Raw genomic sequence first — 258,957 nt, 5'->3', positions numbered from 1 at the left:
AGTCCGACCAGCAAATGATGTTAATATCTCTTAAGTTTTTAAATAATATTCCTTAAGAGAATTGGCATGATGCTTTTAAGCTTTTAAAGGAAAGGAAAGAAAATGATTATTTTAAATGGCAATTCCATTTGTGTTCTATTTTATTACATAAATATTTAAACCATATTTTCAAGAGTATTTTGTTTAACTGGTAAATATACAGACTTTTCGAAACATAACATATTATTAATTGCGCTTAAATATTTGATTTTATTTCGATTTGAATTCCGTTTTCGACAATTGAATTTTTCATAAGCAACTGCCCTATAAATGTTGTACGGGCATTTGTGACTACACTCATGTAAAATGGATCTAACGGTCGACATAAAGCCTAGAGAGAATTTTTTAGTATCATGAATTGTGCAATGACAACGCGGAATTTTGATAAATATACTCCTAAGGATCTTCGACCGATGCTGTTTATTAAAATGTTAAATTTAAAACAATTTAAACAAACAAACAAGGAACATTACCTTTAAAGTAGATGGACGCTACTAATTACGTCTGGAGTAGCGTTATTTTTCTCCCGGAGAGGGTTGGGATTCTTTTGCCTTTGTTGTCTATAGTAAAAAATCAGGGTGTGTCAGTTAAAACGGGTTAACATAAATTCTGAAGGGAGTCTATTTTTCACAAATTTATTTTAGGCAACCATGCGTCGTGTTTTATGATTTTTTAAAGCTATAATATATATGCAACATTTTCTTAAGTTTCGGAATATATTGCCCGTAGTACATGGCTTTTTCAGGATAATAGCGTTGTTATAGTTTTTTAAAATTGATATATTTTATATAAAACGTATGTAGGTACTATTTCTTTGTCACTTCTAAATTGTTTTTTTTCTGTTATTAGTTATTTAATTCATAGCAGATTTCCTCGATTAGTCGAAATATCATTCTATCGTGTGATATTTAATTATTGAAAACTGCGATAGAAGTACTTTTTAATGGGTGTAGTGCATACGTATTAAGTTTCCTGGTGTTAAAAATATTAAGTGAAATGTAATTTTCAGTCAACTCGTGTGATAACTTTTATTTACTTTTGGAAATATGTCATTGTATGTGGTCGTCTGGGGAAAGTTGATTCATCGACTGCTAAGCTATCTAAAAACTCTTTAGTTTAACCAAAGTTAGTTTATTTAGATTGAAGTATTTTTTCAATAAACCATGCAATTCATTGTCTTCATTGTGATTTGTTCAGGCCGCTTTTTGTCACTATTTTTAAATAAATATTTTTAAATTGTTGAAACAAAATCCGATAATTGGGATATGATGGAGCAGTATTGCAATAATGTTTGATGCGAATAATGCGATAACGCAGGGTCCTTTGGAGGGTGATCCCATGCTAGCATTTGGGTACACTGAACAATTTAATATTGCTAAATAGAACTGTTATTTTATATAAGTAAACAGCAAAACTATTTAATTTCATTTATTTTTTTAAATATATTTTAAAGTCTCCTTCTACCAACTATGGGTTTACCTGGACTGGACCTACAGTTTAACGTGGGCTCCGAACCACGGTCCTCAGCATTAAGCCTACCGACTGGTGAGTGACCAACTGTAGAAGTCATCCCAGAAGACATCCGGTCTTATCCAGCCTATTTACTGGCGTGACTTGGATCATTTTCCTTGTCGGATTTTACACTCTATCCTAGAACAATCACAAATTTTGTACAGTCACAAACATAAATTTACGACCAATGCCCCAGAAGGATTCGAACCAGCAGCTATCGCAACAGTAGGAGGACCGTCTTATCGCCTTTACCACTGCGCCACAAAGCCGGCTAATTTAATTGAATATATTGGGTTAGATCGTTAAACAATTATTTATATTATTATTTCGCATTTTTACGTTGGATTACTTGTTAGTTTGATATTTGAATACAATGCTACATTTGTTCCTTCAAATGTCTAAAAAGGCTTTATATGTTAATTCACTGATGATATACCAATCACTTTAAACTTAGATCAAGTTGGGGGTATCTTCCGACTAATTAGTGCAGTTCTTTGATTTTAAAACTGATCTGATCTACTTTTTAACTAACCCAATGTCAAATAAAAGCCTGAAACTTATCAATGAAGCTATTTAATAATAACCGCGTCGAGATTATTTTACTTACTAGAATAATAATTAGGTTTTATGCAGACCACTGAAGTGAACAATGTTCACTTTATCTTATAGAGTCAAAAGTTATGAACAACTTTGGTATGCTGTATCATCCTTTGAATAAACATTGTACTTGTGTGGAGTGAGTTCATTTAGGATTTTTGGGATATACTTTTTCAAAATACAAGAAACTCTCTTATTGCTCGTTCATATTGGATTCAAAATACGGCGAGACCCTCGATTAAATCTGTGTAACGTGTCTGCCTGGTTTGTTGGTATGCGATTTTTTAGAATGTTTTAAACATACGTTGGAACTATGAATCGCTGAACTCTATTAGAAATATTGACGGTACTACACACTCCTTTTAATATACTCACGCATTGATGTAATGCTTTAATGTAATGTATTAATTGTATTCAGATTAATGGAACCAACCTTATGGATTTTTTTTTACTTGCAACATTTAACTACACGGACATTGCGAGGAATCTAGTAAATGTGTTTTCAAACAATAAATTAATTTCCTATTGTCTTTCAAAATACCTTTTATTTAAAAAGATTATAAATTAATTATATAAGTTTTATCTTGAAGGTTTTATTATGTGAGCACTAAAATTAATTATTTGTGCCTCACCCTTGCTTAGATTATGTTCGATATAATTAAATTACTACAATAAGAAATATTAAAAAAAATTGAACCAACTTCAAAAAAATAAGGGATTCACTAAAAAGTAAAAAATTATCAAACTTGGATTTTTAACACAAAAAAAACGTTTTAAAATAAATTATGGGTTATTTAAGCTATCTAATATACGCATTGCATACTATATACACACGATTTAGCTTAATACTTTCCTAAACCTATTTATCTATATATAATTTTATTTTAAATATTACCAACTGAACACTTTAAAGTCGGTACAGAGCTTCTAACTCCTAACTATTGAGGAGTTGGGTTTTCCGTCACATTAGTATCAGTATGCATTGTACGTGCCTTTGAGGGTTTCCACCATTAGATCCTGACTTGGTTCCAATGGCAACATATCAGAACTCCAGTCTTTCGAATGAAAGAAGAATTTTGAAAACCGAAAAGGTCCACAATTGACGGAGAAATTGTTTAATATGTGAATTGGTGAACCTCCTCCTTTTCTTGAAGTCGGTTACACATTATGTGATACTTCTTGCAGGTATTGACAGCGATATTTCCTTCCATAATGAATTAATTATTCGTGGCTTTGTAACTTTACAGTCTGTAATTAATCCACACTGTAGTAATCATATAGCGAAATGGGATTTTGAGGCCACTTTGACTTAAATTGCATTAAGTTTGTGTATTTGTGCAATATAATTGTCTGCATAAGCGTCAGCTAGACAGTTTTAGCCAAATGATATGTGCTCTTTATATTCAGTTAATCCAAGTAAGTGTCAAGAATATGATTATAAAGAATGAGATATCAAGAATTTTGTCAATATAGCTTGATAGAATTGTTGACAACTGAAAGTCACGTTTAAACTATAAATTGTTACTAAAATAAGCATTCATTAGAACTCCAGTTTTTTTGGCGAAATTCATCCTTACCTTGGAAGGAGAGTTATATTAACAATAACAATTACCGTATATAAAAACTTAGGGAATGTTAAATCATTTATATCATTTCATCATATTAAGTTATATCATTTAAATTATAAATACCAAAAAGAAATACTTATTACCTATTGGGCAATTTAAAAGAATTTTGTCTGTTTCTACCTTAAAAACATCATCTTTCCGTATTTAATGAATGAATTTCAATTTTAATCCTATATAAGCTTTATAGGTTTATAGATTGGCGGATGGATTCTTGGACCCAACGACGCTGTACTTCGTTTCTGGTGGAAATTAAAACGGTTGAGAAAATATCAGTAAGGACACTTTTGCTGTATCTTCTGCATGTGTGTTTGCTAGTATGCCAATGTGAGAAAGCATCCACACTACAGTTATCTTTTAATTATTTGATAAGAGCAGGGGGAACCACTGACTCCAGAAGCCTGGAGAAGGGATATCTGTTCCAGGAAATACTCTAGGGAATTTTGGGAGTGAGCTATTCTTTGAAAAATTCTGTTGAAATGTGAAAAAAGCTTTGAATGTCGCAGAGTTTAGCGGCTAATATAGAACCCTCTTTAGGGAACTTGAAATGGAATGCATGGTTGTCCACCAGAAATTCACTGTCAAAAAAGTTGAATGTCAAGTTCAGTATAGCAGCCAGCTCGACGGTGAAAAGAAATATTTAAGTAGATAAAGTAATGCTTTGTATATCATGGGCTCGGCTTCGTATTGCGCAACAAGTTAATAGTTCTGCACGACAACCGCATACTCCAGATCAATAGCCTTCTGACTGTTACTTGTTTCAATAGGAGTGGAATATTCTAAATGATTTCATTTGAAAGAATAAAAATTAGGTATAAGTTTTTTTGAGATGGAATTCATAAGTTGTTGTAAAATAAGTTTAAATGACGTTTTTGTGTTATTATTGAAATACATTAAAAAAAAACACTAAAAGACTTGAACATTTAAAAAAGTCAACACATTATATTTTAGTCAACGTATCGACTATCGATAGCAGGTACTTTTTCCCACCTTTTAGGCAATTTACGGAGTCGATCTTAATAGGATGAAGTATCTGTTGAGGCTATTCCCAAATTTTTTTTGGTTTCTTCATAGGAAGTAAAGCTCTGCTCAGATATGTCACGACTTACATGTCGGTAGTAACTAGACAACAAGGCTGGATAATACGGTGGGTGGCGTAGCACCCACAATTTTAATGTTTCCAAGTGTGTTGTTATATATTTGCTCTTGTTTCGCCTGTTTTTTGAGCACTGCTCTACTTAATCGCATAAATTGTAGTCTATAACACAATCTCCATTGATGGTTTTATCCAGTAATACCTTCAAATTCTGGTCTTCCATTTTTTTTGCGTACCCAGAATGCTGTTTGTCTTCGGTGTCAAAATAACTTTTAAAACATCGAAACCAGTGTATCACATATTGAAATTCATGGAGCATGATTGCCATAAGCTTTACATAGTACTTGATTTTTTTCTTCAAATTGAAATAAAAAAGTAGAGCCTCCCACAAACCCGATTTAACCCGTAAAAATTTAAACAATTTCAAAGTCCTCAAAAATGTTCTTGTTTACACTTCGACGACATGACACATAGTGAAAAGTGAAGCCTGTTGGTGAGACTTCAACATGAAGTTGGCTACAAATGTACCCGATGGGATTAATACACAGTAATACCATCTGCTGTAAATCATTCAAAACTAATTTAACGGATCAATTGAAAAGTCCCCGGCCTGACACATAGATCGCGCTACTAGAATGAAATCCATATGTCTTTTAATTAGCCCTAACCCTCAAAAGATGCGTGTATAAGATTTAACAGCTGTAGGATCATTAGCAGGTGAATTATAGCATTTTCAGTGAAGCAACTTTTGTTATTGTGAAAAAATCTATAAAAAGGAATTTCGCGTGTTCGGATAAAATATTGCTTTTTGAAGGGAAAAAATACTACCCAGTAAAATAAACTATCAAGGATTGGTATGCTAAGTTTAGACGTGGTGAAATGAGCACCGAAGACGGTGAACGCAGTGGACGCCAAAAAGAGGTTGTTACCGACGAAAACATTTATAAAATCCACAAAATGATTATGAATAACCGTAAATTGAAATTGAATGAAATAGCAGACACTCTAAAGATATCAACTGAATGTGTACATCATATCATTCACGAATATTTGGCAAATGGATATATGAGAAAGCTTTGTGCAAAGTGGGCGCCGCGCGTGCTCACTTTTGACCAAAAACAACGATGAGTTGATGATTCGGAGCAGTGTTTGATGATAACAGCGTAATAAACCCGAGCTTATGCGTCGATATGTGACAATGAACGAAACATGGCACCATAATTTTACTCCGAAGTCCAATCGACAGTCATTCGGGTGGTTATATCATCTGTATTTTGGAATGCGCATAGAATAATTTTCATTGACTACCTTGAAAAAGGAAGGACTATCAACAGCGACTATTACATAGCGTTATTGGACTGTTTGAAGGACGAAATCGCCGAAAAACGGCCGCATTTGTAGAAAAAGAAAGTGATGCTTCACAAAGACAATACACCGTGTCACAAGTCAGTGAAAACGATGGCAAAAATCCATGAATTGGGCTTCAAATTGATTCCTCATCCACCGTATTCTAAAGATTTGGCCCCCAGCGAATATTTCCTGTTCTCAGATCTCAAAATAATGCTCGCGGGGAAGAAATTTATTGTCGAATGAAGAGGTGGCCGCCGAAACTGAGGACTACTTTGAAGCAAAGGATAAATCGTACTACAAAAATGGTACTGAAAAGTTGGAGGGTCGCTATAATCAGTGTTGAATCACTCTTGAAGGGCATTATGTTGAATAAAAAAAACTTATTTTGGCAAAAAAGTCTTTTACTATGGTAGGCCGGGGACTTTTCAATTGACTTGTTATAGGCCTGATACATCCAATATGTTATTCGAAAATATATTTATTTGAATTAACAACAACGGAGATATGGAATCTACAACAAGAACCTTTTGCATATTCATTTAATGTCGCAACTAATTCGTTTCGAAATCTACCAGTCTGTTATTCTCGATAGTAATCAATTCCATGCAGATTTTGCGTTGACACACCCCTAATGTACTTTTTCGAGGCGATGACAAGTAAAAATTCGAAGCTCGAAACTTAAGGTTCTGCTAATGTTGAGCGCCCAACGCGACGCTCTTTCGTTTCTAATTAACCCCTAATGATGTCCTTTATCTTGCAGTCTCTTTTCAAATAATTCAGCTTATTTGTCCGCCGAGGGAAAATGTAACGCTCTTTATTAATTAAATAAATTAATGTGATTATCAGTGGCGGAGTGGTTTGTATAAACCGAGTGCCGAAAAGGTGCTCCTCTTTACTTGATGAATGTTTTTGCTATACTGATTTAATTATAGAATATTGCGGCCCGAGAAATATACTCAGTTAATTACTTTTCCGATTATTTTTTCTTATTGCTAGAGAATGGACTTCAGTCGTCGCGTAAATTTAATATTGTTGAAATATTTTTTCAACTAATTAATTATTTACTTAAAAGATCTAAGAATCCTGTTATTGAAAGTATTGTCCATTGCTAGACATTACTTTTTCCTTTATTCATAAACAATGCTTCTGTTGATGCTGTTTAAAATTTAATATTTTTTCAAGTAACAATGACTAGACAATACGACACGTAAAATATTAATTCCTATTTAAGTGCTTCATCATATATTGTACATGTACTAGCAGACTCAGTGATGGGTAATCAAGTTTATCAATGATTTTAACACACATAATTTTAATTTCGTTTCAGTCTGGATTATACAAAAATGTAACGAACAGATCTGGTTTACCGTATGTAAGGACAAAATCATGGTGTCTTGAATATATTTTTTGATGATTGAAAAAATTATGCGGTGGTTGTTCTATCTACGTTGCTGATCATAGCATTAGACAAATGTATTTAGTTCTCAGAATGATTCGCTTAGTTAAACTTAATGTATCGCTATCGTAATATTGTAACTTAATAGTAATAATGTAACTTAATGTATCGGTATGCGTTCTTCTTAATTTCCACGCCTGAGCAATAAAAATCTATGATACAAAGGAATTCCTTGTACAAATAAATATAAATAAAATAATGTATACGTTGTACCTGTCACTGGATTCCTTTTGTTTAATGTTTATATGGTATCCATTTTCTCCTTTCCAAAATATCATCTGCACTGTGCTATCTTTGCCCTGTGTACCTACATTTCGACGTTTGAATGGATCGCTAGCCATAACAATTGAAGCTTCTATAACAATTGGTGCATTGTATCTTCTATCTTCAAGTACTCTCCATAATATTGTTTGGTGTGACAGAAAAATAGTTCTTCTTCAATGTTTCATCGTCAAAAGTTTAATTAAACTGGCAGTATTATTATTATTATATTTCAGTTGCTTTCCACATTGGTGACACTGGACAAAACAAATCCATACGGCCCCATGCGCAATTTTAATAAATATATTGACAATAAACAATATTTGGTATAAATAAATATCAAACAATAAATAAAATCATCGCATGGTGATACTATGAAGATATTGAAATTAGCCACTTAACCGTAAAATCTAATGTCAAGAATCGATACTTGATCGACTTCAGGAATTAATGGTCGATTCCCAAAAATCGATTAATTTATGAAAAAAGTCGATTCTCGAGTAGAGTTGAACTTGAGTTTACTACTTGAGGTTGGAGCTAATGGTCAACTTTGGTCAATTCAGTAACAAGTTTGGGGAATATGTGTTATATGAGGAGCCAAAAGCACCCTGTTTATAAGTAAATTCCCTCCTTAAACGCCGGCAATGGATTTTTACCGACTGGCGAGCAGCCATCATAAAGATCATTGTTCCTTTGAGTGTAAATTAGACAAGGGCTATCGTGCCAGGAGCAAATATGAATTGCAAATACTGTTGCCTGTCAACAGGTGAAAATGAATAAACAATATCATCAATAGAATTTCCGAATTATCTCTTTCTTAACTGCAGCTTGTACATTATTGAGTCCACTATATTCAAAAGGAATTTGTGGAACTTCGAGTCCACTGTAGAAACCAAGAAACTTACTTGAGAAATGATATAATATTTGATCATCTTCTTAGTTAAAATTATCTTTATGACAAACTAATATTACTCCAAGTAATTTTATGAGAGAAAATAATATTTTATCCTTGACAAAATCCGAATTAACGCTAAATAAAACATGTTAGTATGCGCTTTATATAGTGTATGTGTATCATAGATTAAATTCATTAATATGTTAACATATTATTTATGTTGCAATATAACGTACATTTCGGTTTGTGATGAAAATAATTTACATCGGTTTTATATGTTTTTTATGTTTGTTTCAAAGAGAATGTTTAAACATTACATGTTCTATGTATTTTAAAATTATTTTAGTTTAGTATTTCAACTATGATTAATTATTTTTTAGATGATTCGAAAAAACACATACTTCTAGTATGAAAATTGTATACGCAGATTGCATTATTCTTCCAAATGCAATTTTACTGGTAAAGTCAGAGTTTTTTCCTTCGAAATTCTAATTTGCTTGTCCACATGATCAATAAAGCGAAAAATCAAACAAATTAATTGAATTTTTAAAATATATTTTATGGTATTAATTGCTCTCAGCTTATCAATTCCCATTCCCAGTGGTTGGTGAGTTGGAGTGATTTTCGACTCTTCACCCGAAGAGTGACTTTGCGGTTTCTATTTGTTGTTTATTTTACTTATTCATGTATGACCGAAGTATGAGCTTATTTCATTGAGAATTATTTTGAGCTCAGCCAATTTCTTACGTAATTTTTAATTGTGTTTCTGGATTAAAATTGGTTCTCCAGTAAGGACAATACATCTACGATAATATTCTAATGAAACCATCGTTTAGATGGTTAGGTGGTGAGACTGATTATCTAACAATATATAGTCAACTATATCTTTTATTTCTTGTAATATAGTTTCTCTGCTGTATTAATGTAATGCTTTGCTCCTAAAAAGTGTAATTTAGAGATATTTAATTCTATTATTATTTAACGAAGAAATTTTTTTTATGGAGAATATAATATTTCAGAAATAATTTATAGAATTTATTTTAGATGATTTAAAAAAATTGAATATTACCTAATAAAATGTTAGAAAAGTTTAATTATGAAAAATAGGATGAAATATTGAATAAAAGAATATTGATGTTGAATTAATCAATACGAACTGATGTAAATAATTGATCAAGTTTATTTCTAGATATTTGAAGCCAATAGAGTTATTATAAGAACATTATGTGTCATATGAACTAAAGTCGAGAATGTTGTTGCTGGTGAAGAAGGTGCTCATTTTGTGTTTATAAACTAGTACAGTATTGATAGTACAGTAGTTATATAATAATCGACGGAGACGAACACAAAATGTATGTATGTAATGTATATAACATAACATTATATAAATAATATGAAATTAATAAGACAAACAGGAAAGGTTAAAAGAACGTGTTTATACATGGACATAAATACAAGCTAGCAAACATTATAAGTAGCGTTGGGAACTATCGATTGAAAACAGTCGAAACAGTTGATAGTCGCAAAACAGTCGAAACAGTCGATAGTCAAAAAAATAGCGACTGAAAATAGTAATTACTATTTTCAGTCAAATGCACGGTTCGACTATTTTTTTCCATTCGTGATGTCAGACGAAGATGTACGAATTCTTGTCTGTATAAAATGTGAGATAGGAAAGGACGGGGATAAAGGTTTGGAGCTGTTAATTTTAAATGTGTTTATATTCTCCAATGGTACTATAAGCCAGACAGAGATACCTAATCATTGAAAAATCTAATCCATGATGAACCTAAAAATGATAGTACTATAACTTCCAGATACTTTTTAAATAAAAAATTTATTTATTTTTGAATGGAAATATTTTTAAATTACTCTGAATATTATCACATTGAATTTTTGTCCCGTGAGGCGATTTTTTCGATAGTTGATTATTTGCCCAGATTTTGAAAAAACTCCTTCCCAGGGGACCGATGTTGCGTGTATAATGGAATACTTTACGTGTAACGGATATGATTTAGGTAGTCTCATTTTATGGGTTTGCCAAAAATCCTATGGTTTTTCTAAACGCCCAATAAATGGAATTTCCAAATACTGCTAAATCTGTAAAGTTGCTACAGTACTTGGAGTAACTACTTCTTTCATTCTAGCCATTTTTTTTATCAAAATATCTCCAGATGTCATTACATTCTTGGTCAGTGGTGTTGTCTTGAATTTCCAGTTGTGGAACTATATTTGTGTTTTTTGAAGTTAGAATGGAAGATACATATTTTGTTATTACTTTTTGTATCGCCTCAGCATTATTTGCAGTACCAAATCCTGCTTTTTTAAATCTAGGATCTAAAAATGTGGATTTCCCGCATATCGTATTCATTTCTAAAATTGCCAGTTTTTTATTGATGACATATAATAGACAAGTTTGTCATTTTTCCCCCATTCACTTGTTAAAATCCTGGATTTGATGGAATGTTGCAGTCCTCTTTTTAACCGTATAATTAAAGACATCGTTGGGATACCTTTCACCAGATAACTCGGTGGTCTTTATTTCAATAGGCTTTAAAAGTTGAACATATTCTGTTAAGAGACTCTATTCGTTAACAGATAAAAACTGTGGAGCTCTTTTCAATAGCCAACAAAATAAATTGTTGAATATTAAAGTAGTTTTCTTATCAGAAAATGTATTTATTACAAATATTTAATATGGTTTATTCACCTCCTTACGGTTAATATTTTAAAAAGAAATTTAACAATTGCTACTGTAAAAAATTCTCAAATCTTTTGGATCTATGCAATTTCTGAAACCTTTGGAACCTAATTTTAGTTTTCAAGATTTTAGGAAAAAAATTTCGACAAACAAGAGCCTTGGACAAAAATCGTGAAAGTTTATTAAAAAAGTATTACCTATTATACGAGTCCAAAATATTACCTATTATGCTAGTTTATTATGTTATAGTTCTCCCCCTTTTCCAGGCTGAAACGACCTCATCCGTCGCTACAGTCATAACTTTTGCCCCCATACAACAGTACCCAGTTGTGTGTTAACTCAGGTTCGCGAATCAATAGAATCGCCGGGCCCTCGTGCCCAATAACGGCTGCCTGATCAGCGGGTGCCATATCCCCAAATTTAATGCAGTAGCAGTAGTGATCCACAGGGGTCAACTGTGAGGCGGTTTCGGTTGAGTGTATTGGTGAGCCCAGAGGCAGTCTCACATAAACCGGTCCAACTTGTCACTCCAGGGCAAGTCTCCGCGACCAGGTATGCGTCATGCATTCCACCGCCTGGTTTTTAGGCCAGAACAAAAAAAATATTATGTTATAGCTAATTTTTTTGCCCTCGAAAACTAGCGTTCCAAAATGCTGCTATATTAATTTACAATATATTTTACAAGTTATTCGCAAGCAAACTACAAAAAAAAAACATAAAACCATATATATTACATAAATCTATATAAGCATAAATTCGGCACATTACTTTCAAGGTCGCGGCTGGGACGGAAGGCCAGAACGTTAAAAATCAGTCGAATGAACTCATCATGAATCAGTAGAACCGAAAATGGTAACTAAAAGTAAACGACTGAAACAGTCGATAGTAAGTTGTAATAAAATTAGTCGGACGAAAGTAGCGACTGAAAACAGTCGACTGAAAATAGTTACTAGTAAAAACAGTCCAACCAAAAATAGCGAATGAAATAGTCGATAGTAAAAAGTAGTCAAATACAGATCAGTCGATTGTCGATTTCAGTCGATTGTTCCCAACACTAATAATAAGGTAAAGAAAACTCCATCCGGATTGCACATTCTAATATTTACATTGAAGTAGTCAATGGTGATTTGGGATGAATTTTAATTTTGGTTTGAGCTAGATTCTGTGAGGATTGTCGGTCTTTGAATCCCGTGAAGAAGTTTCTGAAGCTATGTAATCAATGTGTATTAATTCCCATTCCCATAAATGACCTAATATACCACTTTGAAAATGTTTTATAGTATAACATATTATAATTTGGCCAACATTAAGTAATATTTGTACTATCAAAGTTAATTAACTTTAAATATCTTAATTTTTTGGGCCTAGTTGTTCGAGATTAGCAGTGTGCAATTTACTAGTTGATTTTCAGATTATTATAGGCCATCCAAATGGTTGGTCAAGGGTAATTAACAATTTCTGTACAGGATAAATCGGGATATTGAAAGCAGAGATGAAAAGTGAATTTACTATAATGATTAAAAAAGAATCATGCCCTGAATTACTCTAAAAATTGTGACCAAAATGAAATAAATATTCACAGTTACAAACTCATGTTCTGTATTTCGTATGACGGTTTGATAGACTATGAGCTACTAAAATTAAATCATTTATTCCGATCGAGACAGGTTTGATTAACAGTTCCAAACTTAAGATAAAGTATAATTGTTAGTCTATGTTACTAGAAAATTTTATAAAATGATAGTAAATGATATATATTTTGTTGGGTTTAAACCTGGGTAAAATTAAATAAAATCATTTAATAAATTTCTTAACTCACTCAATTTCAGTGTTAATATCATTTCAAATACAATATGTAAGGACTTTTCTGATTTAAAATTGCTCTGCCAGCATTTTGCGGTACAACGCTGCCAAATTTACGTCATAATGTAAAATTACACATCCGTAGTCGATTTACGTACAACAGAAACGGCGAATAATCTACCGTATTAGAATTTGAGCTGGCAATGGAAGTATAGCCTGGAAGTAGAGAAATATTTATGTATATACTTTGTATCACCGATAATCTTGATTTGGGCGTATTTCGTTTTATTGGAATTTACCTATTTGTAGTGTATATTACACAAAAACTTTAGAAATTATTTTTGTTAAAAAAAAACCTTTCGTTATGTCAATTTATCAAGTTATAACGCGATAGTTTCTGGTGTTATTTTCGAGAATTTTCTACGTTACTATAATAATCAAGTCCATATCAATTTCTAGTTACTGTTTCCGGTTCAGTAAAATTGTATAAAACTTTCGTCGCTCCAGTAATTCTCCTAGCAAACTTTGCCTATTTAAATTTATTTTATATTGATAACACAAACAATAACTCCATTATACTTTTATTAGATATTCCCCAGTTGCGTAATGCAAGTCGAAAACGTGCTATTTTGCTTCGTTACCGAGTTTTTCCTTCATAATGGTTGGAATAAAAAAATTCTCTAATTTTCTGTTGCTCGAGTTACGTATAAAATAGAGGTATAATGTGCTTGATAAAGGACTCTTTTAGTATAAAGGTTCGTTTAATGAATATTACAGGTTTTATTAAAACTTAATCTTGTTTGAACATAGCATTTTAAATTACGTAATTATTTCGAACTGTGACGATCTATTTGTATATGAGGAATAAAATAAATTATGATTAGGTTAATGTACCCTTTATAATAATTTCACTAAAGCTGTTATCTGGATGATAAATGCGATTTTTTAACTTTTCATTCAAATAAAATGCAACAAAATACAAGTGTATGTATAATATTGTAGGCTATCCCATTATTACCATTCATATATATATATATATATATATATATATATATATATATATATATATATATATATATATATATATATATATATATATAGATTATATATTATTATATTATATTATATGTATATTAATTGAGATTTTTTATTTGGATAAGAACAAAATGCTATATTTTATAGTTATAATATTTTAGATCCAAATTTAATTAATTAATAAATTAAGTTAAACCACGTTGAATGTTGTTGGAAGTACTTCCTGTACTGATTCACTCCACATAAGATGGTCGCATTTTTCTTTTCATTTATGGCTAAATTATTCTAATTCAAAAGGATTTTGTCTATATGTATATATATATATATATATATATATATATATATATATATATATATATATATATATATAATTTACTGTTTGTAAACTATTTCAGTTTGGTTAGGTAATAACTTTGTTATCTGGTACATTTTTCATCTGGTGTAATTGTAGTTAGCTATTTAAAATAAACTAATTTAGTTTATCTTTGGTATTCCGAAGTATATATTCTATGTTTGGTGAAACAATTATAGCACGTATTTCAAACTGAAGACATTTTAAACACTAATCGCTGATATTTATCATTTTGATTGATTTTTTTTTCTCGCAGAAAGAAGAACTGATGACCTCTGAAGATGCAATAATTTGAATCTATTTCGAACTTAGCCAGCTTCAGTGATTCGCTTTTAATTGTCCATAATTACTCGTTTCAAAAACTGTTGGGTTTAGTTTCGTTTAAATAGCGATTTGTGAGAAACTATCTTCATGTAGTTTAATGTTTAATGTGTGAATTGTTCAGAACTATCTATAGTTGATGTTTAGATCCCTATTCATATCGTGAGATGAAATATATCAAGGGCGAGTTTTATCTTCAACATCGAATTTTCCGGAAATAGGATGATCATTTGTGATACTGTTGTTTACTCAGCTTATCATACTAATTTAGGTAAGTCTGCGCTGCATCTTTGAAAGGAAAAAAGCAAAATATGTTAAAAATTATCTGCGGCCTCCATTTTCAAAGCACAGTAACTTTTGATCAAATAGACGAAAGGTGTTACTTTTATATTTAGAAATTGTCTACGCCCTGTTGCTTTTCAGAAACGCTAGAGATGGATAGCTAAATATATGCGATTTAAAGCCATCTAATAGAAAAAATCGAAATTAATGTTTCATCAAATTTATGTTAAAAATATTTGCAAATCTAATGAATATTCTTTGGTGTAATTAATATTTTATTTAAATTATTTCTTCATTAGTCAATATTTAAAGTTTATAGCTGAGATAAAAAATGTATTAATGATAAAATTAGCGCTATATAAAAACTTCAACAAATATACTTTGGAGTATTAAATCGTGGCAATTGGAAATAATTTACAGATTTAAAAAAGGTATTATTGAATAAAACCTACAATATTTATTAAAGGAATCTTAGTTAAAGCGAAACTAAAACAGATTGCACTCCGTTATAAACTTCGCTTCCGCAATAGAAAACTAGAATATTTTGTCATTCTTTCTTTTTTGGAGAGAAGCTCAATGGCGAAACAAAATAGTACTTTTTCTTTTATATTGAACAATTACGTAGATTATAGTAATAGCAAAATGCAGTTATTATTGAGTAAGCTTACTCTATTAAAAACATAATGATATAATAACTAATATAGTTGATAGATCGTTAAGGTGGTATATTGAAATAATGTTGAAAATTATAAAAATGAATCAACTAATAAAATATTGTTATATTCTTTGTAAATACTTTGTACAAAAATACATGTGTTAGAGTACAGTTGCCGTGAATGTTAATGTATTGCTATATTAGTGGGCATATATCGATCAAATAATGTATTATTATTTTCTTTTTGCACAATCCACTGGATCTGAATGTTTATCTAGTCTTGAGTTTGATGATTTGTTTGGTCAGTGGTGTCTTGTATTGAAAGTTTAATTTAATATAGATTTTTGGTAAGTTTTGAAAGACTAATATGTGGTATATATGGTTATAGAGACACATTAAGAAAGACTTTCTTCTTTCATTTCTTTTGGAATTTGGAATCGATGAAATCGAGATTTATCTATTTATATAAAAATGTATCCATATTACTCTTGGTCACGCCATTACGTGAAAACGACTTTATCGATTTCATTGACCTTTGTTTAAAGTTTTCTGTAGTAATAAAACTTAATGAATATTTATTAAAATATTAATATATAATGAAAATTTACTTTAATGTAGATTTTTGGCAAGTTTTGATATACTAACGTGTGGTATACATGGTTATACAGAGACATTAAGGGAGCCATTTTTTTAAAATTTAAATTTGGATTTGATGGAATCGAGATTAATAACGTTACAAAAGTGTTGCGGCTTGATTGTTGCCAGTTATGGCTTCCGGTTATGCCAGAAGTATCTAAGAAAAACTTCAACATCGTTCACTACCTTCATGTGCGTATTTAGGCATATTTTTGCGGCTGATTTAAAAGCTGAATGTTTCTTTGAACGGTTTCTCTCATTGCATGTATTGGGTTGCGTTTCTCAATTCTTAATTAAATGGGTAGTGTATTAGGTGTAGTCATTCCTAATTGTATTAGTTCTTTATTGGTAAACAACAAGTACATGTAAAATTCGTTTGAATTTCTTTGTTCGAGGGATAGAAAACCCTCAACATTATTTATTTAGGTAGCAGAAAACAAAACTAACAATATTGTCCACCAAAACGCATTATAGTTAACAATAATTTTAATTTTTCATTGATGTTTATTCCAGATCGAATGGAATATTTATAGCTTAGGCAGTACATCTCTTGGATTAGCTGGTAATATAATATAATCAGTTTGAACTTTTGTTAGTTAACTTAACTAATAGAGAGTTCTATGTTGTTGTAAAAAGTGAAGGTTGCTTTTGTCTATATAGTATATTGTTGTATTTCTAATACATCATATAAAAAAATGTCAGCGGTTATTTTTTGTCTCATATGGCATAGAGCGACAGCTTATGAATATATTTATTAATTATCAAAAACATATTAAGCCTGAAATAGGTACAAAATCATCATTATAATTATGAATCCGTAGATAAGTTACTATTTATGTTTATTTATTTGATTTTTTCATTTTCCTGAGAAATTTATTTTTCTAAATAATTTGAAACTTTTCGACATACAAGTTTGTGAGGAATATGTTATTATATGCTTCATTTAAAATAGAAACTATTGTAATTTGCATCTCTGAATATATTTTACGCCTTTATTGAATACTGCATGTAAGTCACTGTAAGAAAGATCGTTTTACCATTTTAGGGAACCTACTAATGCAGCTAGGTCAATCGAGCTTTTAATTTCCGCTGAAAATGTTACTATTTTGCCTTATAGTGACAATTACAAGTATTAATTTGTTTTTACAAGCTAAATTAATATATTTGCTTTCTTGAATTATGTAATGGTCCAGAATAGTTATTTGATTAAGTGGAAACACCGTACAGACTAGAGTCTCTTTGAAGTACATATTATAAAAGAAGAATTTTCGAGATAATCCAACATTAGAAACGATATATTGGCCGGAAAACAGCTTTTATGCTGAGCAGCATTCATATATTCAGAAAGCCTTTTAAAATGAATATCTACTTGTGTGAATCTTATTTAGATTTTAAACAAAATTTTATTTATGTAATTATTTAAGTACATTTTTATTACATTACTTAAAGAATTCATATATAATATATACAGAGTTTTATTTTTTACATATCCATATACATTTTACAGGTTCATTTTGGAATTTATATTATCTTTATAAAATTATTTTACATTTTATACATGTTGCATATTATAGTAAATATTAACTGTGTGATTAATTGTTTAATTGTAGTGTGTCAGCGATATTATTCTTAGTAAATAGTTTTTCAATGGGCAGTATCGTAGAAACTTATTAGGCGCTTGAATATATTTTGATCAGCTGTGTCTATTAGCGAAAATATGAAGTATTCATTTAAACAACTGACAACCAAACTAGCTTAAATATTAAATTCCATGGTTTATATTATGTACTTTGTATAAAACAGATATTCATTTTGTGCTATAGAGCTATTCGGTGTATACTGACATCTTCAGACATAGATTTTCGATATTTATTATTTTGTTAAATGATTTGAACAAATTTGTTGCCGAAGTCCATCAAAAAATTTTATAAACTTATGGTGAAACAGAAGATTCATGGCCATGAAGTCTTCCTGTGCATATTGTGGGATCAGAAATTTGTATTATGAGCTTATTAAACCGAATGAAACTGTTACTACAGCTGTCTTCTGCTGACTTCAATTGGATAAATTCAATAGTGGACATAAAGTAAAGAACTTAATATAAGCAACTCTTGCATGAAAACGCTCAACCACACGCTGCAAAAGTTGTGAATGTTATATGGTTGCAGTTGCAAATTGAAAGTTCTGCAGCACCCAAAACTGCTTAAACTATAGCCATAGCTTCTTGATAGCATATTATAACAGAAATTTATACTATACATTTTTAATTTTTTCAATTTATTTTTACTATTCATGACTTGTGTTATTAATCAATTGGACAAGAGCAAGACTCATTTTACCAGAAAAATAAATATTAAATAATTAATGACACATTTTTGATAATAACTATACAACAATACGATACTTTAAGATATGTTAAGAGAGATCTAAGCTTATATGCTGCATATTATAGTACATGTTATAGCTGAACGCAACATATTAAAGATACAATTTATTAGTTCTATGTTTTCAATATATTCTGTGAAAATTCACGTTTCTGTAATAATGGAAAGTGCACAAGCTAATCCGAAATATTTATGTTGATGAATATAAATATAATATGTTAATTATTACTTTCGATGTGAAGTGATAATCAACAATTATTCTAATTAAATGCAAACTAAACGAACTGGAATTGGTTCAGGAAAATAGATTCATATGCTATGGAAGAATTGTTAGTAATATGTTGAAACTTTGAAATAAACCATGATTGTTTATTTAAGTTGATGAAATTTAATTAATTATTTCTGTTTTAAAGTATTTTAGGTATAAGATGTTTTAAACTGAATTGTTTCTTCGAAGTAAGTAATTTAGGTAACAATTAAAAATTATGTTCGCTTTCGTATTTAATTTATTTATTGATGCAATTATGGAGAACTAATTTATTAATTTCACTCCTCATATCTTGTTGGAATATACGTGTATATGTTGTACTATTTCGAGAAGTTTCAGAGCTAGCTCTCTAGTTAGCTAGTTTTAGCAGCTAAGATCTTCAATAATATCACTCAATCCTGCTTGATTGAAATAAAAATGTGTTACCTTATGATCATATATTATGACTAAATAACTAGAGCAAATTTGGCAATTAGACAGTACCTTTATTTTTATTAATTTTCTCTGTTTTACAAGTAACATCAAGTGAAAATATAGGTAATCTGTATGAGTTTTGGCTACAGCCCTGAATATAAAATTTATTTTCAAATATAGCTTTTACATTTTCGATTATGTTGCAATACTATTGAATACATATTGCAGCACATATTTGTGGTAACTTTTCCTTGTTGATGGCGTGTAATATCAGTGCAAAAGCGAAACAGGCCGGAAGCTTGAATACTACGGAAATTTTTCATTTAAAATTTTAATGTTGATAAGATTTTTGAATGTCACGTTCAGTGAAAATCATGGTTGATTGAGATAGTAGCAATGATTTTCATAGCTATAAATGGAAAAAATCGTATAAAATAATATATACAAATAAGATCTCTTTGTGCTTGTTTAGCTGTTTCATCAAATTTCATACATTTTACAGTGAATTGAGATGGAAGTAACATAAGTTAAAGACATATTGGTAGACGTTCGAAGAGAACTTCACCAATAAATATATATATATATATATAATAGTAATGTTGCATTTGGGCTAATTATCGTTTATATTTTTATATTTGAGGAAGCCCAGGGAAGGCTGATGTGATGAGAATTATGGAATATTTGTGAGGAAAAAAGTAAGAACAACAATTCTGTATTCTCTGAACAGTTTGTGTGTCATTCAAGTGTCACTATTACTGTCACCAACAGTTTCATTGTCATAAAGGACAGATATTGGCTAGTTCTAAAATATATATGTATGTATTCGGAAAGTGATTTTGTGACTAAAATTTTTGAATACTGATTAGAATACATAATGTATTAAACATTAAAGATAATTTCTCGGGATTGAATATTTAATAGTTTATCACTATTTATATTTCGTACAAACGTGGCTATTTTTTGATAGGTACATCGATTCGATGACATGAAAAATCAAGCCAAAAATAATGACATATATGTCAAGGATACCTATTGCATATATTGTAAATGGATTTTTTATTATATAGCATCAAATATGGTGCCCTAGAGTTTCGTTACTTTTATTTTTAACAAGGTTAACGAGAACCTCAGTTGACTTAAATCGTCCAAGTAAATTAAATATGCGACGAGCTATCTCACATATTGACCGCTCCGATGACCACCGGCTTATCCAAAAATGAGAATAGTCGTAATAAAATGTAACAATTGTGTTCAGTAGTGACTGGAAATGAAGTGGATAGGCTTAGAATGCAACGAGTTCGTGCTCATCAAGTATAACAATAGCACGACACAATTAAATCGAGGAACGGGCAGCATTCTACTAGGATCTGGTAATCAATTATGGTGCCAACGAATCTGTTATAATTGGAGAAATGGCAGTCGTAATCAATGTTGTAAGCCATTAAGGCGGCCAGCGGTTTATGTTGTTCACAATTGATACCACGACTGAATCTATTCCAATGTTTCCAAAATATGTTTAGCGTATATTGTGCAGGACAATTTCATGACCACGAAACAATGAAAAATGTACCACTTAACAGGCGCTTTATTACCACCACCAGATGCAGATAATCAATTCTTACAAATCTAATTTAAGGGCAATCTCTATGCAGAAATTGATAGTCGTTGTGCTCACAATCCAATAGTGAAGTGAACTATTTCTCAAGTACTACAAACATCTCTTCGTTAGAACAACGATGTAGTTAAAATATTCAAATTACTGGATCTAGTTTCATCTAGGCCCACCTAGTTTACAATAATTATTTTACAAGAAATATATAATAGCATACTTACTAGGCCAATAATATACATTAATGACCGCCCAGTGGTAGAAATTCGAACACGATTTATTAAATTAGTCATGTTTAACTCTTAATAGAACAAATATAATGATTAGAAAATGATATATTATACTACTAAAAGTTGATCTGGCATTATTTTCAATATAAGATCATAAATATATTTTATCGCAATTTCAAATTCTTATAAATGTAATATGAAATCAAAGATAAATAAATACATGTATACATGTTTGCATGTTAAAATATATTCGTAAAATACTTTTCAAATAGATATTTGACTTTAAGATGTATGTTAAAACAATAACGAACAAAATTAGATAATTTATTTTTACAATTTAGAAAACTTTACAATCGTTAAATGAACTACTTTTCAAAACATTGGTTTATAAAGTAAATAACCATAATAATTGATAGAAAGGTCAAACAATAAAATGTCTGTTGCGACGCAAATTTACTATGAATGGTTGGGACAGCCCTGTAAATCGTAAGTTAAGCTAATTGTAGAATTCTTTCGGTTCTATTGTTAGAGGGTCTAATTTATTAGACCTTTCAACTGAAGTTTTTAATATATACGACATGGAAAATAATTATGACCTGATAAAAAACATAACGTTCGCAGTATGTTGAACGTCTGGTAAATATAGACAGGCAAAAAGATACCAAGTAAACAGAACAGAAGTGTTCAACAAGGATGATTCCCATCAGCTCGTTGTCGAGTGTCTCGGATAACGAGAGTTCAGGTAACGAGGCTGGATGAAACGTGTGGATGTTAGACCTGGTAGAGGACTCTATGGCGCCTCACCATAAATATCAAGAAGACCCGAAATCATAGATTTTTTGGGAATTCCTTAAGAGTACGAAACGCACATCTTTTATCAGCGTGAGAAGTTCCTATCTGGAAGAGTGTTTCCCACACAGATATTTTCAGCGAATTGGGGTACAGAAAAGGGTTTCTTGGACCAGCCTTGTCCACCACCACCAAGAATCCGAGGGTGGATTTTCAGCGATAAAACACTGTGCATCCACAACGAGAAGACAGTCTGACAGTAATTTGCATGAAGAAAAGGGTCTTATTGAAAAATAAGAAGAATAAAGTATTGCCGAGAGAAAGTATTGAATTGTTTGAAGAAGAAACTATTAAATTGAATGAAGAAGAAAGAATTGAATGAGAATTAATTGAAGATACATTGAAGAAACCATTGTGTTAATTGAAGTATTATTGAAAGCATAGAATTCCTGTCTATATTAGCCAATCTACATCTTTCGTTAATAGTAAGTACATGCAATTTAAATCATAATCTTTTTCCCATGACGTATTAAGTAATATCTTTTAAATGTATATATGTGTATTCTTTATTATCAATTAAACAACTCGTCTTTGGGTATTAATTTACTCAAAGAAGAGAGAAAATAAATTGTATTTAATTTACTACCTTGTTTTCTCTCCCGTATCTCAACAATGTCATATATATAGATAAGATCTTATTACATTAATTGTTAGGCACCATAATATCTATCAATGCTTTAAAATGATTAGAAATTAACTGTTAATGATTCATAATTTCTTCTGTTTGTACTATATGTTCCATCTACGCAACTTATGTAGTATATAGTTAGGTTCATTTTAATTTCTGCATATTCATTATTTGATATAATATGCATATTTCATTATTTTATTTACTTATTTGATTAATTTTTCATTTATCCATATTTCTCACCTAAAATATATTTAGGAAAAATAATAAATACAACAGGCTAATTAGGCTAAGTAATATCTTTATCCAAATTTTAAATACGGTTCCATTGAGTTTTGCTTATTTATTCTGCTCTTCACTTTCATTTTTGCACATAGTTCAACTTTAATTTGTCTTAATTCCACGTTAGAACTAACAACTCATCAATCAAGAATTAAATTAATTATGAAAAATTAAAATTCTATAAAGCTATTTTATAATTTTTAATATTCTTTGCAATAGTCATTTTAACTCTTGTTTTAACAAATTAACGTATTTGTTACTTGTAGTATTCAGTTAATGTTTTGTTAAAAAATGCATTTACTAAAGGAACCTAAAATGAATCAGAAGATACTACTACTAAAATTTAGAGAAAATTCTTAATAACCTGTAGAATTACCTCTGGTACAATCATATATTATGTCTTCAGAATCACATAAATTACTATCAGTCTTTAAGCAAGAATAGTTTTCTTAATTGTTCTCTGTTTACCAGACATTAAACTAAATCAAAAGGTGATTTCGACATTCCAAGTATTTTGCCAACAAAGAGAACAGCGGGTACTTGTCATTTTCGAATTTTGTTAATTTATGTTGGGATAAATTTTCGTTAATATCGGGTTATTCTTTCGCTTTTCCGATGAAGTAGACACATTAAGTTGTTCTCTCTACAAAAAATGTCAATTAAATTTTACATGATCATATTATTCTTAATCGCCTTTTACCTAAACTTGCCATAACTTGTTTGTTGTTTCCAAATATACAATTTTCAGACTTTTTCTATGAATTTGTTTTCCGATCTGAAATTGCTCTGCCGGAACTTTATGATAGAGCGTTGCCATATTTTGATTTTAATAAATACGCGTCCATTGTTGATTTACGTACAATAGAAAAGACGAATAGACCACCATATAACAACGCGTCGACCAAGTCCAATGAAACTAGAGCCTAAAAAATTTGTTTATAAATTTTGTGTCACCGATCTGACAGCTATTTTTGGTTGCTTGATTTGATCGTATTTCATTTTATTCGAATTTATTTATTTGTAGTCCATATTACAAAAACATTTTAGGCCTAAATATTCTTCCTTCATATAAGCTTTTACCGAGCCAGATTACCATCACCATTTATACCATCGTTTTCCTCAAAAAGGCAGCAAAGTTTTCTCTAAGCCGATTAATATATAGATGATATAGAAATTATAGTACAACTAAGAGTACTCGTGCTACTCTAATCAAAATATAAATACAGGTATAAAAATTAGAATCCTATAGATTAAGCATAGTAACTTGCTAATGTAGTATGAAAGAGGCATTAATAAATAACAAATAAGGCATAACTATCGTCTCGATCTCCACCTTGGAGAGTTTCTGATAAGAATTGCTTTAGAAAAATATAGAAATTATTATACATCTAAGTGCTACCCTAAAAAAATATAGAAATATTGATGAAAACTAGAACTATTTAATAATGGCTTCTTAATGTAGCATAAAATAGCCATTGATGAATAAAAAATAACATTGGATTACACTTCCTTTTCTTAGTTATGTATCCACATGCTATCAATAATTTATTAAAAGAATTCGAGTGTGAAGATCTCTTTGATTTCCTATCTTGTGCATCGGACGAAAATATATCCAGATAGTTCTATCTTATATTGCCACTTTGGCAATATCAAAATACCGTTTCCAATGCAATCCACGCTTAGGCGTCTCAGTCTCCACCTAGGGGAGTGGGTAATAAGATTTTTTAGAAACTCAATATATTGATACCTATTATAATTAATATAGCCGGCAAATATCACAAGCTAAAGAAAAATTTACACCCACTCGAACCTAATAGCGTGAACACATACAGTATATAAGACACAATCCTTGTTGTTAAAACAATATAAGAGATTTAAACAATATTTGCAATAGTTACTTTAATAGAAACATAAATAGTTACTGGAGGTGACTAAAAATGTATTTATGCAGTTAAAAATATAGAAATTATAATACAACTAAGACTATACGTGCTACCCTAACCAAAATATAGAAATATTCATGAAAATTAGATTTATTTAACTTAAAAATAATGGCTTGTTAATGTAGCATAAAGCAGGCATTAATGATTAAGAAATAAGATTGAATTATGTTTCAATTTCCCATTTATGTACCAACATGTTGTTATTAATTTATGAAATGAGCCCGAGAGTTTTTGATTTCCTATCTTGTTCATCGGGCTAAAACATCTCCAGGTAGTTCCATCTTATATCGCCACTTTGGCAATATCAAAATACCATTTGCAAAATAATCCATGCTTAGGCGTCTCAATCTCCACCTGGGGGAATGTGTAATAAGAATTGTTTTAGAAATTCAATATATTGATATTTATTATAGTATATTATAGTAATATAGCAGGCAAATAACACAAGCTAAAGACAAGTTGGTACCAACCGAAGCTAATAGCGTGAACACGTACAGAAGGTAAGACACTTTCTTTATTTTTCAAAAAAATATAACAAATTTAAAACAATAATTGCAATATTTATTTTAAAAGAAACATATTTACTTACTGGAGGTCACTATGCATTTATTTATGCAGTTGCAATATTAAGATTATAATGCCGAAGTATTCATAAAAACTAGAACTATTTAACTCAAGAATAATGGCTTGTTAATGTAGCATAAAACAGGCATTAATGAATCATACATTATATTTAATTATGTTTCAATTTCCCTTTTATGTACCCATATGTTGTTAATAATTTATGAAATGAGCCCGACTGTTTTTGATTTCCTATCTTGAGCATCGGACGGAAACATATCCAGGTAGTTCCATCTTATATTGCCACTTTGGCAATATCAAAATACCGTTTGCAACATAATCCATGCCTAGGCGTCTCGGTCTCCACCTGCGGGAGAGTGTAATAAGAATTTTTTATAAACTCAACATAAATAAAGTCTCAATTTACAAGTGTATTAGGCTGTCACGCGATCCGGGAGCAGGTCTTTCGATCACGGCACCGGAGCCTTCGCACGACGCATCTCGTCGCTCCGAGAGAGCGAAGACACACCGGAGAGTTTCAGTATCAACGCGAACTTGGAAACGGCCGGACCGGAGACTCGTCTCTGAGCGTGCTGTGAGGTCACGCCCACCACATCGCCAGCTCACGCATAGCCCGGAAAATCGTACACAGCAATTTTCCAGCTTATTACCATTGGGTTGATCGTTACCGTCTCCCGAAATCGTTCTGGTCGTGTCTGGATTACCGTTTCCGGGGCCGTTTGTCTTGCGACATGACAAAACACCATCGCCGAGCGATTTTTCACGCCTAATTGATCATGACGGTAATCGCGACCGTCTCGGTTTGATCGTGTGAGTGATCAGGACCGTTCAGTAGTCACGCTCGATCCTCTGCCAGATCGGGACGATTTAGAAAACGGCTTAAAACAATAAAGGGGCGTGGCGCTCAGGTTTCACGAGCTTACAACGTACAAAAGCTTTTCGAACCCGTGGAAAACTACTTTAAACTGTCTTTATTCAGGATTATAAGCGCCAGCTTCCAGAATGAGGACCTACGTTATCATAATCTTTATGCATTTGGCTTACAAAGGTAATTTACGTCTGAAATTTATTATCCTGCACATTCTTACCGTTTATATCTGCACAGTCCTACAACTCACAAAAACCTTTCATAGACTATAATGCTGCTAATTTCACGAATTTAACCATTTATTATTAATGACAATCGATTTATCATATATAATATTAATTAATAAAAAAACAACGTTAAAACATACTCAGTATTCGGCAACAGTACCGAAACAATTTCAAAACATTCTAAAACACTTCCGATTTTTTCCGCATACTTTACAGATTTTTAATTAGCAAAAAAAATGTCACGACATTACTTACGTAAAATATTAATAAAAACAAACGATGCCGTTCGCATAAATGAAATTTTTTTGAACAATTTTGCGGAAAATTGTAAATTCTCAGGGATTTCCATCGCCTTTTTGTAGTATGGATTTTCCGAAAGCTGGTTACGCCCACTTGTGTTTAATACGTACGGAAATCAAAGCGAGGGAAACCGGTTTTTTTCTGGATAAAAATCCAAAAATGATTTTTGCGGAAGGCCACCCGTTGTTTTTGGTTCAAGATTATGGGAGGAAAATGACGTATTAATTAATTTCGTATCGATTTTTTCCAAATAAGTTAAAGGTAAAATTAATTATGTATTTGGAAAAAATAGAATAAAATAAATTTGTCTGGAAAATTCTGAACATAACATAATTGAATAGGAATGAAAATGTGATATAGAGTTTGATTTTATACGTTTGTCCCGGATAATGGAGAACAAAAGAATTTAAAACATGCAGTTTGGTTGGGATTTATTTCTGATCTGAGGACTATTTGATGTGACAAATTCTGTTATGTGAACACAGTTGAAGCATTGAGTGAAAAAATTAAAATCAGGTAGTAAATATTAATAAATTCGGGTAATCATCTGAAATTCCTTATATCAGAATTATTTCATCCTTAACTAGATCACGGATTTAAAAAGTAGGAAGATGTATTAGAGTAAAACTATTAGACTATTATTATTGAGCATTGTTATTTATTTCCTAAATATTTAATTTTAAATGATAATCGGTAAAACAAATATTAAATATTAATTTTTTTGTAGTGCATACGGAAGTAAAAAAAATATTATATATATATATATATATATATATATATATATATATATATATATATATATATAAATATAACTAATAAAAACATAAATCAATTATTTTTATGTTTATACCAAACTATTAATTAGAGCTAAATTATTATTCTTTTGCCAATCTGCATAAATAATATTCCAATATTGAAACAAATAGTAACTTAATTTTTTTGTTTTGTGTTCCTATTATTTTGAATATTTTTAATTTGGTTACGCCCACTTGTGCTCAATTTGATGTTTCTAACAAGTAATAGTACAGGATATAAAATAATTTATTGCTTTAGTTTTGGATTATTAATGTCGAAATATGACTTCAGCAAAAATATGTTAAACTTTCATAATACTTATTACCTTTTAATTTAATTTATAGTTGATATTGATAAATTTTCTAATTTTGGTATATTTAATTAGTTGTTTCGTTATTCTTGTAAGTTATATACTAAAGTTAGTTATTCTACTAAATAATTTTAAAAGCTTAATACCCGCTCAATATAAATGTTGGTATTGTTGGTAATTTAGGTAATATTTTAAATGTATCGTGCTATTTCTAAAGCTTTATATCACTTCTCAAATTCGGAATACTGGTTACGCCCACATTTGGAGAGTTCCTTTAACAAATAAGGATAAAATGTTTCATGCTTTAAAATATTCCAGTTGAACTGGTGAAAAAATAAGTGTTTTTTCGTGGGGTTTTCCAAATACTGACGTGAAGACCACTTCGGTAAATGCCGGCTTGGCTGGCTCAGTGGTCAAAGAGACAGGAGGATCCTCCCAATCGAGTTAGTCACTCGTTAGTCGGTACGCTTAATGCTGACGACCATTGTTTAGAGCCAGATAAACCCTATTTGGTAAAAGGGAGTCTCTAAAATATAGGAAAAATCTTGGGTAGTGGTCTACTCTTCAAACCTCTACCTCTATAATTATTATTTTTAATATACACATTTCATCGACACATTTAACTGTTAGAGAATTTATCGGATTGCACTTCACATCATCGAAGTACCTCAAACGAATATTTTGAATCAACAGTCATTAGGGGACGCGTCATTAGAAATAAAAGCGCTGAATAACAATCATTATAGGCGTAAGTGAAAATGATACTCAATACTTTATTTTGTATTACCTGAATATATGGTATGTATAATAGATCAGTGAATTCTCAATGCTCTTTAAAGGTAAACGGTTGATCGTCGTATAAAATGACATCGTAATGATTTGAACCATTTTTGAATTTATAGGGATATAGTGGTTCGTAATGCAATGCTAAATACAAATGTTATTAAGCCGATTAAATTTTCTGAGATTTCTTGCTATAATCCCTCCAGAGGTTAAGTTAAAATCGGGAGGTTTTCAGAAATAATTTCTTTCAATATCATTTGTCTAACTTCTTAATAGTAAATTTATTATAGAGCATGTCCTTCTGAAACGGACTGTTAAGAAAGTTAATAATTATGCTTATGTTTTCATTATAGAATAATATTACCATAGACAAGACATATAGACGTATAGGCAAGAAACTGATTAATTAGCATTGAAACTTACTTGAAGGTATTTTGGAGAAAAAATAATTCATTTCTATTTTTAAACTAATTCACACATTTCTTTTGAAATGTGATTAATTTAATATAATATTAATCTCAATATTAATACTTGATATATATTTTGTAAAACATCTCTAAATAATTACTATTTCATTTCACTCAATTCATGAATGATGCTTATAAAATCGTAGGTTTTTATTGGTATTTTGAAAATATTGGTTACTGTTACTTCTATGTACAAACAATATTGATATGTATTTTCCCAGTGATCTTGGAGAACACAAATCATATACTCACAAGAGGATAGGAGATTTTTTCTTTTTTTTTATCAGGTTTGGGAATCGTAATGATTTGAACTACTTTTCGAGTTCCACAGAAGTAATGTAGCGTTAAATATATTTGTTATTAATTTAACGACCTTCTGACAATTCCTGTAAGACATTTCTGGCTATGGAATTAAATCCGAAGCACTGATTTCTTTTATTATTGTTTGTTCCTTCTTAACATTAAACAATTCATGAAACAGATCTTCTTGAAATTTAATGTTCGGAAATTTAACTATTTCGTTTTCTTTATGTAATTATATTACCCGATATCATATATATTTAATATTTTGAAATAAAGAAATGACTGATTCGCTATTAAAATTAACCTGAAGATATTTTGGAAAAAATATTCAGTTCTTATTAATTTATCGTTATTCTCTTTATATAACTACGGATTTTACATTTCCTTGGAATTTATAAAATTATATTTTTATTTATATTCTTTGTTTCAATTCGGTGTTACAGAAGGAAAGAGATAAATTTAAAACTAAATTAATTGATAACATGCTTGAATTATTTATCATGGATAATTTAAGTATATTTTTACGGAGGTTTATCTGGACTGGACAAACTGTTTAAAGCAGACTCCCAACCACGTTCCTCGACATTACGCCTACAAACTGACGAGTGATCTTCCTAGATCCCAGATGACGTCCAGACTTACTCAACCTGGTTACTGGCATGACTGTGATGGTTACTAATTGTCGGATTTTCCACCGTTGCCTATAATGACATTTATAATTACAATCATAAAGATAAAGTACATCCATCCTCCGACAGCACCAAGCTGGCTTACTTCAATTTTTAAAATATTGGTTACTCTTATTTCAACGGGTTTTGTCTCTGCGATCTCGGGGCAGGTCCGCTGTTAACGAGTAGGTTGTAGCACTTGAAAGTTTTTATGGTCATGAAATTTTACCTCGTAGGTATGCTTATGCATTTTTCCTTGTAGATCATTTCTGATACAGCATGGAGCATTGAAAATGTTTCGAAAAGTTTGGACCATGTTGAGATCTGTTTTTTTTTGTGCAACACCATAGCTGCCACACCGTTGGTTTATACAGGCTTGATTGGGACAAATTAGTCTGCCTTAGGTTATTGTGTACCTACATACATAAATAAACTACATTTAATAAACTTAATTTCCGTCAGATAGAGTAACAGCGAAAAAGGCATTTGAAACAAATACTGCCATGTAATATTTCTGGACTTCTCAGGTACATTTGATTGGTACCTAACGATATCCCAATAACAAAGGAAACAATACCTGGAACATTTGTCGATAATACAATCATTATGGTAAGAGACATATTTTTGGCTCTTTCTCATATATAAATATAATTCATATAAAGTAATTAAAATATCGGTGGATAGTGGTATACCAGCGATGATATACATGACGTTCAAAATAGTCGAATATTAGAATCTGGCTAATCGTCAATGAATCGTTCTTTATTAAATGCTTTGGTCTCATCTGGTAATATAACTAGGCTAATTTGGAATTAAATTTTTTGATAGTAATAGTTTGATAGTTATTTATATACACGGGCAATTCAGACATTAGTGTAAAAACTCAAAAAATTTTACTTGAATCCTTTTTTATTATGTCCATATTATACTACCCATTAGAAATTTTACTATTAATTTTATTATACTGAAGACCTTTAATGATTAATTCAAATACAGGACAATATACAATGGAAGAGCCTGCTCCAAAAAGCAGTAAATATAATACATACGACAATGTTCATCTTTTAATTGAAATAATACTTAATGAAAATTAATTCCCTAGGAGAAAACGACATTCTTGTCTTTATACGAAATTAATAATTTATTTTATTATTTTCTTGAATTATAATAGTATATTACCTCCTATCTGAGCTTCCATCTCGTTTTTGTGTTGTAGATTTCACGTAGACAAGGAATCGACTACGCCCACTCGTATTTAGTATATTGTTTTCGGGCTGAAAGCTTAAAGATGTTTGGGAGAAAATAATTTATTTCTCTGGTTGGTCTAATATATAACCACTGAGTGTATTTCACACTTCTTTAGAATTTAAAGCGATTTTTCCAGAATTTTCTTTTGTTCGCTCTGTTTTATTCCAATTATTCGCAATACGATATTGGAAGGTAGAAAATTTCATTAAATTAAATTAAATTAAATTAAATTTAGAATTCTAGTAAATTTATAATATTTAATGTCGATTAGTGATTCAAGCAAGTTCTGGGATGTTTTAAGATGGCACAAATAATTATTCTTAAAATATCTGACAAGCTGGCAGAAGAAGTTTATCTTTTATATTATAACCCTATCTTGCTACCTACTGAGATATCAAGATTATTTGAGAAATTACTGTTAAAACGTGTGAAACAACGTATATAAGTATTTCTGGTATATACCAGATTTCTAAATCATCAATGAAAGTGCATAGAGTACAGTTATTATTGAAAAGGCTTTCGAAAGAAATATTGCCCGGTAATATTTATATAACTGATAATAACATTTGGGATTCACAGAACGAGCAAAGTTTTATCATACAATTATTGTCAGTTTCTGTAGTCGTATATTTTCGAAAGGAAATTTAGAGTTTCGCATGAAGGGGCACTCTCAACATATTTCGTCTCGATTTTACGCAGGGTATCGTGGTACTAGTCATATCTGCTCTATACTGTTCATATGCCACCAGTACTAGAAGGAAATAGTACCTGAAACATTTGTCGATGATGTAATCATGATAGAAAAATATATATTTCTATATAGAATTGCTAAACAAGCTAAATCAGACTCAAAATTAAACAATTGTACTGGTTAGTCAAAAGATATACCGATACCGATACCGATAACCGATTTTAACCTAAAAACAAAGACATTGATTTATCAGTCGTTAATAAAGTTTATTTGAACTTTTGGAGTGCAAATATGGATTTTTTTCTAAGATATAAAACCGTTTAATAATCCGACGCCGTGGAAACCAATGTTTATCGGTAGGTACCCAACGAAGAAGTGCATGGTGACTCGAAATAAAACGGATCCAAGAAGTTTTAGTTAAAACGAATAAATACAACTATTGGATAACATGACTCACATTCATTTGTATAAGTTTCGCATGAGCGTCAATTGATTTGCTACTTGAATTCAATATGAGTCTAACTATTCACTCATATTGAATGAATCAATAAATCTAATCATTCCTAAGTGCTAAAATTGCCTAAATTGTCTATAATTTTTTCTAATATATCATCCACTGGAATATTAGCAGCTTGTTTGCCTGCAATCATATTTATATGTGATTTCAATAGAAATGACATTCACAACTAATGTTTATATCCTACATGTATTTTAATGTATTTATACCAGTTTTATACCATCCGGACAATGAAAATTTATTTTAATACTTCCCTGAAGTATTAAATGCTTCTCACCTTTTAATACACTAATATGAATTCTTAATAGATTACGCTCGATTTTAGAAGTGGTAATATTTTTAACAAATAGGAACCTGCAATCATAACAAATAGGGATTTAGTTTTTCTTTCATTAATATCTTTTCACACCTCAAAATCTTCAAGCAAGACAAACTTTAATGTTTTTTTTTCAGGTTTAATGTCATGGAATGTGTTTATCTGATGAACGAGCTGTGATTTTGATGAGGAATACTCACATATTGGTCATTCGAGTCATATTTATGATTAAAGGACACTTTAAAATTTAATAAATATATAGTAGTAATAGATTGCTTTATAAATTATGATTGTGCTAAGCGCATCTAATAAAAAAGTGCGATAATCTGATTTCCAATATATAAAAATATTATATATAATATTATAACCTAGCTCTATTCAGTATACGGTATAAATAAAATACACTAATTCATACACTTGGTATCTTATAATGAATAATAAATAAATCTAGTAAAGTCTTTAAATATATTGTGAAATCCTTTTCAAATGATGTTCAGCATGTCGTATAAAAATATTTGGACATGGACTTTTTGTTTCAGTTTCAACCAAATAACAACAAAGGGCTTCTGAAACTAAACATATATTGTAATATCAGTGATAAGTGAATCAGTAATTATTGAATATGACTTTTTTAGATCAAACAACTCACTAAATATTTTCCGACAATTATTTAATAGACTTCTGATATTTTGGATCTAAAAATATTTATACAAAATAGTTTTACTGCTATTTTTAAACTGAATGTATTTAAAACAATATGACCTGAAAATCGTGATGACATCTAGTACAATATAGTTACATCGTTGTGTGAATTTATTTGTCACAGAAGGGCGAACTTATGGACTTATATAGGGTTAGTGCATCAAGTTTTTTCAATAAAATTTTTTGTAATGGTAATTTTGTATGTATTGGTATGTGTTGGTATTGTACGTATTTGTTTGTAATGGTATTCGTATATTTGTGTATATAGTTCTGCAAGCGCTTTATATGATTTGTTTGTATGATTTTTTCTTTTACCTAGCTTCTGGCGGTTTCCTAAACTCAAAAAACTACTTGGGAATTCTCGTGAAGAGTTCTCTGGGGAGACAGATAATCTGTTTGCGTTTCAGTTTTACTTTTCATCACGCCAGTATACCTTAATAGCAAATTATTATGATATATTCTTAATTAAATTATGTAATAATGATGTTTATATTTTTTTAAATCCTCAAAAATTTGTTTAAAGAAAATTGTGGACTAAAATAGTTCAGAAATTTAGCAATACCTTTTTTTTGTTAAAAAATCTCATCCTACTTATTTCTCGTTATTTATATAAAAGATAAAAACATTTCAAAAGTTTTCTTTCTTATATTTTCGTTGTAATATAATGAGAGACTGACAATAAAAATAATGACCATTAAAAATAATTATTATTTTGAAACAACAAACGAATAGTTTTTTTTGCGTCAGCTGATATTATGAATTATTTAAAGCATTCTATAATTTAGATATTGCTTAATATCGATATTTCATCTTATAGATATTATTTAATATAGAAGTGAATAACTATGAATTAATAATAAGAAGTGAGCTATACATTCTAAAGATGTAATAAACTTTTAGGATAAACCCTTATCCATATTTGTTACATCAGGCGATTGATATGTTAACAATGTATATATGATACTACTTGTTAAAAATGGAATTTTTATGTTTGACTATGAGAAAGAATAGTGAAGTTTTTTGAATTAAGGGTTTTGTTTAGGTTTAAATAGGACTAGATTGACAGTATTTACCGTTTTATTTATAGTCATTGAAATAAATCGTATATATATACCATATATTTTTATTTTATAAAACGTTATGTAGAATCTGTACTATTTTATCAAAAAACCGTTTCTAAAATCAGTTTTTCTCTTACAAAAGTAACCCAAAGGCACATGTGATTTTTATGCTGAAAATTTTAAGCGTATTTTCAGAAATATCAGCTATTGCTTTTAGCATAAGGATATTGGAAAACAATGAATATTTATATTTGCTTAAAAATAAATGTTAGTATAAGTGATTTGTTGGTTTCAGATTATATATTTTAGGTGTGGTACTTTCCAATAGGATTAACAGTTTTCAAAGCAGATATTTTAAAGCCATAGGATTGATTTCTGGATAGATATGTCTTTACAGAAAAATTAACTATAGGTAAAATTTAGTTGTTTTATTATTATAAAAGTAGTATTTACATGAATATGAATATGACGTATAAAAATAAGTTGATTTTTATAATAAATCATTTTAAAACAGAGTAATTTACAATACTTTTACAACATTTACATTACTACTACACTCATGGCGTATTCTTCTGTTTTTTGTTGAAGCGGATAGTATATAGTATAATATATATGTATAGCTTATATTTGTAATAACTAGATATATTTAATTGCTCTATTTTAAGAAAATAATAGTAGATGAATATGGATATACAATATGAGTAATTTTAACTCAAAGAAAGGTAATGCGAATAAACGATATGCTACGAATTCCAACAGAAAATTCAAGTTCTGTTAAACATTTAACAACAAATACAAATACTTACAAAATTAATAATATACGCAATTTTTTTAAGCGACATATATTTGATTTAGCAAACTATATTTTTTATTAAATGTATAATATTTTTTATAATTATTATAAACTATATAAATTCAGCAAATTCTATCAAGAAATTAAAGTTTAACATGCATTAATAATAATGCTGTAGTTTAACGATGTTTAGGGATAATTAATGGGGGATATAAATTTCATTTATTACAGCTGAATGAATGGTTCAAGCAAATTTCATCTATGTGGGGTTAATCCTAGAGAATATCAACTAAATTTCTAAATTCCTTGAAGGCAATAAGGAGGCGTGGTTTCGCCACAAACTCAGGCCCATGGTAGGGTTTCAAATTGTAAAATGTGTTTGAAACTGTCTTTATTCAGGATTAAGGATAAAATGTCTGAAAATTAAGTTGTCCTTTATTATAATCTCAATAAGTAGATGTTATTTATTGTGTGTTTTACCTTTGCTAGATGTTTATCCTTGTATATAACATATAAATGAATATTTCTTTGTTTTTTTTAATGCGTTCCTAAATCGATTGTGATAAAACTGTAGTGGGTTGTTTTGTATACGTTCGCGTAGCCTCTTGAGTCAATATATGTTTTATATAAACAGGTTTTTGTTACAATTTATGTTCTTAACCCAGATATGGTTACTGTTTGTTTTAACAAACAACGTAAAGATATCTACTGTGTTTTTCTTATCGCAAACTGGCCACAGAATAAGATTGACCAAAAACGATCAAGTACACGCAGAAAAATAGACAGCAGAGGCATTCATCTTTCGACGTTTAAGCATCTTATATTCAGTTAACAATCATCCATTCAATAATCAAACATTGATACATTTTCATTAGTTAATTAGATGTATAATAGTCAGTGTTGTTAATAAAGTGTTAAGGGAAACATAGTTTCATTCAATAAATTACACGAAGACCCCCATACTACATTCCACCGTATTATGACTGCTAGATGGTCTCACTTGATGCTAATTTTAAAAACGACTGTTTAGTACTTGCATTCTTTGAAAACCAGTGAATGTATTGAATAGATTGTTTTACTGCAAAAATTATTTTTATGCAAAAATGACGCATCCAATTCACCTAAAGTTTGTAAGGAGAGTTTTTATACTTTAATATTTAAAAATATATTGTAGGATATTAGAGAAGGTTAAAACATATTGAAGTTATTTTTTTTAATATAGCACACAAATTAATTTTCTGGCGTTTTCTACTGGGCGCTAATGTTTATTGTACCTTTAAACGCACACTAGACTTAGTTATTTATAAAATACAAAACTGTTGTATTCACATTATTCTCACTGAATTGTTGACGGAGCTGGAAGAAAATTTCTATGACTGTAGTAGTAATGAACATGACGTTGTTATTCTACGAACACAAACTAAGACCTGGCCGACGAGGTTTCGGTTGAGGAGCGAAACGTTGCTATTGGTTATTTGTCTGCCTCCCAGTTAATAGCGAAATCGGCAATTTTAGAACCACAAAATTAAGAAAACCAACAAAATAATGAAAGAGATTGTGAACCATGTGGAGAGGTTGATTACTGGCCGTTGCGGCAACATATAACACCAACGGAGCTCTTCGTGAAATTTTTTGATGACGAAGTCATATCAACGTTTGTTAAATATACATCTATATGTTGCTAGAAGAAACAGAAAAGCTGATATAACTACTGGGGAAATAATTTTTTTTTGGGTGATTTCTTAATAAGTGGATATTGCACAGTGAGTAGAAGAAGAATGATTAGGAAACATTCTGACGACACAAATAATAGTCTAATTTCCAAAGCTACAAGCAGAGATCGACTTGAACATATTATGACCAATATCCACTGTTGTGACAATAATTCCCTGGATAGAAATGACTGCTCTGCTAAAATTGGACCTTTATTCGATAAGATGAATATAAATTGTTTAGAAAATGCTCCTTATATAGAACATCATAGTATTGATGAAGCCATGGTCAAGGGACGTAAGGTCTTTGGCAGACATCTGATAAACAATTCATAAAAGGAAAACCTGTTCATTATGGGTACAAAGTATAGGTGGGTACCTAATATTTTGGATATATAGTTTGATTCATATCGGGAGGCAAAATCTATCATATATCAAAAAAAAAATCGATATTATTGCGTATTTAATTATATTTTTATAATATAATTCTTTTATAAAAGTGAACATTGTTTCATATATGTTTTTTAAAAATTATTTAAGAATGATCAAATGCCTACTGTACGTTTAAATGAACACCTATTTTGGTAGAAAAGCCTCATACTAATCTTTAGTTTTTGGATATTTGTTTTGGCATATTCACATAACATCCGGTTACCTTTAACAAATAATTTGGTTATCTGAAAAAATTCAGAAGTCTTTCATAAACGGCAAAACTATTGCTGTAACGGCGATTTTCATAGTATTTTTGTTATAAGTAGTACAAATATTTTGCTCTGAAGTATTAGCATGACCCAGACATGTGACATGTGTAAATTCAGTTTGTGTGATGTTACGGTAGAAAGTTAAGGATACCATATACAAGACAGTCATTTGAGAAAAGGTTACAGGTTAAAAAACGATCAATAGATTTTATGGTACTTATGGTTTAGCGGGAATTTAGAGACTATATAGAAATACTTTGGTCATTTTTACTCGAATAAAAGCAACATTATATTTAAAACAATGTGAAAAAAAGGCCTAGTGGTACACCAGAATATTCAGTTAGCTATATGGAAGTATATTACTTCTTACAAAAATGGAGAAGAAGATGAGGAACAACAAAACATATTCAATACGCCTTCACCATCCTATGGCCACAGCTTTGAAGATCTCCGCTCAACTACATAGATTGGTCTAATCGTAGTTATGTTATCTTACTAGACATATCGAGTTATCACAAAAGAAGATAGAACTTAACCTTACAAAGAGTTCAACAAAGTTGAAAAATTCCCTTTTCCTTTGAGAAAAAAACGAAATGAGTATCTGGAATTACCCAAATATTTTTTTATCATATATAAAAATTAGTAATAATTGATTTATGAATTGCAATTATACTTTTTGTTGTTGGACTGTGTACTAAACCGTTTTACGTTTGAACGATAATGTAATATATGCGTTTCGTTTTATTATGTGATTGTGAATCGATTGGTTATATTGTTTTGATCTAACAATGTCCTATACTATTAAAGATATCCAATTTGGAATATATCGAGTCAATTAATACTTGATATTGGTGTTGATCGGTATTGTTTATGTCTTGATGTCCTTCTTCTCCTGCATTAGCAAAGCCTAGGTCAGTGTGGCGAAGTTTAGATAGAAGACCCATATGAAAAATCGCTTTGGTTCACATAAATTGTAATTAGTGCAAATAAATTAAGTAGTATAAAGTAAAGTGTTTCATGAATTCGCAAGAAAGTTTAATGGAAAGCGTCAGCTGTGAGCAACCAGGGCTCAGAGTGAATTGGGAACTATAAGCAAACAGAAGGGCTCCAACGGCAGTCAGCTAAGAGAGCTTTCGAAGAAGTGTCAGAAGAAATGAGAATTAGCTAATTAGTTTAGTTATATTTTTCATTAACAAATATTTGAGACCGTAACAACATTGTAGATTTTATATCAATTTTTACATGACTAAATTAACTATAATTTGAAAAATAACTAGAAGTTATAGCTTTATAGTTATTAGCTTTATGGTTAGTTATATGCTTTTAAAAATTGTAATATTCTACAAGCAATACCAGGAAATTCCATTATACCTCTTCGTGGATTATTTTTACACGATTTTACTCCTCTATTCCCCAACAATCTATGAAGGGATGTTCTACATCCCTCAAACAGCTGCATATCTTTCTATGGATGGAAGTTTTATATGGATACATTTTAGACTAACAGTTTCCTCTGACATCAATGTGATCTAAATCCGAAATTATATTGCGTTTAATTTTTTGAGATATTTTAGTCACAGTGCTCATATTATTATTCATTGCAACTGTAATACGCTAATAATATTTGCAATAAAAACCGCTAAACATAAGTAACCTTAGTATTCAATATTATGAATACTTACTACGCTACTAACGTATTTTACTGATAAAAGGGGGCTTCCATTATCTCGTTCTTGCTCGAAGTAACTGATTAGAGACGAAATCTTTTTCTGACTTGTTGAGAGTTCGTTGACGTTGAGACTATCTAATGACTTCGGCGTTTTTGATCAGAGTAATAGTAAATAGTATATATAGAGTAATGGTATATATATATATATATATATATATATATATATATATATATATATATTTATACTATATATTTAAAGAGTATGAAAGCCGTATGTGGGATCTTTCTTCGATCAATATCAAAATTTCGATCACCTTCCTGTAAAGAACAAGGAATTACTGAAAGTTGGTTACGCCCCTTTGCGTTCAATACGCACAGGAGGCGGCGAAAAATATTTTTTTGGGGAGAGAATCTAAAAGCATTTTGGTAAGGAACGGTTGTTGTTTCGAAGGGGCTGACATAGGAAAACAATCGGTAATGGAAGATGTATTTAATTTATTTTTTTTCATGTTTCTTTGCCATAAAGTTGGTAATTGTACTGGCGAAGAAAAATATGTGTTCAGAATTAAATCAAATTTCATGTAGATGACTTAATCTTGTATCGAGATATTGACATGTGATGGAATGATGAATTTATGTTGTTTAGTGTTCTGTTTACATGCTCTCGTGTTGTTGGTGTAAAATTAGATTAATAATATATTAGAAGAAAAAAAGTAAATGATGCATTTACAATATATTGAATTTCTTATACTTGTAGGTCCATATTACAATAATATAATACTATCTTGATACAATATCGTATTAGATTTATATTTTCCCGGTAAATGTTCTTGACATTTGAACATGATATTTGTTGATGGTTAAAGGTACAAATGTCCCTCATCCGAATAATACTTAATATAATATTTTTAATAATAAGATGATTATTTATATGAAATAAGAATCGAAAAAAAAATCATTATGTACCATTTTTGCATACGCTCTCTGAATATATGCAATTTCGTTTACGTCTAACTTGAAAAAATCTTCAAAATGAAATATGTAATTAAATAATACATGGAATATCTCACTGATAGTGTATGGATGGTTTGCGTGTATGGAAAATTTGGGTGATGTAACTTGAAAGACTTGTGTTTATGGATGGTTGAAATTCAAATGTAACTATATTGCGCCTGAAATAAAATATTTTAATTGTCGATCAAAATTAGTTGTTTAGAAAAATATTTATGTTGTATTGCAACATATATTAAGTATTCAAAGAATATTTATACGTTAAAACCATTTATATTTATACGTTAAACTCATTCTTTACGATGATATTAACACTTATAAAATGGCCTTTTCGAAACGTTATTCGTCATGTATTTAATATTGATTAAGACGTTTTTGCTTTTCTTCCATTTCAGTAACAAATTGGTTTGAAATCTATGGAAAACGGTAACTGATGTTGATATGTTGGTCGTTCAGCAAATTAGAAGAAATAAGAAAAATAATTTGAAAGAGTGTCCCAACAGTTCAGTGAATTTCGGTCATGATTATTATTAAGAAAAAACTGAACTAAGTAAATAAGATATAAATTTTGTTTACAGTTTTAAGAAGTATGTCTATTCTCGGGTGCCAACAAAATTTAATATCTGTGATTTATATGTTATAAGTTTTATTAAATATTTATATGTCACAAAATATTCTTAAGGACTTGCGTGGTCGAGATGGGATATGATATTTTATTCCAGAAACTATGGTTTGAAATTAGTAGAAAAGGGAAGATCCTAGTTACACTCCTTTATTAACACTACCAAAAGTATCATCACAAAAGAAAACAAACTAAAAGAAAAGGAATAGAGGATATATTGTATACGTAGAACTGGGCTCCATGGAATAATCTTGTAACCTTTAACAATCAAGAAACAATATTTTAATATAATTGTTATAATATATATATATATATATATATATATATATATATATATATATATATATATATAAGTATATATATATGTATATATAATATATATAGCCATCATTTTGAGATATATTGTTCTTGGTGCTGCTTGGATTTTTCAATTAAGCAATATGCTAGTTACAAGTTAGTTTAAAACTTGATCGTTCCTTGAAGATGTCAACATATATATTCGCGCTCGAGGACCAGCTAAATAATACGATATTGCTACCCAAATCATAACAGAACCTTCTATATGCTTGACTGTAGGAAGCAGGTATTTTTTGGTGTTCTCCACACATCAATCTGCTTGTTTGTAGGAAACAATGTAAGCGATGATTCATCGGAATATGCCGTGCTCTTCCAATCATCAAGTATCTAGGTTTTATGATCGCTGCACAACTTATTTTGCAGCTTAGTCCGATGATTTATAAAGGGTTATAAAGGGTTGCGCAATCGCAGCCCTTCCATGAGTATTAGACTTTTGTAGCTTACGCCGTACTGTTTTTGTCGAAATAGTATTACTCATTTGCCGCAACAGTTAGTCTAGCCATAGTCATTTTTAATATTCGTCATCCTCTTTTAATTAACTTTAATCGATTTTGCCTACTAATATTCTTTGACGAAGATGTTTTACCATGATTTGGGTATGCTGTTATTACCGTGGATACAGTTGCTCGTAAGGCGTTAAACAATTTAGATATTTTCGTCACAGATATACAGATATCACAGTGTAATTAATAAAAAGAAAACAAAAATGTATATATAGAACTCGGCTTTATGAAATGATTTCAGAATCTCTAATAACGACACCAAGAGAAAACCTAATTATCATGATAATTAGTTTCCACCTGTTATTTGGAGATACGTTGTTGTTGCAATTAAAATATACCAAATGTCATTATTGGCATAAGTTGCAAGCATGCTGGTTCGAGAGTGAGTTTTTTTGAGATGTTTCAAATAACTTTGCACGAACCTACATGTCTTAATCCCTCATTCGATCAACACATGTCCAAACTTTTACAATACGGGATTTTGAATATGTTTTTCGGAATGTAAGATTTCTTCCTAGATAAATATGATTACTGGAGATTACTATATATATTACAGTATTTATTACTACTGTAATAAAAAAATTTAAGATAATTAAAATAAAACGCACAATTATTATTTTGGAATTGTGTTTATTGCTCATGAAATGCCTATTTCAAATATTAATTAATTCTATCACATGCTTTAAAAATATCCACATGTTTTAATAGATACAAGCCAATGTAATTCAATTTTGAGTGGTTTCATTATTCTTTTTTCCTTTAAGTTGGTATAGCTCTAAGCCGATACGGATTTTGGACGTCAACTGTCATTTAATATGTTTACAGTGCTTTGTCTTGAATTTTACATTGAAAGTGTATCGACTTTGCACAAGTGAGTTTTATAGGGTGCCTTCAAATTTAGTCGAAATGTAGTAGTAAGTTATCTTTGTTATGCTCATTCATCAATTGATATTAATATTGCTAACGTAATGGAATGCTTCAATATCGTCAATTAAGTTTAAGTTTATCGATCGTTTATCGAGTTTTGAAAAATTTTATTTAAATTATGATTATTTGGTAGATCTTTAGTGAATGTTACATTATTGAACAATGCATACAGTTCTCATTGAGCTAAATGAATTTTGAGGTGAGGAATTTGTTGAATCAAGATGAGATCTTGCATGGATCAGAAAGTACAGAATCAGGAATCGAGGAATAGAGGCAGTAAGACTGATTTTGCAGGATAACTAGAGATAATCTGCACCCAGCATATTCTTTGTATCATTCAGTTTAATTTAGTTTGTATGGGTAATTAATATTTACTGGGACTAGCGAAATTTTAAATATTATATATAATATCATTATATGAATTTCTAAATTATGTGAATCTATCAAGACAGCATTGCAACGCAGGAATTACAGGGTTTGGATTCAGATGTGTGCCAGGAGACATTAGAATAGTGTGTCATTTACTAGTGTCATTCTAGTTTTTTGAAAAGTGATATAAAACTCCATGATTATCACTCCTTTTTTCATTCATTTTCTTATATATAGATATGTTATATAATATTTGTACGTATTATATATATATATATATATATATATATATATATATATATATATATTATATTATATATACAGGACATGTAGAAAATCATTTCATTAAGGGATCTCCTAAACAAAATACTATTTTAATTAATTAGTCTTATTTTAAATTTTATTCTAACGTCTATATATATCCAATAATCAGGTAGGATGGAGTTAGATGTTTTAGTCTACGTACTTTCTGTCACTTCGCATATTTAGCTGATTAGTGAGCACATTGGGTTGCACAAACATATTGAATAACACTCGTTATTGGTTTTAGATGAATATCTCGTTGTATTACTTCATTTGAATCATAGCACGGAACATCGAGAATGGAACGGGACACTTTATTTTTGAACCGTTGTATGATGAATTTATTAGACTTGCTAGCGGTTCCCTATAATCGGATTCCATATGACCAAATAGGCTTGGGTATAGATTTATACAATAATATCTTGTTATCTAATGATAACTTGGATTTGCGCCCGATAAGTCAATATATTTGGTACAGTTTAAGTCCATGTTGTTTCCGCTTGGCGAGTACGTATTATATGAATCTCTAAATTATGTGGTTCTAACGAGACAGTGTTGCAGCGCAGGAATTACTGGGTTTTTATCTAAATGACTGCCAGAATACATTAGAATATAGTCATTTATAAGTCATTCTGGTTTTTAGAGAAATTTTTTATCTAGAATGATGCTAGTAGTTCAGACATTACTAATATCATTCTATTTTTTGGATTAGTGGCGCAAAACTCCATGATTATCACGTCACGTTTCATCCATCAACACGTTCTTCCACTTGTTTTAATATTTTTAATTAATATTTTTCCTATTAACCGTAACTTTCCGTCCTTCTAAAAACCATAATCAGAAATGAAATTATAAAGTGTTTTTATTTCTCGCATCAACTCTGACTGGAATCAAAGAGTATATGTTCAATCATCTATAAAAAGCACATATGTTTTAAAGTATCAACATTCTTTAGTGAAGTTCTACTTTTAAAGTATAATTTTACAGAAAATATAATATTCAGTTTGTTCTTATCATAGTTTTAGGACATGAGGATTTTAAATTATTTGTATAAATGGAATAGGAGGTAAAATAAATAAAATATGACTTTGACAGTCGACAACAAAGGTATTAAAGAAATAATCTGTATGCATAAAATGGGAGAGCTCGCTTTCAGAAATAGCAGCGGAGCCATATATTTTTATGACACACGCTGTTCAGAAAACGTGTTTTAATTTTTAAAGTATTTCTCTTTCCCTAATACATTTCTCGACTATTACATTCGACCTAGTTCGCTCTATTTTATACATTTTAAAAATCCCTCCAAATAATTTATCGCATCCTTAGATTATGACAGGCCGTATAATATTACGTTTATGCTCTCTTTATTACATTGAATTTATAATTTGCCAAATAATACTGCTCGTTACTCTTGTTTCACTTGTTATACGACTGTTATATTGACGTAGAGTTGTTGCTAGTATATTAGGTGTTAAATTTAGTTTTACTTTTTCTGTTGGCTATAGATCAACCCGACATTTCTGCAACGTAAACTAATACATATCTACAATATCTGTTCAGAATTGGGTTCGAATTTTATTAAAGAAAATGCACATCTATAAATATACATGTTTTTTGCATAGAAATGAATTTCATTTATTTCTGATGATTACATTGCTATTTTTCATGCAAACATTTTTAGCAATAATACTCAACAAAACAAGATGCTCCTAATTCAGTAGTGTAAAGTTATCTGACTAAAAAATCTGTCATTAACATAACCTTTAATCATTTAAAAATTTGTAGGAACGTCACTTTATTTCCTTTATTAATTTGAATAAATCTATGACGAAGAAAAGGTATTGAATTTTTACGGATGTTTAATGAAACTAAATCATGACACAAAAACATTGCTATGAAATAAAATAAATGTTTAGAGACATAAATAAACTGCCGTTATAGAAGTTAAATTAGTCTACCTAGTATAAAATCAGATATAATCAAGTGATTATGCACTATGAATGATTGAAATTTATGTATGATTTAATAAGAGTTAAATGTTGAAAGAATTTACGCCCTACAGTACCGAAGTATTCATCAGAAGAAGGAAGAAGCAATTACTTAGTCGCACTACCCACTACGGTTGGATAACTCATAGCCTGGACGAGCAGCAATTCACGTCTAGCTTACGATGAAGCCAACCAGTTTATCGATTTTTAGATTAGCCTGAAGGTGCTGCTTCAATATTACAAATTAATCTCTAATTTTTATTTTTAGAGACTGCTCTGTTCAGCAAAATCTTGTCGACTGTTATATCTAAATTGAACTGGACGGAATTAGCGTTATACGAGATTTTTGCGTTTCTTCGGAATTTCGAAACGGTGTACCAGCCAAACCATGCTCTGAAGCTTTGACTTCAATAGGTACGCTGGCGTACGTATATGGCAGAACTTCGCGTTCGGGCTGCAACAGTGCATTCTTCACAATTCCTGCATCGTGTGGCTGAGCATCGTAATACAACAGGGGAACTTTGGTATTTTTTTGCAACAATACGTTATTTAATTTGGTTTATTTTATTTCGATGAATATTATTTCTCTCTTGGATTAACCCTTGAGTTTTTAACTTGGAACCGTTAAAAAAAATTGCATTTATTTCTTGCCAAGTCATAAAATCGCGATGTTGAAACTGTTTTAAATGGAGCTTCTGCTCAATTTTGTTTCCGTTTGGAAGATCCTCATTGAATGCTTTTCCAACAGTTGAATAATCAATTGATGGTCCATCTGAAAACCCTCTGAGGGCTTGAGCTGTATTCTGATTCAATAAGTCATGTTATTCTTTTTTTTAAATTTTTGGTTCACCAGTCATAATTCATATTATTGAAATATCGTTCAATGAATATGGACTGTGTTTGCTTAATATACTGCAAGACGTCATATTACTAATATTACTATTATTTTATGTAGAGAAATGTCAAGGTAATTGAATTTAACATTTATTTGGGTGTTTAACAGGTATTTACATTTAGATTTCGCATTAATACCAATATATCGCTAATATTTAAAAGGATTTGGTGGATAAAAATAAATAAATTCGTTCAACTATCGAATTATATCTGACAAATGATTATATATGGATATGATTAAAAATTAGTGTATGTTTTTCATGATGAATAACAAATAAAATATATACAGATTTCAGTATTCAAATATTTTGTTTTATTTAATTACATGTGTTTTATGGATAAAACTATAGTTTATAGAATTATGTCCATTTTCCACTAATCATTCCATATTTCTATCCATGAATCTATAAGATTTATTATGATTTTATATATTATTAATTATTATATATTTAAAAAAATAATTGAGTATCCTCTTTGGCAGACCACTACATATTTAGCTCCGTGATGATCATAAAAACAGAGCAATTAATAAAATGATGATCTATAGAGTGTATGCAATCTGAATCTATGTAATATCTATCTAATATATCATTAAGAGTCACCTGATTAATGGAGATTAATCTCTTAAATTAATCTGTGAACATTACGTGAATCTGTTCTTGTAGAGTTAGGAACAAATGGAAGTCGGATGGGGCAAGATCCAAAATATACGACGATGTATTGATGAAAATTTTCCTGTAAGTGTTTTTCAATTTTGCGGAATCGCTATGCTTGGGTGACCTAGCGTTGTTGTGGCAGAAGCCATGGCTTCTGGAAGTCTTTTTTAATATACTGTTTACTATAATTAGTTGTGATATGACAATTATAGTTAACGAGTTTAATTAATGGTTAGTCAAGGGTTCAGCAGTGCTTTATGACTAATGGTATCGTTTTCCTTTGTGTCAATGTGGGTTTTGCAACTGTTTGTGAAGCTTCTCTGGGCTTCAACCATGACTACACTGTCGTATGTGATCATGTTGCCGTATGTGATCCACATTTTAATACCCCTAATTATCTATCAGAAAATGGCTTGACTTAGTTGCGTTTCAGCAGCAATTCAAAAATAAATTTTTATTTTGCTAATATTACGGAGAGAAAAAACATAATACCTACACACCAGTTTGAATTTGTTAACAAACATTCAGTAATTAACCAGATGCGTAGAACAACGGATATAATTGAAAAAAGCATATGAAATTAAAAATGTATGTTTTTCTATATAGAATATCTTAAATATAGCTTAATAGATATGGCATGGCAGCCTTGTTCATAACCTACAGAAAATGTTATCGAAACAAAACACGAATCAAACAAGAGGAAGCATGTGATGTACCACAAATGATAGTGAGATTCTGATTGTCGGAGAAGATAGTGAAGACGCCATACGAAAATTACAAGTGGTTATATAAATAATTAGACCCAAATCTGGAAACATAAAAATTAACGAATGTTAATCTGTGAATATGCAGTTCACGCATAATCAGACCGCACAAGTACTAATAGCAGTAAATAATACTATAATTTCATCTCGAAATGAATATTGTTGCAGAAATTCGCTGGAAGGAACATGTAAAAATAAAGGAAAGAACTGGAGTTCAAATAAAGGAAAATGTATTAGTTAAGTGCAACAAAATCAGAATTATCAGTATGTAATAACTTATATTAGTATACAACCAAGTATTGAAACTTATATGGACATATCAAAATTAATACCTATAGGATGTTTCGTGAAAGTAAAAAAGAAATACAATACATATTTTTCAGAGCAAAGCCCTGAGAAGTATTGTAGCTGTACCCAAACACTAAAAGAAACACTAAAAAGAAAATCAGAACAGGACAAAGTCTAAAAATAATCCAACTATTAGATCTTTTATAGTATAGTTTAATGAGGTGCATTTAATAGAAGAACAAAACATACGGCCGACGGGTCCTACTAACCATATACTTAGATCTAACTTATTTTAAGCATAAATTGTAGAATAGCTGAAAATGTCTAGTAACAATTTAATGATTAATTGAAAAATATTGGCAGTATCGACCTAGTTTTGGTCTTACGTAAGTCTAGTATCACGTCTTTTACTCCTAAGTAAGTAATTCAAACCTATTTTTGGTTGATGTTTAGTCCCATAGCGATGTCGTGATATATTTTTTTAACACATGGCCAGGGTTTATCATTAAAAAAAATTAGTTACATTCTTATCGCCATAAAAGCAAACAGTTTTCGACCAGAGCATAAAACCATATTTCAATATTCAGAGACCAAACTATTGAATTAGTAAACAAATGATTGATTTATATCTAAAATCATCGATGTGCTGTTATTTTTCAAACGTTATATAATAACTTCATTGAATAAATATTAGTAGTTATGTGACTTAAGAAGCGCCCTATTAGGAATAACCGAAATCACTTTTATATCGATCTAACATTATTTAAAAAATCGTTGGAAAAATCTTTAAAATAAATATAAATGTCGAAAGACTGAGTTAGTAAAAAGTGTCAAAATGAGAAAAAAGCTCGAGATAGGAGCCGTTTAATTATAAAGCGCTTTAAAAAGTACGATACATGGGCATGAAAAGAACATAAATGTAAATGTAGAAAAAGTACGCCAATTTCAGTAATGTGTTTGGAAATCTTCTTGGAGGGAACGTTCGGAAAGATTCTTTGTTTTATTGCCGTAAATAATAGGATGTTTCCTGAATTGATCTCTCTTTAGTATATAAAAGTTACAAGTTTAAGATGCGGGGTATTTTAATGCAGTTTTTTTTTACGATACCTCTGCGATGTAGATAATAAAATGAGGGAAGGAATGCGTAAAAGAAGTATTTTATAGGTTTCCTACCAGAAGGTGTCCATTTGGAGAACAGGCGTTTTTATTGTCCGGGTGAAAAATACATATAGAAAACGACCGTTTATTGAAATATTTTTTGGAGGAACATTTCACCGGAAAAAGATGATAACATTTTTTAAATAGCACAATAGAGATCTGGACACAAAACTGTTATTTGGTATATATAGAAAGGGCGTCAATTTATTTCGTGTACCGTAAAAGGCAAAGGCGTTTTTCAATCAATATCATATCAATAGAAAATACATATTACACATTTTATTAGGTTCAGCTATTTAACAGTAAATAAAAAATAATTATCTAAATATTATTTATGGTCTGTTCAAAACAGCAGTCGTGGGTTCACGTGATCTGAAATGATGACGCAATGTTGCCGCATCACTCTACATTTTAACTTTGATACATAACGAAAGACTACTTTAAAAATATAATGAACCAAAAAATTTTATCAAATATAATTTAATTTAACGTTATATTACATCTAATGCACATATTATCGAAGAACTTATAACTACAATTAATTATACAGCCACAATAATAAATAGGTTAGAGTTGTTTTATTATATTAACATTGAACTTTTTTCCAAACCACCCACGAGTTAGAGTTTTAGGCGCGTTTTTTTATGTAGTGGTATACACCGAAGGCCTAATACCCCTTAAAATAACTAACAAGAGTATATCTGAGTAATGTGTTTCACTTTTATTAGAGAGCATATTTACCTTTCACGCTTAGTTCTTGGTTCCTTCGATCTAATCTTTCCTTGTAAAGTCATTTTGGTATTACTGTATTTCTTCTTTCTGTTCTGTTACTACACCGCATTTACCTTAATTTATTTGCCATATCTGCAAAATAGTTCGTACTCTTTCTCTCCTCGTACATTTTAACCAAACATTCATGTATATTCTGAATAATAACGCACATGCACATAAAGCTTTCACAATCTAAAGCATAATTTCCTACAATTAAAGTATATTAATTATATACTGACCTTTAGTTGTTTCCTCTTTCATCACCCTGTCTTGGTAATTGCCAACATTGAGTCATAAACCAACATTCATAAAATTTTATTCAATCAATATCATTTGCAGAATCACTACACAAACAAATAACTGAGTTATTTATTTCCAATCTATCAAAAACTTGTTCGTGATTCCACAATTTGTCAATTTCTTCAGCAATGTGTGTGATCAAGCTCATCCAAACCGAAGATGTTATTGTCAACAATGATTCTTTCCATAAATCCAGACAGTTCGGGTTTGATTATCATTCTCGACCTGAATGTCTATTGTAATAATACTTTAAAATACGCCATATCAACTCAATTGGATTAAATATGTAGTGATAGGGATGAAGGATATGGATGATGGATACTGTGTGGCCATAATGTTCAGCAATTGGATCTACTATGTACCTTTTCTCAGGCTTACTTCTAAAAAAGTAAATTACATAAAATGCAATGAAATATTTCATTTATATTTACCAAATAACAATTTGAAATAGCTCATACTTTAACACGGATTCTTCAAAACTTATTTTATGTACTTTAAGCATTTCCTTAATTGCAGTCTTAACCACATCAAAAGCAGGTAATCGTTAATATATCTATGGTAGAAATAAAATTTTAAAAAAAATGATATACCAAACTTAATATATAGATGATTAATCTTTGTAAACGACTTGTATTAATTTTAAATATAAATCCTTGTTTGATTATGAACCTCATTGATTCATTAAATCCTAAGTAACAAGGTTCCGATGGGGCAGGTTTATGTCACACATCTCACAGTTTGCCATAAAAAGAGCTACATAAAATACAAGAATTGAGCTACAATTATTAACATAGGAATGAATAGGAATAAAATATTATATTCTAGATTAAATGTCTAATTTAAATTATCTGCACTGCACAATAAATTGTTACTATTGGAGTGGCCATGGATCATTAATGGCTATTATCATTAATACAAATACATTTGATAAAATTGAATCTAGTATTTTTAGATTAATAGTTTAGTTATATTTGAGGGAAGTAACCCATTGAAGTGAGTCATATACATTATTTTTATTATTTAATTCTCAAATATAAGAGAATCTAATATCCTAAAAGGGAAATAAATATTAAATTTTATTTAGGCATAAAATTCTATCATCAATTTTTAAAGTTTTCGATGTTCCATTACTTCAATATTCTATCAACATAGAGATGTAACATATGTTCTATAGATATATATATATATATATATATATATATATATATATATATATATATATATATATATATAGATATATATATATATATATATATATATATATATACCATAATTCTTTGACAAATAAACCCCGAATAACATCAAAAACCCCAGATAATGGAAAACAATGTTGTTTGTTATGAAGTATATTATTATTATTATTAAGCAGTTCAAAGTAATTTTAAACTAAAATTCTGTTAACTAATTAATATTCTACTACTAATTAAATTATATCCATGTGATTTTCCGATAACACCTTTTAATCCTAATTTTGAGTTATTTATAATATTTATTAGTGTATAAGAAAACATTCTATTCATACTGATTTTCCTGTTTCATTTTAAAATACCGATGTTCTATTGTATTTTAATTATAAGCGATGACAAGCGATGGGTAACAGATACCTCCAAAGGGATTAATTATCCAACGAAACGTAAGTAGACGGTTTTTATCGATTGATATTGTATTAAATTACCAATTTAATGTATCGGTTTTCTTGTTTGCAAAGCTGCGGTTTTATTGAAATTGTAGAAGAACCGTTGGCTTTAATAGAATCATAAATATATTGTGTTTGTAAAGTAACATAGTTGTTTCTAATTAGTAATAATTTAGAACTTAAACTAAATTTATTTACGTTTTCTATTCTTTCTTTTTTGCCTCTGAGATATTTTTGCACAACTATATTATCTAAATGTTGACATTTTTTATAGACATTTTGTAGAAAGTAGTAAATTCTATGATATTAATAAACATATATTTAGTATGACCTGAACAATTTCAATTTTATTCATGGATAACATTTATATGTTTCTTAATACTTCTTAGTACACTCAAATGCATACAATTTTTACTTTTCATTTTCATTAATTATCTAAAATTTATTACAACATTCTTACTGCAATATTACCTGATCATATCCCTACGTTCCTAATTATCTTCTACGACGATTGAATTCGGTTTGAGGTTTAAATGTCAGGTACTTTGGACCTTTTATATCCCTTTCCAAAGTTCTAATTAAAAGTATATTAGGTTGAAATTAAGGTTATATTGTAGACAGATATCCAATATTGCTGTATGATACTTAACATTAAAAAGTTTTAACATAACTTATGATGGAGGTGGAATTTTGTTTGTATACCTAATAGCATAACACATTACTCAAATCCCGTGCTTGACATATAGAGGACACCACCTCCTAACTTTCTATAGCAAACATATGTAAATTTGCTTGCTTGACTTATACAAACACTAGTCATTGTTATTGTTAAAGTTTCTAGGGTAAAAGGAACAAGGGACAATTAATATCTACTTGAGTTTATTCGATATTAAGTTTTATATAATATAGTGTTATCTCGTCATATCGTATGGGGCTGATCGCTATACCATATTTATCTGAATCCATTCCTGAGCTCCAGCTGCAGAACGTTTGCTTGTGCAAACTTCAAGGCTTCAAGGCTTCAAGTCTATTCTAGATTGGCAGAACGTGGAATCTTTGGGTGTTCTACGATTTGAGTATCTGATAATTTGCAAGCTTTGCATGGTGTTGTTATGCATTGCTAGGCTCTTGATGTCTTGGTTTATTTCGACTAGTCTAGTGTGATCGTCGACTTGGTTGCGTCCGATGAATTTCCCATGCATATCTTCCATATTCATGAAAAGCGCCTGAATATTGTTAAGTTTCGTGGATCCGTATGGAACTTTGATAACGTTGGAGTCAGGAATGTCTCTTTGTTTAGCTGACTGAATATTAAACACTACTCATTATTATTGTTGAAGTTCGCACGGATTGATAAACAAGTTTAAATGATCGATGGGAGCATATAGTAAAAAAATGTTGCTGTAAAGACATTTGATTGGTTCTTTGATAAAGTTTGCTAAACAGCTGCGGCACGTGACAGTCCTGACGCCCCGCTTAATTCACCAATAAAATTTAAACAAGAAACAATTGAATTTCTGAAATAAATGTATTAAATAAAATTCAATGATGATTTATGTAAAAGTATATAGCACAACTTGTTATTTGTAATGTTCTATGTGGAAAATCATTATGTAGGTACAATTAAAAGATTCTAAATTTATATTTTTTAAAGATATTTTACAAAAATACATAGATAATATAAATATTATATTATCAACAAGGCAATATCGCGGGATAATATAAAAGAGATAGCTCAAAAACCTAGTGACAGTATAATATAAAAATTTTCAATTGCCATGACTCCCATGATAAAAGTTATGCAGTCATTCCCCGTTAGTATAGAATGCAAATTATCTAAAGAGCCCTCGCATGCGAATGAGATGAAAAAAACAAACTTATGTTGAGCGCTTCAACTTTTTATTCTTTAATGAAAAGAACTCCTCAAGGTAGTTTTTAAATTGATGACGTTTTAGCAAATTTGCTCTTACTTGGGCAATAAATTTTACACTAAAATTCCTCGAGTATTGCATTTTGGTTAATCCTCTCTCAACAGATTTGTATTCAGGAGCTGTTATTATTAATGGAGTTGCAACTATTGATCCAAGGCGTTTATAGGTGTTTGGATAGCTTCTTTCGGAATATTAATAATTTCTCCCAAACGATCCCGCATTCCTTTACTATCTGTGCATCCGAATACACCACACTTCCTAGATCGAGAATTCACCTTACTTATTGTACTACCGACTTGTATTTACTAATAAACTAATAACTTAATCTCTAAACGTACTATTCATTACGTCAAGCATACTGGAAATGGCGCTCAAAATAAATAAACAACAAATGTACCATAGAAATTAAATGAGCCAATCAGATCCCGTCGTGGCTCTTAGCTTAGCGATTAAAGCAAGTTAAAAGTAGCGATATCTAGATGTTGAACGTTGCGAAACATTTCACTAAAATTACAAGTTAAATCTCTATTTCTCTGTGACTTAACACTAAAATAAAGGGGACAGTAACTATTAACGGTCAAGTTCAATACATTGGTTTTCTAATAGTGAAACCTACCATATGAGTAATGCAGATGTTGTCGCAGACTATTGACTGTTTACAGACCTATTTAGAGCTTTAGAGATACTCCAAAGAAAGAGATTAGGTTCAAAGTGATTTACGAAGCTGAAGTCCATTCTGAAAACAGAGACAAATCTTTCTACGAAAAAAGTACAAGAAAATTGGAGATAAGTCCCGTTGTGGCCGTACCAATACAAGTGGCGTCTAAGGTACAGATCACTCAAAAGAAGTCGCTAATCAGGATGCCAGAAAGACAGATTAACAAAATTGTTAAATGTGTTTATAAAATTATTATATTTATTTCCCAAAATGCCGTTTTTATAATATCTGCCTTTTTATAGATTTATGTCGGAATTTTTGGTATATCTGGGTCAGTGTTTCATGTTTTATTGACGCTGCCTGGCCTCTAGATTATAATTGGAAAAGGAAAAAATACTTATAAGTGGCTATTGGTTTCAAGAAAAGTGTTTTGCCATCTTAAATAGTTAAAACCAAGAGGTTCGCATTCATTAACGAGAGGTTTATTTTCACGATAAATTTACATTCCCTACAAGTTTATAGTAATGATAAGTTTATATTTCACGCCAAGCCTGTCAAGTAAGATCAAGTCATGATCGAAGATAGTGCGATTTTATTGTAAATCTAAGTATAATTGTAATATACGTAATTAAGATACAGTTTAATTTTATTTCAAGAAAATTAGTGAATACCCAGGAACTAATTTGATATCAGTTTCTTGAATCATTAATACCCTTCAGGATTAACTTATAATAACTTATAATTAACCCCAGTTAACGAGTATCTGATTATTATTTTATGAATTACATAATGTAATTCAATGTGGTCCTTGGAGATGGATAGAATTGGCAGACAAAAGGCACTTCCATTGTCCGTCAAGCTAGATACGCGGGTTTTGTCTTATTTATTGACTTTGACCAGCGTTTCCAATATTATTTAGTACATCAAGAAATTCAACAATGGCCTTATCAGATATCACTCAGAAACTCTATAAAAGGAACGACCCAATAATGAATGTTCATGACATACGCAGGCTATAGCACCTCAGCTGATAGTGTACATTACATTTTACAAAAACATTTGCATCTGAAAAAGCAATCCACGCTATTGGTCACTTTTGATCATAATGGCAATCGTTCTTGATGGTGTTGAGTCGTAATACAAATACATTTTTGTGCCATTTTGAAACACGAATGTATCACATAACACCAGAGAGCAAGAAACAATCAAAACAGTGAACAAATCAAAACATTCTAAAAGGTAACAGTAAGATTCTCCTGGTGAGCGTGTACAAAAAAATGTCAAGTTGAGTCTGTTGTTCAGTCACAATTATTTGGGATGCACGCTGATCACCAGCGTACATTATTTAGACCTTTTGTATAGATTTTATATTGATTTGAAGCAAAAAAGAGCATATTTGCCGAAGAAAATAGTATTGTTCCATCCACAAAATATATATGTTATCCAGCTTATTGTCTAGCTTTAACCCCTTACAGACATTTCTTATTTCCATACCCAAATAAGTCGCTATGTTGTAAAAGGGTCGAATAAAGAGGTCATCACTAACACTAATGCCTATTTTGAAGGCCTTGAGAAAACTTATTATTTGGAGCGAATTAAAAAATTGGACTAAATACATTGATTTAAAAGGATGTTATATTGAGAAATAAAAGTATCTCGAAAAAATATCACATAATTAAATTAAATAATAAAATATTAAAGTTACTTTGAAGGAGAATATTTTGTATTTTGACGAATAAAGTTGATTTTCGAATAAACTGTAAAAGACCCCGTACTTACTGAGTGATAAAATACTCAGAAGACACAAGCCAATAATACGTTCTTTCTAAATTTATGTTATATACTAACTTAGTAAAACTATGTTTGTAACGGGAGTTTGAGACCTCTTGTATATTGTTTATTTCTATAAAAATAAATATTATCAATATAAATTTCGAACGGAAATCAAGATCCAACAGCTTCAATAAAAAATCAGCGAATTTTCAACACTAGATGATGTCATTTATTTTCTAATTCCGGGAATAATTTTGCAGCTTATTCTCATGGAGCTTGCTCCAATAATTGTTTTATTCTGTAAAAGTTCGACAGGAATGCTCGTTACATATCCTGTGTTTTTTTAGATCCGTAAAACCACTTGCTATTCTTTTCATCAATCATTACTAAATTGTCATCGTTACTGCTATGTAGAATTGTAAAACGTTTTACCCGGATTAAATAACAAGCAAACATCGACGAACTGTAAAAAACGCAGATTCAAAGTATCCTTTTTCAAAAGTTTCAGAATCTAACAGGCAATTACAATTTTTAACGGAACTGTTTCGGAATTATTATTTTGCCTTTTCGAAATTACTATTTAGACCTTTTCCTCCACAAAGAACGTTAATTAACGATATAAAAATGTTTAGAATGCCCATAAAGGTTTTTTAATATTAATTAATTTTTGCATTTCTTTTCCAAATGAATTTTAATTTAACTTTGTGTTTTGATTTAACGAGTCACAAGAAATAATTTTCAGGTTTTAATTGATTATGTAAATTCATTTTCGTTCCAATGAACTTATTTAAAAATATGTATAATTTATTAAAGTTGTCAAACGCGTAGGGTTCGAAGCAAAATTTTCTACTTTAGTTTAAAATTATTTCATTTACTTTATGTATAACGTTAGCGATTTCTTATTATTAAAAAAATGATTCCAGTGCTATATTAGTCGCCTTGTATAACATATATACATATTACTCCATCCACTTAAATTAACCATAAGGCTCTGATATCTGGGCGGATAATAACATGCTCTTATTTCTTTAAAGATGAGGATTTTGTATGAATGTGTGTTTATATTTGGACAACGTTATTTTTAAGAAATATGTTCACAATTACCTACTTCAATAACTAACAAACAGTTTCTGAATAGACGGCTTATTTTTTGTAATCAACTCAGTAAATCTACACTTCTTTTGGGGCACCTGATACTTTCTTGTTTTCATTTAAAGTAATGGCAACAGCATTTGATAGGACAAATATCAGATATAGAATGTTGTGATAGATATTTTTGTAGATAATATAGATATCCTGGGAATGATGAAAATGGTTAACGAATTGAGCGAAAGTAATTGTGATGAGAGAGATAAAAAAAAAATAAATCAAGTCAATACATTTAAATATCTGGATATATAAACCGAGGTTAATGGAGAACAGTAAGAGCAAATGGATCATAATCAAAAGCATTATGAATATGTCAAGTAAAATAAAAATGGAAGTGTTCAATGCAATTTACAGACAAACTAAAACACTTTAAAAGAGGACATGAGTATTGTCAAGGAGAGATAGCATTAGGATAGAAATAGTATAGAAGAACCAGAGGTATAACAATGTACAGGATTCGAGGCAAAGAAATTAAATAATTTAATAAACAATATTGAATCAGTTCGAAATGTATGTACTTGAAATGAAATGAAATGATATAATTCAAGAGGATACAAGGTAGATAAAGAGAATATGGGAAGGCGGAAGAATGGAAAGGAGAAAAACTGGGGTGGCCTAAGCGAACTTCCAATGATAGTATTAGAGAATTGCCTTGAAGAAAAACACTGGCCAAGGCTACAGGATTGAGTAGATATAGAAAAAATGGAAGAAGTTTATATATAGATCATAAGAGAATAGATATTAAGCATAACACACTCATACCAAATAGTGATATAAAAAAACTTATACATGGAGTGAAGTTTGAGCATGTAGCAAAAGAGAATAGACATATAACACACTAGTGGTATAAAATGAGTTTTTTTGGTATGAATGTATATTCGTTTTGGTTTTGAATGTTATGCCGAAATATTTTAGTAATCAATATTGTTATTTCCTATTTTGGAAAATACTTCTATCTGAATGTGGTATGAGATAAAAAACTCGATATATCTATATTTTTTTTATCTGATGTTTTTCGATATTTTTTCAAAATAAATTAAATATAATTTTTAATACAAATTTGGTGATTTTTGGTACTAAATGTTCACAAAAAATATTACTAATTTTTAAAATATTTAGAAAAAATATATATCTTTTTAAGCTAATATTACACTATTTTTATTTATTCTTAAAAATATCGATATATATTTTTTCTCCGATATATCGAAAACGATATATCGATATTTTTTATAATATCGATATTTTTCGGTGACCAACACCTCCTACTCTATATATGACATTACTCGTTTAAGAATCATTTGAAGATCGCAAAGAAAACAATATAACACTTGAGAAAGGGTTACTTATTTATTAAAGGACTAGTGCTACTAAATTTTAAAGGAGTTCTAACCAAATTTTTAGTAAATTTTTCCTAAGTAGCTCTCTATAAAATGACCTGAAATAATTTTATATATAACATGTACATATTAAAACAATATAAATTATAAATTCCTAGACTAATTTAACATTTTGCTGTTGCTTGTGTTACAAATATGGAAATATTCATTTAAGAAGATCTTCCATTTTATGAAGTAGACAAAAATCAATCAACAATCTTTTGGAAACCACAGAAAAGCTTAATCAATGAAGTTATACTGCATCACACTTGAAAAATAACAATCCACTGAACATTCTAAATGTGAATGTGGTCCTTCATTTACTCTGTCAAAGTTTTGTTGCCTTTTATGACCATTAGATGTAGTTTTCGTTATATTTTGCATTTTTAGTCCTGAAAATAAAAAAATTTAATAGAAACTTACCAAAAATTGTGTAATTTTTATGGTGATGAACAGTTCAAATGAACACAACTGTCAGAATTGGCTGTTTATTTTCGTTGATAGAGAGAGAGAGATTTTCTGCGAAGTTTTCACGAATCCTAAACATAGTCTGGACTTTTTTTCTAACTGCCCTTTCTCTGTCCTTATTCCATTATTATGTTTTTGAAATTCATGGCGGTTTTATTTTAATTTTCTTTAACGTAAATTAAATCATAGATTTTCATTAATATTTCTTAGGTCCTATTAAACTATCTACCAATTTAAACGATTTTACAAAGCATAATAATAGTGATTTTAGAATACAGTACCTATACAGTACTATTGACTCAATTGGAATTCAATTGCATTTATTGTCATCAATCAGTTTATTGATCAAACCACAGGACTGTTGCGATAGTCGCGGGTTCCAATCCTGCTGGAGCATGGTCCTAAATGTATGTTTGTGATTGTTTGTAATTGTGATTATGCAATACACTAGAGTGTAAAAATCGACAAGGTCACGTAATCCCGGTCACGTCAGTAATATAAGATGATTTCTGGGATGACCTCAAAGTTGTTCACTCGCCAGTGGCTATAGTCGCACATTAAGTAGTAGGTTCGGTCCAGATAAACCCTAGTTGATTAAAAGGAGACCCTGAAATATAACAAAAAAATACTGTGTATATTATTCCAAAAAGCTCTCTTAATATTTTTAAAATTCGCATTTTCCATATTTTAGCATTGTTAAATTTTATTTTGTAAAAATATCATTTGGATAATTAAAAACGCGGTTGGTGTAATGTTTTTTCAATTTCCTGGATTATAAATCGCAGAGAGACAGTGTGCTGTTAATTTCCGGTGAAATTTAGTCAACATCGATCGCGTTTTTTACAAGAATGACAGTGTCCTTATTTTATGATTTTATATTCTTTCTGCCACCATATTTAAATTTAACTGAATGATTTTGGTATGGATGTTTTAATAAATGTATTTTTTTAAATTTATTTATTTAGTGAAGCTTAAAATTATAAAGTTATTCATTCATCCCACATAGAGATTTAAATTCGAGTATTCGGCATGTTAGATATAAAAATAATTTAAAAAATACAGTTGAAACAAAAACTTGGTTTGATGCCGAGTTTCCGGACACTGCTTCAGTCGTCCCAGTTACAAAATAAAATTTAACAATGCTAAAATATGGAAAATGCGAAGTTTAAATAGCACAAACTCCAAAGACATCAATTCAATGTCTACACCATATCATTTACCAATATCTGGGTATGAGAAAGCTCTGTGAGAAGTGGGTGCTGCGCGAGCTCACTTTTGACCAAAAACAACGACAAGTTGATGATTGGGAGCAGTGTTTGAAGATGATGAAGCTTAATAAACCCGAGTTTTTGCATCGATATGTGACAATGGATGAAACATGGCTCCAACATTTCACTCCGAAGTCCAATCGACACCCATCCGAGTGGACTGGACACGGTGAACCTGCTCCAAAGCGTTATAAAACGCAACAGTCGTCTGGCAAGGTTATGGCGTCTGTATTTTGGGATGTGCATGAAATGATTTTAATTGACTGCCTTGAAAAAGGAAGGATCAACAACAGCAACTCTTACATAGCATTGTTGGACCGTTTCGCCGAAAAACGGCCGCATTTGTTAAAAAAGAAAGTACTGCTTCACAAAGACAAGGCACCGTGTTACAAGTCAGTGAAAATGATGGCGAAATCCATGAATTGGGCTTCGAATTGCTTCCTCATCCACCGTATTCTCGAGATCTGGTCCCCAGCGACTATTTCATGTTCTCAGATCTCAAAAGAATTATCGCTGGGAATAAATATTCTTCAAATCAAGAGATAATTGCCGAAACTGAGGCCTAATTTGAAGCAAAGTACAAATCGTACTATTAGAATGGTATCGAAAAGTTGTAGGGTCGCTATTGTCATGGTATCACCCTTGAATGGAATTATATTGAATAAAAAAAAATAATTTTGACAAAAAATGTGTTTTACTATGGTAGGCCGGTGACTTTTCAATTGACCTGTTATGAATGACAAGTTCAAAAGATTTGATCGTTTGATAATCCGTAAATTTCGCTTCTTCACAAATCTTGTTTTATTTTTCTGAAGATTTTATTCTTGAGAGGTGATACGGATAGAGAGTGGGGTCATCAGGAAAATAATATAAGGGGCCATTAACTATTCCGCATGTAGTGGGAAATTATTGCTAAAATTAGTATCTAATATTAGAATTTTATTAATTTAATATTATTGTCACTTAATTAAAAAGAATAATTTTAATTTGCAGCTATAGATATTAGTAAAAATACTGCCGTCAATTGCATTTTCAGCGTCCAAAAGTATACTTAACAGTTCATGTAGGAAAAAACTAAGGATATTATATTTGAAACTGATAAACCAAACTTGATACAACAGTTCAGAAAAGCTGTAATATAAACCTTTGTTGGTCTTAGAACTTACCTATATATACTACGGAATTAAAAATTCATTTCACGTAACGTAATATATCACACATTCTGGGGCTCGTATAGTCAAACGATAAGATTGAACAGAAGTTTTTTTTATCAGGATTTCGAACTTTTTCTTATAGGAATTAGAGCAGACGTTAGATTTTTATTTAATGAAAATTTATATCATTTATCTTTCATCACCTGCCTCGAAAGTTATTCAAAAAGAAACTCCAAAACATTCTTCTCCCTAGTTCGAAACATATTTAGAATGATGATTAATGTGTGCCTTCGCTATACAGGGTGTTATCCACGATTTTCTTTTAATTTAATTCTAAATCTTTTGGAAATGTGATTTAGATAAATAAACATCATATAGTAAAAATTATAATAGATGGTTTAAAACGAAACTCTACAGTATTTGTCTTGGACTAACAACTGAGTCTATAAACTGAATTAACAAAAACTGATTGCTTTTGGGTCGACCGTTTTCCAAATACACCCAGTAGTTATCAGATATGTACGAAGACAATATTGTAATTTGTATGTAAATACTAAGAAACGTTATAAGTCGACCTTAATCTATATTTTGAAAATACCCTTTACAGTAAACATATTTTCTTAAAAACTTTCTTTTTGTAAATAAAAGTTTCCGAAATACATTTGCCGGGAGATAAATTAAGTCTTTCGATTTCTGTTTAATGAATATTTAAATTATTTATTTTCCATTATGTGCTTAACGAGTAGCTTAAAAATAAGTTTAAAGAAGCATTTTATCAGCTCAAAACAACACCTTCAATTCTGTTTAATTAAAATTCTTAAGAGAGTGAGATTATATAGAATTTGTTTATTGCATAAAATTTATATATTCGATAGTGTGAAAGTGTAAGAATTATTAAACCAGTGCTCTTTATTATGCTGTTATAATGCTGTCTATACTGTTATAATTTTTTTTTTATTACTCTTCGTGAGTCCACAATCTGCCCTATTGGCAATAAGTATTTCTTCTGTTTATATTATATATACATGGCATGTAGAAAATCACTTCATTAAGCAATCTTCTGTATAAAATATTATCTTAATTAGTTAGTCTTATTCTAATGCTTATTCTAAACTCTACATATGTCCAGTAATCAGATCAGGTGGTGTTAAACGTTTTAGTCTACGCACTTCACTATCACGTCGCATATTTAGCTGGTTAGCGAGTACATTGGGATGCACTGACACTCTTTCGAAGTACTTCACACAAACACGTTGGATTACACTCGTTATAGGTTCTAGAGGAATATCGCGTTGTATCACTTTATTTGAAATATAGTACGGAGCATCAACAATGGCACGCAACACCTTATTTTGGAACCGCTGAATGATGGATATATTAGATTTGGTAGCGGTACCCCATAGTTGAATTCCATATGTCCAAATGGGCTTGAGTATAGACTCATACAGCAATACCTTGTTATCTAATGATAACTTGGATTTGCGCCCAATGAGCCAATACATTTGATATAATTTTAGCCCTAGTTGTTTCCGTTTAGAGAGTATGTGCTTCTTCCAGGTCAGGCGTCGATCTAAATGCATACCAAGATATTTAACATGCTCTGCTTGGGGGAGTTGACGATGATTGATATTTACTGGTGGACATGACGCAGGGTAAACGTTATATGCGTGGATTTTGATTCATTGGCTTTAATGCGCCATGTCTTCAACCATAATTGTATTTGCTCCAGGTGGGTTTGTAGGTTTATTGAAGCTGTGACTGGATCTTCATGGGATGCTAAGATTGCTGTATCGTCTGCATATGTTGCCACAGTAGTTATTTTTGTGGTGGGCAGATCAGCCGTATACAGATGATACAGTACTGGACCCAGTACACTACCTTGCGGAACTCCTGAATATATGGGATTTAATTCGGTATGTTCATTGCCTTGATTTACAATAAAGCGTCTGTCAGTGAGATACGATTTTAGTAGCTGATAGTCCGGATGAGGGAGAAGTTTCTTTAATTTAACCTGCAAGCCCGTATGCTATACTTTGTCAAAAGCCTGAGATATGTCTAGGAAAGCAGCCGAACAATATTTTTTGGCATTTAGGTCAGCGTTTATTTGGTTTACAAGTCTATGCACTTGTTCTATAGTCCCATGCTTATTGCGAAAGCCAAACTGATGTTCTGGAATAATTTTTCTTTTTTCTATTATATAGTTTAGTTTTTTTATGTATAATTTCTCGAAAACTTTCGAGATTATTGGTAATAAACTTATAGGTCGGTAGGAGGTCACATCTTCTGGTATTTTTCCTGGTTTAAGTATCATTAATATTTTAGCTACTTTCCAGATACTAGGGAAGTAATTAATTCGTAGCATAGCATTAAATATATATGTTAATAGTTTTATAGCCTTTTCTGATAGTTCTTTTAAAATTTTGCCAGTAATTAAGTCATAACCAGGAGCTTTTTTAATATTAATCTCTCTCATTATTGTATGTTTCACTTTTTTGACCGTTAATTTCTCGTGCGGTAAATCCATTTGAAATGGCGAATCTAGAAAGCTAGTAATTTTATTTTCGTCATCTTTATGTAGCTGAGACTGGAAAGGTTTAAAAACATTTTTTAAGTGTTTTGAGAAAATGTCGGCCTTCTCTTTATTGCTTCTCGCCCAATTATTTTCGTTTGGTAGGTGGGTTATGCTGCTGGGATCTCCTAAGCTTTTTTGTTGCTTTCCACAACGAATAGTCTGTGGCCTCAGTTGAAGTTTTCTAGGTATTCTTGAATGCCTTGGTTTTGTTCAATTTGGATTAGATCTCTCAGCTCTTTTATGGCCCTATTAAATTTTCTTTTATTCTCTTCAGTCCTTTACTGCTGCCAATTCCGTCGTAACTTTCTTTTTTCTGCTATCTTTTTCTGTATTGTACATGATATATGTGTATTTTTTCTTGGAAATGTTTCACTGTTGGGAGTCGCGGAATATGCTGCCTCCTGTACATTTTTTGTAAGATTTATTGCTGCTATTTCTATATCCATTTCAGTTTGTAACGGTAAGTTTAGAGAGATATTTTGGTCTAAGTTTTCTCTAAATGAGGGCCAGTTAGTTCTATTATTGCACAGAGAAGGGGGTTTATCTTTGATGGTAATTTTTGAAGAAATTGTTACTATTATTGGTGAATGATCAGAAGACAGGTCGAAACATGATTCTGGCTGACACTTTCTTGTATCAATATTTTTTGTAATACAGAAATCTATTGTATCTGGTTTTTTATTTCTGTCTGAAGGCCAATATGTTGGTTCACCAGTAGAGATATGTTGTAAGTTATCTATCCTTATGGCTTTGAGCAGTTCTCTACCTTTTGAGGTTATTATTCTTGAACCCCACATTAAATGTTTTGCATTATAATCTCCTCCTGCTATAAATCTATTACCTAGCGTACTGAAGAATTCTTGAAATTGTTCTGCCTTGTTGTTATGTTTGGGTGGGCAATAAATCGCAGAAAATGTTAATGGTCCATGGGCTTCCTCTATGGTTATACTGGTGGCTTGCAGGTAGTCTTTGCGGAATTTTTCTTTTTCGAAATGCTTTATATCATCTCGAATTATTATGGCTGTACCTTCATGTGCTTTATCATCAGGGTGATTTTTATGATAAAGCTTATATTTAGGAACTTTCAAATAATTTTTGTCCGTAAAGTGTGTTTCGGAAACCATCATAACGTCAATATTTTGTTCAATTACGAACATTTTTAGTTCCCTGGCGTGTTGTTGGAGCCCATTGGCATTCCAGACGGCGATTTTGTAGCTATTGGTTTCAGGCATTAGGCAAGTTTGCTTACGACGGTTGTGAGTAGACCAAGCATCGTACTCATTTGATCCATTAGTTTGGCCATCATATTTTCTAATCTTGAGATGTTGCTAGTTTCAGTAGGTTGAGATATTGTCTCTCGTTTTTGTGCTGAACCATTTTCAACTATTTGGGCATAAGTTATGTCTATTTGGCTTGTTCTGGTTGGTAGTGGTAGATTGGTAGTAGTGGATTGTTTTTGTTGATGCCTTTTTTCCCTTAAGGTAGGATAGAGTTTCTGCTGTAGTTGCTTGTGAACTGCGCAACCCTTGTAGTTCGCTGGATGATTTCCGTTACAGTTAGCACATTTCACTTTTTCATCGTGAATTTTACGAGTACAATCTCCTGTCTTATGTTCTCCTGCACATTTTACGCATCTATATGATTTGCGACAGTAAGTCTTTGTGTGCCCGTGCGCTTGACACCTTGTGCATTGTGGTATAATTCTTTTTATATGTGGAGGTTCGCATTTAATAATATTGTACCACCGCTTTATTATTTCCATTAGGTTTTATATCTATATAAAACATAGGCAGAGGTTTTTTTGTCGTGTGGTGTCGTATATTGTGAATATTTACGACCTCGTGACCTTTTTCAGCTAGTGCTACCATGATGGTGTTAAAGTCCGTCCCGTGATGTAATCCTTTTAACACGAATTTAAATGTTTTCTCGGATTTTGGCCTGAATGTATGGTATTGGGTGTTTCTTTCATTTAATTCTTTTATAAGAACTTTAAAGTGATCCGCTTCGAACAATTGGATTTTAATTGTTTCATAGCTCACTGTTTTAATTGTGTAGTTCGTAGTAATGGTTTTCAATAAGTCATGGATGTTTTTTATTATTCCTACCTTATAGACTGTTATTGGTGGTGGTTTGGGAACAACTTTTTCAGGGCTTGGTTGTATGTTCTCTTCAATTTCTTCCGACAGGTTGCTAAAACTGTTTTTTTGTCTCTATCAGTTTCTGTAACCAATAGTCACTGATTCTTGTTTGTTTCCTCGCGATTTCTTCTTCTGGATTTCTCAGTCGTTTTTTGTTAATGACTGTAGTCCATTCTGATTTTGCGATGATGATGCGATGATGAGTTTGCGTTATTGGTGTTTGTTCTAATCTTATATCAAAGTGTGCAGGTGATTTGGTTGAATCGCTATGGTTTGCCATTTTTTATTTTTTATTATTTTATTTAATTTACTTCCAGATGATAAAAAAATAAAATAAATACATTGTTTATTTCACGCGCTTCATTTTTCACTTACGTTATTTTAGCACTAGTTTTTGACCAAAAATAATATAAATAAATTTCAAAAGGACTGTTGTAAAATAAGATGAAATAATTTTAAAACACTAATAAAAATGAGATGCAGTCCTTTTGTCTGGTCACGTAAACACGTTTTCACTACACTTTACGTCCACTGAGAGACGGATAGCCGCATCTGTTATGCGTTTTTAACACTCACTTAAATAACCGTAATAAAATACTGGGTTTTTTTTTTAAAGAAAGGTATCTTTTTATAGCTTGGACCGTATTGAAAATACGTCTTCACCCTACGAAGGTTGGAACTGAACTCATACTGTTATAATGAACTTGTAACTATCTTAAAAATTGTAGGTATGGGGCATAGACAAAATAATATGAATATAATGAAATATAGTACTTCTTGTTGCATGTTGGCAACAGAGCCGTCATACAAATGATACGACGTGTACGTATTGCTCAGATTACATGCCAAATCCTGTAGGCTATATTTTGGCAAAAAGAAGTGATGTAACGATCATAAAACCCATTCACATTACTGGCAGGATTATTGCGAAGGAATATCTGGACATCCTAATTGGCGAAGTTGTTATTATGACCAGCATATTGCTAGATAATTCTCGTTCAAATACAACCGAAAATTTCAGTATTGGTTTTAGGAGCATCATACTATCATCAAACATCCTTCCTGGCGAGTGCAATCGTTAAACCAAAGCCAAATCTGGAATGAGGTATAGATTTCTATCTCCAATATCATTGAAACAATTGGCGAATGTTTTGGAACAAAACTGGAAAAATACTCTACTAACCTAAAATTAGTGTTACAGTTTCGCAGTATCTTCTCAGTATTCTAAGTATCTCCGAGAAGTTTTTAAAGAATATAAATAACAGTTCAATTGAAAAGTTCCCGGCCTGACACGTAGATGGCGCTACTAGAATTAAATACATATGTTTTTAGTTAGCCCTAGCCCCATGTATACATTTGACAGCTGTGGGATCGTTAGTTTGTTAATTACAGCATTAAGTGAAGCAACTTTTGTTATTGTGAAAAAAATGTATAAAAAGGAATTTCGCGTGTTGAAAACATATTGCTTTTTGAGGGGAAAAGAATACAGATGAAGTAAAAATATGGTTTGATGCCGAGTGTCCAGACAGTGCCCCAGGAAAATCAATCATCAATGATTGGTATCCTAAGTTTAGAGGTGGTGAAATGAGCACCGAAGACGGCGAACGCAATGAACGCCCAAAAGAGGTTGTTACCGACGAAAACATTTAAAAAATCCACAAAATAATTTTGAATTTCCATAAATAGAAATTGAATAAAATAGCAGGACTCTAAAGATATATATAAAGAGTGCCGCGCGCGCTCACTTTTGACCAAAAGCAACGACGGGTTGATGATTCGCAGCAGTGTTTAAAGATGATCAAGCGTAATAAACCCGAGTTTTTCCGTCGATATGTGACAATGGATGAAACATGGCTCCATCATTTCACTCCGAAGTCCAATCGACAGGCATTCGAGTGGACTGCACACGATGAACCCGCTCGAGAGCGTGGAAAAACGCAATAGTCGGCTGGCAAGGTTATGGCGTCCGTATTTTGGGATGCACATGGAATAATTTTCATTGAGTGCCTTGAAAAAGAAAGGACCATCAACAGCGACTATTACATAGTGTTATTGGGCCGTTTGAAGGACGAAATCGCCGAAAAACGGCCGCATTTGAAGAAAAAGAAAGTGCTGCTTCACCAAGACGATGCACCGTGTCACAAGTCAGTGAAAACGATGGCAAAAATCCATGAATTGGGATTCAAATTCCTTCTTCAACTACCGTGTTTCCAGAGCTGGCCCCCAGCGACTTTTGTTTTATCTAGGTGCGAGTATTTGGAATCTAACTATAAATATTAGTTTTCAAAGTTATAATATATATGAGTTATTGAATAAACTGTTAATGAAGAAATACTAGAAAATATTGACGAGATGACGGTTGATGAATAACGTATAATATAATGATGAAAAAATATATAATCAGTATTTTTATGATATATTTTTGAATAGACAAAATATTTTCTTCAACATGTCTTATAATATAAACTAGTAAATGATATTTGATATAAGACAATAAAACAAGAGTGTTGATTCCAATTATAAATAAAATAGTTTATTTTAAACTGATCGTCACTGATATATTTGCTCACAAAATAACTATCTGTTGCTACTAAAAGTCGTGTTTTCGAAGAAATCATCAAATAAAGTTCACTACGAGACTTATATATTGAGTGTATCGAAGTGAATTCACTTTTTGAAGTGTTGGAAGTTGTATGGGTTTTCCAATAACACTGATGGATACTAAACTGCTTTCCATTTTTTTATACACACTCAAATAATTTACGTTTTGATTGATGTTAATATCACATAATGTGATTGGTTTATTGTGAGCAAAATAAATTAGCACCAGTTTAGAACAAATAATGAGGAATATTCAGATAAATAATCCGGTCATATAGAACGAGACCATTGTTACTACATAGTTTTCTTAAATTTTGTTTGTTTTCCATCATATTAAAAATATCAGGCAAAGTTATTCGAAACCCTGTAACTAAATATTTAATAATCAAAATATTAAAATTGTTTTTACAAATATATTTTCGTCATTATATATAATATTCTCCTATTTTTTTCTAAGAAAAATTAAAATTATTATCTTTAAAGCTGATCCTATACAATCTAATAATAGTTAGATATTTTATTAAGAGCCCTATTGAACAAAAGAAACATAACACTAAAATAAGTTGTGATAAATGTAACGTGAAATTCGATGCTACAAAAACTAAATTAACTTTTAGGAAATGTTGAATAGCGAAAGGCCAAAAAGAATAAAGTTAATAGAATTTAAAATTGATGTAGTGGAATTTCCAAAAGTTTCAGACTTACTTAAAGACCGTATTTGTATTAGAAAGAAACGCAAAGATGTTTAAATTGAATTGGATTGGATGGAATATTTTTTACTGGTTGGGCTCGATGGTGGTTGGAAGAGACAACTAGTATTTACAGTTTGCCTTAAAGTGAAAATAGGAGATGTCTCGTTGGATTTACGTTATGTTTTGCTGATTCGTATTCGAAAGTTTTTGCTTTACCAATCAGTTAATTTAACGGAAAAACGAGTTAAGAATATTTAGATGAGCTCGTGGATTAACAGTGATTTCGAAGATTAATGTTAAAATATAACAGTATTTTCATCTTTGAATTATGTATAATATTATATTTCTCCTTTCTACCAACTAAAGTTCCGGACTGGACCTACTGCTTAACGTGGGCTTCGAATCACGGTCTTGGGCATTAAGTTTACCGACTGGAGAGTGATCAACTTAGAAATAATTCCATAAGACTGGTTACTGGCGTGACAGGGATCATATTCCTTGTAGGATTTTGCATCACAAACATAAATTTACGGCCATGTACCAACAGGATTGGAACACGCGACTATCGCCGCAGTAGTAGGATTCTCCTACCGCCTTGACCACTATACCATTCACTTACCGAAGAGGTCTTTATATCATTATTAAATATTTAAATATTACATAAATTATCAACAAAAGCAATATCAAAATAATAATTGAAATATTATTTTTAAAATTGAGTAGGTATTACGCTTTCAAAATTATTCAATTTCATATTCTATAATTAATTTGTTATGGATGTAGTAAAATGTGTTAGAATATCCAACGAATAACCCAAGAATAACGAATAAACTGATACCATATTAGAAATGGTGAAAAATAGATTTCATATTCATAGATGTTTTAATTAAATATAACAAAATGAGCAAATATCTCGATGTCCACTATAAATTAAATGCAAAGACAATAAGTATCAAAGCACAATAACAATCATAACATCTACAGCAGTGCCCCACCGTGATTCACAACAGTTGGAGGACCGTCCTGTTGCCTTGAACACTGCGTAAACCAAGCCAGCTTCTTTGAAAATAACGTTACTAGTAAATCATTAGTCACGAAGTTTATTTTTAAATATGATATATGAAATGGTAAAATGACATTATATGTTTAGTTAATTGAAGACACTCGTATATTCTTTACCAAATGTCGCCACTATTCGTGATCAACTGGAATCGTTCTGGAACCGGACAGTTAGTCCCGTATTTCTCATATCACATTCTTGATCCATGTATTTTTTTAGAAATGTTATTTTGGATGATAGAGCTTCCACTCAAAAGCCTTTCTTCCGCTTCAAAGCCATTTCGCTATAGAGGCCTTTGAGGAATACTTCATTTAGTTTCTATTTTAATTTAATTTGATTTTATTTTTATTTCCGAAGTTTGAGGATTGCTTGAAGTCATCCATCCGTCCTGTATCGTCTTATCCCTAACTACTCCACTCGTACCTCTCATAGAATTGCTGATCTCCTTTCCAATGCTGGAATTGGCTTGCTGCATTCTCTCCTTGTCCACTACCCCATTTTTCCCCCTTGGGCCTTCACTACCCCCTTCATAAACATGTCTTTGTCAATTTATCAAAGATAACATTGTTCTTACCTTATTCGGTCCAAGTTCTGTGAACACACTCTTACGCTTACCCCGTGCGTAAGCACATATATACCGATGGCTCCAAATCTCGTAGCCAGTTTGGATTCAAGCTCCCTGAACAGGGTTCACATTTGACCGCTGAACTCTTCACGATATTCAAAGCTATATCATATATCACAACACAATACTTTAAAAAATGGTTAATCCTGACCGGCTCCCGAAATGCTGTCGCATGTTTCCTGGAACAAAGGTTCAACCGTCCCCTGTACACCGACTAACTTCAATCATCCGTACCCTCTATCTGAATGGGATCAGGACAAGTTTACTGTGGATCTCTTCTCACGTTGGTATACCGAGAAATTAGCGCTCGTAATATATACGAGTATAAGTTTACAGTTTATATAAAAGTAAGGCTGTAATATTTAATAATTTAATTAGCTAGATAAGTTTATTTTTTAAACAAATATATATCAATGTTGTGTAAAATGTTACCTTAAATAATTACTAAGTACTAACTACTAATTAGGTAGTACTAAAATAAATATGAATTGCATATTATATTATGCGATTATACATTTAATAGTGTATTCTGAAAAATATAGAAAAAAATTACTTGATATATATTTTATTTATAAAAATAATAAAAATAATGCTAGAAAATATTTATACAATTTTGCTGCTATTCTATTAGAAATTGAAAAATGAGGCACATATATGTGTGCTATAAGTATTCCTTAATATTGTACTGTTTGTTGCTTTTGTTTATTTTAAACTTTTATTGATTATATTTCCCATTTAAGCCGTAAATCAATTTTTATATAATAAAGTAATATAAGTAAAATAATATAATAAACTATAATAAAGTAATAAAATAAATATTCTAGAGCATAACTCACCATCATTCGCTTTCCCAACATTTCTTTACTTGTTATAGAGCGAAAACTTTTAAATTGTGTTTCATTCACAGCCTCCATTTCCTTGATGTTATTTTTATAAATTAGTTATGTCTTCTTAACGATGATTGGTCTTAGCCTCATTTGATTGAGTTTTTGTTATGTCTTGTTGTTTGGACTTGCCGTGTGAAATTTGTTGGTTGGAATAGGTATTTTGATAGTGAACCCAAAGGATGGATCAAAGGCGCCGAGGGGTAAGATGACTAAGGAAAGACAGAAAGAAGTTTCTTACTCATCATTTGCATTACTGTTGAAAATTGTACAATGTGACGTTACTGCAAAAAAGCCGGAATTAATCGTATTAAAGTATGATGTTCGAAATTCCAATTATAAACTTTTCGGTGATGATGAAGAATATCCCTGTTTATCGGTATATTAGTAATCTAATGGAAAAATAATTACCTATCTTGACTTGGAATGATCGGATTTCCATATATGAATGAAATGAAATCAGGTTTATAAAATCACTGTGTATACCAAAATTTGATACAGTAAAATTATACCATGATTTTACATTTTTTCAATTCACTTGGTGAGGTTCAAGAAATTGCTCCTATGAGGTTGTTGTTATGAAAAATTTTATTTAATTCGCCCAGCAACTACGCAGCTTGATGAATGCTAGTTGGCGATAATGCTCTTCACTTTTGCAGCTTCAATAATATGGTAGACCCTCTCAACCTTTTCTTTTATAATGGGGATGCTAATTACGCTCTTTTTCATAGGAGTAACAGCTATATAAGGTATGTCTCCATATAGATGGACATTTTAACTCAATAAGAGGTTTATGAGGAAGATTTAAAAGTCGTTGGATTGTTATAAAGCCGTTAAACTGCCGGAAGCAGTTGATTTTAGAATGTTAGCTCCTTAACAATTATTAAGAAGCCCAATACTTTAATAACTTAGGGTCAATGTTCTCTCCGGATATACTTGTGATAAAAAGGTAGGTGGTATACTGCGTCAATAGCTTAGTCGTCTCCTGATCTGTAATTGGAAATAACTACAATCAACAAATTTTTGAAAATGTAAAGGTGCAAAATGTTTTTGGCACTCATACAGCTTAACCATAAAATAATTTTAATAGCTAATTGATCATCTTATCAAAGATCAACGGAATGTCACATTTATTGAGTATTATTTCAATTATGTAATTAAAGAAAAATCCGGCGGGATCAAGAAAGCATACATTTCCAACTTCGGAATTATTTTCTATTCTAAGATTTGAAGCTAAAAGCTGAAGTTAATTTTGAATCTATAGAATTAGACTAGACATATGGCATTAAATTAAAAATAATTTCAGTTATAAATATAATATATTTTAGGTATAAAAATAATTATTATTCCAAAATTTATTCGTCATGGAAAATCACGAAAATCAATTAAAAATTTTATAAGCTGGGGATTTACTTTAAATTATTTTGATTTATTTTATTATGTTAAATATAAATTTTTTAAATAATTGAACGGATATAATTACATTTTATACTACGTAAATAAAAACTAAAATTACGTCCTTGGTCATAAATAATATCGTACCTAGTAAAACTTAAACAACATCTAAGTAAGAAACATTTGTAGAATGTAGCATACGTATATTTATTCGCATAGAGTTCATATATACTCCATTTTTCAATTTGGAATACCGCAGTGGCAAAATTGTGTTCCTATTTTCCAGCATTATTTTCATGAATGAAATATTTGCTACGTACCTTTGTTTTCTATTTTTATGAAAATGAAAAAGGTAGGTATAGTGCTAGTCATATTATGGAACATGTAATACGTATATTAGGTCTTGCGGTTCATTATCTGTGAAAATACGTTCACCAAATACACAGGAAGCCTTCTAAATTACAAAAACAAAACTATTCCTTTATTAGTTACTTGTTTTAAAATTAAAATCCTACAATTTTTGGTAATTAATCAATTTATGTAGAACAAAATATGAAAAGGTCAAGACAGGGCACATTACGATATTTCATTTTGTCAGATCATTTCGCAATATTTCCCAATATTTCTCATCATTTATTGCCTTTATTAAAATACTTTTCTGGTTAAATAAATTGTTAACTCACCTTTCTTCGTTAATTGATATAATTATTAAGTTTTAAAATATTAAAACACAAGTAACCTCAAGACTTCATACAATTATAAATTGCATCTAGTTAATTTGATAATTGTATTAAATATTAAATATAATTTTACAAAATATGCGGAATTCTTTTCTAATTTTATTTATCTTGTACTTATAAGTATTTGTTTATATCACATTCTTCGATATTACATCGATATTTTTTTATCAATCAGCACAAAATTATTGAATTATTAATTATGATACACCAGTAAGTCCTACATATACATATCAGATGATATGTATATTGTATTGAGTGAATATATCTAGTATAGAAAGGTTTTTAGATTAGTGGCAGTCAAAATCAATAAAGGTTGATTATCAAAATATAACTAAATAATTATAGGTATGCAACAGTATATGCAACCTGCAACACACTTTATATATATATATATATATATATATATATATATAATATTAGGAGTTTGCATGTATTCTATTATTAATAACAACTGTTAAATAACCTAATCTAGCGCTTAAATTCGATAGTTTTGACGTTTCTCTATATAAAATAACTATTTTTAATTTACTATTATTGAGTTAAAGATTGTACACATGTATTGTTATGTTTACATGTAATGTGGAAGATCTAAAAGGAGGTAAAATGGCTGCCACTAGAATTAACTGAATAAATTATTTCGAGCTTTTAATATTGTGGTTTTATTTCCTATTAAATGCATGCCAATGGCGATTATGATTTGAGAGACAGGTCATTCGGATCAACCACTTTAAAGATGAAGAATTAAGAGGCCTTTTTTATTTTAGGAAAATTTTAGGATGTTGTTCAAGCTTTATATAAAGTTTGATGTGAGGGTTTAACAGAATATTAAAATGCTTCTTCTTGATCAATATTAAAAAATTTTAGTGTCTGTTCAATAACCGACCAATACTTTAAAGTTATAGAAGAAGATAGCGTCCTAACTTCAGAAAAATATAAGCAGGTCTGCTACACAGAAGTGTGTTGGGACTAGTCCTTTATCTGCTATGTACTGCCTACATTCAATGAAAGTGTTGTTTCTATATTGATGACGATCACATTGGAATCTTAGTCATTGGAGTTAGCGACACTGTATGAACCAAAAAGTGACAGCTATTGTTAAAATATAATGCTGGACAGAAAAATAGCATATTAAAGTGAATAGAAATAAATCAGTGCATATTGATTTCACAACAAAAAAATCAAGGAGAGACTAGTATATGTAAATCAAACAAGTAGCCCGGCATGGAAATATAGCCGGATATCTTATCATGGACCTTGATGCTAATGCAAAATGTGAAAATATCAAGTTGAAATATCCTCCTGTCCAACAAATCTTGATACCAGTATGGACTTATGGTGTTCAAATTTGGGATTATCTTAGCTAAAAGCAATAAAATTATTGAAATATAAAAATATTATTGATGCTCCATAGAACATTCTTAATTTGCCTAAGAGCCTGAAGGTAGATAACTTTATCACCGACGATGCCCAAAGATATGAACAGAGGCTCCATATTCCATCCATAGGCATTAATGTGTAATGTTGAGGTCCTCCAGATCGTAGATAATGATATGGGCTTGGGCAAAATAATCTTTTGAGAGTAACACTATTTAGTCTAGTTCAGTGAAGTAATATTCCAGTTATATAAGTAATATCAGAAACATCACTTTAATATTTTTCGCCAACTGAGGAATTGCTGTAAGCATTTCACTTAGATATGATTGCTTGTTCGGAATTTTTGTAAAAACGCAACATACATAATTATATAATTATATCCTAGCTTGTCACTTTTCGTTAACCATGAAATCTGATCAGGTCAGAAAAGGATGCATAGTGTCAGTGTAAGGATCGTCTGTATTCGGCTAGTACTTTTCTGTTAATGGAAATACATATTTTAAATACTAATGATAAATAAAGTTACTTTACATATATGTTCCATGTTTGACTATTTAGTGATATTTAGCGCTGGAAAATTCGTTCGAGTTAATTAAGTTTAGATTGTTTTCATTTTACGTAGAAATATGATGCTATAGAGAACCATAATGAGAAATACGAGAGCCCATATATTCCAGTACATTTAGCAATTGGGTTGTTCCTATACAATGGAAATCCAAACAAAGGTAGGTTTAGAATTTTCGATGACGTTAGGACAACATTGGAAAAGAATTATCAATCGAAATAGCAGCATTTTTGTATTTATTCAACTGTATTGGATGCACAATTCAGTCATAGATTGATATATCTAACGAAATTAGTCAAATAGTATGACAATATAACCTTTTATATCGACCTCTATTTTAAGCTACGTTACGAATGTGTGGATAACAAGCAAATTTATTCAGAAGTTAATGAAACATATAAAACTAGTGGAAACAGATTACTTGAAATATTGTGTCTTTGTTTACAATCTTTATATATATGTGATTCTTCTGTTCGTGTGTATGTCCATTGAAATTCTAAAGAGTTGGGCCGTTTTCGAGGATTTTTTTAAATTTGTTTATTTGGATTACAGAATGGTTTAGATTCACAATCGGGCCCGGTAGGTGATATTGCAATAGGGTTCCAGGTTTTCTATCTTTAAAAGATTTTTCGATTACAAGGGCATCACAATAAAATCATTAGTTGGATGTTATTGATCTCATATTATATTGTTTGTTTTATTGTCGAAATACATTGTCCCATATAAAGGAAAAGCTAATGTTCGAGCATGAAAACGTCTGTTGAGTCCGGTAGTATATATATAATATAGAATTTTGTAAATAAATTTTCAAGAAAATTTAAGAACAAGATCCTTTTTTACAAAAATAAAATGTTCAATCAATGTCTTGTTATAGGTCTATTGTTTTGGCTTGACTAAGCTACATCTATTGGAGTGTGAGTTTTTAATAACAAGAAATAGACACGTTGGTATACCAGGAAATGAACGCGCGGATAGTGCGGCTAAATCGGCAGCCTCCCCTCCACTTCCCATCAGAAATATTTGTAATCATACGGACCATATCGCACTCATTTCTTGTTTCACAACGAACGTCGTTGAGGTTAGGAAGCCACAACAGGCTCTTTGAGGTTATAGCTGATTTTTTTCCTCTCTTCGCTTTACTTCCCCTTGTCACTATGCCGTAGCTCTGATTCGACTGAGATTGGGGCACTGCCGTTTCTCGCACGGTCACTTGATGACTTCGAGCCAGCCTGCTCACTGTGAGCTTTGTCACCATGCCTCTATTTCAGTCTACCACATACTGAACAACTGTCCACGGCTCACACAGATTAGAGCTATGACTGCAAAATATTAGAAATGTCTTAACAGGAGAAAATAGAGACATACGCCTCGGGTTTCTACGAGAAATCGATTTTCTCCATAGAATCTAGCCTACGCTAAGTATTAGTGATCAAATAACCATTACCACTTCGCTATGGGTGCTAATGTGAACTGTCTGGATAAAACCACTACTTAGTTATGGTTGTGTTTGTTGTGCTGTATTTGGGTCCATTATTAAATTTTTTATACCCCATTTATTCTTCTAGGCCCCCTAGTTGTGTTAGCGTTATTTCTATCATATGATATAAATATGTTAAATCGCACAACTGTTACGGCATTGGCTACGAACTTCTCTGAATTCGAATAAACGGAATTCGAATTTATTATATGAAATAGCATTTTAAAGTAAATTAGCAGCTTTTGTGATTTTAATCTCTTTCGTATTTCATAACTAGTATTAGTTAACTTACTTCAATAATAGTCCGAAGTGTATATATAAATTTAGTTATTAATATTACTAGATTTATTATATGCTACATGGACAACTGATTTGTTATAATTAAATATAATTAAATATTTGTTAGTTATTTCAAGAAGTTTATAATCTATATAATATATGAATTTGAATACATATTCAGTTATATTTTTTAAGGAAATCTACCTAACAAACAATAGAATTATATAGTTTTTGAGTAACAAAATAAATTAGGCGTTTGAAATTATAAAAATGATTGCATCCAAATCTAAACACCACTTGAAATCTACTCAAAGCCATTATGTCCTGCAACTTCGTATATAAAACTTCATTTGACTTCGATGTCGTTTCTGCAATTTTACCATATTATGTAATAGTCTTAATGGTTTGGCTAAAATATCTTTTAAACTAATTCTGACTAAAATCACCCGTTTATCCGAATACATCCAATTTCCTGCTTACGCAGTTATTAAAATATGGAAGCCTGTGAAAATTTGCTGCTACTAAATTAAATATATTTTTATCTGTTACTAACTAACTACCAATCAATTTAGTTTTCTTGGATTGTCTTTTATGATAATCTTGATACAAGTAGTTTGGGGATATCGCTTAGTGAATAAGAGTGGGATGTATTGAATAATAACAATGTCTGTGATTAAAATAGTTATGACTATTATGTTGACCTATTGACCGATAGTTTGTGATCATCAGTCCATAGTCAGCGCTCGTGGAGAATGTCTACATCTTAACCAATTATATTGTATATTAGTCATTAAATCTCGCCACCGTTAGTCTCCTATTTTTTAAATCGGTTTCTATGAGATTGATCCATATCTTTTTGGAAACTTTTCGCCGCATCCTCTACCGAAAAAGTTGATTTCGTCAGTTAAGTAACCATTGAAATTTACTTCTCTCAATTTGTTTGTCAACTGTGAACTGATTTGATTTGTGGGTTTTAGCTTAATTTCTAATACGATATTAGGGATAAAAAATGCTCTAACTGGATTTAGTTGAGATTTGCAATATCGGACGATATGTCAGTTATTAATACTTTGGTCTCTTTTTTATTAATTCTCAAGCCATTTAGTTCCTCAATGCCCTAAATGCTTCAATATCTGCATCAGTAAATATAGCGTTATCATCAGGGAACACCAGATTGGTCAAGAAATTTTTAGCATCATAGTGAACGCCATGCAGGTTTTTAATAACTATTCGCATAATTGCATCTACTACTATATTGAAAAACAGTAGACAGACATCCACAGGAAACAATTTTGCACTCTCTATGTACGATAGAGTGGAACTAACGTTAGACGCTTGAATGAATTTGACATATCTTTTTCAGATTTCAGCTTCAAAAGCTGCTCTATCTAAGTAGGGAAACTCCTTTAAGCTCTCCTTTTCCTGCTCTTCTTGGTTTGCTTTTCCACAAGCTTTTTGAAGTCTCTTGTACGATTTGTGTGATTTTCATAAACACTTTCCCGAAAACTGGTAGGAAACTTATACCTTGATAGTTATAATAATGTTGACTATGACCCTTTTTTAGTGAAGGAACAATTATTACTTTATTCATAGTACCATCTCCGATCGCAAAATTTCTGTGAGCAAAGGTGGAAGCTGTAATTGTTTGTTTGCAGTTCGTAATTTTTTACCTCGTTGCGAGTAGATCAAGTGTTTAGAACGTTATTCAGGGTGGCAGAGTTGCTAAACTGTGTGGTGGATCAAGATTGTAGAAATGCACGAGAAACTCTCATCATTTGAAATGTTCTTCGTGTAACTTAAGGAAAGTTCTCTCTGTTTTTTAAATGTTGCTGTTAGTAGATTTATTCCGACTGAACAACGACTAGGACATTTGTTAACCAAGGTCTCTATAATAGTATAGTTCGTTCAATAAAAGAGTGAACTCATGTCATCTGTATTGATGACGTCAAAATGTTGCCAGTTAATGCGGAACTCCGAGTTTGACATAAAAGAAAATTCTAAAATCTATATAAAACAATTAAACTTATAAAAATAATAAAACATATTGCTAAATTAAAAAATACCCTTATAAAATATATTTTTCTTAACATTACAGTACATCTAATGCATATGTTAAATATACAATTATTTATACAATTATAATAGTTTGTAAGTTAGGGATGTGATTTATGATATTTACATTGCATTTCTTTCCATACCACCTGCAAGTAGAGTGCCAGACGTATTATAATTAATAGTTTTATATGCAAGTAATATATTTTACTTTCTTTAGAGAGCATAGTTACCTTTTCGCGTAGTTCTTATTTCCTTCCGTAAGGTGTTTCCTTGTAAAATATTTAATATTTTAAATAATTTAATATCACTGTATTTCTCCGTAGTTTGTTCTGTTACTACCTCGATATATATTTCTTGATAAAACTATATTTAATAACTGCATTCTCCCTAATGGATTTTCCATATTTGCAAAAAAGTATATTTTCTCTCCTCACATATTTTTAGCAAATGCATTTATATTCTGAACAATTACCCGCATATCTGTGCACATAAATATTTCTCAATCTACAATAATATTTTCTGTAGTTACCGTATATTAGTTATATACTCTCCATTAGTTGTTTTCACTCTCATCAGACTGTGTGTAGAAATTGTCAGCATTGAATTATAATCCCAAATTCAGAAAGTTTCATTCAAGTGAATAACTAAGCTGTTAATTTTTAATGTATAAAATTTTCAATCCACAAAATTAGGCAAAGAATCTGTTTTATCCACAATCTTGATATCGATTATCTTCATTACAAAATTATATAGCTAAATAACAGCTATTATAATGAATTGTTGTTGTTAGATATATAATATGAAAATAAGCCACAAATAAATGATTAATCTTTGAAGAGCCTACAAAATCTGAAATAAATAGATATAATAATATTGACATAAAGAAAGTTCTGCAATAACTATTAGCTGTGAAAGCATGTTAATGAAATAAAAATTTAATAACTAGAAACACGAAGACATGCATAATACTTGTTTAACTTGACACCCTTCTAATTTAAGAAGCCGCAAAAATGAATATTTCGAGAGCATATATTAATTTACGAAATACGTGTTTTTCGACTGTAAATTAATGAAATCGGCTTTGAAATAACCGACCATTTCCGGGCATAGCCCTATTTTCACATTATACATTATATAAAATTGAGAATTTCGTTACTCGTAACTCCATTGACAAACATTTCCTAATTGGATTTTGTTTTCATAGAATTTAATTTATTTATTCGCCCGGTTTCAAATAAAATATATACAGACGAAACCATTGAAACTTTTCACCCGTATAAACAACAATATTTTTGTTAATTTTACGCGATGTTTAATCGGATATCTAAGCCGCTAATTTTATACAGTATGTTTTCAACGAAGAAAATGTAAATATGAAGCTAATCAAACACAGGATGATTTGTGGAGACGAATAAGGCAGTTATGTACATAAAACAATGGAATAGTTTCTATTTGAGGGGGTAATGCAAACAGACGAATACGTCTAGCATTTTCGGGAAATGTTAAGACAACAGGGAGATATAGCTCGGTAAATACATAACAGAAGAACTATTAGCAGAAACATTGGGAATTTTCGTGTTTGCTTAATCGTGCGTGTATGAAGTGAACTGTTAATTTGATTTGATTGAGGCAGGTTGGTTGAGTGTGTAGACTATTGTATTGACTATTGTAATGGGACAGAAAACAACCATTCCACAAAATACAAATTAAAAATTAAATCGATTATTTTTGAATTCTATGAAAATCCATTAACCCATCTCTTCCAACACAAAGTTTAAACTCACAAAATTCAGTCAAAATGAACTTATTATATAAAAGTCATCATGCATGTGTTAAAAGGCATTCATAAGCTTTCTTTTTATGTGTTTATATTTTACAATTATTCTAACACTTTGTAAAAAACAATGAAAACATGTTTTTTCAATATTTTTCCATAATTTATTTGGACTTTGGATTTATTTATTTTCTTGGACAAGTTTGATCTCTGACACTGAAGCGAATGAATCATAAATCAGTTGCACTAACGCAACGTTGGGAGTTGCCTAGCTCAGTTTCGTTTAGTGCCAAGTCCTGACCGGTGCTCTCAAATGAAGAAACTCAAATTATATGTTTGGTGTTATTGAAGTACTTTGTAGTTTAAAAGCTTTGTAAGACTTATAACTGGGTTTGTGTCACTTTTGAAAGATCGGACCTCCGGTGCAAATTCATCGTATTATAAAATTCTACTGTGACTGTCGCATTTCATTTTATTACTATTTTATTCTTTACCTTATTTTCGGATTATAGAACGTAGAAATGGCTTTCTACAAAGAGAATATACTAACAACTGAGGATATTATAGCTCTTCTTGAGGAATTAAAGACACAAGAAGCCATTGATGCAGTCATCATATCTCCTGTAGAAGAGGAATTTAATGCTGAAGAAGAAATATAAGATGGACGTAGGATTATCAATGACGGGGGTGACGAATTACCAGTAGATGTGGTGTGCATATCTCAAATTCATGTCACTATAGACGACAAAACAGTACTTAGACTTTAAAAGAAAGAAATTAGACAAAACCAAAACAGAAAAAGAAGAAACCTATAATGAAATGGCTGAAGTATACTCTAACTTACACTGAGACTCCTAAAAACTGTGAATATAATATATATATATATATATATATATATATATATATATATATATATCAATTTATATTGTTGTTATATTTATATATTATATATATACTGTCCTGTCCTGTCCATTTCAAAGAACAAAAGCCTTTGCGAAAAAACCAAATGGCAACTTTGATTATAGATTTTATATTAACAACCAAGTATTCGCTGTTAGGTGGCAGTTCATGGCAGTTCTTTTGTTACAGTCACTACGAAATTTGTTAGCCTTGAGCAATAATGAATGTAAAGAGATACAACCGGAAGGAAAAGTGCAACCAGTAATAAAACCAAGGCATAGGAGGTGTAGATTTTCATAATAATGCCATTGTAAACTATAGAATCAGAATTAGAGGCAAAAAATGGTGGTGGCCATGATTCTCCAATGGAATTTACAGTACTATTGTCAATGCCTGGAAAACGTACCAACTGGCACATGTTCTACTATTAGTTAAATCGATTTCAGATCCCAGATTGCATTAAGTCTATTGAAAACTGATGAAGAACCTGAACCGGAGGGAAACTACCTACCTCAGAGAAAAATACCGGCCTTGAGCGCCCCAGCAGAGACAGATTGCCAGAAGCAGTTAAGGAGGATAGAATTGATCATATTATAATCCGCAATGACGCAAATGCAAAGAAGAGATGCAAGATTTGCAAAAGCCAAACGATTTACATATTCAAGAAAAGTCAAGTTCGCCAGCACACATAGTGATTTTTCAAGTTCCATGAGTGATGCCATCAATTTTAGTCAGTTTTTTCATATAACAAACAGTTTTGTACATTGTGAGCAAATAAAAGAATGTGATCGAAATATCAAAAATATTTTACTTTTTTACCAGGAAACTCCCAAAGTTGCCCCAGCGCGACATTATGTTTGGTGCAGATAGCAACACATACTGCTAGATCTTAATGTTTATGATGTTATTTCAATTATTTTAAAGTGAAATTGATGAGAAAATACCATAATATTTCGAAATTTTAATTTTTTGGGAAGAAATGGGTGACAATACAAAAAATCATATTTTCGAATAATAAAGTCTTATTGGGAAATATTTTTTATAATTCATATGAAGGCGTTGTTTCAATTCTAATACATTATATATGGAAACATTATTAAAATAATTATATTTGAGGATTTTCGATATCATAATAAGAATGAAAAGTAGTGTGAAAATAATAAGGAAAAATAACTCTATTTAAAAATTATTGTTGATTCACTGGATGATCCTTGGAAACGTCATATGACCGATATTTATATACTCGTAAATTTTCTCGGACAATAACAATAGCAATTTCGTCGAATGTCGGCGAATTAAACCTCCTCGCGTGCTTATTGGCAGTTGTTCTGTGAGGTATAAGTACTATGTTATGCCTGTCAAATGGCATCCGATCCAGTGCTATTTTTAACATTTTAGTTAAATAGTTATTCTGATGAAGAAACCTTTATTGTTCTTAGGCAATAATTTGCACCACTATTTGTTTGCTGCAATCAACAATCGATAACCTACTAATCAATCCGCACCTTGATTATACCTAAAATAAATGTGCAAAAATAGTTGATCTGGTTTGTTTCGAATGTATTTCAATTTTTATAATCTATTTCCGGATCGTAGTGGAATACTGCTCGTTCCTGGATAACAGGATCACTCTCTCTGCGTAATCGCTCAATTTCATTGTGTGCTACTCGCTGTTGTTGTGTTTGATATGCATGAACTCGTTGCATCCGAAGCCTATCCGCTTCATTTCCAGCTACTCTCCAGCTGAATTGTGATATACCAGTACAACTATTATCATTTTCGGTTTCTCTCTGGTCATGAGTGCGGCTAGCATGTGAGATAGCTCATAGCACATTTGATTTATTTCGATGACCTATGTCAGATTGGCATTAATTTGGTAACTAAATAATTGTTAACAAATGTGAAATACATTCAAAAGTCTGTCTACGATAAACAGTTATTATTCAATCCTTAAACTCATATATCTCAGTCAGGATGTTTAGAGTAAAACGCAAGTAATTATATAATTAAGTGGACCCAAAAATGGAGAAAAAATACACAAATACATACAAGTACTCGAATTATAACATAAATTCTAAAGTCTGTCAAAACTAAATGCTCGACATTGTAAGATCCAGAAATTTCGATGATAAGACAAACTTAATTAATCCCTTAAATTATACATCGACCATTAAATAATTTTGAACCATTTACATAGGATTGTGTTCGAAAATAAGCGCAATACTTGATTCTACATGAATCAATTATAATGTATTCAATCCGCGAGTCATCATTTGTGAATTGATACTGAAGCCAAACAAAAAATAACCATTTTGTTAAAGGGTTAAGTACAGCCGATGAAAGGTATACATCTATAAAGTGAAGAAACTTAATAAACGGTTGTAAGGATCAGATTGACGCTAAGGAAGATGATGTAAAGTACTTAGTGGGGTTGAAAAGAAATCATACATTACTAGTTATAGGTTGTTTGAACCTGACTATCAAAATAGATATATGCGCACATTTAAACACAAACTGTGGGTTGAAAATCATATATTAATATATTGAAGATTCTTTTGGGTCAAAGCATGTAAATTGAAGGTTTCCTCTAAGATTATGAATTTTGCTTTGATCACTTGCCGGTCAGTAGAACGTGTATTAACACCTTGTAGTATGTTTATCGTTGATCACTATAGCTATAATCATTAATCTAGTGGTTATATAGACTAGTTGCCGAGATCCAACGTTCTGAGACCCCAGGAGCCAAGTAGTTATGAAAATGTTTAGGACAGAACGTGTATAGTGATAATTATCATAAATAATTTATATATCTTTGTTAGTATTACACAATAGCTTAAGCTGAACTCTTTATTTGAAACCATAACAAGTATATTATACATGAGATTATGGCGAAGAGAAAGCCCAAATAAAGCGTAATTCACTTATTGTTTCAAAATAAAAAAACGGAATGAATAAAGAGAAAATGATGGAACGTTTTGTTTACTTGTTTGAGAATACCATACCTAAATATGTTTAATATTTTGAACAAATAGATAATTTTTATTATTAAAATCTTCTTTCTAATAGGGATTGTGTTAAAAAATACATAGGATGTGTAATATGCATTATTTTATTTTGAAATAACGATTATAGAAATAATTACTGTCTATTTGAATCAGTAAACTGTGATAGTAGTATTAAACAAGATTCTTCAGAAACTTTAATGAAAGATAAGTAAAGGTACTGATAAAAATATGTATAAATTTTCAAAAAGTAATAAATAGGACCATATACTACTCTATAAAACATCGTATAATTTGAGTGATCACATAAAAGATATAGTTGTTTGATGTATAAGTTATTGTTTACTAAAGTAATTCCTAATATCCCATCTGAAATATAATTTAAAAAAAGCTAGTGATTCAAAAGCTTCGACACTATTATTTATACCGCGAACTGCGCAACTTCTCAAAATAGCTATAACTCACATAGTACTGCTTTATTATAAGAAAATATTTCACCATCAAACTATGGCTTCTAGTTTATTAAAAAAATGAAAAAGTATATCTGTGAAATAAATACTCTTTCAATTTATATAATTTACGCGTGACAAGAAATATCTAGATTTTATCTTGATCTCTTTAAACGCTGCTAGAAATACATATCCCCATGTAAACCCAGATGTACAAATGCATTTACAATTCGAAACAATCTAAGTCATTAATAAAAGTGGTGGATAACGTCGTGAAATTAAAAGTCATATTTTTATCAGCGATATTTATTTGTTGAAATGCGCGATGTCGATGTGAATAACTGTTAAGTTCGAAGGTATTGACATTTTCTTACATAAACACACACAGTATTCAGACACTAGTAAGGGAACGTTCAAAATCACGATTTTGTCATTCTTAATTGTTGTTTTTGTTTGATTTAAAGAAATCCGCTGCTAAAGCTCATCAAACAATTCTGGAAGCTTATGATGATACCGCTATATCATATCCCAATGACCAGCTATGATTTCAATAATTTAAAAGTGGTGCTATTGAGGTTAATGTCAAAAAATATCCTGGGAAGCAAAAGTTCTAAGACAATGAATTGCAGGTCCTGTTGGAAGAAAACACAGTTCAAACTATCAAACATATTTCAGGTAGCTTAACAGTTGATATATTTACTGTTTTTGTAAGTTTAAATGCGATGATAAAGGTTCAAGAAGAATTGACTGGCAGGATTTTCGGAGGCATATACTGACTGGCGATAAAAGGTTGATTTTTTGCGACTATTTTGAGTGACAGAAATCATACGATAGTCCAATAGAACCATCCACATCGACACTGAAACGGAATATTCATTGCCATATTTAAGTTTTGTTATGGACATGATGCCATCAGCAAGGTAGAGTGTATAAGAAATGCAAAAACTGGAAGTAACTGTTACTAGGTATGCCTACTGCTTTCAATTGAGCAAACCGGATGACGTATTTTTGCAAAAAATATTAGCAATCAGCAATGAGTAAGCTAAGTCATGCTGACAACGTTCAATCATATATTGTGAAGCAAAATATGCGAAGGATAGATTTTGTAGTTTGAATGGGGCGTTCTGCCACACGTACACACGCAAGAAATGCGAAAATCGTTCTTTTCAATATTGTATGAGAAAGGAAGTTATAGAACATGATGGAATACATTTTAGCTAGTATATATCCTATCGATTTTTCTTAACAAATACAGTTTAAAGTGAAAAATTATGATAGAATATTTACAATTACCCAATTAATGGACTGAAAATAAATAAGCTTTATTATTGGGAAATTTCAGCAAATATTGGACTAAATAGCAAACCTTAAGTTCTTATGGGCATATTCTGCACAATATATTGTAACTATACTCTAATTCAACATCTATTTGTAAGTAGAATGGCAGATACAACAATAAAACGGAAAATCTATTGCTTAATTTATATGCTGCTTTAATTTAGAAAAATCTATAAACAAAACTTAATTTCGCTTATTGTTTGAACTTGTCTGAATATGCAGCCCAGGAGTTTCTTGTTCACCCAAATTGTGTGACATTGATGAAAATATGTGACACAAGTTTAATGCATCTACTTCACTAAATAGAGATTTTCATTCGATTTGGATTTAGGTGAAAATTGCACAGTCATTATCGGTGAAAAAAAATTTAAATTTAACCGAATGTTCATCACTCTTCTGTTGACGGTAACTTGACGCAAACATCGGTTTTTCTGTTGACAATAACATTATTAATTCAAAAAAATTTTCTGCTTTCGCGAAGTTTTAACTCCATTTTATAGAACTATGCTCCAAAAATTATTTTAATTAATCTAATATCGTTAATAGGCCATATTAAATAACAAGAAAATAAACACCTAATATTATTCTGCTATTTGTATTTCTTTAGAAAAACTTCCGCGTGTTCATATACGAGATAAATTCCAACGAATTTTATTACCTTATCCATTTCCATTATACGGTTGATTCATAAATAATGTATTTGGATTGAATTCCTCATCCGTTGAAAGTCCAAAAGTTAGTCTATTTGTTGACTTTTTATTGTTTTCTTTTATTTAAGACACATTCTCGGAATGACAACGGAACTTGGGAGTTTTGTCCTTATATCTCTTTGTTTCGTTTCATAGCGTGGCGCGCCAATAGTAGAAATAGTAAATATAATAAAATATTTTTATTTTTGTTTAGAATAAACATTTATTCTATTTTATACGTAGTATATTGGATGCTTTAGAAACTATCTGTGTGTTTCTTCTGTTTCTTCTTGTCTTATTTATTTATTTTTGGTATATTTTAAAAAATTGTTCAAATGACACTAATAAAATAAATAAAGGTTTGCCGGCTTTGTTGGCGCAGCGGCAAAGGCGACAGGATGGTCTTCCTACTCTTGCGATAGTCGCGGGTTCGGATCTTGCTAGGGCATCGTCGTAAATTTATTTTTGTGATTGTTTAATATTTGTGATTGTCCTAGGCAAGAGTGCAAAATCCGACAAGGAATATGATCCCAGTCACGCCAGTAACCAGGCTGGGTAAGACCGGATATTTTCTGGGATGATTTTTAAATTGGTCACACGCTAGTCGGTAGGCTTCATGCCGTGGTTCGGAGCTCACGTTAAACTGTAGGTCCAATCCAGAAAAACCGCTAGTTGGTAAAAGGATATTTTAAAATATATTTAACAAAACAACTGTTTCATTAATTCAATAAATTATTTTTTGAAGTGAAATAATGAAAATAAACAATATTTTTACTATCCATTTCTTTGTTAGGTGTTTATTGATACTCGCTGATACTATTATAACTTTCTAGTAATCTGAAAATATTAAAATCTAAAAAAATGCTGCTATTGTACAAAGTACAAGTACAAAATATAGTGAGGTAGACAAGTACAAAATATAGTGAGTATGATAGGTAGGTAAAACAGTACGTGGACCGTCCTGTCTCTTTAACCACTGCTCCACCAAGCAGAAGTAAGGATACGTTGATGATTCAAAGATCTGTATAAAATTCGTTCACTTTTCATTCAAGGAACAAGTCCAAACCATTGTAATTGGCGTCTCTGAATGTCTTTCTGAATTTGTTATACTCTACTCATTTCTAGTGCGATATCAGAAAGTAACGTATAGAATTTGCCTTAAGTGTAGGCAAAAAAATTGGCTAGATAAGCTCGAGAAAGAGTTCGATGTAATACATCCTCTCTTCCACATGAATTATCTTAGAGAGGTAAAAGTTTATGCAGCTTGACCTAATCGACATTTCACTTCAGCTGTAGATGTCGCTATTTTCTCCCGCATGATCAATACTTTGGTTTCAAGCCATATTGCCTGAAGCCTCAATATCTATATTAACGAATATAGTAGCATACTTCAGATCGGCCAAGGGATTTGTAGCATTATATTGAACGTCATGTCTGCTTTTAAAATTATTTTCTTTGGTTGATTTTATTAAGTATTTGTTTCAAGAGTCAAAGTTATGTGTATTTCAATTCTTTCAGATTTCAGATTTTAAATAACAGCAGGGCGGGGGATTTAAAAGTTTACCTTTCCGATTCGCAATAATTTCCGCATTGTTAGATAATGCCGAAATCCCGATAAAAAAATGAAATTAATGAACAACTGTCAGATTCCATTACCATAATGGACCACCCTCGGAAATTGGAGTCTCACTCAGCATTAATTTAATTAATGGTGAGTACTATTGAAACTGCTCCGGGCCCCATTGTGGTAATTACAACATATTGACGGATTATAAAAGAGTATCTGAAGTTTTAAACGTCGACTGTGTTGCTTAATTAACCGTTTAATAGGGCTCATCCGAGCGGAATGATTACAGTTGCAAAGTGGGCCGGTGTTTTTGACAGAAAATTGACGCAAAAAATATGATAAACACGTCTCGGCTTTTTTATTTTTTTTGTTCGGATTAAATGCACAACAAAAACAAACTGGGTTGGAAAAGTAAGTCAGGAAATTTTTAATATTTGTGGAAAGTATTCTTTATATTATTATGTTTTAATTTTAAAGGTTCATTGTACGCAAAGTTTGTTTTATAAGTAACTATGTTTTTAACTTGTCAATTATTTTGTATTGTTGTAATTACTATTATAGTTATGCAATTGTTTTTCATATATATTCAATATCGGTTTGAGACTGAAGCATGTTCCGGAATATCTTAAGTTGGCTCCAATAATTATGTATGTCAGGTATAAAGAAAAAGTTGACAAACCTGCAGAACAAATTGGATAATACGGGCCTATTTCGCTACCTGCGATATCAAAATTATTCGAGAAACTGATGTTAAAACGCATTAATAAATAAGTATAAGTAGAAAGACCAGATATCCAGTTTGGATTTCGAAATCACCAATCGCCAATCGATCAATTACACAGAGTAATAGCGGTAGTTGAAAAGGAATTCGAAGAAAAGAAGTACTGCCCTGCAATATTTCAGGATGTTTCACAAGCTTTTGACCAGGTGTGGCAATTCGGATTAATCTACAAAATGAGCAAATTTGTACTGCGGAATTACTGTCGCATTCTCAACACCTAAATCTATTTCGGCTGGAGTTCCACAGAGTAGAGTCTTAGGACCACTCCTATATTTGCTCTATACTGTTGAGGTCCCAAGAACAAAAGAACCAGTACTTGGAACATTTACCGACGACACATTTATCATGGTAAAAGATATATCTGTATCTAACGCTGTAGAAAAAGTACAAGGAGCGGTTAACAAGACCTACATATGGATTAGAGATTGGAAAATACAGGTTATTAGATCCAAATCTATACATGTAAATTTTGCGTTTCGGCAAAATGACAAAAACCTAATTATATCACTTGTGGGATTGAGGTATTCCTCAAGTAGAATCAGGTAAATACCTGGGAATATATTCCGATGGTTGATTATATTGGAAACATCATGGACTCTGTACAGCAACTATACTGGTTAATCGCCAAGTACTCTCAACTTGAGCTAAAACCGAAGAGATTGTTTATCAGTCAATCATAAAGTCAATTGCAATCTATGGAGAAAATATAGGGTTGCACTTAAACATCAAACTATTTACTAATCCAACGCACCCAAGCAAAGTTCTACGATTAATTACCAATGCGTATCATGACGTCAAAATCAAATGGCTACAAGAACTTATCTAAGATTTCGCCTAAAATCTTGAAATAAGGTTGTTAATCACAGCAGCGTGGAAACAATAAAGCTACTGGACAACACATAGGAAATCAGAAGATTGAAGCGAACTAAACTACACAAATTTGTTTAGGGTATATAAGTGTATTCTTAAATTTAGCTTAATTGTATTAGTTTTATTTTAATTTGGGAAATACATAGTGATATATTAATCCAATACTCGCCTTATTGTGTATTAATGCAGGTATAACAGAATATTTTGAACAAAACAGTTTAAATTAATTTGTAAATTAAGATTCTACAAAGCATATCTAATGTAAGATGTAATTTAAAAAAAAGTGGTTTTTGCATTCGAAAATTATGTTTATTGGTCAACAGACAAACAAGTTTTCGATAAGTTGATAAAGACAGGGTATAACTACAGGAATTTACAATAGAGGGACCTATGTTTGAAATCTATTTGCCCTAAAAATATGTATGAGGAATGCGGGGACAATACAGAGTTGGATCGTATTTTTGAAGCAAATCTCTCTCCTACTAGGAAACTCCATGGACCGAAAACATACTAATTGGACAAGCTGAGCATCATAGACTACTTATAGGCCACCTAGGTAACCTAAGAATTGCTGAGAATTTTGTCTAAAATTGTTTGTTTCATTCTCTCTATTGTGTCATGTTTTCAACCGCAGTTCAATTTTATTTAAATGAAGTTTCTTGTAGCTAACGTTTGTCTGTCTATTGGGATAATATGACTCTCTGTTACTGCATATTGCTACATTAGTGATTCTTGAGCTCAATAGTCCACCTTTGTGCGGGAGGTATAACAATGCACCAAGGACAGTGCCCTATGGAATACTTGGCAATATTAGATATAGTTTTGGAATACAAATTTGGTGCTCGGAAATAGTACCGTCAACAAGGAAGAAAGTAACTTCCTGTACTGAAAAAGGAAAATAGTAAAGACTTTATAAAATAACGAATTATAAGCTTCCTATAAATTCAAGTCAAGCGGGTGATTCTGAAGATCATACAAATGGGTTTTCAAAGAGCTCGAGAGGAAGCCGAGAAGAACAGGCAGGATTTAGTGTCAGATATGGGAACCACAGAGTTTAAAATAACATAATTTGGAAAACGAGTTGGTGATAATTAGGAAACTCGTTCTCGGAGGCTTCTGTGCCAGAAGCTCTGAAAGCACCTTTATTTTTTACTCATCGAGCAGCTCTGTAAAATAGACATGGATCAAGATCCAAGAAAGTAATAAAACACTGTGATTTAATGAAGAATATTCCTAGGTAAGTCCTACAATACCGGCAGCAGTGCATCGATTCAGTAGATACTTTCTTCCAGTGTAGATTATCGAATGATGATGATGATGATGATTGATGAAACGTAATATATCACTAGCTTAAAGAACACTTAGAAGGAATAGCTATTTTAATTTAAGATGTTAATTTAATTATATTTTATCAAAAGCTTGTGGAGAATATTTTCTCAAATACATAGGTCTCATATTTTTTAAAATGGTACTATGAGACATAATTATTCGACTCCTAATCATTTAAGCGATTTTCCAAGTGTTTCAGAAATAGTTTGCTGGTAACGTAGCATTAAATACTAATTACATTAATACATTTTTCTGGTAGTTCAAATTGTTTTAAGATTTCTGTAAATATAAAATCAAATTTGGGAGTTTCTTCAAACGAATTTTTTCACCCTGTTTGGTTAATTTTATTAATAATAAATTTTGCATGGAAAAATCTATTTGGAAACTTAACAAAATTAATTATTTCGTTTTCGACAACTCTTTAAGCTTAATATATTTTAAAGATATAATTTTTTTTTCTTTATACTTTCCTGTCTTAATAATAGTTGTTATTAGTTTTAAAGGGTGGATTATATTGTTGGGACTTTTGAAATTTCTTGTTGTTTTCGAGTTAATATTTCTAAATTATTGATGATTCTAAATTATTGGGGTATTGTGTTATTTTTGTAGGATTTTATCGATATTTTGATTATTGGACTTTGTCGAATACCCGATATCTTTGGATAAAGTTTTAGCATTCCTTCAACATTATTTCTATTTCTACATTATATTTCACTATTGAAATTTTGATATGACATCACTATTTTAACAATTTGTTTCCATAGGACCAACTCTCGTACAAATCCCAATTTACAACATCGTTTCGCGATTTACTGCGAAACCAAACAGTGGTCGGACTCTTAAAAACAAATTAGTCTAAAATGTTCTTAAATCCTCCTCGGGCTTTCCATTCGCTCTGCTCGTTTTTTATGTCGCAAAGTGAAACACAAAAAAATGGGCCCAATTTACTTGTAATCAATAAGGTTTTAATTTTACCATTCAGGGTCTTACAATTTTATTATATTAATTAACAAAAGTATGAAATATATTGCGTCATTTATTTATAAATTCGCAAGCACGCAATATTTTTTGAAATTTACTGTTTTACTAAAAAACTATTTTTTCAATATTTTGTTTTGGGTATCAGTCAGTATTACATTATTCAAACAGTAAAAATATTATAAAATATGCTATAACTAATGCTTCTAATAATATAACAACTGTCTCAAAAGGAAGTTTATATTTAGATTATTAATTAACTACATTGATCATTAAAAGAAAAATGCAGATAATTTCTTATCACAGTAGCAGCAGCTACACGGGATGGAGAGACTAATATGTGAGACATATTGAGTTAACATTGGCTTTTAAAAGCAGCTGTAATTTTACTTAGAAAATATTTGAACAGTTTTCAATGCAAACTTCTTCCACTCTTGTTTGAGAACAACCGTTAATTGCTTCAGTGATATTGGAGATGGAAATCTGCTGCTCACTATCTCCTCTAAAACTCCCTACAATGGTTCAATATTGATGATTATTTTACTGATATTTTGATTTTCCTCAAACCAAAATTCAGCCTTTTGGGCTGTGTATATGTAAAGTGTTTGCTTAAAACATGTAAAATTACGTCATGTAATTGTCTAATGATCGTAAATGATAGTTCCATTTTACAATACTTATCACTATACTATATCAAATGAGTTATTAAAAAACAATATCGTTTTATTTAATATTTCACAAAATCATTGAAATAATATTATATATTTTAATAAGTTTTTTTTTGATACATTATAAACGAAGATTCATCTGAACTACACCTACTGTCTAATGTGGACTCCGAACTATGGTCCTCGGCATTACGCGTATCAGCAGACCAGTGACCAACATAGATACTATCCCAGAAAACATCCGTTCTTACCCAGCTTATTACTGGCGTGACTGGGATGGTTATTCTTTGTCGGATGTTCTACAGTTGCTATAATGACATTTACATTTACAATTATAAATATAAAGTACATCCAGGACGCAGCAGGATTCAAATCCGCGACTATCGCAGCAGTAAGAGTACCGTATATCTAGTAGAGATTCAGTCATTGTCATTGAATTGACAGTTGCAAAAATGATACTAAAAGTAGAATAATATATTGCTAAGTGTAGAATATAAATTATATATTCCTAACAGGTTAAATATTATATTGTTTTGTGTTAATTTTTATTATATAATTTTTAAGTATTTTCCAGTATATTTAGGGTGATTATTTATTATCATATGATATTCAAATCGTATTTAATAAAAATTGTTTTATTACTTAAAATCTTCTAATATCATAATATTCTTAATTCAATTTTGTCCTGTCACAAAATGAACTTTCTTAGAGTAAACTCAAATTTCCACTTCTTTTTCAACCAAAATATCATGTAGATAGATTAACGTTATATTATAATAAATTACGTAAATAATTTGGAAAATTATAACATTATAGCCAATTAATATAATGTGCTATTTTTTATCTCAATTTTCTACGGATTAAAATTACAAAATACTTATTCTAAAATAGACACTTTGGGCTTAACATCTATGTCACTGTCTTTAATGTGCACGAAGTTTTACTTATAACCTCTCTTTACTTTTTTTTACTAATCCGTCAATGTCTGGAAGCTGGAGAACCTCAGCATTGATGTGCTGATGGAGCCTCTGTTTATATCTTTGGGAATAGTCCTTGATAATGAAATCGACAGTTTTTTTTTCAGGTCCTTATGCAAGTTATTATTACGTACCATGTACCATGGAATATCAACAATGCCTTGCACTACATTGTCTTGGAATCTTTGTATAATATTTGTAGTGCTTTGGCTCGTAAAACTTCAAAGTTGAACATAATAAGTCCACAATGGTTTCAAGACTTGTTGGTAAAACAAAAACTTACAATAAACTGATAAGGCTGAATATATACCCAATAACTAGGACATTTTTTGTACTTCAGCTCAACATGTGACGTCCACTTGAACTCAAAAGGTCATGCCTTGGTCATGCAATATTGGCTGTATTTCTATGTGGGACTACTTACTAATTTATATATATTGGCTTATACTCCATACTTTTGTTGCTGAAATCAATATGTAGTGATTTATTTTTAGTCGTTTGAATGCACCATTTTTTGGTCCAGTATAGTATTTCGGCGCAATAGCTATTTGTAACTTTTTGGTTGATTCATTGTTGTAATCTATAATGACTAGGATTGCCGTGCCATCTCGAAACGTAGCAATGACATTTTCATTGAATGTAGGAAGAACAATAGACAAAGAGCTGATCCCAATACACTTCTCTGTAGTTTCCCTGCTTACATTTTCTTCAAGTCTGCTTAGGAATCTTATGTCTACTTATAATAAAAATCTTTAATCTATTGTAATAATAAATGTTGGGGTATCAAAATTATTGATGGTTAAATATCAAATCCAATATAAAAGTCATACAAAAAGTCTACCAAGGAAACTAAAATGCTTAGAAATAATATTAATGTAGAAGTAAATAGAGCAAAAATAGGGAGAATAAAACCAAATTAAGTAAAATCGTTCTTGTATATTTAAACTTCTAGCATGGTAATCTACGATTTAATTTCAAGCCACCCGTCATTCTCTTTAAAACAAATTAGTCTAAAACCGTCGTAAATATCTCTAAAGCCTCCACTTTGTTTTTGCTTCTTTTAACTCTGAATAACGTCTACCTATATATAAGTGTTTTTATACAACGTCTTTTATACGATAATTTTGGAATAGTATCAAATTATGAATATTTTATACTCAAGAATTCTGCAAAATGAATGAGACTGTTGGAGAGCATCTGCAAGATATTATTGAAAATGCAAATGACGGAAAAATATAATAGATCGAAAACTCCTATCATATGGGTTATATAGAAGGAGTCAAATGAATGATATAGCACCCATATAGAATATAAGTGAGAGCAATAAATAAAGTAATGTCACAAATTAGTCGTTTAGCTTCCTATGGTTTAGATATGTGGACCATATTTTCATTATATGGATGCACGTAGCAATTAAGATTGAAAAGGAAACAAACTCCCTTTCTTCTATATATGGGCAGATAAAAAAGGAAACAGAATGCTTGGATACACAGTTTTGTTATGTAAATGTTCAGTCGTACCACCACCCGGCATAAGAATTCCGATGGACATCGTAATGTTATCGATAAGAACGAAATACATTATTATATGAAGCTATTTTATATATGATATAAAGTTTATTTGATATATGGTGCGCAAATCAATAAGAAAGGTACAGAAAGCAACAGAGATCGAAAAACAAAGATCTAAAATTATCTTTAAAAAATGACGATACATAACGCTTATTAGATTCTTGAAAACCAATGCTACAAAGTGAAGTCAACCAAGTAGAACACCAATTCAATCGAATGCAATGATAAAACAACAAAACACCTGTTCGGTCCGCGTAATGAGAAGTAGACAGAGAAAAATCAAGACCTGAAGGAGTTTGATGGGATTCTGTTATGTAATCCGAGGATCTGGAAAACTATCTCTATATATTTTTCCCAATAAAAGAATATAACTTTTCACACACCGTTTAAGGTTTAAACTGTTTGATCCTTTCCAGACTGCTAATGATAAATTTAGTAACTGAAGATCTTTTGAGTTTCCCTGCGGTCTATATATGTCTATATATATATTTGTGTACCCAACTCAGCAACATGCAACTACTCAAGATTCATTATATTATTTTTATATTACTGTACTAGATACAACCTCAATTCCTTTTGGCCCTTGTTTTTATATAATATTTGATCGAATCCTGATACTTCCTTTGGGGTCAGATTTATTTTATTTCCCTGTTTACCTATTTTATGGCAATTGAGGTGATATTTTCCAGATTTTAAATTACTATAGTACCGGGGTGATTCGTTCGTCCTTGGTTGGGAGCATGCCTTTAATTAGATGTTCACCTTCAAGAGTTTGCTTTTTGTTTATTATCCGTGTTGTTCATTCTTGCTTCTTGATCGTCTTGGTTATCTCCAGAGTATGATACCAGAATTTAAATATGATGATAGCATGTCAGGGACTAAAGTATTGATACTTTTTTCAGATTTTACATTTTTATTCAAAGATTTTAGTTCAATTATTAAATTTCCGTCAAGTTCCTAATTTGACTTTATTTGATTTTGATTTTCTGTTTGAGTATTTCTTTCTTTGCTTTTTGTTTATTTTTTTATTTCTCTCGGATAACTTACACCTTGAGCCATGTATGTTTTTTAAATATTTTAAAAAATTACCCGTAGTCTATTTATAATCTGTCCATTGGGCAATAACTGATATTTCTTGTAGTAACTAACTTTAGTCTATGCATTTTATTATTTTTTTCACATTTAATTGATTAACAACCTCATTGTGACCAGTGTGAACAGTTTTTCGATGTAATTGACATAAATACTTTGAATTATACCACTTACTTATGTATTCTAAAGCGATATCGCGTTGTATAACTTTATTAGAGACATCGACAGGCACAATAATCAGTTGTTAATTTATGTTAATTTGTTAGTTTATCAATAATAACATGCAAACACTACCTCATAGTCGGATTCCATATGACCAAATAGTCGGCGGGCCAGAATTATATGTTGAATTGTAATTAAAGCTTATTAAAAGTAATAGTTTAATTCTTTGTTCCAGCTAAGAAGACAGGTACGGTCTTCTATACATTTATCGTCTTAGTGAAAATTTTGTCTCCCTTATTGAGGAAAACGAGAGCACATGGAGGCGTGAAATTTCGCACGATTAAAGCTCATATTGAGGAAGAATTATTAGGCTTAAAGTGTTTGTGCAATATGTGTTACAAATAAGTAAATTACAATAAAATTAAAGTCAAGATTAAGTCCAAATCAAGCAACGAGGCTACTATTTTAGGCTCTGGCCGACACGTTCCCAGAGCCAATGTTTATACGGTAGATTATTCGTCATTTCTGTGCGTCATTTTAAATCAACTACGGATGAGCAATTGTTAAAAGCAACATCTGGCAACGTTGTGCTGCAAAATGCTGTCAGGTAATTTTGAATATTAAGAGAAATCCCTACAATTTACATTTCAAAGGATATTAAAACGGAAAGTGAGCTTGGTTGGCGCAGTGGTAAAGGCGACAGGACAGTCCTCCTACTGTTGCAATAGTGTAGGCTCGAATCCTGCCGGGGCATGGTTGTAGATTTATGTTTGTAGTTGTTGAACATTTGTGATTGTCCTTAGACAAGAGCGTAAAATCCGACAAGAAAAATGATCCCAGTCACGCCAGTAACCAGGCTGGGTAAGACCGGATGTTTTCAGGGATGATTTCTAAGTTGGTCACTCGCCAGTCGATAGGCTTAATGCCGAGGAAAGTGGTTGGCAGCCCACGTTAAAATGTAGGTCCAGTCCTGATAAACCCTCGTTGGTAAGAGGAGGCTTTAAAATATATATAAAAAAAACGCAAAGCGAGTGTGTTAAAACTATATTAAAAGTTATTTAATTCTAAGTTTGTATAGTCTATAAAAAAGTTATGGCAAATTATAAAAAACGATAACCAAACGTGTCTGCATTATCGGAAGCTTGACCAGCCAGAGCTGTGAAAGAAAAACCCGACATATGCGAATATTAGATCATTGCATTACATTTACAATTAAACAAAATTCCGATGAAATATTGTTTTTGTTAGTTTTTTGATATATATATATATATATATATATATATATATATATATATATATATATATATAGATGTTAGGTGAGAAATGTGGACAAAAATTAAAAACTATGTGAATACATAAATGAAGTAATGAAAATATACAGTAGTTAAAATGAAACTTACTAATAGATAAACCAACTCTAAATAGAGGAAATCATAAATTATTAACAGTAAATTTGTAAAGACTTTAAAGCATGACACATATTAAAGTTTTTAACGATTAATGTTATGAGATATCTGAATACCATTTTATTGTTTGAACTTTCTACCAGTAATTTGTATTGTTTTCTTTATAGAATTAAATTTTGACCCATCAATATTTAATTTAATGATTGTACATACATTCCTTTAATATACATTTCTAAATTATAAAATACAAATTACCTAATTGTTGTTATTGTTTTGATATACAAACATGTATTACTTCTTTTATTGTTCCATATTTATGTTTCTAGCATGAAAGTAAATATTATGTATACTCATATTTGAATTTAAAATGAAAACAATCTTACTTATGATTCTTTGTTATAATGTTTAGTGGAGTAGTAATAAAAATTTATCAATATTTTATTGATTATTTACACTGAATGGAAATCAGATTTAATTAGATGCCTTTTAAAAAGTTTGGTGAGAGTTATTGGTAGTTTTTGAGATAGTTAATTTATTAATTAATATATTTGAATCTGTAGGCACTTAATATTTTCATTTATTTTATGTATCAAATACATTTCGGATCCTGAAATCTGAACCTTTTAAATATTTGTCCAATTTCGACCAGAGGGCTAGGTGACTAGTATTTATTAGCGTCCTGAAGTTGTGTATTGTGCTCATAATCGACATCCAATGAGGTAAGCCAGTCCTAATATAATACTGATAAGTAAATAAGTAAATAGCGCATTCTGTTTATTTGATATTATCCAATCAATATGTCGATTCAGACTAACCAAATAACAATAAAAAAGAGGAATAACGGCCAATCTGTTTACAATCATTATTTTCTTAATGCCGCAATTTTGCTTCTCGCAAATTGAACAATGGCAACATCACATTAACCAATAAACAAGCTGCGTCATTCCATGATCGAAATAAAGACCGAAAAAATATACCCTCTCGCCGGGCCGGTTTCATTTAAAATCAATTAAGAAGGATTTTTTCGGAAACAACATCCTCCATTATAAACGGTCGAAAACCGAAGGGAGTGCGGGCTGGAGAGATGGCGCGGGGAGGAAAAAAAGACGGAGGATCCGACGCTCATTTTCCCGAGCAATCAGAAAACTCATTTGAGCAGCTTTCAATTAACTTTTTTTCTTTTGTTTCAGCGCACGAGAGCAATTGTTTACGGCTGACGAATATGACGGCGCCAGCCATCCAGGATCCCCGCTACGACATGCACCTGCACTGTCGTTTCGATATGGGAGGCGAGGAGTTGTATGCAGTCAAATGGTGCGTTCATTATTGATAAATTGTAGGGAGATAGAAGCGTGATGATTGCGGTGCTGATGAAAGGGCGTGCGGGTTTCTAGTGTTGTTTTGTGGTTTTCCAAATACTGAATGGCCTCGTTATTATCATATGACCCTTAGAAAGTTAAAATATTAAAATTCTTCAGTTGGGCTTGACTAGTTCCCAATATTCTATATGGGTACGATAAGATATTATACTTTGTGAAACAATTTTTCTATCATGAACAAAATTACGTGTTTTAAATTCCATATTCCATTATTAGTAATATTGTGAATAGTATTTACGGTTAAAAGCTGTATTACTTCACAATGTTAACCGATATCACTCTATAGTTATTACATATTCAGGGATTTTAAAAGAAACGTATGAAAACATTAAACTAATTTTAGAATTATTTAAATACAATGAATACAACTGGAAAGTTTTGTGTTAAATTAAAAGATTTTTGTATATTATTTGGACTACAGGGAAGTTTCAAGATATATTGCTGTTTTCTCTGTTTATGGGACAGTAGAGACACCAAAAACCACTATGATGTTAAAGATTAGCCAAAAAACCTTACTTTGTTTGTGGTAAATCAAACGTTGAATATGAACCTTTTATTCCAAAAGAGAATGCGATTCTTTCACTTTTATATATAAAACTTGATGTTTGTCTAGGCCATGGATAAAAATGCTGAAGGATCTTTGTACTTGAAAACTGTTTTCTCTAAATTAAGTGATGCTAAATTAAAGGAGGCATTTTTGTTATCCCACAAATAAGATGACCTAAAAGAAACCATGAACTCGCTGAAAATCTTACCATAAAACAGATGGCGATGGGATGCAGTATGTCTTTAAAAATACATTTCTTGCATTTACATTTCGACTTTCACATATATAGTACTTCAATTTATCGTGACTTGAATGATTAATAATAATAATAAAAATAACTATTATTATTTATATAATTTAAATTACATTTAACTGTAAGTTATATTTAATTAATTATTCAAGTAACTATTTAAATACTAATATATTTGATACCACAATAAAATTATTAATATATTAATTAATATCAATCATCAGTATTAAAAAATCCCTATCCATAGTTAAACATTTTATATAGTGAAATTTACTGTTTTTTTAACTACCAATATCATTAATGTTTTTTTGGCAGAAATCGTTAAGCTAGAGTAAAGTCATTTCACATTATCCTCTAACATATAGAATAATTTAGAGAGTATTTCTTTTAAAAATGTAACTTTCATCAGTTCTCACTCTTCATCTCTACTTTATGCCACTGTATTTTTTTGACCAAATATCACACATCACTGGACCAATAAATTAGTTTTAAAAGGTTTACTTTTTAATTTAGAATTTTAGTTTTTCGATCGATAATGTTTCCCATCTTCCAGGCAATTTGCGAATTTCGTATCGAAAAAACAATGTGTGTTTTTAGGGTATCCACGAATGGACCCATTTTTTGGTATTTTAATAAAATGTGTCGCGCCGCTCAGACTGGTGATGACGACATATGTCAGAACAACTAGTATTGAAAAGGAGCAAAGTCTGGAAAATACGATGGGTGGGTTGTCAGCATTTCCCATTTTAATATTTCCCAGTATTTTTTCACCGGTTTTGCAACATGTGATCGTGCGTTCTCATGCTGAATATTAATACAAGTCGTGTCTTTGCTCGTGTTCTTTCATCAATTATAGTCGATTGCAATCATCACTGATGGTTAGGTTTTAGCAGCTCTTAGTAATGCTTGACGCTCTAGTTAATGTTTTGTATTCGGTAGGGTAGGGTAAACGCAAAGCATTATTTAGGAGTCATGGATATTCGGCTTTACTGTTTATGTCGATACAGGTGGTTTGTTTTGCCTTATATTATCGTTATTATACAAAAAACGTTTCCAATTTCGCCGCTGAACCAGCATTGCACAAATCCACATCCAATCGTTTGCATATTCAATCATTCCCATTTCCTTCAAGCGATTCTAAATGGTTTCTTGTGTTACTCTCAACAATTCCAATCAACAAAAATTATCATCGAGTCTTCAAATCCTCGTCTTCAATTTTTAGCTACTTATAACGCTCTTTTTCTTCGGTGGCAAAATCATCACTTAATATATTGACACCAGCATTCACACGTTGAAATCCGTGGAACATGGTCGCAATTAACTCTACACAACATTAGGTAACCTTAGCATTATTTCTCTTTAAAATGAAGTAAAAAAGCAATACTTATTGCAAATTCGTTACTCGGTACACATTCAAACATTTTCAACACGCTGAAAAAATTTTTTGTTGACTGAAAATAAATTACCGAAATGAACCAAAGCCTGTCAGTGAAGTTTTAACCAAGAAGTTGGTTAGGAAATTATCCCACGGAATTTAATAAACAGTAACAACATGTGTTGTAAACCCTTTAAAATTATAGGCCTAATAATATAAATAATAAAATAATTTATAGGCCTAATAATATAAATCGCCAGTAAAAAGGCCCTTATCAAAAGTTCAACATTTTAAATAATAAAATTCACAGGCTTTTTTGAAACTATCCATATAATTATCTTTCTTTGTTATCCGTTAGGGTATCGAATAACGTAGCCAATATTCCTTTTCCAAGTTTTAATTTTATAAGTTAACATTTTTAATCTTTACTTTATGGGACTGTATTGTTGGGATCCAAAGGAATACATCTCTTTGTAATGCTTCGACTTTCAAAACATAGCGGAATTTTGATGAAGTGTTAATGAAAGAAAATATAACGCCATTCAGATATTATCAAAAGAATTCTTCAGAACAATGATGATGGTAAATAACTGAATGACTTGAAAAATATATTAACATACATAGAAGGTATGGACGGTTTGTAAATCAATTCCACTGGGGAATAATCCGTTAATGAATCTTTAATTTCTAGTATATATTTATATTTTTCGGTATTATTTTTCGATGATATATGTACTTTAAATATTTTAATTAAAAATAAAAACTTAATATAAACAGAACATTTACCATTCATGTGTTTTTAAATGCAAACCAAATAAACTATATATTAGTAAAAGCTGGAGGTAAATGTTATAAATCATAAAAATATTATTTATCTCATTTCAATATAATGATGTATTGATACAAACTTATAAAAGCAAATATCTTCGGAAGATTGTTAACATTTCATGCCATATTAGATATGGGGACATCTATAAAAACCTAAAGGCGTCGATAGTCATAAAATCGTGGAAATTGAAAACGCTAAAACCTTTTTAACCAACTTAGTTTAGCAATGTGTGAAAACTATGTTGTGTTTTAATGTTATGTCAAAGGCAGCAGCAGAACATGCATTTAACACAACTAATTAAATGTTGTTTCCAAATCTTAGAAATCTCAGGAAGAAACGTAGGTTGCTCTTTATATTTTCAGTCTTGGCAATATTAAATGCCGTTAGGCTTCATCTGACGACTTTAATTGGAAATTTGACCTTTGTAACAATAACCTTCTTCAGAACGTTTTGTCGTTTGCACAGAACTTGTTTTGTTTACAGTGACTTTTTTGTTAATTTTTTATAACTGCAGGTGTGGATTATCAACTCAGGAGTGCATCGATCAACTTATTTAAACTTTTGGCGATGCAGCTTCATCGTCCAAAATGTATATTGCGAGACGTTAGCAGTTATTTTAAATTGTTTACATTATTGTTCACATTATTAAAAGGTTTTGCTCACGTCGCATAATTTGATGAAAGCTTAATGATAACTATTCACGTCAATTGGTGTAAATAAAAAAAAGTAGCAGTGCATAAAAAGCTGTATATAACATCTACACAGGCGATGAATCTTGGACATATGCGTATGAGCCCCAAACAAAATAATAATCCAGTGTATGGTCTTTCATGATTTCGAAGTAATTGATCGCCTGTTTCTTAAGACTAACTGGATATGTAGGAACCGCACCATTAGAGAAATTTTTATTGGTGAATTCTAAGTGGCTATATAATCATTTATTGGCCAGAAGTGCTTTGTGAAATACAAAAATAGAAACGGAAACGAAGGATCATTTTTTAAAATGATAATGTAAGCTCTCCACTTTGGTTGAAACAACCATTTATTGGACTGACCAGAAGATCTATTTGATGGATTGTCTTCCGTACAGTCCTAATTTGGTAATAAACAATTTTTTGATTTCGTGTATCAAGTGTAAATTACGTGACCAACGTTTTTCAGCGTTTGAAAAAGTCGCTCATTGAAAACCATGTTTTGGAGGGAGATCAATTGAAGTGAGAAAAGTGTAATGAATATTAGTTCAAGCGTATGCAGAAGTGTACTTTGAAAAACAATAAAGCCATTTTCGTTAATAAACTGCTGTATTTCCATCATTAAGCTCAAAATATAAATAGAAATCTTCCTGTTAAGGAAAAAATCCTAAATAATAAATAGCAAGCTGTAATATATGTGTATGGATTGCTTCGTAGTTTAAGTGTTGGACTTTTCATTTATATTGATAAAGAAATGCATAGAATTATTAAAATTATTTATAAATTGGCGTTAAAATGTATTTTTGGTCCACCGTTAAAGAATGAGATACCCACTGATGATTTATCTAGAATTCCTATTCAGTGTCACTTGGTTAATTGCTTCTTTAAATAAAATTACTCGGGATCACTGATTGAACACAAAACTTATTGATTATTTTCTAAATTGTGCCATTACCAGTTACAATACTATTTTAAACATAGCTAATAAAGCTATATACCTATAGACATTACAAGCAACTGTGCCTAAATAAATTTATATAGGAGCCCGATATCAAAACACTTTACCGAACAGTGTTGATGTCGAAAAATTAAATTTTCTTAACAAGTTATAAGCGGCTTACCATATAAACAAACACGGCCTTATGAAGCGATTCGACGGGTCACATAATGGTATTTAGGTTAAATATTGGGACACGACCTAATAGGCCTGGAAGTTAATATCGGTCCTGTTCTGCTCCCTTACGTCCTGTTACAGTTTCGAATTTCCACAGGCGGCTTTGCTTCCGATTTATCATTAACAAAATCGACAAACAAAGAATATATTATTAGCTTTATTGGACTATATTATGTATGACTATATTACTCTATGTAAATAGAAATGTATATTTTTTTGTACAAAATGGAAAAGCCCGTTAAACAAATTTTGAGAATACGTAAAAATATATTTATTATCAACTACAGAAGTCAAGTGCAAACATAATCTATATTTTTTAAAAACTGTCAGTCATTTCTTTGGATATTTTAACACCGTCTAAGCCACCTATTTAGCAAACATAGCGCGAGTTTAAATTTAGAACCTTACTTATTTTTGATTAAATGTTAAACTATAAAAATTAAAACAGAAAACAGCTTACTTACTATAACCTTTAGAAGAATATTTGCTATTATCTATGGCTAAAAACAAGTAATATTTATTTTTAGAAAGCGAGCTTATTACACAAAAGCTAATCGATATATTGGGTCAGTTAATAAGTGTTTAATACAATTTTGAATCCAGAACGGGTGCTACTAAACATGCTATTGCACAGCTATTGTAAAAATATCCGTTTCATTTTGAACGACTACAAATCTCAAGTCGATTATATTAACTACCAAGAAAGCTTTAGGCTAAGAACCGGGCAACTGAAATATAAATATGATTTTTTTTGTATAGGGCAACATATGCTATATGTTGCTTATTTTAGAGTCAGTAAACTATGCAACATCTATGCTTTCAGAAATAATGGAAAATTAATACTGACAAGACTTTTTTAAGTTATCATAAATAATCTATTATTAGTGGTGTCTTACAGCCAAAGGAAATTGGATCCACAGGTGGATGAATTTGTTTCAAACTGATTTAGCTGATTTGTCTTCTTTTGTTAATTGATGTTTTTGTTTTTAAATATTTTTCATTTGTGATATTCTTCAAAAACCCTTTAAAACTTCATGGCCAATAAACGCCTTCTGAACGAAGTAACGAGGACCAGTGGTTTGGGGCACTTTAAAGAACTTCTATTTAGAGTAGAATTTTTAAAAAATATAGAGACACGGAGTACCGTAGTTCTGTAAATTATGAATCATTTCTGCTCGGGGAAATCCAGCATCATTTCTGCTCAACAATGAGTAGTAATTCAGAAAATTATTCATTTCAATGTATCGGAATTATGAAATATTGATGTTTTCATCGCGCCTGATTACCAACTGCCTTATTTAGATTTGCTAGACCTTTGGTGATTCTCTAAACTTACAAATTTCTTTCATTAAAAGTTCATTCAAAGTAATATTTTACCATCTCTAAATTAATTAATACGATAAAGAATTACGTTTAAGTGTTCATATTGGATTAGTATCTATCCAGTTCTTATTTTATATTTTTCTGCATTGTTTCATGATTGTCCACATCCTTTGATTCTTTTTAATTCTTGTATATATTTTTTTGATTTTCTGTTAAAATACTACAAGTGTCCTTGTTTTGATTTGTGAATACTGTCTTTTGAACAGCGATAGGGTACTCTATAACCACTTTATATTTCACTTCTTTTTTTCTCCTGACCTCTTTCTTCCCTTTCTTTCTTGCTACCTCTTTTGGTCGCTTCTTTTAATTGTTTCCGGTTTAGTATTTTGTATTCTTTTTAAGTTTTTTAGTTAGTCTTAAAATCATTGATCTACTTTCCTGTCTTTGGTGTTTACCATTTTCTTACCATGCTTATTGCATTCTTTGTAATATCTACCTCAATTTGTACTATAATTTCCATGAAAAAAGTTTCTCTTTGATTATTGAGAAGTATTTCCAAAAGAACCAAAAGTCATGGGATTTGATAAGGTATGATATGTTATCAATAACGATGGTGCTTTTGATTATAGAAATAACCATTTACCAATAAGTATATTAAGCGAAATATCCATCAATTGTCAATGTTATATAATAATATGTGCTTCTAAAAAGTAAAAAGTATGATGTTTGATGAACTAATCCTACCATTTACAATAATTTGCTTAAATAATTATTAAAAATAATATTTGGTATGTCCTATTATCGTGCTGACATGACAAAAATTAACTAAAAACTTATTTTGCTATTATTCGTCTTATGGCTTCTTTTGAAACAATATTTAACCCGGTACCAGCATATTTTCGAACGAAAATTAGTACTTGACAATCTAAAAAAGTAAAATATCTAAATAATAAAGTCGAATTAATTACCTTTATCTCCTTCGTTACATTAAATCACAATTAAAAGTTATATCTTTTTAAATAGAAAATTAAAATAACCCTAAAAAAAACAAATCAATAACTCATCTTTTACAATACATTCCCCTTTTACCAACGTATTTTGTAACGAATATAGTAACAAAGCAATCCGCAAATAAGAAAATATTTTTTATGTTTATTTTTACCTTTATCCGGCTCGTTTTTTCACTTCCGCGTCTGTTCGACCGGTCTGCCCGAAGGTTGCAAGAGAACGGAACCAGAGAAATCACAAAGAAAAATGCTCCCTTTATGGGGCGCACTCTTTTTGTTGAAATAAAACATGATGAATTTGGTAAAAATTATTCAAACTAATATGAGACCGTTGCTTCCATGTATAATTTTATTAGGGGACCGGCGAGCATTAAACTTACTTAGCTGAAAATTTTATTAACCGACAAATAAACGTACCGTAATATAATTTACGCACTGAATGTAGGGTAAATGAATCCGTTTAAAATATAGTTACTTTTTGGCGTAGTAAAAGAGAAATTCAATGATTATGGTTCATATTTTATGCTTAAATAGTGTACGTGGATAGGAGGTGCCTATATTTAATAATGTTTGTGTATATCATTTTAATTTAATATATATTTTGTGTAAAAACTAAACCATATTGTTAAATAACATACCAACAACAATTAATTTAATGAGTTTTATCAAGCGCAATAACAATATAATGTTTGACCTATAGTCTTTCCAATAAATCAGCTAATACACCCCATCAAAATAAATGAGGCCAGCACATCGCAATGCTGCCACATCAATTTAGTAAAATACTAACGTAAATAAAATAATGAAAAAAAAACTTTAAAACATAAGTTATTTTAATACTAAAAATTACAGTTAATTATGCAGTCACAATGGTTTATAAGTTAGGTATATTTAATTATATTTACATTGAATTCTTTTGAACAGCACCTGTGAGGCACAGTTCTAGTCTATATTTTTATGTAGTGGTAATCCTTGGATGCCCAACACATATAATTAACAATTGTATGTCCATGTAATGTAGAGAGCATATTAACCTTTTTACGTTTAGTTTTTGTTTCCTTCGTTGCTATTGTTTTCTTTTCATGTAGTATCGCAAATGTATTCTCCCTAATTCATTTGCAGTATCTTTTATATTTATCCGCATATCTATGCACAACAACATTTCATTACATGGAGTTTCAGAATTTTCTACAGTTATCCTATATTAATTGTTATATTAACTTATATTAATCCTATATTAGGTTTTGTTGTCAGCCATTTGATCTGAGTATCTTTTTTCAGGACTATATCTAAAAAAGTTAATTAAATAAAATGCAAATTGAACATTACGTTTATCTTTACCGAGTAACAATTTGAAGTAGTTCTGACGTGATATCTTCAAAACTTACGTTTTGCAAGCCATTCCTTAATTTTGCCGATCCACTTTTTGGGATCTTTCCACGAGTGGTATTGTCGAGCCGCATTATTCATAACCATAACTAATGGTTCCTTAACAGCTGATTTTCTAATTAGAGTAAAAACATGCTATTGTTAATGGCCCTTACTTAGAGAGAAACACTAATTCCGCTCCAGGAATAAAACCACTCCAGTTTCCAGAATGTTATTATAACTTTTATCTTTTTCCATCAACGTCTGTTGTCGTCACTTGTCACGAGTGGCTAAATGTTCATTTTGTTCCAAATATCCATGTCTCGAGTACATACACAGATTAAAATATTAGACATTCCTTAATTGTATTATACATTTTTACAAATTGTATATATGTGTATGGAAGGATGACCTATATCTCTTAAAGAAGAGTTTATGGATACTCCCAGACTAACAGTTTTCTATAAAATAATTGTACAAAATTATGTTTTCATCGAAAATATTACTCAGTTTTTACATATTTTTAACCGACCTCGAAAATCAGGAGGTTCTACATTCGGCTGCATATTTTTCTAAAATAGTTTTGTGTACTATTTTATTTTTAGTTAATACGTTCGCCGATTTCCCCGTCAATTATGGGCCGATTTTCAAATTTCTTTTAAGTGGTCCCATTGGAACCAAATCAGGTTCTGTTGGGGGAAGGGGGGGTATAATTATGGGAAAACGCGTAAATGTCCAAGCCACGTACAATGTTTTCACATATTTCTTATCTATAATAACCAGATAAATGGGTATAATGTTATTGCTGAGCTGATGTGATGGAAAATTGGAAGTCGTTCAGTGCAAAAGCCATAATTTTTGTTGTTGTTTCGTTAGAACATTTGTCAAATCACCTAGACTAGGTAGCGGAACCAGGAGCCTGAAAAGCTGCTTAATTTCAATCATTGTTTCTTTATTCCTATTTTTTCTCATACGAGTGCACCTTTACTTGCCCTTCGATTGTAATATTAAATAAAACAACTGTGTAATTTATTGAGTAAATATCTAACACTAAAAAAAAAAGAAAGTCGGTACCGAGCCCATACAATACAAAAAAAAATTGTACATATACAAAAAATTTAATTACCAATAAAACATGTCTAAAATAATATAACTGTATAGGTTAGGCACCGACTTCAAAGTAGTCAATTGGTACTAGCTAAATAAGGTTTTTGATTATTTTTATCTAATTATTACAATGATTGTTATGCACATATTTTGTTTTTAAACGTTTTTCTTGTGTTAAAATTATAAAATGTTTGATTATTTTTTAATTTTTAGAGAGTTCCCTATTTATTTTTTGAAATCGGCTCAGTTTTTTTGTTAAAAATAATTTATATAAATTTGGTCTCGAATAGAGCTAACGGCAAGGTGATCTTGGTTCGTCACCCGCTTTATTTGTTAGTGTATGCTTTCTTTTCGAGGATATTATTTTTCGGCCGCAGTGCTTGTATTAATATTAACTCCAGCTGCAATATGCTAATATTATTTCCAATAGAATCGCAGTAACATTGTATTTAATAGTACGAGTACCTCTGTAACGTATTTTATAGGCTTACCATTACCTCGCTCTTGCTCATACTAATTTATTAGAGACGCCAGTTCATTCCTCTAATCGTTTAAACCTCAAATTGTTATCGCTAATGTTTTGGAGAATTTTGTAGACATTTGACAACAGGATCAACCATTAACAACAAATCTAATTTTATAGAATGACTTAGTTACATGTACCGATGCGTCAGATAGCATTCTGTGTGTTTTGAACTAGAAATTTTAGCTAGCAAAATAGGAAGGAGTTTAAAAAGAACTTTGACTTTTACTTTGATGAACATTGATTGTACAAACTCAATTTAGTAGTATATTTGATGTCATCTATGATGTGCATGGGCCTCTTCAACTTCAACAGCAAATTTTATTTTTCAGTCCCAAAGGCTCGAGAAGATTTTATTGGTCGGGTAATTTTAATTTTAGTAATAGCCTAGTAATAATCTAAAATTTTATACACTCTTTTTTTCATAAAACTTTTTTAAAAAACTGGCTAAAATTTAATAGGCATTATCGTTTTATAATTTAAAAAATAAATGATGTGTGTATAAGTATTCAAATTAGTATTACGATACGAAATAAAAATGGTGATAAGAAATTAACGTGAAAAACACTAGATTTGAAATTACATTAAATCCTATCTGCACTGAGACATATGGTTTATATTTGCGCAGTAAAATTATATATTTGTTAAATACGAGCGAATTAAAGCAGATAGCAACGTTATTAAAGGATGTTTTCAAATAGTTATTAAAGTGTAGTGAAATTTCAAGCATATTTCAATTAGAGCTGTTCAATGTTTGTCTATTATTGAAAACTAATATACTAATTGAGTAAATAGCATCGCATTTTGATTAGTAATTCTGTGCAAATTGTTGGCTACCATATTATTGTTTACAAAACATTTATTTATTGAAAACTAGTTGAATTCGGGATATTGAACTTTGGTTATGACTATGTGTAATGCTTGGAAATAGGAAACAAAATAAAATTTCCTTATTTAAGGAGACTTTTTCATACTTTCTTTCAATTGTTGTGTGGGGAACTGGACACAAATCCTTTAGAAATGAGTTGCATTTTTTTGTCTTAACTTATACGGCATCTATCTACAATATAGTATATTTTCCTTTTTTATATTATTTTCGTTGAGTATCATTTTGAGGTCTTTGATGTGCTACGTCCAGATAGTTGCTAGGAAATGTGGTAGGGTGAGAAACAATTCAAATCAAACCTCTGGCAGGGTGTATGGTCTCTTTGCAATAGAATTTTTCTGTTACATATGAACATTTTTTGAAAACAGGACTAATTTTCTTAAAAATATATCCTATCGTACATTAATGAAAATACTTGTTAGTATAATGAAAAAAGAAGAAAACCTTAATTTATGTCAAGTTTAAATCAATATATTTATATTTATTCATAATTCTTAGATTCTTAAAATAAACTAATAATTAATATATTAAATTACTTTAAATATAATTAATAAATAATATTAGTTCTGGGTTTGAAGTTCTTATTTTAATTATTTTTCTTTCCCCAACTTGTATAGTTACCACCAATACATTATTCATACTGGACTATTTTCGAACGCAAGCAAAAAACCGCAAAGGGTTCCCGGAACTAAGATAATTTATTATATAGTTTTAGGGTAAAAGTTCCTTAACAAAAACCACTTATTGTGTTTTAATAGACTAAAACGAATTTTCCAACAAAGTTAATACCTTCATTAAGTAGAGAGCTTCAACTAGAAAACTGCAGCATTAAAATGCTTAATAAAAACCTATACAATTTAAGTAAAATATTACGTATTTTGTAATTACTTTAATGGTTTTCAGATGTAGTTAATAATACTATTAAATAACATTATAACATGTCTCTGAAAAGTCTCCACTGATATAAAATCAATATTGATTCAACCTATTAGTTAATTTATAAAATTTTCATATCAGATTTATTTAGGTAGATTTGGTTAAACGTTCATTGAAATTTATTAATTTTTTCTTCATTTTAAACTGTAAATAAATAATTCATCAATAGTATATAACATATTTCTTTAATAAATTTTTAATGCATTTACTACGCCAGCTTTTGCCTACAATTTAATTCAACTTAGGACAAATAATTTATTCAAAATCTATTTTAATTTACTAATGAGGACCCTCTGTTCATTTAACTATGAAGAAACTACACCAATTTAAAGAACTTAATATATATATATATATATATATATATATATATATATATATATATATATCTTAAACGAATGATTTACTTCCAAGCTATATCAATCCAATGTATCTAAGTACGGTAATCTGCTGTTAAAACTTATTAAACTATTCATAAATGTATTTTATTTTCTGTCAAGAATCAAGCAAGTGCATGGAATAACATCGGTTATTAAAAATAAATAGTGCCCTGCAATACAATACTCCTGGACATTTCACAGTCATTTTACAGAAAAAGAAACTTGATAATATCTTGACAAGAAAGGATATCTTGGGATTACTATTATATCTGCTTTAGACTGCAGATATTTCAACAGTAAAAGAAATAATTCTTGGAATATTTTATTGTGGCATCAATATCTGATCACAGTAAGCGAAAAAGTAATAAACTGATAGTTAAGAATATTCACAAGCGAATAATAGCTCTAAATCTGTCCATGTTCGCAGATAGCCTGTTCCCTCTACAAAATCACCTAGGCATTTTAGCATCCATCTTTATATTTGAGTAAATTTCAAACATTAAATTAAACAAAAGATTATGGAGATGCGACTAGAATTAAACAGCTGTACTGGTTAGTCGAAATATACTCCCAGCTTGATTTCAGATCAAAGAAACTATTTCTCCAAAGATACGAGCCAGAGCAGAATGAATCTCATTTGGACTTCAAATTGACTTGATAATAAAACGCCACTAGAACAACGTTCTTTGATGAATTACCAATAATTTTCCATATATAACCAACAAAGAAATGCGCGATAATATTAATATCAGTTAATACAAAATCTACACCAGCCTAACTAAACTTTCGGTGGGGGTAATATACTTCAGGAAATACAGAAAGCCCTTATAAACGTCCAAACAAATAGAATATTTCAACAAAGATGCTTAGGTCACACAAAAATTACCCATCTATATATCAGCGAAATGTATAGAGAATAACTGACTACGATGATATCAGCATTATATAAATTTACCTTTCATTTATTTCAGAAATATGAGTAACTAAAGGTAATAATGAGCGGTACCATAAAATTAATAAAATTATGAATAATACGAATTCTCTGGATCAGAAATTTCTGCATGAAAATTTTATAAAATATATTTATTTTTAATAAATTATATAATTAACTGTATAACATAAGATCATCATAGTATGATTCTGTTGTTTACTGTTGTGCTGTTATTGCCTCTTTGAAGTTGCAAACATTCATTTTTAAGAAGTGAAATTATCCAAGTCAGAGGGACTTGTCTGGTCTAGTTAATAGAGTAGATATTATTAGTTTTGTATATTTGTATTTACATTCACTAATATTCATCATAGTTATTTGAACCGTTTGGAAAAGCTAAGAATTCTAGTCAAAGTTTGCATCAGTTGTCACTCTTTTGTTTTGAATCACCATCAACCATTGCGCACATATAATGTCTATTAATTACTTGCTTTGTATAGTTTCCTTTTAATTAATAAAGAAATTAGTTTTCGTAGATTTTTTAATTTAAAAATATATTTTATTCAAACTATTGTCCATAGAGAGTCGCTATATTTCCCTTTCTTTCAGGAAATTTACGGATTCCATAGAGAAAGAACAATTTAAATTTTTTAATTTGTGGTATCTTCGTAAGAAGCTCTACTCAGACAGATAATAGTTCAAACGTCAAAGCAAATAGTAATTAGAAGGAGCAATGTTTGAAAAATAGGGTCAGTGGTGTAGCGCTTCATATTTTAAGGTTTACAAGTATGTTTTCAGCGGTTTGCAATATGTGATTTAGCATTGTCATGCTAAAGAATAATATTGTTGTATCTTTGCTCATGTTTCGTTCGTTTTTTTCGCACAGTGCTCGGCACAAAACGCATTAACTGTAGTCGATAGTGATCCCCATTAATATTTTAATCGAGCAATGCCTTCAAATACTAGTATTCAAATTGGTTGGCTGTCCAGAATGCTCTGTTTGAATCGAATTTATTATTATTAAATATACAGGTGTAAAAAGGATATAAAGTCGTGAAAATCAATATAATTTTCCGGGTGAATTAATTGATTCTCGCAACACATTTTCCAATCCAGCATTAGCTTCTTTGATAGTCGACCATGCAATTTGTTTTAATATTTGGCAATAGGGATGATGTGTTGTCATGCAGAAGATTTCGTCTTTTCGACTTTTTCCGAAGATTTTTAGCAAACAAATGGTCATACATCCTTCATGATTGGCCATCCTATGTTGTTGTAATGCCACTGTTGCTAAATGACTGGTAATATCGAAGAAGTTGCTACAATTTTCCTCTGTCACGAACAGTTTGTGTCGAGTTTGACTCATCTTGGAGGACTTAGAGGATAGTCGATTTCTGATTTGTATTGGGCGATATTTTTTCGATTCTTGTTGCACTAATGTTTAAGGATGCCTCCCTCATTATCGCATTATTTCATATGACACTCTTTCGTCTTGAAGCGAGTGTCACTCATGATTTTATTTATTATACTTCTAAAGTTAATAAAAATAAGTTCACGAAAATGTTCATGCTTCCATTTTTTTTTCTTCGAGATAAAGTTTTCAAGTCATAGTATACAACCTAAGTTGAATTGAAATTGTAAATTGTCTTAAAGAATTATATTTGTTAAATGAATTACAATGTTATTCAATATGCCTCCCTCAATCTCACATTATTTCATATGACACTCTTGTTTATAGGAACAGACACAGCATCGTCTTGGAGCGAGTGTCACTCAGGATTTTATTTATTATACTTCTAAAGTTAATAAAAATAAGTTCACGAAAATGTTCATGCTTCCATTTTTTTCTTGGAGATAAAATTTTCAAGTCATAGTATACAACCTAAGTTGAATTCAAATTATAAATTGTCTTAAAGAATTATATTTGTTAAATGAATTACAATGTTAAACGAAAACACTTTGTATAACATACTTTATATCAACACTCGTACTCGTTCAAAATTGGATTTATTAATTTGAAAGTGCGTTTATGCAAAGATTAAAAAAACAATTAGTTTTTGATATCTTTATACAGAAAATAGCTGCTTGAAATTCAATATTTAAATGCAGGATTCATATTTTTTTGTTATATGGAATAAATTGAGTCTGGTTCCCCCGATTTTCCCCTTGATTTTTTTCCTGGAAGCGACCATATCATATCGCAAAGTGACTTAAATCAGATTACAAAGTTTATGAATATTTTATCAGTGTTATGTCAAGGCGGTCTTACGTATTAAGTTGCGTGTACGTTCGGGAACAAAATGTAAACTGTCTTCGAACTGTACCCGAGTTTGAAGGCAAACTAGACATAATTAAATCAATTTACTGTAAATCAATGCATCGTTCTGAGCTATTTTGAAATATTACTTGAACATTGTTTTATTTATTTCCTTTATATTCAGTAAGATATATGATGGATTAAATAAACTACTTTTTAAAATCCCCAGCTGAACTAAGAAAGGTGGTTTGATTCCACTTGGTTTGTTGTAGTTGACTAATAATATATTATTAAAAAGCCGACTTGGTAATAAGAGTATAGTAGGGCATCTATGTTTAACTGTTGTCATTTAGTTGTAGATTAAATCCGTTATTTTTTTAAAAAATAGGTTCAAAGCGAGTCGTTGATGCCTTGCTATTTTAGTACGGTATTAGTAGATGCGAAACGCGTTGAAAAGAATGTGATTGGCTCCTTAAATTTTGGTCTAAAATTGTAAAAATATATCTAACTGTTTATATAACTATAATATAACTGTTTTGCTGTATATATGTTAGATCAGAGGCATGTTGTAAAAATTTAATTCCTTATATAATTTTCACATTTCGCAAAAATATTTTTATGGGGTTTCTGATGATACAAGTCATTTTGTGTCATTCCATCTACGAAAAAATTCGTAGTATTTTTACATTTACAGGAATTTGGAATGCATTTCTTTGAATAATTAAGAAAGTAAAGCTGCGACAACACACCAATAAACAAATCTAAAATAAACTCCTTATTACTTCCAATATCTATCACTCATGAATAAGTGAATATATTTATACTCCATCATAGAAAAATATGAAATTAAATATTCTGAAAAGAACTTGAGCTCCAATAATAGGACTGTTGTAATATTTTCTTTGAAGGTGTGAATGTTATATCCTCGATTTTAGATTTGGTTAATTTAAATTTGCTGCAATTTTAATTAATTCCAGATTATATATTGTATATTGATAATATTTTGTTAAATAACAAATCATAAGATCTTAATAGAGATGGATGTGGTTTCATTCTACGTTATTTTTATCTGTTTTGAATTTGTATAAGAAATGCATTATCTATCAATTCCAAGAAGAACTAATATAATTCTTCTGTATGTCACTGAACTCCTCTTAAACCTCTCTACAATTTTGGTGAAATTTATATTCGATAGGTTTCAAGAATTTAAAAAAATCTTTCAAATATTAAAACAGATGATATCAAAATATCCGAAAGACGATATTCTTTAGAGCCCACAATCAAATTTACAGAGCTAAAAAACATCAGTTTTTCGTCAAATATGTACAATATTTTTACATTTAATATTTACAAAAAATAAATGAACATGCTTAATTGAATAATATAGGGATTGACGGTATTGTTAACGAAAAATTAAATTATTCAGATATGAAAATTTGACAGATCAATTAATATTATATATGGTGCGATCTAAAGCTTATAATTGATGAATTTCCTATAGTATATTAATAGTCTTTTATTTCATATTTAATTTAATTTCGTGATCAGGATAGTATTTCTTTATTTCATATTCAATTTCTATTTCGCTAAAAAATATTTCATATTCAATATATAGCCTATAGCCCAAGTATTTTTATCAATTTAACTGCCTATATAATAATACTTAAATGAATAAAATTTCTGTAACGCTGCCATAGCAGTAGAACAATTTATTTGGACGGTTTCCAACAAAATCAGACGTAACAAGTTGAAATTCCTTTAACATTGTATTAAAATAATTAGTTGACGACAGTTCTAAGGACGACTCCCAAGATATCCTGGACATTTTGAACAAAGTAATTAATCTTTAGCCTTCATTAAGTTAAATGAAATTATACAATTACGGAGCTGCTAGTGATTTTCTCTGTAAATATTTATAACGCGTTTTATATACATATTATATATATATATATATATATATATTTATATATATATATATATATATATATATATATATATGAAATATATGCGGCCTATATATTATAGGCCGCATATATTTCAAGCTCACCATTTTTTATAGTCGTTGTTGACCACAAATAATCTCCTTTCCTCAGAAAATTTTACGATATTGGGATATTTCATCGATTATAATAAACATTTGTTATTATAACACATATAAATATAATTAAAATTAAGAAGCTATCGACTATCAGCATTCAAGTAGGCATTATTAGGTTACAATGCAAGAAATATTATATAGAAAATATAAAAAAAGAAATATATAAAAGTAATATATTAAAGCAAAACGTATGTTTAAAGAACGAGAATTTTTTGCTAGCGGGCGAAGTAAAACGAATAATAAAATGGATAATAAAATATTACGTCACATACATAAAGTAAGTGTTTAAATTAAGTTATTGTTCATTAATTAGTATTATTTTTAAGAAAAAAATTACAATAATTAGGAACTCTTGAGTTGAATTTGTTTAAATTGAGACAGTCGGTAAGGAGCGTGTTTCTTTTATTATATAAAAATAGCAATAAAACTGACCAATACAAATAAAGGAAGAGGGTTTGCTTCATGCTACTATTGTGTTTGCATCAGGGAAAATATTGGATTTCCTCGACAGGAGCAGTATTTTCGTAAAACGGTTTCTGTATTTCGGTTTTGGAAACTGTTTTATTTCACTGTCTCTCAAACAGATGGAAAATAAATGGAATTTTCCAGCGCTTTCATGTGTGGGTTTTTTCACCGCTTGCCATTTCCTAAAGTAAAGCGGACAAAATCAGATTACAAGTTTTAAGAATACCTCACATGACTATTAGTCAAAACCAAAGGGTGTTATATAAAAGCCACGATATACAAAGGGTGTTATATAAAAGCCACGATATATATATATATATATATATAATATTAGCATATAATACGATAGTCAAAATACTCTTGTTGAAAACAAAAATCTAATTATTTATTTATATAAAACAAGTGTTTGTTATTAAATAGTTTAGAAATGTGAGATTGTGTTCGGGCAAAATTTGGTTGATATTTTTTTGATAATTAGTGTGATTGATACTCTATATTTACTTCGTATAATAATTGTCGGTATTTGAGTTATCGATATTTGATAATTGATGAATAATGATGATGTTTGAGGATATATTCCTATTATTGGAAACGATCTATAGGAGGTATAAATAAATTATTAAATATCTAAATTTCGTTGTATACAGAAAATAAGTTAATCGGCTTGGACATGTCAATTTGAAAAATATTGTAAGTCGGTTTGTTATTTATTTGTTATCTAGAAGATTCACAGCAGCCATACAGGTTGTTGACAAATCTTATAAATGCTAAATGGTGGAATCTATAGCATCGTAATATAATGTAGTGTAGGTCGTTGTAAATTATTAGAATCCGCAAACAAATTATATTTGAATTGAATACTACTACGATATTCTCAAGTGCGTAAAATCGTGTTTTATTCCAGTGCCATTACCATACACCTTAAATCAGAATACTCATGATCATAAAGTAAAGCTCTTCATATGGTAACATCAGCAAGGTGTATAGTATTGCGAGTTAATGGAACTGAATGAAACTGTTACTGCAGAGGTCCACCTACGTCAATCTAGCTAATTGAACGACGGATTGTTGCAGACAAGACCAGCTATAATAGCCAGAGTTGTGAATGACACATTGTTGTAACTAGAATAAGTGTACTCGTTAGCGTTTTCTGGTTCTTTCTATAGCCATGATTGCGAAAAGTGACATAAAAGTAAAAAGAAATAAATAAATGTTTTACTAACTTTTGCTAAATTAAGCATAATGTCATATATCAGCATAATCGAATGCAATCGGTGAGGTGTGGATTTCGAAATTCATAGATCTTTTAGAAATAAACACATGCGTTGTTATTTATATAAACTAGTGATCGCCCTGTGGTCGAAATTTTACCACAATTTATTAAGATAATCACGTTTCTTACAGAACAGAGTGCAGACAAGAATTTTAAAATGATGTTCTGTTATGAAAAATTTGTTTCATAATATTTTTAATATGAGATCAGAGATATATTTGATATACATAACGTTAATTAAAGTAAAAAATGTTTGTATAACATATCGAACATATAACATAAGCAGACTATTTAAAGGACTAACACTCACCAACCTTTCTTAAATGACATTCAACTAAATCTAATTTCCATTAAGTTTTGAAAATAAACAATGTATTGATAAATTTAAATTACTACTAAACATTAGTACAAAAGTATCATACGTAAGATTGTTTTCAATAACTTCAGAGCATCAAATATAATTATATGTGATTTTTCTTCAGTTTTATATTATAAACATAAATATGGTACACTAAATTAAGTATATGTTTACAACAAAGAATAATCTGGCCCTATATTTTTTAAAATTTAGAAATGTATAGTAAAGAAATGTGTTTACAATCACTAAGTGAACTACTGATTTTTCAAAACTTGAGTTTTGAGTCTATATATAGTCGTTGATGTACAAATTAATGTATTTATAACCTACAATATTAGATAAGTGATTCTTACGAAATGCATATAATAATGAAACTTGAATTGGATTAGAAGGTAATACCAATAAAATATGTTAAATATTATATTGTTCTTAGTCACTATATTCTTAGGCCAAATATTCGTTTGAGATACTTTGATGATGCGAACTGCATTCCTGATGGTGATGCATAAAAATAATAATAATAGTAGTAGTAGTTTGAAGTTAAAGTAGAGGTTTGAACACTAGAGCATTTACCGAAGAGTTTATTTTTCCATTTAGGGTTTATTGGACTCTAAACAACGATCTTCGGCATTAAGACTACCAGCCTGGTTACTGGCGTGACTGGGATCATTTTCCTTGTCGGAATTTACACTCTTGCCTAGGACAATCACAAATTTTAAACAATCACAAACATAAATTTACGACCATGCCCCAAGTCACCAAGCCGCCTTGTAATATCAATCTCACTCTATTAATCACTATCAATTACTATCTGTACTTAAGAAATAATAATTTTTATAGGTATTCTGAGTTCATCAAAATTAATTTAAATTCCTATCATTCAAAATAGATTGATTAATGTTTGCGTTAAGAAGTTACTTCTAGCAAAAATCTAAATTTCTTGTAAACAAAGAGGATTCTTGTTATATTGAAATTGCGTTTAATCTATGTTAGGATGAAATTTTCGCATATGTTTTGTTCCACAGCTGAACATACCCTACAAATAATGTAAAATGAAACTTTATATGATCATACTTTTCTTAAATGAATATCATACAAAATTTTAAACAACTCTACTTAATATTAAGTGAAATATTGTAATAATTACGGGCTATTTTCGATTTTAATATTGTTTCAATAACAAAATGTAAGGATTTAACTTCTGGTTTATAGTTGTTCTTCCGGCATTGTGCAGTACATTGTTGCCAGATTTACTTAATTACAAATTTATAAAATCTACAAATTGGCAAATTTATAAAATGACATGTACGTAGTCTACTTACGTACAACAGAAATTGTGAATAATCTACCGTATTAGAATTGATGTTGGCAGCGCGTAGAATTTTTGCGTTTTCTTTTATATATAAATATTTCTTCGGCATAATTTTTAATAGTGCCAAATTGTACACTGCCCGGTGGTTCTCTATTAATTAAAAAGGGAGGAAAATATTTCGTTAAATCGATTAATGTATATAAGATTTATTTATCCTTAAAACATACGTTTTAGCATCGTAAAAAAGGAGTTCATATTAAAAGGTTCTACTAAGAAATAAAAATTGTTATAAAATCAGATTAAATGTTAATTATATCATTAATATTTCCGGAAAGTTGGACGGAGAATCCAAAGTCATTTAACATTTAAATTGATGCGAAAATCCTTTCTAACGTTATCTGTGGATTTATTGAGAAGAGCCGAACGAATTTCAATTGACCAAGACTGTAATAACTGGTCCTATTATTCCGACTGATCCAATTTAAAGATTAAAAAAAATAACCGATAAAAATAAACGATAAAAAGGGACAAAACTATTTTCTTTACGGGTACAATTCGGCCCGAATCGGAAAAAATATATCGGGTTTCCTTCATGGCGACCGTATTTTTGTAAAATTACGTCTGCATTTCGGTTTCCGGACCCATTTTATTTATGTTTCGCTTTAACGTATGGGCGTCGGGGCGAAAATAAAAACCTGATTTTATTCGGCGGATTTCTTGTCAAACTATCATTTCATATCGCCGAGTGCATCGGAGCAGATAACGAATCTAATACGTATTCGCGAGCGATATTACTCTGAAAGAAAACTTTACGGTAACTTATATCGTTAAATCTGCATGTTATAAATGTGGAATCTGCGAGATTAAGGAGGGAAATAGGTGTAGCGGCTTCAAGAAAGTCAATTTTTTTTCTGCCATAAAACGATGGTACAACCATTTGAGTATATACTCTGAAAATTTCCAAGTAAAATTCTAAACCATTTAATAGTTATAAGCGTTTTAGTGAGCGTCCTCCGGTATAATGGGTGGTGACGTAGTGCGGCGCGTTTGAGATGTTGGAGAGGCAATCCTACTTGTATATAAAGATGTTAGGGTTGGATGTTGAGAGCTGTTTAGGTGGTCATACTCAAAATGCAACTGAAAGCTTCAACAGTTGTGTCCAATCGTAGAGGTCTCGGCATATTTAGCTGCGTGCTTATTTAATGAAAGAAATTCCAGTATTTTAACAATTCTGGACGAGCATAATATTACCGCTGGTAGCAGAAACTTCAATTATGCCAAAGAAGTTGACAATAGACGTACTTCTCTGGACAGTAAAGAAACTCGAAAGGCTCGAGAAGAACAGCAGTAAGCCGAAAGTGATACGTATGAAGCTGATGAAAGTCTACCGTGTGGTACTAGGATATCTGAGTAATTAGTAAGTAGTCTAAATTATTTAATTACTGCCGTAGACTTACCTCTACTGCAAACCTAACTTTAAAAATAATTTTTCTAGAAATGTTTTTTTTTTAATTTGTGTACATTCTGGCATTTAAAGTTTGGACGACATATTTTAAAGTCTCCTTTTACCAACTAGTGGTTTATCTGGACTGAACCTACAGTTTAACGTGGGCTACGAACCACGGTCCTCAGCATTAAGCCTACCGACTGGCGAGTGACCAACTTTACATATCATACCAGAAGACATCCGGTCTTACCCAGCCTGATTACGGGCGTGACTGGGATGATTTTCCTTATTTTATTTTAGACTCTTATCTAGGCCAATCACAAATTTTAAACAATCACAAATCACAATACATTAAGACCATACCCCAACAGGATTCGAACCTCTGGACCAAGAGTAAAACCATTCCTATTTCCAGAATAAAAACAATATATTGCAATGAGTTATTAAAAAAAAACTTATGACTAACGCAACCTAATCAAATGTCATTCTAAGGTTTACCTTTTCAATAAACTTTTATTATCTTCATGATATTTGTATTATCGTCTTGCTCTGAGATATTCAATGTTTCATTTTGAAATATACATGTCTCACTAAATACACAAATTCAAATAAAAGTAGATTTGATTTTCTGATATGTTCTAAAATTCTACTTTTTTAAAAGCATTGTCTGGCATTAGGCCTGTTCGTCGGTCTTTATACCATTTAAATACTGTGTTTCCTGACAGTATATGGAGGTCGATTTTTTTCGATGAATCCTAGTTAATGTTGTTTTTATTTTTTTAATAAATTGTAGTTAGTGTGTCTGAATATTCAGTGCAGCAACACGTAACACGTTGAAAATATTTTCAGTAAAAATTAAAATAAGTAAATATTTAACAGTATCAAGAAAATAAGAAAAAAGAATACTGTCTCATTTTAAAAAGCATTTACGATATGCGATAGGCAATATATTTGACGTTGTGATGTCGTAGGTTCACTGTTATTTTGAAAGGATTATATATTTAGTTGAATTTCTCCTGGGTTTCTCCACAATTCGGTATAAATTCTGCTTGCCTGTCCCGGCTTACTTCCTCGAAATTCCATCTGTATAATTTTAACAATTTTGTCACAATTGGTCATCAGAAAATGAAATTTCTGGTTTATTAACTGTTAAAGGTGTTACTAATTTCTGTTGCGCTTTGTGACTGTAGACCTTCATGTAGAGTTCCCTTCATTGTTCAAGACCTTTATCATGATACTTAAAGAAGATTCCATCTATTTTTCAATTTTATTTGTAAATTTACTCAAACCGTTTAATATATTAACCGCAATATGCCTTTCTTATTAAATTTTTAATAAAAATCTCTATTTAGAATATCGAGCTGGCGAACATAGTCAGTGACATACTCAACAATTGCTGTATTTGCTGTTCATCTGTTTCACTATGAAAATAAAACAACACTGCTGAATTAATTCGTCCTGGACTTGTCAATGTTAGCTAGTACATTAGATGGTGTTACGGTAATACGGTGTTACTCAACATAAATTTCTATATTATCAATAATTAAACTATCAATTTACCCATTAATATTTTTCAGAGCCAAATTTTTTCCAAAGAAGGACCTAGCTAAATTGGTACGTGCGTTGAAGTATCCGGACAGAATGTTTAACTAAGTTTTTGGTACACAAATACTTCTTCAAACTTGTTATAGGAGAAATCTTTGGCAACATGTGTCATGTTTTCATCATACCTTGTATCGTGAACGCGACTAGATGATTTAATATAGGCTGAAAAGCAATGACACGAGTAGTTGCTCTTTTGTTTTTGATAAAACATCTATGGTTAGATCACGGACAACTCGGACATCAATGCAATTTAAATAACGTTTGTCTTCTAGATGCTAATCAGATGGTTACTGATGCATGTTAGAGCTAGCAACTCTTATCGCCTCTCTGTTTTGCTCCATGGAAATCTTTTTGAGAACAACAAGCCACTGTTGTCCATCTAATACTGTTCTTAACTGCCTGTTACTGTATTTTTTAATTAGATAGCTTCAACCTGTGGGCGCAGTTCCCACCCATGAATCTGTTGCTGAGACTGATATCGCATCTCCTGTGCTGCTCTCCTCATATACTACTCAGCACCAATTCTAGCTAGTTTGCATGTTGCGCAAGTTTTCTATTTCCTGCTTTTCTGTTCGCAGAACGAGATCCAGATATATACCTATTGCTCATGCTTTGAATAATATTGAACATGCCCCTTAAAGACTTATTCTGGAACCTTTCCAATATGTCTACATTGCTGTTTCTTGCTGTGATCCATAACTGAATCCCATATAACCAGATTGGCTTGCTGATTGATATATTTATGAAGCCTTCTGTCGAGTTGTTTATGCTGTTTGTGCTTTTGCTAAGTTAACCTATGATCCAAGCAAAGGTCTAATTTTATAATTTTATCGACGGAAAGGTTTCTCTTGTCAGAGGAATTTTGAATATACCCCTTAAAGTCTTGCTCTAGAACCTTTCCAATATTTCTACATTGCTGTGCCCCATAACTGACTATGATCCAAGTAAAGGTTTAGTTATATAATTTTATCGACGGACAGGTTTCTCAGACAGACAGGTTGCCTTACTGAACAAACTAAATGAGAAATTATATCATTAAAGGTCATTTAATGCGCAAGGAAAGACGCAGAGCTGCTTGTTGCTCACATGATTCAGGTGACTATCTTGAACTTGAGATAGACATTTTTTTACACTGTATATTTACCGTACTTTATGATTTATCATTCAGTAGTCTTTTGGTTTGTATAACAGCATACTTAAACAGTATAAACGGATTAAGATGAAAAGTAAGGAAATAGGAAAAATATAATTTGCAAGCTGTCATTAATAAGATTTTCTCTAAAAAAATTATTTTGAATTAAACAGAATTTTCATAAAAAAGTATCTTTCAAGTAGGAACAAGCTTTAATGAGTTTAAGTGTGTAAAAAAATCAGGTTATAAAAGGGTATTTTAAGTAGCTGATGTTAGATGAGGTACAAATAAATTGATACAAATCATAACATTTAATATATTACCTGTTCAGTAGTTTTATGAATAATTAAAAAAAATAACAAACGACACACTGTTGATTTCCATCAGTGCAGAAATGTATATTAAACTCGTTTAAATATCCCATATACCAAATCCTTATCCTCCAAATCGTTCAAGTACAGTCTACTATTAAAAAATCGCCTAAAGTTTTCTAGTTGAAGCCAATTAATTTTTATTGAAGCGCCGGCATTATTACTTCAATCGTATTGATTATAAATGTTTGCAATCTTATGAGACTTAATGTAACAGACGCATATTGCTATTAACACAAATATTAAGGATTACACGTATAATTTCCACTGTAGATTCAAAACACCTTTATAACATTTAGGCAGTAGTTTGAAAAAATTTGTTTCGTTCGTTCCTTCATTGTCTTAAAACTCGACTATGCCGGTCCGAAGACAGTTTACAAACATTCTACTCCCAGGCGTATACGCAACTTAATACGCAAGACCGTGCTGACAAGACGCTGATCAAATATTCTGAAACTTTGTAATCTGATTTAAACCACTTTACGATAGGAAATGGTCGCTTACGGAGAAAAAAGTCCGGAGATAAAAGCTGAACAAAATTCCATTTATTTCCTGACGTCCGCCTGTTAAAAGGAAAGACAAACAGAACCGAAGCCCGAAATCGAAATACAGACATCATTTTACGAAATTATTATGACTGAACAGCAAATCCGATGTTTTTTCATGCCGGTCCGAAATAGTGATCTGAATTAAATTCTTCTACCCCATTATTGCTGGAATTTATCCGTTATAATTTTAAATGTGTTATGCAAATACATTTAAAACGATAAAATTATTTTTAGCCGCGCCACTAAAAATTGTTACGTATGGAAATTGGTAGGTAGGTAAAGAATAGCGCTTTGATAAAAAATAACGTAGATAATATATATGATACAATATGACTGGGTATGGTTATGCGAATTAAGGTTTGAACACCTGTAACTTCATCTATGATTGCTTTAAATCGACAGATATTGCTTATGATGTTATAAAGTATGTTTATCTTCATATTAATACAGTTTTTTATCTAAACGCGTAATAGTTTTTTAAAAATACCATTTCAGGAAAAGTATCATTTTGAGGTCACATGACAGTAGCGGTTAATACAATAATTGGGATCAATAATGATATGTACCAATAATGCTGAGACAATGTTTAAATCAACGTTTACTCTCAGTCTTACTTATGCATATAGCTATTTAGTACTATCGCTTCAAAAGTTTAAATTATTTACTTTACAATCGGTCAAGAAATATGATCACCTTAACAAAGCAATTATCTTATACATATGAATATATATATATATATATATATATATATATATACATATATAATGAAACTAATTCTTATTAGAATTTGGTATATGAAGATATATGTATAAGAATTGGAATATGTTTGGGTTCACAATTACTTATCAAAATCAATAACAATAATAATAAATAAAAATAAATGAGTGCATATTTTCCTCGGTATTTTCCTAGGTTTACTTTTAGTGTACTCCTCAAGGTCTTCAGTTTGTTACTTTTAAATCACCTTTCTTTTATCATTCCCTTGTCATTCTTTTCTCATCATACTCTTTGCCTTTTTGTTTCGTTTCGACTACAACGATGCTTTTTCCTCTCTGTTTAGCCATCAGTCATCTTAATTTCTCTTCATGCTCTTGCCTGATCTCCTCTTTCTCAGGCGTACCTTTAATAGCATTCCCTAAAATATTAGCTGCGAATACATTTTTCATTTTTTACCCTTCTTTGCTTCCTAAGTATCAGTATATTTATAACTAAAAATTTATGTTTATAATATTTTTTTTAATACGGAAGTATTTTTCTGTATATATATATTTGACTTGATTGTATAGAGGAATGAAGTAATGGCTACTAAATATTTGTATCGTATTTTCACAATCAAATGATTGGTAGTTTATCAAGTATTTAACCATCGCAGCATTTTTAAATACAATAATAATTTTATTTATCGTTAATCAGAAATAGTTTAAGATTATTATTCATTGTCAAATCAGTCGGACCGAAAATAGAGACTAAAACGGCCGATAGTCGTTTTCAGTCAATAGTCCCCTACGCTAATTTCGCATGATAATATATAGTCGTGCTAAAGATAATCGACTTTTTCGTTTTAAATATAAATATCTCAATCGATTTATCCTTAAGTTTTCATCAGATAAGTAGTATATTTTGAAATATCGTTGTAGATGTATCATTATGCTCGAATCCTAATGTTTTATTTTTAAGAAATTGCGTTGTTTGACCGTCAAATTTATTTTCCCCCTCTTATTGTTCCAAATATGAATTTAGTTTTTCTATTTGCATGAGAAAAATTGCAAATATTCGAACAAAGAACAAACTTCAAAAGTTTTCCAATATATACCCCGTTCCATGCCTTATAACTACATCAATACAAGTTTTAAGTAGGTTAGTGATTCGAAAACGACAAAAGTTTCCGTATTTGGCTTTCGGAGCAGTTCTTATAAAGTAGCTCTCCACTTTTATTTTGTTCTGTAGTAGTTATTATGCCGCAATAAATTCATTAGCATTAAAACATTAAAATTGACATTAGCTATGTATCCAGGTTTGAAATGTTTACAGATTGGAAAACATTCTTTATTCTATAGGATATTAATTATCGAATTAACTATTGCCTATTATTGATTTAAATCTATTATTAATTACTATATGATTGGGTGAACTTCGTATAACCTACATATATCTTGAAAATTTTCTTCAACAGTAACAATAGCCAGTGTGTAGCCACCTAGTGGTTCGTCGCATATGGTATACTGCGGCCATCAGATGGCATCAGATCCAATGCTCTTTCTTTCTACTAAATCGTTGATTTCGAAAATTTCTACTAAATCGTTGTTCCAATAAAGAAACGTTTATGCTTTTTCTACAATTGCTTCCTTCATTATCGAATTGTTGTGACAGTGCCTATCAATTTTCCCATCTGCATTTCAAAAATTCATTATTGCATCTGGTAGTGGTAACAACGTTCCTAGTAACTGATAAATTTGTCCTCGAATCTGCAATTCTCTAAGATTTTGTTCTGTTTTGACTAATTTTTTATGCAAATTTTAATGCTACCCAAAACATTTTTGGTTTCGCACCATATCATTTAAAAGCAACTGTTTTACTTTTTAATACTGGCCAACAAGTGGTTAGCATCTTTTCCAATCCCAGAAACTAATAAGTGTCATGAACCTGATTGTGGGACTAATTGTGATTATTTTACTTTTCTACCAGCATAAAAAGACGCAGTAGATTCATCGTTGTATTAATGCCTTAAAATATTGTTATTTTCCTAATTGCAATTGATTCCGAACGCATTAATAAATAAATATGTTTGACAATCAACAAAATAAATAGCGATATTTTGTAGCAATGATACTATCGATGACAGTAGCAGTAACATTTTGTATGGGAATGTGGACTGGATAAGTAGAGAAGGAACAAAGAAAGAAGCGCATATAATGAGAACTTGTATCATGTTTAGGAGACATGGTCTATTAAGAAACGAAAGTGAATTACTGAAGTCCGTTCAGATTCATCGTTCATTATCTATAAAAGATGTCCGAAATCTAGGTTACCTTCAGACAGCCGTCTTCAGGATGACATCCAGAGAAACTTCTTTAAACCTATTCTAAAAGCTACTATATTTGCATAGAGAGATGGGAAAGTGCTGATCATAAAATATATAATATTAAAGAGGATGTATACTATACGTTCTAAACATACGGGCACAATGCCTATTTAAGATTCATCTAAAATCATACTAGATAATTTAGATGCAGCGGTTGTTTTGAATAAACCACGTCCGTGAAAGGCGTTTGGTTTGTCTAATACTTTCCTGACTAATGCTTGCCTTTTTGAGCTAGCAAAGTTTTCAATGCCCTTTTTCTATATCTGCTTGTTGTAAGCATATAGTATTTTACAAAAGCAGTGGAAAAATAGGGGAACGACCTGTAATCTATTAAAGAGGCCAAGTGAGATAAATTAGTAGAAACAAAAGCAGCACTTATAAATACTTTATGGGCATGATTCAAATATATTATAAACGTACTTCATGTGAATAATATTGCTAGTAGAAAATACCGAAAGATCCTCGCTGAGAGCAAAGTATAGTTATGTCGTGGAGTACGTTTTCAACAGATGTAGTTTGGTATTCTTGGATGGAGGATGTTATCGCAAAAATTTTAACATAGTAATAAGTAAATCCAGGTTAATAGGTCTAACTGATGATTCAGATTACTTTCCTCAAGGAGTAAAATAATGGACAATAAACTTTATACGGGAGCTTGATCTCGACAAGGAATGGTTTTGGAGCTGATTTTGGAGTTGATAGAAAGGAATAGGTGGACGAGATGCATAATTTCATAAAGTAGCCGAGATTACCAGATCAAAGACGAACTTGTAGAGAGTTTGTTTAGACTGACTAGATGTACTGAAAGGCAAGTTCGCTTTTATAGGTTCCACATTTCTTGTGGTTGAAACAGAGGTTCAGTTTGCGTAGTACGTATTTGGTCGCAATAATATATTATGGTATTATTTGTTGGTTTGATGACTCCTTTGAACCTCTAGTGAGTGTTATATTTTTTAGCCAGTTAAAGCAAAATTGAGTCAAAGTTTTTAAAATTTCCACAATGGTCTTGAATGGAATGGGATTAAGCATGATGAAAGGCATATAAAATAAGTTTATTATTAAAATAGTTTATTCGACTTATTGCAGTTTATTCCACTTAGTATTATTTTCGCAGCATATATAGCAATAGAGAATCATCTTTAAGCTTGTTAAGATATTTGGCATTTCAAACGAAAGCGATAGTTTGATATAGTTTTGCTAATGATACTTATCCTATACTTTTAAAGTAGTTATACAAAAATTACAAGACAATATAAGTAAACATTACTCGACATACAAATCTATTCAACTTGTGATAATTTAGATATCTTTTTTTTGAAAATGAAGTATTTATATGTTAAATCATCAGCACTAAATTGCTAGAAAAAAACTGAAATAGAAAAACTGAAAATTACACTAAACATTGAAATCACAATCAAGTTAATTAAAATACAATACATCCATAACATAGACGTATTAATCCAAATAAGGCTCATTCTGTTAATATTTCATAGTAATCAACAATTTTATTTGTAACTAAATTCAGAACAAAAAATTACGGCTTAAAATTTATGTATTTAAGGTAATCTAAATTCAACAAACCTCCACTCCTATTCATAATTTTTGCTACTGTATCACTGCTGATATGGTATCTGATATTTAGAATTCTGATAAATCATTGACAAGATTTCTAGTTGCTCTATAATTCTGATCGGATATCCATGCGAACTCCATTTACGACATTAAAATAGGGTTGAACATTTCCTGATTTTGGGGTAGCATTATAAAATATATCGAACAGTCATGCTATAGTTTGGAACAAGGAAGTAATGTTGATAGATATATTGCATCCGTTTAACTTATAAGACTTGTTAATAATTAGATAATATAATTCTTGTAGTAACTGAATATTAAAATAAATATTAAAATAAATGTAAAATTAAAATATATATATATATATATATATATATATATAATATTATTTTCATGCGATTTTACGTATGTAACATTTTTCGACAGTTTTCGGCATATTCAAGGAACATAGCCTTTGTTTTGATGATGGATTTTTTCATACAAAAGATAATGCTTAAACACACGAAAATAGCTTTATTTATTTCCTGTTAAAATACGAAATTCTCACAGTGGTCGATTAATAGGTAGCAGTGTTGCATTTAAAGTTACTGTGAGGGAAATTCAAAAAGTCACTATCTTATCATCAGTTCAAACATTTTATTATCGAGTGTGAGTGGTTCAGAGATGAACCAAAATATTTTGTTCTATATATCTCTACGGATTTTCCAATCCACAGTTTTCGAATACATAAAATAAATTACGGATTTAGCTCTGACTTTTATGATTTTAGCTTATTTTAGATTTTAGATCCTCAACAGTTTAAGTCGTGTCCGTTACCAAGAAAATTCTTCTTCTGCGGCTGTTTTGATTTAGCGCGAAATTGAAACCGAATTTGAGAACGACTTCACCGATTTCATTAATATTTTTCATCAAGTTTTCTAATACTTTGTAGATGGTTCTTACAAAAAGAAAAATTAAGAAAATTGTGCACAAAATTGGAAAATGTTACACAATTTAACGAGTATTTAAATTTCGCGTGTTTAACAGTTAGCTCAGTGAATCAGAACAGAAAAGTTGCATCGATCGACATATATCGATCAAGAAAAGTATTTATATGTTTCTTAGTGCGCAGTCCAAATGATCTGAACTTTTATCAAATTTTAGGTTTGTTTAGTGAGTTTATGTGGAAGAAATTTAATTTAATATCGATATTTTTTTTATAGACTAACACTTGTTCTTAACATAACAATAGGTAATTACACTTTTAATATTTAAAAATTGACATAGCATTTGATACAAATCCATTTGTATTTTTTATATTTATGAGTGCAAATTTGAGACTTTATGCATTTTGGTTGGTTAGCTTCTTTCTCTTTTTGGTATCCAGATGATACATAGATAATATTAGACTTGCATTTATATGCATTTTACATAATGCATGTACTGCCATTTTCTTTTTCCCACTTTAAGACGACATTTAATTAGAAATATTACTACATAAATTATGTGATGTGCAACTGAGCATTGCCATGAAAAGTAATAACTTTATATCAATTGTTCGTGCTGGTCATCAACATCAATATTGAAAATCAAGCAACAAAAGCACTGAATATCTTAAATGCAATTTTAAATATTCCATAGTAGCTTTTGCATTGAATTGGATAATAATAAATGGAAATCTGTTTTTTCTGTAATAAGTAGAAATATATTAGGTGTAGTAGTAAAGTATAATTAAATTACCTCTAATGAATATATATATATATATATATATATATATATATATATATATATATATATTTGGATTGATTGCATAGAGGAATGGAATAATGACCCCCCTCCCCAAATATGTCTATCGTATTTTCTCAATTAATCTTTTCGAACCAATTATCGCACCCTTTTAAAATAAAATAATGATTTTATTTATCGTTATTCAGGGATATTTTAAAATTACTATTCATTAAAACTTCGATGAAAGAAGTTTAATAGTAAACAGTAAACAATTACTAAATAGTCGATAATTTCCATTGTAGTTAAAACCATCTTTTTCATAACCTAGGTTAGATTATTTAACAGTTGTTTGCATTAATGCTTCGGATTTTTACCAATAGACATTGATGATCTAAACAACGAACAAGCTCAATAACAAAAAGATAAAAATGTGAAGATATTTATAACCTTAGATATTTTTTCAAAACTAGATGGCGCTCTAATACAATTAACCGATATCGCTGTAATGGCCTGGCTGATAAACACTGTTATACAATACTAGCGGGTCCCTAAAATCTCGTTAAAATTCATCGGCTGATCGAAATGATTGTTTTATTACTAAAAAGTTATGACGTTATTTAAATTCTAATCAAACAGTTTAAATTCTTCTCCGGCGGAATGCATTAATTAAGTCTTCGGTTCCGTGAAATAAGAGTTAAAAATTTAATTAATGAATTGCCCGGCAAAGAATATAAAACGTTTTAATTAAAATTAATATTAATTTTCCATTTCGCCGTTCTTCTGTTTGTTGGGGATTATGCGAAGTTTTTAGTTGGAGACGGTTTCTCATGAGAAATGAAAGATGATCTCGATGCGGATGATGTAGTAATAATAATTGTCAAGTTTGTTGTTAATTTCAAAGAAAACATTAACTTTTCCGTTAAATGACATTAGGAAAAATATATTTTAGAGCGAAGTTTTTAATTAAAGTTTACTTCAATGCAGGGTAATTTTAATGCTAATTTAATATCTTAATTTTCATTTCCATTGTGGACAATTTCGCTTTTGAAAAGGAATTTTTAAGTACGAATATATTATATTAAAGGTATACTAGGGGACCCAACAGATGTTGTCCTGTTCAAACGTTATATAACAAATTTATCAACGATTTTCATTTCTATTTGAACACACGTTCAGTGATATCATGGCGATGCATTGATGAACAACAGTCATGGCGCCTTGAATGTATCTTGCATATAACTAGGACTACGAATATATGATGATGGAAGATATATGCGATACCGATATTGTCGATATCACTTGTTCTCTCCATGTTACTGATGATAGCATCAGGTGAAGAATGAAGTTCTGCTTGATTTAACTTAATGTGCTGTAATCGCTCACTTTCTATTTTCGCGTATATACGACAAGGTATTAATGACCTGTATTAAGGTATAAGTTATACGAATATATTAATTTCTTGTCAATTTTTGCCGCTGAACAATAAAAATTAATATAAGAAACAAAGAAATTATTATAAATTATTTATTTGGAAAAAAAAACTAAAACAATATATGTGTTGTACCTACCACTGGATTTATTTGTTTAATGCTTAAGTAATATCCTTCTTCTCCTGTTGAATATATCAAAGGATATTGCAAAGCGTCGTAGGATATAATAAAACGATGATTGCCTTAGATCATATGTATCGTATTATTTTTGCATCACCAGGCTATAATAATTGCAACATCATTAAAGTCCTTTCTATATTATACACTATCTGGTTTAATAATAATAACGTAGTTGTCGTTTTGCAAAAAACGTCTCCAAAGATACCATAATTTAATTCTCCTCGATCTGTTCAATGCAGTTATATACACAGAGCCAATTGTTTCTCATCGTCACCCATAAAACATATTTTATAAAACATTTGATAAAACAAAATTTTGCACCGGCATTGGGTATTGAAAATAAGAAAACAATTTGATGGTACATTTGATCCTGAATTTTGATGTTTATTCAAAATTACGACCATTCTCATTCTGAATTATATCTTTTGTCTCAATATATCAATTAGATATTTGGAAGAAAGAATTGAACTTGCCAATTTAACGCAAAAAACAATTTCGGTTGAGTTTGTAACTTTAGTTAATAGAATTTTCGATGGTTCTGATGGCACATTTATTAATGGACGTGAAACTTTTCCTGGTGTATGGCAATGACAGGCCGATTCACTTTTGTACTCAAATGCATGATTTGCTTTTTTTCCAAACTGTCGATGCCGACTTTTGTATGTGATAAATAAGTAGCCTATTTCGATATAATTACGAACATGACGTGCCTCTTGTTGTCTCAATCTATCATCTCGAAAACTTGCATTGGGTTAATTAGCCGATAGATAGTGATTATTTCTGCATTATGTGTAGGTCGACAGATCGAAGACGTAATATTTTATTTTAAAAATGAACAACAACAAATGAACATAACTAAAGTTTTAAGTTAAACTTAACAGGAATATAGACGAAATTTCACCAATATAACTAAAAATATCGAGAATTAAACAGAAACTGACAATATTTCAAAATATAACCATAAATTGACAATGTTATTGTTATTGTTCAATATATTACTGCAAATTGACATACACTGCTTAATGAAACACATACTATATCCTATAAAAGAGCATATAGCTATAATAAAATTCTATAATAATATATTATTAAACCAGAACAAATTTTTTAGACTATATTGACTTACTATATTAATACTTACCTGGAGATATAAAGAATTATTATAAAAGATAAAAATAACTCACATTAAGGCCCTCAGATGATAATCATCCTGTGTTTCTTTCAATGACTATGACTATGTAGATGACTGTGTAGATTCATGTTTCTGAAAATTTGCAAAAAAATCTTTATTGTTTGATAGTAAAATAATGCGTAAATATTTTTGTTTATTTAAAAAACGTAAAAAAATAAATAAATTTTTGAATTTCGGCGTTATTCAAACAATTAGGATATTTTTCAATAATGGTTAGACTTTATACACAGAGTATATATACACAATGGTATTAAAACGTTGAGTGAGATAATTTAAATAATAAAAATTGTTGGATTGTCACATAATTTATGAGCTAGCAAGTAATAAAACTTTTTGTAATAAATGCAGATTTATTATAAACCATCTCTTTTGACAATCTTTGATCTTAATCTTGTTATTATTATTATGATTATTATGCTTTGCATTTAAACCAATTAAAACCCCTGATCTGATTTCTAGTACACGAATTCACCAAATTTTTAAGTTCATATTCTGATGTTCATGCATTTTAGCGACTTAAAGGAACCTCTGTAAATCCTGATTTTATATTATATTTGATTTTGTACCATGGGTTAATGTTCGCTAAGATCAATTACTTTGTTGTTCAGGTAGTGAATTGAGAACTTTTTGCAGCTTAAATTGTATACTGTATCTAAGAGGAAAGTATCGTAAATTAACTGTGTTTGTTTCAATTTGTAGGAAATATAGAGGAGAAAATAATTGGGTGTGATAGTGATGTGGCTGCAAGGAAGCTAGATTTAATGTAAAATTCGATTGCGAATATTAATAATTAAATAATGCAAAGTAGATTTAAAAAATGTTGCAACATCCATAGTATAACAGGCCAATTGAAATGTTCTCGGCCTGACATATAGCTGGCACTTCTAAATTTAAATCCATGTTTTTTAGTTAGCAATAGCCCTGAAAAAATGACACACACTTAGACATCATTCACGAATATTTGGGTATGAGAAAGCTCTGTGTAAAGTTGGTGCCGCGCAAGCTCACTTTTGACCAAAAACAATGACGAGTTTATGATTCGGAGCAGCAGTGTTTGAAGGCGATTAAGTATAATAAACCCCAATTTTGCGTCGATACATGACAATGGATGAAACATGGCTCCATCGTTTCATTCCGAAGTTCAATCGACAGTCATCCGAGTGGACTGCATACGATGAACCCGCTCCAAAGCGTGGGAAAACCCAACTATCGGCTGGTAAGGTTATGGCGTCTGTATTTTGGGATGCGCATGGAATAATTTTCATCGACTGCCTTGAAAAAGAAAGGACCATCAACAGCGACTATTACATAGCGTTATTCGACCGTTTAAAGGACTAAATCGTCGAAAAACGGCCGCATTTGAAGAAAAAGAAAGTGCTGCTTCATCAAGATAATGCTCCGCGCCACAAGTCAGTGAAAACGATGGCAAAAATCTAAAAGCATTCTCCAGATCTGGCCCCCAGTGAGTATTTCCTGTTCCCAGATCTCAAAAAATTCTCGCTGGGAAGAAGTTTTCGTTGAATGAAGAGGTGATCGCCGAAACTGAGGTCTGTTTTGAAGCAAAAGACAAATCGTACTACAAAAATGATATCGAACAGTTGAAGGGTCACTATAATCAGTATATCACCCTTGAAGGGAATTATGTTGAATCGAAAAAACTAATTTTGCCAAAACATTTTTGGTAGCCCGGGGACTTTTCAGCTGACTTGTTATGACAGATTTAGCCTCTCTTTTCCTTTTTCTTTTCTCTCTTCTTAAATTCATATATTGGAAATAATTTTGATTTATCTTAACCTGCCATTCATACTTTACGAAAGGATCTCTACTAGTACCCAGGAACAAGGTTTGATATCTAAGAAAGTTATCTTGCGTAAAAAAATATACTGATAATGTATATTAAACTATGTTTCGAAATATAACTTGCATTGGGTAACAAATGTTATTGAACAATCTAGTATATGGGACAACAGGCAAAAAGTGAGGTTTTAGCGTTCGTCTATATTATAATTATATGTACCTTTTTAGTTTTTTCTAACAGATAACATTAAAATTCTTATTATTTCTGTTACTGTTTAATCAATCACGTAATTGCGTAATTGCCTATTTAAAGAAAACTTATTGAAAAGGGAAAGATACTCACTAAATGCTCCAAAGAATGTTGAAGGTGACTTCAAAAGAGTGTTTTAAAAATAACTTGCCTCAGCTGTTCACCCAGAAATCTGAGAAGTTCTACAGTGACAGAGTGATGGTTTTGCCAGAGCGTGTTAAATGTTTGGGAATAATTCATTAATTTTTTCAAAAATTCATTTCAATCAAGAATTTTGTTTCAGAATTTAGTGAAATAATGCAGTTATAAAAAATTGACCAGAGTGACGAACATGTTAGAACAATTAATCAGTTAAATAGATAGTTAAAACAGAGAATAGAAAATCTATAGAATCTAGAGAGAGAATAAAATATCCCACCAAATATTTCATTTTCCAAATATTACTTCTTTTGAAAATCATTTATATGATTTCATTACAAAAATTGACTATATTGTAATGAAGTACGCTAATTATTTTCATCGCAGATTCCATAAGTTATCAGAAAAATCACAGATAGCAATGTTATCATAACAAATCTAATTTACTGGTATTAAATTAATTGATAGATTAGATCAAATAACATATTTAAATCATCTATATGTATACCAATTATAACAATATGAAAATGAATAGATGGAGCTTATAACATATATTTGCTTTATACAAATATAATTGCATAACCTACTTCACCGATAGTTTTTGCAGAATGAATTCTGATGTAGATAAATTATGATTATGACCAATGAACGATGAATATAGATATCCCTACTGAACAGTTACGTGCAATAATAAAGATCATTTTTTGTAATGTTTCACGTGTTTTCCTCACCACATGATAGCATGATTCGATACCGCATTTTTTTACCAAGTGTTACTGGTTTAAATATTTGTGAATAATAAACCAAAAGCTAGTAACATTTAAGGCATCAAGCATACATATTATGAAATGTGTAAGGTTTGCAAACAAACAAAATCTTCACCACATATCACGTCACATCACACTCCTGACCGATATCTGAGAATATCCATTACAGAATTAATCGCGCTATAAAATACCTCCGTTATGAGGAAATCATCAAATGGATATACGAGGTTGTTGTTTCATCCAGATAGCTTACAGTTCTAGTGAAATTATTTCTCAGAATCCCTTGGACGTTTGTCCACCGGTTTGTGTTTGATGATCTCCTGAAATGCGCTACTCAAATGCCCAAATTTCCATTGCTGTGTACAGAATGGTTTCTTTTGTTTTGGTGACTTCAAATTCTAATAGTCTACGGTTGAGCAATTGAGCTACTACAATATATGGCCGTAGATCTTGAACTGCAAGTTTCTTTTCTTTTCTTTTCAAAATTTAAGTAGACTATATGTTAGTATATTAATTCACAGCAACTTCAGCCCGCCGTTGGGGCCGTATATCCTGAATCATGATATTTTTACTAGGACTTCACAGACTAGGTGTATTTTTCAAAGCACGGATGTTTCCTAATTCTAATATTTGGTGCTCTTACCGCTTGAATTGATGTGATTTTGTCCAAACTCTGTTTAAATCTATCAAGAAATTCTTCAGCCAACTAATGGACGATTTTGGATGATAAAAAAAAATAAACAAAATAATATAGAAATTTGCGAAAAAAGCTTCAATATCTGACTCATATTACATAAAAAAAACTGAAAATAAACCGAAAAAATAGAGTCTACATTTCTACATCTTCGATTTTTTTATTTTTTGCACATTCCAAAAAAGAACTATATATAAAGAATGAACAAAGATAATAAAACGATATATTAAATGAGTACTAAATTAAGATAAATTCAGACGACTATCTATCGGCTGACAGAAAAAAAATGACCGAAAAGGGGAGATTCGAAATCAGGATGTGTTTTCCACCCTTTTTCCCATCCCCAAAAATCCTCTACATGAAGACCGAACAATGCTAAATGACAATTTATCAAAATTATTGAAACACCAATGCCGAGTTAACCTCTCGTCAGAATTCATCGAGTGGAAGTTACGACCATTAATTTTGATTTTTATTTGTTCTTTTTTTAGGATTTTCTACCCAGAACATTTTTGTAGTTCCTTTTTACGTATAATTTCAGTATACAAGCGAAATAATTTCGTGACAAAATAATAAAGGGCATATATGAAATTGAATAGAATAAATAAAGCCTATTCAATCAACACTTAGTTTTTTCTAAAAAGTTTTAAAAAATTATGAAATATTGTTTATTCTCCATCGTTTTAACATCTATATATAAAATATATTACTTGTTATATAATTATATATATATTTTTAATTAACTCCTGTGTACTTGTGGTTTTTATATGCTGCGATGGCTACTCCATCGTCGCATACGTGGTAGCCGGGAAATCATAATGAAAATATATCCATCGATCACCCTCTCAAAAGTGTATTATGGCTGTCTCCTATACAATGCTGCCTCCAACTCCTAACTCAAGACACAGGTTGTACAAAACTCGACGCTCAAAATATCTTTGGATGCTTTCCGATTATCACCAGCTATAAGTATATGCAGCCTTATGTCTACTATTTCTCCCATCTTCCGCCGAAACCACCTCTCCCTTAAATTTGTGGTAAGATCAATTGCACTACTCTCCCTCTACCCGGAGCACAGGTACATTTATACTGATGGTTCCAAATTCAATACAGGACTTATGCCTTTGTCTATAATGGGCAAACTTGCTTTTTCAGGTTCGCAGGACAGGGCACGATACTCACCGCTGCATTATATATACGCCAGACCCCAAACTACATGTCCACCCAACCAAACGAAAAATGAGTCGTCCTCTCAGATTCCTAGAGTTCGCCTGATTGCTTCCTTGAGCAGAAGTACAGTCATCTCCTTGTCTCCAAATCTCTGAGTCTCCTGCGATCACTCTTGCTGGCTAGTCATATGATTGATAAATGTTATATTTGTATCGACACTGACCTCCATCAAATTATCAGAACCTTTACTAGAGCTGCAGTACAAAGACTCTGGGACTCAGAGATTAAACAAACTTTTTGAAATTAAAATTGACTTTTTCTGTGTTCTTCCTGGTCCTTTTTGTCTTTGTATCTTTTAACTATTCACCCCTGTTCCTCTCATCCTGGACGTTCACAGTTCGCTGTTGACGTTCATTTTATCTACACCAAGAATTTGGTCTAACACACTTATATATTTTGTCATATATTTTATTTAATTTATCATAAATTAAAATTTATTTACACACATAAGCATTTTATGTTTGTCCACGTCCTTTGTATGAATTGTTCTGTTTTAAGCGCAAATAATCATAAATGTATAGTCGGGAAATGATGATGAAATCGTCGAAAGCCACAAAAAAATAATTCCTTGGTTTTTGTTGCCTTTCATTAAATTTATGACCATTCGGTTTGGCGATACATGTACTAATATCGGAACACTACAGAGATTCTTAGCATTCGTAGCATCACATCATCTTTTCTTCCAAAAATCAACCACTTATTAAGAATTTACCCGAAGAATTAACATAAGGAATTACAAATTAAGTAATTCTTTACCACAATTTCTGAACCCAAGTATCCTGGACATATTTATTACACGGTAGCTCTATACAGATGGATCAAAAAAAGGGGATTACATCGACGCGGCTTTCATCTGTCATCTGGATGAAGATATCTGGACAAATCATTTCTATGGATTCCATCTCATACAACGATTTGGGACAAAGAAGAGGCAGATTGTTTGGCAAGGTAAAGAGCTGGATCCCACAAGGAATATTTTCAGGAGAATAAAGAATTATGTAGCATTAAAAAAACGTTGATGAGCTGAATTGGGCTTACTAAAAAAAACAATAATAATAAAACTAGCCCGTGGTAGCCATCTGGCCCTGTACCATGTCAGCTCTGGCACAAATATTTATTGAATATTTATCTACTGCCTGGTTGCAAGGAATGCTGAGCAAGAATACACACATACTGAAAGAATACACATGAATACAACCACAAAAGGTATCTATCACAAACCAAATTAGCTGCCTTGATGATGTTTCTTAGAACGCTGGAATTATATTCTAACATTTAAGACAGACACTAAAAATTCTAAGACACTGATGGATCAAACCAATGAAATATATATTAATGACACTATATATTCACGTTTCCTTTTCTCTTCGTCTAGCAAACAATTATCTCGAATTTTTTAACAACAAACAGGCTGCAGTAAACGTTTCTCTTTATTACATTTATTATTTTTGCACATTGATAACACTATACATCAAAAACGCATTTTGTAATTGATTAATACACGGTCTCAGACAACAAAATTTCGTATTATTCAATTTATATATGTTATATTTGTTTGCTGTAAGGGGCTTGATACAATCTTCTTAACCAATACAGTTACCATTTCTTAATTGAAATAGGTAGTCTTCGGCGCATAACTCACAGTTGAATATATTCCAGGTTATTAATGGCATGTCTTGCTTTATAAGTGGTATTAAGTGAAAATAAAAGCTCTTGCCAAGGTTTGTAGACATTCTCAAAATTGCTATGCCATAACTCAGGTAGCACATTTTGGAATTGTTAACCACATTATGTGATCTATTTTATGTTGTCAGTTATCTAATCCCAAAATAATTGATTTCTTCATTGAAGATATAATTCAAATTATTTCAATGATATATGACAAGGACATTTAAACCCTTCTCAAAATTGACCTCAAAACACAAACTTCCTAAATAGTTGTTTATGTCAGATTTAAAGCCCCTTCTTTTCAAGACCAATAATTTAAAGTTAATAACGTTACAGGGTGCACAAAATGTAACTAAATAATTAAATTATAACAACCGCTTGCATTATCTGTAGTAAACATGTTTTTTTACTTTACCGAATCTAAAACTGTGAAGCATCGGAATTAAAGATGTATTGAGTTTCGGAAATAATACATGATGCCTTTTAGCAAAACTCAACGGGTAATATTTCGTCATTTCTCAGGTAATCCCGTGATGCCAGAACTTCTGTATTTTCTGACAGAACACGCCTAATTCCAACGATATGTTTATGTATAGGTGAGAACGTGCGATAGTCAGACAGTTTTATTACTAAAACTTCTTAACCAAACTCTTTCAAACGTCATGAAAAAGTGTGTGATCGGTAGGTATGACGACAGCAGCTTTCGTACTATTTGATTTTGTCCTCTTTTTAATTATCTAGTAGAATATAGTATCTATTATAAGTATCTCTAGTTAGGTACAGTAAAATGGAACTAATTCTTCTCCATTTTACGGTCAAATATTGGAGCGAATTAGTCCAAAATATTTAATATAATGTATTTCGACTGGTGTTATTCGGATATTTAAATTGGGAATGTTATTATTCTCAAAATTTTAGTTTATCCCAATTTATCACATGTAACAGATCAATTGAAAAGTCCCCAGCCTGACATATAGATGGCCTACTAGAATTAAATCCAAGGTATTTCGCCTGTCGATAAAATATTGCTTTTTGAACGAAAAAATACATTTGAAGCAAAAACTTGGCTTGATGCCGAGTTTCTGGACACTGCCCCAGGAAAATCAACCATCAAAGATTGGTATGCTAAGTTTAGACGTGATGTAATGAGCACTGAAGACGGTGAACGCAGTGGACGCTCAAAAGAGGTCGTTACCGACGAAAACATAGAAAAAATCCACAAAATGATTTTGAATGTCCGTAAATTGAAACAGAACGAAATAGCAGACACTCCGAAGATATCAACTTAATGTGTACATCATATGATTCATGAATATTTGGGTATGAGAAAGCTCTGTGCAAAGTGGGTGCCGCGTGAGGTCACTTTTGACCAAAAACAACGACGAGTTGATGATTCGGAGCAGTATTTGGAAATGATCAAGTGTAATTAACCCGAGTTTTTGCGTCGATATGTGACGGATGAAACATGTCTCCATCATTTTACTCCGAAGTCCAATGGACAGTCATCCTAGTGGACTGCACACGAGGAACCCGCTCCAAAGCGGGGGAAGACGCAATAGTAGGCTGGCAAGGTTATAGCGTCTGTATTTTGGGATGCATATGGAATAATTTTCATTGACTACTTTGAGGGAGGACCATCAACAGCGACTATTAGCGTTTGAAGGACGAAAAACCACCGCATTTGAAGAAAAAGAAAGTGTTCTCGTATCTCAAAAGAATGCTCGCTGGGAAGACATTTTCGTCGAATGAAGAGGTTATCGATGAAACTGTGGCCTATTTTGAAGCAAAGGACAAATCGTACTACAAAAATGGTATCGAAAATTTGGAGGATCGCTATAATCAGTGTATCACCCTTAAAGGGAAAAATGTTGAATAAAGAAAACTAATTTTGCCAAAAAATCTGTTTTACTATGGCAGGCCAGAAACTTTTCAATTGACCTGTTATATTTGAAAATTATCTAATTAGAATTAAAAACCGTTTTATAGTATATAATGTATTATCTTCCATTTACAGTAAAAAACAACAATGTTATTATATCCAGCTTTATTCTATCAGATTAATTATATCTAGCAAAATTAATAATTAGTAAAATGTAGGATCGAAATTTTAATATCACACATGTGTGAAGCATGTCGGTTGAAAAAATATGCTTGAAAAATGTGATTTTGTTGAAACGGAAAAAAGTTATTATATTATGCTGGCCCTAATATCATCAACTTTATTAACAGTACAAGCTGTCATGCGGGCCGCTGAACATATGAATCGTTTAAAATTTATATTTTCCTCTTTTTAATACCGGATTATTCTCGTGGTGTTTTTTTCATGTTGTTTGTTTTTCAGCCTAAGTTGATTAGCGCGTTTTAAATCAAATCTCTCTCTCAAAATTCGCATTCACGGCTGATATAAATAGATATACATTTCAATTATTTTTACTATTTTATTAAAATCCCTTTTACTAAATTAAATGGCAGATTTATCACTTAACTAAAATTAAATCTATATCAAATAATTTCCTAGCGGTATTTAAAATACTTTTTGTTGCGATTATTTGCATACATGATTATACTTTCAGAATTATAAAATTAATTTAAAAAAAAGCAAAATTTAACTGTTAAAGGATTAAATTGTATCTGTTTAGAATTTTTTGGATCAATAACTTGAAACATATATAACGTTAATAAGTTTAATATTCGGTGCGTTTGGCATCCTATGTGATATGAATAAAACTGAATGTGTTCTGAGATTATGTTTTACTAATCTAGTGTAGTGAGGACAAGCAATGTTCGCCGAATGTCTTTCGAAATATTTTTCATTATAATTATTTTCATAATTATTTTGTGGATGAAGGTGCTTGTCGATATGTATCTATGAATCCTCTTCTTTATAGGTTTGTAGGCAAAGTTGTATCTGCTGTACTTTTATGATAATTTTTTGTTTGCTGGTTAATAAGATGTTGACTTTACGTTGAAGTGTTTGAATGTTAGTTTAGATCCACTGTACATCAAATGAATACTTCATAAGGCCGCAGATATATTTATTACTTTTCTGATATTTTCATTGTATATTATCATTAATATTTTAATTAAGTATTATTTTATAACAAATTTTACACTCAATATTACACTAAATTTAACAATATTTATATACGTTTTATATATATATATATATATATATATATATATATATATATATATATATAATATTAATCACTTTATATACGTGTTCTAAAAATCTATATCTAAAAATGTTTGTTCAAATTTGAAAACGTCACAAACTTAGTGAATAATGTCATCCGCATAGATTTTATTTCATTATCTCGGTATAATCCTAACCGAAATTGTGATACTTATCATTTGGCCGTATGTGATGTAACAAGAATAATTATTCCCGGAGGGGTGAACATGCACTTAAATATTATTATATTTGAAAATATTAAATTTTAGTAAAATACTATACATCAATGTAATTTTATGTTATGCATATCCTTGAATGCCTCGTACTTGAATTAATTATAAAATATTTGTAGCAATCCGAATATTTGAATGAATATATGAGATTTTGTTTAAAATATCTAAAACTAAGAAAGTTTCTTTACTGTGAATTTAAATAAGCAATAAAATTGGATAATAATTTTAGGCACAAATATTTAATTTCTTAATCTTCATTTTAATAGTAACTGAGCAAAACCTATTTATATATAATCATAGAAATAGTAAATAATATAATTACATTAGAGCCAACATATAGCATTTAATTAAATTTCAAATATGACAGGTATACCAATAACTTCAGTATATATAGTATATAATATATCTAGGGTAATAGATAATGCAATTAGAACAAGTTAAAAATATACGTAATGTTTATTATACTTTTACAAAACAGATATAATTAATTTAAATTAATTATGGTAGAATGTTAATCAATAGATGATTACTAATCTTAATTAATGGATTTGAATGATTCTGTTATTACTTTAATAAATAATTTAGTCAGTTCATTTAGTTACCAAACAATTTTAAAATTTTAACGGAAAAATAAAAAACATGTGTTTTTTTAGTTTACTAAATTTATCTTAATTTTCTTTCAGGTACAAGGACGATCACGAATTCTTTCGGTACACGCCATCTGGTCCTGGAACAATTAGCTATCCAGTAGCGGGCGTTCATGTTAATCCCAACCGATCGGAATGCGACAAAAGCAGCTGCGATCTTTTGTTGACCAATATAAGACGACCCGAAAGTTCTGGGGCTTATCGCTGTGAAGTTAGCAGTGAGGCTCCAGCATTCAGGCTGGCATCGCAAACACATAATGTCACAGTTGCAGGTAAATTGTTAATTAATATTATAGAACATAAGCGTTGAAAATATACAATTTATTTTCTCTCTTTTTCTCGCAAATTAATGCGCAAAGACGAGTTAACAACAGACAATAACGAATAAATCATTAATAAGGAAATGAAGAAAAGTAAAAAATTTATAAGAATAAATATATTTTTTACATATAGTTGATTTACAACTAAAATTTTATACATATGGTGAGGAGGATTATAAAATACTAGGACTAACTTACAAAATTGTGTGCCTGGTTTTGTTAAGAATCTGTCATAACAGGTCGATTGAAAAGTCCCCGACGTACCATAGAAAAAACAAATTTTTCTGTCAAATTTTTTTTTTCAACATAATACCCTTCAAGGGTGATACACTGATTATAGTGACTCTCCAACTTTTCGATACCATTTTTATATTACGATTTGTCCTTAGCTTCAAAATAGGCCTCAGTTTCTGCGATCATCTGTTCAATCGACGAAAATTTCTTCCCAGTGAGCATTCTTTTGAGATCTGAGAACAGGAAATAGTCGCTGGGGGTCAGATCCGGAGTAACGCTATGTAATAGTCGCTGTTGATGGTCCTTCCTTTTCCAAGGTAGTCAATGAAAATTATTCCATGAGCATCCCAAAATACAGACTTCCCAGCCGACTGTTACATTTTCCCACGATTTGGAGCGGTTTCATCGTGTGCAGTCCACTCGGATGACTGTCGATTGGAACTCGGAGTGAAATAATGGAGCCATGCCATCCATTGTCACATATCGACGCAAAAGTCGGGATTATTATGCTTGGTCATCTCCAAACACTGCTCCGAATCATCAATTTGTCGTTGTTTTTGGTCAAAAGTGAGCTCGCGCGGCATCCACTTTGCACCGAGCTTTCTTATATCCAAATATTCATGAATATGATGTACACGTTTAGTTGATATCTCTAGAGTGTCAAGTTACAGTCATTCAAAATTATTTTGTTGATTTTTTAAATGCTTTCGTCGATAACAAACTCTTTTGGGCGTCCACTGCGTTCACCGTCTGCGGTGCTCATTTCACCACGTCTAAACTTAGCATACCAAACCTTGATTATTGATTTTCCTGGGACAATGGTCGGAAACGCAGCATCAAGCCAAGTTTTTGCTTCATCTGTATTTTTTCCCTTTAAAAAGCAATATTTTATCAATACGCCAAATTTCTTTTTATCAATTTTTTTCACTATAATAAATGTTGTTTCACTCAAAATGCTATAATTCACAAACTAATGATCCGGCAGCTGTCAAATTTATACAGGCATCTTTTGAGAGTCAGGGCTAACTATATATTTAATTTTAGTAGCGCCATCTATGTGTCAGGCCGGGGACTTTTCAATTGACCTGTTACTTGTCGATTATGCCTTTGGGACCAACTGCTGATTAAACAAGTAACTAGCAAGAACTCTGTCATTCGGCTTGATGTTAGCTTGTTTATGAATGTCTTCTTCGATGGAAATTTTGCTTTCTGCGAGGTGGTCTCTGGCGAAAATTTCCCGTTCTCCTGATTTGCTGTTAACTGTTTTGTTAAACTGTTAACTATGGACTTGACTTGCTTGATTTATTCTTGACTGATTCTCGATATGAATTTGAATTTTTTATTATTTCCTAAATAATCCCTTGCTGAATCTTGTTTCTGGATTCTTCGTATTTTATTGCTAAAGCTCCTATGTCAGATTTTTGGTGATGGTTGAGTAGGCTGGTTCAAGAAATTCTCTCTGCAGCCTAATTCGTCTAAATATTTGGAGAGGGAAAGACTTTTATAAATATGACTGTCCTACACAGATATGCATACGTGCTACAGATTCTTAGTATGCTCGGATATTCCATGATATCATGTCTTCTTGAAGTTTTATGGCAATGATATTCCATGGGATCTAAATTTGTTACAAACTTTGTCTAGCCCTGGATGTTGTACCCCTATTATGCGCAGCACTCGACAACGAGCTGATGCTACATGCCCTTGTTCGCTATGTGTTTTCTATTTCCTTCGGTGTCTTTCCTACTTTGCATTACTGAGAATTCAATATTTTATATTGCATCAAATCATAATTATTTTTCCACCTAACAAAATTTTCTAAAAACTGTTAAATGACCTAATCAAACAGACCCCTAGATATATTTAAAATAACATATACATACAAAAATAATACGTTATATTTTTCCTTAAATCTAGTAAACAATATTAACTAAGTAATTACGAAACAGCATATTCATGCGTATTTCATATGCTTAAGATAAACTTGTATTTGTCATATGCCACTCTGTTATTTAAATGGCTTGTTAATTTCAAGACTTTTTTTAATGTCTGATGTTATATAAATATATATCGAAATTTATTTTGCGACATATTTGTTCTCTATTTTGTTAAAAATGTACTGAAACCTCATGAAAATTGTGTTTCGATAGCTTGTAGAAGTGTACATTATTTCGAATAACGGCATCACATAACACTAATTATGTTATGTTAAAAATAAAGTGTTATTGAACATCTGGTGCGACAAAATATAAGTAAAACTGTCCATTGTACATTCTTAAATAAATTCAAAGTCATATGCATGATTTATGAGAGGTGGATATTTATTTAAATACAAAAACTGTAAATACTTTGTTTCCGACCACCTCTTATCCCTTCAATTGTAACTCATTCAATTAATAAATATTTATTCTTTATATATTCTTATATTTTTAAAATGATATTAATAATATTTTCTGTCTGATGTGGTCTTCTTGATCCTTTTACAATTTTTATGGCGTTTGTATAATCTGTAATATATTATTTGGTCACTAAGCTAAATTCTAATGATAACATTGAGCAGATTCTTCAAATTATATAAACTTGGCGACACTACGTGTCGTAAGTGAACGCCATAATGAACATTTTTCGTGAACGATTTAAGGGTATTAAGGCTCTCTTGTTCAACAGACCTGAACTTGTCACAAATGCTGTTCGATTGGACCTCCTAGGATTTTTTGTAACTTTAGTATCGTGAATTACAGATATGCAACATTTTTGCCCGCGGTATTTTTCAACAATCCTCTTGATGACATGACAACCTGCACCGAAGCAGCCTGAAAGCAGTAAGCATTCAAGTTTGGTAATCAATCAGATTAAAACAGGTGGTCTCCCGAAATTAATCTCTAAATTGGCCACACGATAATCAATGGGGTAATACTGAAAACCTTGGTTGAGAAGGATAACCCAATAATATAATATAGAAGGATAAAATACCTAAATCCTATATATATATATATATATATATATATATACATATCACTATATATATATTATATAGTTATTCATATATTAGATTAGATATAGATTCTATTTCTCATTTCTAAATATTAGAATAATTATCAAGGGTATTAAAATGATGTTGAAACGAACAAAGGAAATCTCTTATTAATTAGGATGAATTTAAGCAGAGGCTAAACGTTAAACATCCAAATATCCGCAGACCAACTGGTACCCTAATATAGTTTTAACTTCGACATTTCTCTATTATATTCATTGTTTTATCCCCTTTGCCATCGAAGCTTAGAAGGAGCCGTTAAAATACGCAACCGATAAGAGGATTTCGTCCAAAAGATAATATTAACAGGCTATTGAGCAGGCCATATTTACGGTTATCTCTCGTCTGGAAGCCGTAAGGATCGCAACGTTGATCATATAATCTCTGAAAGGTATTCGTATGGGTACAAATCGGTAATAATCATCATTTGATTTCTCATTATACGAAAATGATTGTGTTAATGTAAAATTTGCCAGTGTTAAAAAAGAATTTTTGGTTACTATTATGGTAAAAAAGCTAACTAAAAGAGACAGAAAATAGTTATTAGTTCCTTTCGCAACGAATCATCACGAACTTCAATCATCATAAGCCCCTGTTTGGTGCCACAAGACTGTTTTTTCTTCATCATGTGTCGACACAGTTGGAGATCGGCTAGAACTGGAAACGGAATGACTTCATTTCTAATACAATCTTGGACAGAAACATATAGATTTTTCTTTGAGCATTGTATTTGAAAGACGTCTAGCTTACAGATGTCGAAGTATCGGAGCCATATAGAAGGATTGACAAGGTATTAGTTCGTAATATTCTGAATTTAGTCTTGATTGTAACATTTATCTCATTAGGAACATTATTATTATTATTTTTGTTATACGTCGTTTAGGTGAACAGCTCCACGTGTCTTGAGAAATCCGAATAATGGATCTTCTCTTGAATGGAGCTCTTGGTCTTTTGTATCACGATAGTTCTCCTTCTTATAAAGAATAGTTTATTTCCGAATTTTTCATCAAAAATTAAACTTATACATTCCGCAACCGACCTGTACTCTCAAATTACTTTTGTGTGACATCTTAGTATTCATAAATGCAAGAAACTCTATCTAAGGCATATTAGATTGACTGAACAATTAATAGATCAGAAGAAGCCCTTAGACTACTTTCGTGAACAAATAGTTTCCGTTTCAACACTGTTCGACATAAATAGTTTCTAAAACAACTGTTTCAAAGTATTTCAAGGACCAAGTTGATAACTAACGAAGACTAACATTCATACCGATATTGATTGATTTCATCTGCATGTTGAGAAACGTTTGATGGATATAATCATCCCTATTTCAATCTAGGAATCATAGTTTTTGGTACTCATGATTCTAGTTTTTAGTTTATCGCGGCAAGTGAAATTTACGGTGTGGTGAACCAGTGGCCATAAAGTATGTCTATTGATGGAAGCACCTGCAGCTCCACAAGCCTATTTAAATCAATATACCTCAACCACAACTCGCTTCATATAAGGAGACCAATCGTATCAGGCGTTTGTATAGAGTTATTTTCATAGCGACGGGGAGCTGAGTATTTTTCCATATGTGGCGTTCAAATATTAGAAAAAAGAGAGCTATCTTAGAGATTTTGAAAAATGAATAAGTCATATGCATTTTATATAAAAACGGTCATTATTTTTGATCGCATTAATATGTTTCTAAAATTTTCTGTTACTTTCCATATTAGCTTTGTTGCGTTTCAAGAAAACGTTTCTGGAAATTTTTAAAAATATCACTATATTAAACCTGTTTGGACTGGTGTTCGGAGACTAAAATTTTGTAAATTGTTGAGATATAAATGATAAATTTTATATTTGAGCAGTCAAATGCTACAGTTGGTATCGCATTTAAAACCGCAAGCAGCAAATCATTTCTGTCTTTAAATCTTCTGATTTGTGAGGCAGATCAATATTCACATATGAAATACAAGTTTAGTTCCGATTTATTAGTTTTCATTAAGCACATACATATGGAATTCGCATTCAGAGATTTGAATCAACATAATTATGAATCAAATATTATTTAGCACTAAATCAATGCAAGGAAGCGTGCTAAACTCATCTTACTATTAAGCTATTAATTAATTTATAGTGCGTTTTCTAATATGCATCTGGAATTTAATTAAATGAAAATGTTATATATTTATTTATTTGATTGTAGTTTGAAAAAATATTGTGTTCAATTGTAGAAATAAAATGGAATGAAAGCAAGAATTTAAATATAAAAAAGCATAAAATGTCAATAAAATGAACCACTTCGAGTGCTTATGCCTAATGACTGCAACTTACTTCTTAGAACAATCACAAATTGTTGCCTAAATTATTTGCCCTAAAGTTACAGCTTTATAAGATGATGTAAGTATAATTATAATTTAGTGTAGCTTAAAGATATCACGTGGATATTGCTACTAAATCGAATATCTGACACTTAAGAACGTGAATAGGATGCAGTGTTATCTCTTTCGTAGAATATATTAAAAAATATGTCTTATGATATGTATACGTTTTTCCTCAGCATTTTTTTACATAATATCGCTAATTGTCATACTGTGGCCACTATAGTGTATTACTGTGGAAAATGTGCTTGCTTTTGTGAAATAAGTCTGGCTTTCAGGGGATCTCTCTTTAATTAGTATGATTACTATTCAAGATAATCCATTTCAATAAACCTCAATTTTATCAAATAATGCCCCAGCACACGTGTTAGCTGCACAGTATATATTAGTATATTTTATATGCAACAATTTTTGGTATACTTCTTAAAAATTGTCTTGATTCCGATTTCAACTATTATCCTTGTTATACCAGACAAAACTGCGTCATTTTAGTATAGATCAACAGATGTACATCGGCAATCAATCGGAATGATGAAACCCTTGGCGAAGATGCTATTGCATGTGCTTATTGCAATTTTCCCATTCGTAGATAGTAAGATACACATTCTGATGTAACTTGAGTTGTACCTTCATCAAGGGAATAACAAGCCTTGGTGCATTATGAGCTTAGTTTCTCTATTTCTCTAGAAAAAATTTACCTACGAAAAGCTTAATATATTGTCGTCGATTGTCGGATAATTATTCAATTTTTTACATATGTAAAATACAGGGAGACTAAAGGCTCTTAATTCCTGTTAACATTCTATAGTTTATATTAAACCAAAGATCCCAAAGAAAGTAGTCTATTATTATTATAATTTGTCACCAAATTCCACTAAAAATACTTTTTATACCTTTAAATTCCGAATTGTGTTGTAATTGTTGACCAGCACAGTAATTTGCTCTGCGCAAATTGCTTGGCCAAAATAAATTTAATAATTTTTTCCAGTAGATCTAATATATTTTGTTATTCCTCTATATGTTTTAGTATTGTGGTTACCATTTCTCCTCATCTGTTGATGCTTTGAATAATTTTCATTCTGTTTTCTATTTTTATATCCTTTGTGTATTCATGTTAAAATTTTGTAATAAATATTCCTATGCTGGCCTTGATCTTATAGTTTATACAGAGTTATCAACACAAATGTTAACATACGTAGTATTACAATATTAAAATTTGCATAAAATATTAAAATATTTGTATATAGTAATATATATATATATATATATATATATATATAATAATATAATATATATATATATATATATATACAGTAACATAAAAGCATACCAGAATAGCAATAATTCCAATAATATATCAATAATGTTTATTAAATCTAGTAAAATACCTCAAATCTATATATATATATATATATATATATATATATATATATATATATATATATATATAACATAACATAACATTAGAAGTATATCGATATTCAACTGATATTCAAAATAACTATTTTTTTATGTAGCGTTTGTTTCTGCAATGGGAATTTTTACATTTACAATCCATTATTTTAAATAATAAATTATTCAAATATTATGAAACGTATATATATTATTTCTTTATTTTAATTACTTTTATTTATTTCAATTTAAAATATTAAAGCATGGATCAATAAACATTTGAGCATAATAAAAGGTATTTGAAATATTTGTCACTATATCTAAGGGGCTATTCCGGTCCAGAAATTTAAAAATATCATATATATTTTTAATATTTCCAAAGCTCTTCGTTAGTGTCAATAAAGTTTAACACGTTTTTATCGTAACTAATTTTTTCGAGATGAATGACATATCTCATGTTCAACTGAATCAATTTTCTTCAAATTTTGTACGAGCTTTCGGTATACATTTTTTTCGATTATTATTACCATTTTACGAACAGCCATAATTTGGTAAAAAAATGTTCGTGTCCGCGTCAATAAATAGCTGTATTTTCGAAAATATATTTTGAATAATTGTCGTAAGAGCATATTCGTAAAGGGTCAAGCTTTGAAAATATGTGACAAAATCGATTTTTTCACATTTCTAGACTAGAATACCCTCTTAAATATAGTATGTATTGTAAATAATATTATATACCAATTGCATAAATCATTTAGTTAATTTATTTATAAAAATATGTGTTTTCAAGCTTTTTGTTTTTAACTAAAAACAGAAAAAAAGAGCGTGATGAATGCTAGACCAAATATATGAGGTTCCAAAAGAATGCTTTAAAACTATATGGCTTAAAAATATGAAATTAGTTTTGAAAAGGAAATCCATTAATAACTACAATGGCAATAAATTCGACGATGTTACTTCGGTTTTGAAAATTATAACATTACTCTCATTTTAATTTATTTCTGCTATTGTTTACAATTAAGGAAATAGCTATTGAGCTTATATAGTTTAGAGGTCTAATTTATTAGACCGTTCAACTGTTTATTATACTATTTTTAACATTTGGGAAATAAATTATATCTTGAGGAAATATAGAATATCATGTTGTATCGAATGTTTGATTTGGCCATGGTAGGTATGTAGCGTCTACTCGTTATCGAGTGCTTCGGCTATAGAGGTAGCGGTACCAGCGGTAAATCTATAAAACTCTAAAAAGCCCAAGATTATAAAATATCTGATCATTCCCAAGAGTCCTGAGCGCACATATTCCATTCGCGTGAGAAAGTCTAGCTGAGTCTTTCCCGCCCCGATAATTTGAATGGATCGGGCTGCAGTAAAGGGCTTCTCGAAATAACCTTTTCGGCCACCACCAAGAAGCCGAAAGAGCTTTCGGCATAAAAATGCGATGCATCCACTGAAAGAAACAAGATTATCCCAAAGATTAATTTATAAAAGAGAAAAGAAGTAAGAGCAAAGGAACAGTCAGAAACAGTGCAGTGGAAGTAAGAACCAAGATCTCGAGAAAAAAAAACTTCATTCGTCGTGTATATAATCATCAGTTGAGTCCGATGATTACGCCAAACCAAAGAGGCAAAGGTCATAATATCTATCAAATTCACAATTCCTTCACCATTACGTATCGATTTAACATATTTCATTTTATATGATTTCATCGTTGTCGTTCGACCTTCGTAGAGTAAAGACGTGTTTGGAGCGACGGTCAGTGTAATAAATTTGAAAGTGTACTACCTGTGCCACAAATGCGATTTTAAAAAATAAGTAAAAACCGTGACGACAATAACAGTGTTAAAACTGCGCGTTAAATGTTTAGTGAAAATGTGTTTAAAACGATGGTCACTGCAATAAAGTAACAAAGGTAAAATTTTGGGGGCTGTTAAGGGTCGGAGGTGCATCATCTGTACCACAAATGCGGCGTTATAACGGTTCTGAAACAAATACCGGTACTGAAATTTTTGTAAAAACGTGAATTAAACTATTCATTAAATAAAAATGATTGATAGAGAGAACCAGAGACTAAATGAGATGGAAACACAATCCTCAACGTCAGGTGAAGCTCATCTGGCACAACAGAATCAAATCTTTTGTCAAGAAAACCATAAGAGAACGCAAAATGAGCAAGCTCTCTATAATGCGTATATTAACGAAAAAACAGCCCGACGGAATCTGGAAATTGCACTAACAAATATGCAAAAACAATTAGATGCACTACAACTCCTAATAAAAAACCAAAACACATACAATCCAACTAGCATTCCCGTAGTGAACCAGTGCACTGAAAACAAATTGCCTGTAAACTATGAAACAGACGAGGAAGAATTGCAAAAAGAAGTAGGCTGGATAACAGTTAAAAGAAATAAGAAACGAAAAGCAAACTATACACCTGAAGCTTCACCACAACAACCAAAAACCATTAAAGCACAAGAATTGAATAAAGAAATAAAAGTGCCGAGACCACCTCCAATTATAGTAAGTAATGTCACAGACTTTGACTTGCTATATGAAACAATGAAAACAAATAATATACTATTTAGAGCAACAACATTAAACAATGGACAAATCAAATTAAACGCCGAATGTCGTAAAACTTTTACGAAAATTGCTGAGTGCTTGGAATTCCTAAAATTACAATGGCACTCGTATGAAGATAAGCAAACCAGAGACATTAAAGTAATGGCAAGAGGGCTTCCACCGACAGCTAAAACTACTAAAATAGTGGAAGAGTTAATAAAAAATGGACTTAAATGTACTGACGTCACAAATATCCTGAAAAAAGAACGAAATAAAAATAACAATGGAGAAATAGTTGTCCAGAAGAAGCCTTTACCACTGTTTATGTTATCATTCCAACATAACACGGACATAAAAGCAATTTATGAAATTAAACAAATTCTAGGAGTCGAAGTAAAAATAGAACCTCTTAGAAAGGCAAATCTTGTGCCACAGTGCAAGAGATGCCAATTACATGGACACACACAAAAATTCTGTAAAAGGGAACCAAGGTGTGTAAAATGCTCAGGAAAACACATCACGGGAGAATGCAAAAAACCCAAAGGAACAAAAGCGAAATGTGCGAATTGCAATGAAGCGCATCCAGCAAGCTACAGAGGATGCGTAGTTGCGAAAACATTCCAAGAGAGAAGAAATAAAATCAGTCAGGCTAAAGAGCAAAAAACAGTGACTCAAAATAAACAACCAAAAATGTACAACGAAGTCAACGATGAAATGACCTATGCTCAAAGCATAAACCAAACCGCTCAAAAAGAAACAAAAAAAGAAGACGTTACAACCAACGAACTGCTATTGAAACTTATAGCAAAGCTGGACAACCAGGAAAAGATTATTGAATCGTTTTCTGAAAGATTACTTAAACTCGAAAACAATAGGGCGGTGGCCTCAAGAACTAAAAATGGCAAGTAAAGACATCCGCATCGCAATTTGGAATGCTAATGGGATTCAGAAACATCACGCTGACCTACAAGTATTCCTAGAATTGCAAAAAATAGATATTTGCTTAATATCTGAAACCCATTTGACAAAGGAATCCTTTATTAAATTTAGAGGATATCACTTTTACCACACCATTCATCCAGCTAACACAGCAAGAGGAGGAAGTGCAATAATAATAAAAAATAATATATGCCATCATCAAGAACCCGGACTCAGTTTAGCAGAAAATCAGGTAACGGCAGTAACTGTTATATCTAGCAAATACAGGGTTACATTAGCTTCCATATATAGCCCTCCAAGATACAACCAAAAAAAAGAAAATTACTTGAATGTTCTAAACAACCTAGGAGAAAAATTTATAATCGGTGGTGATTTCAATGCTAAAAATACAAGATGGGGATCTAGAATGACGACAACTAAAGGTAATGAATTACATAAAGCAGCTGCTGAGCTAGGGTGCAGTTACATGTCGACAGGAAAACCAACTTATTGGCCTACCGATCCAGAGAAAACTCCAGACCTGTTAGACTTCTTTATAGCTAGAAACATAACCACTAACTACATGGAAGTTGAAGAAAATTTTGACTTAAGTTCAGATCACACACCTGTGATTTTGACGCTGAGTGAAAACATTATAAGAAAACAACAAAATCCAACATTAACCAACAAGAGGACAGACTGGGAAGGATTTGTTGAAGAAATAAACAATCGAATTCAACTAAATGTTCCCCTTAAGACAGAAGACCAATTAAATTATGAAACCGAAAAACTCGTTGCAGACATCCAACAGGCTGCTTGGAATAACACTCCAGAAATTAAAACTTCAACCAAAGGAATAAATTACCCGAAAGAAATCAAGGAAATGGTAGCTGAAAAACGAAAACTACGGAAAAAATGGCAGCAAAATAGAACACCTGAAAATAAGAATATCTTAAACAACATAACACAAAGGTTGAAGAGGGAAATTTTGGAAATTAAAAACAATTCCATAAATAACTATCTACGAAATTTAACAGACGACAAGAACACAGACTATTCGCTCTGGAAAGCCACTAAATACCTAAAACGATCCTGTCTACATAGTCCTCCGATAAGAAACATGCATGGAAGTTGGGCACGCAGCAACCTGGAGAAAGCAGAAGCATTCGCTGACCATTTAGAGAAAACTTTCAAACCAAACGAAAGTGAAATTGAACATACTTTACCGGACATAGACGGCGAAAATTCGACAATTCAATTAACAACTCCGAAAGAAGTCACCAACGTTATTAAAACAAACATCAAGCCAAATAAATCACCAGGCTATGATTTAATAACAGGGCAATTGCTGCACAATCTGCCAAGAAAGGGTATTATAAAGCTCACTAACTTAATCAATGCAGCATTTCGACTGAAATATGTCCCAGACGTTTGGAAAATGGCTGAAATAATAATGGTTCCAAAACCTGGAAAATCACCAAATGATATAAAAGCTTATCGACCTATCTCACTGTTACCGATGATAGCTAAGGTATTTGAAAAGCTCCTCTTGAAAAGATTAAAACCAATTATAGAGAGAAAAAACCTAATACCAACACACCAGTTTGGGTTTATTACCAAACATTCAACGATTGATCAAGTGCATAGAATAACAGATGTTATTGAAAAAGCCTATGAAGATAATAAAGTATGCTCAGCTGTATTCTTAGATGTAGCACAAGCTTTCGACAAGGTATGGCACAAAGGCCTCGTCCATAAGCTACAGAAAATATTACCGAAGCAACACACCGAACTATTAAAATCCTACATCACAGCCAGAATGTTTAGAGTGAAACAAGAGGAAGCTTACTCTACAATAAAAGAAGCTAAAGCAGGTGTACCACAAGGAAGTGTACTGGGGCCAATTCTGTACCTACTTTATACATGTGATATACCACAAATCGAAAACATTACAATGGCTACATTTGCTGATGATACTGCTATTCTTGCTGTCGGAAACAATAGCGAAGATGCAACCAGAAACCTACAACAGGCTACTGACGCTATAAATAAATGGACCCAAATCTGGAAAATACAAATTAACCAAAACAAATCTGTGCATGTTCAATTCACCTATAAACAGGCCGCGCTTACACCATTGACCATAAACCACACTGTCATACCATACAGCAATAATGCTAAGTATCTCGGAATGACACTTGATGCAAAACTACGGTGGAAGGAACATGTCAAAAAGAAAAGAAAAGATCTTGAGTTAAAATATAGAAAAATGTACTGGCTAATTGGAAGAAAATCTCAATTAACTATACATAATAAATTACTTCTATATAAACAAATATTAAAACCTATATGGACATACGGAATACAATTATGGGGATGTTCCGCAAAAAGCAACATAAATCTAATACAAGTTTTCCAGAACAAAGTCCTAAGAAGCATCGTAGGTGCACCCAGATATTACCGGACCATTTATTTACATCGAGATCTTCAGATACCGACTGTCAATCAAGAAATTAAAAGAATTGCAAAGAGACATGAGGAGAGACTTCACTCTCATGTTAATTTCGAAGTATTACAACTCTTGGACAACACCAAAACCGGACGCAGACTCAAAAGGACCAAACCATTTGAACTTGTGTAGTGTGTTGTAGTGTAGTGCAGTGAGGTGCATTAGAAAAAACTCAAAGTGTTAAAACAATTATTATTATGTTAGAGACTATGTAGGACTGATGAGTCCTATTAGATATATACCTAGATTTAAGCTATTATAAGGACAAATTGTAGGTTAGTCGGCAACGACTAGTAACAATGTATATAATTATAAAAAAAAAAAAAAAAAAAAAAAAAAAAAATTTTATATGATTTGTATATTATACAATGAAATAAACAAACTCGTCTTTGTGCATTAATTTACGCAAAGAAGAGAGAAAATAAATTGTGTTTCATTGGCAACATTGTGTTCTCTCCTTAACAACTTAACAGCTATGTTATAAACGAACATCTATATATTTCTACTTCAGATTATATTTATTATCATGATTTTTATAAGTTATTTGGAGAGGAAAAACAATAGAATAAATCAATTGATACGATACTAATTTCTACTATACCTAAAATAAAAATTGTTAATATGTTTCAACAAATTGAGACGTTTTTAAAACAAAGACGTTACGACTTTTATATAATAATAATTAATAAAACAATTATATAATATTAAAAACATCCTAATAAACTAATAAGATTTTTTCAGCAACTACCATAATAAAGTATAATATATTTTTACCTAATTATAGTTTAAATAATATAGTTTAAATATAAAAATATTCAATAAATAAAAAGTTTAACTTTATATTTTTTGTCAGTTCTACTCAGTGCCTACTTTTATAAGATAAATTGCGAGGTCCCTGGTCTGATAGCCTATCGGCAAAATTCAATTGTGTCCAAGTAAATTAACTTTTTTCCTTCGTTTTGCAGCGCTTCCTGAGAAAGCCCCGATCATGGAGGGACTGAGTGGATCATACACCTTGGGAGACACATTATCTGCCACGTGTACGTCTGATTTTGGAGACCCGAAACCGACATTAACTTTTTATATAAACAAGAAACCGGTAAGACTATTTATTATGCTTTGACGTTTAGCTCGGTAATGGAAACGAAGCTGACGACGCACGTCGAATAACTAATCGAAATTTTCACGGTTTATACATATAATACCCGTTTAAGGTCAACTAGGTACATTTTTCTTTTAAATTTGGATCGTTCAGTGACGTTGATGCTTTTTATTTCCATAAAATTTTCTTGCCGGGGTTTTTTATTGGGGGCGCTATCTGGTGTTAAACATCACCAATTTTAGGATAGAAAGATTGACTTGAATGGTTTGATTTTTAGTAAATTCAATGTTAAGTAATTCATGTTTGAATTCGGATAGTTAGTCGTAAATAGTTTGAAATACATCATAATTTTAGTGTTGAAATGTGAATCTTTATCAAATTAAAAACGTTTTTCTATTATCAGTTAGAATTCACAACAGCCGTTATTAATAAAATTTTAAAGCTTTATTGAACAAAAACTAATACATATTTGTTCTGAGAAATGTCTGTCCATTATTATCCAAAACATCTATAAAATTTGTCTTGATGACCCAGGTGATCCAGGAAGCGTTCGAATTTTTTATATCCTCAAAAGAACAAGAGTGCTTTTCAGTCAGGATTTTGTACCATTAATCGGAGTAGATGATAATCTGAAATCTTAACATCCATCGATGTCCCCTTTTAGAGTGTTAAGGTATTAACCTCTTGAGCCATATCATTGTCGCATACCGAGATTATTTCGTCGTACCGTATATTTTTAACTTCTTCATAGATGCTCAAGTAACAGTTACGCTTGTGGCATGGAATACAACTTTCCTTCCCAGTAAGTATGTGATGCAGAAATACGCTCTTTTTTTGCCGGTGGAGTAGTTAGAAACATGTCCAAAACATCGATTAACATCTTTATGCTTTAATTCATACTTTGATCAATGTCTTTATAACCATTCCTAGGACTCAAAATCGAAGGAAAATAGTTGAGTAACCTACAATAAGTAGCCAAGCGACAGTACCGAGTTTGTCAAGAATCTACAAATGACAGGTCCTCTTGAAACTATTCTTAGCACGTTCTTTTACTAACATACTCATCACTCCATGCCTCTGTTATTAAAGGCAAAAAACAACATTTGTCACAATAGCGCTCATTGGATTCAAACTAGTTATTTTTACTCATTTATATTGTATTTAATTCGCAAATCTAATGATAAGAAATTGTGAACAAGTGTTTTTCTTTGACGTATCAAATTGCTGTTCGTCATTTGTAGTCGCTGTTTTTCGTTGGCACCATCTTAGTCCTTATAAGTGTTTCAGTTAGTGGCGGATTTTAATTTGTACCCCAATATGAAATCAGTTAACTTTAGAAACCCATTACCGACTGGCTAGAAACTTTGACACCATGCTGTGACTTTCTTAATTATTTTTCACTGTAATTTACTGCATGAATTAAATATTTGCTGAGCGGGCTATTTTATTTCGCTGCAATAAATCTACTTTTATCTTAATACAGTTTTTTAAATCGATTCCTAATAAAATGAAAGGTAATCCAGAAAAGCTGAAAAACATCAATAAATTACTCAATACGTCAGTTTTACAAATATAATAGAGAAATTCTATTGAAATGAATAACTCAAACATTTAACTGGAAAAAGCCATTGTCGATGCATATTTCGTAAATAGATTTTGTCAAAACAGTCAGGAATTCGCTAACATGTTGGATAGCCGAAACTCGCTATAAATGTATAAATGTAATTAAATAATATAGGCAAGTCCTTTATTCCAAATCGTATCATTTACAAACAAATTTATAGACATTTTGAGATAATATGAAAAAAATAAAGTAAATTAGGGAATATTTTTTGTTGAGGAAAAAATTAATTTGGAAGAATGGTGAAAAAACCGTACATTGCAGTACAGAATATACTAACGATTTTACTATACCTTCATAAATAATTTGCAATTCGTATGAATGACACCCAACGTGCTTTAGAATTGTGCGGAATTGGAGCTTATAATGTAGACAGTAGTTTCATAAATATAAACCTTATTTGCACTGAAAAAGCAATAATAAAAAATATTATACACTCACACAAATTTTGAAATTAAGATAGTCATAAACGTGCATTTTATTAATTCAGTTCAATTATAGAGCCTGAGTATTATGGTGTTGTGTAGATCTACTTTTAATCATTTTAGCTGATTTAAAGATGCAATATAAAAAGAAAGCGAGAAAATTATTAGATTAAAATTCAAAGTATACCCAACTTGCAATAATTACCATAACAGAACTACACGTCTAATGTCTAACGCCCAACTGTCTGTCTTTAATTTTAAAAAAGACCCACAAATTTGGCAAACAGAAGTTTTAAATACTTCTTTCGATTTTTATAACGGATAACAATTCTTATTGAGTTTTAATGTGCTAGCTTTGGTCACTTGACTTAGCTCCGTCAGATTTCTAGCAATTACTCCATCCCAAACGAATTTTTTCTCCCACGAATTTTTGTTTGTTGGAATGCAGCTGGATCATTTTAAACAAATAATTAAACTCGGTTGACATATTAATTTCAGATTGAATATATATTTAAAAATATATTAAATACTAATAATTCCCTTCATCCAATATATTTTATAGTTAAATACCGCACCCAATAAATTATTAATTAATAATTTGTATTTGATATTAATAGCCCATAATATTTAGTTGTATAAAATCTGGTAGATGTAAAATGTTGATAAATTATTTATAATAATAGAAATGATTATCTATGAACAAGATGAACTTAGTTTATATTTCAAGCTTATTCATTCTATAGTGTTGCAGATATTTAAAAATAGATATAATATTGGTGAAAGAATAATTTAGGCTAATATTAGGGCCCTATCGAATATTAAGTCACACTAAGATATAATAATTGTTCAATAAAGTCATAGTATGGTGCGCCTGATTAAAAGTCTATAGAATATTTCAGATATGAATATAGTTGCATTTGTTTACTTAGCCAAAATTTATTGCGTTTTAAAAATAGATTATCCAGAAAGTCGTCTTTGGTTAGTTTTACTTTCACGCTACCGAAATGGTAAAAATGCGGGGCAAGTTTATCCTAAATTGTGTGAATGCCAGTGTCAAATTTAGCTCACTTATTTTTGTTCTGGAAATTTTGAACCCTGAAGAAGGGTTAAAAATGGTTATAAAGGCTCTAATGCCAAGCAAGATGATACTGTGTTGTGATATGTGTGGTGTAATTGTAAATAATTGAAACATCTGAGTTTGAGTTAAACTATTATTTCGACTCCTTACTGTAAAGTATTAATGCGATAGAAGCAAGCGATTAATATTTTTAATAACTCATATAAAGTTATATTATTCGAACAGTTAAAACAATGAGTTTCTCCAGCTTAACATGTAACAAAGAGGACCAAGTTATTTATGTTGGTCAGCTACAAATTGAAATGAATGCAGGATTCATATCGATTATATGGAAAGCGATCACTAGCGAATATTATTCAAAACATTCGGACATATTTCATATTGATTTAAAGCAATAACGATCGCATCTGAAAAAGAGAAAAATGTTTCAAAGCTTTAGGCTTTAATTTAAAGACATTGCAGAAGTTTTATAACAGGTCAATTGAAAAGTTCCCTGCCTACCATAGTACAACAAAATTTTTTGGCAAAATTTTTTTATTTTTTTTTAATCAACATAATTCCCTTCAAGTGTGATACACTGATTATAGCGACCCCCTAACTTTTCGGTACCATTTTTTCGAAAAATATTTCCCAGCGAGTATTCTTTTGAGATCTGAGATCAGGAAATAGTCGCTGCGGAGCAGATCTGGAGAATATGGTGGATGAGAAAGCAATTCGAAGCCCAATTCATGAATTTTTGCCATCGTTTTCACCGACTGGTGACAGGGTGCATCTTGGTGAAGCAGCAATTTCTGCCGTTTTTCGGCGATTTCGTCCTTCAAACGTTCTAATAACGCAATTTAATAGTCGTTGTTGTTGGTACTTCCTCTATCAAGGTAGTCAATGAAAATTATTCCATGCGCATCCCGAAACACAGACGCCATAACCTTGCCAGCTGACTGTTGCGTTTTCCCATGCTTTGGAGCGGGTTTATAGTGCGCAGTGTCTGCAGACTGTCGATTGGACTTCGGTGTGAAATGCTGGAGTTATGTTTCATCCATTGTCACATATCCACGCAAAAACTCGGGATTATTATACTTGATCATCTTCAAATACTGCTCGTGAATGATATGATGTACACATTCAGTTGATATTCCGAGATGTCTGCTATTTCTTTCAATTTCAATTTACGGTCATACATATCATTTTGTGGGGTTTTTAATGTTTTCACCACGTCTAAAGCATGCGTTACGTATCAATCCTTGATGGTTGATTTTCCTGGGGCAGTGTCCAGAAACTCGGAACCAAGCCAAGTTTTTGCTTCAACTGTATTGTTTGCCTTCCAAAAGCAATATTTTATCAACACGCGATTCAATTTTTATTTTTGTCCATTTTTTTCACAATAACAAACGTTGCTCAAAATGTTATAATTCACAAACTAATGATCCGACAGCTTTCAAATTTATACACGCATCTTTTGAGGGTTAAGGCTAACTAAAAACATATGGATTTTATTCTAGTAGTGCCATCTATGTGTTAGGCCGGGGACTTTTCAATTGACCTATTAATGACGGTATTATAGTTTTGGCAGATAAGTAGAAAAATATTATTGATCAAAACGGCTTATGTGTGTAAATTCACTTTCAAAAACACGAAAAACCCAAAACATGAGGTGTTGTGTTAATATTTTACAATTTCATTTTAAAACAAAAAATGTTTAGATTAATAAATTTTTTTATCACGGAATTCAAAAAAATAACCTGTCCGTGTAAAATATATGTCGTTTACTGATGCGTAATTGTGATGTCGCAATTTATTGACACGCATGCCAGATATTTCACACTGAATGATGTATATTTGTATCCATCATTATCTGACGAACAAACCGTTAATTTTGTAAGATTTGTCTGTCAGAGCTGAACTAAACCATTTCGCGTTGATAAAGTGGCCAGTTTCGATTTCTGAATGGGAGATCGTTGTCACTGAAACCCATTATAGAACTATTCAGGCAATTAAATCGTATTGTTTGACATTCAGCTAATGACTTCAAGGTGTCATGTCTATAATACGTATATATTATATTAGGATAGCTTAATTTAGTTGCAAAATGATGCTCTATTAATATAACAATATCTATGTTAGATCTACACGGACAATGAAGCAAAAATACAGGGGAAGAATAAAACATGTTTTATTGAATATTTAGTATCTAACCTAATATAAGTTTAGTTAACAATATTTTGGATATGAAAAAATATTCTCAGCTTCTCACAGAAAATTTTCTCGAAGAAATATACAGAACTACTACAATCTTGGATCACTAACAGAATGTTGAATACTAAAATAAAAGGAAGCCTACTCTACAACAAAAGACGCTAAATAAAGACCAAGGTTAAAGTAACAAGGATATCTATCTTCATCACCTACTTTACACGAATATTACGGTGACTATATTCGCTGTGTGAACATAACCTGAAAATAAAAATTATAGGAATGTTCGTCTGGTCGGTCGGTCGAAATGTGTGGCTGTCGATGCGATTGTTTGTCCGAACACTCACTACTATTTTTGGCACGAGAACTAAAAACACTGGTTGAATATAACTTGTTTATTTTAACCCTGAATGATACATGTGGTCGACGTGAGAATGGACAGGATATTACGTTAAGGTGAAAGAAGTACGGTAGCGCTGGAGAAGTGGTACTGTTACAAGGGGGTAGAGAAAAGAAAAGAGAGCCAGGCGTCGTTGTGGTGGTCTTTTAGAGCTGGGAACCGTATGGTACCAATCCATCGGCGTTACCAGCCGTTGAACTTACTGTAGGTAAATGCGTGGTGGCCTAAAGGGTCGTAGTGGTCGCTACAAAATTAACTACAGTAAAACTGTGTGTGTGCGCATGTGCAGCTCACCTATAGTGATAAGAATAAATAACAGTACTATTCCATATGACAACAACAACTAGATATCTTGAAATTACGTTTGTTGCAAAATTTTACTGGAAGATATGTATTAAAAAGAGAAGGAATGAACTGTAGTTGAAATTGGAATGTTCTGCGAAAAGCAGTATAAATATAATATATATTTTCCAAAAATAAATGTTCTAAGAAGAATTATATATATAAGTGCACCCAGATACTATAGGAGTGACTACTTACACCGAGACCTTAAGATACCGACTGTCAGGAAATCAAGCGAGTCGTAAGAAGACATGAGGAGGACTCCATTTTCATGTTACCATCAAAGTACTGCAACTTCTTGAATAATAGCAGAATAGGACACTCAAAAAATTCAAATCAATAGATTTAATGTAGGGTAAATTAATGAGGTTATCTAATAGAAAAAAACAGTATTGTCAATATATATAAACTATTGCAAAGACAAATTGTAAGTAAAGTCGGTAACGACTACTAATAATGTAACAAGTATATATTTATAATGCTTTCTCAGCTTCAATTAGTATATGTGTTTTAAATTACCCCATATGCACACATTTTGCCAAATGAGCAAGTGAACAATTTTTCACATCAGCAGCTACACCTTAAATACCACTTCACATGTTATTTTATTGATTCTTTTATTGATTTTATTGATATCTTCCAATGTGGAAAAGCATAATATGTACTTGACGTGAGGTGTATATAATTACGGATAATATATACGGACGTGGATAACATAAGTTTCTAGTAGAAGAACGGTTAACAAATTGCATGAACGATTAAATACTATAATTGTCTTTCGTAAAATTGACCACATATCAATTGACCTCATTACTTTTGTGAGGCCTTCTGTACTCCTAGATCAATTCCAATGAGACACAATCGATCATTTTCAATAAAATAAACATAACCCAGGCCATCGCCCAAATCCAGTAATACATCTTAATAATAAAATCGTATCTGTGCGTCGTAGAGTCATTGCAATTTAAATCGAATTAGATTTATGCAATCATAAGAAGCTGCGGAAAATAACTTAATGATGTTAAATTTCATACATAATGGGATTCATTGGATTTTCCAATAAAGAAAACAGTATGTTGTGGACATGCTAGTTTAGAAATTTGAAAAAATTCTTTTTTACTCATATTTTCAAAGCTTAACCCTTCAAAAGTAAAAGGCCTTTTCTTAATTTTTAATATTTTCGAATACAGCTGTTTTAGTGACGCAACATTTAAACCACCGCATTTAAAAACAAAGATTTAAACGTGTTTATCTCGAACGGACGGGCGGATGCTACTTTTTAAAGATTTTTGATATGACATATTAAGTTCTACAAGATCGATTTACTTGAAATTTGGTGGAAGCCTTCTTTATTCATTATTTTTTGTTATATTGAAGCAAAACTATAACTAATTTCTTATTTTTGGTATTTAAAACAAATCAGAAATGTCACAAAAATGGTTAGAAAACATATCGTTTTGAAAATCCATAGTTTATAAAAATTCCGTGTTCATCTATATGCACCAGCTTGTGCAGCTTGACCAATAACTTCAGAGGCAGAGCCTTGTGTTACTGCTTTCAAATGCTCTAATTTTTGCATTTGCTCTATCTGGATCCTGTAGAGATTTCCCGTCAGTTGTCAACACTTTGTCTTTTTTTGTATAAATAATGTTGTGTAGTATAAAGTTTTTAGCTCTATTAGCCTCTGAGTTTAAAAAATATTTAATTCTGACTGTTGCTGTTCTCGAACTATTGGATGATGAACACTAGCTTATAAAATTATCTCATGTTGCCACACCTTCAATGCATAAGTTTTAAGGTGATGTTGAATGAATATCCTGAAGTAAGTAAATAGGCTAATTCCACTTAGTAAAATACAAAACAATGTAATATTATTATTAGCGTGTCAAACATACTAACGAACTATAAGACGACCCTTAATAAAATAGTTAAATAATTTAATTCTTCACGTCACAAAATGCCTAACTTTTAAAATAATCCAATTAAGATGTCTTTTTTTAGTTATATTGTAGTGTATTTGATTATTTGGTAATTCGAGTTTGCATATAAAAAAAGGATTTTTTTTGTAAACCTTGTATGATCTTACAATGAGCAATTTACCTATTAGATTGTTTTTAGGGAACCAAAATATAGGTCAAGGGTGTTTATTAATATCTGAAAAAGATAACTCGGGAAAGATATGAAGACTTTTCTTAATTTCCAATCATACATACATGATATTAATGTGGCAGAGCGGGAATTGATCGAATTAAACTATTATTTATGATTGATGATATTTTATGATATATTGTATCGTTTTAAAAATGCTTTGTTCTTGCATACGCACCATCTTAGAGAAGCGAAAGCTTGTCAAGCTTGACCGGTGATTTCAGCGGCAGATTTTTGTGTTAATGCTTCCAAATACTTGAATTTTTGCACTTGCTCTAACTGGGTCCCATTGAGATTTCCCGTCAGTTGTCAACACTTTGGTCTTTCTTCTTGATAAATAATGTTGAATAGTATAAATTGTTCAGCTCCTTTAGCCTCTGAGCTGATTAATATTTTATTTCAAGCCGTGTAATGTTGTTTCATGATGTCACCTATCTGTGAGCTAAATCAACTTTTGAGCCAATCCGGTACCAGTTGTTGTGTAGAGTTTTCTCATAACTAAATCATTGTATAAAATACAATCACAGCGTAACTTTATTACCGATAAAATGTAGGTATGTTATATATTGATTTTAGCCACGTCGGTTACTGGGGTAACTCAAAGGATTATTCCATATCAAATTTCACACTCTTGTCTAAACAACTAAGCAACCATTAAAACGGTATTAGAAATCGCAATCTTTAGCAGCGAGTCTTAAAACTTACCTACTTCACCAAGAGTGTCTATAATATTTTTAAAATGTAAGTTACCTTCTAAAAATATAATTTATGGTTATTACATTTTATTCACCTTATGGAGTTGGTACCTTTACTGCTTTCATTAATTTTTGATAATGATGAACGTCATCAGTGTTAAATTAAGTAATACATTTAGCATAAAATAATATATTAATTTTGATGAATGTTAAATATTTTAATTAGCCATTAATTTAACATGTAATACATTGTATTTACTATAAATTGTTAGCAGTACCAATTAACGCATTAGGGGTCGATAACAATTTATTAAATTCCCGAGACACCATTTCAGGAATTTTTGTATTAGGCATTCAAAGCGCTACTCTAAAATTATGTGTAGATTATTATTATTGAAGTGTTTCGCTTTTTTCTAATTGTACGACATCAAAAGAATGTTTTAACTTGGGATATTATCTATTTGATTCCATTTGAAATTGGAAATTGGAAAATTGCATTCCATGTAAAAAGTGATACATTTTATGTAATTTCGTGGGGAAATTCGTTCGTGATTAAAAATAGTATTAAAGCACCACATTTCAGTATTTCAAATTATTTATGAATTAGATTCTTCAATGATTAAAACTTATTTTAAATTTTCAATATCAAGTTAATTTAGGAAACAATTATAGACTTTTAAAAAATGTTCTTTTTTCTGATTTGTAACTAGTAACCAATTTTTGATATGTTGCCTTAGATACAAGTTTTTGTCGATGTAGTCTTAAGCATTTATCATCATCAGTTACTCATACTATTATATTTTTGACACTTCTTTAACAAGGAATTATAATATTGATTGTAACATTTCCTCCTTTCTGCATATCCCATCTTCGAAAATCGAAATCTCCCGCAGTTTGCTGATTGAGCTTATTACTCTTACATGCACTTACTCCAACAGAATATTGTTGTCCTTTAGAACTCCAACTTGAGCAATTACGAGAGATTCGTGCATGATCATTATTAAGTTATTTTTCATATTTTTTTCTTTTAAGAGCTCCTCATAAAATTCACTAAAGCATTTTTTTCATTGTGAAAAGGAGCAACAAGCTAAAATTGCACCCTACCAACCACACACAATGTTTTTTATTTAAAATATTCTATGTATACTTTATCAAACATGACAAGATAATAAACTTTTGAAATAGATGACATACTCCATGTTATGGCAAATGCACCAATTCATTATCCTAGAGGTTTGCAAAATATTTAATTGTGGCTATTGTTATTTACGGAGGATTGGATAATGAACACTTGGTTATAATATTACCTCATCTTGTCACACCCTCTGTGAATGAATAAGTTTTGGGTTGATGTTGGGAATGAATATCCTGGAGTAAGTAAATAGTCTAATTCCACTTAATAAAATATAAACGTGTCAGAGATACTAACGAGCTATAAAACAACCCCTAATAAAAAAATGAAATAATATCATTCTTAACGTCAAAAATTGCCTAACCTTTAAAATAATCCAACTAAGATATCATGTCTTGGTTATATTGTAGTGTAAGTGATTTTTAATTATTTGGTAACTTGAAGTTGTATATAATAAAAGAAATTTTCTATTAGATTGTTTTAAGGAAACAAGAGTATAGGTTAAGGGTGTTTATTAATTTCTTAAAAAGATAAGCCGGGAAAGGTATGAAGACCTTTCTAGATATCTCATCGGTATACTGTTATAAATTGTACTACATGACATTACGGTAGCAGAGCGGGAATTTGTCGAATTAAATTTATTAATGATGGAAGTTGTTTTATGGAATTTTTGGTGATTATGTTTGTGAACTGGTAGATTAATGTGCTGCTGTTTCTTGAAGTATTTGTTTTCGTCTGACATACCACGTAGAAATGCGAGTCACTATATAATTTTTGAACGCATGCATTTTTGATCTTGGTGGGTTTGTAGATACTAGACCATATGTTCAAGCAATATAGAAAAACGGAATGCACGAGGATTTTAATTGACACTGGTAGTTTTTCCTGACACACGAGAGGCAATAGTGTTCTAATTACGCTGTAACCCTTGCTTAACCTGATGAAATAGAAAGTTGATGAATTAGAGGAAGACACTTTTCAAAATTTTAAAACAGTTATATTTTAATAATAGTCTCATTATTGCTAAATAATAGCTATATGGTTACGTAAAATATTGCTCCTTCTACATTTTTGAACAGGATAATAAAATACACGGACATCAGTTATCCCCACTCCAAGGGAATTATTAAAACCGATGCCTTCGATATTGAAATATTGTCTAAATAAAAATCTGGCATCCGGAGAATGACAAAAAAGGAAGCCGGTGTGTTTTTCCTTAAACATAAATTTTATGTTGTTTCGCCTCTATTGTCAATAACTCCGTAGGACATCCTTTTCAAACCGTTCAACAATAGTATACCGTTTTTTACATTATACGAATTCTGATTTTTTTCCGACGAGGCATTTTATTGTGTGCTTCGAGTGTCCCAGAGCACCTTCAAAAGAGCTTTCGTAGATTTAAATAACCATTTTTGTATTATTTTATTATTTCCATTCATTTTTATGTATAAAACGGAATCTTCGTACACATATTTCATTCGAGTGGGCAGAGTTTCAATAGCCATTAAATATAATCATTTGAGTTTTCAAATGAAACTTTTATCTCAACTTATTTATCGTTTGTTCGTGCTCAATGTTTTAAATATGGTATACGTTTTCAACTATATATATTTTTTCAAAAATAGTTCTATTTTTCTGAGTAAGTTATCTAAAAAGAATTTTCAGAATATCATAATTATGTAATTTTTTGGATGATTATATCTTCGTTCAAATTTAACTATTTTGTTCTGAGAATTGTTTTTAATTTGAAACTAAAAAAATTACTAAGGCCTAGATCCGGTTATTGTAACTTTAAATTTCATGTTTTTATACATACGTCCATGGCATTGCCTTGATTCAAGAGAATTTTTCACACAAAGCAAATATTCCTGTTATCCTGTTAATATTTTTCTATGAAAAATGTTAAGAATTATTCTTCGCACATTGATTTAGTAATCATTTAAAACTTAATCGGTAGTTTTAATAATAAATAACGTGAACAATGATTATAACAATTATTTAGTTTATACGTTATAGATATATAGCCATGTTTAAAAGCATTTACATGTTTTTAATTATTTGCAGGAAAGTTAGTATCTCATAGACAGATGTGCCACGAATTTCATTGAACTAACTAACTCAGCTTTGTATTATTTTGGTATAATCCCGTAAATCATCATTTTGAAAAGACCCAGAACTATCTCAAGGTTCCATATGTTTTCTGTTCAGACCACAAAACACCATGCAAAAATTATTTTATCCTGAATTCCTTAATTTATCATCACGCTGAAACAAATTCCTCAGAGAATGAATGGTCGTTTCGTTCCTATCCTAGAAATGGATACAGATAAATATGAAGATATTGATAAAATAAATAAAATTATCCTCCAAATGAGCAATAAAATACCATATTAATATATTATGGAAAGTTAAACAATAGAAAATAATACCAAAAGAGTCTCCCGAGTAATCATATCACTTCTTCAAGGAACACTGATATGGGTACTAAACAAAGACAATGCAATGTTTTAATTTAATCAAGAAAGTTTAATTACATTATAATAAACCTTATAATAAAGCATATATTCCAATAAGCATAATTGCGGAAGCCAATCAATATTATATTTCCAAAGGTTAATTAAAATTATTTTAATTATATTAATAAGAGATAAGCAGCCATAGTCTGTTGCACTACCCCAATTAAAATACAGTCGCTATATTTATATTATTACATAACATTTATTATAAAACTAAACGTAATCGCGTTATTCCTACACTTAACAAAAGCACATTTATTACATTAACATATATTTGGTGCAAAAATAATTTAGATGTTTTTTGTTAATAAGGTTATATCGAACACGTTGGAGAATATATCTAGGAATGGAAATTTGTGATTTTCTGTGTTCAATATATTCACGCTTTCAGTTATTATCTTAAAAATAATATCGAATTCGATTTGTTATTGTAAAAAAAAAGAATAAAAAGGAATTTTGCGTGTTGATAAAATATTCCTATCTGAAGGGAAAAAATACAATTGAAGCAAAAACTTGGCTTGAAGGCGAGTTTCCAGACACTGTCCCAGGAAATTCAGCCATCAAGGATTGGTATGCTAAGTTTAGACATGGTGAAAGGAGCATCGAAGACGGAGAACGCAGTGGATGCCCAAAAGAGGTTGTTACCGACGAAAACATTTAAAAAATCCACCAAATAATTTTGAAAGGCCGTAAATTGAAATTGAATGAAATAGCAGACACTCTAAAGAAATCAACTGAATTTGTAAATCATATCATTCACGAATATTTGGGTAGTAGAAAGCTCTGTGCAAAGTGGGTGTCGCTCGAGCTCACTTTTGACCAAAAAGAACGACGAGTTGATGATTTGGAGCAGTGTTTGAAGATGATCAAGCGTAATAAACCTGAGTTTTTGCATCGGTATGTGATAACTGATGAAACATGGCTTCATAATTTCACTCCAAATTCCAATCGACAGTCATCCAAGTGCACTGCGCACGATTAACACGCTCCAAAAGGTGGGAAAACACAACAGTCTGCTGGCAAGGTTATGGCGTCTGTATTTTGGGATGCGCATTTTGCCAAAAAAATGTGTCTTACTATTATAGGCCGGGGACTTTTCAATAGACCTGTTAATAATAGTACATCGCCATGGATGTAATAACTATTATAAGAAAATCTTAATGTTCATTGAATTAGTCATTTGCAACACAAAATTGGTTGGCACTAAGCCTAACAATTTTTTTTTACATTACTTATTTAATGGCATCTTATATTGGCAATATATTTAAAGCAAAATAAATTCTTGTAGTCATAAAAATAGGTCGTTGAAAATATGTAAGTTAGAGTCTATCCATGATATATGATATAGATATATTATTAATAGTTTATACAAAAAAATAACAATACATAATACAATATGAAAGTATTGTTTGTATATATAAAATTTAATAAACTGCCTTTATGATGCAGCAGTGCAGCCCGCTTTATCATGTCTGTTATTAAATCAAGTAATATATTTAATCGATAATAGAGATGCTAGGATTTTACATTTTAATCTATGACGATGAATATTCTGACAAAACAGTGAATGAAGCACGTAACAATTTTAACATAATAACCATTAATTTATTAGATTAATGATATTGTTGCGATGGTATGACCTAACAAATATTAAACCCACTTAATATAATATATTGATTTGTATTAAATATAAAATATTAATTTTGATAATTAATTATTTTAATAATAGAGGCTAATTTTCAATAACAATTCAGATAACAATTAATTTGCATTAATAGATACACTTTTTGTACAATATTTGCTTTTTTATTTACACATAATTTATAACAGCTAAGAATAGTTTAAGGGATATAGTTATGATAAAATTAGGAAAGCAGTAATTACGATTATTCTTAATTCCTAATGGATGGATTTAAAATTGCATATCTTTATTTATATTTACAACTTTTTAAATGCAACAATTCATTGAATATTCTAAATAAATATCTGTATTTTACTCAGTCAAAATTTAAGGCAATTTAAAAATGAAAATTGAAAAAAATCTCTTAAAAAACTAGATACCTTTGAGATTTATATCTTGATTCCATATAGGATTAATAATAAAAAATCTGATAATGAAAGATCAAAAGTGGATGTTTACGACAATCATGTGCGAGATGAGAAATATCGTGGTTCAAGTCCGGAAAAGCTTCACAAATGCTTGTATCAACGCCAAAGAAGGTATTAGGATGTTAAGCATTTGATTGGATTAGAAAGGAATTGTTTATCATGAGCTGCTAGAACGTGATCAAACTTTCTAACTTTTTTTGCTCAAACGACTAAAACATTTTAAGAAGAAGAAGGTTGAAAACAGTTGGCAGAATTTATCGCTTGAAAAGGGGTCTTCTAGTATGATAATACACGCTTTCAGCAGTTAGGCAATTATTGAGAGATGTTGGTTAGTCTTTGCCTGTACGCTGTTATTTGTTCCGACTTATCTAAGTCTCTCTTAAAAGTATATAGCTGGCACCAAAAGAGCTTTTGAAAAAATTTTCAATTTTTGTGATGATCTCTGGGATAGTCACTGGCCAATTGGTAGCCTTAACACCGCAAACCGTGGTTCGGAGCCCACCTTAAACAGTAGATCCAGTCCAGATAAATCCTAGTTGGTAAAAGGAAGACTTGTTGGGATTGTTTACTATGACCAAAATACATAAAATACTATTTTGTTCAATTTAACGAAATAAAATCTTTTTCGATATTTTTTTCGAAATTTAACAATATGTCATAATGAACTAGTTTAACATTAAATTTATATTATAATTAAAGGCTATTTTTGGAATTGTAACAGAAAAAACATTCAATAAGAGCTCTAGGACATATTATATATTGTAGACGATCGTTAAAAATATGCAATAACTAACATGTATCAATTCATGTGTAGCCCTTGGGTAGAATGAATTTTGTTTGAACCATGTTCACATTTTATTTAATTTCATTTTATTTTTATAAAAAACATTCTGGTGAATGTAGTAGTATTTTAAAGAGTATGTATACAAAATATATTTTATTTCTACATAGGAATACGCTTTGGTATTATATTACTATATTTGTTTTTTTTTGCCTCGACGTTAAGTTTATACTAATGTATTGTCGGGAAGACGCATTTGTCTTCATCTAATATCAATATTTTGATTTTTTAACGTACCCTTACCTAGTAAATAACAAAGCGCTTTATATATTATATTCCAAAAATTGTAGGAACAATATCAGATTTCAAAAACCACTGCAACAAAATGTAAATTATTTTGCAACAGTTTTGCATCAGAAAATATTTGCGGTGTTTTGACGAATACATATTAAGAGCATGGTCACTGCTCCCGATGGGTAGTAGCATGGTTAAAATAAATGCTCTTTGCTTAACATAAATCATGCTAAGCATATTTATAAAAAAATAATAATTTAATCCCAGTTAAACTGCAAAATTAAATGCTTTTGGTAAAATATGACATATCCAGCAACTGGCGGTTTCAATATATCGAAATAATAATAGTGTGGGTTTCTCTATAGATATACAGATTTTAAATAATATATTGATTAATATCAATAAACATATTATATATTTATAAATATATATGTCACAAAGTTTGAAGAGCTTAAAATGAAAATTTTATTTTATTTGGAAACTATTTAGTTTTATTGTAAAAAAGTGACGACTTCTATTTTAGCATAAGAGTAACCCTTATAATGCAAAAACTTTGCTTACAACATCTCACAGTAGTGTGAGCAACGGAGTAGTATCAGTCCCTTTTTATAATACTTCCCTCCTGAAGAAACGACCAAAAGGATGTACGTGGTCGTTGCCGTAATAGCTTACAGTTTCAGTTAAATGATTTGAATCGACTGTACTTTCATCTGTCAGTTTGCCTTTCGTAATTTTCTGAATCATACTGGTTTTACTCAATTTTCCATCGCCTACGATATATGGAATGGTTTGATAAGTCTCGGTGTCCATTAATGCCAATAGTCTACGGTTGAGCTATTGAGATACTCTAATCCTTGGTGATCATACACTGACCATGAACTGCAAGCTTCTACCCAAATCTCAGTAGACTAATTTATTTAACATTAACTTCAGCGCGCCAGTCAATGGATTTTTTACTAATTCTAATAATATATGGCTGTAAAGCTTTGAGTACCTTCATCCCAATTATCGAATTGTCAAATTGCAATGAGTTTTTTGAAAGATGGATATGTTTATCCTCTTTGAATATAAGTCTTATAATAGGTAACAGTACAGCATTATTTCTGATAGTCTATGATAAAATATGAGGAAAAAAAGCCTTGATAACTTAATGCTATTTCGTAACACATGGCCCTTCTTGACTGATTTTTATTTATCAGTCCCTTATACAGTCTACTGTTATTTATGGCGCCAGTTATATTTTGTTATTCATAATATTATAACCAAAATTTCATTTTAATTTTTTAGTTCATTATTTATTGATTAGTAATATAATGAGTCTCCTCTACTATTATGGGTTATATTTGGTTTGTATAATTTATGCTCTGGAAACAAATCGAAAGCTAAAAACTTCTGTAAATCAGGGTACAAAACAAGTTAATGTTCAGAAAACTACCCAAAAAGTGCTAGCCTCACTTTTTGGGGAATGTAATTCAATATATTAATTTTAAACCTATTTGGTGATAATAATCCTGCTAAAAAAACTAGTCTACACAGGACAAATAATCGGTCCAAATTAGGTATAATTTAATAATCTATTGCTAGTATCGCAGAGTTAAGGCAAACATAGTTTCAAGTTTCAATTATCTTGGTTTTTCAATCATTAGTTCGTGAAAATCGATTTCTGTTAAAACATAATTCTACATGTTTGTTATTGTTTCGATAATCGCGGCTTCAAATCCTGATATAGCATAGTCGGAGAGATAAATGAGTAAAATTGTTAATTATGTTTGAAAAACCCTAATAGTCATTTTCCAATGCCGTATAATATCTGCATTTTTTATAGCTTTATTGCGGTATTTTGGTCTCTCCGGCATATTTTCAGTCAGTATTTGATCATGTTTTGTGATTATCTAGTCTCTGGCTTATTTGGAATATGGACAAACCTTTTCTATTGACCATTGGCTAGAAGAGAAGGTGATTGGCAAATGCAGTATATTTTGGAGTAGGCGTGACATACATGCCACCTTAAATAGTCCGAACCGCGGTGTTCCTAATCCTTTATTTTAATCTTTCACCCTTTCTCTCTTTTACCCTTTAACTCTTTCACCTTTTCACTCTTTCAATTAAATTCGTTAATTCACTATAATTCGTGAAGTTAATGTCGAGAAAATTAGATAGAAAAACCCATATGAAAGGTTCCCTTGGTTCACTTAAATTGTAATTAGGGCAAATAAATTAAGTAGTGTAAAGTGTTTCATCAATTCGCAAGAAAGTCTAGCTGAAATCGTTACGTTATACCTCTGAATGTCCTTAAGGTAAGACTGCAAGGAAATCATCCTAATTACGCCAGTCACCACGTTTTCTATGGCCGGATGTCTCCTGTGAAGTTAGTCTCAAATTAGTCACTATCAGTATTAGTAATAGAGAGAACAATAGTTTGGAGCAGTAACCATTAGGTCCAGACCAGATAAACTCTAGTTGGTGACAATGTTACTGTAAAATTCGCAAAAATCATACTTCCTAGTATGGACGGGTTTTTTTATTTATAGAGCATCTGGAAAACCACTACAGTGCTTGGAGCCAATTGCAGTATTGCTATAATAAGTGTATTGAATTTCAGACAATTTATATTGAAAACTTATATATTTCTATAACTATAAAGCCATTCTTTCATTATCTCTCCATAAAATTATTAAATACCTTAATACAAAATTGTAATTTATTTATTGTGTGTAATGTAATTAATGTTTAATATTTAATCTATGTCTACCCAAATATTTGGTTACTATAAATAACATCAAACACAAAAGGTTTGTTTTTACTAAACCGCACGATGGTATGAAAGAAGTGGAAAGTTTCGATGGAATTCGAAACAAAAGTCAGATTAAACAGTCCGATTAAATACGATGCCTTATAATATAAAGAAGCAAACCTAAAGCTGATAAAAAGATTAAATCTTATTGTTAACTTAAATTAAGAATAAAAAAACGGGCTTCTTGTTTTACAGTTCCTCATAAAGTTAATTTCAAAGTCATCTGGGTTTTGTTTTTCTTTTCTTAATCTACTAAAAAGTCGTAAAATAACATGAATTTTATCTCAATTAGTAAATTCTTTTTGAAAATGTTAAATATTTGTTAAGTTTAATGTAATTTTTTTTCTTAGTTACAAAACTCACAATCGCATTCGCAATATTTTAATTAACTATTTTATTTTCAGTTCTTTATAAGTCGACATAATCTAGTTATTTTTTAGAACAATCCCTATTGAAATAAGTCAATTACAGATATAAAAACACTTTTCTTTTATTTTTACTGATTTGTAGAGTCATAAACTGTGCTTTAAATTAAAAATAAACAACATGTAAATAACTTGTAATGTTCTTTTTAATACCAATGTATCAATTTTTTATTTATAATCTTTTAACTACAGAAACGCGTCATTGATATATAAAAAAACGTTTCTCTTTTATTTTTACTGATTTATAGAAATATAATAAGTGATAAAATATAAGGATACAAGATCTAAATTACTTATAATGAGTGCTATTTTTTACAGCAAAGTATCAACTTCTAAGTTATAATGTTAAATTAATGATTAATACCAAGATATCTATATATCTTATATACAAAAATGTCTATTAATTTGTATATCAAAATATTCAGTTTTATCCTCTGTTATATCCAATATTTTTGATTGTATTGCAAATTTGCATTAGAAACTTCGTTCGAAAATTGAATATTTCGTTCATATTTATCAAAAATGTACTTTTTGTTACGCGAGGATGTATTTTAAAGTTTGGTTTAATATCGGCATGACTGATGAAAATTTCAATCTTTCCACATAAATAGGATGAAAACGAAACAAAACTAATTCAAATAATCTACCAAATATTTTTGAGAATCGTTAAATATATATAATGGCTAAAATGTATCAATTTTTTATATATGAATAACTAATTGGTGAAAAAAAATCTTACATTTGGTATGCTTAGCAAGAACTTAACAAATTCATTAAAACGAATGGATTTGATACTTTTTTAAAATATATTTTAAAGTCTCCTTTTACAAACTAGAGGTTTATCTGGACCGGACCTACAGTTTAACGTGCGCTCTTAACCGCGGTTCTCGGCATTAAGTATATCGACTGACGAGTTACCAACTTAGAAATCATCTCAGAAGACATCCGGTCTTACCCAGCCTGGTTACTAACGTGACTGGGATCACTTTCCTTGAAGGATTTAGTACTCTTGCCTAGGACAATCACAAATATTAAACAATCACAAACATAAATTCACGTACATGCCCCAGCACGATTCGAACCCGCGACTGTCGCAACAGTAGGTGGACCGTCCAGTCGCCCTTACCACTGCGCCAACCAAACTGGCAATTTGTTACTATCGCTCTGTTGTACTTGCCTCAACGCACAATACACACACCCAAGATGCTTGTGGGACAAATGTTAACATATGTAATTACCTAAATAGTGAACGACTGGTGATCAGATGGGTGAACGTGTTAGTCTGTGTTTACCCTCAAGAGAGAGTTTCAGGTAATCTAATCTTTTGACATATCTCTTTCATTCTCTCGGTCAGCACCCGGCCCATCCGTCAAGGATTGCATTTACTAGTGTGCATCGTACCTGTACAGGTAAAATATTCAATGTTTAAATTAACTAAAAATGGATACATTTTATAATGATTTTTGATAGGCTTATGATCGATATATATCGATATGTTTAGCCCATATTTGTTTACCGATATATCGATATTTTTGTTAGTCGATATTTTCCCCTATTTGTTCAAAAAAAATCAAATTCAAATAAAAAACATTTGGTATAATTTTTGGTACTAAGTTGTAGTGTTTGTAGTAGTATTGAAGTGTTTATTAAAAATATCCATACATAATGCAAAAATTGTAAATATCAATATCTTTTTTCTCCGATATATCGATAAATCGATATTTTTTCAAAAATATCGAAATCGATATATAGATATTTTTTTAAATATTGAAATCATTCTCGGCGGCCATCACCCCTACTAACAGATCTCTTTCAACATACCTATTTTATTTTCCGACTCAATGAGTGCTCCTCAATATTTAACAATAAAGTTATTGCCTTAATTTTAAGTGTTTTGATACTTAAATAATACCATACTAATATTACAGCCATTCTGAAATAATTTGACTTTTTTATAAATAAAATTTAGTGTCTGGTGCATAATAAACAGTCATAAAAATGTCTGGCAATGAATTCCATATTTTTGTTAAGCCTATCAAAAGTCATAGAACAAAATTATCTATTCTTAATTAATTTAAAAATTGAGTATTTTTACCTGTACAGATACGAGGCGCACTGATAAAAGCAACCTCTGCCGCCAACCAGATGGACCAGGTGCTGACCGACAGAGTGAAAGAGAACAATTGTCAAAAGATTAGCCTACTTGAACTAGTCACTTTGTATCTCCATTCAACCAATCTCTTCTTTCCGTTAAATAAATTAATATTTTCAAGTAAATTAATATTATTTGCTTTTTAAATACTTAATGACATATTTTAACTTAAATACATCAACATGCAATTTCGAAGTTAATATAAAATCAGACTATTGAAACTAAGTGAGTAAAGTACTACTATTAATAGTAAAGTTTATACACTATACCAGTTTGATATATGTTGTGATGTTGTACTACATTGTATTTAGTAAGTAACTTTATTTTATGCCTTAAGGCAAAATACTAGATAACTTCACAAATCTATTTGATTTCAAACTATGTGTACTTTGGTGTTAAAGTAGATATAAACACTGGTAATTAATGGAAGAACTTTATTCTGGCAGCCTTGAATTACTAGTCAATATGATATTTTAATCCAATCCCATATTTGCAACTAATAAGTTAAAATAGGCTTTATAATTGACTAGTAAACCATCTTTGATCTTTGGTCAATTTGGGAGTACTTTCCAACAAATCAGAAGAGTATCTTGGTTTTACCTCTATTTTTTTGTTTAAATATTATAAGAAATGAAAATTATTAAAGTATTATTTTATTTCCCTTAGATATAAGTCATAAGTGAGGAATTAAAAACATGATAAAATTTGGACAAACTAAGGCCATTGAAATGTTTTGATGTAGGTTTTTACGATTTTTACATGCTCCTAAATATGAAGTTGTAAACTAGTTTTTGTAAAAATATTGTTGCTTTTTGCTGCATAAGAATTGTTTTAATTAAATAATTCCACTTTATATATTCATTATAATTTACATCGTTTATTACATTATAAATAATTGCTATAAAAGTAATTAATATTGTCTGGATTTTATCGACAAAGTATTTTAAACTGTATTTTTCAATAATGCTAAACAGTTTTCAACAATATCCTTTAAAATACACAAAAGTTGATATTATTATGATATAAATTCTAACTCTCTAAAGTTATTCTACAGTTTTATCATAAACATATATTGTCATCCACCCTTTTACTTATGATGAAATAAACAATTAATTAACATATTGCTAATAACATTTGGTAATAAATTCATAATTTTTTATGTTACAATAAAGATCGAAATTAAGCATCTAAGTTGAAATATGGCAAATTATAGTTAAAGGAGCTAACAGGTCTCTGGGGTTCCATTGCGGAGATATCTATAATTCAGCCTCCAACATCATCTCGTTCATTAATTCTTCTAAGGAAAATCTTATAAGCATGGTGTTGAAATTAAATGAAACAAGCTGTGAGCGATATATTAACTAAATTCTTTTTTAATTAAAAATATTTAGCTGGGCTTACGTGTCATGGAATTAAATGTGTCTAACTGACTTATAGCTTAGAGGGATGGATGAACTAATTGGTTTGCTCGTATTTCTTTAGAAATAAGTTTGATGATCACTCGAACATTAATTACCGAGACTTGAAATGCTGAGATGCAAGTTTGCAAGTCCGACATGCTGCTTCAGCTCTTTATAAACTAGTGTTTGCGCACTAACAAATTCCTCGCTGAAATATATAGGTTGCAAGGTAAGGCTCCATCTCTGTTAGGTACTTGCATGTATTTTGATCATTGATACCTATTAATGAAAATGTGAAGGATCAAAGTAAAAAACTTTAAAATACACCAAAAAAAAACTATTATATTCGATGTTTAATGAGTACATGCAGACAATAAACCGGGAAAGTTCAATATTGCATTTTCAACATTGAAGTTTGTATCAGGAAAATGCCTTCGACATGAATTGACAAAAAATACAATTAGAATATTTCTGAGGCCTATTGTAACGGGCGATGAAGTAGATCAACTACAATCCCAAGGGTCAACAACAAGCCTTAGCTTGGTCTCTATCGATATAAAAGTGGAATATTCATGGCACTAGAAATATGCTATTCAGAGGGGTCAGAGTCAGCAAAGGAATATAGAGTTAACGTAGTGTTAAACTAAAATGTTACTGCAGATATATTTCACGAAATAGACTAGTAATAACAAGTAAAAGACGCAATATCATCCTCTTGCTCGACAATGCTCGGTCGCAAGTTCCAAAAGTTGGGAAATATACACTGTTGTAGCTGAAATTTGAAAAAAGTTCCACAACATCAAGCATACTCATCAGAGATAGTGCCATCTGATAATCATCGATTCAATCATAGATTGACTGGCACATGATTTCGAAACGCCAATGATGTGCGAAAAGTGATCGAAGATCGGATCGTTGACAATCCAACATGGTTTTTTCGACACGGTATAGCTATGTTGGCAAAATATAGGGAAACATGAAACATGTCGTAGTTATAAATATTTTGATTAATACATATTATAACATTTTTCTTAATAAATGTCTCATTAAAATGAAGCCCCAGTGTACAATTAATATTCAGTTAATGAAAAATTTCTGTTGATAACAACTCATTGAAGTGCAACAAGTGTCGGTTATAGATAGGCATGACATTTGGCGATGATACGTTGAATTCATGTTTAAGCTAATACTAGATAGTTTATAATGTTATGAAATATTTCCGAATGGATATTGACTTGAATATTCGTGCTATTTTTATCTAATACAGTGAACATTATTGCACAGATTCAATATAAAGAATGAAAGCATTAAGCATAGCATTAAAATTGAAATAGTTTGTTACCACTACTACTAGTATTAAAGTTAAGAATATAAGAATGGCATTTTATTGTTAAAAATGTATTCAGGTATGAAGCATGTTCGTTTTATTTCACTAAAACATACGAAATATTCAAAACATATACATTTATCGAGAAACAATATGAGTATTATTTAGACGAATGATATTTATTAGGGAATTTATAGGTAATAACGCTCCCTCGTGTTTCATTTCCATCGGTATGATGCTATATTCGTTTCGAATACTATATTTTACTACGTTATATTCAATATAGCTGCTTTATGTTCTAATAAAAAGACATTCCTGAAATATATGAATAGAAATAATCCGACAGCCTATTTTCCTTTTCTGCTGTATAATTTCCTTTGAAGTGAACAGAGAAATACCATTTTATTGAAATAAGGACTTTAGTAACAATAACTACTTCTCAATAACAAACGATTAACTTGAACATGGCAAATTATTTCAAATATAGGGTTATAAATGGAATTTTAATAACTATTATTAAGATTATTTTTAATAATATTACTTTATTAAATTCAATTTTACGAAATATCATAAAACCACTCAAGAATAACTTGGAATATTTATTAATTATTTAGTTACTATTTCTCATTTCTATATTTGCAGTTTTATGGTAAAACGAAAGTTTATCTATATGTTCTAATATATACATCGCTACCGTAGAGATGCACTCTTTCAGCAGAGCGAAACTGGATGCCTATTGCGGTAGCCTATAAGTTTTATTATTTATCTTTTATTAGTCTTTATTTATTAGGCTTTTGACCTAGTGCCCAGAAATGTACATCAAGACCTACCTTAAACTGTTAAACCTTAAAAAGTTAATGGAAATGGAAATTACAATTAGTTCTCAATGCTTGAATAATACTAGAATTTGCATTCTATTACAAAAAATAAAATTTCAGTTTATGTGGTGAATTTATCTGGTTTGATCATTACTTAGATGAGCGTGGCAAATTGTAATGTACCATAATAATAGCCTAAATGAAAATGAATTATTATTTTAAATATATAGTGAAAATATTAGGGGTAGATATTTTTAAATACAACGTATTAATGTTAAACATAAGAAAGATATGTATAATTTATTCAAACTTATTTTGTACATATGTCATCAGTTTGGCTTTGACATAAAAAGAAATTTTAGTTTAAATATAATAATGAAACAAAATTTTTATCAAACATATATAGTTTATTTTAACATTATAGCACATCTAATGCGTATATTACCGAAAGACAATTAAGAACACAGGTATAATAGTTTGTAGGTTATAGCTGTTGTATTAAATTTACATTAAACTCTTTTCCACACCTCCCACGAGGTAGTGTCCTAGGCGCATTTTTTTATGTAGTGGTATCCCCTGGAGGCCTAATCCACCTAATTAAGAATTGTATATCAAAGTAATGTATTTTTCTTTCACTAGAGAGCATATTTACATCTTCACGTTTAGTTCTTGTTTCCTGCGATGGTGTGTTTACTTTTCAATTTATTTTGATATCACTGTATTTTTTATTTCTTCTCCTACTGCCGTTCTTGATACTCATTGTGTACACCATTCTTGATAAAATCAATCACTGAATTCTACCTAATAAATTTACCATATCTACAAATTACTTAGTATTCATCCTTTCCTCATACATTCTAACCTAATGCTCATGTATAATTCTGAACAATTACAATTATATCTATGCATACAAATCTTTCACACCCTACAATACCATTTTCTACAGTTATACTCTGTTAATTATGTCCATTCCTTTAGTTGATTCCACTCTCATCACTCTGTATTAGGAATTTCCAGCATTGCAGAGCATTGTCACATATCCTGAAAGTTTCCTTTGGTCGCTGTCACTTTCCGAGTCACTGTCCAAGTCAATCGCAAAACTATTAATTTCCTATCTGTTCAAAACATATTAACGATTCCATCATTTATCAATTTCTTCCTCTGTATGTCTTATAGAGTTCATCCAAACCGAAAGTCGGTTACGGTCGACAATGCGTTCTTCCACATATTCAAAGAGTTCTTGATGGAATATGCTTTTCGACCAGCATGACATGAACAATAATTCTTTGCTACCCCCATATCAACTCGATTGACTAGGATTGAATATACAGTGATAGGGAAGAAGTCGTAATACTATATTACCATATTGTTCAGCCATCTGATCTACTGTATAATTCTGAATCCATATGTCTCTGTACTGCGAAATATATCGTCTGAATACTAAAGGCCTCAACATCTGTATCAACAAATATAGCGCTGTCATTAACAGATCGGTCAAGGAATTTGTAACATCACATTGAATGCTATGTTTGTTTTTAGCAAAATATTAAACGACAATTATTATATGAGTTTGTCTCCTAAAAATAATTTGACTAACATCTTTGATAATAAAGTTTACCTTAAAAATCCCACAGAAAACCGACTACACAAAAAAAGAAACATGATATCGAGACAATACAATTTTTCTAACATAGATGTAACATAATTATGCTAAATGAATGTTGTTTATAAGTATAAATAAGTTTATTTAGGACCTTTTCTGAAAACAACAAAAATAAGTCATGTAATTTTATTAACCTAGAATGGCGGTTGAACGACGTCTTATTCAACCTTAAAACATCGGATAAATATCTCGACGAATACAATTAAGCCGTTTAAATTTAAATGAAAATACAGCACTTGCGAGTGTCGGACAAGCAAGAGAAAAAAAATTGCCCATTTATTAACACAAACTTATTCAAATATCAAACTCGCGCTCTAAGCCTAACTTTCGGGGCAATAGCCAAAATGAAAATATAATTATTCATAAAATAAGGATACAAAACGCTAATTAGATATCTGACGTACCATAAAGGCCTTTCAATTTTTTCTTACTCGCTCGTCATAAATTTTGAGTTCCGCCTCCTTGTAAGAAATTTCATTACACTACGATATTCAATTTTGGACGTTTCGCCTCCGGGGGGTTGAGGAGGTCTGTCGGGGGACCGAGGCTTTACTTACGACGATGCCGTGTATAAACACAGCGAGGTCGAACGGTGAAATTTTGACTTAACGACTGTTGGTATAATGTTCTTTCATACAAATTCAACTTTCAGAACGGAACAGCCGAGCGCGTCAGATATTATTTGGCGTACAACGGTTTGATTAAAAATTAGAGGATTTACGTTTCGTTCCTAACAAAGGGTTTTTTAATAATAAAGTTTATACAACTATATTTTCATTCTTATTTTGTTATTTTAAATTATAAATAAATTGTTAATTTGAAACTGATTATACAAGAAATATGGTTATGTGCAGATGGGCAGAATAATATGATATACATAAAATGTTAATTATTTATGAGGTGTTAAGTCACCATTCACTTTTAAGACAGCTGGAGTGTCAGAATATTTTTATCGCTACTTAATTATATAGTCAATACTTGTTTTTATTAAATTACGACAGGGCATGCAGATAAAACAAATATTTTTACTTAAAGTACTTTGCAAGCTGCTTATTTCTATATAGAGAACTGAATTCGACAAAGTAGGAGGTTCTATGTTCGGCTGTATTTTTTATAATGTACGTTCGCCGATTTACTCGAAAGAGTACACTTCCGAGGTGGTCTCATTCGAACCAAATCAGGATACGTTGTGCGGAAGGGCGAAAATAGAAGGAGAAGCTCAAATTTTATCTAATGTAATCAGATATTTGGGTATAATTTTATTACTGAGCTGATGTGATGGAAAATCAGAAGTCGTTCAGTGCAAAAGCCATTCATTTTGCTTTTTAAACACTAACTATAGCATATAAGACCTCGTAGAGATATCCTAGACAACTGCTTCTATGGTGTAATTGCTTCAGCATTTAGCTCGCTAACGGAGGTCGTGGGTTCGGCTCCCAACGGGGATAATAAGTTTTGTTGTTTGGTTAGAACATTTGTCCTTATTTTCAATCATTGCTTCTTTATTCCTAATTTTCCTCATACGTAACTGCGTAATATATTGAGTAAATATCTAACACTAAAAAGTGAAAAATAAGATATTTTTAAGAAAAAAATTGAACCGAGCTCAAAAAATAAATAAGAATCTCACTAATTATTATAAAATAATCAAACTTAGATTTTTAATGCAAAAAAAACATTTTAATATAAAATATGTACATAATAATCAATGTAATAACTACATAAAAATAAACAAAAACCTTATTTAACCTATTTATATATGTACTAACTATATGTACACAATTTAGCTTAATACCTACCTAAATCTATTTGTGTATTTACAATATTATTTTAACTACTACCAAATGACCAGTTTGAAGTCGGTGCCGAGACCAAACAATACAAAAATCATAATATAATTTTGTGACTTATACGCAAAACTGACTGGTTTCAAAGTAATTAGTTGGTAGTAGTTAAAATAATATTGTAAGTAAATTTATGTATATATCATCAGATTCAGCTTTAAAATATCAACAAATCTTAGTTTAACGTTTCTCTATTTTTTTGTTTTTAAAGGATAATAATTTCGCCCTATAAAATATATTTGAAAATATTTTCAAAATGGACATTAAGTGCTACTTATTATTTTTATGAAATATGACTTTAGTCATCGGAAATTCATAATAGGGCATGACGGTCTAATAAGTTATTATGTAATATACTTCTTGGTCTCCTTTTTTCCTCAAGCCCTTTTGGGAGCTCTTCTCTGCGTCGGCCATTTTCACGGCAGAAGTTTTTGAGGAATTTATTCACCTTTCATTTACTTTCTACTTAATTTACGTTTATTATTTACTTAAATTTACTTGTTTTATTTTTTGTATTTCCTCTTAAAATATATTATTCTGTCATATTACAGAATACGTTTCAAGGCATTTTTTACACGAAATGAAGATTAAGTGCAGGTCGTTAACTGAATTTACTACATGATGGTGAATATGGTAACAATTAGAGTGTTTCAATTAGTGATCACGAAAATGTGTGCTAAGGCATGATAGTCTAATAAGTTGCTCTGTCGTTGCGTTGTCTGTTGTCTTTTTGTCTTCATGTCTTTTTGGAAGCTGTTCTCCGTGTCGTTTTTTTACAGAAATATGTGAGAAATTTTTTCAGCATACTTTCTCTTCTCAATTTGTTCATGTCAGTTCATGTAAGTGCTAATTTGAATTTGATTTTATAAGAAAAATTATTTATTATATATTTGCTTTACAAAGCAAAGTAAAGGTCATAAATGTATCTAAAAAGTCTGTTTATTATTATTTATTATTATCTGTTATTATTATCTATTTGTTAACATAGTATTGAGCCACCATTTGCTTTCAAAATAGCTGCAATAGTTCCCGAAATAGATTTGGAGAGTTTCTGAATAGTTTCAAATGGAGTACCCCATCTTTGTACCAAAATATCCCCCAATTTCTTCAATAATGTTGAAGATTGAAATACACTACTCACCCTTTGCTCCAAAACTTCCTACAACAGTTCAGTTATGCTTGATATCTACCTAAACTGTAAACTGAATATTTTTAGTTATGTGTGTGGGTTAATAAATGTGGTAATGTGCTAGTCGTAGTAAGAACTTCATCACTGAGGATGTCGCATCATATTATTTATGCATCACATTGGACTCCATGGGTATATTTCAAAAATATTTGCATTATTGCATGCACTACTATTTTGAAAAGCACCAGAGTGAGGACATTTCCTTGACGAGCACCGGCCATTCGCACTCGCACACTTTTAATGGAGTCATCTTAAGACGCCTCCAGAAGTTTAATAACTTTCAAGGGAACACGTTTAAATCCAAGTGAGTTAGTGCATATAGTTGAATGTAGAGCGAAAATCTGAGAAGATGTTGATTTTCCTGCTGATGATTGTTGATGTGTAGTAATCTGCTTGAAGCACATTAATTTTTGAGAGTAGAGAATCGTTAGCATCACCTTAATCACCTTACCATCAACCTTAATGTCAATGTCATCTTTACAACCGTAAAATAGTAAAGTTGATGACGTTGAATCTTTATAGTCATTTAAAGTAAATTTTATGGTGATATGGGTTTTGGAAAAATAAAAGATAAAAGTTAATCATCAAAGTACTAAGCAATAATATATGCGTCATTTTATTCGATTAACTTTTGCCACTTTTCTGAAAAAAAAACTATAACATGAGCTTTACATAATTAACAAATTCAAGATCTAGGCTATACGGTTGATGCATGCATTTTCATCACCTAAGTGAATTTTATTTATACCTTTCATACATTTCTTCAGATGTATTGAAATATATACAAGTTGATATAATTTACTAATACCAAATCAATTTTATATTGAACGCAAAATAATAGAACAATAACATGATAATAAAATTAATTATTTACTTTCTCGTCTATATAATTCAATATTTTAATGAAAGAATATTTGATTGCAACTAGTCGTTAGTCACAAATCCATCGAATAAAAACAAACTAATGAAAACCAATTCGACCTTTCGTAAGAAAACATCTTTTGGGCCGTATTAATGGGGTAGGATGGAAAATTACGACCCCATTAGAAAGTTTATTAGCAAATCCAATACAAGATTATTTTTTAGGGTGGTTATAAAAGTCTTTTAGTGCTCTGGTAATGTAAAATCAATGAATTAATTATTTTGCTAATAACTAGTCATTACTGATGTAAATTAATGTTGGGTTAATTACTGACAAACAAAATCATGCTATTAAAAGATTCTCTACATAATTACGACTAAAACAGTCTTATTTTATAGAACAAGGACATATATCGCTTTTTTTCTGTTAATATGAAATTCGGATTAACATTTTTGTATTATTATCTTTTTAATTTCAATGAATTAATATGTCTCTCCTCCAACTTCACTATACTTTTGCTTTGAATTTTAGGGTAAATTTTATGGCTCGGTGAATGGAGGTAAGATGAAATGAAACAGTGTTTGTTTAGATGATGTGACTGTTATTTATTGAAGTAATAGAAGAGGTGGAAAATACAGAAGATAAAAAAGGGCTGGCAGCGGTGTTTCCTAGACACGAGCCTTGAGCAGTCGAAGTGCTAATCAATGATATATGCGTCATTTTATTTCATTTTGTTCAAGCAGACATTCAAAGAAACAATATTTTGCTGTTTGGAAGCAAAAAGAGTACTTTTTTATATCTGTTAGCAAAATCTGATATTATTTTTCCCCAATCTTAAATTTTGTAATGGTTATTTCTTAAAAATAAAGATTAGGAACTAGTTAAAATATTATAGAGCCAATGTTGGCTGAAGCATCAACTGTTTAAGAATTGAATAAGATGTTGTTCAATAAGTTTGTCACTCAATGGACTCCCGATTCCTCAGGTAGAATCAGCTAAATACCTTGGCATCCATCTTGACGGTATATTAAATTGAAAACATCATGTTAGACAAAAAGCAAAACACATTATAATAAAAATAAAACAACTATACCGGCCAATCAGAAGATACTCTCAACTTGATTTAAAATCAAAGAGATTGATTTACCAGAAAATCATAATTTGAGCCAATTTTGAGCTATGGGGTGCAAATATGGGGATGCACTAAAAATTCAAATCAACTCGTTATCCAATGCTGTTAAAAAAAATTCTTGGATTAATTACCAATGTCTATCACAGAAGAAGAACAGCACGACTATCTGGAAATCAAATGGATTTGCGACTTTATTCAAGATTTCCACTTAAAACACGAAAGAGGATTACTAAATCAGACTAACGTGGAAGCAAATACAACTACTGGAGAACGCGCAGTATATAAGGAGATTGAAGCGAACCAAACCATACGAACTTTTATAATGTATATACCTTTAGTGTAACTATAGCTTAAGTTATTATAATTTTATAATCTAATAAAGATGTTATCAAAAAAAATGAGTTTGTAGAAGTGAAACGGAAATTTTTCAAATGAAAAGAAAAGAAAGGAAAAAGAAGCAGATTTACAATTGTAAGAGTAACTTTATTCTTCAGTATTATTTCAGTCAACTTCATTTCGTTATATCTAGTGATTCTCCAATGTATGAATAATATCTGTATACTCCCTGCAGGAAATTAATTCTTATTTTAATACAAATATTCTACAAAATAATTTTTTGAGGTCTGAGAAAAGCTAGAAATCAGATTGAGCTCATTTCCAAATTAAGCTGAATGTTGAGAGATATGGTAGCTTAAAAGTAGTATTTATCAGATATAATTTTGGTTAAAAAAATTAAATGGTTATAACTCAAATGAAATGGTATTTTGTTATGATTCGTAGCAAGTTTTTATTAATACAATGTACAGAAAACATCTTAATACACCTTTGTAATAAACAATTTTTCTATATATTTTCTATTCTCTAATTCTAATTAGTAAAATTATTTGTACATGTAATATCTATTTATATCTCTGTTTATATTTCAGTAAAAATCACAGAGAGTTTATACAGCAACGAAACGATTTTAGCAAAGTTTTTTGAATCCGTATGAAGCGATCACTATTTTCCTTTGACATAACCTGCATTTTTACATCCTATTGTATCAAAAGGTGAGGTGCAATAAGACTGTAAGTTTATTGTTTTACCACTTTGACGGCAATTCATGCGAAGCAAAACGAAATATTTCAAATTTTAGAATTAATTTAGTTAATAAATCATGTAAAATTCTTATATCACATTAAAATGTCGTCGAATTTTAATTATTCTGTCGTCAGAAATTCTCCACGAACTTCTAGCCATCTAGCATGAAAAGAACCTAAGAATAAGAATAGCTAATTGTAACGTATTTCTAAATAATTACGTTATTGAACCCATCATTCTTTCGAGGTGAGATACCAAATTCCTTCCAATATTCAAAAAAAGATGAACGATATATTTTCATGCAAACTTATTTATATAGGAAGATTCATAAAGTAAGAACATTTTCTAATAGATGGGGTATTCGTCGGGCTCATCACAAATATCCCTCTCTGAAAGTGAAACGTCATTAATTATTGTCAGAGAAAGGGCTTATTCAATGTAGAATCGATTAGGTGATTGCTCTGATTTTTGCCGGTAAAAAATGGGGTGTAACGTTGCGCTCGAAAGATTTGTTCGAGCCGAGAGAAGAGAAAAATAACGTTATAGACTCCTGTATGTTTTAGAGGAAATTTTATGAATTATGTCCCCATTTGGAGAATCGGGAGTACCGGGCAAATATTTGCTTTCGGGAAATTGGTTTCAGATGAGGAGATGAAGGAATAACTTTGATTAGGGTGCAATATTTCAGTTTTAAATGAATTTTTAAAAAAGTTTTAAAATCATTTGAAAATCTTATTGCAGTAATTTTCCGCACTTTTCTAATGTAAACTTTACGTATAACTTTATGCCAAACTCAAATTAAATTAATATTCATGAATTTGATGTTTTACTTTTTAAATTTCGTTCTGGGACTTCTGTTACTATTGGCGCACTTGCTTCAATGCATTTGTTTCTTAAACAAAATGTTATTTTCCCTGATTTCAATTTTGTATTGATTATAATCTTTGTATTGAGTATTTGAAACCATCAATATATAAAAATATACAAATAATCTAAAAATTCAACTCATTCAGCTGTAGATACTGTGATGAAACTACATTATTAACTTGTACAAGAGTTATATCAAAAGAAAGACAATAATATACCAGGGCTATCTGAAAAATTATATATATATATATATATATATATATATATATATATAAAATATAACGAATGTCTGCAAATTAAAATATATTAGAATAACTTAAGAACTAACACTCACTAACTTTTTTCAACGGCATTTAATTTAATATAACTTTTCTCAAGTTTTAATAATCAATAAAAGCAAAACATTATAACAAAGTACCATAACTAAGATTATTCTCAGAACTATAACAACTTCAGAGCATTAAATATTAATGGAATATATGAATATTGAAAGTACATAATTTTTCTTTAATTTTATGTTATAAACATAAAGACATAAAATAAAACATGAAATATTATTAAATTTTTGTATATTTAAATCGAATATATGCATGAAATATTTCTTTAGGTCTATAAAGTAAAGAATCAAAATAATTCTTGCAAATTTCATACAATAAAATGTCATATAGTCACCTATATTATTACTATATTCATAAAACAACTTAGTATTTTTCGATGCTTTAAAGTGTTTACAAATTTACTGTCAATAATACACAATTTCTTCTATTTGTCCTATGTGTTCCATCTATGTAAATTATGTAGTTAGTTTCATATTATTTCATATTGTATGTAGTATTCATATAGCCTTTATATTTTATCCATGTTCCTCACCTAAAATATATATTTCAAAAACAATAAACACATCAGGTTTATTAAAATAATAATTTCTTTATCGAAATTTCTATATAAAATTCCAACGTTCTTTGCTTTTAAACACTATTCTTGAAACTTGGGATGAAATTTTCGCATATGTGGGGTTTTTGCTTTTACAGCTGTATATACCGATTTAGTGGATACATTAGTTTGATATCCGTACAAATAATGTAAAATTACATGATCGTACTATTCCTAATCCATTTTTATCGAAAATGGCAAGTTTGTAACACTTTAAAACAATTATTTACAAAAGTAGGTGTTTAATAGTTCCAACAATACATGAATAACCGAAAGACGAACAAAATATTAAATAACACTGCTTAAAATTAAACAACTTAATCGTAATAATTTAAGAATTTTTCTTCCGATTCAAAATTGCCTGTCAGTTTCTTGCGATACAACATTGCCAGATTTTGATTTTAAAAATTACGCATCCGTAGTTAATTTAGTTATAACAGAAACAAAGAATAATAAAAGTTCTTCCAAAAACCCTACCAAATTTCATGTCTTGTCCGAAATCGCAGGGGTTTCAGAAAACATAAAAGTCTATTTTATAGCTTTGATGAAAAAAAAACAATAACTTAAATTTAGGAACGTTGGCCAATGGAGATAATTGTTTTTTTCTTTCAGCAACAATGTGTCAGGCACAAAGTTACTAAATCTAAAATAGAATGTAACCATCTAAATTCGATACAACACAATACAGAAAAACGAAAAATACCTAAGATTAACACTAGTATTTTCTAAGTCAAATACTATTTTATACAATCATCATCCTGAAACGGATACAAGGCTAAAGTCCGCCTTACCAGTTGGTATGAAAAGTTTCAACTTGTTCTTTTAATTATTCAAAACGTACCAAAACTGGAAGTGCTTGATATCATGTTAAAAAAGAGGCGATGGAGGCAAGCGAGGTAGTTGCGGCTGTGGGAGTACCGGAAGAAGGGGTACGAAACTATAACAGTTGAATATTACTCCAACTTTCTGATAAGCTGAGGACTTTTGCAGAACCGAAGAACCGAGGATTTTTAACCTTACCCTCATAAATTATATTGTACACAGTGTCATTTACATTACAGATAAATTACATCGAACGGTCAGACGATAAGAAAACACATTTTAATGATAAAATTCAGGTATAATCACTGGAATGTTTTTTAAATGAATTTTTGAACTAGGCTTGCCATTTGCTTGTCTATAGTTTATAAGACCAAAAGATCATTAGAAATCCTTACCAATCGCCATATTACCGTAAAGTAGTTGATATAAATATAATATATTTTCCGTTTAGGAAGGAATAAAATAGAAAAAAGCTAAAAAGGGAATTTATTAAAATAATTACTTTTCTGACATATGACATCTAAAAGCTTTTTTCAAATTACTGTTCCAAAAATAATTCTGTATCGAACTCGCCAATAAACTTTCTAATGGGGTCGTAATCTTCCTTCCTAATGCCGTTAAAACTCTCTAAATAATGTTACGGGATGCCGTTTCCCTTCGAGCTACCAAAGGAGTTTATACCAATTTGCTTTTGTTCTATAATTTTGTACTGCGAACCACACGTTTTCACAGTTTCATCATTATTGCGCTTCGATTCTGTTAGAACAGCTCTAAGTTGATTATTGCGATACAAATTTAGGTCGAACAAGAGTAACTATTGGTGCATTATTGTTTGTTGTGTTATACAATTTCGAGAATCAGCTGCTAACAAGTCTGAGGTTTGAAATATATTCCACGTCTGCTTTTATGACGATGATATTTCCTTTATAATAGATACACCTGCTGTTATTCAGCATTTGCTACTAATGAGCAAGTTGTCTAGGAATTAATATTGCAATGTGTTATTGTAGTTACGTGTTAATTGTAAAAGAATAATATACTTATTACTATGTATCTTCATTGTGTTTATTATAAAATTTTATAACAAAAATGTCCATGTTATAGGATTTATTTTAATTTTTGGAACACATTGTAGTCGTATTTATTTTTAGTACGTAGTTTATTTGTATACGTATTTGTAGTCACATTTTTATAATGTTATTGAGGGGTTGCCTTAACTTGGATATTTTACATTCCTTTCTTAGCTTACATTATGCATAACCTAATCAAAATTTAGTAGAATTAAGAAATTGTAAGTTGTTTACTTTTCCTGATAATTGAAGCAATAATTCCGTCACTCTAAGATTTCTGAACAAAAAATTGAACGAAGTGATGTTTCAATACCTTTTTAAACTATATTGACGCCATAAATATGAATTGGGCAACAAAAACAAATGATAGTCGGGTTCCACCTAAATTTTTGCAGTCAAAATCTTTCAAGGTTTTCCGTAATGGACAACAATATTAAAGAAGTTAATTAAGTTTTTGCTATAGGTAAGAGTAACATTAATGAAGCTCGTGTGGTTTTAATCCTTCTATATTCTGTGATCTAGTAATCTTCTTTGATAATTTACGGAGAAATATTGCAGAAATTCACAGAATTATGTTTTCAGTAAGCGACGGGATTTAATCCAACAATTTTATGTTGACAGCTTTCAATTCAATAATTCTACAATTGATAATAGCAATTCGTAAGTCCAATTAAGCTTTATTATTAACTAATAAAATTATCTCTTTAATTTAGGCCAAATTGTGATTATCTTAGGATACCGACTAATCAAAGCAATTCTTTAATTGTGAGTCTGATGTATTCTGCTGTTTGCCTCACATAGAGATTCCAATTTAATATACCGTTGCGACGGATGCCAAGGTATTTCGCTGATCCAGCTTCAGAAATATGAGCATCACTCAAGTAATATAATCAGGTTTTTCTTTTGGCATGCATTGTTTATTCACTGCAACATAAAAGTGGCATTGAGATATTTCAACTCAACATTGAGACATTGAAACAAAATAATAAATAGGTTTCCCATCATTACTAACTAGCTACCAGAAGATACGTTATTTAACACATATCTCAGATTTGGCTGATGCACACTATCCTGCATGTAATAAACTATAGAAAAGGATATACTATATTGTCTTCATTTGTGTGAGTCGATCCATATAGTTGATAAAATGAAAACAACAAATAAATGTGGAATATTTAGATTTTGTGTTATAATATAGTGTATCAATAATTCTATAGGAATAACAATTAAATTGTTATGTTATTCTTGGGTGTTTAGGATACATTGATTTTAAAATATGGAAGAACAAAGATAATTGTGGAATGTAAGGTAAAATTTTTAAAAGTTATAAAATCCTGACAGCATCAATTTTGTTTATATTGGGAATCTGCCAAATTTATAGCATATCACTTTCAACGACGTCAAATATGTATCAACATATGCCAAAATATAGTGAAAACAAGAACAGAGAAGAAAATAATTCTTGTTGAGTTGGAAGTAGTCAATTCATTGATGAGGTTTATCATTTAAGAATAATAGCAAAAATTGTAGTAAATGTTGTAGTAATAATTAGACATTTATTTTGAACATGATATACTTTATCAATGATTAATGTATATTTTTATAGTGGGATGTAATTGGAATTTGTTGAGAATGATAGTCGAATAATGTGAAATTCAGAAAATCAGAGAAGTAGAATTTATACAAAATTTTGCTAGGATGCAAGAACTGCGATACAAGAAATTGAACAAGTGGGGGAGATACTATGAATACTATGAATGACAAACAAGGAAAAGGAATGCATTTTTATTTAAGATTATAGGTAAATAATTTATTATTTTGTAAATATAATGGTGTAGTTTATGGAGATTTGTTTCAGCTTATAAAGTAATATAAGTGCTACTATCCATTCCTTTTAGGCTAATAAATGTACAATATGTTAACCGAAAGTTGGAGGTAGTCAATTCATTAATGGGGTTTGTGGATCAAGAATAGCAGCAGAAATTGCAGTAGGGATCATAGTTGATCATATTTGGAGATATTTAGGACAATGTCACTGCTTTCAAATATGGTGGTGACATTTTCGTTTATTTCGTGATTTTGGTCTGGTTTATGGTAATATTTATGTATTTTGATCTTCGAGTTCATCTTAATTGTTCAAATATGTAAATTAATTTAAATGTGGTGTTTTTATTTAGATAGAAAAGCTGGAGTAAAACATATTTCGGAATGTTTATATCCTTCTCAGTATTTAGTTTCAAGATTGAATCAAACTTTTATCAAATTTGGGTATATTTATTTAAAAAAATTAATTTATATATAAAATGAAGTAGGTAAATAATTATGATATAATAATTATATAATAACAATCATTATAATAATTATTCTGTTTGAAAAATAAATGGAGCTCAATAGCGCATACGACAAATTCGGAGATATTTGTTGAGTAATGTATCCTAGCTACCAGGAGCTATTTAATTCAACTTGTTTTGTATAATCGTTAGTGGTATCGATACAATATAGATATACCTTCTCAATACTATTGCTATAACCATCTTTTAAAAAGTCCTAAATAAAGTACGGTAGAGTACATTGTTGCTATATAATGTTTCTTCGCAGCCGTAATGTGTATGCTAAACGAACTTATAATGGTAAAAAAACACCAAGGCCATATAAATTGATTTATTTGGCTTATTTTCTTTACGTACAAAAACTTTATATACAATTTATTATATAAAATAATAGAGATATAACTCGTTCTCTCACGCCACTTTTTTAAAGGAAATTACAACTTGAATGATATATAATTTTATTTGGCTTGTTAAGGAGAGATTCGTGGCAAATGTAGTCATTAAAATATTTAACAGCATTTCTAAAAGATTTGATTTGCTTCCTAAAAATCATCTTGTATACCGCAGTAAAATGTTTAATAGATAATAATACTTATACCACCCAAAAATGATCTTAAAATTATATGAATCAGATGTCGATTATTCTTCGACATACTAGTTGACACATTTATATTTTTTTAACGGAATAATAATAAGAAATAGATAATATTAATAAATAATGAAGGTGACTCCAGCAAGCTATTTGTAGCAAAAATAATAACACCAACCACCAAAGAATATTTTCTTCTCTTTATGATTCAATTTAAACTAATTTTAAGTTTAAGAAGAATCAGTATGAAAAGATTTTATTAGATCTAGTATTTGCAGTTTGTCTATATTGTTTGCTTTTTCACAAAAAGAGAATCAGGTATTATTGACCTATTTACTTGGAAGCGCTGACATCATCTTCAGACAATATGAAGATATGTAACCTTGACCTTAGATGTGCGAGCAATATCCGTCAACAAAGATTTCGAATACCAACCATAGTAGAGTTTGGCTCAATCTATACAGTTGATGACATTTTTCTTGAAAATGAGAATTGAGACTCTTTCTTCCACGCTTTATCTTATAATTCCAATTCATATTTTTTTGGGTAGAATAGTAGTAGCATTTGTAATTGCCTTATTTATTATTAACAAAAATGACTGAATAGTTATATGGTTGTCCAAATAAGCCTTAAGCTTTACTGATGGATAATAAAATCATAATTTTGTTATTTGAAATACCTTTTGAGATACATTACAAACACATTGTATAATTTAATATAATCTCCTTGACCTTGAATGCTGGTATTCGTGTCGTTCATAGTGAGGAAGTAACGTACACTTCATGATATGTAACATAAGAGGTATATGGAAATTATGACTTTAAATGTTATTTAAACGAATTAATTACATCGCGTCAACAGTACTTAATATAAATATAATTTGTAAATGCATATTCTCATAGTTTTAATAGTATTCCTCCCTAGTTCCATTAGCGAAAATTCAATTTGAAAATCTGTATATGTATTCCTATTATGTGAAAGTCAATATTGATGCTTCACTGACGGTTATATTCGACGAGTTGAATAATCCAACACTAACAAGTTGGCAAAATAAAATATTTTCCCTGCTAAATTAATTACGCTAACTTGCGCAAACGTTATTTTTTTATTAGATTTAAATACAGAAGTCATAATTATAATTGATAAAATATACAGTTTCTTATATTGTAGATAGGATAGTGTAACTTTTGAGTTAAGAATATTATTTATCTAATCATTAATGCTTTTAGTACATGTATGATTTAATTCTTAAAGGTTATCAATCATATTTATTGTCAATTGCTTTCTATGGTTTTGCAGCATCTCTAACGAAACACATGTAAATGCACATCCTCCAGCTATGACCTATTTACGGAGTGTTGAAATGACCGGAATAAATAATAGCACAGATCTACAACATAAAAGCTGTTTGAGTATTATCATCTGATTTCTACGTATGTTGGTGTGGTAAAAGCGAAAATAAAGTGTTAAAAATTGAAGGATATCGGCCAAAGAACATCTACCTTGGAACATTGATACATCGACATGCAGTTCTTTTATCACCGCTACACTAAAAGTTGGGATTAAAGGGCAATATGAAAAAAAAACACTTCTCAAAGATGGAGATACCTAAAATGCATCACTTTGGCGTGACTTCCCACCCAGTCAGAAATATTTCCATTAGACCTTATCGCAAAAATTATGCTTTTCAATGTCACAATATTTTTATTTTATATACAATATAATTTTAAATGTGAAAATTAGACCATACATTTATTATTTTTGTTTGTATTTATATATGTTAATAGTGAACTCATTTAAATCAAAATAATTTCGAATTGCCTACTCAGATTCTGGATATCAAGTAATTTTCCTTGATAGTTAGATATCATGCATTGGATGGAAAACTAAACAAATTTAATTGAACTTTACTTTTACTTTACTTTAGGTACTTTTGAAACCAACCAAAAGATATAGCTAAACATTATATAACATGTCTTAGTAAAAGATAACGTCCTCCTTCTTGAATTTAGCTTGTGGTGATTTTTTTTTTAATAACATACCATAGAAGATGTCTCTGATACGTAAGGCCAGATATATAGGTGACGCCACCTCCTAACCTTCCTAAATCTAAGTTAGTATTCCTAACTATTATACGTCACACGTTAAAATTTCATGAAAAACTGGTTATTAGGCGATGAAAGAATCAACTGAGCTTCGTATTGCTTCAACTGATTAATACTACACTGGTCTCCACATTGGTAATTTCTTTTATATATTTAAATATAATATTACTTGGATGGAAATGGAATTTTTAAATAAAAGCCTACCAAAAAAGGTATACAAAATTAGGGACGGGCTGGACAAATTATTACTATTTAATAATTATAAATGAAACTCTGACTCGGTGAATAAAATCGAATGCTGCCTAACGGCTCTTGTTTGTGATCCTCGTCACTAATTAAGTTGATATATATCCAGAACAGGATATATTTCAATATGTCCGTCAAAGTCCTATTTAAAGTATCATCTACCAGCTATCACAATATAGTTATTCGAATATAAAAGGGACTTATGAAAACACTTATATATTCCTACTCCATTTTAATTTCTGTTGTTAAAATTTTTACTGTTGATATTCGGTAATAATTAGATATCACAACCTGTTTCACCTTAATGTTAACCCAGACATAGAGCACTTACTTTAAAATTTATAAACATGTATACTGGAGACCACAGGCTATCATTATGTATCATTTTGTAATCTTATGTATGTTTAAGTTTAATACTAATGATATTTCAAGTTTAAATCAAGTCGTTATAAGCATCTATGAAACTGGATTTCTTTAATAAAAAGAAACATCATACGAGAAATATATTTTTCCATTCTTTTGCTGATGAAAAACAACTGAGCTTTTTGTAAATATGTTAAAGACTATTAAATAGATCCCGTTCAATAGCTTCTGAATTTAGTATTTCCAAAATCACATCATTTTTAATCACATTTTGTTAACTGGTTTAATTATTATAATTAGTAATTTTGTAATGACATATATTTCTAGTTATCATAAATAAATTGATGGTATTATATATTAATAAATCCTTTAAATATAATTCCATTGAACATAAAACTATTACTAATTGTATTAAATCGAATGAATTAGCGTTAATTAAAAATTAATTACATATATTTTATACGTTCATATTTAATATAAGTCATTAATATACAAATGGCATTCTTATTGAATTTGATTAAAATGAAAGAATATTTAAGCTTTTTGTGATATTTTAGTAGTATGCAATAGTTAAACGTTATGACATATGAAGTTTTTAAAACAATAAAAGCTTTTATTTTATGAAAATAAGTGACTAAAACACATATCTGTATTTCAATTTAATTATGGATGTATATTTTAATGAGAGACTTCCTATTATAATAACAATTGGATGTTTCATCGTGGTTAAGCAATGATATTCTACATTTGGTACCATAATCATCTGAAAGGCAAAGAATAAATCTCCCCGTTCGAAAACTTCATTTAGGAGATCATAACAAGTTTATTGAGGTTTGTCATTATTTACTTTAAAAACTGTTTTAGGTTAAAGTAAAATCCTTTACAAAATAAATAATTTTATTTGAAACATATCTTCATATCATGGAAAACAACCCTTTTACTATGATTTTGCATTTAAAAAATAAAATGTAATAAAATGTAACAATTATAACATGTCACAAAATCGAAAGAAAGAAAAGAAATCTACCACTCTTTTACCTCCGCTCTTCTGGTGATTCAGGTACACTAAACATGATTATAGTTTTGCCCATTTTAGTTCCCTTTGTATATTTTTATAGTTTGTGCGTAAGACGCAGTAAAAGTGACGCCCAACATAACAACAGACGCGCCATAGAAATAAAATTAACCAATCAAATGCCTTCGCGGCTCTTACATAGCCATTAGAACATATAATGAGTTCATAGGACTGAGAACTAGATATTGGACGTCGCAAAACGCTACTCCCATATTAAATCTTCATGTTCACCGCATATATGCTCTAAAAATTATATGTACTGTTGAAAACTGTATGTACTGTTGGTAAAATAAGATAATGGTATTTGTTTCAGGTTTCGCTAGATTACATCAAAGTCCTTAACTCCGATTCAAACTACCAGCATCCGTACCAAGGCAACTCCTATCTTCTTAAGAATACTCGAATCCAACTTCGCATGAAAATCGGCAAAAGCATGTCCGTCAATGCCCGCGCCGAGATGACTTGCGTCTCCACCACGGACGGCATAGGATTGGCCGCTGCTCCATCACTGAGGACCAGCCGTAACTTCTCCATAATCGATCCGAATCAAATAGTAAACAATCAGAAATTCAGCTGGACCGAAACAATCTCCTCTGGATACCACTTGAAGCCCGGTAACCTGATCGTTGCTTTACCGATAGTTTGGAGGGCAATTAATTGCTTTCAGATGTAAACAGGTGAATGATTGATGAGCGTCGAGATCGGACTCATGTTTTTATCAGGAGAAGTTAGTGTGAATATCGATGTAAAATAAACAATAGACTGTGTCAAGTATCACGTTAAATTAAGAAATTATTTCAATTACACTTTACTATTAGTACAAACATGTGGGCGTAAAAGGAAACTTAACTGTTTCGAAGATAATGCAGCACTTAAGTTGTTCCTTTATTAACAATGTTTTAGTGATGATCTTGACACCTAAACCTCGCTGTTCCGGCTGACCACTGTTTGCAAAAACATAAGGAACATCTTAGCGTGTGAAACATCTTGAACGTCACGTTTTTAATCGATGGTTCTACCATTTTTAAAACCTATGTATAATTAACTAGAAAGTGTTTAAACTAACACACCATATCACAGTATCCTGCTAGAACACATTTTAGACCAAAGTTTGTATAATGTGATAAACGTGAATGTATTATTTTAGTTTTATTTTTAATCTAACAAGACTGATTTGTTTCGAGTTATTTAAGACTTTATAATGTGCCAAAAACGCTCTTATTTAATTAGCGTAAGCGTATGTTTATATCCAATGCAAACCTATAAATAAAAAAAAAAACAAGTGGCCAGTTTCAGTGGCATTAGTAGAAACGTGACAGATTTATTTTAATAATTTAAAAATATAAAAGCAAAACCAACGTAGTGAGCTTAAAAGGTTAGTTATTTTAATTTAAGATTTATTTGATATTATTATTTCATAAAAACATTAATACTAACTTCAATATAATTTCAACCAGAGTTCATTAAATAAATCTTTTTATATATCAAATTATACACGTTATTATTACTAAAACAATATTAATACAAATGTTATGCAAATAAAAATAAGTTTTTATGGTATTAAATAATAAAATATTCATAATTTTTACATAATACGTTACATATATACTTGACCATAATTTCATATAATTAACATGTCCATAATATTTTTAAGTATAAATATGACAAATTCCTGTTTACTTATTTAAATTTCAACATGTATTTTAAACGTGTGTTGAAACACATTTTTATAGATATAGTTTGATATATTAATATCCTAACTTCGTAAATAACATATGAAGAAATCAATTTGCATACTCTTTTCTTTTTCTATTATGCCCCATGGCAATCTGTCTCAGAACAATAAGCCACTTTGTTGTCCATCTTCTAAATTGCTTGTTTATTGTATTAGTATTTCCGACCTCTCTATGTTAATATGTTGTTGAAACTGGGGATGTTGCATCTCTTGAGCCTGATGGGCTGCTGTGGTCCTATTCCATTCTTCGCCAATACCGGTTCGTTTTTACATTGCGCAAGTCTTCTCTGATACGTTATGTTTATTACTGACTTATTTCCTGCTTTTTTGTTCACATAAGGAGATCTAGATACTTATCTCTACTTGTTGCTTATGCTTTGAGGAATACTGAGCCATGCTCTGAAACCTCTCAAATGTTTCAATGTTAATGTTGTTTACTATACCCCATAGTTGAATGTCGTATATCCAGATTGGATTGATTGTGTATTTGTATACCATAATTTTGCCCTCATTGCTTAAATAGGAGTTGCGACCTGTTAATCAGCTTACACTAAGAAGTTTAGGGTTGGCCCAGATATGCTTCTGCCAAGATAATATACGATCCAAACAAAGGGATGCTTTCATTATTTAATTTTACCGATGAATAGGTTTCTCTTTTCAGAGTGTAAGTAACATGAGTGGACTTAATTTGGTTTGCCTTTATTCTCCACTGGTTTTCTTAATTTTATTTGGATAACATTGGAGTTGGAGCAAAGAAGTTTTTAGGTTAGAATGGACAGAGAGGATGACAGTTTTCTTCAGCGTAGGTCGGGGTTATTATATCCTCACTAGTTGGAAGGTCCCCAGTGTAAGTCAGGTACAACACCGGTCCCAGTTTCCCAAAATTTTGTTTCATACTATAAGGGGCAAAGAAGTGACCATATTTTTATAAAATTCGGAGATTTATTATGAAATAACGAAAGTTTCTGTTTTATTGAAATCATAACACTAGCTTATAAAATGCAATTTCCGGCATCTTCATATAATAACACTGCTCAGCCTATGTGTCACCCATTGAAACAGGTAATAAAGAGTTCAACCAATCTCTGGTGCATTCAGCTTGTGCATTGTTCTTCAGTAAGCTTTTTATTTCGCTTTTTTGGAGACAGATTTTTCACGACAACTAATTTCACTTATAAGAATGTTTCTAAAAATCTCTTATGTGTGAATTTCTTTCTATATGTGAAGCTAAAAAAGTTGAATACAAGTTAATGACTCAAAATTCACCAAAGAGCAACATTCTTTGAACAACATAAATTATTGTTTAATTGCTTTTCTTATTATTGTCTTCAAAGATGATTTGGTTCAAAATCTGAACTTAATAATTCTGGTGTATTTTTTTACTTACTACGTATATCTGCGTAAAAACTAAAAATACCCATTGGTAGCGAGAATATTAGAAAAGGAAAAATATTAGCGAAAACACTATTATTATGTTTACGAAGCTATAGATATATTTTAATATACATTTTTTTGTTGCTTATGCCATATATTTAGTTTTATGTCAGACCAAAAAAGGAGAAACGATGATTAATTCCCTATATTATATCAGCAAGATGCTTTTCACACGTGATTCCATAAACATGAGCTCATAGCTTTATTTCTTCATATATCTCTGTTTCTCGTCAGTGCCATAAAAAAGGCGAAAACGGCAAAATTCGCTCGTTCGGTAATCACCGGAAAGGATCTAAACCATAAAAATAAAAAAGAATCTAATCATAAATTCCTTTCAGAACGGAGTAATGAAGTGGAAAAATACAACACTCCTCCGAAATGCAAAAAATTCTTATGGAACTTTTCCTTCCCTTTTCTCGATTTCGCCCTCTCACTTGCCACCTTCTTCACTATTATTTCTCGTATTTTTTTCTTTTTAGTTAAGCGAGTTTCCATTCGTAGGAAATGCACTAGAAGAATGCCACGGTAAGCAAACTGTATACATTTTAAGGAGATATTTTGAGATATTGGAGTCTTTCAAATGCATTTGAAATAATATATACATTGTTATTGAATTTTATAAAAGTATATACTAATTTAAAAAATTAATGACTTTAGTATATTTTCTTTAGTTCACTTTAAATGGTTATTAAAAGAATTGATTGGTGTATATAGTTTATTTTACCAACAGTAGTCGGCGTTCAATATCATAAAGCTTTCTTCTTTCGTGTTTCCTACGTTCATGTACCTATCTATAAATTCACTCTCTAGAATAATTTTGTATTTCCGCGTAAAATGTCTAATAAAGTACCGAACATATATATTTTTAAAGATGTAAGTGGAATATTATGTATATAAAAAGGCAGTTAAACCGTGTTACCCTTTTAACATTTTTTTTATTGTATTTAATATACGATGTATTTGGTGAACTTCTTTATACAGTGTAGCTATTTTTCGTCGATTACCGTTTCGTCGATCCAACCCTCTTAAAGATATTTTAAAATCGATTAACTTTTTTTATTTTGTTGGTTAACTAATTTTATTATTTTATTTAGTTTAATTAAGAGTAAATAATTCAGATTAGAGAATTTATTTTATACCAGTGGTTACATAGCTGACGAAATTTATGTGTAATCTATTAAGTCAGTATTATGTTTATTGTGTAATTTACTATATATGTCATTACCTTATATTATCAAATTAGAAACTTAAGAGAATGGTTGAAAATACTTATTATTAACAGCTCTTATTGCAATCTTTTGGCAAAATTCTTTGCCAGTTTTATTTTTTAATATTGGGCATAAATGAATTCAAAATTAAACCCAGAAATTTGCAGAAAAATACTTATAAATATCCTTTCTGGTTACTTTTAAAATAACGGTTATAAGATCTATCGCCAGAACCTCTTTGATTATCGATAACTTTTTAATAAGAAATTATTTTTTGCTGTCTTGTATTATTAAAATTTATATTATGGATCTGAATCTCAAATTCTTCATTATCAACATTATTTTCAATGAAGCGGGCAGATTAATTTGTTGTCATTACCAAAAATAATAATTGTTTTAACTCTCTATGGCCTCTTACTCTTTATAATAGCTTTTTATCGGAAACTACAATTTTAGAGATAAAACAGTATTGTTCAGCTTAACTAACAAAATCATTTATTACTAGTTTGAGTAAAATTTATCTTTATGTATATAATTTTCCTGTAACTAATTTTACTAATTTTGTGTCTTTATGAATTGTTAAAAAGTTTTCGATTAAAAAAACATACCTCAACAAAATCACGAACGTAATGTTGTTTTGCTCATCTATTAGTATTTCTTTTATTGCCGAAATAAATTATTCCATCCAAATATAAATCCAATTGTGCCCACTTGTATAGTATTATATATAGATTTTAGTTCTATGCGCTTTTTATATTATTATTATAATAATTTATGTAAGTGTGCCAAATCTCAGGCTTCCTGGTGGTGCAATATTCTTTAAAGGATTGGGGCAAAATTTTATCTTAGCGTATTAATATACAGTAATATGTCTTAATATATTATATATCTGCAATAGTCACCATTCTATCTTAAATGATGAATAATAGAGATATTATTCAACTGTCGGACATTAAGAACTTTATTGTAATTAATTAGTTAATGCAATTGTGCCCTAAGAGAAGGATTTCAGTTATCAGTTTAGATATCGGTGACAAATTATGATATTATTCCTGTCGCATATAAAATTAAATAAGAGTAATGTTAAACTGTACTAATAAGTTAAAATGAAGATTCCATTTTAATATGTATTTATGTATTTTATATGTTAAAATTAAATACAGTGAAATTTGGTAATATGATGTCTTTTTAAATTAATTACTAAATGATAATTATTATATACGATTTGATTCAAAACAAATTAAGTGATTTATGTTCCAATTATCCTATGATACCATAAGTCCTTAAAAACCGTAACACAATCAGCTATAAGTTGTTCCCCTAATTTTACATTTACAAGTTTATTATAAACGTATAATAGTACATACACAAGTAGCAACATATTTTACATATTTCCAATTATTGTTTATACTTAAAAATAAATCAATATCCCTGAGGATAGACTAAAACAATATGTGTTAAAAATGTCTTACGTAAATATATATTTGGGAGCAATATTGGTAAAACAAATTAATTCGTGATGAAGTATAATTACATTTAATTTGAAATATTATGAATTTATTTGAAATTTGAAATAAAACATAATATCTGTACGTTAGTATTAAATGCATTTACTTGGATATAAACATACGCCTAAATAACCATTCCTGTACTATGGTTTCATTCTAACCGACTAAATTGGGAAAATTAACTTCTCCCCAAAACGTTTTAAACAATGTAAATAGCTCAAGAACGTATGTACATACTTCAACTACTGTTGGCAATAATACCGAGACTATTATATTCCAGTAGTTATTTTATGTAAATTTAGATTGTAAACTATTTTGATATATATAAGGAACTTAATGGCCCATAGCAGAAATAATGGCCCCACCGCACTAATGTAGAAATATTCCGCTCTCCCAACAATTTACGATATTTTGCAGCCAGCAGATCGTCTTGTCAATTCCGGAGGATTACTTTGTTCGACTTCTCTTTTTTTTTTTGTTGTGTGTAAATGTGAACCAGGAGAAGTTTATACGAGCTTATTCAGTCAGTTGGTTCGTTAAAAGTTCTGACGTGCCCGTTGTCGAGCACAGAATGCATAATATATTACCTTGAAAAACACACATCGTCTATTCAAATAAAACTGGATGGATGACAACATTGTACGAAACGATATGGGCAATTTGTTTAAGTCTGTAATCTAATTTTATGAAACTAGCATACATATGATACAATGTGGATGTCACAACATTTTTATGTCTTACTTTTCGCATTATTTGGCATCATATCAAAAGTCAAGTATCATGAATTAATTGACCTACATGGCCGTAAAAAAATTTAAATATCGCCTTTCAATCTTTAAGACCAAAAAAAATAATAGCTTGAAAAAAAATTACATGCCAGGGAAATGTTTTCTTTTAATAAGGAAAAATAATATAATATACGTTTTAAATATTTACTTTTGTGCTCATGGACGCAGGCAGTAGGGTACAAGGGGGTGCGCTTCGCTGGAAAAGAAAATACACAGAAAAAAATAAATTTTTTAAAATTAATTAACTGTCTGTATAGAAACAGAAGCCGTCTAGGTCTCTGTCCAAATGACAAGATTTAATACATGGTTTGCACAGTCGATAATGGGGCAGAATGATATTTATCAATTATAATTCATTGAATACTACCTAAATGTTTATTAGACCAAAATTGGAATATTACAGAAAGCCATTAATAGATTCACAAATGTCTTTTGCATTCAATTCTTAAACCGATATTTCTTTTCTTCACAAATTATTGTTTTTTTTATATTTCCTTGGTAATAATGCAGATAACTAACATCAATAGATAATGGCTCTGTGCCACTAATAACAGCAGTATCGTCAGTAAACAGCATATTTCACCTTCTCAATTATTTTGATTTTCATTTATGATTTTGAATGAATCTTCACTTCTTCTTCTTTGAATTTCCTGAATCAACTCAAAAATAAGAAATATTTAAAGATTCATGTATAGTCAGTCAGTCCCCTTCTAGTGCCTTGCCGTCTGAAATTGTGCGACTTTGGAAATCATCACCTCATGATTGAGGCAATCTATAAACTGTCATAATACTGTCAAATTGTACATTTAATACGTTTTCTAAGGGCATCTTAGTAATTTCATACGTAGATCATCATTGACTTCATAATCCTAAGTCCAAACACAACGAAATACCCAATAATGAACTAATTGTGCTTGTGCTTCTTCAAAACATAACTTACAGTAAAAAAGTATTCTTATTTAATCAATAATTTAATCACTTAACGCCTTCAGGGAGAAAATCGACAAAAATCTACTATCATTCATATTTCACTATAATATATAGAACGATTTCAAAATTAATGTTTAATTTTATGAACTTTGAATCAATATGAGGAATAGGAACTTTTTAAATATATGTATTTGTAATTGAAATAAGCTCCCAGAAGAAACAGATCACACTTCTTCTTCCTGCGGAACAACATTAATCAATCAATTTCAATAGGAATATACTGATGATAATAATACATGTACTGGGGTGTTGAATGAGTTTCAAATGAAGTCAACACTATCCAACATTTCCTTGTCAAATAAATATTAAAGTAGTTTACTTGGTAAAGCATAACTTTTTCCCAGCGTTTTTGGTCAACCAATTAGTGCTTGCTTTAGTGCTCGCATTTGCAACTTCTTCAACCATTCAAAAGAGCCAAAAGTCCCACGAAGCTTTGGTTCATAGGTATGAGAACCTGATGAACTATAAGATGCTCTGTTTGGCGACGAAATACTAAAACAAAGGTGTTGAATGATAGCAGCGTTATTGTGGACAAGTTTTCTGCTGGGGAGGGACTCACGATTGGTGATGCTTGGTTCTCTTGAGCGTGCTCATAATGGCTAGCATGAAATAAAATAGTCAACATAACCCAGATTTTGCTGAGGGCTTATCATACACTTTGGCCTCGGTGATGACTAACATTGGCACTGTGATGTTTGGGTATCCTTATACACCCCCTGTAACGACAGTGTTCAGGAAATTTGAGACTCTGAATTTACTTGAATGCTAAATGCGTTACAATAGTGCCTACATTCTTTCTGCTCTATTTTGAGTAGTTTCGATTAAAGATTCATAAGAATAGCGTCGATCTCATGCAAACAATCGATTTGTGCACGGTGCTTGATCCTTGCAGTGGCTATGGCGGTGCCTCAGAAAACCTACAGATAGATTTCCGCCAAAATTTTTTCGAAATTTGATTTTGTAGTCCTGTCCAGCGTATCCTGGTTATCATTTCAGAAACACTCAAATCCAACAAAATTTTACTATACATTATACTTATACAAGTTCCTCGCACTTCATTATCTGGGCTATCGTATGTTCTTACTGAAGGTTCGATACATTTTGAACAAACTTTTTATGATATATATTCATATATATTATATATACATAGTTGAAAAGCACTGGTTTAAATAATGAAAAACCTCCATTCTTTATTGAAATTCCGAACTTAGTTTACTAGTTCAGGCAACAATATACTTTGGCAGGTGTAGTTTTTACGTATATCAACATATATGACAAGCTAAAAACAACACTACCACCAAAATAATGCTGATAAGGAATATTTACAATAAACCTAAGAATTAAATGAATTTGAATATTTTCTGAATTTAAAAGCAAGTGTTACCAGGAAAAACTAGTCAGTTCTAAGATGTTTTTAAATTTTAACAAATGGAAACCCGTAAAGAACGCATATTCTTAAGACATTTTTGTTATATATCGTAATTAATTAATATAAATTGATAACAATTAAATTACAAATAATATTTTCTATCACTTAGTTCAATGTTAGAATATCAAAGCTCAACAAGATTCACAATTTTAAGGTCTTCCAATATTTTATATGGCGTTGCCTATATCGTATCGTACATTACGCTTTCCAATTAATTGTCATCAATCATTAATTTATCGTAAAATAAATGATTTAATATAATTATTAAAATAAAAACGACACCGTCATGAAACGAACTAATTGAGCGAGTAACAAAATAATTGGAATATTTCAATTTTTTTGTACCTCCCGATTTAATTTATTTTATTGCCCAACGCAAAAGCGTATAAATGTAAAATATCTCATTTGTATGTAATAATTAAATTAAATTGTGAAAGGTTTATTATGTCTATTTTACGTATTATGTATATCCTGTAATTCCATCTGAAATTTACTGCAAAAATTGCTTATGGCATAATAGGCAATGGGAATAAAACTGATTTCGAATTCAGTAAATTATATAAACAAAGGTATGATAGTTTTATACTACTTTCAGTATTATTTAAATTAGACAATATTTTGTTTTAATTAAAATAGAGTGAATTCTATTGTTTTATATAGATATTATTTGAAAATTTATATATATAAACGAAAATGTAAATAGGTATCGAATATGTTCTGTTTTAAAAGATTTATTGTTAATATTACAGTACATAAACTGACATGTATTTAATGTATACATTCTTTTTGAAACAATTTATTTAGGGTCAGTTTTTGTATAGAATATGATGTGATATAGAACAAGAATGATAAGAGAACGTTTGTTTTATAGAAGAAACTAGATAAATATGTGTTGCTGACTAACTCAGATAAACTAAATAAATAATAACTAATCCAAAGTATTCATATATTTAGTAAGTAATTTTGTTAAAAATTGTTTGGCGAGTATTAACAATGAAATGGGAATCCAAACAAAATTGGTACTATGAGTTTCAGAGATTTTAAATATTTAACTAAATTACTTTCTAAATATTATTTCAATGGTAATTGCTAATTTATTTTGGGATATTTTAGAAACTTACGAACAATAAGTTAATTGATTTTCTATTACACAAAAAAGCAATGCTTTGGGTCCGTTAGGTTGATTCAAAAATTATTTTTGCACTTACATTTTGTACAGCACTAAATGAATATTTATCAATGGAAGCCAAGAAATTAGCTCAATATAATGTGCAAGTTGAATGCCGTCAAGAATAAACCGAATAAATTACTTTTAGATAGATCACCTTTCTATGAGTATATCGCAAATAACTTATTGGTCTCCCTCCATTATCTGTCGTAAAAAAAAAGAACACGACAATATCGATTTTATGATATCAGATACATTTGAGATTATCATGGGCGTTATTTGAATCCCATATCAGAAAATGTGCTTCCTCGTAATAAACAAAAGAGTGATTCTCTCAAAGACAAGTAAACATCATATTTTGATTATAACATATTATTATTTTCTTATAATTTTAAAGAACCACATGAAACATCTTGATCAGCGGTTTAACTTGCACATATAAATGTTTTAAATTAATAATTTATAAAACTTTAAATAAAACATTTCTTTTTAAAAGCTGTTTTAATAAAAGGATAAATCGAAAATGTAATGAAAATTTAATTCTAATTGTGATGTATGTATAAATTACAAATAAAATGTTTAAGATTAACGTGTTTTTGTATAAAAATCCAAATATGAATAGTTATGAATAAAGACTTTTTAGGCATGTGTTATAAATAGTTGTGGCAGCATTATGTGACTTCATATGACAACGAATCATCAAATTGGTAAGTACTTTATTAAATCTTACATATTATAATTGAAAACTAAAGAATAGTACAAATTATTGTTACTTAATTTTTTCAGGTTCATTTCGTACGATTAAACTTATATTTAATACAGAAATATAATTATGGTTTTTTGTGTTTAGGTCTTGAAAACAACGCTATTGAAATTATGAATGCGAAAATATTGCTTTCAGAGTATTTTGCAATCAATTTTTAGTGGTTGCTCATGCCATAATTGTATGTTATGTACAATAATGGACAGGGATCCTTCGAATGTAGCATTGGTGATCGTTCATCTTGTCGAATTCCTATAGACTCTCTCAGTTTACATCAGTTTAAGCCCGCCCTTGAACTGTAGTACTTGTGCTGATAATTCACGGAGGAAGGGTGTTTTAAAGCTTGAATGTTTCCAAATTGGATAATATATGGCTAGGCGTCTTTGAGAACCTTCAACCCATTTTTTGTGACCTTACAGCTTCAGCTGCATTATTTTTGTCCCAATTGCACTTAGAAAAAACTTAACTCAAAAAGGCAATACTTTGGATCCGTTAGGTTGATTCAAAAATTATTTTGCACTAAATGAATATTTATCAATGGAAGCCAAGAAATTAGCTCAAGATAATGTGTAAGTTGAATGCCGCCAAGGATAAACAGAATAGATAAACTAATCGTTAAAAAAAGAACACGGCATTATCGGTTTTCTCATAGGTGACATAAGATATATTTGCGATTATCATGGGCGTTATTTAAATCCACTATCACGAAATTTGTTTCGTCGTGTTAAGTAAACGATTGAGGCTCTCAATGACAAGTGAACGTCATATTTTCATTATATCACAACATTATTTGCTGATCATTATTTTATAAAGTACAACATGAAACTTCATGGACAGCGGTTTAGCTTGCAGATACTAAATGTTTCAAATAAAAAATTTATACAACTTTAAATAAAACATTTCTTTTTAAAAGCTGTTTTAATAAAAGGATAAATCGAAAATGTAATAAAAAATCTAATTCTAGTTGTAAATAAAATGTTTAAGATAAACGTGTTTTCATAAAAAATCCAAATATTAGCAATAACAAATGTGGACTTTTTGGTCTCTGCCATAAACAGTCATCATGTCAAGAAACACCATGCAGCATCATACCACAATATCACAATGGTAAGTACATTTTGCAGATTCTTGGGATTAAAATAATATTTAATACAGAAATGTTTTCGCTGTTTTGTGGTCTGGAATTGGATTAAACGTAAAGTTTCAGAACATCGAATTTCTAGACTAGTTTTATTATGAATGAGAAAATAATGCTTCAGAATACTGGAATCTATTTTTAATGATTCTCCGCGCTAGTACTGTCTTCTGTATAATTATTAATTGATCCAAAAGTTTAGATGTGGTTATTTTAATCTTAATGACCTGTATGAAAGTTTGAAAATGCGAAATTGCATGCCTAGCGGAGCATATAATCAACACATATTAATCAAGAGCTTGCAACTGAACAAGTTACACAAATAATACATGTATTGATCAAGCACATCCTAAATCAAAATCCGAATACTCCTTTCACTGACTACTTGGCAGGAGTAAAGTATTTATGGCGGAAAATTGGAATAAGTCATGCATTTAAAAACTCATGAGAGATGATATGCTGTATATTAACACCAAAACCTTGGCAAGTTTGACGACGGGGTTTCTTATGAGCTCATAGAGATGTTTTATCGCAGATAAATTTTCATATATCATCAGTCTTCGGATAATATTACTCATTACTAAACTATATCATACAAAAAAGCGTAACATGTAGAATAAAACAATAAGTAATTAATATAATCGACAGTACAAACTGTAGTAGTTTATATTAGAGTTAGTTTTTAACATTAACTTTATTTAAAATATTTTTATAAATTTAAAATAGTTACACCAATTTTATAAAGATAAAAAATCGCATTAAAATCAACAAATTAAGTAATATACGTAAATAATTAACTTTAATAAAAGCTTTTTAATAAAATACAACCTTTAATGTTATTTTTCAGGAAATACTGCTTTTACCCTTAAAGTAAATCTGTTTAAAAAGCAGTTTATGATATTTTTTACATTAAATGTAGATTAGCGTTGACGAAACGGACCGCATTTGGTGGTTTTCTTTCTTACTTACTAAGAAATTTTCACCCTTTCAGATAGTTTCACTTCAATTTTCTCATTATATTTACATCAACGATAAACGAGTAAAATATTGGTAATAAAGAGTTTAGTTTTCTTAATAACAAATAATGAATATCATCTCTTATTTGTATATTAATCTCTATTGACACAAAATGAAAATATATTTTTATTAGTGTTGGGAACTATCGACTGAAAGTGACTATTGACTATCGACTGTTTCTGTCGCTATTTTTGGTTCGACTGATTTTGTTAATATTTACTATCGATTGTGTCAGTCGTACTTTTAGTTATTATTTTTGGTTCAACTTGTTTCCTTCGACTGATTTTTAACATTTCGGTTCTGTTGTCCTAGCCGCGACCCTGACAAAAATGTACCCAATTTATGCTTACATAGATTTATATGTAATATATGTAGTTTTATGAGTTTTTGGTAGTTTGCTTGTAAAGAACAATACATTGTATATTAATCTCTATTGACACATAATAAAAATATATTTTTATTAGTGTTGGGAACTATCGACTGAAATTGACTATCGACTGTTTAGTAATATACTACTTTTTACAATCGACTGTTTCAGTCGCTATTTTTGGTTCGACTGATTTTGTTAATATTTACTATCCACTGTTTCAGTCGTACTTTTAGTTATTATTTTTGGTTCTACTTGTTTCCTTTGACTGATTTTTAACGTTCCGGTTCTGTTGTCCTAGACGCGACCCTGACATAAATGTACCCAATTTATGCTTACATAGTTTTATATGTAATATATGTAGTTTTATGAGTTTTTGGTAGTTTGCTTGTAAAGAACAATACATTGTATATTAATCTCTATTGACACATAATAAAAATATATTTTTATTAGTGTTGGGAACTATCGACTGTTTAGTAATTGACTACTTTTTACTATCGACTGTTTCAGTCGTACTTTTAGTTATTATGTTTGGTTCTACTTGTTTCCTTCGACTGATTTTTAACGTTCCGGTTCTGTTGTCCTAGCCGCGACCCTGACAAAAATGTACTCAATTTATGCTTACATAGATTTATATGTAATATATGTAGTTTTATGAGTTTTTGGTAGTTTGCTTGTAGAACAATATATTGTATATTAATATTATAGCATTTTGTTACAATATTTTTCTAGATTGTTAATGTAATAGGGTAAAAAGTTTAAAATTGTGAATGATAAATAGTAAAATACTTTTAACTGTTTTTGTGGCAATAACTCTCTCTATTTTTGTTAAAAAATATTTCTGTTCAATAATAAATAAAGCATTTATATCATTTCATTCAGATCATTTTTAATTAAGGATTAATTTTTCTCTGATTAGGTATATATTTAATTTTTATATAGTGTTTATGGTTACTGTACATTTTTAGGTTTTGTTTAAGTTCTATTGTGTATAATTATTATAGTATATTATTTAAAAATAGCACCTAACACATTAAAATAAAATAAAATATTTGTGGGGAATTATTCTATTTCATAAAAAAATTCCATTCCTTTTTACAGTTCATTTAAAATTAATTTATAAATTACATGTTATGTATTATTATTATTATTATAGTATTCAGTAATTATTTTTTTCCTGTTCTTTTTTAAAGTTAGTTAATAAAGGAATTTATACATCTCCGTCTTGCTTATACTACCGTTGGAAAATATAACCACATATAAAATCCTCCTCTCTTCCTTTCCTCTCTCACAATTTATACAGGAAAGGATTACATCTTCTTCTGACACCACGAACTGAAAAACACAGTCGAACCGTGCATTTGGCTGAATATAAAAATTGTAGTTTTGCGACTATCGACTGTTTCGACTGTTTTCAGTCGATAGTTCCCAACGCTGATTTTTATTATCAGATGTTAAAGAAAAGAATAATTTTTATTAAGGAAGAATAATTCATATGAATATTTTACAGTAATTTACAAACATTTATAAGCATATTAGTGTTACTTTCCCCGAGAAGTTTACCTCTTGAACAATAATTCAATAAATAATTTTAATAAGTTTTTCCTTTGACCATTAATCCTTATATTTTCTAATATTTTAGAGCTATTTGCTCCTACGGAATCACTGAAACCATATATTTATTATAGGCAAACTATTTATTATTAGTACTTGTTGAAATTAAGTTTCAAAAACAGTTGAAAGAAATACGGATACAAAATATAATTAATTATGAGTTTATCAAAATGTTTTTATAAACACATAGGAAAATAATTGATATAACTTAATAATAATACCAATATTTAGGATAATATATGTAATGACCTATTGAAACTCTCGATAAAATTCGAAGCATTAAACTTAGACAAGATATGTTCTAAGGTGTTCCTGAATACTGATTCGGTTGGTATTCATATGCCAACGGGTATTGACATATTAATGAATGTCGAAATTAGTTATTCAGGAATGCGAGAAAAGCGTTGTCTGCAATTAATATCTGAGACCCTTTGCTCACGAACCGAAGAAAACATCGCTATGCAAGTTAAATGGTTTGATATTAATAATTTATTTATTGCTTGAGATTTTTTAAATTTGCAGATTGAATATAATTCACGATAATTAAAAAATGCCGAAAACAGAATAATTGTTTCTAAAATAGTACAGAACTTGTTATTAACTGACCTTCTTAATAGTTTTATGGTTTTCAAAAATTTTTCTAATAAATTTTGAAAGCGTAACATATATGACCACGTAACATATATCCATTTAGAGTGAAGAATACTACTCATTTTCTAAAACACTGTATATATGTTACATTGTACCACTAGTAGTGTAATGGCTACGGGCCGCATTGTAATCTGAGGGGCCATCTGTATTGAATGGTATTACTAGAGATATATCTAAAAATAGACTTCGGGATGTTTTCTATCTCTTTATAGCCCCAGAGTGACTTTGTATCCCCCTTCAACCAGTCCCATATTCTTTCCGTTTCACATTGTATAATTGGCGTAGTTGGTAGGATTTCAGACATATCAAAAGACTCTTCTCTTCAATTAATAACTCTATTCTTTCAGTTAATTAAAATCACATTAATTATTAATAAAAGAAGACAAGTTGACATTGAATTGAAAATCGGTCTGTAGTTACTCGAACCATTTCTTGATATAGTTATGTGGAGTTCAGACAAAAGTATCACAGCTAAAGCTATAAGATCACAATAGCTAGATCAAAGGTGCTCAAAGACTCCTAGCCATAAACGATTCCAGGTAAGAAACATTCAAGTTTTGTAAAACACTCTTATCCGTGCATTCTTATCCGACTCATGCATGATAGTTCAAGGTGTAAGGTCACCAAAGCGTAATGCGAATTAAAGTTGCTGTGACATAGTTTACTAGAGTTTGAACAGAAGTTTGCAGCGCAAGATAAACAGCTACTAAAATAGGGTGGTAGTAGCTCAGTTTCTTAGCCGTAGACTATTGGAATCTGGAGTCACCCAAACATGGGAAAACATTCAATCGAGGAACACCATGGAAATTTGGGTACAAAGAGTGCTATTTAGAAGATATATAAGGGCAAACTGGCTAGCAAAGGTGCAAGCGATACTCATATAACATAATTTTATTAGAACTATAAGCTGTCAAGATGGGACAGCGATCACGTCCATTCCTATAGTATTTTCATTAGGTTTCCATTCTAATAGTTCTAATCTAATTTATAAGATTTATAGGAAATCCGAACCAAGTGATTTTTACAAGCTTCTTTTAAACCCAGCTTTACAACATTATAAGACTTTACAGAGTCCAGAAGAAATGTTTATCAGAGACTATATAATCAATGAGAAGTAATTTTATAATGATTCGTAAATATCGCATTCACAGAATTCTTTCATCAATTCATATTCGTAATCTTTCGTTTCAAAAATAGCTCGATTTGGTTTCGTTTCATCTTTTGTTCTGTTTAGGTTTTAAAACTATTGATCGAGGTGTAATTCCATAGATTTGTTGTCGGATGAGGTATATTAATGTACTTTAACATTTTAAACAAGTTTCACTGGCGACTTTTTTCATGCGCCAGGACTATTGTAAAAGTTGTAGCAATAATTTATAATAAACATAATGCGGTTGTCAACAACTTATACTACCGATGTACTCAGAACGATGGTGACTATCTTATGTTCGCACTAGTAGTTTGGTATCTCGTTTTCATTATTGAGATTTAATGAGTTTCCTTATGCGCGGTCGATTAAATTTTAAGGTATCCTTCGCTTTCAAGATAATACTGTTTTTCGTCCTCATCGTTTCGGGCCTTAATATTGAAATATATTATATTTTGAGGAAGAGAAGGAGTCCATAATAAATGGCGATAACTTGAAAAAAAACTTTATGATCAGCCTTCCTATCATCTATCAGTTTTTAAACTTCTTTGACCTTTCAGAACCGGATGCCAGCCAAACCATGTTGCATCGATCTGATCACGTCGTAATCAGAAGGTACAAGGTGACAAAGGCCAAGATATGGCAGAACAACTCTTGCAATATATGACCAAGCGTTGTCCTGCAATAGTAGGTCTTTGCGTCCATTACTCGCTATTTCTGTTCCTTTTCAATTTCATTAGCCGACATCGTTAAACTTGGCAGTAACAATTTCATTCCAGGACAACAGCCTGTAATATGTATTCCGTCCAATAAATATGCCAATGCAAGTCATAAAAATTTATGACGACAGCACGTCACAATGTTGCCGCATCAAATTTGACTTTTTGATTACAACCTTTGCTGGTTGATAACCTTTAATTATAATCACTAAAGTTTTGAATAATTTTGCAGACATTTCCCATCAGCACCAATCCAAATGTAATTTTATAGACCGATGGTTCCATACGACATATGACACTGCATTATAACTCTTTTTAACTGGAATAAAATAAGAAGGAAAAAGGAATTTAAAAGAGAGTTTAAAAATGATTTTACATATGTAGAAACTGTAATTGAGACTATATACATCATCTATGACGTGCGTTGGTTGTTTTATTGGACGGGCTATAGTATACCTTCATAATCGTACCATATCTACGATAACACTTACAAAACTAGCTATCGTAATGGTTCTACAAGAACAATGCGCCACAAAGAAACTATTCCTTTTTGACTGGGAAGCAACCAAACCGCCATGTTAATTCGTGCAATAGTCATTATTTCGATCATTCTCGTGGAAATATTATCAAGTATTAAGTTATTTGAGAGTTCTTTAAGATATTGAACTGGTTTCTTGCAAATTTTGCAATTAATGCATTTTTCAGTTTTCAAGGCCGTTCTCATTTTACGGAAACCGACAATTATATTATTATTAAACCGACATATTCGGTTTAATAATAATATATAGTTTGTTCAAATCAAACAACAGTAGTAGTGAATATCGAAAATATAATTTTGACCATTCTATGGCTAGCGTCCGTATATTAGCATAAATTAATTTGGATTTACAATAGAGAGTATAGTCTATCCAATATAGTTTTGTACATACGTCATATAAATTTTTGACGTCAAAACGTTGCAATCTTGCCATATCAAACCGAGTTTTAGTTCAGTTTGGCTTTAACATAATTCTAATCGAAATAAAATAAAGAAATAAAAATACTGTTGTCAAATATAATTTATTTTAACATTATTGTATGTCTAAGGTATATCGCAGGGCTTAAAACTACAATTAAGTACACAGTTATAACTGATCTCTTTTCCATACCACCTATGAGTTAGAGTTCTAGGCGAGTGTGTAGTTGTGTGTAATATATCTTCTATCTATGAGGACTAATCCACCTAATTAACAATTGTATATCCAAGTAATATAGTTTACATTCATTAGAGAGCATATTTACCATTTACGCTAAATTCTTGTGTCCTTCGATACACTGTTTCCTTGTAAAAGCACTTTGATATCACTGTATTTCACCTTCGTTTGATCTATTCATACCTATATACATCTTTCTTGATAAAACTATATTTAATCACTGAATCACAGTTTGTGCCAAGAGCATTCTGAACAGCCAAACAAAATTAAATCGAGGATTTTAAAGTATTACTCGATGATGATTGTTGGAATGATCCAAAAACTTGTATATTTTCTGCATATGAATTGAAGCTAAGAGACCTTGAAAGGAGTTTGGCCATGTGCAAAACGCTGTTTCAACGGCAAAATCTGATAGATTTTTGCTTCGTATTATAACGGTGATGTTATTAACAACAATGCTATTTCTCAGCATGATATCGCTCTACCACAAGTTGCAAAACTGGTGAAAACATACTTGAAAACACCTCCTAATTTTCCAGATTGAATATATCAATAATACTAAATGGGAAACTATTATTTTAGTTATATAATTATCAAAATCATCGCCTTTAATAGATATGTTAGGTTATTTAACAATTGGTTACAATGATACTCTCATTTATGATAATCCTATTAACATATGGCTGATGGCAAAGAAATGGCTGATCAAAATACTTATAATAATAAAGAAATACGTCACAAAATACAATATGATGCCTAATAATAACATGAAAATTATACGTTTTCACACGAGTTCTTGTTTAACCACCCTCATATTTATAACGGACCTAACTGTTATTTTCTTATTTAAGGTTATTTTTTTCAATTACTTTGTTGTTGTTGCCTCGTGGAGGAGATAAAGCGACCTCATTACTGCATTAAGAACATCTCTTCTTTCAATAATGATCTTTTTCCGCATTTGTATTTCGGAAAATTCGACGTCATTCCTTGTTGACGTGCCCTAAAGTCGTAGCTTTCGCTGAACGACCGCAGTGAGAACGATTCATAGCCACATCTGTCTCCTTCAAAGGCTTTAAGGCATCCTAAACCGATGTCATCTTGTAATCGGTCGTTCGGACACCGTCTTCATTTTAGCTTTACATAACTGAGTGACCCAATAAACCATCGGTCTAAGAGCAAACAATTCGGTAAATAGAATAGTTCCTATCTCAAAATTACTCAAGTAATTAAATTGAATAATTATTAATTAAACTAGAAATGCTTTCGTCGTGAAGTATCAATGTTAATTTGTATCATTACTTGATAGGTATATTTTATATATGCACTTAGACGTCATAATTAACTAATAGTTAATTGTATTATTAAATACACGTTAATACTTATTTATTAAAACTCTTGATGAAGAAATGGAGTGTTCGAAATTGGACTACGAATTACTAAGTTAATCATCATTAATAATGAGTAAAGAGATTACATGAAATTAAAGAGTTAGTGAAATTATAGAGTAAAGACAATAATTTAAAAATTATATTTTATGTTGCTAAGATTGGTTTTCCAATATTTTCAATATTAGATAGAAAATATATTTGATTTATAATATTATTAGGTAATTGATGTATGTATTTTAAAACATATTTACATATTAAAGTAGCTGGTCAATTGAAAAGTCCCCGGCCTGACACATAGATGGCGCTACCAGATTAAAATCCATAATGTTTTTAGTTAGTCCTAAGCCTGAAAAGATGCGTGTATAAATTTGACAGCTGTCGGATCATTAGTTTGGGAATCATAATATTTTGAGTAACTCTTGTTACTGTAAAAAAATTTATAAAAAGTAATTTCGCGTATTGATAAAATATTTCTTTTTGAAGGGAATAAATATACTTGAAGGAAAAACTTGACTTGATGCCGAGTTTCCGGACACTGCCCCAGGAAAATCAACTATCAAGGATTGGTATGCTGAATCTAGATATGGTGAAATAGAAAAGAAGAAAGCATTTAAAAAAATGATTTTGAATGACCATAAATTGAAACCGAATGAAATAGCAGACACTCAGAAAGATATCAACTGAACGTGTACATCATATCATTCACGAATATTTGGGTATGAGAAAGCTATGTGCAAAGTGGGTGCCGCGCGATCTCACTTTGGACCAAAAACAACGACGAGTTGTTGATTCGCAGCAGTGTTTGAAGATGATCAAGCGTAATAAATCCGTTTTTGCGTCGGCATGTGACAACGGATCAAACATAACTCCATCATTTCACACCGAAATCCAATCGACAATCATCCGAGTTTACTTACTTTATTAGGTACTATACTTTTTGCAATTTTGAAATATATATTAAAGGAATGTAATTGCAATCTTTAAATGAAATATAAATATAAAGTAAATAATTAAAATACTTATATAAATATCAAATATTAACTTTATGCCACTTTAGCCACTTGTGAGTGACTAACTTCTAAATTTATAGAAGATTAGTGCATCCAAGTGTTTGGAAACGTATGTATAGCAGTAAATTCAGTTAACAAGTTTATCAAAAAGTATGAAAGCTCTACAAATAAGTGATGAGCGATTTTATGATTATATTATAATATATGTTAATGTTATATATAATATTGAATAGTTATTTATAGAAGTTGGTGTAATACATTAAATATTTTCATCACCTTTCAGTAAATTACGTACTCTGCTTCGAAAAATTCTTCGTTTTTTGAGCAGATCCAATTGACTCAACTTTTAGCTTCTACCAGGTGAAGTCTTGCTCAGTCACGAACGATTTATTGACGACATAAAGAATATTTAGTATATAATATTTCCCAATAGATTTTTATGAACGTTTCAAGATATGATTAAACGTTTTCTGAATCGCATTGTTCTTTTACAAGGTTAGCTTGTACTCTCTACTTGAGTCAAACTCTTTCGAAGTTAATAATATATTCTACACGTTTGACATTGTTTTCAAACAACAGATTTATTTCTACCATAGTATCATTTCATTCTTTATTATATCTACCACTGGTCTTAAACTAAACCAAATGTATTGGCTGATAGGAAGTAAATCTAAATTATCATTAGATAACAAGGCTTCGCTGTATAAGTCAATACTTAGGGCCATTTGGACCTATGATAGTGAACTGTGGGGTACTCCTAGCTAATCTAACATATATATCCTCCAAAGGTTCCAAAATAAAGAGTTGCGAGTCATCGTCGATGCCCCATATTACATATTAAACAAACTGATTCAGCTAGATATCCCCTTAGAACCCATAACGAGTGTGATTCGAAGTGCTAGTGCGAAGTACTTTGAAAGACTATTAGTGCATCCCAATGCAAATGTGCGCGATAACACTGAAGTGCGTAGGCTCAAACGCAAACTACCATACGAACTAATTAATAGACACATAGAGTGTGATTTAATAATCTCTAGAATAAGTTAGAGTAGTCTTTGGAATAAGTTAAGATAGACTTTAAAATAAGTTAGAATAGTATTTAGAATAAAATTTAGAATATAGGTTGTACAGCAGTTCACTTACTGAAGTGATTTTCTACATGTTGGGATGGTTATATTATATAACGGAAATCAAGCAATAATACTTATTGCCCACGGGCAGATCGTTGACGTTCTAAGAGATTAATAAAAACAAATATCTACCCCAATTGTTTTAGAATTTCTATGATTGTCTTTCTTGGCGATTCTGTTGTTTTCCATTCCTTATTCATCTATTAAAAATATTGTAAGATTTCTTATTCCTATTTCTCCAGTTTTTGTATATTTTCCTTTTCACCTCCTCTATCTGATTGCCTCGCTTTATCATTCGAAAATTTATATTATCACTATTTTTAATCTATAATTCATAATCTATGATTCTTTATATATATCGACGTCGGAAACTATGAACGAGGAAATTGCTCTTTTTAGTTTTGTTATTTCCTCTATCCTTTTAGATATCATATGTACATTGTCGGGAGCCTTTTCTTACTTTCCATTTACTTATTGATTTATTTTCATCACACATCCTTGTTTCTTCCCAAATAGACTATCCCAATAAGACTAGTCCTGAATAGAAAATCAGTAACGAAAGATAGATATAGTGCATCGTCTTCTTAAAGACAACAATACTGGTTAAAATGAAAATAAAAGTTAAAGAAAGATCATCAATATATGTACTATAACTTATTGAATCGTTTATAATGATTCCGATTATAAAACACAAATATATATGTATTTAAGGTGTATCAGAATACTCATGATACTTTTTGAGATGAATGTAATATTGAATATAATCTAACACAATCTCAGTGACTTGTGTCGACTGTAATATCATATGTGTATGTATACTATATAAAATAACAAATAATAATTCTCAAAAATATTAAACTCACTAAAACCCTTAAAACACATTAAATATATTAAAAACCTACATTAAACACAGCGAAAAAAATATGTTAAAGCTAAATGATGTTAATATACGGTATTTAGTACATTAATTTTCGAAAGCATTCAATATAATATAATACACACCTATCGACGTGTAATTCAATACTTTATATAATGGTTTTCACTGTCTATTTTTTATATTACTAGCAGTATTTGTTACAGACTAATTAACTTTTTATACTTTGAAACACAATATAATATTAATTTTTTCGGAATATTTCTGTATCAATATTTTTAGTATCAATTTATTTAAACTTGTAATAAAACTTATGTGTATTTCATAAAAGTGTACAAGTAAAAGTATACAATTCAATACATTATTTTTACTTTAACATTTTTATTATAACGATAAATTGTTTATTTTTCAACGTAGAAGTGAAATAATAAATAACTATCAGATTTAAGCAAAAGTCCTAGCTATAATTTGTTGAAAATATGGCTTTATATTCGTACAAATACTAACAAAATCATTATTCATTCGTCTATAGGAACCTATAAAGGCAATTTTGTATATATTAAGAAGGCCTTTTGATCGCTCGAAATATCAGGTGTTTGTCGAATTATCAATGTAAACCACTGTTACACAGAAGTATAATATGAATAGTTGTAGCTTATTGCTGCCCATATGATGAATATAGTAGTTTAATAAAAATAAACTGAATAAAACCAGCAACAGTTGCATTATAATACTGTGGGTGCATTGAGTTTTTGCGTACTCGCCAGTCATAGCTGGCACACGGTTTGGAAATACTGAAGAGATGCGAAAATCGATCGATGATCGGATAGCTGCTTACTCAACATCATCCTTTCGACACAGTATTGCCATATTGCCCGGAAATTAAATTTGGAAAAAAGTCTAGGAATTGGTGGTTATTTTGATTAATATATATAATTTGGTTATTTGGTACATTTGGTTTTGAATTAATTATTTTGGCCATATGTGAAGTTGGTCGTAAAGGCATTGCTGTAATCTACACATTGTTACGAACGCACGAATCTTCAAAGAATTGTTTGTCAACAGATGTAGACGATTTCAGTAAAGTAAAATATTCCGCCTAGCAAAAATGTTGCCTCTCTTTTTGAAGAAAACGGTTACATGGGGGGGTGGGAAATGTGATACGGTTAAATCCTATATCGAGAAAGAAATTTTAGGCCTAATATTTTTGTATAATATACGCTACAACTAAATATATTCCAATAAAACGAAAAACTCCGAAAACCAAGCAATCGGGAATAGATCAATCATACAAAGTACGTAAAGAAACCAAGGGAGTAGCCCTGTGGGTTAAGAATTTAGCTCGCCAAAAATGACGTATTAGGATCGAACCTCGCTGGAACCAAAATTTTTTGTAAAGTTTGTAAAATAAAATAAAGGATAGTTTCCATTAAAATTAAGGGAATGTTTGTCTTTTACATTTGAAAATGGATGGTTAAACATTATTAAAGAATTATGACAAGTTTGGATAAAAACCGATTAAAAATAATATGGCCAGGTAAAATTCGTATTCTGCAGAAAACACAAATTAATATACCCGCTTTACCGGAAGGTATACACAGCTGTGAAAGAAAACCCCGATATATGTGAAATTTTGATCCCAACATAAATTAACAAAATTCAAGAATAACAAGAATCGTCTGTATTCTTTGCTTACTTTATGTTATTTATTGAGATAGTTATTTTAATAAGTTTTATTATAGAGATATTTATTATGGTTTTTAATTAATGTTATATATCAAATATATTTATGGTATTATATTAAAAATACTGTGAAAATTAGTTTTAGTAACATATCGTATTTATATTAGTCCTTTTATTCTATTATGAGATAAACATGATTCATATAATGCACTGCTGGCAAATTTCGACAGAGGGCGATCACTAGTCATTATATAATGTCTATAATCACCTACTTGACACCACCTTCTTTGTTGCCAATACAGGACTTGCAATCTTTTCATCAATGTTTTGGTGTTTCAAACATGATCTTTTTCGCACATTATTGTCATGGTAATCATTCATTTTAAAAATGGCTGGATTCCATTTCTTTTCAACATTCAGTAATTAATAATTTATTAGGGACAACCGAAATTATTTTTTCGCAATATTGCATTTAAAAAATGTATTTATAACGTTCTAAAGTACGAGCATTATTGAATGACAAAAACGGAGAAGCCTTATAATATTTTTTAAAATGAAACTATTTGGTTATACCTCCGTGTGCCTTTATTGATCTTGTTAGATGTATCGAGTATATTTGAGTAAATTTATTATTAATTCTAAATTAAATTTTCTTCTTTAAACCCCACAAATAAGACTAGGAAATATAATAATGTTTCCGTTTTATTCTTAGCCAGAAAAGTTATCTAGGACACCAAATATTTCAAGCATGAAACGAAAAGAAAGCAAATAAAAATTTTCGTGAGATGGAACGGACTCCGTTCATGGACGTGTTCTAATAAACATTTCTTCCGAACAGAGGGAAAATATGCAACAAACATTCATTAAAATTTTAAAATCATGATTCTCCCTGGACGAATGGCCGTGTCTTCGGTAAGCAGCAGAGCCGAATCTTAAATTATTCATGGGGATGATACAACCCTAAAATTGTTGCACGTCGCGTGGCTTATTGTCGTCGGAAACTTTTTTACAGTGATGTCGCTGGTAAATTGTGACCGAAGTTAACTGGATGGACGGAGTGATAGTCGAGTTTATTCGGTTAAGTTTTTTACGTGATGCCATTGTCGGCAAATAATTTGAAGTCCTTAATAACATACAATGTTCTATTTTTTAGATGTATAAGTTAATTTTTGCAAACTTATTTGAAATAAAATGCACAAAACAGTTTTCTATGATTGATCACGTTTCATTATTAGTGTTGTACCACTGGGAAGTTTGATACCATAGAGTAATATAGATGGTTTATATTGGTATTACAGAGAGCTACAAAAAAGATACTTTATTATGTAATCTATTTCTAGTATCATGTGTTATATCATATAGTTCTGACCTCATATTTTACTGACCAATAATGTTTACAATAAAACCCAAATTTAACTCCTGATAAAGTTTGTTAAAAAAATTGTATAATTATAATAATAATGGAGTATAAAAACACCAAGAAGCTAACTGAGAGCTTGACAGATATCCTAGAAAATACAATCAAAGTAGTCTGTAGCGCCTTTTCCCGTTATCACATTTTTTTAATACTATCTATTTAAATAAGATATATTAAAGTTCCACCTTTTTGTTATCCTATATTGAAAGCAGCTTGTCTACTACATGAGCATTTGACTATAGAAAGCTCTGTTCAAAGTAAGTGGCCGCGTTTGAAACAAGAACGTGTTGATCATTATGAGCAATGTTTGGCCATGCTCAAGCATATCCGGAAAACCGGAATTTTTGCATGAATATGTGACAATGAATGAAATTATTACCCGTCGCTTTACTCCGAAATCAAAACGATAGTCATCTGAATGGACAGCAACTGGTGACACGTCTATTTTAACACAAAATATAAATCGTTCTATAAAAGTGGTATTGAAACGTTAGAGCGGCACTGGAATAATTGTGTGGCTCTTGATGGAGATTACCTTGATGAATAAAGCCAAATTTGAGCAACAAACTCGTTTAATTTGTTACGCCAGGGACCCTTCAGCCCATCTGCTATAATGGAATAAAAACAAAAACTTCCCATAGTTTCTATTTTTAAAACATGCATATGTTCTAATAGGTAAAAAATTGCATTTATATTGCTTAAGTAGCCTTAAGCCAATATATTGATTCAGTATCTCAACCAAAATTGATTTATTTAACAAATGAGTACTAAGTCTTTAAGATATTAAATTTTTTAATTGATATCACATTATAAATATCGTTTTAAAGAGATTTGATAATATTGAATAGATTTGCACGAAAATTTTTCATTTAGTGAGTTCACATTTAGCTTTAATATTATTTTAATTTTAATACTGTCCACTTGATCATACTTTGGGTATAGATTCTGGCAAATAATTTCACAATTTGTTGTGTTGAGGTGTTTTCTAAGTAAATTCTAAATAAAAACAATGCTAGGCCAATGAGTAGGCATGAGACAAAAATCTGGAATGTAGATTAACAAAACCATTGAGGACTGGTCGTCACTTAAATCGTCATTACCATAAACCCTACACAGTTTTCGACGGGCTGCTGCTATATTTTTCCTTTCTTTGAATATACATTTTCAATATACAATGAATTTTAGGTGTATAAACGAATGATACCACTTATATATCTAAAATGATGACCATCATTACTGACATTAAAGCCATGTATTAGGAGAAACCCACATTCTTTTTCTCCAACCTTACCTTTTTGCGATTGTTGATTACTGGATGACAGTAACAAATATTTCTTTAATGAAAATGAAATCTATTTCTTTATTCAAAATTTTGTATTAAACATAGAATAATACCGAGTATTAAATTAATAGGCACAACCAGATGATTGTTTCAAGTATACCAATGAAGGTACTGATACTACCTTTTCGATGCGTTGGATTGGCTCGTTTGAATTACTCTATAGTAATTGTAGCAAATTTAGGGACTTCGGCGCCATTTACAATAGATTACAAAACGACTACTAGGTTATTATCATTAAACTGGACAAAGTAGCATATGGAGAGCACTTAAAAAGTTACAATTTACCAACTGTATTAAGTTGTCTTAATAGAATAGTTGTACAAGTTTTATTATTAATGAACTAGTTGTAAGAAATTGCAAACATATATAATTAATTTACGTTTATTTATACCCAGATTATTTGTATCATATTCATATGTCTACTGTTCAAGTGATATTAACTAAAAGCATAGGTAAAAAAAAATAGGTAGAACATCTATCTAATAATCAGCATATTATTTGTACTTCAGCTTGAATTCTTCAAGTTGGGTTTTCTTAACATGTGGCTTCCAGCTGAGTTTAACATTAAAGGTCATGCCGAGATATTTGGCTGTATTTTCATACGGTCCTACTTGTTGATTTATATATACTGGCTTATATTTGATTATTTTATTGTTGAAATCAATATGCACTGATTTATTTTGATTAAGTTTGATACGCCATTTTTCTGTCCAGCATTGTATTTCGCCAATAGATAATTTAACCGTCAATAACAATAAATAGTTGTATTATTCATATTATTGTAATTTTCACCTAAATGATTTTATTTAGAGGTTTATTAGATAATATGATCATTGTCAGATGGCACACGAAGTAACCCAGTAATGTTATTATATCATTTTTAGTATCCGTAAGGAGAGTATAAATTGTTCCTACCCACTGATAGGTAAATTTTGAATTACTTACATGTAAAAATACATTTGGACAATGCCCCCCCCCCTTCTACATGGCTCAAAACACCATAACTAAAATAAATTAATATAGGTATTGTTGTATGTTAATATCCATCCTATTTGCCATGTTATCTGATATTTGGTTATCGTGGTGCGCAAAAAGCGAGCGAGTCAGTTGTTAATAAATTAAATTCAAACGATATGGTTTAATGATTCATGCATTTATTAATTTTCTTGTCAAGTGTTATACTGGCATTATTTTTCTATATATTTTTTTATTTATATATTAAAGTCTCTTTTTACCAACCATGGGTTTATCTGGACTGGGCCTAAAATTCTACGTGGGCTCCGAACCACGGTCCTCAGCATTAAGCCTACCGATTGGCGAGTAACTAACTTTAAAAATCATCCCAGAAGACATCCGGTCTTACCCAGCCTGGTTACTGGCGTGTCTGGGATCATTTTCCTTGTCGGATTTTACACTCTCGCCTAGAACATTCACAAATATTAAACAATTACAAACATAATTTTACCACCATGCCCCAGCAGGATTCGAACCCGCGGCCATCGCAATAATAAGAGGACCGTCCCAGTACCTTTACCACTGCGCCACCAAGGCGGCTTTCTATATTTTCAGTAAGGTATTTAGTCTGATATTTTTAGTATTATTTTAGTATTAGATAATACTTTAAAGTAAGGGAAATTTAAGTTCCAGTTATGTTCCGGTGGTTACACAAATCCAATTTTTAACTGATATATAAGATTAATAAAGCAAATAAAATCGAAGCAAAAAATGTTTGGAAACGATAGATGAAGTCACTGATTCGAGGCGCTTCTGGTAGGTGTTTAACTTAACATGGATAATTTTGAAACTTTGTGTATTTATTTCTGGTAAAATCTTAGTAATCCCAGTTTTTATTTTAAAATAAATGTAGATGCAATAATCTCTATAGTCTATTATCATTATTAATCAATATTTTTGTTATTTTTATTGTAGTAATTTATTATTATGAAAAATGAATAATTTTTGTTTATTATTTTTATAATAGATCTTTAAATATTTCCAAATAATATTTCAGAATTTATTTTACCAAATAATAATACTTTAATAAAACCGACATCGTTAATGAATACATTCTCATTAAACTTTTTTTAGAAAGAGAAAAGTGTGTAATAACTTTTAAAAATCCTGAATATACAAGCGGCACCACTGAATCCTAAATTATTCATGGAAATAATACAACCCTAAAATTGTTGCACGTCGCGTGGCTTATTGTCGCCGAAAAGTTTTTCACAGTGAAGTTGAGGGTAAAATGTGACCGAAGTTAACTGAAGTGACAAAATTCTGAGTGACTATCATAAAGTGTTGATTTTATGCGGTTAAATATTATGAAGTTTCTTTAGGTGTGCCGACAAATTCTCGGAAGCCCAAAATTAAAGCTTTTTAAATCTTATAAAATATTTGTTTAATTTATGGTAAATAATCGGTGTTTGCATGTATACTGATAAATTTTTCAGTTTAAGAGGTGCCTTTATTGTAATTCATTAATATAATATATATTAATACAAATATTTCCGTAATTTTCTGTTTTTTTTCATCTTTTTGCCAACATGGAGATATGATACCGAAAGATTGATGTTGACTTGACGTGCCGCATCTGAATTCTGATTACCCCTTGGGTAATCAGAAGACGTTATGTATGATAAATACGCTGGGTGTATCATAGCTTCCCATTTGAACTGTAACGGTGTATCCTTTACATCTCTTGACGGTGCAGACAAGCGCTTACATACAGGAAGATGAGCTTTTGTCTATTGCGAACTATTAATGGACCTTTTTGCAGCAATACACCTTTCAACTTCAACGAACATCAATTGCAAATTGATGGGGACAGTTGTTTCGTGTATGGTGCATAGACGTGACTGAGTACTGACGAAAACAACAATCTGTAGATGAGTCCAAGGTAATATATGACAGTGGCCTAGCTCAGTCCTTGTTCAGTACCATAGCATGAGAACATCGAGGAAGGATGGACTCAATCAAGAGTTCTTCAAGGGTTAATGAAGATAAGCCCTATTTTCAAGGAATCATTTAAGATGAAAATCATAAAAAGAGCGGAGCTATGAAAATTTTAAAGGTTTCAGTACTCAGTATTAGGTTTTGGTTGAATAGTTTGAATAGGAATGCTTGATCACTTGTTACAAAGGCCCTGCTGATTCTCTTTGCAGTTATCTGCACAGCAGTCCTCTCCTATAATTAGAGCAATTAATATCATGTAGAGCAATAAATATGTTTATACTGATGTTAAAAGAAAAACACTTACCAAAATTTTAATTAATCGTGATAATTTGCTTATATTATTATAAAAGATGAATCACTGAAATGATGTTAATCTTCTAGTTCTACTGATGACGAATAGATGGTCCTTTGATTATTATTGTAGCATTATTGAACCAACATCCATACCCATTTAATCCCAAAAACAAAAATGTCAACTTTCCTTTTAAATTTATCGAATGCATTGTTATCATTAAAATAATTAGCCAATCAAAAATCAGTACATAACAAATTTATCATTTCCAATTTATAGCAATATCCTATTATATTTTAGCTGATTGTACTTTTCTACCGCATCTTCAAACACTTTCTCCATCATTCTTAAGAAACATCTCAATAGCTCCAAAACTATCCATGTTAATTTTGCGTTGTGGTGAAATGATAAAAACCTAACTATACCACATGACATATGCCCGATTCCTCAAGCAAACTCAGTTAAATACCTCGGTTTCTATCTCGATGGTAACTTAAATTGGAAACAACATGTTAGTCAAAAATCAAATCAGATTAAACTCAAAGTCAAGAAACTGTACTGGGTAGTAGGAAGATACTCTCAACTTGACCTAAAATTAACAAAGAAATTGGTTTACCAGTCAATCATAAAGCCAGTTTGGATCTCTTGGATGCAAATATGGCATTGCACTAAAACATCAAACGAACTTGTAATCCAACGCAGCCAAAACAAAGTTCTAGTATTAATTACCAATGTATATCATTACGTAACCAATGAAGAGCTGTACGATAACCTCGATATCAAATGGATATACGAAGTGATCCAGGATTTAGCCTACAACATGACACGTAGAAAATTGAGATTGAAGATTAAGGCTAACTTAACCACACGAACTTGTAGAGTGTATAAGTATATTCTTAATTTTAGCTTAAATAATTTAGTTTTATGTTATTTTGGGATATACATACTGATGATTATTCCTGAACTCGCCTTGCTTGCCAATTAAGACATTACTAAGTATATCTAATGTAAGATCTAATTAATGAAAAAGTGTCATATTATATCGCCATTCAAAAGTCGCCTTTTCTTTATCTATATATCGTTTATGTTCCATGTTAATATTATTCATATGGAAGCCTCTCTATATTAATAAAATTTATGGCAAATTACAGAAGTGTACATTACGTAAAAAGTATTATTAAAAAAAAACATTGATAAATATTTATTGAAGAATAATTTATTACAGTTTATTACGTCGAGCTACCGCAGGGCTTCCTACATATTTTAATACTCTGTTCAACGCAAATGACTTGAAAAACAGATATCTTGATTAACAAAATAATTTAATAAAATTATGCCGGCATAATTCAACTGAAATTAATTTTCCCCCGTCTACCTTCACATTTCATAAAGCAATTAAAATGTGGGGAACAAAACCGGGTTTAAACAAGTAATAATGGTAAAGAGTAATTGTAGAACAAAGAGATTATGAAAGATTTAGTTGACAACCGTTTATTAATGTTATTGTATATTAAAAAAGAAATTAATCAATTATGAAGTAAAATATGTATATTTAAATTTGTCAGTAACGTATGTGTATATTTTATGCCTCCCTTTGTTGTATAAAGTGTTCTTTTCATGATAGCATAATTATTATTTTCTTTGTACAAATTACCACTTAAACATATTTGTCATTTGTGATTTGTAGAGCTGAAAAAAAAACTTAATTGAAACAGTACAAAAATGTTAATATGATATTATTTTTTAAAATCTTAAGAAACCCTATAAATCTCATACGTAGATTTCTATGTATAGACGATGTACGATAAAATTTTTCATCTAATATCAACAATATCGTGTTTACTGAGTTATAAATTATTAATGTGTGTTAAAAGTCATGGGATAGAAAGAGGTTTTATGTTCATAGGTTTTTATGAGGACTTTCTTCCAGGACGAACAGTGTATGTCTAAAAACAATTAAGGGACCAAAATCTTTCAAAATTCAAAAAATGTTGCTATTAAAAATTGTAAATTTACTGTAACAATATAATTTTGACAGATACAAATACATATGTACAAATTTGATTAGCAAACTGAACATCTCTTACATAGTAAGAAAACACAACATCAACAGAAATTAGAAGGAGCCAACAAATGATAAAAGCAAATAAATATAATATAACATAAAAATAAAATTTTAAGCTACTTTTAAAATAGCTCCTTTTTATTTAGCCAACAGTTGCGTATTACTTCTTATGATCTAATCAACCTAAATTATAAACATCTTCGATTAGATAATAGTTCTTATTTCAGAGAAAAGCCGCTAAAAATCAATATGATAAAGTATTCAAGAGACGTGTTCAATTTCAACCAATATTAACTTTAAAATAATAAAATTTTCGCTATTTACCTTACTATTACTTACTAATTAAATACCTATTTTAATCTATAAGTAACTAGAAAACGTTCAACATATAATTTTTTTTTAATCAACATGAAAAATCAACATTTCTTATATTTCATGTTATAAGAATACAGAGATTAGAGTTAGATTTATCCTCCCACTCTAGATAATATACTCTATACAATAAACAAATGGACACACTTATATTGAGCTACCAGGATTTCGTTTAAGATTTAAAAATAAGTAAGTGTCACTGCCAGATGGCACAGCCAAAATCCAGTAGGAGATCGTGAATTTTATCTTATTCTTTGCCTGTCTCGTATATTACCTGAAACTGCAAATCATCTTTTTTTCAGGAGCAGGAATTTAATAATGTTCATGCTCTCTTTGGGCAAAAACTGGTTGATCTTTTGTGCTCAAGAAAACGTGTATCTTACTATTTTAACACCTGTCATGCAATAATATATATATATATATATATATATATATATATATATATATATATATATATATATATATATATATATATATATATATATATATACATATATATATGATTTATACAATACAATGCACTGTGTCTAGGAAAATCCACCAGGAAAATGAAATTATGTATTACCAGTCGGCATTACTTTATTACCCATGTATTTCCAATTATTTATATCATCGTTCTTATCACGTATATTATAAATGGTATATAATATCAAAATTAAAATATAATTAGGAGAATATATTCCGACTGATACTGTCTAAGTAATTAGTCTGTAAGGTTGCGTTGTATAAACGTTGTCACTTATTTCCGTTAATATAAAATAGACTTCAATTAAATTAAAAGTTGTTGTTTTTTAATCCTACTCGTTCCCTAATTGGTGCAGTGGGTAGAATTCCGGGGAAAAATTTAAAATTAAATTAAACGAGATCAACTTATTGATCAAGAAGTAAATAACTTATTATTATTATTATTATTTTCGGGGTCGACGGTATATTAGCAATCGTTTCACAGTTATTATTCAAAATATCGTAATCCAGCCATTAAGTTCTTAAAAGGTGGATTGAACTTGTTGAAGACCCATATTCATGCTTTGAAACACTACTTGATTTTGGAGTTTGAGGACTAGACATCGTAATTTGGGATGCACATGAGCAGAAGATTGAAGTTTAGGATATTGAGTCACCAAATGCGAACTGCAATAGTTTCGAAGCCAGAATAAGATCGTTGTCAAGAAAATATAAAGCTTTTTTTAGCCGTGTACATTTCTGAAATTGTCTTTATATATTTACAAGCAGACCCTACAGACGTTGTCCCACGTCAATATTGGCTTTTTGTTTGGATGGAATAATTTATTTTAAATTTAAAATAAATACTATAAGATGATCAAAACAACGTGTGAATTAATATGTTGCCATAATAGAGATAATGTGGGAATATTCGTTGTGTCTGTGTATTTATTTAATTTGTTCGTTTGAGCACTCACTACTACTGGTGGAAGAAATTTGCACGGGAACAGAAGATACCGGTTGATATAAAATTTGTTTATTTCGGTATTAAAGGCTACACGTGGTCGATGGAAGTGTTAAGATAAGAAGATTAAGAAGATGTTATATATGTTAATAAATTAGTTAAGTTTAGATATATACAAATGACAGTGCCACTTATCGGGTCCATTAGTGAATCTAAACCATCCTTCGCATACAAATAAACGCACACAATATAATCATCAAAATAGGTCAGACCATTTAGCAGGAGTCGTCAAGTCAGTAGCAAACCTCGTCCAACAGAATATACCTAGAAATTTGTTTCGCCAAATGCTGAGTGATATGTAACAAAGCTTATCAATTATTTTAATTTTTGTTGAATAATGTACTGAATACCGAATATCATAATATATATAAATATATATATATATATATATATATATATATATATATATATATATATATATATATATATATTAGTATTTTAAAACCGATAATATGTGATAATTATGTTTCTAAGGTCCGTTTGCAATACTTAGATTATACAGTTCTAGCAGCATTTTGTTTAAGAAACTTACGAATTAAAATAATTAAAATTAACTTTCCGTAATAAGGGTTTTACATCCTGTTTTTGTATTTGATGAAAATACATTTTCCGAATTACACCATTTCCGTTCAAGCTTAGGACACAAAATAATAAATTATTTATACACAGTTTTTGCCTGTCCGCCCTTAACATAAATTCGGAAACAAAAAAGCCCAAGCAACGGGAAAGTAGAAAAAATTATATTATTTTATAAAACTCTTCACCCATATCAGCTCAACCATATTTCTTAAGAAGGTTAACAGAAAGAAAAAACAGCAGTACTACATCTGTTGTTAAATAATTTAAATTGAATAGCATTTAGGATCATTTAATCTTCCAGTGCATGACAATTTTATAATTTCGTTTATGTATTTAGTTTATTTGTACACACCAATTAATATTACTGTTTACTTCTCCATTATTTCTAACTATCTTAGTAAAGTATCCGGTCTTATTAACATATTATATAGCTATAGTATTTATATATTAATAGGCTTCGTAAAATTTTGAGGAATATCCTCCCTTTTTGACGAAAACTGTGCACCTGAAGGTGTAGAATTTTTCACGGTTAAAGCTTACATGAAGGAAGAATTTTTAGTCGCAACATATTTGTGTAGTGTGTGATACAAATAAATAAATTCCAAAAACAGAAAATACGACCAAATCAAGCAAGAAAGAATAGGGATCAGAACGGTGACACAAAATATATAAACAAATATTTTAGGCTCTAATTTGATTGGACTTGGAGAATGCTCTACCAGCTCTATAGTTTCTGTGGTACGTAAGCCAACCTGGTGAACACAATAGTAAATGAGGTGGTTGTGGAGAATAGTATGTCATTGTACTAGAGATAATTCTAAATGTGATTTTTCTATAAATCTTAGTAGTATTAACTTTTAATCTATTTCAAATTTCATCTCTAAATCCAATTTCTAACAAAACACTAAGCGAAAATTGCAGGTAATTTGTATATTATGAGCTAAAATGTATATTACAAATAATATTACCAATTATTAAAATAGCTTCAATTTTAATTTCCCATGTGTTGGTGAGTTGTGAGTTCCGACGTGATCGCTGGTCTAGTAATTTAAACTTTTAAATGCTTTGTTGATAATATGGAAATCGAATTTAATTAAGTACAATTTAAAAAAAGTAAGTGACTACTAATTCTTGATGTAGTTTGCATATATTCTAGCTTGTTTTAATATGTAGATATATATTAATTTAATTAGTATTATATATCATATATATTTCTGATTTTATATTGAAAATATTATCAAAACATGTTTTAGTATCATTTTCAAATTATTCACTTTACTCTATTGTGTGAGAAATATGATAAATCGTGGTCGACCATGACGACTGAGCGATTACTAGTCCTTTCAAACGCTTATCTAACACTTCAATTTGATATGCATAATTACTAAATTATTAAGTTCAAAATACTTATGCAAAATCTGTGTCTGAATTGCTAAACTACCTTTTAATATTTTAAGTTGTCAGCTACATCGCACAAATTTATTTTATTCCGTACAATTACAGTTACAAATAATAACTAGTATCCCGAACAATTTCCAATTTTGGAGGACTAGGGGGTTCATAATCAACAATTGTACAGCGCTTCTTAAATTCAGCATTAATGTCAATAATATTTCATTGTAAATATCATAACGGCTTATATTAACATTTACGTTGAATTCATGACATAACTAATAAAATTAATATACATTCATCATATACATTCATCAGACACATTCCCATTTGTTGTTTTTAATATATTATATTTCCAAAGAAGTTACTTTCTTAAAAATTAGTTTAGGCAGTTTCAGGCATTAGGCAAGTTTGAGTAGCGGTTGTGAGTAGACCAAGCATCGTACTCATTTGATCCATTAGTTTGGCCATCATGTTTTCTAATCTAGAGATGTTGCTGCTAGTTTCAGTAGGTTGTTATGTGGCTTCTTGCTTTTGTTTTTAACAATTTTCAACCATTTGCGCATAAGTTATGTCTGGTTGACTTGGTCTGGTGGGTAGACTGGTAGGTGTGGATTGTTTTTGTTTCGGTTGATGCCTTTTTTCTCTTAAGGCAGGATATAGTTTCTGCTGCAGTTGTTTGTGAACTGCGCAGCCCTTGTAGTTCGCTGGATGATTTCCATTACAGTTAGCAAATTTCACATTTCCATCGCGAACTTTACGTGTGCAATCTCCTGTTTTGTATTCTCCTGCATATTTTACGCATCTAAATGATTTGCGATAGTATGTTTTTGTGTGCCCGTGCCCTTGACACCTCGTGCATTGTGGTATAATTTTTTTGTGTGTGGTGGTTCGTATTTAATAATGTTGTTTTCTAATTTGGTCATTTCATACACCGCCTTATTACTTCCATTAGGTTTTAAATAAATATAGAACATAGGCAAAGGTTTTTTGTTATGCGATGTCGTATATTTTGTATATTAACTTTTACGACCTCATGGCTTTGTTCAGCTAGGGCTACCTTGATGGTGTTAAAGTCCGCCCCGTGATCTATTCCTTTTAACATGAATTTAAATGTTCTCTCGGATTTAGGCCTGAATGTATGGTACTGGGTATTTCTTTCGTCTAATTCTTTCACTAGAACTTTAAAGTGCTCCGCTTCGAACAATTGGATTTTTATTGTTTCATAGCTCAGTGTTTTAATTGTGTAGTTCGTAGTGATGGTTTTCAATCAATGAAGGCTTGGTTGTATATTCTCTTCAATTTCTTCCGACAGGTCGCTAAAGCTGTTTTTTGTCTCAATTGGTTTCTGTAACCAATAGTCACTAATCCTTGTTTGCAATTTCTTCTTCTGGGCTTCTCAGTCGTTTTTTATTAATTTCTGTAGTACATTCTGATGATGGAGTTTGCGTTATGACTGATTGTTCTAATCTTATATCAAAGTGTGCAGGTGATTTGGTTGAATCGCTGTGGTTTGCTATTTTTAGATTTTTAATATTTTATTTTAATTATTTCCAGAGGATAAAAAATAAAATATATACACTGTTTATTTCACGCACTTCATTTTTCACTTACGTATTATTTCTTGCACTAGTTTTTGGCCAAAAATATTATAAATGAATTTCAAAAGGACTATTGTAAAATAAGGGGAAATAATTTTAATACACTAATAAAAATGAGATGTACTCTTTTTGTCTGGTCACGTAAACACGTATTCAATACACTTTAGGTCCGCTGAGAGACGAATAGCCGCATCTGTTATACGTTTTTTATAACTCAATTAAATAACCGTAAAAAAATACTGAGTTTTTTTTAAAGAAAGGTAACCACGAAAGTTGGAATCGAACTTATTCGTTATAGTATAAAATATTTTGATTATTTGTTTAATTATCAAATAAGTTACTTAATATTAATAATAATTATTAGTACTTAATTTCAGTTAGCACTCTGATCAACTACTAGTTCTAGATTTCATTTAAAGAGGGTCTGTGCTGTAGAATCAATTCATTCAGATAAATAAACAATTTATTTAATCTAAGTATGGCACAAGTTAATTTCAACAGGTTTACATTCAAAACAATCACTGTATTAACCTATAATAACAAATTTGATGTACTATATAATATCTACAATGCCAGTGTTTAATTATTGCCTAAAATATTATCAATTATTTTTAAACTAGTTTTTAATAAAGATAAGTTTACTAGCTAATATAAGACATCTTTGCGAAGTGTACAGGACCTTCCTAATTAAACTTTTACCTACATAAAATAAGTTGTTATTTTATTGTAAAAACTTTGCAGTGACACTAAACTACGAGACGTGTAACAATTTTAGGGTTATATTATCTCCGTGAATAATTTACTGGCCGGCTCTGCTACCTTCCGCCTAAGAACAAACACTCGCCAAAGGGGATTCATAATTTTAAAATTTTAAAGAATCGTTGCTACGTCTTTTTTTGTTTCGTCTGTTTGAAACAAAATTTTGTTAAAAATACATTTCTAGATAGCTGTCTTAACTTTAAAAACGCTTGTTCATTTGGACTGCATAATTTATATGGTTTTATAAATAATTTTGAATTCATTAATACTATGTATTATTTAATTATTGATTTGTTAAATTATAAGTTATATATTAATTACAAATTATAAATAATTTTTTTTGTAAATTCTAAACTCAATGTATTGAAATTGTTATTGTACTCAGTGGCATTCAGTAGCAATCTTCATAGAATTTTCATAATCGTTAGATTATATTTTATATAGTTGTAGTTCTTCAAAGAACAAAACTTTTGCTGAAAATGTATGCTTAATCTACAATCACCAACCCAAAAGGTTTTGAAGTAGATAGAAGAAATGCCAAATATGTTAAATTTAATATTTATATGTCGAGGGGGACCCGACAGATACCTTGTCCGAATATTTTCTTTCGATGCTGTCCTTTACGGTCTTTCTAACAGTTAGTACGTTGTATCGGCCCTCGTTGTGTCTAGATGGTGATTTTCTTTGTTTGCTTATGTGGCGGTCATATATTTATCGTGGTCAATTATCTTTTGAATTGAATTTACGAAATTTTGTTGTTATATATCTTTATATTCAAACAATGTAAAAAACAATAAAACTCAACGATTGAATCATATAGCAGAAAATAGTTTTTCAAATTTAGCTGGCACACATAAAGATATAACTCACATAAAGATTTATTTTTATGCAGAATTCAGAATTTTGTTTTTCCACGAACAAGTGTTGTATTACAAGTTGTATCAAATCACATGATCTATGCAGGTAAGTGTAAATGTGAAACGTACAGGAATTATTGATCTCATTGATTTGTGTTTTTGTGCTTAATTGTTGTGGTTGATTATTAAATGTCCATTGTTTCCAATATTATATTTCCATGTAAAATATATTTGTTTCAACACTAACATTTCTGCTCTATCAGGTTGTCCCATATTCATGATGTTTTTTTTTTATTTTGTATATTTTAAAGTCTGCTTTCACCAACGGGAAATATCTGGACTGGACCTACAGATTAACATGGATTCCGAATCACGGTCCTCAGCATTAAGCCTGCCGATTGGCGAGTGACTTAGTGAGTGGTCACCTAAAAATCATCCTAGAGACATCCGGTCTTACCCAGCTTGGTGTCTGACGTGATTGGTAACAGTTTCTTTGTCGGATTATGCATTCCTGCCTAAGGACAATCACAAATATTAAACAAACACTAACATAAATTTACGACCACGTTCCAGAAGGATTCGAACCCGAAACTATCGCAATAGTAGGAGGATCGTCCTTTGTGTCCTTTACCTCTGCGCCAACCAAGCCGGCAATGCTTTACTTATTCAAGATTATTTGGTTCTGATCTAAAACTACATTATCTGGTCACACAGGAAAATATATTGCACCATAATTGTTATATGGCTTATAACATAAAATTATATTTATATAAAATTAAATTATAAATAACACTTTGTATAACAATTTTATAGAAACCAAACACCCTAACTATAATTTTATCGTTTTTACATTATTTTCATTAGTTTAGTAAAATAGTTTATCGCAATGTAAATTTTCCATAGTAAATATAAACCTTCTAAATTATTCTTAAACGTCTTATGTCGTCGAGTATATAAGGGTCAAGTATATATTTAAATTGTCTATTTTAAAAATTGTGGTCCAATCCTGCAAGTATTTGAATAGGCCAACTTCAAGTCTATAAAGGCAATTTGCTTTTTATGTCGCTAACAATAACTTAAACAAACCGTCATCATTTAAATATGCTAAAATGTCAATTTTAGGTCGAAAACTTATTTCATGTACTATGTCATTTTCTATATACCTCTCTTAAATACTAAGTTAGAAACAACAGTTGTCGCGATTCCAATGTGGAAAATAAGCGTTAGTGTCGCTCGAGAGGAAACAAACGTAATATTACTTCAAAAAGAAACATGATAAGCCAATACAGTAAGTGCAGTAATAAAAATACTCAGAAAACCAATGGACTTCAGCGAGAGATCCGCTAACTCACTAGCTAATTAGAAACATTGACGAGAAGAAAACAAGAAGTTTAAATATTTGTACATAGTAAAATATGATTACAGCAATCATAAATTATGGAAAAAGACAGCGTATGTTTCAATTGGATATGTTTTTAATTTATTATAAAACAATTAGTCCAAAATATAATAAAATTCATTATAATTCACTGACAACGTGCTTCTTTGATATTCGACTGTTTTGTGTTTACTAGAAATAAATAAACCCTAGTTGCTATTTATATAAAATCATACATCTAAACTAAATTGCAAAGGTATTGTGTTAAAAATCATATTAATATTGAATACCAATGTATTATTTCGAGAGTTACGTTTGTGTTTTCAAGTGTACGTTACATAAATTATCACACAAATTTTCTCTCCTCGTTTTGGCGCTACTATTGTTTCTCAATGCATATCAGCTATTCTCCTTCTTAGGAAATACATTTTCCTTAATATTAATACAACAAACGTTTAACGCTATTTACAGATAAAGCCTTTTGTCTTTATAATGACATATTTCGGTAATTCCTATGTCTTAATATATTCTGGAATCGTTACGAATATTTCCAACGTTAAAAGTTAATTAGATCCAGGAAACGCTCGTATTTTCTTGCCGTCGACTTGGATTACATTTGATGCGTTGATTCTGTAAGTAGTATTAACGATCAATTGAAACGGTAAGAACTGAGAGCGGGGGAGATTTTTGACGAATTTAATAAATTTTATTTTCAATTTTCTACTTCAATATAAAAGCTAATGATTTAGATACAATATACGTCGTTTTAAATTTTTTACGAAATTTAAACATTGTTCAAAATGTTGCCAACGTAGAAAAATGTTATTCAAGGAAACATCACATTCTCACTGTTGCCAAATATATTTTATACCAGCTGACCCGGCAGACTTCCTCAATCGATAAATAAAAGATCTAATAATCCGAAATTAATTTAAAAAATGCTCGGTATAAATGAATTTCCATTATTATTTTCGATTAATTACACATGATGTTTCATAGTTAAAAAACAGATTTTTCCTCAAATACTGGCTATATATAAAGTTTCAATTAGATATTTACAGACACACACAGTTATGATACAGTTTGTTAGTCATTTTAAAGCTTTCTGATAAACTATATTTTTTGTTTTGTTTTGTGGTGCGTAAATAAACAAAGATGACGGTTTTTTGACACGCGAACACGCGACATATACTTGTCCATGTGCAAAACAGGGAAATTCCCAGTTGATTCCGCAAACTTCCTACGACTGGCCTTGAGATTTATTTATGGTCATAGCAAAAGCCAGTCGTACTGGAAATTATAAACGTTTAAAATCGAATGGTAAATCCGTTGGTATCATTGCTATATGCGGGATCAAGACATCCTCTCCTTTGTATTTTCCCTTTATGATTATTGCCTCAATGGCGTTATTCCTCCCCTTTTTCACGACCAGTCTTGTTTCATTGCACAATCGAGGTTGATTAATGTTACGGGGAATGATGACAACTGATCCTACTTTTAACTTCAAATTGTGAGGTGGTAATCCAGGCCATTCCAGTGAATTTAAAACTCCGTGGGATAGTTGACTATGTCGTCCGGGTTCATAACGGTGTGTTGATTTGAAGGAAACAAACTGTCCCAGAAAAAAATTCTGAATGGTGGCATTAAGATCCTCGACAATCTCGAATCCTAGAGTTTTTTTCCTTCTGGCCATTTTCTAAATGGACTGCCAAATGGACTACAGTAGGGTGTCTTTCATGAATCTCAAATGATAAGATATTTAATTTCGTCATTCGCATTGGTTACTGCGAAAATGGTCATATCGCTACCTTTGTTAACATATTTACATTTGTACTTTACCGACTTCACGGTGTTATAATATTCCACATTGATGTGAGTCTCAAATGCTTTGGATAATATTGGCGAATATCGCACGATCCAACGATTGTCTACATCAATATTTTGTCCTCTTACCTGCACAACTACCGATCGCCCATTGTCCGCAACTTATCGCCGACGATACAATGGGTATCCATCATTTCCCGTTATGGTTTCAGCAATCAGGTCTCTTGGGTATCGCTTGGAATACTTGCCGTCAACTATACAGCGTGAATTGTAGTTAAAAACTCCGAAAAGTCCATATATCATGTGTTTGGTAACTAGTACATGCAATTTTGGGCCAACTGTGAGAAAATGGGCATGAAATCGTCTTATATAATATGTGCACAAATAGCTGTTATATTTCTGAATGTTGACCAAAAAGTGTTTAGAATCATTTCCAATCCCAGAAACTAAAGAGCCTAAATGATCTGGTGACCAATTGTGGCAATTGTTATACTTTGCTTCCAGCACAACTTAATCCAGTAGATTCACCATTGTATTTTAACGCCTTGCAATATTTACAAATTATTGTACTATCCCCAATTGTTACCGATTTGTCGGCACAATAATCTATTGCCGCATCATAGTGGAATGCAAGAAGTTCCGAAGTTCCAGGAATACAGGAGCATTGTGTCTGCGGATTCGCTGAATTTCATTATGCCGTGCTCGCTGTTGTTGTGTTTGATGTGTACGAACTCGTTGCATTCTAAGCCTATATAGCAATACGACTATTTTCTTGATCTGTCTCTCTCTGGTCATTAGTGCGGTGAGCACGTGAGGTAGCCCTTTTGATTGACTGCGACGACATAAGTCAGCTCGTCTTGTCCTCGGCATTGCATATTGTAATTAATCAAAGTGAGAAAAGTTCTTGCGCACTTAGCAGTAAAGTGTCACTATCACAAAAAATCAACAATAAAAAGAGCACATAATTTGAAATGTCACTATCGCAAAAGATTACGGAAGTTAAGAAAGTCCTCGCGCACGTAGATTGTTGGTTTCGATCCTCTACACAGTGTGAGGTTCTCCATTAGGAACCATAGAACACGACAACATCTTGATCCCTACCCGTCCACAAACTCCTGTAGTAAACAAGCTACGACGGTCCCAGTCGTAACCCAGGGCCTGTATCTCCCGCAAAACAACCATACCCCGAACCTGAAGCGACATCAGCCGAAGACCATTTGGTTCTAGCTGGTCAACCTAGTAACTCTGCACTCTTTTCTTTTCTCTACCCCCTTGTAAGAGTACCACTTCCAAGCGCTACCGTACATCCTCTACCTAACCTATCATGTCCATTCTCTCGTCGACCACATGTATCATTCAATATCGTAATAAACAACTTTTTATTCAACCAGTGTTTTCAGTTCTCGTTTGAATTCCTTTCACAAAATAGTAGTGAGTGTTTGAACAAACAATCGCATCGACAGCCACTCATTCCGACAGACCAGTCGAACATCCCTACATAACATACTCATTTTAGTCCATCGGATAAAATGAGAATTTGAATAGAAAAAATTGATGCTCATAAATACATTTTAGCCACCCCTTAACCATATTTTTCAGAAATGTAGTGCTGCGTAGCCTGACTATTTACACCACTGGTAATTTCAGAATATATTAGTATTAAAGTATTAGTCCATTTTGTTCCAAATGATGAATGAAGTACTTACGATATAATCTTTCATACTTCTCATCTAGCTAGTAATTTTCTTATAATAAATATGCATTGAATGAAGATGTATTTTCATCACTCTATATCGCCATCCTTTCCTTCGAAACATGAAAGAGTTATAATATTCCTTCATATTCCAATAATATTCCAATGATTAATGCTTTTAGGCTTTTGAATCCCAGATATTTACGTATGATTTTCTTAACCTTATTGAAACTTATATGTCACAATTTGTTCTTTTGCAACTTGATATTTTTCTTCATATTGTAATAAAACTAAGAATATTATAACTCTGAATATTCATGAAGGAATATTATAACTCTTTCATGCTTCGAAGATAAGGAGAGTATGATAGAATGATGAAAACACATCTTTCATTCAATACATTAATTATTTAAGCATTTTTAATACAACCGTACAACCTGTTTTCAAAATCAATTATATTCACCACCATTTTATATATATATATATATATATATATATATATATATATATATATGTATGGGAAATATAACATTCGTATTAATTTTTTGTTCGAACAAAAAAGCACTAAATGTCTGTAACATATTGATGAGGTAATATTTCAAAAATAGATGTATTTGAAACATATTTAATATAGTTTTTACATTATTAAAACTGTTAATTTAACATTGTTGTTTATAGGGGAATTGTATTGTTTGAACTTATTAATTAAAGTTGTACTTACAATACGTAACGATATTTTAAAACAATCAAAATCTACGTTAATCAGTCCGACTTATCAAACAGGTTGTGATTGGTTTATAATAAGATATCTTAGTTTAAAAAAAAGTGTTGAATTAATTTTTCAAAGATTATTAAAAATTACTCCTGCCGATTAGTATGCCGTTAAGTAACAGGTCAATTGAAAATTACCCGGTCTAGCATAGTAAAAAACATTTTTTTAGCAAAATTAGTTCTTTTATTCAACATAATACCCTTCAAAAGTGGTACACTGATTACAGCAATGCTCCAACCTTTCGATACCACTTTTATAGTACGATTTGTCCTTTGCTTCAAAATAGGCCTCAGTTTCGCCGATCACCTCTTCATTCGACGAACATTTCTTCCCAGCGAGCATACTTTTGAGGTCTGACAGGAACAGGAAATAGACACTGGGAGCCAGATCTGGAAAATACGGTGGATGAGAAAGCAACTCGAAGCCTAATTCACGGATTTTTGACACGGTGCATTGTCTTGGTGAAGCAGCACATTCTTTTTCTTCAAATGCAGCCGTTTTTCGGCGATTTCGTTCTTCAAACGATCCAATAACACTACGTAATAGTCACTTTTAATGGTCGTTCCTTTATCAAGCCAGCCAATGAAAATTGTTCCATGCGCATTCCAAAATACAGACGCTATAACCTTGCTGCTGATTGTTGCGTTTTCCGACGCTTAGGAGCGGGTTCATCGTGTGAAGTCCACTTGGATGGCTATCGGTTGGACTTCGGAGTGAAATGATGGAGCTATGTTTCATCTATTATTACATATCGATGCAAAAACTCGGGTCTATTATGCTTGATCATCTTAAAACACTGCTCCGAATCGTCAACTCGTCGTTGTTTTTGGTAAAAAGTGAGCTCGCGCGACACCCACTTTGCACAGAGCTTTCTCATACCCAAACACTCGCGAATGATATGATGTACACGTTCATTTGATATCTTTAGAGAGTCTGCTATTTCATTCAGTTTCCTACGGTCATTCAAATTCATTTTGTGGATTTTTTAAATGTTTTCATCGGTAACAACCCCTTTTGGGCGTCCACTGCGTTCACCGTCTTCGGTGCTCATTTCACCACGTCTAACTTAGCATACCAATCCTTGATGGTTAATTTTCCTGGGGCAGTGTCCGGAAACTCGGCATTAAACGAAGTTTTTGTTTGAACTGTATTCTTTCCCTTCAAAAAGCAATATTTTATCAACACGCGAAATTCCTTTTTATCCATTTTTTTCACTATAACAAAAGTTGCTTCACTCAAAATGCTATAATTCATAAACTAATGACCCGACAGCTGTCAAATTTATACACGCATCTTTTGAGAGTTAGGACTAACTAAGACACATGTGAATTTACTTTTAGTAGCGCTATCTATATGTCAGGCCGGGGACATTTCAATTGGCTTGTTATAGTATGTTCGTAGTATAAAATGTCTTTTTTCTGCAACTTAGTAGATTGTATCAATATTCACAAATTGCTCACTGAGATATACTTAGATAATATTATTTTTCTACCTTTAAAAGTATAAATGCAATAACATCACGGGAAGCTTCCTTTTTAAGATAATAATAATAACTTCCGAACAAACCGAATTAATTAGAATTTTCTAACCGATCACTCCTTAAAAAAGGGTTAAAAATATTTTATCAAACTTTGTACAGCTGAAAAGTTTGCCTCAAAGACATCTAATTTTCCGCTCATCTTTATTGAAAAACTTTCTTATTTTGTAAAAAAGGCATTATTTAAAACATCGAGTTTATTGGCAATTTAGAGATGCTTCAACTTTTTAACAAAAGAGGGAAAATTACAAATAGCTCGTGTCGTACTTAAGGAGCGAGTAAAAATTGTATGCTAAATTGTTTTTTCTTATACAGGATCTGAAATATTTTAGGTAATGGAGCAAAACAAGAACAATGTACTGTTTGTAGTCATTAATTTGATAAGAATGTAAGTTCATTTGTCTTTTATATCGTACGATTTTTATTTTTCATTAGGTTCTTATGCTACAAACGTCTTGGCCGTTATATGTTATATATTGCGCTATGTTTCCTTATACCAGGACCCTTTATTGACAAAACCAAAGTGTTAACAAATAATGAATCGCCTGATATTGCAAAAATGTAAAAGGGTCTGGTTATAACAAGTACAGGTGTTGAGGTACTGAGACTCAGTAATACAATATAAGAACGTGATATCTAGCATTGAAGCTCTATGTCGAGTTGATCAGGCTACATGATTTTCAGCTTCTCTAAGACAGTGCCTTTGGGAGAGAAAACATTTTACAATTAACACCACAATACAATCTTTCTTGTCCTTCTGTATGGCTAACTTGTATCTTCCAAACCGGATATTTGAGGCAAAATCTACTACATGTTTTTCTCCGAAATTGGTATGTTTGACATGGCTGTCTACTAAAAGGTGAACGAATCCCTCCAACAAATCTGTAAAGAACCCTACCTTCAAAAATGTTTCCTTAACACATCAGCAGAGGTAATTATTGAAGCCAGAACATCAGTCTATTTTATTTTAAATTATATTCTGCAAATTGCTTTTCTATTTGTTTAATATCGAAATTAAGGTTTTGCTATATTTACAATAACTACTATTAATTTTCAGTTGTAAAGACTAGATCAATAATGTTGTTACCAATTACATTATTAATGCACATTATTCACACATTTCATTTGCAGAAAGAGCGATCCTATTCGCCCTTAACCGTTTGGTTACTACTCGTTTGGTCGTACATATCAAAAAGGCACTGAGGAAAAAATAAACCCTTTGTACAGTCTTTCTTGGCATCACAAAGGCATTTGACAAAGTTTGGCACCAAGATTTAATTTATAAAGCTGTAAAAGCAGGTTTACCCATAGACCTGGTAATTCTACTGAGGTAATTCTTGTCGGAAAGATCCTTGCAAGTTAAAGTGGAAAAATCGCTTTCAGCAACCAAGTCAATCAACTCCGGAGTCTCTCAGGGCTCCTCCTGATATCCTGCTTTTTTAACCCGTACATTATCGACATTCCAATCAGAAGGAACATAGAAGCAGCACAATACGAGGATGACACTGCCTTCTTCACCGTTAATCATTCCTTGGATTGCACGCAAAATAGACTACAGAGAAAACCATCCACAACCATTCAATGGCTAAGATTATGGAGACTAGAAATCAAACCCCAAAAAAACCCAAGCCATGGCATTCCATCGTCAAGGAAACCTAAGAATATACAAGCTACAAGTAGATAATTCTCCAATCCCCTGGCGCGACAATGCCACCTATTTTGGTTTAATTTTCGATAAACGATTCACTTGGTGCCACCACATCAGAAAAGTCTTTTCAAAAGGTTACGGAATCTCCTCCACTATGTACCCGCTACTATGCCGTAGGAGTAAATTACCACCAACTATTAAAGTTATGCTCTACAAGAGCTTAATTAGATCAGTAATCCTCTTCGGATCCAACCTTGATCCAGCTACGCTGCGCCAACTCTGATCTCAAAGCTCCAGGTAATGCATAACAAGTTACTCCGGCAAGCTCTGTGTGCTCAGTGGTTTATTAAGAACTCCCAAATTCACAGAGAAACTGATACCCCTATTGTAATCGATTTTGTGAACCACATATTCAACAAATTCCTCCAAACTTTAGCCCTCTGGGATAATCCCGTCTTAAAATCCATCTCAGAGGGTCTTGCAGCTCGATAACCCCCAGTCTACTGTTCATTCTAAGCTGCCAAATGTGGGACCCTCGCGCTCTCCCACATACTTGCCTTTACGGGCATTTATGAACATCATTTAATGTCAGCAAGGGTTTGTCAACTGGGAACCAGGATAGAAGAAAAAATCACACATGTCATTATATTCACTGCTAATTATAGGAAAATTTGTAATTGTCAAGCTTTGTAAACTAAGTATATATCTAGAAGTACCTATTGGTCCTTATCTTACCGGTATCTTTATTTATCGGCATATTATTTTTCACAAAACATCCTCATAACTGGATTCCATTGTCCGTACCTTTTTCAAAATTCTCTGCTGTAATCGCAATTTATTATGCACGGATAATTAGAATTTTCTCCCATCAAACTAAGAGTCTAAAAAATAACTATTGGCCTCATCATCAATGCTGAAAAAAAAAGATGATGATGAATTGGGGGGTATAAATTGGTTCCGTCCGTTTATTTATAATTAGTTCGTGTTAGAGTTGTAAGTTTTTATCAAATATTTGCTCATATTCCGGCCATTTTTTTTCCATAGAACCTAGACTAAAAGGAATAAATTCTACTCTATTGCTTGTCTGTTTGACTTTAGCGTTAATATTTAAGTTGATATTCTCTAGAAATCACTAAAATCAGCTGTCACTATGAAATTTTCACCACCTCCGAATTCGTAACCTGCGTTATAAATAAGACTAGTTGGAATATGAATTATATAACAATAAAATGAAATTATTATATTTCAGATAATAGCTGAAGGAAAAGTAGTTATCATGTAAGAGAATTTACTCGCCTAAATTTCAAAACATTAATCAATGATTGATGAGTAGTTTTGATTGTATCCCTTTGCCCCTTTTTTGGAGAACCTATAACACTCAAGTTAACTAAGTACTCAATATCAAAAGCACTACATAGTTTTCAATTAATTTATATTTCCATTTTACTTTTCCAACAATAAAAAATTTACAGAAATGACCTACAGGAATAATGTTTGACTGACTAAAGGAATGACACTATATTTATCTCTATATAGCTTGGGGATTATAGCTCGAGAATGGAGGTAGGACGCGATTAAGCAGTCATGGTTACATGATATGGTTGTTATTCGGTTACATTGCAAAAAGTTGAAAATACAAAGAGAAAAAGGCGGGGACGCGGTGTTAGCTGAAGAGATAATTGGGCAATCGATGATAGCACTTCTGAACTGTACGATCGTCAGTGACCGAATGATCCAAAGTATCCTCCATTGATTTGCGAGGTCATCGTCTCGTGTTGTCAGATTTTGGTTATCACTTACCGTGTGTTGTTGCTACAGGGTGTTCCACATCTAATCTCGGATAATATTTTCGGGATATTTACTAGGACGCTATTCTAATATGTAAAATACCTCAAGATCGCTACAATAGTATATAGTCTCGCTATAGTGTATCTTTATTTAGCAAATATTACTGGAGATGAGAGCAAATGAGAAATACATTTAAAAAAATCCAAAGGAAATGTTTCTCCAACCTAATAGTTAAATAGACAATTTCATATTTTAAAAATGATATTCATTTAATTTGAACTAATTAATTTTATACATTTTAAGTAACAAATAAATTATGTACATATTTCAAAATACACCTCAAACTTATACCCCCTTTTTTGGGATGCTGTAAAATTTATAAACTATGGTGTGAAGTTAAAACTTTTAAGAGAAGAATGCGTCCAAGGAAACCTATAAATCTGACCGTTCCCGCCCATAAATCGTCCCATTTTCAATTGTTATTCTATTAAGTTTGTTTTTTTGGGCCACGATACAACTGTTTATATTTGCGCTTCTTTTTATCATCGTGCAAATGGACAGTTATTTTGTGCGAACAAATGCTTCTTCGCCCAACAAAGGCCATTCCTCATCTTTTTGTAAATTTATGGCTTGGTGCTTATGTGCCACCGGAATTTCGATGTTATTTATGCCTTTCTAATTCCGAACTAATTGCTCATGTTTTTTTCCTGCGCTTCTGCGAAGTTTTATTGGAAAATTATACAGTATATAATAGTTTTCCCCAACATCTTTCAGGTCGCCGAATTATTAGCCACAATTTATATACTTTATGTAGTTAGAAATATTACGACAAAATATAAGCCAGGGGAAAGATTTTTTTAGAATCCATTATATTCCATTATAATGATTATTCTATTATAATTATTCTTTTTTAGTTGCAATCTATAAATTATATTTTATCTGGAAGTTATCTTACATTATTTTTTACATACATTTATTTTGAATTCCAATTAATTATACCATTTAATATGATCTTATTTCAAGGCAAAACAATTTATCACAGGCAGTCGAGAGTTATTTCCATTTATCATATTTCACATATGTAAATAGTAAGTAGGTAAATAATTGGCCCCAATATAATTTCGTATACTATATCTGCTTTAATTTAAGTTTTTCTAGACTAGGATTCCTATTCTAGAACTATAAATATTCTGGATGTTTTCGATATAACCTGATCAATTTTTGATTGTTTATTTATAAAACAAACTTATGTGAAGTTTTCAGATATTTTCGTGTCATAACCTCAACTTCTATCGGTAGCACTAAAATAGATCTGTTGGATCCTGCACCATTTGGTGGTTTTCCTGTTTTTGGAACCATATTAAAATCAGCCGTCTTCGAAACATCTGGGAATGTTTTAGTCGAAATCCTGCGTTAATCGCATAAATAAACTTTATAACTCCCTCGATTGGTAGATTTTGCAGGACTTGTTCGGGTCGGGTAATTTAATCATATCCTGGTGCTTTTTTTCGCCATAATGATGTTATAAATTTGATATCAAAACATCGATAAAGCAATATTTAAATACTATAGTAGATGTACAGTATTTCAAGAGCAGATGACGCTTACTTTAATAAACATAAAGGCGTCCTAAAATTTATATAAAACTTTTAACTTGATGAATAAATGGCTTTATATACACATAAACATATAATATGTATAGTCAACTCAAAATAGCAGTGACACGGGAAACGTCGGCAAGCAGCTACTCTGAGCTTTAGCACATTTAGGCTCTGACATATAACACAAATTTAATATAAATAAAATAATTGAACAAATATTCTATTAAATTTAATTTATTTTAACATTACAGTACATCAAATGCATATATTATCGAAGAACATAAAACTACAATTAATTTTACAGCCACAATAATTTATAGGTTAGAGTTGTTTTATTATATTGAGCTTTTTTCCGCACTAGTATCGGTAAGGTTCTAGACGGGTTTATATATGTAGTGGTATCCCCCGAAGGCCTACTCCACTTAATTAACAATTGCATATCTGAGTAATGTATTTTACTTTCATTAGAGGGCATATTTATGTTTTATAGTTAGTTCTTGTTTCTTTCGATGCAATGTAAAGTCATCATTGAGTTCTTGTTTATCGTCAGCATTGAATCATAAACCAACATTCAACATTCATAAAGTTTTATTCAATCACAGTCACTTTCAGAAATATTAGTCAATTTAATAACCAGTTGTTTATTTCCAATCTATTAGAAACTTGCTCAAGATTCTACCATTTGTCAATTTCTTCCTCAATGTGTCTGATCGAGCATATCCAAATCGAAGCTGTTATTTTCGACGACTCTTTCTATAAATCCAGACAGTTCTGGTTTGTATATCCTCCTCGACCTGAATATCTATTGTAATAATTCTTTGATATACCCCATATTAACTTAATTGTATTAAAAATGCAGTGATAGGGAGGGAAACATAATAGTCTGTCGTCATAACATTCAGTAATCTGATCTACTGTGTATCTTTTGTCAGGCTTAATTCTAAAAAAGTAAATTACATAAAATGAAATTAAATATTTCATTTATATTTACCGCGTAATAATTTGAAATAATTCACTCTTTAACATGATTTTAACTTTAACTTATTTTCTATACTTTAAACCATTCCTTACTCGCAGCCGTTGTTGATGAACTTGTTAAGAATTTCTCCACTAGTGTACTATATATATATATGGTAGATATGGTGCATTGTACATAACAATAACTGATGGTTCTTCCAGTTCTTTAAAAGCTGATTTTCAAACTACTGCAAAGACAAGTTATGGTTCACTTCTTCATGGAAATTACGCTTGGACTTAGAGAAACACTAATTCTGCACCAGTAACAAAACCATTCCTGTCTCCAGGATGAAGAACTATATGTCTGCAATGAATAAATGTTATGACTAAAACCTAATCGATAGTTATTCCAACGTTTACCTTTTTTCATGAACCTTTGTTGTCTTTATACTATATTTATTATCATCTTGCCATGAGCAACCCAATGTACCATTTTGAAATATCATGGCTCTTTTAAATATATAGATTGACAAAATTCTTTCTTTGATTTTGTTATATGTTTTTAAAAATTGTGTTCCTTTAAAAGTAATGCCTGGAAGTTTTATTAAACCCCTTCGTGGGTTATCTTTACACCACTTAAATCCTAGATTATCTAACAATGTATGAACGGATGTTCTACATCTTCCAAATAGCTGTATATCTTTTGGATCTTTGTGGATACTTTCCAGACTAACAATTATCTCTGAAATAATTGTATTAAATTATGTTTCGATTGAAAAAACTACATACTTTATATACTTATATTGTTTTTTATTTTTTGTGATATTTTAGTGTCCGTACTAATATA

At 30.6% G+C, this 258,957-nt stretch overlaps 1 protein-coding gene across 1 annotated transcript; it reads left to right on the top strand.

Annotated features, from left to right (window-relative positions):
• The first annotated feature begins 26,719 nt into the window (after positions 1 to 26,719).
• Positions 26,720 to 205,611, top strand: LOC143193474 (uncharacterized). The gene is made up of 5 exons (XM_076399700.1): positions 26,720 to 26,853; positions 101,461 to 101,584; positions 147,636 to 147,871; positions 161,912 to 162,045; positions 205,179 to 205,611. The coding sequence occupies exons 1-5, from the start codon at positions 26,808 to 26,810 to the stop codon at positions 205,536 to 205,538; spliced, it is 900 nt and encodes a 299-aa protein (XP_076255815.1). The 5' UTR covers positions 26,720 to 26,807; the 3' UTR covers positions 205,539 to 205,611.
• The last annotated feature ends 53,346 nt before the right edge of the window (positions 205,612 to 258,957 follow it).

Source organism: Rhynchophorus ferrugineus, unplaced genomic scaffold (assembly GCF_030347505.1).
Source record: "Rhynchophorus ferrugineus isolate W39M unplaced genomic scaffold, kcgeb_rfMv2 rfM3, whole genome shotgun sequence".
In the NCBI taxonomy this organism is placed as follows: Eukaryota; Metazoa; Arthropoda; class Insecta; order Coleoptera; family Curculionidae; genus Rhynchophorus; species Rhynchophorus ferrugineus.
Note: the sequence above shows the minus strand (reverse complement) of the source record. Positions and strands in the feature narration are given on the sequence as shown.

What these genes read in the sequence shown, in the direction of transcription:
- LOC143193474 (XM_076399700.1), top strand. Translation starts at nt 26,808, where the DNA reads ATGAGGACCTACGTTATCATAATCTTTATGCATTTGGCTTACAAAG. An exon ending in ACATAATGTCACAGTTGCAG is followed by an intron (nt 147,872 to 161,911) that starts GTAAATTGTTAA and finishes TTCGTTTTGCAG; the next exon opens with CGCTTCCTGAGAAAGCCCCG. An exon ending in TTTATATAAACAAGAAACCG is followed by an intron (nt 162,046 to 205,178) that starts GTAAGACTATTT and finishes TATTTGTTTCAG; the next exon opens with GTTTCGCTAGATTACATCAA.